The following is a 288,358-nucleotide window of genomic DNA, read 5'->3' as shown; positions in this document are numbered from 1 at the left end:
AGTTCCCATAAAAATCCACCAAAGTTGAGCCGATTTGGAAATGTGTGGGGGAACAGTAGGGGGAGGGAACTGTAGGAGGAAGGAGAAAAGCTGTATTGCTTAAGCATTGCTGAATACCACCCTTGAGCTGTATCCTCTCCTTGCTGTTGCTATAGTGTGTCATTTGGGGGAAGTTGCTGGAAACAGTCTCTTCAGAAATACCATTCTCAAAGTAGTGTTTGGTTTTGGAGGCCCTGGATCTAGGTTTGCAGGGTTAGTGGGGTTCAGTGGAACCCCTCCTCTCTCTGTGGGCCTGTATGTGAAAATATATTTGTAGCTGTATGTTGGTCAAGACAATAAAATATATCTATATATAGATATACTGAGGTCTGAGGCATCCCCACATTAGCAGAAGTTGCTGGTCTTGGTCCATCCCTGCCTCTGAGGCTCATGTCCTCAGAGCTTCATTGGGTTGAAACTGCTTCAGAAGATTTTAGAAGAGGTATAAGAAAACATAATTGTACAAATCTTATTTCTGTAAGAAACTAGGCTGCAAGTGGCCTCAGAGCAGTGTTTCACACCCCCAAGTGTTGGGCAGAGCATCAGTGAGATGCAGAGCGTGGGGCATAGATGTTCTGGTACCCACCTCTATCCTGCTGGCAGTTAGTGCCTGCAGGAAGCAAACAGGCAAATTGCTGTGACCCTGTAGAAATGGAGGCCCAACGGAGCAGAAAACCCCTCAAGGGACATCTTGGATCAGGCTCTGCAAGTTCCACTTGATACATCGTGCCTTTTTCTTCAACATACTCTGAAGTTTGCAGAACAGGGACCTGAAGCCTTGTGGTTTCTCTGTGCTCCTGCTGCTTGGGCTGGTGCATTGGCCAATTTGTATTGTGGAGGATGGAGAGGATAATGACCCCTTCTTTTTCTTTTTGGTGGAGGCAGTGGTGACCTGCAGGAAGAAGAAATGCAGTGAGGCAACGCAGAGGATTTTGTGCCAGTCTTCCTTTATAAAGGGAAGTTTTAATTGCAGGATGGCTGAGTTGAGCAGACATCTCATGTCTGCTCAATTGGCCCAGCAGGAATTAGTAAGTGCATAACAGATTCTTCTGTAACAAAACAAACAAGCAAACAACCTGCTTGACTTAAAGCTTAAGCCTACATTAAAATGCAACACTTGGGGTAGGTGGAATCACAGAAGCCCTAAGAGCCTCTGGACTTTAATGACCTTCTAATACAGCTTTTGCACATGTTAAAATTATGGAATCAAGCATTGCTGGCAGCACCAGGCATGGTTCCTGTGGTGATGAAGGCCTGTGGAAGTACCGGATAGGAAGAGGCAAGTGTGAGAGTCATTGAAGGATGTATTTGTCTTAACTCTCAGGCAAATACTTTTTCCAGTTTTTCAGGTTATTTTGATTTGATAAAGAGTAGGTAAGCAGATTAATTTTTTTTAAGGATGACTTCACCTGCTTAATCATTTTTCTCTTGAAAAGTGGAAAGAAATTGAGTGTAGTATCTTGTGCTTATGGGTAGGAGTGGGTTCTCTGTGAGCTCGTGGTAAAATGCTGCTCTGAACAAATTCAGTTTTGTGTGACTAGGCAGTGTCAAAGCTGTCACAAAGATAGTGTAAGCTCATGTCTCTGCTCTTTTTTCGTCAGTGTAGGAAATAAAAGTCATGTAAGGGCTGTGATAAAGCTGTAGCACTGTAAATGTGATCATGGAAGTTCTTAGGAATAGCTTCATCCTTGCTGTTCTTGTGATTTTCATCAAGTACAGAGTCACTGCTGAAAAAAATCCATGGACTTCACAAAACTGATGGAGTAATAAATCGTTACGAGAATATGATAAATGGCTTGGAGTAATCCAGATGACTTGGAAACTGCAGTCCTACAAATCATATGTGAAATGACCCGCAATGAAGTTGCACGTGGAGGAGCAAGCAGCATGGGCCATGCCTGAGGAAGAGGGCTCTGCCCTTCAGAAACAGTCACTGTGAAAACGTACTTGTGGTTGTACTGAGCAGCCAAGTCCATTTGGATTCCCAGAGTGGTGGTGCAGTAAGAAGTGTTGAATGCCATCTATGGACATGGGAGCTGGAAGATAGGAACAAAGGATGTTTTTACTTCCAAAACTGCCTGTGTGAAAATACTGGTGGAATAGTTTATTTAGCTGTGCTGCCTGTATTTTAAAATAGACATGGAAGAAGCTAGAAGGAGCGGCAGGGCAGTATTTGGAATGGGGAGAAAATAGCTAGACTTGAACTTTTTAAATCTCCTGCTGTGTTTGTCGGGTCAAGAAAGAGACTGAAACACAACTCCCTTTTGTGGGGAGAGGTGCTTGATGCTGCTGAGGCTGTCAGAGAGGACCAGCTGTTTGGAAGGTGACATTAGAAGGTAGACATGGGCTACGATCAATCATTTAACAAATTACCAGGAAGGGATGGATTCCCTACCTCTTTGGATTGAGTTTGGATGAATCTTTGGAAGTTGTATTTTAACTGAAAGCAGGTAACAAGGTTTACTGGGAGTTACTTTTGCTTTGCATATGGGAATGTTGAGGTACAGAGAGGGTGAGGTTGTTCTGCTTGTGCAGAAGGGGTCCATGGCATGGTCACAAACTTAAGTGATGGTGTGTATCAGTCTAGTGTCTGACACAAAATTGAGACCATGTCAGAAAGTGAGTTCTGAATACCTCGTGGCAGCACAGTTCTGTGCTGTGACACCAGCTTGGTGATGTGAAGGGAGTTTCCATTCCCTTTCTTGAAGGCAAAATCCCATAGCATCATTTTTGCTGTGAAGGCAAAATGCCTTTGTGAAACAGGGTGATTTCGCATAGTAAAGTGCTGGAAGTTCTTGCTTGGACTGTTGCCTTTTGAATGAATTTCTGCAGTGGACTGGAAGCTTAGACAGTTTTCTGAAAGGGAATTTTTACTTCTATGTGTTTTATCTGCCTGTGGAAGAGGGAAGGACTTCTGTGCTGAGGCAGACTCTAACATGCGTCTTGCTCTTCTTTGAGGCAGCTAATTTGCCCCTCCACTGGCATGCCAATTCTTTGTCTCACACAACTGGTTTAATGCGAAAAGGATTTGTACTATCCCCAGCAGTGTGCTATGGCTTCAGGTAAGGAGGGACAAGCCAGGCACAGAGGACCTTAATTTGAAGGTCCGGTTTTTATTCCTGAACATCTTGAGCCCAGGAAGCATGTGAGAAAGTGGCTTCTTTCATGAGTTACCTGAGGGGGGGAAAAAAAAAAAAAATCTTTCTTCCCCCCTCACCTTCCCCAAAATAAGTCCTAATACTGTCTCTTGTCTCTTTACTCCTTGTTGATAAACAGTAGGAGTAACAGTGCCAGTGTCCTGTTTTCCTTACCCACCCTCATTTCTGCATTGAACATCCTTGTGCATTCCTCCTTGTCTTATGCCAAGCCCCACTTCCACTGTGCAAAGCCTCCTCTGTGCATCAACATATCAGCTCCATTGGCAGATGTGAGTTGCCAAGGAAATTTAATGATTTTTAAAGGGAATCTTGGTTTGGGATTTAGATAGTCACTTGGTCATCTAGAGGCACGTGGTCAAAAATTATGTCTTCTGCAAGGGGACATGGAAGGGACATTTTGGAGTAGGTGATTGGGGTACACAGCATCTCCAGCATGGGCTGCACTCTGCCTTGTGGGATAACAAGCTCCTAGTGAGCTGTACAGTAAATGATTAGTTTAAATCCCTTTCCCTTCCAGTGACTCAGCAGTCAGAGGCAGTAGCTTTTAGGGCATCTCTAACCTGTTCAACTTTCAATTACAAGGCCGAACCCAGACTGGCATAGTCTTTGGAGGTAAAGGGTAAGGAGAAGGCTTAATCCTTTACTAGCAGGGTTGGACTTGACTCTTGGGGAGGGGAGAGGGGGGAAATAATTTTCCAGTTTGTTTCTGGGAAATCAATTGGTTTTGTTCAGGTTTGCAGAAGAAACTAGGTATTTATCCCTGGTCTTCACAATCCTTTTAAAATTCCTTTCTTGCAGCGGGATCATAAAATCTTCGACCTTCTCCCTGCTCTGCAACAACAGGCTTTAATTTCACTGTTTGTTTGATTTTATTTACTAAAGTGGAAGCTAGCTATGGGCTCTCTGGGGTTTTCTGCTGTGCTTTTCTCTTCCATAGACCCCTTCTGCCTTATCCCATTGCAATCTGCACTGTAAGCCTGGCATATCAACAGGCACCCCAAACAGTCCTTCACTTCTAGCTCTGTTCTACATGTTGGGTTTTTTCCAGAGTATTAATATGCTGAGTAGCCTCTGTGCTCAAACAAGGCATAAACAATTCAGACAGCAAATGCTATAGAGCAAGTGCAGTTAATGGACCCAGATGGTTATGTTGCCAGTTTATGTGACATGTTGCCTGCATTAGCCTGTGAAACTTTCTGCTCTTTGATATTTAAGAGCTCTGTTTAATGTTTTGTGTTATTCAAACTGCTGCTGGACTTTGACATCTCCTTAGTGGCACTTGGTACCGCAGGTATGGGGAACTGCCTCCTGCCCAACCTCTCGTGTCATGTCTCCATCCCGACCATGGTCAGCTCAGCAGCTTTGGCAGAGAGACCTTTGGGGAGAAGCCAGCACATGTGCACACAGCAGATCTGGTTGTAGCCTCCCACTGCTCCACAGGCGTATTTCTGTATTAGGTTGCAATTTTTGTCTACCCTAGTGCAGGAGAATGGGCTTAAATAACCATACTGAAAACAAATTTTAGATACACAACAGCATGCCTGACAATGTGAAAAATAATGATGGTACAGGCAGATGAAGAAAATAACCAGCCTGGATGAGAGCCTTGAAAGAAGAGAAAATAGGGAAGCAAGTGGACGTGATTGCCGGGGAAGGGTGAGATGAAAGCAGGTTGTGATGTTTGTGTGACCGAGAGGTAAAGGAAAAAGCTTTTCAGTGGACACTGTAAGGATGAGCAAAACAAAATGGACAAATTTATCTGGCTAGTGAAGGGTTGAGAAAACTGATATAGTTAAATATCCCAAGATGCCATTTAGTGCTGTGTGTTTCACTCTTGGCCCTCCCCAACCAACATGGATTGCTCCAGGCCACGTGGGGCTGCAAATTCTCCATCCCAGTTTCCTGCAGGGCAGGATCCGTGTACATGTCCGAAATGCTGGTTTTAATTTCCAGGAGGATGTAGCTTGTATTTGTTTATGTTGGAGCAGCGAGCTGGAGAGGCCAGGAGGAGACCATGTGTCTAAGAGCAGGCTGGACTCCCGGGGAGCAGAGGAACCTTCCTGGGCACCTCTGCATCAGCCATGCCCTGCTCTGCTGTGCGCCTGTGTTCCTGCTGCCTTCTTCCAGCCCCACATCCCTGCAATGCAACACACTGACCCTGTCTGTGGTACATGGTACAGAATTAATGTTTCCTTGTTCTGATTGCACCTATCTTTGCTGAGACGTAAGGACAGTTTTAATCCCAACTTTAGGTATTCCAGCAGTCTACATGCTGGACTTCTCCCATCTTCCAGCACTTGGTGGTGAGCTTGATGACATAGTGTGGTTGCTCAGAGCTTCCTTTTCACTTTTCCAAAGTGACTTTTCCTTTTTCAAGTGACTCTTTGATGCACACAGGCTCATTGAGGCTCTCAGCAGCAGACATCTGTCACTTGCTTTTCCCTGATGGACAGCAGCGGCGAGGCGCGCAGTTAAAGGTTGATGGTGGGGTGGCGACAGATGTTGGTAAACGTTGTCTCTGCAGCAGTTCTGCTCCGTCTGTGCCAAATGCAACCCCTTTTACTTATCAAAATAAAAGAGGATGAAAGACGGGAGCGACATGAAAAAGAAAATCAACTTAAATATTCTTCTAAAAAGAGAGCAACAACAAACTTCTGTTTTGAAGGATGGAGAGGTCCTTCTCCATGAAATACGTCACATCACGCAGATGCCTGTGATCTCGAGAGACCTTTGGGAGCTCCAGCTCCTCAAATGGGAACACATCAGAGAAGAGTCCATGGGGCTGGGAGTACAAACATGTAATATGCAGATGGTGTAGGGAGTTCAGAAGGCTCAGAGCCCATGCCCAGGGAACAGATACTCCCTTGCTGAGAGACCATCTGACAGCCACCTCTTTTTAGATGACTCTTTGCATCAAAGGTGACCTGAAAAATATTTTTTAATATGTTAAAAAAAAAAAGAAAAGAAAAAGAAGCAAGCTTCCAAATGTAAAAATCCCCAACGGCAGCTACAAGAGCCATCCCTCTGCTTAGAAGTTCATTCTTTGCAAAGTAAGTTTTGCTTGTCTTCACAGACTTTAAGGCATGGTTGCCTGACACAGGGGCATCTTTACCTCTTGCTCTGGCAAACGTTGAGCTCTCCTGGCCCAGTGTCCACATGTGCTGAGGGGGACATGGAGGGACCCACAGCAAGTTGGCAGCTGAGAATGACCCATTCTCCAATACTCTATGGTGTAGCATCATCTGTCATCTGATAAACTAGAGGGAAAGGATGGCAGGCTTGATGAATGGGCCCATGTGAATGTCATGAAGTTCGACAAGGTCAAGTGCAAGGTCTGTACCTGGGTCAGAGCAATGGCCAGTATCAGTACGGTCTGGGGGAGGACTTGGGGGTATCAGCAGATGAAAACTGGACATGTGTGCTTGCGGTCCAGAAGGCCAATTGTATCCTGGGCTGCGTGACCAGCAGGTTGAGGGAAGGGATTCTCTCTATCTGCTCTGCTATGGTGAGACCCCCCCCGCAGTCCTGCATCCAGCTCTGGGGCAACAACATAAGAAGGACGTGGAGCTGTTGGAGTGAGTCCAGAGGAGGCCACAAAGATGCTCCGAGGGCTGGAGCACCTCTGCTGTGGAGACAGGCTGAGAGAGCTGGGCTCGTTCAGCCTGGAGAAGAGAAGGCCCTGGGGAAACATTCTTGTGGCCTTTAAAAATAATGAAGAGGGCTTATAAGAAAGAGAAGGACTTCTTAACAAGGCCTGTAGGGACAGAGCCAGGGGGCAATGGTTTTAAACTGAAAATGGGTAGGTTTAAATTGGACATAAGACATTTTTTTACAATGAGGGTGGTGAGGCCCTGGCACAGGTTGCCCAGAGAAGCTGTGGCTGCCCCATCCCTGGCAGTGTTCAAGGCCAGGTTGGACGGGGCTTGGAGCAACCTGGTCTAGTGAAGGATGGCCCTGCCTGTGGCAGGGGAGGGCTTGATGAGATAATCTTCAAATGTTCCTTCCAACCCAACCACTCGGTGGTTCTGTCATCTCAGCTGGGTTTAGGATCATGGTATTTGACAGTTTTCTCTCTGAGGTGACAGCGGTGACTTGCTGAGGATGTTGCTGCAGGAATAATTTGGGGCTGCTAATGCTGTTCTAAGGCTTCTATCTCTGCAGGTAAAACAAATTAAAGCATCGGTTCCTCATCTTTGTAGCAGAGGCAGTAGCAGAGGCACTTTTGAGGCATCAAATAGTGCTGCCTTATGCCTTGGGCAAGGCAGGTTAAGCTCTTGCTGCAACTCAGTAGTGTATCAAGATCTACAGGCAGCAAGGCTGCCTCTGCCCCTGCCCCAAGCACAAAGTGACCTGGGTTCAGCTGCATTTTACCTCTGCTGAACCAAGATCCACAGTGCAGATGAAAGCACAGCCCTGCATGCCCTTCCAGCGGAACTTTGTCAGTGCTGGAGCTTTGTCAGCGTTGGAGCCCTTGCTGCAAGCACCTGGGGTAGGGTGGCCCACGTGTTTCATGACTTGCTGGTGTGGGGGTAGCACTTAGGGACTTCGGGAAAGCTTGGCACCCTGTGGAGCAATGGGGATGCAGGACTTCAGTCCTGTGATCTGTCTGGTGCCCTAAGTAATGCACTGCTTTGACCAAGAATGCCCCCATTCGTTCTGCCCTCCCTCAAAGTAATGCCCTCCTGCCTTTTTTTCTGGGTTAGTTTTCACAGTCAGATCTGGAAGCACGTCCTCTGCCAGGCAAGCAGCCAGCAGACATCTCAGCAGCGGGATGTTCTCTGCCCTCTAGCCCCATGGTGTTCGGGGCAGCTGGATGAGGATGAAGACCAGCATCTCTTACCAGCTTGGTCTGGTGGGGAGGAGTGATTGGGTTGGTCCATGCTTGCAAGTTCAAGAAAGAGCTGATGCAAATTAAATTGCTTTTTGATCTTCTGTAGAGAAGAGTCCAGCAGAAGCCTGGGGTGGTGCTTGGACAGAAAGCAGACGCCTGCTCTCTCGGGAATCTTCAAAACAGTTCTCCTTTTGCCAGCACTGTTTGAGGCTTTCCTGGGTTAAGTCTGTGCCAGCCACCTTGTGCTCCTGTCCTCTGCTTATCCCCTTCAGGGGCTGGCACAACAGGAAAGTGGCATTACCTGTCCTTGATTGATGGGGCAGCACTGGACATGGTGAAACAAACACCCCAGGGATACCTGCTGTCTCCTCTTGTCTCCTGGGACTGGGTCTGAAGGAGATGACCACCCCAACCTGCTTCTGCTGGGTGCCAGCAGCATCTTGGTGAGCCACATTTCAATCACAGCAGACATTAGAGGAGCTAATTTTTGTGCATAGGGAGAAGGATAAAGCAGAGGCTTATTTAGAAGCAAATTACAATAAGATCTCCTTTAATGCCTGCACAGTGTATGCTGTCCATCCAGATGCCATCCCATGGAGAGCCCATCTCACACTTGGTTTCAGCCTGTGGGACGTGGAGCAGCATGTCGCCTGCGCTGCTGTGCTGTAGGAGATGTGTGCCAGAGCGCTGCTGGCTCCCACTGGTGGCGGGGGTGTCACGATGCCTGTGTGTGTATGTGCATGTGTTTTGGCAGAGCTGCCAAGATCAGCATTTACCACGTGTTACGGAGCCACCTCCCATTCTGTCAAGAAAGAATAACATTGCAGAAAGAGCACGTTGCTGTGAGGGAACAATTGGGTAGCAATCAGCAGTTATTGGCTCTTGAGCAGCTTCTGCTGGTCCAGCTGCTTCTTTAAAGGCTATGGGGTGTTTTGTCTCTTTACTTTTTTTAGATGGCAGCGTGCTAAGGGCCCAATATTGTTGTGACAGTACCTCTGAAATTCTTAAGCTGCTTGAATCACTCCATGGAGCCAAGCAATAAAAGAGCAAGAATAAAATGTATCCCACAATGTCCTTCGCTTCTGCTGACAACTGCAGTTTAAATTACTGGTGCAACCTTTTAGTATAGCTGGCTTGTAAAAACTAATAAAAAAGTGAAATGAAGTCATAACAGCTACTTGTCACTGCTTCTCTGATGGGGGGAGTAAGGTGAAACCTCCTTTCTTTTTGGGTGAGCCTGTGCTGGTGTACTATTATTGCTGTTAGTATTATATTCTGATCACTGACATTAATATATGCTGTAATTTTTACATTATTTAAGTTATACTCTGTTTATTAGAGAAGGGGCTTTGCTTTTAGCATAAGGGAGCATTTATCTCATGAGCACCCTAATGTTTTTCAGAGCTTGTATTAGAATTGTGCCTTTATTTAAAACCCCTGAGCTCTCAGGAGATTGGTTCATTTGGCTGATGCAAATTTGGGCATCCTCTTTCTAGGTGCTCTGACTCCTTGGGTCCTTTGCCCCAAGCGTCCATAGTTTCAGGGTCCCAGAATAATTTGACTTTGGAAAAAAAAAAAATAACCGTAACCAATGTGTATTTTTATTCTGTAAACCATATGCATTCAGAGCTTGGGATAAAACATTTCCAGACCTCAAAGAGCCAGTGAGTGTTGTGTGCAGATGTGGATTGCAAAGTATGGATGAGCGCTGAAGCGTGTTTTGCAAGGCATGTTGAAACGAAATCCTCAGCTGTGGCTGTTGAGTAACATCTTCACTCGTGATTTCTAAAGAACTCAAGAAAGCTTTGCAGTCCGGGGAGGAGCGAGGGGTAGAGGGGTCGTGGCTCTTAGTTCTCCTTTCTGCAAGCATCTTGTAGCCTTGTGCAGATGGAAACGTGCCACGTTCTGGAGCCTGCCAAGAGAGAGGAGAGCTGCGTTCATGATATGCTTCCTTCTTTGTAGCTCAGAGATGTAGGCACTTGGGAAGCATTTTGCCAGCCAAAGTGGAAAGGCTGGAAGCAGCCTTCATAAGCAGCTGCCAGTCTTGTCACTAGAGCCCAGAATCAGCCCCCGAGGACCAGCAGCAGCTCCCTGCTGGGAGCAGCGGCAGAGCTGGGACTGTGCGAAGGCTGCAAGTATGGAACACATTAGTAAGAGTAGGGGTGGGAAGAGGGAGGCTTGAGACGCTTTCCTTGTACTGGCCGCTGAAACTGTCCAAAAGGCTGTGTAGGAGGATGAAGGCAGGATGTGGATAGCCCTGATGCATGGCAGTTTTTGTTCTGAAACGACAGAAAATGCAACCTACAGTAAAGGCATCGCCTGCTGAATGATAGTCCCAAAGCCTTGGACTTCAGTTAGCAAAAGGTATTTTAGTTTGTTTCAGTTTTCTGTATGTTTTGCTGCTGAGATCAGACAGTTGTTTGCAGCAGAAGCATGTCTGAAAGAGGATTTGAGCAAGGGAAAAAGCTGGATGAAAAATCATGGTGAGTTACTGGGCTTGAGGCTGGATCTGGTGTGTGGGTTGTCATGCAGCAGGTCAGGCTGAATGATCCTCTTTGACCTTGGCGCTTGTGGAACAACCTAGTGGATTATTTTATTTTCCTTTTTTGTGGGAAATGGTCAGATGCATGTGACTGGAGAGCTCTCAGTGGCCAGGTGCTGTAGTTGGAATGTTGTCTGTGAAGGGAGCTGAGAACGCCGGCGAGCTGGCTCTGAGCTGCGGAGCCGGCGACCTGCATCCCATCCCATTTAGCTACAAAGGATTTGAAGCATCCCTTCTCCAAGGCTGTCTCATTTAGAGAGGTAGCAGCAGCAGTGTCTGTAAAGCATGCTGATCATTTCCCACTGCAGTTCTGCTGCTGTAGATTGTACTGGCTCATACAAAGCAACGTATCCTCATTGCTAGTTTCAGGTAATGGGCCAGGGTTTGATGGAGTGAAGGTAGCTCAGCAAGTCAGCAGCAGGACTGACAACCAAGAGCATCTCCTGTGTCCTTCTGGACCTGGCTGTCCCTGTAAGCATGCATACTGCCCTTATAAAGCATCGAATTCAAGTGGGGGAGGTTCAGAGTTCATTTTCCTGGTGTTCCTGCAATGGAAGGGGCTCAGGACCCAGGAGCCTAGGTCATCAAAACTTTGGGGGATTTTGGCCAGTTTGCTTTTTATTATAGATGCTCTGCACTCCTCTGCCATGCTGAGGAATACGCAGGAGCTGAGGATGTGCCTCGTTGCTCTAAGCATCATAGTAGCCAGGGAGGTGTCCTTTGCCCTGGGCCTAATCCTGTGTCTGTCTCCTCAGCTTGTGTCCTTCAGCTCCAATACTCTCCAGCAGCCCAGATTGTCAAGCCTGTCAGAGCTTATGGCCAATTATATCGGCCTTATGTGATGATTAGAGGGCTGGAGCATGATGCTTAGTGAGCTGCAGCACCTTTGCTATGGAGTCAGGCTGAGAGAGGAGGGGTTGTTCAGCCTGGAGAAGAGAAGGCTCGGGGGAGACCTTAAAGCAGCTTCCAGTGCCTAAAGGAGATGACAAGAAACTTGGAAAGGGGCTTTTGACAAGGGTAGGAAAAGGGGAAATGGCTTTAAACTGACAGAGGGGTAATTTGGATGAGATCTTAGGAAGAAGTTCTTTATTGTGAGGGTGCTGAGGCCCTGGCACAGGTTGCCCAGAGAAGCTGTGGCTGCCCCATCCCTGGCAGTGTTCAAGGCCAGGTTGGTTGGGGCTTGGAGCAACCTGGTCTAGTGAAGGGTGGTCCTGCCCATGGCAGGGGGTTGGAACTAGATGAGCTTTCAGGTCCCTTCCAACCCAAACCATTCTATGTCGTGAATCTCTCATCTGTTTGGAGTTGGTCTGGAAGGAGTGTTTTTAGCCAGCGTGCTAATAGACGGCCTCTTGCATGATACCTCTAGGCGATGGGTAATATGTTTCTTAAGTACATGTGGTTTTGTTTGTGTTTTTATATTAAACAGGAGAGGAACCCTTGAGATCAACACTGGGAGAAAGAAAGGTAGTGAAGGAGTCCATGTGTGAGCAGGCCTGAGCCAAGGAGCAGAAGGTAAAGCACACACAAGCCCTGCCGTATCCCTCTGCCCCATGCCTGGCATTAGATTGCTTCTTCCCTTGTATTTTAACACAGTCTACCAAAACATCTTTCTACTCTTCTAGCAACTCTCTCCCTCCTCCCCATAGTCAAGTTTAAGTAATGGTGAGATGGGGAAAGCTTATAAAAATTGGGCAGTGCCAGTGCAGTGTTCCCATGGAGTCTTAGTCGAGCTCTTTACATATATTTTCTTTTAAGCTATCAACTTTTCTATTTAATCATCTATTATTTGCTGAAAGTTTTAGCCAAATTCAGTTGGCAGAACTGCAGGCAAAGAAGCGGCATTTCACAATATTCTGAATTCAGCAGTTTAAACTCTGATTTTAAAAGCAGTGGTAAATGTCACTAATGGTCTGAGCTCACCAGCTCAGTGTCTGGGTGCCTCGTGATCCAAAGCCCTGCACACAGCTCAGAGGGGGAGCTGGGCTCTGAAACGACAGGCATGATCTTGAAATCTTCGTTCTTTAGTGTCCTTCATCAAGCAGACTCTTGTCCTAATGCGCTTTCTAACCAAGGTAGGTTCACCGTGTAAGGATTAGCCCATGGGTGCTGATGTGCAGCTATTGCGGGGGTGTGCAGCAGATTGGGAACCACAGGCAATCTCACTGCAGAGGCTGAGATTGCTGCCAGCAGCACATTGCTCCTCCAGCTTTCCTCTCACTCCTGTAATGAAGCCAGGGGATGGGATTTTGTGTTCTGCGCTGAGCTCCGTCAGGCAAACTCCAGAGTATTGTCAAAACTCCTGGTGAATTTGGGCTTGGGCAAAGGTGTCAAGTGTGAAGTGGCTGGAGCATGAAGTCACTTTTGCCTCTGCCAGGGAGTAGCGTTTTCTGGCAGAGGGAGCCATGGGCACCAAGAGGCAGTCACATCCTACGCGGAGCTACTCTGGCAGCCCGGGTTTTTGAGTAGAAGTAGCATGTAGATTGTTACTGAGAGCCACAGCGGTTATTCAAGTTGGGATTTGGCTGCCAGATCTAACTCCTGCTCTTAGGAAAACTTGGATGAAATGTAATGGCCTGTGATGCAGCAAGAAGCAGACTAGGTGCTCTCAAGGTCCCTTTTGGCCTCAAACTCTACTAATCTGTGAGAAAATCACAGCTGCATCTCTAATGACACATGACCAGTTCAAGCCTCTGTTTTGACTTGCTGTCAAAAGATTTCTCCAGGAGCACTGTGTCCTTGTGTGTCATGTTTGGAGCATCTGCTCTGTATACACTTGGGTTGAACTGCTTCCAGCAGACTTAGCAACTGTACCGGTGATTTCCTGCAAGAAATCCAACCCTGCAGGATGGTGTTTAGCTTATGGGATCGTGGCAATCAAGCCATAGTGGCCCTCTTTTAAGTTGCCTTTATTTTTATTTACCAGTTATCTTTCTCCTCACCCCCAGCCACATATCTGTACGTTCAGGTTGGGTTTTTTTCCCCTGCCTTGTTCAAGTGAAAGAGTAAATCCTTTTTGATTTATTCCAGAGCAGCCCTTGAGCTCAGCTCCTGTGAGAGCCTGCTGACTTTGAGTTCAAAAGATCTCATGTCTTTGAGGCCAGGCTGTGGTCTTCCGTCTTACCTCAAAGTTAAACTGAAAGAGAAAATTCCTTTTTTTCTTAAAAAGAGAGAGAGAAAATGAGCGTGCTGTGGGTGTGAGTCGGTTTTACATGTAGCAGAAGAGAATGTCAACGTGCAGAATTTTGGGTTAAAAACTGGTTGTCTAGCAAAGGCTTTGTTTTCAAGCACCTAGCATGTTGTTTAGTAAGTGTTTTGTAGAGATAAATACTTCCTTTTAAAGCAGTGCTGTTGCCTGGCAGAGATCCAGCCTGTGATCCTACATTAAAGCATTTTTTTTGGTGTTTAAACCACTACATTACTGCAGCGGCTAGAAATGGTAGTTCTGATCCCGAATTTCCTGCAGATCTGCTGATAACAAGGTCTGGGTCAGGCCGAGTTTTACTTGTGCTACCTCCAGAGTTTGCTCTTTATGTCTGTGCCACATTTCACCACAGGCAGGAGTGTTGGTCACTGCCATAATTGCCTTGTTGCCTAGTTGTTGTTTTAATAGAATCACAGAATGGTTTGAGTTGGAAGGGACCTTAAAGCTCATCCAGTTCCAACCCCTGCCACGGGCAGGGACACTTTCCACTAGAGCAGGTTGCTCCAAGCCCCGTTCCACTTGGCCTTGAACACTGCCAGGGATGGGGCAGCCACAGCTTCTCTGGGCACCCTGTGCCAGGGCCTCAGCACCCTCACAGGGAACAACTTCCTAAGATCTCATCTCAATCTCCCCTCTGTCAGTTTAAAGCCATTCTCCCTTGTCCTGTCCCTGTCAAAAGCCCCTCTCCAGCTTTCTTGTCGTCCCCTTTAGGCACTGGAAGCTTCTCTGAGGTCTCCTTGGAGCCTTCTCTTCTCCAGGCTGAACAACCCAAGCTCTGAGCCTTTCATTTCAGAGTGCTGAGATAGTCCAAGGACATTGCAGTTCAACATTTGGGCTTAAAAATCTGCCTCAGTATCTGCATTTTGTTTTCCTTGCTCCCCAACTCAAGGTGTTTGAAGGTAGAAGTGAAGCTTCTCAAATAGAGTCTCTAGCATACATCCCATGAACAAAAAAGGCTTGCCTTAGATGTGTGTTTCTGATGCTTAACTTCTGACGTCAGCCTGTGGAGCGATATTGCTCTTGTGCATATCAAGTGACCATCTTGACATACCAGAGGGTTGGGTGTGGTTGATTCCTTAAAATGCCTGTTATGCCGCATGCTAGAGTGATGAATATGAAATTGAGCCCTGTACCGAACATGAGCTGAGCACCTTGAGAGGAGGTGCAGGCAGCTGTCTGGCATGTATATGTATATATGTATATGTATGTATGTGTATGTTTTCTATGCATGTACAGAGGAAAATCAGTATGTAAGCACTATTATATGTTATCTTTCTTCCATAGGGCCCTGCTTAGTTCAAATTAATGCAGTTGCTGCTACAGCTGTGTGTTTGGAAGGGCAGAGGTAATAGATGGAAGACTTAATTTATGAGGACTCTTCTTTTAAAAACCAGCTCTTCTGAGCAAAGTGACCTCAGCTCTGCTTCTAATTTGGGAAGCCAGCAATGCGGTGGAGAGGAGATGCTGATCAAGGTGGTGAAGGCTCAGTGAGATGCCAGCAGAAGATAAAAACACAGGTTGGGTTGGTGGAGTTTTAACTACAAGTGAGGTTGTCAGGCCTCAGGTGTAAAACTGTGAGTGCTCTCCCAAACTTATATGTATTGAATATATACCTGGGAGGTGTGTATCTATATATATGTTTTTTAAAGCTCCAGTGTTCGTACAGCGTACCAGGGAGATAACCAGCTTCCTTACCTGCCTCCAAGCCACACAGTGGTTTGCTGGCAGAGTGAGCAACAGCTCAGCCAGCCCTTACAGGCGTGGTGCAAGTCTCATGTGCTGTTCTGCAAGCCATTCTCATCAAACTTCATTTTCAGAAACCCTGTATTTCAAAGTTTTATGATCCATGGAATGTGTGCATGAGACCACCTTGGGGTTTATGCCCTCCTTTTGGAAAAAAACACACCTTTAGAAAGCCAGCTGAAGCTGCAGTTGTTTTCTGGCACGTCAGTGTACGGTAAATCCATGTAGGTCAGGTTACAATACAAGGTAATAGAGTGGCTCTTCTTCTGTCACCACTTTGCCTGCTCTTTTTCCAGCAGAGAAAAAACACATATCGACCTTCTCCCGCAAACCCGTGTTCCGAGCCAGCAATAAAGTAGGAAAATGTTTTTCCCCAAAATCTAATTTGAAACATGATGACTGGACCATTCTTAAACAGCTTTCAACTTAACAATAAAGAAACTTCACAGAGTGCTTGGCAGGAGCCTCTGTACATAATTTAGATCATAATCAGATGCATTAACACATTTTATATGGATCTCATGGGGGCCAAGAAGACGAGGTGTGCTGGGTAATTTCTTTCCAGATTTCTTTACCTGATTGTTTATTACTCTAGGGGACTTCATTTGTGGTCCAAATGTCACCAGCAGAATCCTGCTGCTTCATGTGCCTGCATTTAGAGTAGCTACTAGCAAGGCTTCAAATAACCTAATTGGCGTGTTATCGTCAGTCTTTCCAGCTGTTTGTGTCAAAGGGAGGATGGAGAGTACGTGGGGAGGGAGAGAGGCGAGAGGAACAAAAGCAAGGACCCAATTCTGCAAAATGCTGAGCTTCCCCTGTGCCTGCAGCTCAGCGGGAGGGAAGGTGCTGAGAGTGCTCGATGAGTAGCATGTTCCCCACTGAGTACAATCATGAGCTCTGCTACTAGAGAACTGCACAGGAGAAGAACTCCCTCCCCACCTTTTCGTTTTAGCTGTTAAACATAAGCAGCCCTAATTTTATAAAGCTTCTGAAAGCTTTGCGGCACTGTGTGCAAAGAAGCTATCATGTATCCTTCGCATCGCATCATTGTTTTGCCATGGATCTTCCCATGCCAAAAGCATCCTTGTCATGAAGACTCCTTTACAGAAAATTCTGTTGCTGGCTTGATAAATGATGTTTTGGATTTCTTTCTGCTCTGCTGGTTTGTATTATCCTCTCAAAAAAGGTGGGAAGTGAAGTTCCTTGTTACTTCAATGCCTCCTTTTAGACATACTGAAGCAATAACCCTTCCCATGTGTTTCGTGGGTATTTATTTCTTAGGGAGCCTGGTCAGTGACGTGCAAGGGGATGCTTCTGGGCACTGGGATTCACTTGCCCGGGGTGTAACCCACATGACAGTGGCCTCAGCCTGTTACCATTGACCCACACGGTCCCTGACTGTGGGACAGACGTCTGCACAACCAGGAAGCAAACCCACAATGCAAGTCATCGTGGCCATGGTGTTCATGAAGGTGAGAAAGTTAAGAGTCCCTCTTTACCCTGTTTCCAGTGATAATGATACTGAAAACCAACCCTGGCTGGAAAGCCACAGTGGTTTACAGGCACTCAGTGCAGGAGTGCTGTGACACAGTGTTTTGGGTGCTGTGTACAACCTACAGGCAAATGTGTGATGTGGAGCTGTTGGGGTGACTCCAGAGGAGGCCACAAAGATGCTCTGAGGGCTGGAGCACCTCTGCTATGGAGACAGGCTGAGAGAGCTGGGCCTCTTCAGCCTGGAGAAGAGAAGGCTCCAGGGAGACCTTAGAGCAGCTTCCAGTGCCTAAAGGGGCTGACAAGAAAGCTGGAGAGGGGCTTTTGACAAGGGCCTATAGGGACAGGACAAGGGGGAATGGCTTTAACCTGACAGAGGGGAGACTGAGATGAGATCTTAGGAAGAAGTTCTTGGCTGTGAGGGTGCTGAGGCCCTGGCACAGGTTGCCCAGAGAAGCTGTGGCTGCCCCATCCCTGGCAGTGTTCAAGGCCAGGTTGGATGGGGCTTGGAGCAGCCTGGTCTAGTGGAAGGTGTCTCTGCTTGTGGCAGGGGGATTGGAGCTAGATGAGCTTTAGGTTCTCTTCCAACTCAAACCATTCTATGACTCTATGAATCTCTGCCAACTAAAACCCTTGTGACCAAAACATGTTTGAGTGTGGAAAGATCCTGTGGAGGCCAGAGGAGAAGCACTATTTTGTTTGCCTCTTTCTTCTTTTCTTTTGTTTTTTGTTTTTTTTTTTTTTTCTTAATAATTGTTTATCAACAATGTTTTCACAGGCAATGTTGCAACAGTGTCCCAGGTTAGCTGAGATCTTCAAGTGACTTTTACAACAGAACATGATGAAGAAATTAGAGTTGATTGGGTTGTTGACTTTCCATTTCATGTACTCAGTGAGTCCCTGTGTCTCACTCCTGTAACAGCAATGCGTTGTACTGTTGAAATGTAGATTGGGAGAAAGGAGGAGGTGAAGACTTGAGTCGCTGCCTCTCCCACAAACATGTGCCTTTCCCTGGGTTTTCCAGCTAACTACTGAGGAATGGCATTGCGTGCAGGATATCCTGCCCAGAGTATTAAAGTTATGGTCGGGCTCTCCTGGGCAAACGCTTTTGCCTCCATCTCCTGCTTTTTTTGAATCGTGAGAGCATCAGAGCAGGCTGGTGCAGGGCTCTGAAGGGTTTGTGTGAGCAGGGCAGGCAGGCAGTACATGAGAGGGAGAAAATATCCCCAGTCCCTTTGCTGTTTATAGCCAGTTCACAAGCAGTTCCCTTGCTTCCAGTGCCCAAATTACCAGCTGTGACTGATGTATTCTCCTTAGGTCAGCGGCATGTAGAGCAACCGACTTGTCTTGACAAGCTCGGGGGGTTATCGGTTCAGCTGATGGAGTTAGGGCAGTGTCATGCAGAGCAGCGCTGCTCTGCTCGCTCTGGGCTGACAGCAGCACAGACACACTTGGTTGGGCTGTGGAAGGAGCTTTGAGCTTGCTTGAGTGGTGAAGGAAAAGGAGTGGGTTTGTTTCCTATTTATTTAAGACCTACTTGGGTTGGAAATGAAGATTATCAATGTTCAATCTGTCTTTGTACCAAAACAATTGCTCAGCTGAAACTATTGGATTACCTGTTGCTTAAAGCATCATTTGATGTGGCTTGCCGTTTGGTCAAGCCTCTGAAGACAGTAGCTTGCTTTAGCCTTTCATCTCCAGATAGCATGAAAGAAGCTGCTGTCCAGAGGGGCTGCATCACTCCTGCCTTCTGTGAGTTAGAAGCATTGTGGCTTGTCTGCATGGCATAGGACCCACACAGCCTTCACCTGCCTTCCCCTCTATATCCTGCACATATTGCTTAGCGGGGTAAAAATTTTGTTTGCTGAAGACCTGCCAGGTGCAGATCTGTTCCTGCTGGATTGCAGCTGCTGTTTTCTCTTAGTGCATAATTCAAGCAGCCCCTTATCACTCAGGCCTTGCATCCAAAAAAAAAAAAGGTGGTGAAACTCTTCCTGTGATCTTGTCCATGTGGCTGTATGCTGAAATGTGAGGGGGAAGGGGTTGCTTTTCTGCTGTGTGGTTTGCTTGTGTGGCCTGGCAGGTTGCTCTTAGTGATAGATTGAAGAGCAGAACTGCCACTGAGTAGGGAAACTGAAGAATTTAGGTTCTCTTTTGCCTAGTTTCAGGTGAATATACTCTGCTATTGGGGATGCTGTTTAAGTATCGCAAGGAGAGGCATAGACATAAATAAGGCAAAATGGGAAAGGTAGAATACAAACTCTTCTGATGGTTGGAAATGGGAAGAAAGTGCATTTTTTGTCTCTGTATCAGGCAGTAGGATGCTGACTGTTGTGTATGTGTGTGGTTGCCCTCCACTGGTTGATCTTAGAATGACCTCCCTGTATCAGAGACTTTTTTGGCCAAGATCAGCGTGTTTCTTCAGATTTACTCTGAAGACAGACAGGAGAATTTTGGATGCAAATGCAGGGTAGGCAGACACTGGATTGAGAGCAGCCCTGGGGAGAACTTGGGGGTGTTGGTTGACAAGAAGCTCAACATGGCCCATCAGCATGTGCTTGCAGCCCAGAAAGCCAACAGTGTCCTGGGTTGCATCACCAAAAGTGTGACCAGCTCCCCATCTACTCCAGTCTGGTGAGACCCCCCCTGTAGTCCTGTGTCCAGCTCTGGGGCCCCAACATAAGAAGGACGTGGAGCTGTTGGAGCGGGTCCAGAGAAGGCCATGAGGATGCTCTGTGGGCTGGACCACATCTCCTGTGGTCAGTGCAACTGCTCGTTTCTTCATCTGCAAAGCCAGCCTTGGCAACAGGCAACTTCTCAGCAGGTGAAGCAGGAGGAGTTGTCCAAGGCATGCACAAAAGCAGATACTGTCACGAAACATGGCCAAGGTTTGCAGAGGGATGCAGGTGCTTACAGCAGGGTAGCTAGAGCCTGGGGAGGCTGCGAAGCACGTATTGATGCAAGATGTGGCTCTGAGAAATCTGTCACCAAGGCCTGGTGGCCTCACGGGGCACATCACACCTCAAATAGGCAGCACACCCCTTTACGTCCTGGTCTGTTCAGTGGAGTAGGCTTGAGTTATGCATCAGGCTGAGAATTATGTGGCAGTCTTAATTGCCAAATCGTTTGCTGACCCTCGGTTTTATGAAAATAATCTAAAAGTGAGTTTATCAGCACTGAAACGGTTTTTACAGCAGAGAAGGAGAGGCTTAGAGGATTTAAGGGAACTGCATCCAGCACCTGTGATTTCCACTCAGGTGTGTTATACCGTGTCCTTGAAGGCTGCTGATACTCACTAAGTCAGGTAATCCTGGTCAGCAGAAACAGTAACTTGTGGTTTTAGGGGGTTTTTTCTTTCTGGCTTGGGCCCAGCAAAGTCAGGAAGATATCTGTGTGCCTTACAAGACTGCATTAAAGGTGAAAACTTTACTCTGCACTTGAAACCATTTCAAGATGTGTTTACGAGGAGCTATAGACTTTTGTCCTGTATGGATTTTGGCAAGACAGCTGTTAGCAAGCTGAAAGGAAAGTGAACCCGAGAGGAGTTTTTGACTCCAGTAAACTCAATAGTTACACTTTCCAGTAACAACAGAAGACATTTCTAAAAAAAAAATCACAAACCTGGTGATGCCTAGAATTAGAAGACAGCATCTAATCCTTTTTTCCGCCCACTAAAGCAACCAGATGGGATCCAGTCTGGGATGTACGTGCCTTGTGTATCTCTCTGCGTGTTGGATACATGAAAGGATTTGCGGAAATGATTATGTAGTGGTTGAGCAGAGAGGTGGGAGCAGAGGAATCCTTAAAAGAATGCCTCTTAAAATGCCTTTTAATGTCAGCCCAACCCACTTAATCCCGTAGTGTTGCTCTCATGGATGTTTTATCACCTCCTACAGGTGATAAAACAGGTACAGGTTTACAACACCATTAAAACACCTCAAATTTTAGCATGAAAGTGGTACATGTGTTTTAATTGAACACATGTGGATACATATACATCCTCTGTCAAGATGTAAATGTTAGAGGAAAGGAAGCACAGTGTGCTGGGGGACATCTCCCTGTCGCCAGGTCACCTGTGCAATGAAAAGCTTACAAAGAGCTGTTTTTATTACACATTACAGCTTTATCTAGTTCAGGTATCTCCAGGAAAGACTACCACCTTTTCTTTGGCATTTCTTCGAATCATAGAACAAATCAGGTTGGAAGGAAGCTCTAGAGGTCTCTAATCCAACATCTTGCTCAGTTTAAAGCTAACCACAAGGGTAGGTGAGGTTGCTCAAGCCTTTGTCCAGTTGAGGTTTGACTGTCGATGGGGTGGAGAGTCTACCAGCTCCCTGGGCTTCTGTTCCAGTCATTTTTTTCTCCCTGTATATGCAGTCATAAGAAACTACATGAAAAACTCGCTGATGTCAAGATAATAAACGTCAACTGCTCTACACTCATCTACCAAACCAGTCCCTTGGTTACAGAAGACAATCAGATTGGTGAGGTACAATTTGCCCACAGTACATCTGGGCTGTTCCCAATCATCTTATTGCCCTTCATGACCATGGAAATGGCTTCCAGGAGGATTCACTCCATCCAACTCTGCCCACAGAACTTCTGCCAGCAGCAAGATAGCAACTGGGCAGGTGAAGCCTTTCCAGTTGTGTTGCTGTGCTCTTTATTACTACCTCTGAGGTACAAATACTCTCGAGAGCGAGTTTGTGTTGTCAAAGTTAATGCTTGGAAACTGACTGCAGGTAACTTTGGCTTCATCTGGACTTGGCTGCTCACAGGCTTTCGTTGCCTTAGCTAATAAAGGCTTTACAATTGCTTAGAGACACTTAAAAGTTGTTAGTGTTTAAATAAAGGGATTAATTTCAGGTATCCTGCTGCTAAACTTGTATGTTGGAGTTTTGAAAAAGTGCCTTTTCCCTGCGAGGTGTGAACAGGCTCTGAAAACCAGTTAACTTTTATCAGCTAAATGGACTGTAACTCCTTGTAAGGAGCCGCTGAACTCTTCGGCATCGATTTACGTTTGCCAGGCAATGGAAACAATTATGTTGGCTCCATGAAGAATAAATAGAGAAGGGTCTTACAGCATGAATATAGGAAGGTGTGTCAGGAACACCTGCGCTTTAAACCTGCTGCTGCTGCTGCTGATTCTATTGATGATTGAGTCAGTATTTTAACATTCCCGTGCCTTGGTTTCCCTGCCTATACATTACTTGCATTTTCCCGTTGGGTTATTGAGGACTGCTTGGCTATCATTTATAAAATGGTGTCAAGGTAGGCTGCCAAGTGAATACAAACTGTTTTATTTTTAGTGCCTTTTGAAATCTTGGACTTTTTGTTCTCCCTTTTATCTGTCTCTTCCTTTTTTAATCACACAAAATGGAAATAAACTCAATCACAGCTGTTGCTGGAGAAGAATCATTAGGCCCATCCAGCTGGCTGTGTTGGGGCCAGTGCGGGATTGTTCCCTCTGCTGCATTTCAAAAGTGATTTATCTCCTTTCGTCTTGCGTGAGTGTGGAGTCATGAACGTCTTTCACTTCTGTCAACTCTCTTCATTGATCCATAATGGGAAGGGCTATTTTTAGGTGGCTGTAAGTAAACGGACATTGGGCACCGCAGAAAGGGAACTGGGTTATTTTTGGAAACCCACCAGCAGCCGTTCTGGCAGCTCTTGCTGCAAGTTTTGTCTTTGGTTGTCTCCTTTTTGTCTCCTGTTGTGGTATCAGTTCCCGGGGTTGTGAACCTGGTTTCCTGGGTGTGGTTTGCAGTCCAAATCTGGAATTAGCAGCTGCTGGAGATTGTCTTGATGGCATCAGTTTATGGGATTTAATTCCTCCTAAACCAGCCCGGCTTGGAGGGATATGCAGGGTGATGACTGAGCTGGAGATTTTGGGGCAGAAGACAAGGTCAGCTATGTGAAATACACCTCAAGTGGAGACAAGCCCAAGGAGGTGACCTCATGGTTTGAGCCCTGGGTGAATTTCACTCACTTCCTGAAAGGAGGATGGAGAGAGGAGGTGTCTGGTCTCTTTTCCCGAGTAACAAGTGATAGGACAAGAGGTAATGGCCTCAAGCTGCTCCAGGGGAGGTTTAGACTGGATATTAGGAACAATTTCTTCATGGAAAGGATGATCAGGTACTGGAACAGGCTGCCCAGGAAGTGGTGGAATCACCATCCCTTGAAGTGTTCAAAAAAACATGTAGATGAGGCCCTTAATGACACAGTTCAGTGGTGGTCTTGGCAGTGCTGGCATAAAGGTTGGACTTGATGATCTTAAAGGCTTTTTCCAACCTAGTTGATTCTATGATTCTATGTACAGAAAACTTGGTGTCTGTTAGTGGCTGCACAGCAGGTTTTGGTGTGCTCTTGGGCAATTTGCCTGCGTTGATTCTGCTTCAGTGGACTGCAGAACAATGACATTTCCTTGGTTCTGCTTAGTCCTTTTCATCAGCATTGTGGGAGAGCTTCTGCCTCTCGCTGCATTTGTGTGCGGAGCTTGCTGGTGCTGCATGGAGCCATTAGGCGCTCCACTCACTTGGCTGTGAATGCACGAGTTGGAGTGCATGGGGGCAGTTACTAAACCTACACTGTTGCTGGTTGGAAAGCTTGAAAAGCCCAAGCAAAAAATACTGTGTATGTGATGTAGTTGCATATTATCTTCTCTCTCTCAGCAAAGACCCAAGTCTAATTTCAAAGGTCAGAATGTGACCTGACCTGGGTGTGCCAGGCATTTTATAGAGTGATGGAAGACCATTATCTAAAATTAGCTTGCTGCTTGGGGACAGCCCACATTAGCTCTGTCTTAGGACTCTACAAAACTCTTGATGATCATTTACTTGATGGGCTCCTATTGAAGCTTGTGAGTACAAGGTAGAAAATGGAAGACAGGTAGCACCTGATACTGCTTCCTAATGGAGAAGAAAAACTGGGAGGGCTTTTTGGCAGAATTCCTCTTTTTCCCAGGTGGTTTTTGGTAGTGGGTTGTTATTTTTAAGGATCTCTAGTGAAGCTTTCTTAGGCAGGCCAGTGCACTGCCTTAGAGTCAGACTTGCTTTGATTTTCCTTTAAATTTCCGGATGATCCAAATATGCTGGGGAATACTGGGAAGGGGAACACGTGATTTCTGAAGCAGGCAAGATTGTAAAGCACAGTCAGATCTGCTAAGCAACAGCATTGACACGTTTAAATAAGTCTGCGGTTGAGTAATATAGAGTGACATATTGAGAGCAATTAAAAAAAAAAAGAAACTCGGCACAAATTTGGGAAATGACTGGAATGGAAACAGAACAGAGATGTTAGAGAGGACGTTGGATAGAAGAGAGGGAGGGCTACTCCACAAAAGGAGTATACTGGAGATCCAAGATGTCCATCAGGAAGGATGAGACAATAGCAGAAGTGCAAATTTATGCTGAAATTATCCCTTGGCAGTAGGATCCTTGTATTTCTACTTCTCTGCCATCACTGATGAGTGCAAGTATTGGAAAGATTAATACTACCTAGTTCAGAGAGGAGCATATGGTGGATGTCAGGCAGCTTAGAGAAGGTAAGGTGGCACTTCTTGGTCTGGTGGCTTTTGTACCCTTGTTGCTCTGGGTCTGTAGTGGGTCGAGTGAGAGCCCTGTTGTACACAGCACTGTAGAGGTGCATAATGCTGTAGAAGAATGAAAGGAAATCACTTGCAGAGCTCAGCTGTGGAACTCACTGCTGCAAGAAGCTATGAAACAAAATGCTTGATGAGGATTTCCTCCCCCCCCTTTTTTTTTTTTTTGAGGAAAAAAATCCCAAAACAGTTCAGACTTTGTATGGTTGGGAATGCACGTGATCGATGGCTTAAAAAAAATCTTTTGATGGACAGCTTCTGTTCTTCATGGGCTCATGCAACTCCTGTTTGCTAGTGGTGAGGGGAAAATTGTTCTGAATAAACTGTTCTCTGACTATGATTTATGAGTATTTTCCACCAAAGCAGCTGGAAATGAGCACTCAGGAGTGAGGGCTTGAAGCGGGTAGATCGTTGGTTTGATCTAATATAGTCATCCTAGTGCTTTTTTATTATTTTTATTGGTTTCTGTACAGTGGTCAAATTGAGTTGTGAATTTTGTGGCTATCTTAATGACTTTGTTCCAAGCCGATGCCTTCGTGTCTGTCTGCATGGCACGTTCTCAGTGGAGTTGGTGGCTGTGTTGCTGAGCCGTTCAAAGCATGTGTTCACCGGCAGCTTTCCCAGGCTCTGCAAACATCTCCCCTTTTCTTGGCTGGGCATCAGGTATTTACTCTGGACACAAGCAGCTTTTGTCCAGTGGACAGCAATAGTTAACTCACACACTAGCCAACCTATTATACTATTAAGCCTAAAAGAGAGATAGCTGTGCTGTCCCTTGCAATAATTTTGTGCAGTCTGAGCTGTAAATGGCTTAAGCCATTTAGATGAGAGTGGGATGGCACAGAATAAGAGGTGCTAGGCCTGACTCTTCTGTCCATAATAACTGATACAAACAGCCAGAAGACACATTCATGGCTTCCTTGTCCATTAGGACCTCTCAGCATCTTTTCTGCAAATGGTCCCTGAAGCTGACATGAGTTGGAAACGGTCAGATCTTTGGGCTAATGGCTGGGAGACAGCAGCTTGTGTTGGAAGCGATTGCTTCATCTGCACGAGTGTTGTGCTGGCAGCATGTCCCACTGCCCGTTTTTGAGCTGCTCCGAGGACATTTGGCCCCAGTTACCCAGCAAAAATAGCTGTTGTGCATTGAAGATTTCTGCTTGGAGTATTTTTAAGCCTGGCATGTCCTCGCCAAAGTAGCTTCAGCCTTCCCAAATGTACCCCTTCTGCTGACATTTGGATTCTCTTCACCTTCTGTTGTGAACGAGCAGGTGGGACTCGCGCAGTGACAATTACTTGGGCAATCTCAGAAGAGCAGAGCGTATCCACAGTATTCATGGCACACAGTTTCTCTGGGAATATTCCCTCCAGTGCATTAGGGATGTTAACTATACAAAGCATTGTCAGCTACGAATAAGATCTGCCCTGCACATCCTGCTGCCAATCCCGGGAAGCTGTTAAGCCATTAACTTGCAAAAACTTGGCTGGTTTAAGCTGCTAGTACCAGTCTCACCATTCATTGCAGTGGATGAATAGCTAAAGCGTTTGGACATTGTATGATTACCTCAGACAGATTGTCTCAAAGCCACAAGGTGTCTGTCTAGCTGGCCTGCGTGTTCAATACCAGTTAATAAGGATTTCTTTAAAAAGACACTGTTGCTTTGCATTAGCTTCTCTGTAATGTTGTCAGTGTTCTAATCAAATGGGACTTTGGCATGTGGTCTTGTCTGTTAGTCTTCCAGTAACTGTTGAATCCATCACCTGTCTTCACTCAAATTAGAGAGATAGAGCTCACCAAAGTATTAACTCCCTATAAATGTCATGAAAATAGGAAAGCAAGGCTTTTTATGGGGTACTGGGGAACCCCATGGAAGATTGAGAGCATCAAACAGTAAGAATTCAGGCTTCATTTGTGCTGGTGTTCCCAGAAGTACTTGTTGGGGCTATGTTGAGACAGATTATATTTTTCTCTAAGTACAATGCTGAGCATCACAGGAGCTGTTACAAGTGCCTGACTAAATTAATAATCATCCTGGCTGTTTCTCCAGCTAGCTAACAGGACACCATGATGTTTGGGAGAGCAGTCGGGAAGTGCCTTTGGACCAGGCTGTACGCTTGACAGGTTTTTGGTTTCAAAGGCAGAGGATTTAAAAACAAAAATAAATTGACTCACACAAGGAGTCATGCTTTGGTGCCTTGGCCTGGAAGGCAGTGCTGAAGCTAAAAGATCTATTAGTGGGTTTCAATTTACTCGGGCTGAATCCTTCCCTGAGGATTGCTCATGTTCTGTGGAATTACAGGGTTTGGCATGATAGTTTTTCTCCTTTATTTCTCCCCTTTGCAGTTTCTCAGTGCTAGCAGCCAAAGCAGCAGCAAAGCTCTCACAGAGACTGGAGAGGCGTGAGAGCACTCAAGGGCTCGCATGGAAGTGCAGTTCTCTTAGACCAGGAAATTTGTGGGCACAAGATGCGGTCTAAGGAGATGAGTGATGCTTGCAAGCTTTGGAACTAATAGGAGCACATCTCCTATGGAGATAGGCTGAGAGAATTGGGCTTGTTCAGCCTGGAGAACAGAAGGCTCCCAGGAGACCTTATTGCAGCCCTTCAGTACTTCAGGGGGCCAACAAGAAAGCTGGAGGGACTTTTTAGAAGGACATGTAGTGACAGGACAAGGGCTAATGGCTTCAAGCTGAAAAAGGGGAGATTTAGATATCAGCAAGAAGTTGTTCCCTGTGAGGGTGGTGAGGCCCTGGCACAGGGTGCCCAGGGAAGTTGTGGCTGCCCCATCCCTGTCAGTGTTCAAGGCCAGGCTGGACGGGGCTTGGAGCAACCTGCTCTAGTGGAAGGTGTCCCTGCCCGTGGCAGGGGTTGGAACTGGATGAGCTTTAAGGTCCCTTCCAACCCAAACTATTCTATGAATAAATGTCAGTAGAGGAAAGCAGTGCTGGGTGTCTGCCCTCAAACTGCTGGTACTTAGCTGACTTGCTGCGAAGGAGGAGGATGGAGGTAGGTCACAGGGAAACACAAAGAAGGTTATGGGTGAACTAAGCCGATGGGCCCAGAGTGCTTATCTGTGGAGGGTGCAGAAGACACAGCGAGGCAGTGGAGCTGGGAAGGACCCAAATGGGGGGAAAATGAGATTTGGGCAGCAGAGGAAAGGTGGTGAGAGAGGGATAAAGAGAAAGATCCCAGCAGCTGCATTTTGTATGGCTACTCCTGTATCCTGCAGCTGTTCATTAGAAATTCTGTTTATGCCACAGGGAGTTTTGGAGTCTCTGAAGCTGACACAGTTTTAATAGACAAAGACATTTTGAGTGCAGCACATCTGCTCTGGGATGCTAAGGAACAGGCTCCGTGCGGCAGTGCCATTGGTTGAAGCATTTCATCATGCTTTTTTTATCTTAAGACCTCCTCTCTTTTATCCTAAAAAGTAATTTTTGAGGTCAAAAGAAGTGCTGTGTTTGCTCATTAAGTTTGCAACCCTTAAACAGTTCTGCCATACTCTTCTTGATATGCCCAAGTTCCCAGCACTGAGAGCTGGCAGAATCACCTTTTGCTTTGAAGGATCCTAAAGCCACAAAAGTGGCCATTACAGAGGTGTGAAGGAGCAGCTTGGTGAGGAACACGCTGTGTAACACATGGGAGTGCAAAAAAATGTCAGTGGAAGTATGGGATCCCACTCATGTTTCCCAGAGTATGGAGGGTGCTGATGCCTCCACCTGGCATGTGAGCTGGGAACTAGAGGAGTTCAAATAAAATTAAATAATATATAAATTATCTACATGACAAGAATTTTATAGAACTAGGGAGTTTTGGTATTCACTGTTTTGGTGGGGTTTTCTCCTGTTAATATTTCAGATACGAAGGAACACTAAAAGGAAACCAGTCGGTTTGGGCTGCATCTTGCCCAAGCTGCAGTGGGGAAGCTGGGAGGGAGGGAGGGAGCAGCCCTGTTGGGACCCTCAGCACAGGCACAAGCTTTGGGCAGGGAGAGGCTTTCTTTGGGTATCTGATGGCTAATATAACACTGTGTTAATAAAAATTTGGTGAGTGGGTATATTTAATCTATCAATTTACTTCTAGGCAGACTCAATCTAACCCCGAGCTTAACTTTCATAACCTGTGGCTTTCCAAAACCCATCTAATCTTGTTCAGTGATTGAATCTATCTCATGGAGGTAAAAAGTTAATGCCTTCCTTCAGTTTTGGCCAATTCTTTTGATCTGTCTTTCCCTGACCTCTCTCTTAGGCCTTTATTAAACAGAACAGTGTAACTTTGCCCTTCCTAACTGCTTTGTTATTACTACATCTGTCTCCCAGTGTTTCCTGTATGTTTTTATACCTACCATTATGGTAGGAGCAGTCTCTGTGCTGGACACTCATGCTGAGTGGAGATTGCTGTTTCCCATCCTGCCTCTTCCAGGGACTGGGTGGTGTTAGTCTTCTCTAGCCGCTCAGCTTGAGACTACCTTTGTCATTTATGTTTCTTTATGATATCTTGCAAGTGAAGCACTGAGCACCAGTGACAAAACAGCACACAGCGTATGTGAAATTATCCAGCATTTCAAACCCAAGTGGCAACTTCGCTTTGTAGAAATTTAATTACTATGCATTCTGCTAGTGCTTGTCTTCTATCATACACTCTTCTGATGGGTAATAACTTTGTTAAGCACAACCACAGCCTTCAGGCACCGTGTTTTGTTCTCTTTGTGTATTTTGAAATGCCCTGTTTGGCTGCTTCCACATCTGCACATTTTAAACTGTACAGTTTAAACTGTACAGTGCAAGTGTCCTACACAGACTTTCATTAGCTGGACATCTGGTTTGTTAGGCCAGCTGTTTTGGTTTAACCCCAGCCAGCAACTAAGTACCATGCAGCCGCTTGCTCGCTCCAAACAATGGTTCAATTTCAAAGGGACCTTAAAGCTCATCCAGTTCCAACCCCCTGCCATGAGTGGGGACACCTTCCGCTAGAGCAGGCTGCTCCAAGCCCCGTCCAACCCGGCCTTGGACACTGCCAGGGATGGGGCAGCCACAGCTTCTCTGGGCAACCTGTGCCAGCACCTCAGCACCCTCACAGGGAAGAACTCCTGCCTAGAATCTAATCTAAATCTACCCTCATTCACAGACACAGGTTATTTACCATAGTGACTCATTCTGCTAAGTGAGATGTTGTTAAACACTGCGTATGTTTCTGTGCCATTTGGGCAATGTTTCCTTTCTTTATAACTTATCCAGGACAGAGAAAATTTTAAATATGTGCTTAATTATGACCAGAAGCAGCTGTCAGAAAGCAGGAGGCTGAATTCTGCCACATGGTTATTTGCTGCTGAGGAAGTGGTAATGATGGTGTTATAGGGAGGTGAGAGAGGTTTGTATTTTTGCCTTGGGGAAAATAATATGGCTGAGCTATCTAGGGCTGAAAACCACAAAGAATACCAAGGACTTCAGCTGTCTTACAAAGCCACTGTTTGGAAAGCCAGCCCTCTCCTCCTGCCTGGAGCTGACCTCTGTGTGCTTCTCTCTTGTGATATGAAGCACCTGGCTCTTTGCCATGGTTTAACCTCAAGACAGTTCTTGTTCATTAATTTCTTCAAGGTAAAAGCAGAAGGAGCCTTCCCCTCCTCCCACTCCTAATTCATCCCTTTTAGTGGTGAACAAAAGATTAGCCAATTAGCTGCTCCTCAGTAGCTTGTGCCACTGCACACAGTGGAGTGAAGTACCTGCTTCCTCGGTTTGCTTCCCGCATCCCAAAAAATCTTTAGCACTTTGTAGATGGGAATGCAGTGAGCAGTATGACACCAGCCTCTGTGTGGTTGTACAGATTTACCAGCCTTCTTGTAAAGCTCTGCCCTGCCATTTCTTGCTCTGAGATTTGGAGGGGGTTGACCTTTGCATTCAGGGTGCTCTACCATTCAATACCACAGAACATAAAAGGATTTGCTTGTAAGCTGGATATTTCTTTGTGCAGCGAAGTGCTTGTGTGCAGCCTAGAAAAGAAATAAAACAATGTGGCTGCTTTATTACTGGAAGACAACACTAATAAATTGAAGAACTAAAAGCTCTATATGTAAAGTAGATTTTACAATGCATTATGCAGAAAGCAAGAAGGCAACGTAGAAGGAAACGGCTTGAAAAAGGCAGGCTGGGAAGATGGACGATCTTGTAGACAGGACAATTAGATGTGGAGTGAATCCCAAGCTGGCGCAGCTTCTAGGCTGACCTTGGGCAAGTTGTTTCTCCATACCCTCATTACCCACCCTCTGAAAGCTGGCTGTGGTCTTCAGGATTTCATCAGAATAGTTGAATGTTCATGAACTACTCAATAAACCTCAGCTGAGGAGCATGACAGACCTTCAGCAGCTACCTTTTGCAGAAGGCAAAGCAGGCAGGTACCTGGAAGCATGTGGGGGAGAAATTTCTATAGCTTCTGCTTGCCGCAGTATTGAGCATCTCCTGGAGCACGGACTTGTCCCTCTGCCCCACGTGGGGAAGAAAAAGCTGTAAGCCAGACTGCCAGTTCTTCACTTGGCTGCTTTTGAAGCAGTTTGAGTTCATCTTTGCTTTGTAAAGAAGGAGAATGAGCATGGAGGTTGCATAATTTCTTCTGGGTGCTAAAGAGAAGCAATGTTAGAGCTGGGGGCAGACACAGGACATCTTGACTCCAGGTTTCATAGAATCGTAGAATAATAGAATGGATTGTGTTGGAAGGCACCTTTAAGCTCATTTAGTTCCAACCCCCTGCCACAGGCAGGGACACCTTCTACTAGAGCAGGTTGCTCCAAGCCCCGTCCAGCCTGGCCTTGAACACTGCCAGGGACGGGGCAGCCACAGCTTCTCTGAGCACCCTGTGCCAGGGCCCCACCACCCTCACAGGGAACAACTTCTTCCTAAGATCTCATCTAAATGTCCTCTCTGTCAGTTTAAAGCCATTCCCCCTTGTCCTATCCCTACAGGCCCATGTAAAAAGCATCTCTCCAGCTTTCTTGTCAGCCCCTTAAGGTACTGGAAGGCTCACATTTCTGAATTATTGCCACCTGAGAGCCCAGATGCAGAATCATACCATCCTTTAGACTGAAAAGGACCTCTGGAGGTCTCTGAACCTGGGCATTGTCCAGCTGAGTTTTGAAAATCTTTTGGCCTTCTCTTTCAGGGAACAGCTTTGGCTAAGCAGGTGGTGACCAGAGGTGTGGTTTGATGGCACTCCCCACCTCCACGTGCTTTTTCATTCTGCCAGTGTCCAGGTCCCCTTCACCCTGTGCATGCCCAGCTGCGGATGGAGAGCATGGCTGGGAGCAGGTTTGGCTTCACATGGAGCTGTAAATGTGGTGGAGGTGCCTTGGTTTAGATAAAAGCTTCCTAAACCCAGGGATGCAGTTTATCCCCTGAGTTTACAGATTACAAGACCTTTCACTGGTTGTGCGTGTAGCAGCATTGATCTTAGCCTAGGAGAATTTCTCTGTACCTGTGAGCTCTCAAGATGGTACAAATCCCTCATGGTGATCCCTACAGCTGTAGGACACGGAGCATTTCAGAGTGAATTTTCCATCTGCTCCTTTTAAAGATCTGCTCTGAAACATACTTTAAAGCACACACCTAATCGATTTATTCTCCTTGTTCAATTGCTCCTGTTCCCAAAGTGATCGGAGATTTGGGGTGTAATCCTTTCCTTTGAGAGCATTAGGAAGTAGAATGTTATCATTGCTGAAGGACCGTTTTGTGTTTGTTTCTTTTCCATTTCACCAGAAACCCTGTTCTAAAGGGGGAGGAATATGCTCTGTTTTCTTTGTTTAGCAGAATTTTCTACTTTTCCTTTATAAAAAAAAGTGATTCTCCCCCCCTTTTGATTTCATTTTTAGAGCTGGTGAAAAAGAGACTTGGCAATAGGAATTGTCTGTTCAAGACTGGACAGATAAAGGACAGGAGCCACTAACATGTACTCCCTGACATCCTTTGCTGTTGATCAGGAGGGAGCCTGTGTGACAGAGTTGGGTACGGTGCTTCCCTCTCCATGGAGAGGGCCAGCACAGCAGAAAGCTTGTGGAGGTAACATAGCAAACCCATCATTTGATGAGGAAAAGAGGCTAAGGTTGAGTATGAGTGCCTAGGGACAGAGTTTGGGAGCTCTAATTTAGCAGATGCAGGATCCCTGTGGATTTTCCTCCTGGGAAGTTCAATGCATTCTGTGTCACCATAATCTGCCTAATGGTTATTTGTTCCTGCGTTAAGCTTTGGAGGACTGTAAGTTTAAAAGTTCCATGCTCTGTTCACAAATATGCTGAGAAAGGAACAACGTTTCCCTCATTTTATAGGGAGATGGACAAAAGGAGGTGTAAGCAGCGAGGAATAGGTGTGCTCAGGTGTTTGCAGAAGGACCTTTGTGAGTGAACATTTGCAGAGTAATGACTTCATGAGCATCTAAAGATCAAACCAGCTTGGCTCTTTCTACTAGGAATGCAAAATGAGGGAGAACCTCAGGTATTCCCATAACTTGACTGGCACAAGGAGTGCCTACTGTAGAGTTGAGGAAAGCTGGTAATACAACCCGGGGTTTGAACTGAGATCTGACTACGTGCTTCAACAGCAGTTTAGTCTCGCAGCCCTGTGCCATGGGAGAAGGAACTGCAGCCTGCAAGTCAGTCATATTGGCATTTGGGAAGAGTCTCTGATAATTATTGAGCATCTGATTTCCTAAGAGCTCTTCATGCCACATCTTTTTTGTGTGTGTGTAATTAGGTTTGTCAGGCAGCAACATTGTGTTATAATGTCAACAAGAATTTCTCGGTATGGGATTCAGTCAGTTTAAAGGACTAAATAGTACTTGGGAGAGAGAGGAATGAGCTGGCTAGAAAGTCCAGCAGCTAACCTGTTTCTTCTCCTCCCAGACTTCTTTTGGAGAACTATGGAAATCAGCAGCCTTTTTCTCCAGGGCTGCTTATTGTTCTTAAATACAACACTGAGGTCTCTGTTGGTAAAACCACAGATTGGGTTTTTACTTTGCCTTCTTTTTGAAGTTCTAATAACAATGTGTTACAACCTCAGGCTCTATCGAGTTGATGAGGAATAAAGTCTTAGTAATGAAGAAGATTCCGAGAGTGTGTCTAAAGTGCTTGCTTTATTGCCAGCACATATTTCATGCTGACAGTCAATACTTTTCACTGATCCCAAACCACGCTTGTTGCATTTTAAATCCCTCCCCAGCCTGCTCTGGTCTTTCCTATGTGGTCTTTCCCAAGCTAGTGGCATAGTCAGCTTGTCAGCTTCAAGTTTCTGAGCATATGCATTTTTTTAATTCACAGCCCATATTTTTAGGTCAGGAGGATATAGTTTGTTCGGTGTCAACTGAACGGAAGGACCAGAGGAGCCACTGGAAGGATTAGGTGGCAGAACAGCTGCAGAGGATCATGTGTGGGGTGATGGATTTAGCTTTTCAAGGACCCCAGTTGCCATTTTAGGGAGTCCAGTTTGCCATTTCATTACTGCTTAGGGCTCATAAATGGGCAAAGCAGCTACAAAGGAACAAGATTTAGATGTAGTCTCATCTGGTAACCTTTGGGACTGACTTCATTGCTTCTTGGGCTGCAGTTTTCTCTGGCCAGTCCAAAGTAACATGTCCACGTACCACCTTATTCTGTCTTAACCACATTTATGATCCCTTGTTTCTGTGTTGTCTCAACACCTTGCAGGGTTAGACCACACTTATCCCATGGCACCCCCAAATGAAAAAGCAGCAGAGCTTGTTTTCCCACATGTGCCTTGAAATTAAGCTTTTTTTTTAGATTCACTGATGATGATGTGAGTGTGTGCACTGGTGTTTCCCTCAGGAAAAGGGTTAGTAGGGCAGCTCTCATCTGGCCAGCTGTTTGCAGAAAGCTGGTAGCAATTCTAGGATCTTTGCAGTCCCTATGAGACCAGGTTGAAATAGCAGGGGCTGACCAATTGGTACACACACACAACAGTGATAGCATGAGCTTTGTTTCCTGGGGAGAGCTTAGAAAGGGAGCGGCAGGGAAGAAAGAAAAATAGACTTTAAGAGTTTTTTTTAAGTATGATTATTTTTGCCTTCAGTCGCCTGGTTTTGTACACTGATGCATGCTAAAACCCTTCTGTTGGGTAGCAGCAGTCCCAGAGGCACGATACAAGTATGCTGCTATTGCCAGGGCTTCCTGGGCCTGACTGACAGCCCCATGCAGAAGCGCTGGGGATTTACATTCACCACCAGCCTCCCTCCCAGCCTGGGCAAATGCAAGCTGGTGCACAGAGAAGAATAGTATTAAAATGTCCTGCCAGCAGAGCTGAAGCCTCCCCCATCTGCCCACAGCAACTGCGCTGCCAAGATCCAAGAAAGCTGATTTAGCCTTTTGCTGACTTTTAGCCCTTTTATTCTCCCGGCTTTCTGAGATTTACACCAGTGCTGTTTGCCAGACAATGTTATGAATTTAAAATCTGCCTTAATTTTAAGTGTCTGTACTGCTGTACAACTCGGTTGTGGGTCAGACGGGGGGATTCCCCAGTTAGTCATGGGGCTGCGTAACAAAATAGGCCTAAAAATTGTGTTTTATTACTGCAGTTGTTTCTCTTTTCATTATGATTTTTCCTGGTTAAAATCAAATCTTTTATTTATGTTTTCTGACATGCACTTGTGTACTACACTGAAAATTATTCCTGACTTCTTTCTGCTCCTTTAAGATGAACTTCTCTTTTGCTCTGGACTGTTTCCAGATCTGTTTCAGCTGAGATTTGCTTCCTAACCTTCTTTCTGCTAACTCTTGATGAGTAGATGAGAGGAGCATTAAATAGATTTAGTGAAAAATGACCGTCACCAGTATAGATGACTTTCCTCTAATTAAAAAGTGAAGCGGAAATTAGTAAGCTTCTCTTGAGGCTGTGCAAGAGTCAAAGCTAAGCCCTGCGCTATATTCACCAGTGATGTGGGAAGTCCAGTGTATGAAAGAATATCCCAGCAACTTGGGTACCTCAGAGGATGCTAATAAAAGGGAAGGCAGAGTTTCTAGTGGCAGCATTTTCATGTGGCCTAGATTTAAATCTATTAGTATAGACCAAAGACTCAGAGCTGAATTTGCCACATCCTTGCTTTTTTTATGCCCATGCTAGGTAGGCATTCAGTGTCATCTCAGTTTTCCAAGGAATAAGGCAAATCTAAGCAAGCTGATACTGTGGCGGTACGGTACCCAACAGATCCTAACTTTGGATTTTGATGTATAGTGTAGACTTTTCTAGTTTTAACCAGAAATTCTCTCCCATGTGCAGCCAGCCAGTGGAGGTTATCATAAGCAACATAAGTACTTTCCCTTTAAACTTTCTCTTGCAATGAATCAAAATTTTCTAGCAGGAAATGAAGGCAAAACACTTCATCTAAAAATTCCTCATCAGCTCTAGTCACTAGACCAGAACAGTAGTCATTACACTCAGTTATGCAGTACAAATTCACAGCACTGCTGTGTCCCAGGATCACAACATGCCATTAAAAGGTGGGAAGAGAGAGCAGGTGTATATGAATATCTCCATTTTGTACATGAGGAGACAGGGGCTTGCAGATATTAAGCAGCTTCAGTAAAGTTACACAGCGAGGCAGTGGCAGAAATAGGAAACCAGATCCAGGGCCTGTGATTTTTTTCTGGTCTGGCCACTGAAGCATGCAACACTAATGAGGAGCAGAGTGCCCAGAGAAAACCATGTGTCCACGTCTAATGAATCCCATCACTTTGTCAGGTTTACAGGTATTAACCCCAGAGGTGTTAGACATATGCAAAGGTAGCTCTTCTGCAGAGAGCTTTTAAAAACTATCGGTGTCTTAAGTCACTAAGGGGTCGTTTTGTTTTCGTTATCTGAATATATGATTGTTCTCTTGTAGGAATGGCAGAGCATCAGCTGCACAGCAGAGATGAGAGAGACTGACATTCGTACGAGTCTCTTCTGGCTCCTTCTCCACAATGGCTGGTGCCTCTCCATATTCATTGGATGGTAATGCAGGATGTCAAGAGCAGCAGTGGAGTTTGGCTTGATCCCATTGTGTTTTTCTTCTGCCGGTTGAGACTTTGAATCACCATGACAACGCTGTGACACTTCCAGCAAAGGTTACCCGCAGACCAAGGGTGGGCTGGGGGTGGGTGAGAAGGTCAATGATCAAGTCTAACAGGATCAAAAGTTGTGCCTGCAGCAAAACAACTGTAGAAAAGCTGCCAGCACGACAAGAAGATGGAATTCCCCTTCTATTGGCTTCTCGTTAAGCAGGCACAATAACATCTTTCTCTGAGAGACTCGCTATAAAAACTGTTTTGGTTATGGCTACTGATCCAACGTGATTGGGCGCGCAGCGACTTTTGAACTCATGACTGGATATACGATGTTGCGGAATGGGGGAGTGGGGAACGGAGGCCAGCCGTGGATGTTGAGATGGTCCAGTCGGATCCGGCTCACATGGCTTAGTTTCACCCTCTTCATTATCCTCGTCTTCTTTCCCCTCATTGCCCACTACTACCTAACCACCATCGATGATGCGGACGATGCCGGCAAGCGCATCTTTGGCCCTCGGACTGGCAACGAGCTGTGCGAGGTAAAGCATGTTCAAGACCTGTGCCGCATCCGCGAGTCGGTCAGTGAGGAGCTGCTCCAGCTGGAGGCGAAGCGGCAGGAGCTCAACAGCGAGATCGCCAAGCTCAACTTGAAGATCGAGGCCTGCAAAAAGAGCATTGAAAATGCCAAGCAGGACCTGCTGCAGCTGAAGAACGTCATTAGCCAGACCGAGCATTCCTACAAAGAGCTGATGGCTCAGAACCAGCCCAAGCTCTCTTTGCCCATCCGACTGCTGCCAGACAAAGATGATGTGACCTTCCCCCTGCCAAAATCCAACCGGAACTGCAGGCTGCACAACTGCTTTGACTACTCACGTTGCCCGTTGACATCTGGCTTTCCAGTCTATGTCTACAACAGTGACGATTACCCTTTTGGTAGCTCCTTAGACCCTTTAATTAAACAAGCCTTTGAGGCAACTGTCAGAACTAATGTTTATGTTACTGAAAATGCAAATATTGCTTGTGTGTATATAATTTTAGTGGGGGAAATGCAAGAGCCCGTAATGCCAAAACCTACTGAACTAGAGCAACAGTTGCACTCTTTGCCGTATTGGAGGACTGATGGACATAACCATCTCATCATCAGTTTATCAAGGAAATCGGAAACTCAGAACTTCATTTACAACATCAGCACAGGGCGCGCCATGATTGCCCAGTCCACCTTTTACGATGTGCAGTATCGACCAGGGTTTGATATTGTGGTATCACCTCTGGTCCACGCTATGTCTGAACCCAATTTCCTAGAAATCCCACCCCAGGTGCCGGTCAAGCGTAAATACCTGTTTAGTTTCCAGGGGGAGAAGATCGAGTCTCTCAGATCTAGCTTGCAAGAGGTCCGTTCTTTCGAAGAGGAAATAGAAGGCAATGCCCCAGCTGACTACGACGATCGGATCATTACTACCCTGAAGGCTGTTCAGGACAGCAAGTTGGACTTTGTTTTGGTGGAGTTCACATGTAAGAACCAGCCTAAGGTGAGTCTGCCCACTGAGTGGGCTCTGTGTGGAGAAAGGGATGACAGACTAGAGCTACTGAAGCTATCTACTTTTGCACTGATAATCACCCCAGGGGACACCCGTTTAGTGATCTCCGCAGGGTGTGCCATGAGACTGTTTGAGGCTCTGGAAGTTGGAGCCATCCCGGTGGTTCTCGGAGAGCAAGTTCAGCTACCCTATAATGATGTGATCCGGTGGAACGAGGCAGCCTTAATTATACCAAAGCCACGTATCACAGAAGTGCACTTTCTTCTGAGAAGCATTTCTGACAATGATCTCCTTGCCATGAGGAGGCAGGGCCGCTTCTTGTGGGAGACCTACTTCTCCACCTCTGACAATGTGTTCAGCACAGTCTTAGCTATCATAAGGACTCGAATCCAAATCCCGGCTGCTCCTATCCGAGAAGAAACTGCTGTGGAGATTCCCCACCGGTCTGGCAAAGCTGCTGGTACAGACCCCAATATGGCAGACAATGGTGACCTGGACTTGGGGCCTGTGGAAACAGAACCACCCTATGCATCTCCTAAATATCTCCGCAATTTCACCCTCACTGCAATGGACATCTACAGGAATTGGAATTCTGCTCCGGGGCCTTTCCACCTTTTCCCCTACACTCCCTTTGACCCTGTTTTACCATCAGAAGCAAAATTTTTGGGGTCTGGGACTGGATTTCGACCAATTGGTGGAGGTGCAGGTGGCTCTGGGAAGGAGTTCCAGGCTGCTTTGGGTGGCAACGTCCCCCGGGAGCAGTTCACAGTAGTGATGTTGACTTACGAGCGGGAGGAAGTGTTGATGAACTCCCTAGAAAGGCTCAATGGTCTCCCATACTTAAATAAAGTTGTGGTAGTGTGGAACTCTCCCAAGCTTCCCTCTGAGGATCTCTTGTGGCCAGACATTGGTGTCCCAATCATGGTAAGAAAGATGTAGCTACTATGGTCTTGCTTCCTTGTGGGGTTTGTGCATTAAAGTTGACTGTAGCTGTTCTATAGTATGTCAGCTCAGCTTAAATCATCTAGGACAGCATTCATCTTGTATGGCTGTAAATATCTGTACCTGATCTGGGTGCTTTATCGGTGGAGAAAAACAGGGAGATTACAGGCATGACTCATCTGACCCATTTTAGGTGTTTGCATGAGAATGCCATGGCTCCTGCTCTAGGGAGTGCACCACCTTTGAAGGGAGGTGCATGTTCAGAGGTGGATGGCTGTGATCTGTGGATGTGTTAACGTAGGCAAGATGAATTGCTGTCCGGAGACAATTCATTTGGTGGCCTTTGGGTTACAAAATACAGGAGCTGTTATCCAGAAGAGCCTAAATTGTAAAAATACAGGATCGTTATAGTTGTTAATGAAATAGTAACTGTTTGTTAATGTCAATCTCAAGGCTAAAAGCTAGAAATCCTTGTTTATTGAAAATCTTTGCTTCGGCTCTTTAAGTGTCACACTGTGGGGACAGTTGGCACCTTATAAATACCTAAGCAGTGACTGTTTCTGCACTTTACCAGATAAATCTTTTATAAAAACAAAAATGAGACCCATCGAGCGCAAAGGCCTTGAAAGACATTTATCACTTTATATTACAAGGGATGGCAGAGAGGGAAATACAAGCCACAGCCAACATGCTCCAATGCTTCCACACTCCAAAGGTTGTAATTGATTTTTGCTTAGGTTAGGGTTGATTTTCCCCAGCCAAACCTTGAAAGACCAGCACTCATTCTCATGCCAGGCTACTCACTTGCATATTGGCAGTGTTGCTTGTAAGGAATTAATTCTCCTTAAATTATTACTTATGTATGTATTTATTTTAGACTTCTCTGTCATCCCAGCATAATTTTCTGCACTGGCCATTGTTAAAAATCAATATTAAATATAAATCTTCACATGCCCTCGTAAGCGAGCACAGGCGTGGAGCCACTAACAAGAAGCAACACTGTTGTCTGAATCTGGTTGTGTTTAGAGGACAAATGGAAGGATAATGCCTTACAAATTACAGAAGGGAAAAATAAAAGAGGGAGATGGTACTTAAGTACACAAACTGCGTGTGGTTTATGTGACAGGACGCTACTAAGCTTAATAGCAATGTGAGCTTTATGCTTCATGCAAAGAGATTCATTGATTTAATATTTCATTTTATTATTATTGTGATGAATAAATCCTTCTGCTCACATTTAAAAACCCGTATGGTCCAGGGACAATGAGGAGAGAAAATTGCTTGGATAATTGCAAAATAATCTTTCACATTAGTCCCGTTGAATGCCTGAATTGTGCAAAATCTTTGTATCGTGTCTGCTGGAAAACTGTGTACTCCTTCAGAGCTGAAGAGTGGGGATTGTTCTTCTTGGAGCTGCTAATGGATGTTATTTGTGAAAGAAAAATATGTTTCCGTTGATGGAAGTTAATGGCTGCTCTCATCTGTATGTCTATTGTCTTGGAGGCCCATTGGCTTTTTGGGGGACTTTATCACACATAGAATCATAGAGTTATAGAATCACAGAATGATTTGGGTTGGAAGGGACCTTAAAGCTCATCTAGTTCCAACCCCCTGCCATGGGCAGAGACACCTTCCACTAGACCAGGGAGGGTTGAGTTGTTATGTGTGTCCTTCAAGCCGCAAGCTGGGGTTTGTGTGCTATGGGGAATGTTCGGTACTGCTTGGTTCAAGAGGGAGAAGTTGTCCTTCGGAGTGTTGAATGGTAACATCATGCCAAGCGCCAGGGAATGGCTGGAGCACAGCAAGCTTCTGCTGGGGTCCTTTCTGAAGGAGCACGTTGAGCTGGTGATATGCTTCCTTCCCATTTTTCTAAATCCTGTTATTTAAAAGAGCCCAGGTCTCCTGGGATCTCTCATAGCAGCCTCCAGGCATCCATCCCACCAAAGTGCTTGTTGCTAAGTCCCTCTCCAGACTGGGTATCCAAGTCATGTTGGGTGTCTGTAGTATTCATCTATATGAATGGTTTAGTGTGGTAATGATAGAAAAACTTACCTGGGCTTCATCCGACAGTGACAGATCCTAAGATCCTTTGTGGAAAAGGGCAAGAAGAACTTGGGAAGTGGAGGTGAGGTTCTGTTTGAGCCTCGGCGGCTGAGACGTGGGATGTGCTAGCCAGGGGAAGAGGCAGGTGGGTACTTGGGGTTGGCAAGAAACGCAAGCCCATACGACTGCTGGTGTCAAAAGAAACTGCAGAGCTGTGAATCTGATTTCTCTACAGGAAAAAAAAAGTGTCTTTTGGTGGGGAATATGCAATTCTCTCAGATCTTGAAGCAGAGCTGTATCTCTGTGTAACAAATATGTTCCCAGTAACACTGGGATGCAAGGAATTACCCTGCATTCAAGTCTCAGAGCACAGAGCTATGCAGAGGAAACTTGGGGGGAAGAGAAGAGGTGGGAGGGTGCCCTTCCTTATGGCTGAAGCGGGTTCCAGGCACCATCTGACTGCAAGGAGCAGCACAACAGCAGCACATGTGTGCCAGCATGATCCACGATCAAAGCACCTGAAGCCAGAAGGTTATTGAAGAAAACTGCAGCCTAATGAGACAAAGCAATGTGTGTAGCATTTCCTAGGCTGAAAGAGCCTTGGAAGCACAGTATAGTCCAGAGACACACCAAGGTGCTCCAGCAGCGCCGAGGGACTTAGGGCACTTCATCTGTGTGGCTTTGTGCTAGCAGAATACCCCAAAGGAGAGCCGAGCTGCCTTCTTCAGCCTTACTGCATGACCTTAATTCTTGATCAGTTCCTTGAAACTTTGTTTGCAGACTGCGCTGCTCAGTTGTGATTTGGTTCTCCAAAGCAGGTTATGTGGTTTCTTTTCCCTCATGGGTTGGGAGTTAATCAAGAGCAAAGCTTAAAGCTGCGTTGGATCTTTGAATCATTTCATGGACAATGAGTTAAACAGGGCTACAGAATATATTTAATTTCTTAAAAACTTTTACTTACAAATAGATTTCTTGTGACGGCATAATTTACAGACAAATCAGTAAGATTCCTTAGCTGTACAGGGGTTTCTGATAAAGTATTCTGGCCCTGTACAGAGCCTGAAGTGATTAGGTGCAAATATAATTTAATGTGAAGTTATGTGTGTAGTCATTCAAGGCTGCCCCTGGAACAGATGTAGGTAGATTACCCTCTACTTTAAAGTGCCTTTGTGCTGGAGCTGAGCTATAAAAATTGTTCCCATCTCACGTTAAATAGTATTGCGGCAAAAAACAAAGGTTGTGAGTGAGAAGTCTGGTTTGTGCTGGCTTAAAAAACTTGCTTTCTGCAAGTATATGTGTCTCTAGGACTGCGTTCAAACTTCCCCAGACAGAAGAACCTGGAGAGCATGACTCCCAGCGACACTGCAACCACTGCGTAACTTCTGAGTGCCTCCCTGCAGGATTTACACAGCACTGATGCATCCTTCAAGATAAGTACTTCAAGATGTCTGTAGCATCTGGCAATTTAAGGAATTAAAAACTGCCTGGACAACCAATCCCTGCCAGCAGTTGAGCTCTGCTCTCTTGTAGCAAGGGTAAGAGTCATCCTGTACGCTGCATTGCTGTGATCACCGAAGTCCCCACTGTGGTGCTACTTGCACCTCACCAGCAAGTGCTGCTGCTATTGCCATGCTTATGGGAAAGAAAAAGGAAAATTTGATTAAATCCTGCTCTGAACAGGTGGAAAGACTTGCACTAGGGTTTGAGTGAGGTGATACTTGGCTGTTTCTCCTGCACTGTCCTTGTGTGCACTTGAATCTTGGAAAGATTGCCTGTGGCAGAATAAAGGAGGAGTCATTAAGGAGAAAATCTGGATTAATCTTGGAATAGAATTACAGCCTCCCCTTTCAGCATCTCTGTGCTCAGGATTTCTAAATAGTGCACAGGCGATGACAGGAGAAGCCTCACTCTTTGCTTTGCAATTCCTTGACAGCATTTTCATCCACATGAATAAAAGTAAAGGGAAACAAATGAAACAAAACACTCAGGCAACCACATACCCAACCCACACAAATGGTAATAAGATGCACCCAAATTGGTTCAGATCTTACTGCGCTTTGCAATGTGCTCAGCACCAGTGTGCTGCTGCTTTCCGGTTGCTGTAGGGCACTTGCTTGCAATTCCTTGGCAGGCTTGCAGCATAGGTGCAAGTCTGGATATTTAATAAACCCAGTACATGGTTTTAGCAGCTCTTCAAATTCTCTGGAACTGATTCACCATCCATCTTCCATGCGGCTCTGAGCAGGACGTGGAGTAGGGCAGGGAGACAGGATTAATTTTCCCTATTTCTGCTCTGGTTTTAATCCTAAAAAACTAAAAGAATCAGTTGAGCTTGAACAGCCAGAGTTACCTGAAGAGAGCTTGTTTTAATATATTGAATATGTATTTCATGAGGCTGCCAGTGCTGTGTATGCCCTTGGTTCAGCGGGGAGAGCACAAAGCCCAGAGCAGTGAGGTGATTAAGCTGTGGAGCAGCTTGCACTCACAAACAGCCACAGATCCTCTAATGCAGCAATTAAATTATCCATTTCCCTTTCAGAAACTTCCTTAAAGCCCCCAGGAGTTGCAGTCCAAGTCAGGAAAGGAAACTGTGCACTCAGCAGCCTCCCCTTGCCTCCCCTCCTGTCCACACTTCTCAGCCTGTGGTTTGTACCCTGGAGATGGCAGAAGACCAGACAAAGGAAGACTGAGCTTAGGAGGACTATAAAATTGGTTATAATCTTCATTACAAAAAATACTTTGCCCTTTGTAGGCCCCTTCTGCCATCCATTTCCAGCATCGCTGGGTTGGTCTGTCTCTTAAACTGCTCAAAAATGCATTTTTAGCACCTCTTTTCCTGTCTAGTAGAGTAAGGAGAAGACATCTCATTCTAAGTAAAGGATTTTCCAGCCAAAGAGAGAGGAACTGCTGCTTTCAAACTTCAAGGGCTTAGTACTGTGCTGCCAGTGCAGCCATCTCTGTTTGCCAAGGGCTGCAGAGGTCCAAGCAACATGAGGAGGAAGACAGATGGGCTCATGGGGACAAATGCTTCAGCCCTGCGCAGGGGTGTTTGAACCTGGAACAGTGATTACCAAGCAGCGTTGTTCTTCGTTATTCAATCTACATCTATTTATTAAATCTAAACTGAAAGAGGGTAGATTAGATACTAGAAGTTCATTTACTGTGAGGCCCTGGCACAGGTTGCCCAGAGAAGCTGTGGCTGCTCCATCCCTGGCAGTGTTCAAGGCCAGGTTGGACGGGGCTTGGAGCAAGCTGCTCTAGTGGAAGGTGTCCCTGCCCATGGCAGGGGGCTTGGAACTAAAGGAGCTTTACGGTCCCTTCCAGCTCAACCATTCTATGATTCTATTTCTCAAGGCTTGTCTTGTTTTTTAACTCTCCTCAGCCCTTCACATGCACCTTGGGGTGGCTGCTGACTTTACTGGTCTCAAATCCATCACTTTGGATATGTAGACTTGGGGCTGGTGGCACCATCTGGATGTTTGCTGTCTCTCAGCAACCCACCTGCAAACTTCTCAAAAAACATTGCTTCACCTGAGACTGGAGCTGGTTGGGCTCTGTTTGTTGGATCAGGACTATCCAGCTCTGTGATGGTGTCACTTTATTTTGAGCCAGTGTAACATCTCTCCCGCTTCCCCAGTAATGACTGGCTTTCGGCTGTGTTATTTCGGAAGCCCTGGGGCTTTGTGTGGGCTACCAGTGTCACACATGGAGCATCGCCTATGAACCCAGCTGAGCTGTGAAAAGGCTTGCCACATTTGGAGCTAAGTGTTATTCAGCCCAAAGCAATATTGTAACAACCTGTGCCCTTGCCCTGAGAAATTACAGCCCAAACTTCCAACTTGTCTTTCTTTCCTGCGTGCGTACAGGTCCTTCAGTGACAGAGCCGTGGCTGGAAAAGCCCTGCAGCAGTTTGCTTTCTCCTCTTCCTCCGGGGTTAGGTGGTGTGTGCTTGTAGGCATTTCTGAGCAATTTAGCTGGGTTCACTGCCAATGCCAGCTCCTGTGGCTTTCAGCAGTGACTAATCCTTTCCTTCAGCTTTGTTATAGAATAAGTAGCTGGCTTTGATCTCTGCAGCCAGTTCCAGTGGCGTAACGTCCTTTTCTGCTGGCTTGGTGGCCGGCTGAGAAAGCTCATTCAATTTAGCTGCTTGTTTAAAAAGGAATAATCTTTGGAAAATGTCTAATCCGGAAGCCTTGCTGCATCTGCAGACCTCTTTGGCTGGCCACGGTGTCCCTTGAAATGCCACTTGTTAATCAGGGGCAGACTTGGGGGGAAATGCCGTCATGCCTTTCCCTTCTGTTTGGGCAGTGTCTGTATAACCATACTGTGCTGAGCTTGCTGCTGACGGACAGATGCCTCAGGTTTGCACGTCTTTTCTAGCAGAAATATTTGAAGTTGCTTTGCTATCTCCATTTTAAGGAGCATGTCAAGGTCCATAGGTGATGCTTCTGGCTAGGAAGAGGAGGTTCAGCACCTGGTCAGGCTGTAACATGTGTGTTGCATGCCAAAGTGGCAACATGAGCTTCTCTGCTTGTCCTTCAACATCAAGTTTGGTTTTCTGGTAAGAGCAGAGCCAACCTTGCAAACTAACAGCTCGCTCAGGTCAGCAGCAGTGACTTGAGCTGAGCTGGAGCGGTGTGCGTGATCCAAGATGAGGCCCTCACCGGGACCACGAGTTAAAAAAGAGTAAAACTCTCTGTACTGAGAGTACACAGAGTACCACCATTTCAATCCATCCTTTTCCTTCCTGGGAGCTTTGCATAAACATCAGATCAGATCCTGACTCAACCAGGTAACCAAGCACGTACCTAACCCTTCCTTGGTGACATGACTTGTGCTTTTCTGGACCAACTCACCTGCTGAAGCCCTTGGATAAATCAGAGCTTTACACTGAGCACTTAACTGCTTTTCCCTGCCTGACTGAAGCTCTTGTGTGCAAAATCAGGAGGAACCCATCTTAACTTTCAGGTCCTGGGTTGCATATGGGAGTGGAGAGCTACAGGTTTGCTCCCAGAGGGGACAATTCAGGCTATGCTTTCCATGACAAAACAGCTGAGAAAATCACCTTGTTTCTTAGCACCGAGTCACTTTACGCAAGAGATTTGCACCATCCGTGGGTTAAATGGGCCCCATCCAGTCCACCAGCTCTACCAACAGTGTATCACTGGTTTACAAGTTAAATTAGTCTATGAGAGCAATTTTATAAGGCGATGTTGCAGGGAACGTCTGTGGGCTGCTGCCGTGTACGTAGCACCACCTGCTGCCTGCAGAGCAGGGTGCTGCTGGAGAGGCAGGTTGCTTCTCAAATCCCTGCTATTTTTCCCATCTATCTATATATATGTACTGCTGTATAGCAGAAGAAGAAGGAGCAAATTTGCTGCTTAGTTTACATGTGATGCTAAAATCCAGATGCTTGTCACTGCAGGGCCGGTGCAAAGGCGCAGCGATGCGTGAATGTACGCTGATAATGTAACAAGCAGTGCCGGTTTCTTAGGGATTTGCACTCTGAATATTAACTCAAACACCCTTGCAATACTCTGCTGCTACTGCCTAAAACCAGGGTTTAAGTCTCTTGCGTACCATATGCTGGTTTGTAACAGTTTTTCCATAGACAAAATGTTACTGTCGCCTCAGCTCTCTGGATTCCCTTGGCTTAGGATGCAGCTAATAGGGTCAGTGAGTAGAAGGAAGGCGTTACTTTGGGGCACTGGAAAGGAAAAACAAGGGAGGGAAGCATCTCTCACACTACTGTGTCCATAATCAGATGTTTTTTCTTGCATATGAAAGCTTGAAGATGTCACGGGGGCCAGTCCCCCTGTGTTGAAGCCTTTAACCATCAACACGAAAGCTGTCTGTGCGTCATTAAAACACTCTCCGCTCAGGAGCAGACTCTGTCACAACAGCTCGGGGACAAAAGCAGCACAACAGAGGTTGGCACCGGAGTCGGTGCAGCAGCAAAATACCATGTTATTTTTCCAGGGCTGGATTCCTGCTATTTCTAGGGTTTGCATAGTGGCCTGTATGTGCCTTTTCAAATAACAACAGACTATTTAATGTCCCCAAATTACCCCAAATTATTTCATACAGTGGAACAAGTTGGGGGGGGGGGGTGGGAGAGGAGGGAGGCTAAGTGTGTGGATGCATTTTCTCTATTTTTTTTTCCTTCTGTTTTCACCTTCTTTTCATTCTTTGTGACTTTGTTATTCCAACTCTTACTTGGTTCATATGGCACTGTGTGTTGATATCCACTTCACTGTGAGCTACTGCCTTCTTCCAACAAAGTCCCAGAGCCTGGGTATCTGCATTTCCTTTCTTCCTGTGCTTTTTAACTGTCTTGGTGGAGTGGTTTTGCTGTGCAAAATCATTTGCTTGTGCATTCTGTACAGGCTGCCTTGTTTGTGAAGCAAAGACAGCCTTGTCTCCCAGAGCAGCTATAACTTGATGCTGTACCACAGGAAACAGCACAGGAGAGGAACGCATTGTAGTCACTAAGGTCATGAATTTGGCTTTGGCTTCGGCTTCTGGGTATTAAATAGATAGGACAAAAGAAAATCTGTGTTGTTAAAGTTTGCTGAAACAGGAAGGACCTTGTGGGACATTGGGACATCAAGGAGGCAACTGTAAGGGACATGAGAAGGTTATAAAGAGGAAGGTAACTCTTGGATACAAGGTTAAAGAAAGAAATGAGAAGCAAGAGAGAGATTTTAATCACTGCTTGTTCTTATGTGTCTGGTGTAGCTCACAGATGCCTCCCTAAGCTCTATGGAATCGATCAGCAAAGATATTGCAGCTCTCAGATAGAAGATGGTGACTTATTTCCAAGTTTACCAGTGGGCTGGCACAGCAGCCACAATATTACTCACCTCCTGGACAGTCTCTTATCCCTTTTCCACATGATACCTGCCTGTATCTGGCGAGGAAGCAGATTCTGCTCTTCCTTATCTAATTGATGGATGCTTTTCCTCCAGTTTTCTTGAAATCAAACCCTGTGGTTAGTGATAAAGCATGACGGATCTCCCTGCCATGCTGTGCATGCAGAGTGCTCCCCTCTCCAAAAAGCAGTGCCTGGCTCCATCCTGTGCTTCTGGAGGAGGAGGTTCATCTCCTGTGAAAAGTGGTTGATGAACAGAAAGGTGATGGAGTAGCTGGATTCAGAACCAAGGGCTGCAGCTTGTTTTCCTATTGTCCTGACTACTGGATCCCTGGAATCAGTACTGTTAAATTACAAGTACCCAGAAGGGATGGAGGCTTTTTTTCCTGATGACAGATAGGGGCTGCCATTTTAGAGAGCGTAAGAAAATCAGGGGGAAAAGCAGTAGCTGTATGTCACTTCCATTCATTTAAATCCTTCAGTTAATTAATGAAAATCTGTGTTAGCCCTGCAAAGAAAGGTGAGGAATATTTCACTTATGCAGTTGGCAAAACCACCATAAACAAGGAGCTAAGGGCATCTTGTTAATAAGCCAGAGGGAAACTGAGGTACAGAAAACAGAAAGCCATGCCCGGTCACTAAAGCACACACTTGTAATCTCTTTAAAAGCTCACAGAAATGCTGTTTTCACTATTCCCAGATTTACTAGCAGGAGAAGGATGGGAAGTCTGCTGAAGCTGTTCTTAGACTTCCCAGATAACACTTTTAGGTCAGAATAGTTTAGCAAAGTCTTCAGGTTTCTGAATGCTTATCTGAATTGAACTCTGAGGGGTTTTTGAGGCTTGTGTAGGGAAGGGGAATGTTTTTGGTTCTCAACACTGAAAGTTTAAAGCATTTTGGGCAGGGAGGTTTGGTTTCCAACTTCTGTGTGGAAGGGCTGGCTAATCACAGCTTTGATCTCCTGAGCTGCCTAGAGTCCCGGCTGGTGGAACCTGCCTTATCTCGACAGTCAGAGACAGCCCCATCTTTTACTATGACAGAAGAGAACTAACAGGGAATAAGAAAAGCACTTTTCTGGGGAATGTAACAGCTGTAAGCTAGATAATTCTTTGCAATAAGGCTCATTTTCCTCTTGCTCTGAATGCAGGTGACTAAGCAAATTGGTTTCAAAACACTGGTAATAATGAGGTTGATTTTCTCAGAAATTTATAAAGGGAATTGTTTTTAATTATGCCTCTTTTATGTAAACTCTGTAATTTCTAACACATGCTGCTCCTTAATTCCCAACCCATACTGTGGGTTGTGGGAGGTGGTTGGGGTGGTCTGTATTCATCCCAACTATGCACTTGGCAGCAATGTATTAACTATGTCTTGATGGAAGCATTTGTTCCCTCTTAATTTTGTTTAACTTTTTAATTGACTAGCAGGAGAAGTTTAAATAGATCATTAAGCAGTGAAAGTCTTGGGGCAAGCCAAGCATTGAACAGCGTGACATTGCTCACCTCAAAACCCATGGCTTGGAGACTGTGGGGATGGTCCTTCTGAGCCTCTGCTCCCATCTGGATCGAAGGTAGTGGGCTGGTGTGAGACATGGACCAGGTGAAGTAGGATTCAGCCAGGGGTTCCAACAATTAGGATCTGGCAGTTGAAGCCTGTGAGCAAAGGAAAAGTCCTCAGAAACTGATTTGAGACTTGTATCCTGGTTTGACATCAACTGGCTCTGCCACGTTGAATGAGAAGGTGTTTATTGCTTGCTGAGGTGAGATTGTGTGTTTAGTGAAAATGCCTTTCCCCTTTATTTGTCGACATTCAGGGTAATATCTTGACCATATTCCCTGATACTTGAGCTGATGGAAATGGCTTTTCTTGATGTGTTGTACTCGTGGAACAATAAGAACAATGAGAGATAAAATGCTGATTAGGGAATTGTGAGATGGGTTTGCTAGGTTTTTTTCTTCTGACATTACGTAAAAGAACTCTCATCTCTAGATAATGGATTTCAGGATAGACGTGCATGGTGGAAAGCTGTCATTTCATCCATAGCCATCAGAAGTTTCTCAGTGAGAACTCAGCCTTCTCATCTCGGAGGTCCTCAGAAAGCTTCCAGTCTGGAATAAATCCAGAAGCCAAAAGTGGGTTTGCGTGCCTGAGTGCTCTTTATGGTTGTTGCTTCTGGCCACGTAAGCATTAATAAATCCTCTGTCCTCTTCCCATCAAAAAAAATAACCTACCTGCAAACTTGATGGCTCTTGGCTCTGCTCATATATGAAGTTTATATCCCAGCTTTTTCAGTAGCTGCTCAGTAAGTTAATAGTCTGACCCCAATTCCTTCTTCTATTAGTTGAGATGTAATGTTCATTTTGATGTCTTCAGCCCCGATACGGATGCCTGCGCTCTAAAGCTCTTCCAGGATGGGACACAGCAGCTTTAAATGCTGAACAACATCACCGAGTGTCGTTGGATGTAATGTATTCTAAACAATGAGATGTACCAGTTTTAACAAATCTAAAAATAATTGCACCTGCTCTGCCAGGTGTTTTTGTTTTACTGCTGTAGTGGAAATCCTGTTCGACAGATACTGAGTAGAAAGAGAAGGAACCTGTTGAAGAAGTAATTGCACAACAATACTGAGGATTTGCACCGACGAAAGCCTCTGTTAATTAAAGCAGCTGGGCTATCAGCCAAAGAGCAAAGTGTGGAAAGACAAGCTCTGCCTCACTTAGTGAACAGAAAGAAGATATTTCCAATAATCCCCCGGGACTGCATCCCTCGGGTTTCCAGCACTTTCTTCTTCCACTGGAGATGCTATGACTCTCCGTTGTGCATTTCTATATCTCTGAGATGGATGTTGCTGTGTTTCCTTCCCATTGATGCTGATGACCTCGTATTGCACTGCAGCTGATGGCTTGGCAAGAAGAGGATACTTCAAGAGTGCTCCTAAACTGCCTTGCTGACTTTTAAATGCTCTCTGTCTTGCAGATGAGATGTGACAGCCCTTCTCAGATCCATCCCTGAGCTCTCAATCCATTTTCTGCCAAACTTCTCAGCACAGACCAGGGGACTAACAACGTGTCCTTTCCAGTGAAATTGGAAGCGCATGAATTAACTGGTGGAGTCTTAAGAGTGAAGGGCAAAGAGAGATCTGGGCTTCAATTCTTGAGAAGTTTTGGAGGTTTGCTTGGTTTTTGTTTTGTTTTGTTTCTGTAAGGTCAGAGAGTTACTGTTTGTGCATCTTTCTTAGGCTCTTGGCTGTTCAGGCTCTTGTATGGCTTTTCCAAGGAGGACAACGTAATGAGGTTGTACCTGGCCTGACACATCTCTGGTGAGCGCTCCACTTACATAGCGCACCTGGGAAATCAAGGTACGGATGCTCAATACTTTTGCCAAAATAAGGTCAGGCTTTCCCAGTTGGTTCCTCTGTGAGCTTGTTAGGTTTTTCTTTTTCATCCGTACCAGCTGGATTACACAGCAATTCTGTGATTAGTTCAAGAACAGGACCAGGATAGTCCTGGCCATGGGCTCTTTCCTGGCCTGTTTTCCCTCTGCTGCTCTGAATTTTACAAGCGGCTCTGAAAACAGATTAGCCCAAGCAGCGTGCAGCAGTCCTGGCTGCAGGTATCACCCCAGCCTCGTGCAACTCTGCCTTGCGTGGTGCAGTGCCGGCTTCCCTATGATACCCAAAACAGATCCAGGAGATGAAAGCTAGTTCAGAACAGTGGTCACTCCAGCCTGATGTCTGATGTGCCTGCCCCTGAGGACTGGCGAGGGTGCTGTGAGGATCTGCAGCTCCTCTGCTGGCAGGACAAAACTCCTACTGGGATCCCAGGAACCAGAGTTGGCTTAAATTTGAAGCAGAAAGGGGGTATCAGTTCCCATGTGGCAATATACACATCTGTTCCTGAGCTGTTGGTATTTACCATTCTAACTCTGGAAAGCTTTTGCTACCCACAAGCAGTTTGAATCCTCCATCCTTGAGCTCCCAGCACTAATACTCCACCTTGTGAAAAGAGTTCAAAGACACTGCCTGCCCTCTTTCTGTCTCCTTGCGTGTTCTCTTTTGCAGCAGTGAGGGCTGGTTAGAAATGGCATCTCTGTGTCTTACCTAATATTAGCAAAATGGCTTTAGTGCAGAAAATGCAAGGCAGGTGTCCCCATTTCATCAGCTCTTGGCTCTCCCCAAGCATCTCCCCAATGATCTTGTCTGGGGAGAGCTCAGTGTCGGATGGAGACACGGAGCTGTAGCAACTATGCTGTAGAGATGGGGAGGTCATAGCGGGGAAAAAGCTTCCTCTCAGATTGAATTTATAGAGCAGATAAAATTTATTGGGGATGGACATGGGGGGTTGACAGAGGCCTACTGATTTTTTTCCTGTATTAAGTGATACAGAGCTGTGCTTCTACAGCCCCAAGCTCCTGGGTCTCAGTCTCACACATACAATACTGTTGTTGCACCACTTCACTTAATTGTTGCTGCATTCAGGTGTTGGGTGAAATTCATCATTTTTCATGACTTAGAGTCTGTAAGAGCAATATTCCTATTGTGCAGGACAGACCTTTGAGAATCCTCTTAACGATTTATTTCCATCCAAAGATCTTTGAGTTGCTGGCAAACATTCGTCAACCTAACAGCTGCCCTGCTAGGTTAGGAAGGGATAGACAGCATTGATTTGTTAAAATGCAGCCGCATTGGCTTGGAGCATACCAGTAGTTTTGACAGTGCTTTACATCATTACCCCAAGCTTTAGAAGAGTAAGCTGTTTTATCCAACAACCTTTTTGCTAATAAAATTACCTTTATAACAGCTGAGGGGTATTTGGAGAGGAAGAAGACGCACAGAGAATGAAGTGTAGAGCAGAGATGGACTACCAGAAGGAAGAGCTTGAGCATGGAAAGGGTAAAATGAAGGCTGAGAAAAGTTTTTCTGAGAATATACTTTTGTTGTTAGGGTGAGTGTTTTGGTGCTGTCACCAGAGAAGTGACACCACTTTGGTGGCAGAATCATAGCATCACAGAATGGTTTGGGCTGGAAGGGACCTTTCCAACCCCCCTGAAACGGGCAGGGACACCTTCAATAGACCAGGTTGCTCCAAGCCCCGTCCAACCTGGCCTTGAACACTGCCAGGGATGGGGCAGCCACAGCTTCTCTGGGCAACCTGTACCAGGGCCTCACCACCCTCACACCCTCTTCTGCCTAAGATCTCATCTCAGTCTCCCCTCTGTCAGGTTAAAGCCATTCCCCTTATCCTATCCCTGCAGGCCCTTGTCAAAAGCCCCTCTCCAGATTTCTTGTTGGCCCCTTTAGGCACTGGAAGCTGCTCTAAGGTCTGCCAGAGCACAGCAGAGGGGGAGAATCCCCTCCCTCAACCTGCTGGTCACGCTGCTGGTGATGCAGCCCAGGACACGGTTGGTTTCTGGACTCAAGCACACACTGAAGCTGGGTCATGTTGAGTTTCTCATCAACCAACACCCCCAAATCCTTCTCCTCAGGTTTGCTCTCAATCCAGTCTCTGCCCAGCCTGTCTTTGTGTTTGGTTGTCCTCCCTGCAGAGAGCAGGATGTGACACCCCACATGTCTCCTTGCAAAAGGTCCTTTGAGGAGCCATAAACAGCAGGACAAGTGCTGAACCTCATAGCGGAATCAGCGTCTGGTACTGCCTTGCTGCAGGCTGGTTCAACACCACCACTTCTGAATTGCAGCAAAAACCCTGCAGATGGGATGTTTCTAATTTATTTGTCTTATTTTGTCTTAAAGCAGACAAATTATTGTGTATGTACGCTCCTGCTTGCAGTCAATCTGTGTGTGCTCTTGCTGCAGACACTTCTGCTGCTGTCCATCATCTCCCCAGTGTGCTTCAGCTCTGAGCTCTGGGACCACTTCTAGGCTGGGCAGAATTTCATCTGAATTTTCAGGCCTTGAATACGAAGACAGGATTTGTGAGGTGAAAGCAGGTTTGCGATGTTCATCTACCTGCCACTTGAAAGAGCATCAGTAAAGAGCTGTAGCATCTGTCAGAACATCGTGGTTTTGGATGTTGCCTATTTCGTTGCAAAAAAAACCAAAAACCAAACCCCAGCAAACCCAAAATTGGGGTTATCAGTATCAGAATCCTGAGTGTGCAGTCTTCCCTCCTCAAATGACTTTCTCTGGTTTCTCAGCAAACAACAAATTGCAAATCTGGCTCATGATCCCAAACGTGCTAATGGAAGTTGGGTTATGAGCTTTTCTGTCCCACACTTGCACTCAGCAGCTTTTTGATGAGAGCTTCCATGTAAAAGCACAGGGCAGAGTTTCAGAAAGTTGAGAAAGGAGATGAAGTAGTGGGAGACAAAGTATTTGAAAGCCTCGGCTGCGAGTGACAGCATGTTATCCATGGGATGTACTTTAGAGCGAATAATTGTAAAGTAAATAAATCCAATCGGACAACCAACTCAACGTGCATCTTAGCACAGCCGCTAACAGCAACACACAGAGAGAATAAAAATAAGTGAGTATCCAGATCCCTTCAGTGTTAAACTAAGCATTCTTCTCCTCGTTTCTCTAGAAGGATGCAGCAGCTGCATCATATGAAAATGAATAAATAATCAGTTTTATTTGTATCAGAAGCTGTTTTCTCAACTCAGAGATTAGCAACCCACTGATAGCCATCGAGTAGTTTAAAGACAGACCAAGTCTTTGCACATATTACATGTATGGATACAATATCAGCTTAAAAAAAGGATTTCCAGTAGTATCTTCCTGTGTAGTTTTGTTCTCAGTGGGGGATAATTTATGCTTGGTTTTATGTTGCATTATTTAATTATGTGTATTTTAAAAGTGCATCTGCTTTGCCAATTTACATGCAGTATGTGCTGCCTTTGGATAGCTTTGTAGCTAAATACCCTTCCAGTGAAACTCTTTTCATACCTCTGGTGATAAGTCTTAAAATAGTCTATAAATCCTTTTCATTGAAGTTTTGAAAATGCCTTAAGTTGTAGGTAGCAAAGCACAGAACTCTGGAGGATCAGGGCATGAAGTGGGGGGCTGTAACTGTTTCAAGGTGAAGAGGAAGCGGAGAAGGAGCAGCAGAATAATTAATACATGAGAAAAGGGATAACAGTAATTTTCCAATCCATCTTTACAAGCAAAGATGAAAGGGAAAACAAGAAGGTGAACAATTACCAGCGGAAGCCACTGTAAAAACCAAGGACATCTCATCAGGCAACAGATGAGTGAAGAAACATCTCACTAAGTGTTTCTAAAAGAGCTTGTTTTGGGTGGGTATTCAAATAAATGACTGGTGGTTTTGGTGCAAGTGCCATCAAACTAAGCAAGAGAGCAGACTCCATAGGATACATGCGTATAGGGTAGGTGAGAACTGATGTAGAAGAGGTCTGGGAACACGCTCCAGCAGTGCAGTGCTGTCTCCTGCCTGCTCTCCCCCTTGCCCAGCCTCAGCAGATGCTGGTGTGGCACCATCCAGAGCCAAGCATGCATGGCCTGGGCCTCATCCAGACTAGTTGGAGCAGAGCTGGGAGCCAGCTGGGGATGGCAGAGCTATTTCATGGGGAGAAACCAGTCACGAGAGGAGCACATCCCCCTACAGCTGTACCTCTCAATGCAGGTGGATCCGAGCAGCCTGGATCTCCCTTCAGGATGGCTTTGGCTGCGGTAACAGGACTTGTTTAGGAGCTGTGGTCACATCTGTGCCCATTTGTCAATATGTTGTGTATTTGAGCGTGTTTACCCTAGGATAATGGCAGAGGATCATTGTCTTAGCAAACACCTTAAAGAGCTGCTTTCTGCATCTGTGATTTTGCCTTTGCAAACCAAGTTTTTTAAACATCAATTATCATAAATGCTCACAATCAAAAGAGCATCCATTTCTTTACAAAATGCCAACTTGCAAAGATCTGCCAGTGCTGGTGGCATTTCTGTGAAGGAGATTTAACACCATGTTTCTGTGTGTGTCAAGTGCAGGGCTGCAATTTCCCCTGGATTTGCAGCTCATCAGGAACTGTCAGGAATGCCCTCTAGTCCCATGTCGGGCTGGACTCAATTTCTTTGAGGTTTTGGGTCCCAGCCAGGAGTGGGAGTGTGATTGCAGGGAGGAAAGGCATCATCCCAGGGGCTTGGTTATGGCGGAAAGGCCACGCTAGCATCCCATCTTCTGCCTGCTGCAGAAGCCTGGCAGCATTGTGTTGTATCAGGCGAGGCCAGATTTTTTTCGTTCTTGTGAAATGAAGAATTGCTGGCTGAGCTCAAGGCTTGGATCTGTGCTTTTTGCTTTGGCTTTGGAAAGCAGGATGCTGGCCAGTAGGAATTGGATGAATTTCTGTCCTTTGCAAATGGGGAGGATTTTCTCATGGTGAGAGTTGAGATTGGCAGGAGGAAACAGTGCTGTGTGGGCAGGGCAGGACACCAGGGCTGCTCAGTTTGATGCTGTGCTTCAGGAGGCAATTGAGTCTTCAGAAAGTACTGCTGTAGTTGTCCTTGGCAGTTGGATGTGGTTGTCCTTGGGCAGATAGATTTGAGGTCTGGGCTGAGAGCCATGGTGTTTTTGCCAGCTTTGTGGAGCGTCTCAGCTTGCCCAGGAGCAGGTAGAGATAAAATGCTGAGAAAATGGAGGAAAAAAGACTGCAGTCTTGGTCAGACACATGATTCACATGAACATCACCTAACTGGGGGTGGGTAGAGGGCTGCAGAGATCTTTAGTGGCATCTGTAGTGATGGCAACAGCTTCTTTGGCTTCTCCTTGTCAACAGCCTTGGCAGAAAGCTTGGCTTCTCATCATGCAGCCAACATGCACATGCGGTGCTTTGCCTTGGGACTGGCCTCTTCTCTCTTCTCAGCTCCCTGACATGTTAAACAGGAGGAAGCTAACACAGAGCACAGGAGATATCAGGATCAAAGTAATTTTTAAAAGACTGAACCTCGGATGTGTAGTTTCCATGGGAGCCTCTCCCGATGCCAGAATCCCTGCTGTAGCCGGGATGTTTACAGCGTGCAGTATCCCTGTCTGACATCCCAAACTTGTCACTTGATTTCCCGCTGGTCAGTGCAAACCTGTTGTGGCAGCCGCAGTCCTGATGAAATACACGGCTACAACAGTGATGCTGTTCTGTGGGACCAGGCAGACTTGTCATCTTCCTCATCTGCATCTCTGGTTGTATTTGCAGAGAAGCAAGTGCCAGTCTGATCTAACACCTCAGTTGCAGAGGGAGTAGGGACTGGAGTCAGCCATCGTAAAAAGAGATTCTCCTTATGCATACCTGAATCTTTACACACAGAACTCCTTCTAGGGAGTCTTGTAAATAATCTCAGCACTTGTATGCTGATGCATGGAGGGAAGGAACCCTGGTGTATCTGGTAGTCTGGAGGTTTTAAGGGCTGATCTGTGCAACTTTCTTAATCAGAGGATGTCCAAATTTGTCCAAACTAGGAGCTGAAAATAAATGTCTGATTTCAGAACAGTTTCAGGAATGCTTGGTACCTGCTCGTTTGTCCCCTCTGCCAGAGTTTGCCATTTCCCAAAGTCTTCTAACAGAGCTCTCCCAAACTCTAGTAAGCCACTTTGGCTGATTTTTCATTGTTTTCCTTTCCACATTAGCAAACACACATGCTGCAAGCCTGCAGGTCCATGGGAGAGCTAGGGAAGTCTTGGCTTCCCATGTGCTTTCTGCAGAAAGGAAAAGCCATCCTCAAGGTGGACAGGAAGCAGCCTGCTCAACTTGAAACAAGGATATGGGATATGGGTGGGTCGAAGAGCATCAGCTCCCAGATATGCCAATCTTGACTTCCTTGATGGGTGGTGGGGATGACCATGGTGCTACCTCTGGAGCCAAGTCCAAGTGGTCAGACTGGTCACTCATGATATGGGAGATGTGATACCAGTTTTCTTCATGGAGAGGATCTAAACGCCTGCTGCTTCTCAGTGCAGAGTAGAACATCAGGTTCCTTGTTGGGAGTGTTGCCCCAGATGAGGTGCTGGGCAGATCCCACTCCTGAGGTCAGTGCTGTCCCCATCACGCTAAGCTGAGTTTTGCAGAGGGCTTTGTTCCTTGGGACAGTCTCAAGCAGATGGACACGGCCCCGTAGCCTCTGGCTTGAGCACTCCCCTGCGAAGCAGGAGACGTGCTGCACTGAATCTTATTAATAAAACATCCAGAGTTGGTGCCAAGAAAAGGGATTGACAGTGTTGTAAATCTGCATCCTCCCTGGAGGCCTGCGCTGGCAGGAGCAATCAAGCTTTTTGCTTCAAAGTATAGATCGAGGTCAACTCTTCAGGTGGAAGAGGCAGATGCATTTGGCTCCCGCACCTTCAGCACCATATTTCTCAGCTGCAGGGTTAAATGGAGCTCATGGTATCCTCATCCCCGCTTACCCTGTGGTGCTATTTTCCCCAGCCCAATTGGGTTGAATTGGCATGTATTTGGGAATGATGGAAACAGATCCTTTTCTTGAGACTTTGTTCTTTGTCTTCCCAAATTATCCAGCTCTCCTAAGGGCATCCTTCTGGCTTTTTTTCTCAAAAAGACCTGATGTGAGCAATGAGGTTCCCGGTTTCTTGCAGAGTTTGCTCTTTGCCCAGAAATAAATCCAGTTCACCAAGTTGAGCTGTCAGAACTTCTCCAAGGGCATAGACATTCTTCATGTTTTCACTGCCAAATTATATGTGACACTTAATTTAAAGCTTAAGTGTAAAGCCTCACTAGTAAAGGAGATTGCTGGAAGATATTGATTTTACTGCAATTCTGTATTTTATGTATAAAAATGTACTATAAAGTATTGGTTAACGGCATTATTGCTGGGCAGACTCTGGATTTATGCTTTGGTTTGGTTCTCTCTAATGTTTTTAAGATCCATTTGGCCAGTGTAGCTGTGAACAACAGCAGGAGCAAATGGGCTTTCATAGACTTGTGGGGGTTTGTGCTTCTTGAGTCAAAAAACCCCCCACATTGTGGAACTGGATCACCTGGAACTTATTTGCTGAAAGGAACAGAAACTTCTAATGTGGTATGTTGAGTGCTTGGGAGGCATTTTAGGTCTTGAAGTTTGTTTCAGAAGTTTGCAAACTGTTTAGAGGGGTCACGATTTGGAGCTGGGTGACATTTAGCTGATGGCAGTGTTTAAAAAAAAAAATATTATAAGGAAAAGCCCAAAATAACCAAAATAAGACAACCAGAAGTGCACAAACTGGTATAGTTGTGAGTCTGGAGGGGCTAGAGTTTGCATGCAGGTCTTACCACTGATGCTGTGCTCAGTGTTTGAAGCCTTAACATTTGCCGTAAGGGAGGGTGGGCTTTTTGGTAAATGCATTTGTGTCTCTCTTGTAGCTCACTTGCTGATTTTGTGTCCTCCTCACTATTTTAATCTCCTTTGGTTTTGGATAACTGCTGACTCTCTGCTCTGCTGGAGCGCAGCGTTTCAGCTTTGCTGACGGAACATCTTTGGTTGGATTTTGACAGAGCACTTGGCTCAAGACCATTGAGAAAAAGATTGTGGCAAAATCAGTCGTTAAGATGATGGAAGAGCAGGAGAAGTAGCCCTGAGAGATTGAGACCTCATCTGTTTGAAAAAGAACACTTTTTTTGTTTATGGCACCTCTGTGCTGTTCTGGGGTGAATGAGGCCCACCAAGTATTCTTTGGTGCAACTGGGAGCTGGAGCCACACTCACAAGGAGCAATTTGTTAACATTTGAGAGTGAACGTCCCCTCCTCTTGACGTCTTCAAAGGGAGACAGGATGCCTTTCCAGCAGAGTTACTTACAGAGTTACTTGTACCGCTGACAGCTCAGGTCTGAGGCACGTCTCTGTGACCTGGATGATGCAGAAAGTTTATGTAGGTGACTTGAAAGTCCCTTTTGCTTAGTTTACTGCTGTGAACCCCACCAGCCATTTGCCAGTGGTTCTCCAGAAAACATCTTGAGTTCAACTGGTGCCATGAAGTTTGAATTCATGGCTTTGTAATTTGGTCTGAGTTGTCATTTCATGGCTTTTACGGTGCCGTGTGATAAGAGTCTTCCATAGGAAGGGTGGCTCCATCAAGTCGCCTGGTCCACCATATAAGGAGGTCACACAAGATTATCAAGGTGACCTCCTCTGGCTTGTAAATCCCTGAATTTGACAACATAACATGCCTGTTCTCTGTACGTTTAGATCTGGATTTTAAGTGTGTAATGAAATAATGAAAAATTGCTAAATCTCACTTAATGCCATGTGAAGGAGAAGATTTGACTACTTTTGTGTTTAGCTACTTTAATAACCCTTCTTTTTTCACCTGGCCTAACAAGCTTCTGCATACATTTGTACCTATAATGTCCATTTCATGCCTGAGAAATCTGGTGGTTTTAGAGGCCCATTGAGATGTAAAAACTTAAGAAGACATAGAAATCGAGTTTCAAGTCCCTGAACCAAATACTCTTCCCATTCCCTATAACCTGTTTTAGAAGGTGAGTTGCTTGTATTAAAGCAGAAGTTTCCCAAAAATTCACTTTTATCTTTCTGAAGAGTTTTATTTTCTTTCTAATAATGCGATGCCCTCGTTTCCGCAGCTCGGGATGCAGTGTGTGCAGTCAAGATCAAAACCTGGCCTTGCCTGGGGAAGCACCATGCTTGAACTGTCTCAGGGGGATAGAGAGATGGGAAGAAGGTTTCAAACCTGGGCCCCACCACTTCCACCTCAGCTTGCTGCCTTCAGGTCCCCACGTGCTTCCTTGGTGTAGTTAGCCAGGGGAAAGCGCAGGGATTTACAAAAGCTGCTGAATAGTTGTCTGGTGACAGTTAGCTGCATCCTAAAAGCGCTGTGAATCAGGACAGTTTCTTTGAAAACAAACCATCAATGGCAATAGCTTTAAGTTGGTTCTAACTTTTGCTGGAGCTAATGTTATTAATTGAATGTGCTTATCAAGGCTTGGAGGTACCCGGCTTCTTTGTAGCATCTTCCTCTTTGGGAAGAGTTTAATGCCAGTGCACTGATCTCTCTGTCCTCTAGAGACCCCAATTTCAGATGTTTCAAGCAGGATCTTTACTGTCTCAATTGACAGTAGTTGCATCATGTTATTGTTCAGCATGTTATAGGAAAACAAGTAAATCAATAAAGCTTGCTGGGTTTTTCCTTGGGATCTATAAATTTACAGGCTGCTTAAATCTTAAATACTCCCAGATGAAAGGCAAGAGAATACCTGTTTTCTGTGAAATGCAAAAGCTGAATACTGGCACTTCCAGACCTGCAAAGCATCAGACTTGATGGAGTAACGAGAAATGTACCCGTTGCAGACTTGTGCCATTTTTGCTTTCTGTCGGGATCTTTACAACACAAGAAGGTGTGTCTGACTCCAAAGCTCAGGTGAAAAACCACCCTGACTTTGTTGGGTTGTTAGACCTGTGAGCTGATAGCCACTTCCCAGCAGATCGGTGAGGCAGAGAAGGGTTTCCGCTGCTCAGCCTGGTGGTGCTAGCGCTTCTTTTATCCTTTAGCCATCCACACATTTTCAACTGGCAAGGCAGGACCTTGCCTGGAAAGCATATCAATTTACTATGGACTCAATCCAGCTTCTGCTAATCCTAATGAGTAAGATACCCACAGGATTCAATGATATCAGGCTTTCTGAGGAGATACCGTTCTAACAGCAGAGACCCAGCGTGGCACATGCTCTTTAGCAAAAGGCTGAATTATGTATTGGTGCTGGTTTTAATAAGTTTGCAAACATCCCAGAATGCAGGGTCTGCAATGGGAGGAGAAAAATGGTAGTCACAAGACTCCAGCAGGGGAAACATAAGAAGGACATGGATCTGTTAGAGCAAGTCTAGAGGAGGCCATGAAGATGCTCCGAGGACTGGAGCACCTCTGCTATGGAGACAGGCTGAGAGAGCTGGGCTTGTTCAGCCTGGAGAAGAGAAGGCACCAGGGAGAACTTAGAGCAGCTCCCAGTGCAGATTTACAAGGAAGAATGAGACTTAAGTTCTCCTTGTCAACAATTTGGGGACCATTCTGGCTTCTCTCCTTTCCAAAGGATGCCGGCAGCATGCTGGGTTTGGTGATGCTTCTACAGAGGTGGTTTTCTCAGTGCCCATGTTGGCCTCCTTGTGTCCAGGTCTTCCTTGGCCTCCTGGGCCAGTGCCATAGGGCCATAATGTTGCCAAAGCTCCTGGGTGTTTGATTCCTGTCTTACCAGCTGCCTCCCACGAATCAGTGTGTGGAGTTGCCGCCTCTCCTGCTTCCTTCCTCAATGCCCATTCCCACTGTGATTCCTGCAACCCCTCTTTTCCAGCAGTTCCCAGATAAAGATATCCCCAGGTGCATCTGCTGGCTCACACTAGCTCTGAAAGTAAACACAAACACTGTGCTGATTTTTGTCATGCTTCTCCACCTTGAGAGGGAGAGATTCCTGCACCAGCATTGTCTGTCTCTGCTTTTGCCTTTTCCTGTGGGCACTAATTGCCTTGCAGCCCTCCTGGGGTGGGAATGCTGCTGGCTCCACTCTGGCCCTGCTCCACCGTGCCTTAGAGCTGCATAATTTGTTCACCTCCCTGCAGTAAATTGTTCATGCTTTTGATGGATCTTCAGTGAAATATTTTAATGCATTCTTGTTGAATGTTCCATTCCCCCCCCAGCAGCTATTGACAGATGAAAGCAGTAACAGTGGCTTTACATGGGAATTTAATTGTACCAGCTGTCATGCAGATCCCCAATACAAATATTTTCCACTGTTAATGGTTTCAGTGTGGGATTTTTTTGTGTGATCAAATGTAATCTTATTTAATGGAGTTTTATTGCCGTGATGCCTTATTCTTTTCACCAGGCTGGACTTTATTTTTAAATCAAGAGAGGTTGTTCAGAGGCAAGCCAGAAATATGACTGAAGGGATTGAATGGGATGGGAAGCCCGGGATGTGCTGAGTGACTATAGATCAGCCAGGGCAGGCGAAGTATAAGAGCAAGAGTGGGAAAGGGTCCAGCATGGAAGGGGCAGTCAAGAAGAGGGAGAAATTCAGTACGAGTTTACACGTGTATGGCTGGGGATAAGGGAAATTGCACTGGGAGGAACTGGAGGAGTTTTGAGAGAGGGAGGCCTTGCAAATGAGTTGTGTCCGAGGCAGAAACCGTGAGTAGTTGCAGAAACAATTCAGTTTAGAGCAGCACTGGAGACATGCTGCAAGGGCTACTCTTCAGTCGCCGTAGGAGAGTCTGGCTGTGGTTGTGTGTTTCCCTCCCGTCATTACTGCAGAGCCACCCTCTAGTGTGTGCAAGGGCAGGTGACCACAGGCACAGCTGTTATAGCTGGGTCCTGGCATCATGGGCCTTGGGTTTGGCTTTTAGCAGCCCTGCAAGATGGGCAGGAAGCTGCAGGCAGAGTGGCTGGAAGCTGGAACTGGCGCCGGAGTGAGCTGGTCCTTTTTGATTAGAAAGGGGTTGCAAAGCAGTGCCAAAATGCTGGACTGCCTCAGCTGGAGTGTGCAGCCCCTGTATCTCTGCGTATATATAGCCACCATAACAATCATGTGTTCATCTCCTAGGTTGTCCGCACAGAGAAGAACAGCCTGAACAACCGGTTCCTGCCGTGGGATGAGATCGAAACGGAGGCCATCCTGTCCATTGATGACGATGCTCACCTTCGCCATGACGAGATCATGTTTGGGTTCCGGTAAGTGGCCTCTGCACATCCAGCCTTTGGACTGATGTTTTCTGATGTTTTCTGCATCTAGGGTCTGCTCAAATGCAGCATGGCCTCGTGACTAAAGCCAGGGCCAGAATTAGGGCTATCACATCTCTTCCCATGGCTTTCCAACTCAATTTCTTGGAGGAGTATTACACTCTAACGAACTGCTTAACAAGTGCAGGCAGGTGGGCTGATTTCAGGCTGTCCAGACAGCCCCGGTTCTCACGCTTCTGAACCTCAACTCTTCGGCTTTTGCTGTGCTCATAATGTTCCCTTAATGGCTTTAGGGGTGCTTGGCTTCCTAGGGTGGAAGGAAACGGGAAAACAAATCTAAGAGGCTGTTTCACTCCATCCTTCATGTGCTGTTGGCAAGGCCAGGGCGTTCGCAGCCTTTGAAAGACGTGATGCTTGTGTGCTCACAGTGGGCTGCCATCCTCTTTGCTCCATTTGACATTGGGATGTGGTAGCTATTTTGGCATTTTATTTTTGCAGAGCATGGAAAAGAGAGATGTTATGCAGAAAAGGCTGGTGCTGGTTGCTGTTATTCCCACCTCCTGTCTGCTCCAGCATCTACATTTTCCTTTGACTTTGCCCTGGCAAAATAGTTCCCTGATTACAGGGCTAAGGGAGAAAGAAGTTTCGTGGGCTCTGCCGTGGGAGGTCTCTGCAGGCTGTTCCTGCAGCTCGTACAGCGCAACCTCACTGGCTGCCAAAGAGGCACCAGGCAGTGAGGATGGCACCAGGAGAGCACTGGATCTTGTTTGGCTACAGCTCATCAGCCCGCTGGGCCAGGAGCAGGGGCTGTGACTGCTGCTCTGAGCTGGCTGGGGGGCGGGTGGTGGGCCCAGCTCACCGCTCTCACCAAAACATGTTGGCTCATGTCTGGGGGGAAGATTAAAAGGCATAAAGCAGGCTCTCTCTGAGAGATGAGAAATGAGGTGTTAAAGTGATTAAAGCAGGGGAGTAGGCGTCAGGACTCCTGGCTTCCCTTCCATGCCCTGTTTCAGGGTCTTTATCTGGACTTGGCTGTTTTCTCATCCTCTGGTCTCCGTTTTCCTTCGCTCACCCACAGCGCCTGGCTGAGGCTTTACCGATTAGCCCTGGAGAGCATCAAATGAACATTATAAGTGCCATGTATTACTCTCACTCATACCCCTGCTTACAAACACCTCTGGTTCCCACAGAGCCTCCCTGTGTTAACGCAGTCAGCCAGGGAAGAGATGGTGTCTCAGCGACTGAGTGAACTTCTGCCCATAACAACTGTGTTTTGTTGAAACTTTGCTTTGGGCTGTAATTCTCAGGGCCAAAAGCCTCTTCTTGCTCTCTTCACTGCTCAGGAGCAAGCTGGAGGCGAGCACCCTGAGCAAACCTCACTGAGGAGCACACCCAAAATGATTCTCCAAAGAAATCCATATTTTTGTGGCTGAGCTGGGAAGGAGAAAGTGTCGTGTTCATAGGAAAGCGAGACGTGGGAGAAGTGAAAGGGAATGAGTAGTTTCAACTCATTTCAAAACGGTCACACTGGATTGACAGAAACCACAGGAAACAAGTGCTTGAGGGGAGGATGGTGCCAGGGAAGCCGCTGTTGGTGTTAATTACTCAGTTTTCATTACCAGGTTATATCAGAGTTTCATTAATTTGAGTAGGGGATATGACAATAAACAAGTCTTTGCTCCTGGCTGTGTGTAATGAACGCTTAGGGCTCTCGGAACCTTGGTCTCTTCAGCAGGCCGTGGTTGCCCCGCAGCCATCATTTCTGTAGCTCTCCATAGGAACAGCAGATGTGGGAGGAACTCGAGTGGCATGCAAGTGGGGGCTGTGAGAGGAACATCACTCTGTCCCATATGGCATCCTTGTATGGCATGGATTTGATGGATGGACCACTCAGTGGATAAGAAATTGTCTGGATGGTCGCACTCAGAGAGTTGTGGTCAATGGCTCAATATCCAAGTGGAGACTAGTGACAAGTGATGTTACTCAGGGGTCGGTGTTGTCACTGGCGCTGCTCAACATCTTTGTAGGCAACATGGACAGTGGGATCGAGCGCGCCCTCAGTGAGTTTGCTGGCAACACCAAGCTGTGTGGTGTGGTTGTCGCTCTGGAGGGAAGGGATGCCATCCAGAGGCTAGAGAGGTGGGCCTGTGCAAACCTCGTGGTCAAGTGCAAGGTCCTGCACATGGGTCAGGGCAATCCCAAGCACAAATACAGGCTGGGGGAGACTGGATTGAGAGCAGCCCTGAGGAGAAGGACGTGGGGGTGTCGGTTGATGAGAAGCTCAACATGACCCAGCTTCAGTGTGCGCTTGAGCCCAGAAACCAACCGTGTCCTGGGCTGCATCACCAGCAGCGTCACCAGCAGGTTTGACCTGCTGGCCAGGTTGGACGGGGCTTTGCGCAACCTGGTCTAGTGGAAGGTGTCCCTGCCCGTGGCGGGGGGGTGGAACCATTCCATGATTCTATGATCTACATGAGGAAGAAAATCAAAAAGGCCACCTCCTGTCCTGCTTTGTGCCTGTGAAGAAGGGGGAAACCCTTCCATGTCCAACAGGCTCCTGCTTGGGACTTCTTTCTTGTAGTGTGGAGTCACTGGGTTTGGAGATGCAACTTGGACACTAACCGTTGGGAAGATGGTATAGGGTGATCCTAAGGAAGCCAGAATCCTGCCAGTGGAGGCTGAATTTATTTCCCAGGTTAGGCACTTGGCTCTGACTTTTTTCTTAGTTATTCCTGCCAGTGTGGCAGCTATCCCGTGGGATTTTCCTCGAGGAGAGGGACCTTTAAATGAGAGCAGAATGTTAAGCAAGTCCATGCTTTCCCATGTGAACCTCAGGATTTAAGTCCCTATGGTTCAACTGTGAGTGTGTGTTGGGTCGAAGGATGTACTTATGGCCCCAGAGATTTTTCCTGTACAGTCAGAGTCCGGGAAGCTTCCAGGTGCTGGTTTGGGATGGGAATCTGGCAGTTTGGCACTGCAGATCTTCCATCTGGTGACACGAGGGTCTTCAGCATCTCAGCAGCTTTCCAAAAGGGAGCTTGATATTATCTTGACTTACAGAGGAGGAAACGGAGCTTCTGGGAGACGGAAGGTCCCAGGGATTTGTGGGAAGAGGCCAGGGGATGCTGGGTTCCTCCCAGGCCAAGCCTTGGCTGCTCTGTTTTTTCCATAGAGGGGAAATAAGAGAGAAGCAGCGCTGGTGTATGTGTCATGCAGTGAAGCCGCTGCATGGGCTGCGGGAAGCTGCTGGCAAATGGAAGTTTCCCACCATATGGCATTCCCTGCCTCCTCTGCCTTTCCACACGAGGTCTTAAGTTTCCCATTCTTCGTGTATTTCTGAAACTAATTTTGGACCACTGGGCTCTTTTGTTAGTTTTCTTTTAAACCTACAGAACAGCCCTTATGAGTTAGAAAATACCTTATTTGTGAGCTAAAAGCACTTTTGCTGTGAATGAGCTCTCCCTTGGAGAGGACCAAGGTGAGAAGCTCAGCTTTGTACTGAGCAACGTAGGTCTGTGTTTGGCAGAGCTGACTGAAGGATGCTTCAGTTCACATCTTACAGACTTTAACCTTTAACAAGAGAAGGTCAGCAAATTCTGCCTGTCCATTAAAGCTGAGATTTCTGTGTTCAGCCCTTTCCTGCACTAGAACAGGAGGAGGAGTTATCTCAGGGTGAGCCTTCTTCATATGTCACTCAGGCAGCTGGGATGGCCAGCCAGTCCCTCCTGCCCACAGTGCAGCTTTGGTCTGTGAGGGTGGGTGAGCTTGCATTGAGCAGCCTGTGTAAAAAGACATCTTTTGCGTGTTGGAATTGTCTGTACTTTTTAATAATTAAATGGACTTTTAAAAAAGGGAATTGCACGTTTAAATGATGTTTTTCCTTTTTGCTCAAACTACAATGTATATAGGCCATTCTTTGGAGAAGCAGCTGCCAAACCTTTGATGTATAGGCATCTCCATCACTTGCAAACCCCTCGAGAGCCAGTCCACTGGCTTCGAGGGCATAGTCCTGAGTGCAGTGGTTCTCCTCCAGAACCATGCTCATCTCCGGACAGGCTCTCTGGGTTTGTGTCTCACTGAAAGCTTTTGTGTTTGCAGTGTCTGGAGAGAGGCAAGGGACCGCATCGTTGGCTTCCCAGGGCGCTACCACGCATGGGACATCCCCCATCAGTCCTGGCTCTACAACTCCAACTACTCTTGCGAGCTCTCTATGGTGCTCACTGGTGCTGCCTTCTTCCATAAGGTGAGATACACAAACCCCTGAGCTTTTCTTTCCTTCTCAGAGTAACCAGGGTCTGTGTGTTTGTGGGAATGTTGGGGTTTTTTAAAGAACAAATTTTGGAGCTCAGCACTCCTTTTTCCTTGCTTCCTCCAAACTGAAACACAGCCAGCAACTGGTCTGTGTCCCAGCAAACATTCTCCTCGATGAGCAGCGTATGTTTGAGCCACAGGAGAAGCACCACAGCACTGAAGCAGGCGGATGGAGCGCAGGGCCAAGCGCATTTCAGTGATGCTCTTGGTCATGGTGAGGGCAAGGCGGGCCATGGGTTTGCCTGCCCTTGTGTCTTTACTGGAGCACCTTGAATCTTACAGGCTCCAAGTGTTGCAAGGGGTAATTTGCAGGGAAGCCATGGGTTCCTGTGGCTGTGTGCTGGCATGGGATGTGATTGGTGGCTGGTTTATGTTGGAAGGGAGCAGTGCAGAAGATGGCTCTGTGATGTGTGCCTCTGTGCGTGAGAGAGGTGACAGCGGGCAAACAGACCTTGAGAAATTCCTGAGGGGACTGTCCTCAGCTGTCACATCACACTGGGAAGGTTATCCCCCAGCTCCTGCTGCTGTGCTGACTCTGCAGCAGCAAAGACAATAAGATCTGAGGGGGCTGAAACCACCGTTCCTCAATGTCTGAGGTTACAGGAGCCTCAGGACTCAGTGAGGGTGGTGGCTCTGGGATAGACTTGCTGCTGCTGTGGCTACAGCAGATCTCCTTGGTGCAGGGTTAACTGCATTATGGGGAGTCTCTCTACTGGCACCCTTGAGCTCCAAGTCAGATACATCCCAGCATGTGGTCTGGATACTCACCTGCGGTGCCACAATTACTCCAGGTCTGGTGCAGATGGCACCAGAGGTGGGTGGGCGCTTGCTGCATGGGACCACCTTGAGCAGCACCATGTGTTTGTGTCCTCTCCAGTACTACGCCTACCTGTACTCCTACGTGATGCCGCAGGCCATCCGCGACATGGTGGACGAATACATCAACTGCGAGGACATCGCCATGAACTTCCTGGTCTCTCACCTGACAAGAAAACCTCCCATAAAGGTAAAGCGCTGGGCAGGAGTTTGTACCATTCAGCAATTGGATTGATGGCTTTCAAAGGCAAGCAGCGTGGTAGCTGCTCTGCTCGGGGGTGCAATCCGGGTCCCTCAGCACAGCCTGGTGCAGAAGCTGTACCTTACTGAAGTGAGAAGCTGCCCTTACCAAAGTCTGGCTGTGTCATGTCTCTGAAATGCTGTGCTGCAAAAGTGATGTGCTCGAAGCTGTCAGCATGTCCCCTCTCCTCACCTTGGGGAGATGTAGTGTGTCTGTGTGTTCAAAAAGGTGTGAAAACTTGGTACAGCCCTTAGAAGCAGGCAAATCCCCACCATGGCGAGCAGCTGAATTGGGGTTTGACTTATGCTACAGCTCAGACCAGAGATTTTCCTGGCTCAGCAAAGGCCCTTCTGTGCAGCTGATCCAAAAAAGACAAATTGCCTTCTTTCCATAACACACAGCACAAGGAGGAATGATTTCCTTGCTGATTTGGTGTAGCTTGCCAGGGACATTTAAGCTCACCCGCGTGCGGAGCGCTGTTGGTCCAGGCGCTGAAGCCCAGCTGAAATTGCCTTGCCCTGCGTTAACAAATGTCACAGTTCTGAGCGTGAATTTCAGATGCAGAACATTCTGCTCTTTGCCAAAATGGGTTTTGGCAAACTGCTCATTACAGCCCTGCATATGTCTCACCATGGCAGGCCACCTGCCTTGGAGATGGGTCTTGGCCATAAATATGATGGGTAGGTTTTTTTGTGTGCTGTTCTTCGCATCCGGGGCTATTGTGAAGTGGAGGTTATAGAGTTCAGTGCAGCTGAGAGGAGAATCAGACCAAACCCAAAGGGCCTTGTAATGGGAGGTCTGATTCAAGACAGACAAGGAGGCCCTTTAATCAGCCGGTGATCCCTCAGCACCTCCTGAAAACTGGAGCCCCCTCCATAGATCTTACTTAGGTGCCTAAAAATTGCTAATTCTTACGTAGCATCTGTGATCAGCAAGTCGAGGGAGGGGATTCTCCCCCTCTGCTCTGGGGAGACCCCACCTGCAGTCCTGCATCCAGATCCGGACCCCCAACATAGGAAGGACATGGAGCTGTTGGAGTGATTACACAGGCCATGAAGATGCTCTGAGGGCTGGAGCACCTCTGCTATGGAGACAGGCTGAGAGAGCTGAGCCTCTTCAGCCTGGAGAAGAGAAGGCTTCAGGGAGACCTTAGAGCAGCTTCCAGTGCCTAAAGGGGCTGACAAGAAATCTGGAGAGGGGCTTTTGACAAGGGCCTGCAGGGACAGGACAAGGGGGAATGGCTTTAACCTGACAGAGGGGAGACTGAGATGAGATCTTAGGCAGAAGTTCTTCCCTGAGAAGGTGGTGAGGCCCTGGCACAGGGTGCCCAGAGAAGCTGTGGCTGCCCCATCCCTGGCAGTGTTCAAGGCCAGGTTGGACGGGGCTTGGAGCAACCTGGTCTAGTGGAAAGTGTCCCTGCCCATGGCTGGGGGTTGGAACTGGATGAGCTTTAAGGTCCTTTCCAACCTAAACCATTCTGTGATTCTGTGTGTAGCCAATGAAAGGGAAGGAGTTCCTTTCTCAGTCTTTTTTTCCTGAAACAGTTCTCAAACGTTAAACCACAAAAAGGTAGCTAAGCATTTTCAGGTAATCGCACCCCCCTTTATGTCTCTGCTCTGACAGACCATGTCCATCCTCACCTTGACACCCTCCAAGGCAGCCCCGACAGCCGGAAGAGCACGGCCAAATCCGTGCCCTGTCGCAGTGACAGTCTGTGGCCTGTCACACAGGACATCAAGCCAAGCCCCACTGTGCAATGCCTTGGGCACAGGCAGGGTGTCCCCCCAGCCAGGCTGCTGTGGGCAGCGTGTCAGCGACCATCTTTGTCTCTCTCATTGCAGGTGACTTCCCGCTGGACTTTCCGCTGCCCCGGGTGCCCTCAGGCGCTTTCGCACGACGACTCGCACTTCCATGAGCGACACAAGTGCATCAACTTCTTCGTCAAGGTGTACGGGTACATGCCCCTGCTGTACACCCAGTTCCGCGTGGACTCGGTCCTCTTCAAGACCCGCCTGCCCCACGACAAGACAAAATGCTTCAAGTTCATCTAGCGGCGGGAGGCAGCCGGGCGCTCCCGGCTCTCCGAGCTCCGGCCGAGGCGGGTGAGGGCACAGGGTGGCTTTTCTGATGGGGCTGTGAGTGCAAAACGCCTTTTGCTATTGACTCCGGCCTCCCTCCCACAGAGCAAAAGGGACGTCCTGGATTTGGATGGGCACGTTTCCCCCTCCTTTCCCGCTCTGCCCATGGCGACTTGACCGAGCGACAGGGAACAGGATCTCACGGCTTCTGTAAAGACACTCCCTAGGATCGTACACTGAGGAATGGCACGTTGGCTGGTGGCTCTGCCCCTTCGCTCGCCAAGGGCAACCATTCTTTTAATTATAATTATTGTTATTTAAAATGAAAGTGGTTTAGATTTGCCACGTGAGGGTTTTCTTTTTTTTTTTTAATCCTTTTCTTTTTCCCCCATTCCCCACCCTCTTTTCCCCTCCGGACCTGTCTGTCCGCTTGAGGGGGGACTGTAGCAAAGCCAGGTTGGAGGTGTTTTACTGCAGAGAGGTTATTCCAACATCAAGGCAGCTCCAGACATTCCAACATCAAGGCAGCTCTGGTCACCACCATTGTCCCCATCCTTTCTCCTGTGGGGCAGCCCTTCTCCTCCCCTCTTGCACACCGTGTCCTGGCTTGTCTTGCCCTGTGGCTACTACTGAGGACTTTCAGGTGTCAGCTGCTGGTGATGAGCTCTGTGCTCTGCTCTGCTCATCACCCTCAGCCCTGCCCTCGGAGAGGGGTGAGCAGGGACAGGGTTGTCCTTGCAGGGTCCTTCCCTGGCTCCCAGCTCCGCACTGGGCCCCGGGCCGCAGCCCCAAGGGAGTTCGGTTGCTTCAGTCTCAGTTCTCAGTGTCCTTTCCTGCCCCATGCGGCACACGGGCAGGCACTGCTAAACCTCTGGAGACAGGGAGTGTGGCTGGGATTTAGGAGTGGTCCATCTGCAGCACAGTGCGGGCTGGCAGTGCCCCAGGCTCATGAATTCCGGCGGGCTGCCTTGGCCTGTGGTTTTCTACAGCTACTGCAGCACTGAAGGCAGCAGTGGAGAGTCCTGGGATCTGCCCTGGTCTTTCCATTAGCGCTTTGGGACTTTTCCTCTTGCCTTTCAGGGCCTCGTTCACTGGCCCTGGAGAGCTGCTCCAGTAGCACCCTGAGATCGGCTACACGAGCCTTTGCTGATAAAATAAATCTCTTTCCCAAAGCATCCGAGCGTGGACACGGTCTCCTGAGCGCCGGCTCTTCATGGTGCCTGCTGGGGGAGCAGGCACTAGTGCAGCTTTGGTGCCAGTGCGATGGGTGTCGGGGTCTCAGGGCCTTCTCTTGAGATCGAATCACATTTTGCAGGGTGGAAGAAGGAGAAGACACCAACCCTAATCTGTGCGCAGCCAAGCAGAGCTGAAGTGAGGCGCCTGCCTGCCCAGAGCTGGGGCTGCACCATGGGCTGGGGTCTCTGCTCTGCCTCATCTCTTATCCCCCATCCTGGAGCAAAACTTGCCCACGTTGGGTTTGCCCGCGGGCCTCAGCATAACTGCCTTAAACCCCATCCTGCCCTCCCCAAGGTTAACCCCAGCCAGAGCTTTCCTTCACGGGAGCTGGGAGGTGCCGCTGGGATCGTGCTCAAGGGCTCTTCTCGGCTTGTCCCTTCTTGTGCGATGTTCTCCCTCAGTGCATCCCAGATGCTTAAGAGCAGCCTGGAGAAGCTCTGGCTGGTTTGGGGGGAAGGTGAAACATGTGATTCACCTCAATGTCCCTGGTTTTCCATGCCCCGTGCAGCTCAGCATCCCCGCGCCCTGCAGCAGCAGGATGTTACCGTGGTTGTGTCTCTGGTGTGTCCTGGAACGGGAGCAGGGAGGGTCCATCAGCCTCTCCCGCAGCCTGCCCCGTGGTTTGGGGGGTGAAGTGGCCTCTCCAGCCATGTCTCACCCACTTTTTCATGTCAGCCCCATGGGTGGGGAGCACCAGCATTTGCTCCTTGGTAAGGGGAAGGGAAGGGGCAGCCTGTCCCCAGCAGAGCCACCGGCTACTGCCTTCACCAGCACTACAGACTGCAGCGAAATACGGATCATGGCATCTTTTTCCTTCTGGGTGGTTTTTTTTTCCTTTCCACTCTCTTGTTTTAACATCAGGTTCTCAAAATGGAGCACAGGAAAGCTCAGAGTCTTAAAAATGTGACTGGAGGCTCCTGCAAGGCCCCAGAACACCTGGAAGGATGTTTTCTACTCAGAGTGGAAACATGGCACCCGGCACCAGCCTCAGCATCGCTGAGGGGCCTGACCCTGCTCTGCTGCTGGCTTTAATTCTCCCCTCATTAGTGGGTGGTTCGTTAGCAGCGATGCAGTCGCTCACACACAGCAAAGGTCCCTGTGTCAGCCAAGGGTGGAGGCAGCTCTGCCTTTCCCAGCGCCCTGCCCGCACAGCTGGAGTCCCACAGGAGCGATGCCGGCATGGATTGCACTTTATAGAAATAGAGCCACTTCTCCGCAGCTTATCGTCAAAAATCTTGAGGGAAATTATATTATTCTGCTGAGACACTGCAGCACAGGGAGCTTGGAAAAGGTGGGAGCGATGAGGAATATTGGCATTGCCATTTGCATCATGGGGACTTGGGAGTCACTGAGCCGCATTGCTTTGGCAGCAAGCCCGAGGTTGGGGGTTTCTTCTTCCCGTTGGTGTGTTTCAGTTCAAGGCCAGTGGAGATGTAGAGCTCAGCGGTGGAAATCCAGATCGTTCTTCCTGCACTCACCTCTTGCCCAGAGGGTTTGGTTTTTGGAGGATCCCTGGTGCTGCAGTAGCCAGGGTCAGGCTTGGAGCACTGTGGGTGACTGGGGAGAGGCTGCGTGTCGGGATCATGGTGCATGTCATGGGATGGTTTCCTCCTCGTGAGGCCCCCTGAAGGGAAGGGATTTGGTGGTGAAGGGGTGCTGTGCGTCACGGGTGGCAGCTGCACGGGGGGGACATGCAGGGCAGCAGCAGTGTTGCAGGAGATGGAGTCCCATAAAGCCAGCGAGAGCATCTCCTTGTCCACGTGCAGGGCTGGTGCTGCCCCTCCCAACCCGCTGCTGCTGGGGCTCTTTCCCAGATCTCCCCAAATCACTTGTGATTCAGACCCCAGCTCTCTGCTCCTGAGACACCCCAGGATCCGAGCTGTCCTTGGGCTTTCTTCCACCACCAGGGAGGAGAAGGGCATTTCTGGAGAGCACTCCTGATGTGCCACCATCCCTATCCTCCTCTGCAACCCGTCGCTCTCCTGTGATTCCCAGGGGGTCCCAGGATAACTCTGAAGCTCAGGTCAGGTTGTACAGCTCATCCCAGCTCCAGCACAGAGCAGCCCAGGACACGCGGTCTCTGCCAACCCAGCCCCAAGGAGCCAGGAAGGCTTCTCGGTGGCTGCACCTTTCCCAAGGGAAAGGCCTTTTCCCTTTTCCCGTGTTTCTGCTGCTTGTCCCAGGGCCAGGGCTTGCAGGTGGCGGGTGCCAGGTGCGGAGCGAGGTTTTTTGTCACATTCACTGTAAATAGCATCGTCTGCGGTGACACGGAGCCCCCGGGCCCCGCTGGTGTCGCACAGCCCCTATCCCCTTCGCGCCGTGGTCGTGAACCTGCTCCGTGAGCACCGGGTTTGAAATGAAACCAACAAAAACCGAGAGGAAAGAAACACTCCATCAACACGAGCACAATGTCGAGTTTTTTGTAAAGGGATCCAATAAATGGAGAGTTTAACTTGAGAGTGCCTGGGTGTCTGCTTCATGGGTGGCTGCGGGAGAGGGGTCGGCGCCAAGATGGGGCTTGCAGCAGCAGTGCTGCTCCTGGGGCACCCCGAAAACACAATCAGTCATAGAATCAATTGCAGAATCCCAGGTTGAAAGGGATCTCAAGGATCATCTTTCAACCTTTCTAGGCAAAGCATGACCTAGACTAGACAGCCCAGTACCTTGTCCAGCCGGAGCTTAACAGTTTCCAAGGTTGGAGAGTCACCACTTCCCTGGGAGATTATTCCAGTGGCTGATTGTTCTCATGGTGAAAAATTTTCCTCTCGTGCCCAGTTGGAATCTCCCCAGGAGTAACTTGTGCCCATCACTCCTCATCTTTTCCATGTGACTCCTTGTAAAAAGGGAGTCTCTGTCATCTTTGTGGTCACCCTTTAAATACTGGAACATGGGGATAAGGTCTCCCCTTGAGCCGCCTTTTCTCCAGGCTGAACAAGCCCAGCTCTCCCAGCCTTTCCTCACATGGCTGCCCGGTCCTTGGATCATCTTTGTGGCCCTTCTCTGGACCCTTCTCCAGCCCAACATCATCTTTTTTGTACAGGGGGGACGAAACCTGCACAGTATTCCAGGTGCGGCCTGACAAGCACTGAGTGGAACAATGACATCTTTATCTCTGCTGGTCATGCCCTTATTGATGTTCCTCAGCATCCTGTTGACTTGCTTTGCTGCAGCCACATGCTGTTCACTCCTATTGAGCCTGGGTCACCCCCGGGCCCCTTTCCACAGAGCTGCTCCCCAGCCGGGCAGATCCCAGCCTGTGCTGCACCCCTGGATAGTGCTTATGCAAGGACACTTGTCCTTGTTGAACTCCATAGGGTTCTTGTTAGACCACTCTTTCAGCCTATCCAGTTGATCCTGCAGGGTGGCTCCCGTTCCCAAGTGTCCACTTCCCCACTCACTTCCACTTTGCTTTTTTTTCATTTCCCTATGTGAGGGTTTGTACCTTGGGATGGGGGAACAGAGGAGAGAAGAAAAGGATAAATGCCCTTGATAATTCATTCCCTTCTACCAGGATGGAGGGCAGGAGAAGTGCTTTACACTTCACACTCCACTCCTCCACACTAAGACCCCTCAGTGTTCCCTTGCAGATGACACATTCCTCAATAAAGCAATTTCACTGATGTTGCTCCCCATGTTTCTGCCCATCAGTGCCATAAAAGCAACCAGCTCCCAAGAGATGGAGGGCATCACACCTTCCCATAGCCCTGCCTTGTGCCCGGCCACCCTGAGGCAAGTGGGAAGAAGGAAATTACTGGGTTTGGTTTGGTCTTTTTTTCCCCAGCTGGAAATGCAGCATAACCATCCTGCTGGACACCAGCAGCAACACAAAGCCAAGGTCACTTTGGGTCCATCATTCCCAGCTTGGTTAGCTGACCGCTTCTCCAGGGCAGCCTGCGGACCCTGGCACCACGTTCCTGTTTAAAAATCAAGAAGAAAAAAGGCTTAAATTCAGGAGCACGAGGTGTATGGGGAGCAGGACTGGCGGGGAACAGGGAGCACCTCAAATCCCTCCAGCCATGTCCTTTTCTGGAGCGCATTGCTGGGCCTGTCCTAAGCGGAGCGTGGCTGTGCAGGATTCACACCTCCACTTGCTGCCTGCAGGAGCTGTGAGAGGCTGTTGGAAGGAAAATAGCATTTTTATTCCATGTTTTCAGAAGTTATTCTGGAGTTGTTTGGAGGCTGAAGAGCAAAGGGCTGGGGCACGGCCATGAGTGTCTGACAGACAGTGAGGGTGACCCATCACCTGCCTGCTCCCTGGGTCCTGCTTTCAACGAAGGGAAGACTATTTCAGTTGGAAGGGACCTACAGGGATCATCTAGTCCAACTGCGTGACCACTTCAGGGCTGACCAATTGTTAAAGCCTGTTAAGGGCATTAGGAGCCCTGATCTTGGCTTAAAACTCCTGGGCAGAGCAGAGTTTTGCCCATGGTGCGACCAAATGGCTGCAGGATATAAGGAAGGATACTGGGGAAGCGAACCAGGCATCAGCAGCACCTGCAGCCACCCCGTGGCCGGCAGCCCCACGCTGTAACTGAGAGGCTCAAAATAGTAAATATTAAGAGCAGCCAGAGGGAAATGAGCAGTTATTAGCCAGGCAATTAATAAAAGACCTCAACTGCACTCAGTGTTGTGCCTGCAAGGGAAGGATAATTGTCACTGTGTGCTTTAACCCAGTAGTTTAATGTAGTAATTAAAAAAGAAAGAAAATAACCCTGGATCAAGCACCACCCGTTCTTGTGACCACCAGCCCTATCCTGGAGCTGGAACCCAGCACAGTTTGGTTTTACTTTTCCCTTCAAGAGGAAAAAACAGAAGGGAGGTGTAACGCCCATTCCTACCACCTTGATTTTCATAGAACCACAGCTTTGCTCCATCCCTCACCATTTTTGCTACCACATATCCATTAATATCAAGAAAACCATAATAATGCAAAGTTTTAGCAGGAGGGGGGCCAATGTTTGCACCTTTGGTTATTGCTGCAGTAGGAACTAGCTGGTTGGTTGAGGTTTTCTCAGCAGGGAGCTCATGCTGACCCCACAGCTTGGCCTAATTGCACTGAATTATGTTCTGCCTCAGGACATTCACTCACATAGCTTTAATTAGCAGCAGCAGCCCAGACTTGCTATGCTTGAGCTGGAGACATCATCCCTCCGTGTGCTCGGGGACAAAGAGAGGAGCGTGTCCTGGGGACACTCGGGGTAGCCTGCAAGAGAAGATGAAAGAATACTTTCATTTCTGGCTGTAGTCCAGGCAGAGAGCCTTTAATTGTTTAACCTGCCAGTAAAAATGCAGCAAACTGATGCTGTGAGTTCTGAAAGAGGACTTTGGGAAGATCACTGCATCTTCGGGCTGAATGAATCTTCATTTAGGAGCCTGCTGTGGTGCTGCTCCCATGCATCAGTCCACAGGACGGGCGCAGGATGGGGCCCATGATCTCTGGACCTAACAAAGCTGTGCCCAGGGCACATTACCTGCCTGGTTCCTGGTCAGGGCTGACCTGAGCTCCTGGGCAGCGTCCTGTGGCCCCAAGTATCCCCATGGGAGAAGTACTGCATCCCTACAGGTGAGAATCCCCCATAGCCCCCAGAGCTGCCTCCTCAGAACACAGGTCCCCATGGCATGCACTGGAGAGCAGGACTGGGGGGCATGGCTGTCACCTCAAAGTCATAGGGAGAGACTGGGCTTGGTACTTGTGGGCCAAAAGACTTGATCATAGCTTTCCAAAATGATGGGGCTCAGGTGGTGGGTTTCAAGTGGTGGGTCCTTATTGATGCGTCAGAGGTGATTGGTCCCAGGTGATGGGTCCTCAAGGAATGGGTTCACAGATCATGGGTCCTGGGTGATGGCTCCTCAGAGATTGGGTTCACAGTCCAGGGGTTCCAGGCGATGGGTCCCATGGGATGGGCTCACAGTTCATGTGTACCAGGTGATGGGTCACATGTGATGGGTAATGGGGACCTATTTGATCCAACTTACCTTCCCCATCATGACCTACCAGGCCATGACGTGCAGCTGAACCCCAACCCTCTGCACTCAGCTGCCACGCTCTTCCCAAAGGCTGAGCTGTTGGTGGGGCACAGACCCCACCAAAGTCCCCAAGGAGGTGGCCCTGGTGTGGTTCAGGCCACTCATCAGGTGGTCAGGTGATCCCAAGTGCCACTGACTGCATCTGGGCAAGGGGGATAGCATGAGCCTGGAATTAAATGACTTGGTCCAGTTGTTTTTATTAAGGCTCACATTAATAGAAAGAAAACACAGCATGCTTCACTCCATCCAGGAATATCTGTTCCATAAAAGCAATCCAAGTGAAGAAAGCCAATTTTAACCTTTTCTCTGCATCATCCCCAGCCGTGGCTGCGCTGCGGGAGCACACAGGTTGGGAAGTGCACTGAGAATTAATCACTTGCCAGGGGCCAAGGAGCAAAGCGGCTGCTTCGGAAGCAGCTCAGCTGCACCCATAGCTGTTTGCATTTGATTAGGGGAGCTGCAGAGGGAGGGCAGCGAAGCACAGCATGGGATGGGGGGCTCCCATGTCACATGAAGTTACAGGGACTGGGGATGGCCACAGCCCAATGACCATCACACAATAGCAAAAGGGATTTTATTTTGTTCTTTTCTGGAATAAAGAGCGTAAAACCAAGTACCTTTGCTGTTGTTTGTCTGTTAAAGTGTGCAAGTCTGGTTAGAACATGTTTGCCATCCATCCCCCTCTGCTCGCAGCTCTCCTGGGCTGCCATGGTTACCTCGGCAGGACTGACCCAGCCCGAAGAAATGCTATTTGTTTTTCTTTCTCTGTGCAGAATGAACAAGCACTTGTTTTTGCTAGTTTAATTAAGATTTTTCATTAAAGACTTTTCCTCTTCCTTCCCCCTTCCCCCCCCCCATGTTTATTTTTCAAGCAGGCACAGGTTTTCTGTTTCTAAGAAATGAATCCGTTTTCTGCTGCTGGACTGGAGCAGTAAGGGGTTTTCCTGCCCAAAATGACAAGAATGTAAAAACTTCTATACTGATTTTTTTCCCCCCAGGAGGGTGGGAAAGCCTTTGGAAAGTCAATTAGCTACCAGATGACCTGATAAAATATCGGCTGTGTAACTGATAGGAGTCAGAGCTTTGCACCTCAAATAAGGATTTTCATGTAACAGCCCAATCAAATCAGTTGCCTTTCAACAGTGAACCAGGCTAAATCTAACTGCTGAGATTGAGTACAGGGCTAACCCCGTTAACGAGCACAGCAGCCCACTCCCAGTTCCTGAATTACCTTCAAACCACTGTGCTTTTAATACACTGCCACAGCAGCTTCCAGCAGTAAGTCTCAAGGCAGCCTGTGAAGGGAGGGGGATGGTACCATTTCTATTTCATGTAAGGGGAAAGTGAGGCACTGAGCCAGGACCACGTCCAAAAGCATCCATCAGAGGCAGCACTAGACTGCATCTCTCTAGTTCTGCCACGTTAGGCAGCACTGAGAGATTTCCATGGGTTTATTTGGCCCAATTATACACTAGTCACTCCTGTGGAGCAGTGATTGCATCCAATACAGTCTGTCTCACTCTTCATATTTAAATATTTCCTTAATACCTTGAGATCTGTAAAGCCTGTGTCTAACCTGACTTTCTGTATGAGGCGGCTGTGCTGGATGAGTACATGAGGACGTTATTCTCCCCTGATGTGCAAACCTGGTTGGACTGCCTAACTTCAGCACAGACAGCAAATCTCTCTCACCTTCCTGCCCTTCACACACCTGCAGAGTCAGAGAAACACAGAGCTCCATTAAACCTTTTAAGTCAGTGAATCAGCAGCCCTGTTACTGCAGGGCTCCATGTCATATAACCACATAAATGTCCTAGAAATGTCCCCCTATGTCTCAGTACCCAGCTAGTTCAGCTCTTGGGTTCTGCCTCTTGACCACAGGTAGCTGCAACTCACCCTACCTCAGTTGAGGTCTTCTTGACTCTTTGTACCTGGGCTTTAATGCTTCTCACTCCTTGGGCCATGGGAACTAGGCACCCTTGTTCTTTGCCCCAGAATAAGCAGGTCCTCTCTGAGTACTCCATGGAAGCACAATGACTTTGGATTTCCTAATGCTCTGTCACTCTAGCACAGCCTTCACCAAGTGGAAACTGCTGCCTTCATGCTTTGCCCACCAGCACACTGCTGGGACACCCGTGCTTGGCCATGGGGGATGCACCAAGCACTGACACACAGCCTTGGGTCTGGTTTCTTAAAGCAACAAGTGCAATCCCTTATAAGTGCAAATGAGTATCATTACAAAATAAGGCTCTGGAGCACTGGTCTGGGTAACAAGCAGAGGTAAACATGCTCTTGGGGACCCATATTATGAGGCCCTCTCTTCCCTCTCTCCCTGCCTCAGCTGAGCTTATCACATGGCCTCTGCATGTTAAGAATAATTTCCTTGGAGATTTAATTACAAAGTGAAATATGTCTAATTCTTTTATTCTGTTTTTGAGTGATGATAAAGAAGCCGAGCTACTGCAAATGTTGTAAACTCCTACGAGGATTAATGCTACTGCAACAAGTTTTTTAGCACATTAATGGTATGATTTCTCTCACGCCCATGACATCTACAGAAAGCAAAGGCGTGGACACTGGAGTCTGTACATCCAAGTGCACAGGAATCCTTAATGTGTACAAAATGTGATGTGGAAACAGCAATAGCAAATAGTTTTTATTACAGAGCTGTTCTTCTACTGCCTTCATCTCCCCAAAGCTATAAACTGAAGGAGTAGTTATATTTTACAAATGTGTATAGACGCACACAGGCAGATGTGGAAGAGGCACGCAGATGCTTTTATAAACCACAGAATGTGCTTCCTCCTTGGCAGTCTTACTATGCTTTTTATTTTTAACACCAAATAAATACAAAGCAATCTAATAAAAAACAAACAGCAGTAAATCTGAGAAATCGGTTGCTTTTAAAAGCAATACTATTAACTAAGTTTAGCCCCCAAATATATGATTTGGGGAGTGAAAAACCTCCCCAGGTCTGCAGTACAGATGGCTTTGTGTAAATGACTCAGTAGTTCAGCCACGATTTGGGATTGTGGGGGCTGAAAGGATAGGGTTTTGCAAGGTAGAAACAAGAGGCACTTAAATCTCAAAGGTTTTTCGTGAGCACTAGGTGTTTAACTACTTCATGTACTTTTGAATGTACCTTTCTGAGGTATTAACTCCCCTGATGATGGAGGAACCCAGAAGAAACTGGTCTTTCATGTGTCTCAGTGAAGAGCCTAGAGCTGGGTGGACAAATCTGGTCACACCAGGTGAGGCTGCAGCATCAACAAACACCTTGCATTGCTAAAATATGTATCTTGCCACTTCCAAGCTATTTTACACATCCAGCATAGCCCCCTTTTCCTATTTTTTTTTAATAACCTTTACTTTTCTCATTCCTCTTCGTGCCAGTGAAATACACGTACACAATGTAGATGGAGGACAGACAGGAAATTGGATCTGGTGACCAGGAAGAAGCAGTGGGAAGAAAAGTAAATCTCTTCATATCCAAGCCCATTGTTTCAATATTCCTACAGAGTTTCCTCAGGTAAAGGACTGGGACATACGTTGCTGAGTGGGTCACACAAAGAAATGTCTGTGTCTGCAAACAATTTCACCCTGACCTTGTAAATACACACTCTATTTACTCTGCGGTTCCTATCTCCTATAAGATTCAAACTTCCAATTTTACAGAACAAGAATCCCCTCCAAAATACTCCAAAACCAGTTAAAAATAAAATTAAAAAAATAGATAGATATTAAAAATACTTCCTTGCTTCTCCATGAAGGGGAAGGTGGTTTCTGGTCTCTGTGAATCAGTAAATTCTTTCTCTCCCTGGGGTCACCCTCTGGAAAGCTCTTAGCTCTGGTGCCCTGGGGTCTCCCCTTGCAGAGCAGCACGATGTCCATGAGCTAAAATTTCTGCAGGAATTTGAGAACCAGATCACGCAGTTTCACCCTCAAAGGTTCATCGTTGTCACAGATGATGTGTGTGGAGTCCTCCTCAATCTGAATGAGGGTTTCTGCCTCCTGGAGGAGCACAATGTGGCCCTTGGCTGTGTCCTCCACCTTCACGTCACTGAAACCATGCTAGATGTAGCGTTGAGGAGGGATTAAAAGAGAGAGATGTTACTACAACTCAGGAAAACAGATAAACAACTAGGGCACAGGGGGATGAAGAGGGCAAAACGGCTACGAAATAGAGTGCCACTGCAGACATCCTAGATCTCTGGCATTTGCAGAGGAAATACACACAGCCCATCACTATACAGATGGATAAACTATAGAAAAGGGAGGCTAAACCCAACATTTTCCACTGCAATTGCAAAATCTTGAGAGACAAAGAGGACAAATGGCTCGTTTAACTACAGAAATGACCGTCTGCTGACATTACTGCCTCAAAGATGATAGCGGAGAGCTACTGAACCCCAGAGCAAACTTCCTCACAGACAATCCTGCCCTTTTTTCTGATAATTTTCTCCAAGGGGTCCCACAGGCGAGAATAGGGCTCCACAAAGCAGTAACCAACTGCCTGCAAGTTCAGCCACCAAGCCCCTGTCCTGCAGCTCCCCAGAAAACTTCACAACAGTGGAGACATTTCCAGGATCTCTTCTTCAATCGCTCACCTCATTTTCACAAAACTTGTAGGAACTTAAATACTTATAAGACCTCCTCCCCACTGTTTAAATTTATTGGAAATCAGCTGATAAATGCAAAAGTCATATAGGGAAAATTCACCCACCCAGAGCGGCCCCAAAAGCTCTACTTCCATGAGAAACCAGGAGGAAATGACTGTCAGGAAGCCCCTGTATCAGGACACGTCTCCACAGGGAACTATTCCCTCCACACTAGAGCAGGGATCCATGTTCCCTGAAGTACTTTGCTAGCTTATAAGCCCTTCTCCATTTCGAGCTACACAAACATTATTTTCCCTTTCTCTGCTAGTAAAGCAGTACATTCATAAGATTAGTCGAAATCTGCTTGAACCTCACTTGCCACCAAAGACTTAATACCTTCTCGAGAGTCTGCACAAACTGGTCCACAGGAATGGAGCCACTCAGCAATGGCTTCAAAGGTTTACACTCTGTCACGTCATCATTCACTCGCTTTCTCTTCTTGCTGGCGGGAGGTTGTGGAGGTTTTGGAGGGAGCTAATGGATGAGAAGGTGCACAGTAATGCTGTGAATCACATCAGCTTATTATCATGTAGTTGGAATAAAAAGTACATGAGATAGGAAAGGAATACTGATTTTGTTTTCTGGGACTACAGGGGAATATTGCAGTGCTGTGCTGAAGGGGAGAGGAGAAACCCAGCCTTGGGCTCTGCTGCAGCTCTGCACGCACAAGCCACCATTTATAGAAATAAATCAGCAAGTTTAGTTCAAATCTCCATCATCTTAAAATTTCTGTCAAATTCAGTTCTGTTCAAATTTCCGTCATGTTAAAAGGCCTGTCTGACTCAATTCAAGACTGAAGCTTTCTATTTTAGCATTCACGTACTCTGTGATATTTTCTAGGAATCACGCCTTAAAGAAGCCAGTACCTACAAAATCACACTCTAAAAGATGCAGCAGGTTGAGAAACAGGCAAATTCAGAGCAAGTAACTACTCAGGGAATGAGAAGAATGGATAATTTATTTCTCACTGGCCTCAGAAAAGCGAGTCGTTAGGAAGAACTCGAATACAGACAGGGAGGCGTGAGAGATGCTGCAGTGCCTGAAAAATCACTGAAGTGTGATCTGGGTATAATTTTGTGCTGCTTCAGAAAGCTTAACTGATCCCTGAGCCCCTTCTCCATCAGCAGGGAGGGGGAGGCAGGGTTAGCACGTGCAGCGGTAGCTGACCCAGCACTGTGTGTTGCTGCACGTGCGGGCACAGTGTGGGGTTAACTAAGCACTTCTGAAAGACCATTTCATGGAGATGAAAACCAGATTCCTATAAAAAGAACAGTGAGGAAATTATCATGTAAAATAAGCCCATGTGCCATGCACCGGGGTAGTTAGGTTGGGGAAGCGCCAGCACTGGTCTTTCCCAGTGAACTTAGCAACTCAGTCCCTGAGAAAAAGGTACTGGGAAAATGTCTCCAAAATTTTGGCAAGACGATTTGATAGGGATGCACAGCTAATTTGCCTGACGCAACTCCAGTGCTATGTAGCACCCTGTACTCTCCAGGTGACAGATTGGTCTCCTTTCAACTCTGGATCTTTCCCATCATGTAGCGTCATGTATGAACCTGCGGTGGTGATGTCCCTGTGCTTCTTTCGACAGCCAGGGAAGGGTGGTTTTCATCCTCGGGAGACAAATGCCGTCTGCTAGGCTCCAATTCCACAAGTAGGGATGCACTGACTCACTTTACAAACCCCACCATTTTCCCTTTAGCTGGTGTGCCTACGTGCATGCATGATGTTATTTGTGCATGAATCATTCGCATGGTTCTGTGTTCATAGACTGAGTTTTTGGGGCTTGTCTACACACAACTTCTGTAACTCCCAGAGGTCTCAGGCTCAGCCAATACTGACAGATACTGCTGTGCTGGCTTACCTCCATCCATTTATGAGGGCTCTGCATTTTAAGCCTAGGTCTACATTTATTTGGCATCAGGGATCAGAGTAGAGAAGAAAGTAAACGAACAACACAAAGGAGAAAGTGGTCTCAGATCGACTGCATTGCAACACTTCAATTTTTTCAATGTTACCTAGTGTTTCTAGGGAACTGACTTGGAAAAAGTAAGACTGTCTGCTGTGCACCGACATAAATCCTTCACTGATCTTAATGTCCCAGCATTAAAGACTGCCATACTGGGCCCTCTTCCCAAGTGCAGCTCAGCTCTGCTGCCCCGTGGGAAAGGCAGCATCATGCAGTGTGGTTTCACAAAGTTCTCTGCATGCTTATGCATCAAAGGAGAAAGGGGAGCAGGGCATCCGCTGCTAAGCAGGTCCAGCAGACATCATCTCCTTCTGCGGAGCACTAGTGCCAGGAATTGCAGTGTCAGACTAAAGGAGGTGGTAGGAAGAGAGTGTACACTCTTTGTACAAGGATGTGCAATCTGCTTCTTGGGGAACAGGGCAATTTAAGGAAGACAGTCCCTTCACATATCTGATGTTTTAGGTCATCTCTCTCCTCTCACCCTCAGTTCTAAGTCCATGAGAGGATAATGCTGATCCTAGTGTACGGGTTATGGAGGACAGCAGAATGATTTGTAGCCTCTCTTCAGGAATAATCTCGTTTCCCCTTTTATCTTCACCAGGCATGTGGCCAACAAAAAGAGGGTAGAGATTTATCTGCATCCCACTCTGTACTCTAAGTGTAATTCCTCACTCACACATGCCAGGACAAAGCATCTGACTCTGCTCCAGTAGGGAAAGAGTTGTTGGAGGGGTTGTCTCATGAGAACAGCTGGGGTCCCAGATGGCAGGAAACCCAGTGTAAGGATATTTTTCTCCCTTTCCCATTATACTGTACCTGCAGCACATGCTTGTTGTCTTTAGTATGCAACACGGCAGAAACTGTTGCTAAGGAAATACCAGGCTTAATCTCCAAGGGCACAAGTGAATCTGCAAGCTAAAGCAAAAGAAGGATTTTGTTCAGCAAGTGATAATTTCAAACTTTGTATGAATCCAGCTGTGATTTAAATTGGCAGCATGGTATTTTTAAACATAGACTAATGAACTGTAAACACAAACTCACTGATACAATGACAAAGCGCTCCTCTTACCTGCTCAGCCCTCCTCCCAGCTCTTAAAGCTGCTGACTTTCATACCACTATCAGAGCAGCACAAGGTTTTCAATAACCAAGGCAAGTCTCAAAAAATACAGTTAAAAAGAATCCTTGTTTAAAAAGACATCAATTAATTCATTAATAATTTTGATTAGTAAAACTCATTATCTAATTTGGCATTGCTTACTATGTTTGTTATGTTGATGGACAATGAAAAATCCAAGCCAGTTTCCCTTCAGTTCCCTACTGCTGCGGCATTCTGACTGCAAAATAGCTGGAAGAAAGGAGTTTGCCCTTTAAAACCCAGTGGCTCTGTTGACTGGTTTGAAATTTTTCCTTACAACACTGTTTAGGAATCCTGCCACTGCCTTTTCTATAATTTCTCTCTGAAAGAAATAAAATTTAGTCTTGGCTCCATCGTTGAATTCAATGGCAACCTCCCAAGCCCCCCAGCACAGTGGGTGTTGGCAGTGAATGTGGAGTGGGCAGTACTGCACCTGCTGAGACCTGTGGAGGTTGGCCAACTGGGAAGCACCTCTCCCAGCCATGCTTCCAAAGGAACGCTGCAGAAAACAGTGCTCATGAACACAGGAAACTATTCCCTTTTTCCCTCCGAAGGAGTTTTAGATGACAATATACTGGGCACCAAGTGCCTTGGAGTCCTGTCCATGACTGCAGCCAGGATCTAGTCCTAGATAAAGAGGTACCTTCACACTGCATGGGCCAGCAGCCCGAGCTGTTTCTGAGTATTCCTCCCTGTTATTCACTGTGGACCTGAAGACCGGGATGCATGAAGTGTGCTCTGTGCCTGTGGGGAAACCCTGCAGACTCACAAAACAAAAATGGGTAAGATTGCTCATACCTCTGGATGGGAAGACTTTTTAGTTCTGAGAAGTAACACCTAAAGGGACAGAATCCACTTGGATGTTTATCCTAACAGTTGTACCACCAAGGCACCCAGAGCATCAACCCATCTCATGCAGAAAGAGCCTCTACAAGATGACCTTCATCATTCCCTTTCATCTCCAAACACGTGGCACCTCCAGTTGGAGCCATACATTAAGAAGAGCTTAACCTCCAGGTAAAGGAGTTCTTTTGAAACTTCAGCCATCTACTGCAACAATTCCAGAGAGCACAGCTCTGGAGAACCAGCTGTCACCACTGCCCTGCCAGCAAGGCAACACCAGCAGGCTTTGCGTAACCTGGTCTAGTGAAAGGTGTCTCTGCCCATGGCAGGGGGGTTGGAGCTGGATGAGCTTTAAGGTCCCTTCCAACCCAAACCATTCTATGAGTCATTCTAATCTTTAGCTTGCCAGATGCTCCCATGTATGAAAAGCAGGAGGAGAAACTGAATGAATTTTAGAAAAGCGTGTATATTCCCATTTTGTAGATAGTGCACCTGAGGCAAAGAAAAATTAAATTCCTTACCAAAGACCATCTAGTGAATTTTTAACAGGATCCAATCCAAGAGAGGGATGGAGCAGATCAACTGAACACTGCCACTTCTCAAAAGACTTCAGATACCAATACTTTACTGCTGAGTACTCAGGTCTGCTGTAAATTATGATTATATAGGTGATCACTATTACTGCAAAGCTCTAATCCTTGTGAATATAGAAGCTACTGAACCTGATTCAAAAAGCACTCACTACTGGCCTAATCCTTTTGCCATCGAAGCACTGAGAAGGCTTTTCTGTTTGTTGGCTTCAGTGGCAGCAAAGCTCAGGTACTTCTAATGACTTCTGAATATCTTACCTACCACTATTAAAGCTGCAGGAACATTTTGAAAGCACCTCCTTGAAATAAAGCAATTGGATAGATGACTGTGTTGGAAACACACAGACGTTTTAAGGCTGCATTCAAATCCCCTAAATTTTACACATATTCAGACTTGGTGAATCTTAAAAGTCAAAATTTCATGGAGCAATTCAGATTGGTATATCTCTGGGATTCTCCTCAGGATCTTTAAAGCCAGCAGTTTGAATACAGCCTCTACAGTTTGTTGTTGAAGGCTAAGAGAATGAAAATATAATGATAATCATTGCTTCAGATTTCCCCTGGGACCTAAAAATAGTAACACTTGCAGCAGTGTGTTATGCTGCACTTTGCAGTGGTCGAAGGCACTTTCCATTCCCATCACCTTCCCGAGGAGGATCGATACGAAATGGGCTCTAATGAAGAATACATGGCACAATGACAAACACTGTAAAGAGAAAGATCCTTAAAAAACAGAGCACTGCTTAGAATCCAAGTCCTCTTCTGCTACTGAAATACCTTTGATATTAACATTTATCTAGCTTTTAACCACACAGTTGGTGAATAGCAACACATTATTAAGAGTCAAACAGACAGTAAGGCAGACGTTAATCTTTATTTTCTTTAAGATACTGCTTTATCTCACAGCCTTCTCCATGTTGTGGCCAATCCTCTTATTATAGAAGTTCACTGGCCCAAAACAAAAAGGTCATTTAATCACATCCAGTAATTCACCCACCAAGACCAGACAGCAATGCTATACTCCCTTCAACTGACCTCCTACACACACAGATCACAGAACTCTTCCAAAATGCTGGATTAAAGACACCCTTTTCAGAAAGACAGCAAATCTTGGAGTATACTCCAAGCAATGGCAAGTCCACCATTTCCTGTCACAAGCTGTTCCAAACTTCAATTTTCCCTGCAGCTAGGAAACTGTGTTTTATTTCAAGGTTCAATGTGTCCAACTTTCAGTTTCTGGATCTTGTTATGCCTTTGTCTGTGAGATTGAAAAGCCCCCCACTATGCAAGAATAAATGTGTCTTCCTTCTAGTCATTATCACAAGTCTAATGCCACATGCTGGCACCAGGAAAGTCACGAAAACAGAGATACACAGCACTGAGAACTAACATCACATTAATCAGTCCCCTGCCTGTGGATGGGCACTTGGTCTGCCTTAAGACAAACTTGTCTGTATATGTGTACTGCATATTTCATTTTTTCAATCCCTTTTGTTAAGGGAAGTTTAAAACAGAAACCAACCAAAACCCAAGTCATTGACTCTCAGTAGTCTGAAACTGCAAGTGTTGATGTGAACCTCATAATGGCTGAGGGAGAGAAGAGTCAGCTTGGAATGTGCTGCTCCTGTGATCAGAGCTGTCCATCTATGCTTTTACAAACCAAAGGTTTTTACCATGAACTGCATTTGAATCTTTTGTCTAAGATTGCATTTTACACAACAAAATGAGATCTGACACATACGATGTGAGCCCAAACACTGCTGTTGGCCAAATTTAGTTATTTATAACAAAGTACAGGGGTTAGGTTTCTCTGAAGTCTTTACTAAGGCTTCACTGGGGACAACTCTCCCTAGGCTTAAGGTCACATGCTGTCTTCAGTCACCAGCCCAAAATCCAGATAGGATCTGAAACTCTTAGAGTGAAAAAAAACCCCTGAGGCTGAATAATCAGTGAATAAAATCAGGAGAGGACCAGAATTTTAGCACGCATGGTCTTGGTCTTGTGGATGATTTTCCCAAGGACAGACATAAACCAGCTGGTATTTTAACATCTAAGCTGCATGACTTATTCCTAGATTTTTGGGACACCTCTGAAACTCCTCCCTTTTCCCTCTTCACTTTCAAGTTTTATAAGTGCAATAGCATTTTGGTAGGAAGACTGACCCAGCAAGGAGAGGCAAAGTCTGAGTTGAGTGAGGTGAGCTGGACCGTCACCTTCCAGAAGTGGAGCAAAGGGAAACAGGCAGGAGCACAGCAAAGTTTATCAGTAATTAAAATCTCCTTAACCTTAAAGACCTGAAATTCACTGATGTGTACACTACATTACAGCATGTGTATTTAGAAATGGACACAGCTGGGTTTTTACATCAACATTAAATGTGTATTTTCCATATTTGCACACAGTGCATAAATGTATGAACTCTGCATTAGAGGCAGGAGCCAGAGCTGCAATTCTGGATCAAACCATAGAAATCAAAGACATGAAACAGAGCTGTGAAACCACTGGGCAGAACAGACCCGTTGTGAACTCAACACATTGCAAGTCCTTAGAAAAAAATGAAGAATAGAGTTGTAATACATCCCTTGGGACAGGGACCAGTTCTGTTCAGTGCTTTTGCAATATCTAGAACTCAGAAATAATACTCAGGGGTTCATTACTAATGCTACTGTACTGTAGTAATCAAGTAAATGAAGAAAAATTTTTAAAAATCATCAAAAGTGGATCACCTGCGACTAACACAAGAGCTTCCTCTGATAAGACAACTGCTGGGGGAATTGGGGCAGCCACAGTCTGTGCTTCATGAAGCATTACCAAAGTACCACATGGGAAATTACAAACTGGATTTCCACAGCAGCCCTGAGGTGGGGAAAGCACTGGTTAAAGCAAAGATATTCCCAGACTGACCCCTAAAGGGTCAGTCTTGAGCCTACTCCCATCCAATTTTTATTAATGACTCAGTACAGAATGAAGAGAGGGTTCAGAAGGTCTCACTGAAGTTTGTAGAGACACCCTCAATAGAAAGAAAGATCAGACTATCATAGCGGAAGAACTAGATGACCTCAAGAACTGGAGTGAGAAAACCAAGATGAAATTCAATAGCGTGAAATGCAAGACCGGGGACTGGGTTAATACTGAGAATTTCAGCTGTGAGCTGACAGCTGCTGTAAATGACAGAGGTGAATAGTCCAGGGGTATTAGTTCATCCCATGAGAACTGAGAGTCACAAATGTGACACGGCCATGAAAAAACTAAATGCAGCTCCAGAAAATACCAGGTAATTCTAGCAGAGATGAGCTGTTGCTATTATATGGGGCCCAGCAAGATCTCATCTGAACTGCTAGTAAATTGTGGGTAATTCAAGTTCAAGTAAGATATTCTGAAGGGTAGATTAGGGCAGGAAAAGCTGTCTTGTAAGGGGAAACTAAATATCTTTGCTTGTTTAGCCTAGCAAAAAGAAAGTCAAAAGGAGAATTTGATTACATAAACACCACAGGGAAAATACCAAGAAAAGGGAAAATCTATTTATGCTAAAACATGATGTTAAGATAAGTATGTGCAGAAAAGCCATGAATAAGCGTAAGCTGGAAATTAGGATGTTTCTAGCCATCAGAGACAGTGGGGGTTTGAACAGCATTCTAGTGGGAACAGCAGGGGCAAAAGTCTTCATAATTTGAAGCTGGTGCCTAACATTTTTTGAGGCACATTATAAACACTATTACTAACTGCAGCTGGGTTCTGGCCATGTAACCCATGAGGGCACTTCCACTTCTGGGTGGAAATGATTGCTTATAGCCTTGGAGCTTGCCAGGTATGAAGAGACTCCCAGCCAGATCCTAGCCCTTAAAAAAGATGCAATTTGTATGCGACAGAAAAATATTCTCTCCCATTTATTAGAGAAGCCTAAAGATTTTGAGATCTGCCTGCCTTCAGAGGGAGTTCACCAGGGCGCAGCGAACAGTTTCACAGAGGATATTACAGTAAGCAGTCCTCAGCAAAATCTGAACGGAGAACAACCTGCCTCATCCTCCATCTCTCCACTCACCTTGCTCCTCACACACATCAAACCTAGTTTTGGGACGCAGAAAAGCATCTTTCCAGTGTACCTTTCATAGGAAAAGAGTGCCCAAATATTCCACATGCTTAAAAGCTGTGCAATAGCCCTTTCACAAGCAGGGTTGACCTTACAGTCAGTCTTATAAACAGAAGAAAAAACATGCTCTTCATCCTGTCACTATATTTGGATGGCCATGTTAGGAAAGGAAGGAAATTTACCCCACCTCCTACCTCCCTTCCTCTTCTTATCCCTTCACTATTTAAGTACCAGGAGCTCTGTTGTCATTTGAAACCAGACACAGAAATGCACAAGAGGTTACGGTGTGGGCAGAACTCTCAAACAGATTCAGCCTCGGCTTTATACCATCTGCTAAATCAGGCAGAGTCTGAGTGCAGAAAGTCTGCAAGTATCAGATCCTGCAGAGGAAACAAACAGATATGTGGTCAAACATATGCACTGAAGGGGAAAAGTCTAAAGATTTAAATATGCCTGTGGAGTAAGCATTCGTGACCAGCAAGCATATTAAACAAGGCACAAGCATGCTGCAGGCCACTGTGCAGTACAACTAATCCGAGGAATTTTTGTAATGAGACTTAAAGGAACAAGGGCATTTCCAACAAAGAAGAATAAACATCTGAGAACTACGGGCATCTATATAATCATTAGTGGGTGATCTGAGTCATGTCTTGTTTGAGCTCCAGCCTCAGATTTTACACAATCCAAGTGTTTTAAATTGGATGATTAAGTTGCTAAACTAACCCTAACTTAATAGATCTTTCAGTCTCTGTGGGTCTGCTACAATTCTCTTTGGAGCAGATTTTAAAGTCTCATTAACTTCAGTGGATGAAGAATCATGCCATAAATATCTGAAGTTCTGATATTATTGCTTGCAAATGCCTGCATCTCTTCCACAGAGCCAATATCCAGTGGAGAAATAAAACAAGCTGAAGGGTAGTCCTGCAGTTTTGAGCAACAAAACAAACCTCTACTTTTCCATGTACACGTTCCATGTTCGAATAATGGACCAGGGCTCCTGATCAACATGCTGAAGCCTGGAAATCCAAACAAAAATATACACACTGACCAACCAACGAGAAATAATCCTGGGTGGGAACATAAGCAGTAGTCTCAGTACTAAAGCTAACCACTGGCTTTTTGCCAATCTTGTGCCAAGAGACAGTTTTACGAAGGTATTTAAGAAGTGTAATGAAGTAGATTTACGGCTGTTTAATGAAGCTCTTCCCCAGTGTGCTGCATAGCCTGGGAGCAGGCAGGAAACAGTTGTTTGAGAAATGTATGAGAGGACAGTTGAAGCCAGAACCAGCTGAAGCAGAAATCAGTCTCAAACTTGAATGACAGGTAGGGGAAGTAAGGACATAAACATCTTCAAAGTAAAGGCAAAGCAGCTTACAGATGCAAAAGATGAGTAATTTGAAAGATATGAAAAGGGCATCAATCAAAATATAAAAAAATAGTAACCAGTTTCTGGGTCAGAATGTCAAGTCAGAATGTGATGTTGTCGAAGCTAACTGGGGAGAGGTGTGTGGCTAGCAAAGAGTGTTCTCTTACAGTCAGCCATCACAAATAAGGGAGAAACAAACCTAGATATTAAGGCAGGCAGGCAAAGGCAGGCTGGAAGCAGAAAAGCAGATTTGAGTTTCATCAATCTAAATAGGGCAACATGTGGGTAAGACCAACCAGAGAAAAGGTACAGAAGAAACACAACAACAAAATAGGGGGAAAAAAGAAAAAAGCAAAGGAAATGAAGGGCAGCACATTCAAAGCAAACAGAAGAGGGGAGGACGGAGGAGAATTCTCTTTAGAAGCACCGGAGGCTGAATGGCCAGGAGACAAGAGACATGGGAGTGAGGTGAGAGACATTTTTAAGAAGCAGGGAACAGCTGATTGCTTTGTACACCAATGACATACATCAGAAGACAGCAGACTTCAGTTGTTATGGCTGTGTCTAAGAAAAGGTTGGTAAAAGCTGGGACAAGCGTAGTTTTGGTAGAATGTCAAAAGGTGAAAGTCAAACTCAAGAATAAGGGAGGGACTCCAGGCAATTTTACAGTCAGTGGATTCAGGGAGCTGGGAGCTGAAGGGAAGAATGACAATAGTAGAAGCAAGCAGGCGGGTTACATTTCATTTACTTTATAGTGAGACTATGGAATCTTTATACAAAGAGGAATAGTCAGAGGAAAAGGAACAGAGAGATCAGGAGATTGGATAATGTGGCGTCACCAAAATAAGCTGAGGGTTAGAAGAAAGACAAAAATTAAAAGTCTTCAGTCCCTGAAACGTGAAGGAAGTTGGAGGGGTAAGATGAAAGCCGTGTTTTGCTTTTCTTTCTCTCAAAAAGGAATTGGCAAGATCCAATGTAGAAAGATAAATCAAGACAGGAGAAGGGTAGGGTGGAGTGAAAGCTACATAATTATAATGGGTTGCCAATTCTTCTCTGCAATAGTTCCTTATAATTTCACTTCGTGACAGGCTGTGCATTGCACATTCACACTCTCCTATACTGGCCTGTGTTCTCAAGAACTTGCAAATAGAGTATTTCAAACCACAAAGCCCTCACTGAAGTCAGTCTGCTGCTGAAATCAAGTGATCCGCACCATTGTTCAGCTGTAATTAAACTGGAGGCACATTATTTGCTCAAACACTACTGTTTAATTTATCTGTTTGCTCCAGAAGGTGTTTTCCATTTTCCCATCATTCTCCTGTGAATAGACAATGCCCAGCCAATTTCCAGGAAGCAGTCTTTTTCTTTATTATTTTTTAAAGTGAAAAGCAGATGCCGAGAAGAATAAATTAGTTAAAGTGTAAAGGTTTCCACAATCCCTCTGGGAGCCATTCCAGCCCGGTGCCTTGGGACTGTTAAAACCTCTCTCTAAACAAAAGCTGCTCCAAGTGTAAATCTCATTAACATACAACAGTCCTGCTTGACCTGACTTTGCTCCTCGGTGAAGTGATTGAAATGTAGACAACCTCCAGCAATATAAAATTACCCTAGTCTGACAGGCCAGAATCTGAACCACTCTAACAGTTTTGGAAAGGAAATTTCACACTACCATACCATTAGTCTGTATTGACTGAAACCACGCTGAGCCAATTCTTTGATTTTCAAAAGCTTTAAGAATCCAGACAGAAGTTTGAGCACATGTCCATGCCTGAGAAACGGCTGTGGGTCTTAGGAGAGGGCCCTGATCAGGGCTTCATTGAAGCAGACATTTGTTTATGAGGCTTTTAGTGGTACTTTAGACAAAAGTCCTAACCCTGGAGCTCATGCAGCAATTACTTCTTTTTCCAGGGTAAATTTAATCATTCCATTTTTGGCTAACATGGTTTTGACAAATAACAAGCCTTCGCAAGGTTTGCTAGGAGCTATAAAACACCCTTTCCAATTGCTACTTGAGCCTTCACAGAACTCCAGAGCTAGTGGTAGTCCCTGTGAAACGAATGCCCTTTCCTTACAGTATAGAAACTCCTGTATACTCAGGCATTGGATGAGACTACTGCAAAGGGGACATTAAGCAGCAAATATTCCCCACCGGTGAGCCTCATCAATCATATCTGCAATCCTGTACTGCACAACCCACCCAGCAGAAGGGGAAGTTATAACCATTTTTCGCCACCACAGTGTAAGCCCTGCCTGAAACCAACCATCTGCATCAGCCTCTCAAAACCAATGATGTCCTAATGACCTCTCTGCATAACAGGACAGACAGACAGGGCTCTTCTGCTGGGGGAGGGAATGAGGCAAGCCATGCAGATGGCACATAAAAATTGTTAGATCACGACAGCAGGTAAGGTGTTTATTTAGGGGGTTTAGCATCACAGGAAATACAGGCATCTTCTCCCATTTATTTCAAAACCAAACAATGATCCTTTGGGATTGATTGCTGTGACTGGTTACACAGAGTAGGAGAAATGACATAGTGACACTTTGCAGCAGTTACCATCTATGCTGCTAAGACTCAAATACCGAAGTCAGAGTGGGAGACAACGTACCATCCCTCCCATGCTTTATCACTGCTCTGCAGGCCAAACTGGAAGCAAAAAAAGGCCTCCCACAGTGATGTGATGAAGCCATGCTGAAATAGAGATTGTCCTGGAGACACAGTCTGTGATCACTACAAAGTTGGCATTGCTGTTTCTCCAGCATGTTCCTAACCTCTAGCAAGGTCTAACTCTCAAAGAACTCCCAGAGGCAAGCAAACACTATATACCTAACACCAGTGGGGAAGGACAACAGCTTTCCTGAAAGTCTCAGAGATTATCTGGTATACCGAATTTTTTGTATCATATTAAAAAGTCTTTTCAGTAGTATCACTACATACCAACCAGCTTTTTGCAACAAGTTGGTAAGTTCAGCTTTGGAACCAGAGAGAATACCTGGATGTGGAAAATCACTTAGTGTTTCTACTCCCTGAGCACAGATAGCTTTGAAATTAGGACTCCTGGGGGAATAGAATTTGATGTTATTTGTGAGAGGGAAAGAGGGACATTTCTGTCAACATTCCTGTCTGTGCAGCTTTCTGCTCAAACTCTCCAAGTTAAGAGTGAATTCAATAGAAACCAGCTCTCATCTTCTACGTGCTTTTTTGCTGCCAATTCCCAGGTTGGTGAACATCACATTGTCTACAGTGCATTCTCCCTCCAACATCCCGGCAGTTTTGGGAAGTGCTCTTATTTCTATGCACTGCTTTTGCCGAGAGGTACAGGAGGAATCCATTCATTTCAGTGACAGCACCTAAAAACTGCTGGAGATTGGGTTTGAGAAATGGAGAGCATTTTCACATTAATAGCTGGCAATGAGACTGAATCCACATGGCCTCTTGAGCCTCAAGTGTGAGGGATCTTGCTGCCAACAGCCAAGCCAACGAGAGAAACACTGACTTGTTTTCTGATGCAGTCTAGCCACATGAGCCTTTGGATTAATAAGCTTTGCCAAGGAACTATGCAGTCTTTGGTGTCCTTTCCAATGTGAGCTGCATTTTGTTGTTTCGACTTTGTGCTGATCACACAGGAAGACTCTGACACAGCAAGAAACTGAACCTGCCATTCCCACAGACCAGCCACACTTTTAGACAACCCTCCCCCTTGACAGGAACTTCAAAATGTCTGAGGGTTGGTGAATATTCATCTGTAGCATCTGTGCTAATTTGCATTCTGTTTGCAGGGAAAGCTGGTACTCACCCTCTTCACAGGGCTGACACCAGCGATAGGCTCGCATATAAAAGCTCACTCACACCCTCACAGTTCAGGGGACAACCCAAAGCTTCAGTGGAATCTAAATAATAGGTAAGCCATGTGCTGGCTCTCTGCACTCAGAATGTAAGATTTGCTTTGGTCATGCTGGTGCATGGAAGCCACGTTTTGATACTCTTAGGTTTAATAGGATCCAATAAATATGCAAATTTCCAAAACAATTAAATATACATTCCATGATGGAATTGCATCCAAGTATATTTTCTAATTAAATAATCCCTCCTTGTCTCTGGCAGTCCTCTAACTAGTGGGCTGGACAGGCTCTTAACAGAACTGATGTACAAAGCAGACACACGTGAAATGGTAGGGATGGGTGCTGCAGACTGCCTGAGGGATGTCATTAGGGGAGTACCAGTTCTCTATCGATGTTTGGCTTAACTAAGGGCACTTCCTCTACTCTCTGATGAAAAGTAGACTTACATATTCAACAGTTTCCAAAGGGCAGTAATGCCGTTTGTAAAATGCCACTGCGACCTTTGATCCAAGGACACATTTGTGCTGATTGGATTGTCAAAAAAATATTTTAAGATCATGTCTATTAGAATATGGGTTACGCTTTGTATTATGGACACATTTATATTTGATTTATGGGGTTAATAAATTATTAATAGATGTTGCAAGAATAAGCAGTCCACAGTATAGAGGGCTACAAGCAACCAATTAACCTGCTGGACTTCAGCAGTCTGTAGGAATTAACCATTTATTGAAACTGCTGTAATACAAATGAGTCATTTCACTACTGCCTTTAACATATGACCGAATACCGCTCCTCAGGGGAAAAGGTATTTCTCATGACAGGTACAGCTAGGGAAGGAGAAAGACAACTCCTGGCTACAAACTCTCAGATTCTTGGTTCCCTTCCATGGCCCTGGGCCACTAATTCAAACTGCAATGCCTCAACTTACTCATATTTAAACTGCAAATGACTGGCTTGCCTCACAGGTGGCTAGCAGAGATTGCCATTGCCCTTTGCTTTGTATCAAAGAATCACTGAATGGTTTTGGTCAGAAGGGACCTTAAAGTCCATACAGTTCCAACCCCCTCCCACGGGCAGGGACACCTTCCACTAGACCAGGTTGCTCCAAGCCCCGTCCAACCTGGCCTTGAACACTGTCAGGGATGGGGCAGCCACAGCTTCTCTGGGCAACCTGTGCCAGGGCCTCACCACCCTCACAGGGAAGAATTTCTTCTGAAAATCTCATCTCAGTCTCCCCTCTGTCAGGTTAAAGCCATTCCCCCTTGTCCTATCCCTACAGGCCCTTGTCAAAAGTCCCTCTCCAGCTTTCTTGTCAGCCCCTTTAGGCACTGGAAGCTGCACTGAGGTCTCCCCACAGCCTTCTCTTCTCCAGGCTGAACAAGCCCAGCTCTCTCAGCCTACCTTCATAGGAGAGATGCGATATATCCTTACACAGGACAGTTAACCTGAACATATTTTTGCTTGCCCACAATTCCCCTTTAGTTTACACAGTGAAATTCTCCCTCAGAAATGTTTCTTTCTTAGCCATCCACCTGATAGGAAGTGCTTTACATGATCATAGTCAACAGTAAATCACAGCCCCAAGACACCTTCAGTCAAAGAGGCTACTGAAGCAACAGCTTGAATTTGGCTGTATGAGCAAGAAGCCACCATCTTTTTCCCCACTTTTGTTACTCACTTCTGGCATGATTTCGATCTTCTCATAGCGCCGCTTGTATGGAAGGGTCAGCACCTCTGCTCTGCGGTAGGACATTGGTGGAGGCTGACAGTCTATCATCAGATCCGTGCGATGAGACTGGGTGGGTGGTGGCTGAGTATACTGCTCTGGGCAAACGACATGGAGAGGCTGGAAAAGAGTGTGGTGACTTACAAAAATGTTTGGTTGATTCTGTGCGCTGCCCTACAGCAGTAATTATTACCATTAAGAAGGTTTGCAGGTTGTTGTTAGCAAGCTAATTTATCTGTATGAAAACAACATCCAAAAGATGCAACCAAGAAGATCCAGTCAGTATTGGAACAAGCTGTTAAGGGGCAGGCAGTCTTTGCTTTGCATACAACAGTGTCCAAAGTAACAAGGCCTACATTTGTATCTTTAATCACCACTTCAGTATGAGCAGCCATGTTAACTGCCATAGGGAGAAAAGAAAGAATATTCAATAGCTTTTTCTTCCAAATCTTTGTCATCTATACTGGAAGAAAATGACAGTAGAGGTGGAACCATCATATAATGGCATGGAGTGAGGCAAATGTATCAACACACAAGGCTGCAAAACAGCACAATAAACTCTGAGTTTTCATGACCTGTCAGCAGTATATTAACAAAGCATAAATAGACTGGTTGCCACAAGGATCACTGCAAGATATAAGGAAGCCAAAAGACAAGACAGTGTTTCTGCAAACTGTTTGGAAACAGCATTATACTTCAGTAGTAACACGGAAGGAGATGCTTGTCCATAAAACAGGCAGTGGCAATTGCTATCAGTTGTGTGATGACAAGCCAGGTCACAGAACAATAAGATAAAATGATCTAGACATTGTTAAGCGGTCTGGAAGAATATGTATTTTTGTGTTCAACAAGTCGAAGATAGAATGAAGGGAAAAGCTCAGCCAGGAAAAAAAAAAAAAGGTATTATATCAATCATGAGTCAAAAAGGAAATTTCAGTAGAAACAAACTGGACGGTCAAGGAGAAGCCACTAAAAAAAGAGTCAAGGGGGGAGAGCACAGATTACATGAATAGTCTGATCTTCTTCCTAGAGAGAAGTCTGGATTTTGCCAATGGAGTAAGGAAAGTAGTGGATTTGGAAGAAATGTGAGAGTGAAACTCCAGAACAGCAATGCCAGGACCAAAGCAAGTATTGACTGCAGGATAAAGAGCAGAGGAAATGGTTAAAGCTGAGGGTGTTGAGAATACTCAGCACCCGTATGAGTATTCTAATACAAAGGGTGAGAATACTCACCCTTTATATTAGACACAGCCAGGCCTATTCATACAAACAAGAAAAAGAATTAAGGGAAAAAGTTATTATGACTATATATACCTAAAAAGGAAGAAAGGAATCTGCACACCATTTGCTCTGCACTCTAAGCTTTTAGGAATCTTCCAGCCACTCTGTGCAGATTGTCAGTCATGTCATACTCATTTTGGAGCAGGATGATAAAGGAGAGCTCAATGCCATGTGCTCTCTCATGGAAAAAAAGATCTGGCTGTTTTCTGGATTTTGCTGTCGTTTAATGTGAGAGTTGTTCACAACTGACCTGTTCATTTCAGGTTTGTGAAGAAACGTAAGAAAAGGCAACAGAAAATTCATTACCTGAACTTCTTTGAGTAATTTAGACACCTGAATAAAATTCAGTCTTGTGTCAATGGGACAGTAAACACATTTCATCGCCAAAGGTTGGTAAGGAGCCAGGGCATCCAGGTAAGAGAAATCAGGTTCTGAAAAGAGATATGTTGAAAACCTTGAATGCCTATTAAGAACAAAGATGGCCCAATTCTTCTGATTCCACATTCTAGTCTAGACAAACTGTTGTTCTGCAATGTTAATTCTGTTACAGATTTCTCTTCCTTTCTTCCTTCCCCCACCCGTTATTTTCAGTTAATTTGATGAAAATTATGCCCACAATTAGTCTTACCTTAATCAAGCAACAGAGCAACACTATTTCATTTGAACACATTATTGCATGATTTTTATAACAAATTTAATGAAGAAAAAACATCATCTCTTATTTTTAATCAGATCCAGTAAAAGAAGGCAAGATATAGACCTTTTGGGTATCATAAAGTAATCCAAATGTCAGCTTGTTTTTCACAGTGACAAAAAAGCAGCGTAAAGATTTTATCTTGATGAAGGTGTACCGATGTTCTCTGCTGCAGGCACATTGCCTCCCAACTCCTTTTTCCCCCCTTACAGCATATATACATATTTTTTTATGTATTTTTAAACAAAGTGCCAGGTTTAGACTGGTGGAAAAACAAGGGTCCAAATGTTAATATGACCCGCAGGGAGCCTTCCTGTTGAAGGGCAGACAATTGAGCTTTTTACAATCATGCTAGCAGAGCAGTTCTAGTTCAGGCCAGTATGAAGTGAAGGTTGCCTGCAGTAGGGGCTATTCAGAAGGAGATAAGGCTGTGATAACTTTATTAGTTGTTATCTTTATTAGACCTAGCAAGTCTCAACTTCTGTTTGCACTTTTATTATTGACTTTTAGAAATCAGATTAGAAGTTTGCCAGGGAAAAGTCATGCACTGAATGGGCTTTTACTTACACGGAGAATAATACAACATTGAGAATACTACAGAGAAATACTATTTTTTTTGGTGAATGAAAATGTAGGTCTCATAGGTGACGCACTGTAGGATACATGTAGCTACTTGATTCTGGGGGCCACTGACTAACGGTGTGGAAAAACTTATGCCATCACTATTTACCTGGTAATTGTGGGATAGATCACATAAAGGGAATGCTAGAGAAAGAAAGACTGGAATTAGTCTGGATAGTACAAAATGAGAAAAAGAGAAGGAGGTAAATGAAAGACTTATCTACTAGACTATTCCATACCCCAAGGCCTCAAAGGGCAACCTGCAGAGCAAAGTGCAGCTGCAAAGCACCAAGCCTTGCTAGAAAACAGTATGAGGTATTTCCCTGGTATCTGCTCAGGCTGCGCAAAAGGAGGAACGTAAAGGACATTTAAATACAGAGACTTCAGTCTAGATTTAGACAGCCATCTTCCTATCACCCTGAGGAGAGCACTGGTTGGATTTCTCATGTAGACAGCAAGAAAAAATGTCTTTAAAACTTTACCACAGGAAGTTCAGCACCCAGCATGGCATCCAACATTCAATATTAGGCCTTATTCTACTGATAAAGACAAGTTAATTGCTAGCCTAAAAATCTACTGCTGGCTAAGTCCCAGAGATCACGATGTGGTTATATTTACCCTGTGAGAACAGAATATAGCATCAGGCAATGATATGTAGGTTTGGAACTGTCAAAGGGATAATTTTCCCAAGTTTAAAGCAACTGTCAGAATAACTGCCTGGGAACATCAAAGTGAGAAATATTAACAAGAAATGATAGTTGTACAAGAACATCTTACTAGATGCCCAAAAAGCCATGAATCCACAAACATGAAATCAAAATTACACTGGGCAAAAAGCCATGCTAGTTAAAAGCAGATGTGTTAATGGCAGCGAAACAAAGCCTAAAAATATCAAAGTAGAAAATGGGAGCTAATGGCAGTATTGTTTAATTGCAATGAACAGAAGTTTAAAAATAAGAATACTGAGAAGGTAGTCAGTGAAGAATGATCAGTGGTCAATTAGGGTTAAATCAGAAGACATTTTAAAACTTCTTGCGGAAAATCAGAAAACTTAAGTCAGGCATGGGAGGTCCTCTGCTAGAGATGTACAATGAAATTGCAAATAGTAAGTTTAAAAAGTCATCAGAAGAGAGGTTCTCCAGCTTCTCTGGTGTTGTGGATGGCACAGAGATTTGACTGCTTGTATCTGAGAACGCCACTCAGTCTATTCAAAGTATTTTTGAACCTGTAGCTCAGATAACGTACAGACGTGGATTTTTTGATCTAAGAATCCAAAAAGGCATCCAGTCTGTAGTCTCTCTGAACAACTATTAAGAATGCAAGAACCTTGGAAAAATGAGAAATTCTAGTGAAGGAATTCTAACCTAGGACTTCGAAGATTTAGAACTTATTAAAAATATAACTTGAGCTAGTCTCACAGTGAACACGTGACATACAGGAATAACTGATTTGAAACTACCAAGAAACCAAGAGTCATCTGTCTGATGGAAGACAGTGCTTGTCAAGTACACATACCGAGTTTTTCTGACAGAATTACAGGTATTTAGCTTCCCCACCCTTCAAGACATCTGATTTACTACTGTGTTATAAAATCTTCCACTGTACAGCACTGATGTGGCATGCATGAGCTGTTTTTAAGATCTCCTAGGGAGTTAGTTTTTAAAGCACTGTTGTAACTGGAGAGAGAGCAAGAAGCAGACTTCCTTCTACTGTGTTTTCTTCTAGAATTTCTTTCTGGCTTAGCGGTATTCAATATTTTTAATCAATAATCTATTCTATACTGCTTCAGCAGTAACATTTGCAGATAACACAAGCAAGCAGAGCAGCACAACGGCTTGCTCACAGCTGGTGTCCTGTCTATTGGCTGCAGCTGCTGTTTTAGTCTATATTCTCTGGTAGTTGCTTTTTACATTACAAATTGGAAAGGTGGAGACTACCTATCTCCTGCAGACTGAACAAGCAGTGTCATCGTTAACAACACTGGATGGCCTGTAGTTTAAAGGTCCTAATTACTAGAAGCTAGGAGTCTTTCACAGGAAAAGCTAGAACATCATCTGCTATCACACACTGCTTCAATGGACCACAATTCTTTCATAATTACAAGAGATTTTATCTTAAAAGAGGAGAAGCTACATAATTAAATAAAATAAATCCTGGGCATCAATGGAGGTGCTTCAGATTTCCACTGGAGTTACTGAGAACAGAAGAATTTAATCTGCTAGGAATTTCTGTAGACATTAATCACAGAATCATTTAGATTGGAAAAGACCCTTAAGATCGACTCTAACAATACACCTAACACTGCCAAGTTCACCACTAAACCATGTGTCTTTGTTCCAGCTGAGACAGTCATAAAGAATTAGGAACATATCACTGAGTGGATATGCCTACACACAGAGCCCAAAAGCCATGGATAGATGAATTTAGGAAACAAAACCATCACAAGCATCTGGAATCACTGTGCACTCCAGGGTCATGACAACCAAAGCAGATCTCACCTAAAGTTTCATTTGAAGTATAAACTGGAATGAATCTCAAAAGACCATGACCTAATGTATCCGTTACGATGGCCGTTCAGATGCCTTAACAACTTTCCAGGACCATGTTTTAATAGAAGCCTCCTCTATTTCCTCATTTCACAGAAGGAAAGGTCAATTACCTCTCCCTACAAGAAGGCACAAAATGAGAGTTCTTGCCAGTAGAGGCCAGTTTCTGATACCCTCACTGATGGTGGGTAGTACATTCAGAACATGATTAATGCCACCAATTTCCTAGGGATTCCTGAAATAAAACAACCCAGCAAAGGGTGTATGCACCCTGGTTTTAATTGAAGTCCCAGCTGGACTCCATTCTGGAGCAGAATTCCCTATTTCCAAGACAATGCTATATTGCAATGTTACCTATTACTTTAATTAGGGCCTATCTCCTGAAACTACCTTGAAGGTCAGGATTGATGGGAAACAAACTGTGTGATTTCCTGAGGTTTTGGTGAAAGGACAGGAGGAGGGATGAGAAAAGGTTTGTAGTTCCCATGGAATAAGGAGAAGTGTTCCTCCTTTCTGACCAGCACCAGTTAGCTCTTGCCTGGGTTTAACTTGCAGCCAGTCACTTTTAATACAAAAATTAATTTCCTGTAAGCATTTTACTGCTGTGCATAACAGAGATTTTGCTTAGAAATGGCAGGAATGGGCTCTGCATGACAAAGGTTGGCTCTGCAGGGCTAAAATGAATTAAATGGCGCAATAATTACGTTTCTCCCTACAGTCAATCCTGGGGTCTTCATTTAGATGAGCTCCTATTGAAGTCATAAACTTCTGCCCCAGAACAAATGAGTAAAGCCCCTAGGATGTGGCCACACTTAACGGGAGTGCACAACCTCTTGTTAATTTGATAATGATATCTACATTTTACTTACCTGTGAATATAACAGTGTTCAAGCTAGATTTCCCCCATAACTCCATGAAATGAACCACATCCCCAAATCTAAGAGAGGGGTGTCCAGTGAAAACAACACATGGCTGCTTGAAGTCATTGCTAAAGTCTCCATGGATGCTGGGATAATGTTTCAATTTGTTTGTCTGAATGAGCTGAAAGAAAAACAAAAATCCAGACATTACAAACTTTTCATGCCTCTGCTCTGTTCAGTGTGTTTATTTACATGAGATTATAAATATTCTACAGTTTATTTCTAACTCATCACTGAGTCCCTTCCTGCATATCCCCTAGATTTTCCAACAAATTTAGTCATGACTGTCCCCAAATGTTATGAAAAGGAAGTGAGAGTATGAGGCCAGGTGCCTCCAAGTCCTTGCTCTCACTTCTTTGGTACAGCAGTACAGTAACAGAGAACTGCCAACACTCCCTGCTTAGACTTTCCTGGAGTGAACAGAATGCTCAGCTGCTAAATTCAAAATAATCTACTTTTTCCTATTTGCCATGTCTACAAAGAGCTCTGGGCACCGATGTTTAACCTGGTTTTCTTGCACCACAGTAGTACCAGGCAATTTTGCCTTCAGCAGTATGTTGCTGTGAGTTTCACTGGTGTAACGCGTTCACACAAAGTCAAGTCTTCTGAAAAATCATATGAAAGAACAGACCGACTTGCTCTTCCTTAACTATCGCTGAAACTACAGCTAACAACGAGCTAAGCAATAAGAAGTACTTGTGACTAGAGCTGGCAAACTGAGTGTAATCAACCATGCAGGTGGAACAGATTTCTTTACTAAGGTGGGGAAGTTTATTTATCAAGGTGCTTTTGAGGGAGAATTTTGCTTTATTTCTCCTGCCACTGTTTTCTACTCTGCAAAGCAAGGTTCAACTTAAAAAACAGTTTAATAGACTAGTCTGCTAAGCACTCTCATGCAATATTTTGCAAGTATTTTCTTGGCAGGTATATGTATCCATCCCCAGTCTGAAAATAACAGTAAGTACAGTTTTCTTAAAGAGTATGCAATGTAACATAATGAAATCACACACTGAGCAACCAAGAACATAAAGAGTGCTAAAAGAGTGTGAAAGAGAGGAACAGTAATTCCTTTGTCAGCTGGTTTTTAAAGGAGGTGGGACTGTTCATCAAAGATCTCACCATACTTTGCTGTCTCCTGCCAGGACTTGCAACATGGCTCAGAATATAGAATTCCCATATGCAGGGCTCAGTAAACACGTTTCTGGGGCTGTTGTGCCATGGAACCCAAGATGATAGGACTAATTAGCAAACAGAATGCTCTTCACTGTGTCATAACTTGACGTCTGCATCACGCCTTTCTAGCAGAAAAACCTGCTACTCAGGACATTGCTCTTCACTGTAACATATTTGATTTTCAAAAGAGGAACTAAGAAAGAACATTGTGATAAGCACCTCCTCTGGTCTCTCAAAGCTGTAATTCATCTTTCCAGATTCTCTTTTATTTGTTACATTTTACCATGGTAAATCTAACTCAAGATAGTGTGCCTACATGGAAATGAACAGAAAGCTGAGAATTCTAATGCTTCTTTTAAGCCTTTTAGCAACTTATGCACAATGAAGCACTTCAGAACTTAAGGTTATTACACAGTTAGGTTCTTCATTGAATTTAGCATCACTGAGCAAAAGCATCAACCCTACTCAACTTCTAGCTGTCATCACCTGAAGATACGCTTTGGTGCTAGAACAGACAATGTACAAACTTATCATCAATGCCCTTTCAATAACAGGAAGTTGGCTGCACACTCCTTTGTTTCCTGGAGTTTGGCCTCTTTCAAGTGCCTAACAGCAAGTATTTTGCTGCGATCCTGCATCTGACTTTCCACACGTCCTGTTCGTAACTGCTGTCCCATACCTAAATGGCTAGAATGGAACTGGATTGGTATCTTTCCAGTGGTGGGCTCCCCAATGCTGGACACTGTTAAGATTCAGCTAGACAGGGCGCTGGGCCATCTAGTCTAGGTCATGCTTTGCCTAGAAAGGTTGGACCAGATGATCCTTGAGGTCCCTTCCTACATGGGATTGTAGGATTCCTTCTGGGGTTTGATGTAAGATGGAAACTGCAAGTGGACACAGCCTGTTATTTCCACGTGGATCCTTCGATCATGGAGGAATTACCCAGGGGACTAAACTTTTTGCAGCTTACTAGTAATACCAAATTCCTATTTAATCCACAAAAGGGAAATTTGGAACAAACATCCGATAACTGTTCTGGCAGTTAATATGCACTGAATCTTGAAAACATTTCTGCAATTAAGACTGGCAAAGATTTCTGATTAACACATCTGGAGTGCAATATTTAGAATCTAAACTTAGCTTCAGTAATAAAAACTGCAGTTTAGCAGACAATGGGCAAAACAAAGCTGATCTCATAAAATACTGGCATTTAAAAGTATGGGTATGAAATGGTCCCATGAAGCCAAAAGCCTCAAAATTGAAGTTGCAAATGCAGTTTCAATTGGGTAAACAGGAAGAAGGGGATAATTTCTACCTCATATATTAAATGGGATATGTGATATTCCAGAGGAAAACTTTGTCAGGGACCACCAGATAGATAAACGAAAAACATTTTTACAGCCTTATAGCAGCCTTCAAATACCTTAAGGGGGTCTACAGAAAAGCTGGAGAGGAACTTTTGACAAGGGCCTGTAGGGACAGGACAAGGGGGAATGGCTTTAACCTGACAGAGGGGAGATTAAGATGAGATCTTAGGAAGAAGTTCTTCTCTATGAGGGTGGTGAGACCCTGGCACAGGTTGCCCAGAGAAGCTGTGGCTGCCCCATCCCTGGCAGTGTTCAAGGCCAGGTTGGACAGGGCTTGGAGCAACCTGGTCTAGAGGAAGGTGTCCCTGCCCGTGGCAGGGGGTTGGAACTAGATGGTCCTTAAGGTCTCTTCTGACCCAAACCATTCTGTGATTCTATGATTCTATGTAGCACACTTCTGAAAATCACAAACTGTTATTCCAGCATCTTGTTTCACAGGTTCCTTAGGATTATACACATATCTGCATATAATCAAAGCATTTAAATCTTTGCTAAGGTGTGAGAGCAGCACTCTGAGCAAAAGCATTCTTAACAGCCTATTTCACTGCTATACCTATACAAATGTTCATTGTTTATAAACATAAAAGCTGTATTCTCTTCAAAGCGTTATGGAAGCTTCGAATCCCTTCCTATTACTTTATAGAGAGACAAAGGATCTCTAATCCAGTTTTCAGGACCTTGGTTTTTTTCTGTGTCATTCTTTTTATTTTTCTTTAAATTATTTATTATTTCCAGCAACAAACCATCTAGTGCATCACTGTGCTGCACTGCTTCTAACTGGGGTGCTAACTCAGGAGCGAAAAGGGACACATACTGAATCCTCAGCATCATGTCCTGAATTCTGGTGTTTGGGTTTTTTCCATGTTTTCTTTTTATCTTGTGAGATCGTTTCTTGTAAGTCTACTGAAGCTCCATACTAACAATCTCTCATTCCCATCACTGGACTTGGCAGGGGTGAAAGGCTACAGAAACAAGTTTAAAGGCATTCTCTTCACTCCAGTGATAAAGCAGCTAGATTTCAGTGTCTGGAGCAAAGTCTTTCCTAATTACCCAATCAAAAATATATGGAGCTGAATTTGCAAAACAGGTCTAGCAAAATTTCACAAATCATTAAGGGGGCTAAATTTGTAATGATTTGTAGAGGTCTTTTATATCTACAGATAAGACAGGTTGTATAAACATAACAGTTGTTACTGTGTCATGTTCAGATCTTCAACCTGTACGAAGATGGGGCTAAAACCCATGCCTGGCATTTAGCTAACCAATATTTTCACAATGGGACTGATTCCTGGAAGCCAGAAGCAACATTCAGAGCATCATTCTACAGAAACGACCATTATTGACCGAAAACTTAAAAGATAGACGATGGTAAGGTACTGAATCGAGACTGAGGAGAGCTGTGCTTTTCCTAAATCCCAAATGGTTATGATTCCCTTTAAAGCAGTAGACTTGATTTAAAGGGTCAGCGACTGCTGCTATAAACAGGATAAATCTCCAGAGCCTTTGTGTACCCTTTATTGAAGTGAGCCAAAATGCACTGCTATTTACTCTGTGTGTGTTTTTGGGCGTGTGTGTTCTGGATCTAGAATTTTGAACAGATATGTTTCTCATCAGTGAATGAGTGATGCATTTGTTACTTCACCTCCCTTTATTAGACCAACACTAACAGAGGCCTAATTCTATACGATACTATAAGACAAAACATAATACTATACAATCACATGGTTCCAGGGATTTTTTGCTTCGAATGTGTTACGCAGGAACTGGTATATGGAGAAAGGAATCAAAGACAAAGACGACAAGTGCTAGTATTTAACACTACAGAATCGATATTGCTCCCGCCCTGGCTATGTTTTGAGTCAGAAAAAGAGGCTTTTCAGAGCCATTTCTCTTAGATGTTGCTAACAGAATCCTAAACAAGAGGACAGTAAATCCAAATTCTTCCTCCACTAGCAAATAATGATCAATATAAATTACCTCTCAAATTTTTCTGTTGCTGACATTTAGAGGAGTCTGGATTCACTTATCTTACAGCCTGAAATCATCTATTTAAAGATCAAGCAGAAAGGAAAAGGACAGAAAGCTTCTCGTTTTGTCTTGCTAGCACAATTCCAACTATTCATTTATAAAGTCTCTACCCCCACAAAAGGGATGGTGTGGAGTGTACAATCCATGGTTCCTTTTAAAACGCTTGGGGAGATGGCCGATTCCTCAGCCGCGGCTGTGTTAGGATGGGACATTCCCATGTGCTCAAGGGATTTGGTAAAACACCGCAAGTTGGTTCTGGGATACCAGAATAACATTTCTAAACAAAACAAATTACTGATTTATGCTCCACAGCATTTCAGCTAGGCATTGTGGAGCTTAAACCTAAGCCTGTTTAGACAGCTGATCCTAGAGTACAACTGACATAGTGCCTTGGAAGTGAAAGCCACCACCTCCCTCGGCCAGCCTGCTATATTCACAAACATTTGGGAGCTCTAGTTTTTAACTCTGCAGAAGCTTCCAATGTTACTGCAGATTGATTGAGCTCCTTCTCTTTTCTCCATCACAGAAACTGCTGGTGAAAAATTGAGGGGAGAGCCATCCACAGTGTGATCCATCCCTTCCCTAACTGACTGTTTCTCCACTTTCACAGTTTTCCTCCGGAGAAGTCGCTGGCTGGAATGTATAGCAGTCCTGCTCCAGATCCTAACTCCCTCCAACAGAGTCACAGCAACTCTCACCCCAGCCATCAGAGAGAAATGCCTTTTAGAAGAAGCTCTTTTAACTTGTGCACTGCTGAAAGGCTGCAGATGAGACTTCAAAAGCTTGTGTAAGAATCTGGACACTTCATTCATATTAACACTAGTAGGAACTGATGTCCAAATCCATCCCTACAAGCCTAAAGCACTTTAGCCTGTATTCTTTGCTCGTAACTGAAAGAAAATATATTCCCTGTTCACTTGGACTGGATGTTAGGAAATAAACTGCCGCCCCAAAAAACTGTACGCAGTTACCATGCGGGAGGAAACATGATGAACACCTACTACAACATTAAAGCAGAAGTAACGAGGAGGGAGTAGAAGTGTTTTGGGTTCTCTGCAGAGATGAACAGTGTGTCTGGTTTTATTCAGTGCAGCAGAACAAGGAATGAGTTCAAAACAGGTAACATAAATAATAAACCTGGAAAATTTCCAAGCAAAGAGACTGAAAAAGCTTCAAACAACTTAATATAGAGAAAAATAATAAAAATAAAAATAATTGTAGAGAAGATGAAGATACTTTTGTATTGTTACTCTTGTAACAATAATGAAGGGATTGTTACGTGAAATGTAATCATAACTGATTAAAGGAAGTAAATGCTCTTTTATACTTATGCATCAGGCACCACTGGAACTCATTGCTGCAAGAAACTGTATCGACAATTTGGGGGATTATTTTTCCCTGTTTGTTTTTAAACTTTGCTGTTTATACAACAAAAACAGGAACCTTGAATTTCAGGATCAGACAGCATGCTGGGTTGGACTTATTCTGTAGATAATCAGAAGCTTATTTCCTGGCCTGTCCTTTTCTGGTGTATCATGCCAGGCATGTTATTAATGCTTGCTCATAACTAAAAGGCATGTCTGAGTAATTCCCTATTTTCTTCCAACAACAGAGCAGCTAAGCACGTCTTTTCATGATGGGCAATTTCCGTCTAAGTTACATTGCAAAAGCCTACCATTACTTTGAAAAAAGTAAGGCAATTCTCCACTAACAACCTGGCCATGAGAAATGATCATTCGATGTCTGTTTCTGATACTCATTAAAAACTCCCTTAAGTGCTAGTAAGCAGAGCTCTTGATTGTGAGGTTGTGGATTCACAGATTTAGAAAGAGCATGTTCACCAAAGACAAAAAGGCTGGCTGCTGACAAAAGCTCTAAATTAGTAACTGGAAGCCTTGAGTCCAAGTCCTTGCTCCCTCCTAGACTGGCCATGCATAGGTTATTCAGGCCAGGTCTGTATTAAGACCATTTTGCTTGGTAAAATTACACTAAAACATCACAGCAGCTGAGCCTACCGTGGATACTCTGTGCACAGGCATGGCAGGGTTTCTGCTGGGGAATAAATACTACATTTGTTAAGGATTGTACTGAAAAGAGGTTATATAAGATGTTTCACATATAAGTTACATACACATTGTCAGCTGCAAGGTTTTGCCCTTCTGTTTACACTGTTTGTTCCAACTCTGTATTTCATAGAAGAATAAGAAACCCAGCTCCTCTCCCATGTCTTAGAAACAGTATGACAGCATTAAACTGCAACCAGCTGTAGGTACCACTAAAACTGGAGCGCAGCCCGAGGTGGCTGAGCATTACAGGAGTAAAAGGATGACAGTAGCTGTCCCTCAGAGGACAGCAGCAAGGAATATAATGCAGGTGCTGAGCACTGGGTACCTGACATGGATGTCTTGGCATTGTGTTGGTGAGACATGGGGGTCTTCCATGTCAGTCATCTATATAAACCTCAGTATGCTTTGTTTAAAACTAAACTAAACCAACCCATGCCTCTTACAGAACAAAAAGGAGCAATCCGATCTGGTGTTCTCACACGTGTCTAAACTTCAGTGATTTATGACCTTAGGAAAAGCACTAAATGAAATAGCAGCCTCAGACTTTCTTTGCCTGGGTATTACTTTGTTTTGGTTTTGCTACTAAGCCAGGCTTTTGAAAGCTGTATGCCTAAGGCTGCTGCCTCCCACCATACAAACTGATTTTGCAAGACAAGCCAATATGTATCAGGAATTAGCAATGAAGAGACCCATTTTGTCCATCAGGGAGTGGGGGTAGCACAGGTTACTCCCATTTCCCAGCGTTTACTCCACTTCCCAGTGTTTATACAGCAGCATACATAAGTGAATAGTCAAACACACAACCTTAGTTAATTGAATTGAGGGGAAATGTACAGTACTTACTTCAGATGGCAGCTCACTGCTGAAATGCCTAAAGGCTACAGCCATTTCATAGTTTGGGAGACACAAGGATGTGCATTCACAGTATATTGTGTTATTCAGCCCATTTAAGGCAACCCTTACGTAAAAATGTAAGAAGCCTAAGCGTGGCTTCCTGTCAAAGATATCCATGGGTCTGGATAAAGCTGTTTGTGCATCTCATGATAATATGTCCCAGGCTTTGTGGGTCATGATCTGCATGATTTGGCCTTGTCAACCAAAGGCTGTACCTGTAACAGGCATGTTACTCCCTCTGTGCACTGCATTTTGTTATCCACTGATCTGTTATCCACTGCTGTGAGTCATTTCCTAGATAATTACCTTGATCTGCACATGAAACACAGAGGCATGTCTCAATAGCTAAACAATAATTTGGCAAAATCTCATTATCAACAGGCCTCTGGAGAATATAAAATGTCCTAAAAATTAGAGGACACAGTTATCACTCTATAAACACAAAGACCCATCATATAAGATGGGTCAATTAATCCAGTCTTTGACAGCTGCATGTTTGGCTTATTTTTGGAAGGGCTTTCACTTAAACCTGCCAGTTCCTGAGTATATTGTGAACTAAAATTTGAAACAATGTCTTTGGCAGAATATAGGCTGCCACTGAAACCAATGACACTGTGGATCAACAAGGACACCCCAGAAAGCAGAGATTCAGGGGGAATTAGAAAGCACAGCCAGCAGCATGGTTACGGAGTCTTGTATTCTTGTATATCTCTACGGTCCCTGATGAAGAGTCCCTCTCCAGCATCCTTCAGATACTGGAAGGCTCCTATGAGGTCTCCATGCAGCCTTCTCTTCTCCAGGCGTAACAGTCCCAACTTTCTTAGCTTGTCTTTGTACAGGAGGTGCTCTATCCCCCTTCCCATCTGGAAAGAGTCAGGGCTTCTGGCCAGATCTACTTCCAACAATGCCTCTGAAGCACCTACAGGTGATATATGTGATGGGCAATGGCAATTTCCAGAACAAGCCCCTCGATGAGATATCTCAGAGGAAAAAAAAAAAAACAACTCAAACAATTCTTGAAAAAGCATTTAATCTTTGGACTCTTAAACCTGTAATTGCCACTCTGCACATCTCATCAAACAGTTCTAAAAGAGACAGTTTTCTGAGACTGCATGCCCCAAATGGCTGTCTCTCAGGAGTAGAATTTAGCTAAATTTCTCAGTCCTGTTTCTTCCTTTCCCAGCCAGTCTCTCATTTACTGCTATTGGTTCACAGTGGAGAAACTAAGAGACATTCTTTCTTGATATGTGAGATAACTCTGAAGGCATGAATTATGCCATGTTTATTTAATGTCTAGTTGGCTAAAACTTCCCCTTAAATTATTATTTTGTTGCAGAAAAGATTCCCTCAACATGTGTTGCAGGGAGATCCCCCTAAAGACAGGAACCTTATTCTTCTTTGCTTCACCAAGATGCTAGCTCAAGTAATTTCATTTAAAATTGTCAAAGACAGCACTCAGTGCTGCAAGCTTTTTTACATCAAACCTCTCTTTCAAGATACCATTTCTCCTGCAGCAGACAACATGGTGCCTATTTCAGCTAGGGAGATGCTGGGATGACTAAGCTGTCTCTGTTAACAAGCTCTTAGTTTTACAGACTTTGAAATAAACTGCTTGGACAAAGAGAATATTCACGGTTTCAGTCTGATAAGAGCAAACAGTCAACCATGTGTACACCAGATAGCCTTCTGCGGGGGAAGAAGTAAAGCAGGCGAGCATATGTAAGTTATATGCTGAAATAAACATCATGATGATTTTTGAGTGGAGGGAACACCATCATTCATTCCTCCCCCATGCTCCCAAATTAATCACAGAAAGCAAAGGAAAAAAACCCAAACTTGCATGAATTATGACACAAAACTTAAATAGCTGTAGAAGTGTTCATCAGAAAAGCAATAGACACATAGATCTGTGTTCCAGAAACCCAACCACAGTATGATCTTAGCAAACAGCAAGACCATGGTTTACTTACCTCAGCATGGGGAAAAGGAGGTTCTGGAAGATACACCTTTGTTTGTTTGTTATGACACAACCTTTGAAAGAAAAGGACAATCAGCTGCGTTAGAGAGGTGCAGAACATCCCACAGTGTCTGCTGCCATCTACTGTTAAACGTTTTAGGAAAAAGCCATTCCGCATCTGCGGCATCAGGTGCAAAATAAACCAATTTGTTTTGTTGTTCTGTTTAGAGGACCAGAACCTTCAGGACATGACAACTCAGTCATAGTGAGAGCACATAGAAAAGGCGCAAGAGGTGCAAGACAGCTGACAGTAATTTTCTACACACAATGTAGCAGAACTCCTTTGCTGTTGAAGACAAATTTGTAACTCAACATCCACACCATTTCACAGTGCAGAGCTCAGCAGTGTTTGCAAAGCCAAATCACCCATCAACAGAAAAATTCCACTTACCTCATCCCACTTCTCAGCAGTGACTTGGTCCTTTTGTTTATTATAATCTAATTCCCCTATGCATTTTATTATTGCAGCTACAATGTTGGTTAACTGCCTCTCACCATGGCATAGTGCTCACTGTTACCTGAGATTTTACATCAATCGTTTATTTTTAAAATATAAATATTGAAGGCTGTTGATTAGCTCTAGCCAGACTCAACCTATTACAGAAGTTAAAAAAAAATATTTGTCAGAGGTCTGTGTGATGCTGCAGCTATCTGTAGTGACATTGTCCTGGTGGCTTTTTCTGGGAAACACTACCTGTCTCATACTTTCTTCACTTTATTAAACAGCAATAAGGCTGAGTCAAACTAAATTTGATAAAGTCTAAGAGATACTAAGAGCAGGACATTTATTTTGGCTGACTAAGCAGTAGAACTGGAAGGCTAGAGTCCCTGAATTTCAGCTCCAATTCTGACCCTTTATTATGCAGATGTTCAACCTCTGCCTGCACTTCCATGTTAGTAAAATGTTCACCTTACCCATAAATGTTTGGAGATTAGCTAATGTTGGGTTTGATTGTTGAATATAAGTCACTACAGCAAAGCAGAACTCAAAAAAAATAGTGTCTGAACACTCGGGTGCCTGAGTTGTGCCAGCTAGACGCAGCAGTCAGAAAGACCCAAGTGGCACAGGTAACATTCCTGTTACTTTAACAGCATTGTTGCAACAAGAACTGTACACTAAGTAGCTACCACTTCACCTGCTACTGAAATGAAATCACCATAGAAGTACAAACCAAACAACTGTTTAACTATAAACTGCATGAGTCAATGCAACCTGGTGAGTACACAAAGTTTGGCCTGGACACCACGGCTTGATTTTCCTACTTCTGCTGAAAGCAACGTAATTAAATTCACCGGATTTCAATCTTCTTTACAATTCTCCTGTGGGATCAATTCACTTAAGATTTCCAGGACGTATCTTTTCTATCCTGAACTCCAGACTTAAAAGGTCTGGAGAGGAAGAAAGGAAGGCAAAGCTAACTTACTCTATTTAATAATCTAGAGCATGTCTCAATTTGTAAGAATTTAGGAACAGTTACAAGTGGTTGGGTTTTCCTTTTGAGGTCTCTGAATCACAGAACTGTTGAGGTTGGAAGGGTACTCTTGAGATCATCCAGTCCAAGCTGCTGCTCAAGCACTACAGCAGGTCATCCAGGACTGTGCCTAGTTGGGCTCTGGAGCCTCCATAGACAGAGAATCCACAAACTCTCATCACAACCTGTTCCAGGGTTTGAACTCCCTCACAGTAAAAAAGTGTGTTTCATCTCTTCAGAGAGAATTTCATGTGTTTTAATTTGTGCCTCTTGTTCTGTCAGCGGACCCTACTGAGTCTGGCTCCCTCATCCTCATTTCCCCCCATCAGGTATATCTACACACTGATAACCACAGAGTCTAGAATCATAGAGTAGTTTGAGTTGGAGAGGATCTTAAAGCTCATGTAGTTCCAACCCCCTGTCATAGGCAGGGACACCTTCCACTAGACCAGGTTGCTCCAAGCCCCGTCCAACCTGGTCTTGAACACTGCCAGGGATGGGGCAGCCACAACTTCTCCGGGCACCCTGTGCCAGCACCTCAGCACCCTCACACGGAACAACTTCTTCCTTCCTAAGATCTCACCTCAATCTCCCCTCTGTCAGGTCAAAGCCATTCCCCCTTGTCCTGTCCCTACAGGCCCTTGTCCTGTCCCTACAGGCCCTTGTCAAAAGCCCCTCTCCAGCTTTCTTGTCAGCCCCTTTAGGCACTGGAAGCTGCTCTAAGATCTCCCTGGAACCTTCTCTTCTCCAGGCTGAACAAGCCCAACTCTCTCAGCCTGTGTCCATCGAAGAGGTGTTCCAGTTTGGTGCTCAAGCCATAGAAGAGGTGTGTCTGCCTGGAAATTGAGCCATTGACTACAACTCTGTGAGTGCAACCATCCCCTTCCCTGACCGGCTGGCAGTGCTCTGCCTAATGCAGCCCAGGATACTGCTGGCTTTTTGTGCCATGCAAATACATTGCTGGCTCAGCAAAATTAAGCCTGAAAAATTTATTTTCCTTATATAGTGATAACATGGCATAGTTCAGGGGGCACTGGATAGGATGTGCAAACAGGCACAGCTAAAATTCACTCATGTCAGCTACATAATTTAATCATATGGGGAAGTACCAAAAAGGACAGATTACTGAGTTTGTATGTTCTATAGGAAACGATGCTTCCCTAATATAGAACATCCACTTACACATGCACACACGCCCTTGTGACTCAAGAAACGTGTTCACAATTCTAATCAAGTACATATTAGAGTGTGTCAAGTAGAGATAACCTGCATATACCTATTTACCATAGCTAAGTGTGCGAATTGAGGCTGATGAAGCAGCCCTTCAACACCTACCATTCAGCAAAGATCTGGGAGAACTCAAGGGAGCTGTTGGCAACAGGTGAGATGAAATAAAAAGGGACGTTGGAGAGTCCAGCAGAGTCAATATACTGATACAGGCACTCCAGCAGGTCGTATATTACTCCAGAGGGATAACAGGGAACAAGCACATTTCCTCCATTCCGGACAGTCATAGCTAAGAGAGAGAGAGAATGAGAAAAATCAATTAACAGTGTTCATATTTAAACTTTTTAGTAAATTACTTTAACCCAAATATCACATAAGGTATAAAAAGCTATCACATGAATTAGCAGAAGACATTATGCATATGAATTGGGAGGAACACTTATGATCATTTAATACATTTATTTACTGCCTTCTCCAGGAAGCAAGACTGGAGATAACGATTATACTCCATTAGATGGGGGGCACAGAACAGACTGAGCACAAGCAAAACTCTTGACACGAGAGGGCAGTCTTGCACTGGCACATGAGGATAAATGAGTGACACAAAACACCTCACCATCAAAATAAACCCTGTTCCATCTGTACTAGCTGTGGACCAAAGGGGAAGGACAACAGTTCACAGGTCTCAGTTGAAAGCTCTACACATGGTAAACTGTTCTGCACTTGTTTTTCAGTGCTCTAGATGAAAAGCTGAAGATAAGGTCATTTCAGCCCTTGAAGCTAGAAGTGGGTGGTGGAGTGTTTCTCCTTTTTAAAAAGTCGAAATATTTCTGTCATTTCAATATAAAAAGAACAATTTAAAACCTCTCTGAATTGTAGACAGCATGGGACTAGAGAAAAATGTGGAAAAGGAAAAAGAAAAATAGGTTTACTCTGTAATTGAGACAGATTTGAGTTCAACAGCAAAAGCAAGTACAGAGCAAATATTTTGTTCTTTCGGCAGAATAAATGACAAAATGCCGTACCTTATGAGAAACTGGAAATACTTTGTCCAGCTCACTGAGCAATTGCTGCCTCACTAGGATTTCATCTGTGGTCTTGGGGTAAAACCATCTACTGATGTTAATTGCAGTGCAGCAGCGGTAACATTATGCATCAAGGCATTACACAAAAAGCTGTGAAAGAGCCTGAAAAGGCATGTATTACATCCCTCCATAATCACTTCCTTGACTTCAATTTATTGACAAGCTGTGATGGGGTACAGATTTAGCACATTAAGGGTCTTTTTGCCCCACCTGCATGCTCAAAGAAGATTTTTATGGCTGAATGTTTAAAGGTTTTAGAGAGTCTGGGAAAATGCAGAGACTCTCTCATAGGATTTTTCACACGCATTTAGGTGCTTAACTCCTTTTAGCAGTCAGTGCCTGTTACATGCTGCTCTCAACAACAACTGGTGGTCCAAGGCACCTTCTATATCACAGTTATATTAGAACTGCAGTGTAGTGAATTATTGCCCAGGTTTTCTCTAGGTCACATACAAACTGTACCATCAAAATATATGTGAATATGAATAGCAATATTTTACATTTGTCTAGAACCCAAAATGTTAGAAAACATCCCAGCAATGTGTTATATTATTCCTCTTACATGGGTAAGTCTAAACTGTCCCATCTGTAAACAGGATGTGAAGAGAGGAATGAGCTTAAGAACAGTATTATCAAAGCCATCTGGGGGCTGAAAGTTAAGTCTCTGGCTCCAGAACCAGAATCTGCATTGCTTTATTATGCATCCAAAAATTCTGCAAAAAGGAAAGAGGAGTACCTAGATCCATAGCAGCAGGAATACTGCATGGGCCGGAGACAGGATGCAGAGTGCGGGGTGCATTAGTGATCAGTGGAACATGGTAAGAGGTATGTCTGCAGCTCTATCTCTGCGCTGAACAAAGATACTGGCTGAAACACCAAGGTGTGTGTCTCCAAGAACTGGGTGCCCTCTTCTTTCCTCAGGCACCAACTAGCTTCACCTGGTTAAGATGAATGGCTCACCCTTCCCTTTGAAGATCCTGGAGGAAGAGCTTTCATCTAATGACAGGCTGGTGAAAGAATTTGTCTGGGACATGAAAAATGTGAGTTTCATTTGTGGTGGGTTAACCCTGTCTGGAGGCCAGGTTCCTCCCCCAGGCCCCTCTGTCACTCCCTTCCTTTTTCAGTCTCATGCTCTGCCAGCAAGGAGGGGCACGGGAAGCCAGGAGACAGCAGAAACAGGACACCTGACCCAAACTGGCCAAAGGGGTATTCCACACCACAGTACACCATGTCCAGTATATAAACTGGGGGGAGTTACCTGGAAGGCCCGGATCACTGCTCGGGTTGGGCTGGGTGTCGGTCAGCGGGTGGTGAGCAATTGTATTGTGCATCACTTGTGTTTATTATTTTCCTTTTCCTTTTTTAGTTTTATATTCTCTCCCCTTGTTATTTCCCTTATCATTATTATTATTGGTGGTAGCAGTAGTGGTTTTGTATTATACCTTAGTTACTGGACTGTTCTTATCTCAACCCGTGGGATTTACATTCTTTCGATTCTCCTCCCCATCCCTTCGGGAGCAAAGGAAGAAGAGGGGGAGTGAGCGAGCATGGTTCTGAGTTACCAGCTGGGCTTAAACCACGACAGTTCTTTGTGGTGCCCAACATGGGGCACAAAGGGTTGAGATAACAACAGATCTAACCAGAGTGTGTCTAATCATATTTGTGATAAGCATTCATTGTTTTGGATTAATAGTCACTCATCACAATGTTTATTTATTTGCTCTCAGAGTTGTTGTGCTTGGTCTCAGAGTTTCAGCATGTCACACCTTACTTACAGCCTGTATTTGCTGTTTTAGCATCTATCAGCTGGGGGGCCCAGGCTAAGGTTATTGTTTCGCTCTACTTCATGGTAATGACTTGTAATCCAATAGAATCATTGATCATGAAACTGGTCTGGCATGCATTCTCAGTGTGGTCATCACCTCTATACTTTGGGAGGCATATAATGGAATTTTTTAGCAATTACACATTTGGTTTTTCCTCCTTGGGGGGTCAACCTATGAAGAAGACATTCCCCCCTGGACAAGGGGGAGAAAATATAATGCAAGGCTCATGGGTTGAGATAAGGACAGGGAGAGATCACTCTCCAATTACCATCATGGGCAGAACAGACTCGACTTAGGGAAAGGAAATTAGTTTAATTTACTACCAATCAAATCAGAACAGGATAATGAGAAATGAAACCAAAGCTTAAAAAACACCTTCCCCGCACCCCTCCTTTCCTCCTGGGCTTAACTTCACTACCAAATTCTCTACCTCCTCCCCTCCAGCACCACATGGGAATGGGGGTTATGGTCAGTTCATCACACGTTTCTCTGCCACTCCTTCCTCCTCAGGGGAGGACTCCTCACACTCTTCCCTTGCTGCAGTGTGGGGTCCCTCCCACGGGAGACAGTCCTTCACGAACTGCTCCAATGTGAGTCCTTCCCACAGACTGCATAAACTGCTCCAACATGGGCTTCCCACGGAGTCACAGCCTCCTTCAGGCATCCCGCTACTCCAGTGTGGGGCCCTCCATGGGCTGCAGGGGCACAGCCTGTCTCACTATGGGCTGCGGGGGAACCTGCTCCAGTGCCTGCAGCACGTCCTCCCCACCTTCTTCACTGACGTTGGAGTATGCAGGGCTGTTCCTCTCATGTTTTCTCACTCCTTTTTCTGGCTGAAGTTGCTGGTTCTGTTGTTACACAGAGGAAGCTTCTGGCAGCTTCTGTAGAAGAAGCCACCTCTGTAGCCCCCTGAACACCAAAACCTTACCAGGCAAACCCGATAACACTTTGAATTCACAGCTCTCCCTTCCCTGCACCCATTGGTTCACTATGGGAAAAAAACCAGAAGTTCAAGATTCCTGGGGTCACGGAGAAAATAACAGAGGGTAAGGTCTTGGAGCAGATGCCAACTTGAGTTTCTGTTCCCAGGAAAACTACAGAGGTGGTTACCAGTAATTAGTATCTCGATCAGGGAGTGGAGCACTCTTCCAGCCAGCTGCCCTACCCAGGGCTGCTGGTCCCTTGAATCTCATGTTGTGGGTGGCACAGTGATGCACCTTTGAAACTGGCCTGGTGCATACTTCTCCCCAGGACAGGAAAGGACAGCAGCATGGCTATCCCATCTCTGACAAGGCTCTGTGTGACAACTTTTTGGTTTAGAATACACTACTCAGTTCCTTGGTACAAGTTTATACGTATGTGCTGGGGTCAGCACAGCTGGGCACTGCTTCTTGAGGGTGCTGTTAAGTGGTTCCATAAAGGGATAAGAGCTTCTGCCAAACAGGGATGAAAACCTTTACAAGCATATTGCTTTCCATGCAAACAGTAGGTCCAATCTGGCTCTCTGCACCACTACAGCAACTTTGTAGTTGTCAGTAAGAAGACACGTATACTTGAAAGTTGTTTAAGCCCAATTTATCTCTGTGACTGATGGATGCACTCTCTTGATAAAAGTTGCATAATAATCTTGGCATTTCAAATTTAGTCTCCTTCAGTAGCTCCATAATAAGTTTTTCAATTTACAACTCACAATGAGATATTTGCTTTTCGAACAGCTGCCACCACAAGGTCAAGTTGGCACCTAAAAAGCAAACTGTGCTCTTTTCTGCTGTATATAAACACATGCACACATACACAGAGGCACGACCGCACACGCACACAAAATATCACAAACTGTCCCTACAGACAGTCTGGCAAATTTGCTGATGATGCCCAAGGCAATGTAAAAATACAATTGCTTTTCTTGAGCTGCAGAGTGCTGGTGCTGCAGTGCTGAGCACGGAAAAAAGGGGTTTGGGCTAAACTGAGAGGAACCTGGAGACGTGACAAAGCGTGGCTTCAGTGCTGCACACACAATGCTGAGAGGAAATCATGCATGTGACTTGGTAATAATGGGAATCGGCATCTACAGCTCTACACGCTGGGATGAAAACAGAGATCAAGGTGAAATTTTCACACTTCCATTTCTGTGCTTTACAACACTTATTCACAAACATGCCAGTACCTCATGGTACACATTTTTGGTAAATTTCCAGTGTCTGCTTTAGAGTTTTCACCTAGTACATGCTGAGCTTCTTGTGAAGTCCCCTGAGCATTTTGGAAATGGGAAAAATATATGAAAATGATTGTGCGCAGCTTGCCTTCACCATTGCTTTTCCCAGAAACCTATTGCTTTTTGGACTTTTTCACACATTTGAAAGAAAATTGATTCACTGTTTTCTTCTACTGTTGGGTAAATGTGTAAGTACTGCTGGTGTCATGTAAAAGACAACCCTATGACTGCATTATTCATAAAATTATTTAATTTCTTCAGGTTGCTGTTTTGGCAAACACCACTCAAATCCCAGATTCTCACAATGGCATTATTGTAAGCATACATGTTCCTTGAGTCTTTAATAATTTTCTAATTTCTTTGAGTTTGTCTCTTTCAAGATAAAAGCTGGCTTGAAGACCTTCTGCAAAACCCTCAAAATAGTTCAGAATATTTCTGTAAACCAGAACAACTTTTGCAGATGAACATCCACCTGTACCTACATATGTAACACATTTATCTATATGCATTCATCTTTTGGATTTTGCCTTGGCCCAAGCTACATCTCTTTGTTTAATTTTTGAAAGCATTTAAAATAACAATGGTTTCACTCTTGTTTACTCAGCATACAGCTGTTGCAGTTCAAGATACGAGTGACCACCAAGATACTTGCTAGAGAACATTTGGACCTGATGAAGCAAGTCCAGAGGAGGCCATTAAGATGCTCTGAGGGCTGGAGCACCTCTGCTATGGAGACAGGCTGAGAGAGCTGGGCTTGTTCAGCCTGGAGAAGAGAAGGCTCCAGGGAGACCTTAGAGCAGCTTCCAGTGCCTAAAGGGGGCAACAAGAAAGCTGGAGAGGGGCTTTTGACAAGGGCCTGTAGGGACAGGACAAGGGGGAATGGCTTTAAACTGACAGAGGGGAGATTGAGATGAACTGTTAGGAAGATCTTCCCTATGAGGATGGTGAGGCCCTGGCACAGGTTGCCCAGAGAAGCTGTGGCTGCCCCATCCCTGGCAGTGTTCAAGGCCAGGTTGGAGGGGGATTTGAGTGGCCTAGTGGAAGGTGTCCCTGCCTATGGCAGGCGGATGGAACTGGATGAGCTTTAAGGTCCCTTCCAACCCAAACCGTTCTGTGACTCTATGATTTGCAGCAGAGTTGGCAGCAGAGCAAGACCTACCACTCCTCAGCCTCTCCAGGACAAAGTGTAACATTTCAGCTCAGGCTTGCTTCAGTGGTGGTTTATGGTAAGATGATCAGATGTGATCATGCTACCATCTATCAAGGGGACTGTAACCCCCACAAAGGTCCAGAATGGACAGAGAAGGGCAGCACATCTGGATTTAGCACAACAAGGTCACCAAAGCTTATCTGTGACAGCTCATAGGGTAATAAAATTAAAAATGCTTAAAAACAATGAAAATCCAGATCATAGTACACACACCCATACATATCACTTAGGAAAGGAAGTCACAGGTGTTAAGAATTAACACACCTTCAAGGGGAGGTCAAACAAGTTCCTGGAAGAGAAATCCACTGAATATTACTAACCACACAAAAGCCACGTCCGATTCAGGAAATTCCTGATATAAAAATACTTGGAGGCTATGAGATGAAGAGGGGAAAGTATCCTATAACCTCATTCTGTTCTGCTTTTCTCTAGGTATCTGCTGACGGCTCCTGTTGGAGCCAGGATGTTGGCAGAGAGGGTCTTTGGCATAACCGATGATCACCATTCTTACAAATGCCAAAACACACTCTATTAATGGCTATTTATATGACAAGGAATCATCCTTGCCCTGTAACACATCTTTTCACATAAACAAAACCCACATCATTTTACCTTGTACATCCCACAACAGGATCTATGACTCCTGTTTGAACTGTGTCCTAAGTAGGGATATCTGATTCTGATTTAGAGCTGGTGGGTGATGGAGGAGTCTACCATACTCCTTGCAGTATTTGCCTTCCACTACCAAGGCAATCTCATACTGGGCTTGTGAGACAGTACATAGATATTCAGCATCTGTGAATATGCACAAGGATTTTAAAATGGGGAAAAAAAACAAAGTATTGCAGTTTGGTTTTTTTTTACTTCTCCAAGGGTGCATTCATATGTAAAAAGTAAGACTAAGAATTTGCACTTCAGTCCTGTTCTTAACCTGATTCTGCAATCTTGGGTAAGCCACCTAAATACTACAGCTCAGATTTCTCCCAGGTGTGTGATGGGAACCAAAACACTTTCTTACAGTGAGAACTTCTAATGTCTTTTGATAACCTTTGTAACAATTCTCGCATCACAAGCTTTTCAGTCTTCTTTTTACAAAGTAGTTGGTTTAAAATAAAGGGAAGGTATCTGATAAAAGAACAGAAAATATACAGCAGGACAGACATGAGGAAGTGGTTTGATGAAAGAAGGGTGAGAGCACAGAGAAACTGAGGTGGGGGAAGGGGAGAAAAGGAGAGAACAGCACTGGATGTGACATTCCATACAGGCTGGAAAATGCTGCCATTCACACTGATACCACAGCTTTGCAATTATCAGCTTTTCCAGCTGTGAAAGCGTCTGATTAGGTTTTATATTTCTGGGGTCTATAAATATATCTTGATATATTTTTTTAAACAGAGATTGTGCTGTTTCCTTTTGATATATTTAAAAATCAGGTGTAAGAAGGGAAGCAGATGTGCTTGTTTTCAAAACTGAAAGTCATAAAAAAGCATGTAAAGATTTTGCACTGGCTAATATACAGGAAGGAAATAGTAATATTTCAGCTGGGAACAATATCCAAAACCTAGGCAACACGTAATCTGTTGGCACCTAAGCGACATACTTAGCAAACCAAGAGCAGCAGATGATTAAAACTCATTATACCTGTTCCATTCCAAAACATTTTAGGTACAACTTGTGTCTCTCCAAGCACTTACTGTATTAATGACATCAGGAGCACATCGTAAAATCTAAACAGCTAGTTTTATGCCAGAAGCTATAGCTGGACAACTTATTCAATTCCAGGAATCTCAGAATTATTTCCCACCCAGAGCAATGAATAAGATGATAAAATAGGCAGAAAACTTCTTTCAACGACCTACCCAAGTTGCTGCAGAACTCTCCTACCATGCCATCTGGGTTAGCAGTCGGGATTTGCGTAAGACCCGTCAGGATGAGAACATCACTATTTTTAAGAGAAGCCTGGTCCATGGGCTGAAACAGTGAAATAAAATGAGTAACATGAGAGTCATAACACAGGTTTTTCTGTTCTCTACCAAGAAGACTGCAATACATAATACACAGAGTGGCCAAGAAGGAGAACACATGGTCCTCCATCTGTGGAAACCTAACTGGAGTTAATAAAAACACATACAACTGTTTACCTGCACACTACAGCCCAAAACAAACAACGGAACTGTAACCGGATCCATCTCAAAGTAGTCTCCATAGACTAATCATTTCATGGCCTCAGGAGCTGAACACTGCAAAGGCAATAACTTGCTGAGAATGTGGCGGTACGGTCAGGAATGGTTTGACACTTGCATTCTTATCTCTGGCTGCACTAGGTTCCAACTCGCTTCCGTTTGCAAATTAAGGTGTCAGCTTTGATTTCCAGGGCTCACTGTCTACAGGAGGCAGCATCATTTTCCGCAACCTCTTCCAAAGAGAATCAGTAGATTCTGATCACTGGTCACTGAAGAAGCTCTCAATTTTGTGTATGAATCTGAACGCTGCACAAGGACTGTGAAGTCTGCTCTTCTGCCTGCAGTGTTACAATCGTGACTTCCAAATAATCATTTCAGATTGATTGTGCAGGCCTTCTCAGAAGTCTGTTCTTGTGAAATGGCAAATGGCTACTGCTGGTAGAAAAATTGGTTTAGATTCCTCAATATTGGGAAAGTTTATCTAAGAAATAATCACACATATGAACTTTTTCACTACAGCTGTAATATTAGGCCAAACGGACAAGTATTTCCATAATAGTCAGCAGCCAAAACCAGGTGAAAAATCATAGCTTTAACTGCACACACACACACACAAAAACACATATAAAAAAAGTAGTGCTCCCAATGCAACACCTGAGCTAAAGCAATAGAGAAAATATAACTTGGCTTACCAGTCTCCCTAATGAATCAGATTAGCACTATTCCCTTCTCCAATACCTTTCTTTGAAGACTGTGCTAGAGGCTAAGCTATGTCAAAGTGGAATAGATGTCTTCACAGGGCTATGACCTCTGATACGCTGGATCTACAGGGAATGTCGTACCGATGACCTTTGGTCCTAGGCGCAATCCTACATTCTGTGATTGAAGTGCTGGAGGTAGCTATCACAAACATCTATCTGGGCCATGTTTGCTTCCTGGGGGACAGAAGAGTTTCCATCTGCACAGTCTATCCTGTGACTCGCAGATGCAGCAGAGGGACTGATGATTAAACAGTCCAAGGAAATAGTGCGGCACCTTGGCCACTGGCAGGCAAGCTAATGTTAAAGCAAACATTGCTTCTGCCTCAACTGTGCATAAAGGTTTGTTTCACTGAGGTCAATCATTTAACATGTTTTATATTGGCATTTTATTAAAGCAGAATGAAAACACATACCCACTTCTCTCCATTAGCAAACGTAGAGTCGATATCCAGAAATAATACTTAAGTTTGACCTGACACTAAATATATATTCTTAATACTGAAAATTTAGCATAATCCAATCTTGAAAAGGCAAAATCCACTTCTCTCTCTGCAGATGCAGTACAGCTATGGTGAAAAGTGAACTTTTAGCCTTGCTCTGGGCTGGGATGCAGTTCCCACAGCTACTACTTCAGCAAAGGTGAGCAACTGCAGCCAGCTGTGTGGTACTTTATGGTTATTTATTCTTAACAGACTCTCTGCAGTCTCACCAACCAGGAAAGATTTCAACCAGAACAGACTGAAAAAGAGATTTCCTCTACAAGACCACTGTACCATTAATTCCCTTGCTCGCAGTTCCTCAGTGCCATTCTTAAGCAGTTGAGAAAGACCTTGCTCTGTTAAAACATGCAGGGGAATTTCATATCAACTTTGACAGAAGTTTACGCTGTGCATCGCCTTGCTGGACCTGACCTGTTAGGTGAGATTTATTGCAATCTTTGACTCTCCATAGCGTGTCTGTGAAAATGAAATGCCAATAATGCAATAAAAAATAATATTGAATCTGCCTGTGATAATGTACATAATGATTATCCCGTATTAGATACGCATAATTTCAGATGCTATTGCACTGAGAGGGCTTGCATTGATTTTTGTGGGTTAATGTAAAGAATATGTCTTAAAAGGCTTTTAGTGACATGTCTGAACCTGTGCTGTCAACTCTTGTTCTCCACTTCAGTGGCAATTGGTGTCAATTCTAGCCTCAGTGGAGGGTGAGGCAAAATTTTCAATAGAAACCATCTGCCAGAAGACAGAAGTAAAGGGAACAATTAATGGTGCCAGAACTCTCAAAGAAACCTTTTCAAGCTGTTCAGTTACTTTCAGCAGCTATGAATACAGTCTTGCTGAACCCTTCACCTGCTCTTCCCACAGACCCGCTGAGGATTTTGCAAGATATTCCTGCTGCTGCATCCAGGATTGACCCAACAGCCAGCATTCACTGCACCAAGCTTTAGCTAATCAGCACAGCCTGGGCCATGTCTAAGCTAAGCAAACTGCTTCACTTTCTACCAGTTGTTAATAGAGATGGACTGATTGCAGATGTACTAGAACTCTGCTGTTCTTAGATGTAACCTAGATGTAACTTAAAATGTCAAGGAAACTTTAGGCTGTAATTTATATCAAAGAAGCAATTCCACTCTCTTCCCATGACTCATAATTCCCACCTGTGCTGCCATCTCCACAATGTCATCACTTAAATCCCAGTGCTGGCAGAAAGGAAAAGGAGGAAAGAATTGGGTGGAGGCCCAGTTTCGGTCAGGTGAGATGAATCTTATCCTGTTTCCACCCTGCGAGAAGGAAATGCTTTCCAGGCTTGTCTGTATACTAGACAAGAAGTAAGAGGGCAAAGCATTTTTCCACTTGTATGGCCAAATAATCTGTGTCTTATCACCCTAAATGAATGGCTGATGAGATCCTGGTAAACTGACACTTGCTTGTAATAACTATGCAGGGAATTCCAGAAGACTGGAAAAGTGCTAATGTTTTACTATTATACTCTGGATATGCTTTTACACAAACATATGCTGATTAACTGGATTTTTTTTTAAAACAAAATGCAGTGACTGTTTTCATATGCTGTTAAAAGACGGGAATTTCATGATAACTGCTCACTGTGGTTCTACGGAGAAACAGGTCAGAAACAACCTTTTAGTCCCTGAAGAAAAAATGCTTATTTGTTGAACACAACTGTAACTCTGTGCCACTCAAAATATTGTTATCATTACATATTGTCTGTCAAACATCAAACAGACGAAAAGTTGGCTGGCAGCTCACAAAAACTATTAGTCATTACAGAATCACCATATTGTAGGAACTTGTACTGATGTTGACAGGGATTAACGTTAGGACAAAAACTATCCATTGCCTTCAAAACCTTTGTTCATTGCCTTTGTATCTGGGAGCAAATACAAGATGATGGTGATATTTGATATGCAAATGATATCTGGTAACATTTTTGATGTGGTAAATTGCAAGCAAAGCACAAAGCAAATGTAATTTTAACTATCTGGTAAGCTATTCCTTCAAACTATGTGTTAGTATAAAATGATGCAAAGCACAATGGACTGTATGCTAAAAAACAAGGCTCTCAGAGAGTGCATGGGACAAGCAACACTGTCAGTGGAGTGAATAGTCATGGTTTCATCTCTTGTTAGCAAACAGAGTAGGTCCCTAGGGTTTCAGGCAGGCTCACAGAAATTTTCCCTGCACTTAAAGCTGAAACTGCCCTAACTGCTACTGCTTCTGCAGGTTGCAGTATATAAGTGCAGATCTGTTGCTCATGGGCTGTGCTCTTACTAGGCAGTTCATTCACAGACCATTCCCTGTCACAGGGAGGCAATTTCCTTAAAAACAGGCATTTTACCAGAAATTTCCAGAGAAATGTTCACCTTTGGAAAACGATGAAGCATGGCCAGTTTAACCTGATAAACTGAACCACCATTTAATGCCGTAGAATTATAGAATCATGGAATGGTTTGGGTTGGAAAGACCTTAAGCACCATCTAGTTCCAACGCCCTGCCAGGGGCAGGGACACCTTCCACTAGACCAGGTTGCTCCAAGCCCCTGGCCTTGAACACTGTCAGGGATGGCACAGCCACAGCTTCTCTGGGCAACCTGTGCCAGGGCCTCACCACCCTCATAGGAAAGAACTTCCTAAGATCTCATTTCAACCTCCCCTCTGTCAGTTTAAAGCCATTCCCCCTTGTTGTGTCCCTACATGCCCTTCAAAAAGTCCCTCTCCAGCTTTCTGGTTGGCCCCTTTAGGCACTGGAAGCTGCTCTGCGGTCTCCCTGGAGCCTTCTCATCTCCCGAACTCAGTGTCAGAATGTCAGTGAGAGGAAAACACTCTCGGTTACCAAATTACTTCTTACAGTGCAAAGTTTCTCCTCACACAAATATTCCATTCATATATTGCCAGATATTGCTGCTGCTCCTTTACTACAAGGTGACGAAGAAGCAGAAGGCCACTATGAGGCTGATGAGAAAAAGGACTTTAAAGTCTCTGATATGCTGCATGCAGCTAAGTACAGCCATACTATTAAGGATGGTTTATCTATTGCAGTTGTTCAGCTCCTGAGATCAAGCTTTTAAGTGAAGGATGCTCAGAAGCAAAGCTCTTTAGGAGATACTCACCTTGGGGGAAACTACTTACTGATCGTGAACCTGACACATTTTCTAAATTATTTTTAAATACCTCCTGCTAATATTGCTTTTAACTATTTTGACAACTTCTGAAGCACACAGTACTGCAAACTTCAAGCCATTCTTTGCACTAAGAATTTATGGATCTAGAGAGAATTAATTTACTGGAAATTACATCTACAGCACTATAAAGACTTTGCCCTTAGCAGTGCAGGGTGGAAAAGTTGGCAGCCAGTTAGCTATCATTTCTCCCAAGGAAGGATGTTTCAGAAGTGATATAGAAGCAGTCTGTGAACTGTCTGTAAAGGCTCTTCAGTGAAATATGGATTGTAAAAAAAGTCACTAAATGCTCTATTGTTTAACTGTTGAAAATTTCCTATTTAAGGTGAAGGACAATTTCACAGCTGGGGAGTAAGTTAATACCAAATCATTAACAGCAAAGAATGTTAGTTATCTTTCCCTAGTAACTATTGATACCTGTCTACTTATCAGGATAGTATGTCTTCTCAGTGCCTGTTAAGTCTAGCCGGTTGCTACCAGTTACCTCAGTACAGCTTTTATACCACAGCTGATCCCAGCTGGAATAAGCCCCACTATTTTTTATTTTTGAGCAAAGACACATTCCCCTATGGAAGACTTATAAAAGACGGGGCTGTACCTGAGGGTGTGTTGTAAGTAGAGAAGATCCTGAAACATAGGAAACCTTTTCATAATGTGACTGGATAATCCAATTGGAACTTCCAAGAGCGTAGCCTGAGCTGAGAGGGGTGACCTGCACAGCACCAAACAGCTCCTGAAACACACAGAAAGAAACATTAACATGAGCAAGCCTCTGAGAGATGTTAGAAGAGGTCATTTTATCAACAGTGATATGAATTTTAAAAGTAGTTCTGCTATTCAAAGCTTTTATGAAGCTAGTTTCCTGAGCGTTATGTCTGCTGGTTTTATTTACCCATGTCTAACAGGACACATGCTCTGAGAAAGGCTTTTCCTCAGGTAGTACCTTTATAAAATCTCTCTTCCGTGTGAATTCTACGGCATATAACTGAGTTCACACTGAACCATAACTCTAAATGGAGGAATCAACCGGGATCTTGATCCTCTGCCTGTGTTTGCTGTATTGAAGAGGATCGTAGGAGCATCTTTGAAGATGCTATACTCCCTTAGTCAAATTTTATTGATATTGGCCTGCAGGAGAGAAAGAAGGACAAGTAGTTCTGCTCTGATATAAAACTCTATCTGGGTTACACATTTTGCTGTGGAAAACACAAACGTAACCTCAAACTCACTCACTTTCAAATGTTACTTCTTTTTAAATGCTATTTACTAGTGATTTAGAAACGACACCCTGCAAACTCAATCCAAATTTCAGTTTCAGCTCTAAGCATAAGCAACCTGATAGTTGTCTCCTTTCCAAGTGTCATTAGACAGTGTATTGCTTTATCTATACACAGTAATGTGTTATACTTGTTTTGAGAAAGAAAATAAGCCTCCATGTATACCCCACTAATGTGATCTACTTTCTGGTTACTGAATAATAGAACAAGCATCTGATTCATGCCATACTAATAATTTTTCTAGTATCTCAATACGTATTTGGATGCCTTGCAAAACAAGGCAGGGTCTCCATCCTTCAGAATGCTTTAGGTTCTACTGATACGGAGACAGGGAAAACAGACAGCAAACTATTCCTGATGCTGTCACCCAGTTTTGGGTTAACTGGCTAATTAGAATCTGATTACTTTAAAAGCTAGCTTTGGGAAGAGAGAAAATATGTCTCTTTTCCCGGTAACTATAAAAGAATGATTGGCTCAGATGCATAGATCTAAAATTAGGCGAGACGCATCCACACTGTGAGGATAGTAAAAAATGAACAGTAACAGGGATAATGAGGAATCCAAACACCCAACCTGTCCAGCTGCTAGACAAAGCTGCAGCTGCTACTTATGTCAGCAGCCATGTTAGTGCTGGCTTGGGGTCTTTTTTCAGCAGCCGTAATGCAGAACCACACAAACCCAAATCCACCAAATTTAGTACACAGCAGCACTGGTTACTGCTTCAAACTGTCTTATGCATAAATAGCAGTTTCCAAACTTCAGTGGCCCACTGCTTAAGAAAAGGGAGCAAAGAAAAAGCTTTGGGTACACAACTTACTTTAACCCACCTTTTTATTTCTTATGGCCCTGAGCCACAACAGCAGGTCTCATGGCCCACATGCTGCCTTAAAGCCACAAGGGAACCTACTGAATCGTTGCTTCAGTTCATTCTAGAAACTTCACTGGATTATAGTCAATGGCCTTACAGACAACAAATGTTAGCTGGGAACCCTGGGAAAGGAGTTTCTGAAGTTCAGGTCAAACCATTAGGTTTTGTTTACAATCCCTAATTTGCAGTATAAAAGAAAGTGGAAGCTAAAGCACTCAAAAGATTCCCAGAAGTGAGATACATGGTAACTCAGAAGGGGATGTGGCTTACGGACAGAGAGGATACATTCATTTCGTACATCCTCCCAGCTCTCAGTGGGCCAGCCATCAGCTCCAAATTTGAAGGTACGCCGCCTTAAAATTGGTCCTCTTGGGGAAGAGGAGAAACAAATGGATACTCCCTGATTTCACCCAACAAGAACCCTTCCTGGGAGGTAGACTGCAGGACATTCGATATAATCTTATCTTGCTTTCCTAGGCTAGGGTAACCAGATCTTACACAGGATCTAGAGGAAAAACAGAAAAGGAAGGACATTTCCAGAGAAAAGCTGGGAAACAACAAGTTGTTACTGCTGACCTGCCCGCAGCTTTACAGGTACTCACAATTTTCTGAGAATACCCCACGAGCTGGATCTTGCTGAGCGCAGCATTCACTTCTGGCATGGTGTAGCACTTCCTCCACATAGACACCTCCACTGCGTCCTTCAGAGGGACAGGCAGCAATCTGCAAAGATCAACAGGGTGTGGGCATTTCCAGGACTTCCTGATGGACCACCAGCTTCTATATCCATTTATGTTCTCCAGATCTTAGATTTTTCTCTTTTCTTCTTCTTTATCTTTGTATTTTAAATATGCCTGTGCTTCAAAGTGAGGTGCAAAGCTTTCTGCCTGTTGAGGAGCAGAACCACACTACCCCTTTTTGCCTCACCCCAAAGACTGCTCTCCTCCAGCTCTCTTTGTAGTTGTTCCTACTCAGCTCTTTCATCACAGAAGTAGCTGTGATGAAGGTGTTACAGCAACTCTTGTGGTATTTTCACATAAGATGCCGGCTGAGGTGAGATGTCAACATGAAATGCACCACCAGAATTAAGAGATGACTGGGATCTGGGATCAGGGTCTATTTTGCATATCCTAGGGATATTCTTAAGAATTTGAAAATAAAAGTAAGCAGCAATCTCATGATTAAAGTGCAGGTACCAGACCTTGAACAAAGGCTGGCTCTGCTCTCATTTCTGTCACTAGTCTCTTAGAAGAGCATGTGCCCCTACACCTCAGCTTCCTTGACTTCAATACCCCAGATACCTTCCCAGGATACTGGCAAGGATATACTAGCTGACACTGCAGAGCTCTTTGAAATCCCCTACACGGAAGTATTTAAGACGTTTTACACCAAAGTAAAATCCATCCATTCTGCTCTTCACAGACACTGCAAGTTAGCTGGGCAGTGTCGTCAAGGGAAGAAGTGAACTATAATGTCACAGGCTGTAAGAGCGATAGCTAACTTCTGGGAAATAAATCATTCTTAGCAACATGAACTGAGACAGGAAGCAGCACAGCTGCCAAATGCATAAGAATAGGAGGTTTTTTTGTATATTAAACCAATGCTAAATCAAAGGCTAATTCAAACCAATTTCCAAAGATTTATGGAAATTGGTCAAGTTTCTTTGATCAATTTGTTTAAAGGAATTTAATTTATTGTTATATCTACTAGGTCAGTGAACTCTTCCATAATTTAAGACACTGAAGAAAGGATTAAGACCAGCTATTGCCAAGACCGCTGCACAGGTCTAGTGTGAGAACTGTAATTCCAGCACACGCTGGCTGAAAGCATACTGCGCTTAAGGAAACAAAGTCTTCAAGGTCTTTTTTGGGAAGTCATAAGCAACAAAAAGCCAAACAACATGGATAGTTGTCCACCACTGCACTGAAGCAAATTGCCTGTAAAAGCCTTTAACCTACCATAAGAAGCATTTAGTGTTGGATGCTTTCATGAGCTTCTCTTCTGGGAAGAGGAGAATATATCTACAGGTAATGGAGAAAAGTGGGGAATTGTCCTTGGTGATTGAAGTAAGTTTCTATTAGTCTTTACTCTGTGGCTACACAGTAAATATACTCTGATCCCCAACAGAGACCAGCGGGACAAGACTCCAGTGGTTTCATTCTTTGTCAGGTGGCACCCAGAGACAATGATGACTGCTGGTTCCTCAGACATGCCCCTGCTGGCACTTGGATCTGCCACTCACCATTTTAAAACTTGTACAGGAAGTTACTAGAGGATATTTTAAAGTCTGGAGTGAATCTACTAATGCTATGGCAACATCCTCTTACGGATCACCCCAGATGTGCACCCAGATGTACGTGGGCAGATGTCAGGACAGCCAGCCTACAGCCACAAACAGGAAGGTATCGCGAAGCAGCATGGTCCTGTGGTTAGCATATAAAATTTATGCTTAAGAAACTCAGAGGCTTGTATTCTAAACTGGGCATCTGCAGAGCGACAGTCCCTCCTGTTCAAGGCAAATAACATTTAGTGTCTGACATAACATGTTCTTGTTTGAAGGGAGAGGAGGATGACAGTACCGAACCAGATCAGAATACTGGCCTCTCTTGTCCTCTGTCTCAAGAAATTAGCCTATTTCAGACACTTTTACAAAAAGACAGAAGAAACCATCAAATAGGTAGTTGAAAAAGTGTCTTTCATAGGGCAAACTTCCTCTTTAGCCCCCTGAATCCTAATCTGTGTGAAAGATAACCTGGGTGAGCATCTATGGAGCTTCCACGAGACTGCTCATTTAAAGTAAAAACCAATGGTAATAAAACTTGCTAAGCAATTAGTTCAGACTGGATCTGATAATGAAAAAATGTAAGCCACTATAATGAACTTTTATATTTATACACTATTTGCATTTAAAATGCTTCAATGCTTTATTTAATGAAGATGATGATAATACTTTGTGTTTTATACTAACTATTCAGAGTAGAAGTAGCTGAACTGTAAAGCAGTAATGGTGATTGATCAGCCTGAAAAATTGAAGTTAGACTCAGAAGTAATATGTATTCTGTTCTAGCAACTGCCAACTATTAAAAAAAAAAATTCATCAAGGATCACATTTTCTTAAATAACGGATGTCAGTCCAACCCTGCATGTGCTATTAGCCAGGTGTTAATTTGTGGATCAGTAGATGTTTGCTCACATGCTATAATAATCAGTTCCATTTACGCTTGCATGGCACTTGTCACCAGGAATCTCAAAACACTTTGCAAACATTAATTAAGTCCCTGTATACCCTCTATGGTGGGCAGGAGCTCCATTTTGTAGAAGCACAGGGAGCTGAAGGGGGAAACTCAGAGCACAGGTGGGGTACAGTTGTAAAGAGAGTTCGGATTCACCCCCTTGTTCCAGCTCACAGACTGCACTGGCTCATACCAGCCTCAAGGCAGAGTTTACAATACACAGACTTACGCTACTGAAGAGCTGCAGGCTACATCTGGCTATCCCCACCAGCACAGCATTTCATTGCTCTGCCTCTGTCTCATATTTGGGCAAGGCGTGCACTTCCTGAAAGCCAGGGGACCTGCCATCCAATTGAGGTTCCCAACATACCATACTATGGCAGTGAGATGTGTCAGTGTGGATGTGTGGCAGTGGGATGTGGACAGTGTCCCTGTAGGTGGGACAGGATGCTGTCTACTCCAGGGGGTAGGCTCTTATACGTTCCTCCTACTGCATCTGGTACTCCATTACAACAGCCACTTAACAGTACCAAGGAGGAATTATTGATGTTAGGGTACATCCCAAGCAACATGAGACAGGAAAAAGTGTTTTAAATGCCGCTCGAACAAAAAGACTCTAGCCTTCTCTGGCAGAGGAATCAGAACAAAGATTACCTCTCTGTGTTCGCCCCTGGAATAGTCAACAGCACACAAAGTGCTAAACAGCACTTTTTCTAAAATACAACCACCAGAAAAGTGACATTAAATGAGCTCCAAGATATATGATCCTCCTTTAAACCATGCATACTAAACACATGCAGTAGTGTGATGAGAATAACGGCTCCAATCCTCCCTCTTTACAACACTGTGAGCTTCAGGAGTTATTCTGGGCAGGCTAGCAGACTCCAAAATTGAAAAACCAACAATATTCTGATCAGAGTATACATCAACCAGCACAAAAGCCTGATCAACTTTACTGCCTTTGGTTTTGTTTTATGTCTGTGTTTCATTTGCCTTCTTCAGAAGAGTGAGAGTTACAGTGCTGAGTTAAGACTACTCCTAAGCTCAGCAGGGCAGTACAATGTGTAGCTAAAAATATGTTAATTTGGATTTTTCATTTCTTTGCTTTGTGATATTGGAAAATATCAGGACTACTTTTACAGTGCACAAAATAACTCATTTTTAGTAAACTTTTAAATCAAGCAACATCAAGAATTAGGAGTAGAAAATGGGAGATCAATTAAAAATGCACAAAGCAGCTTTTAAAAATAACTTTCTAATCAACAGTCCCTATCTTTAAAATGTGCTAAAAATGAAACTGTCTCCTCCATAGAACATGTTGTGCACCTAAATCTGTTTTATTTCCAAGGAAAGCATTATCTGCAATTAGTAACCTGTATGGATAATTTTCAGATTACATAGGCTTTCAAAATTCTAGATGTGGAAGACCTCAGTTTTGAGCACCCTGTTTTTATGTATAGATGGAATAATGGACAGAGAGCTTGCAACTAACCTTTTTAATGCAGATTTCAATTTGCTTCTAAGCTTTGAAAAGCCAAAAAATAAACCCCCCACCTCCGCTCTTCAAGTGTAAAAGAGGTTGTAAGCCCTGGAAGGAAAGGTGGCACTGCTCTGTGTTGGCCACCAGTGACCTTCAACAGCTGTAGCTTGACTTTCTTAGCATTTCAGCAAACATTAATGTAAATATTGTAAACTAAAATTATTCCAACACAATATAATTAGGTTTAAATAGCTTGCTAATTTCAACAACTTCTTACAATGTTAATACAAAAATTTGCTGGGTTTATCTACCATCATGAAGCTAAACTACGTGAGCAGAGATCAGGGAAGACTTTTGTGTTACCAAGTCTTCCTCCAAGGTTCAAACTTGTATAGTTGTTTGGAAGACCAACAATGGTTGATCAAAGAAAGAACTGATCCATGGAGTCATAGCTGTAAACCTCTTAGGCTTTTTTTTTCTGCTTAGTGGTAGTGGCAAACCTCAAATGGTGGCAGCAGCAAACCTCAAATGGTGGCAGCTGACTCATCATTACAGTGAATTCTAGACTTTGGCTAGTGTTTTAGGACAGTCAGCCTTTCTTGGTGGCTTGTTCCTTACCTTTGTACCTCCTTGTTCTTCCACATGGAGGCAGACTGAGCTTTTGGCACACGTTCAATAGAATTCACCAGTTCTTCCATGAGAAGTCTGAAAAGACATCCATCCTAACTAAATTAGTATTTCAGCCTTTCACTCAGGAGAGAACTTTGTCCCAAATGTTCCCAAAATACCACACAAATTGTAACACTATTAGTCAGTTTTAAAGAGGGGTTCTTCCCAGAGGCATCCTACCCCTGTTTCTTCATTGAGTGTTTCAAACTCAAGCTAGTTCATTTGTCTGCTGGTTGCAACAGCAGTGGATCTGGCCCATGGGTTATGGTTTATTTGGAAAGTGGCAAGACAAGAGGAACTCCCAAGCCTCTCTTCTGCTGTGCAAGATGATTTCTTTGTTACTGACTGCTTGTCATATGGAATAAGACAAAATATACAAAGAAAACTCATTAGCTGATGCTTGTTTACCACTTAGAGAAGTCAAGAACATTGTCAGTGAACTCTCCTCATCTACAAATGCACAGTGCAGCATTCGAGACAGAAAAATGTCAGGCATTAAAAATTGTCATTGCAGATTTCACTGCCCAAAACTGAACAGCATTTGTAATTGCATGAATGCTTCCCCTTGAAGGTAGGAAGTCACAGATTTAACTGCAGAAGAACAGCACCTGGAATTACTTGGGGTGGGGAGAACCACACCAATATATTCTCCAACAAGACTATGCTTGTTACCTTTTTATATCCCAGAGGTATACTACTAGTTCATATTTATACAATTCCTTTCACCTACAAGGGCCTTCAGTTTCTGTTTGCTTTTACACAATGGGAGAATTACTCTGGCATGGAAAGTTTGCATAGGACCTTTAACAGATAAAGATTCCTGCCCTGAAGTGCTTACAGAGAGGTCCAGTTACCATGGCCTAATCTGGTCTCTAATTATTGAACATGGCCACTGTTCTGCATGAGGGATGCACACAGCACAAGTCCAGCGAGACTTCACCGAGGGCCAAACCTGCAGCCTTTGGTACTGACCTATTCAATCAACAGACAACTTTGTAACAAAAGACTACCAAATTTGATGACCGAGTATTAAGTTTTTGACTGCTTTGTCAGGCCTTACATTTTCTACTTCAGACTCATATTTCTGCTGTTTTTCTCTCTTTGGAGTTTCTCTTTGGAGTTCAGAGCTTATGTATCTCAACTGTCATTTGAGATGAAGCCAGCTTAAATTCCCTTCCATGGTGTGAAGGAAAGTGTGATTATATGAATTTCAAACACTGAAAAACAACAAGGCAATAATCAAAGTCATTTACTGTTGAAAAGACTGGTGATTCCTCTTTTGTTTAAGGGAGCAGAGAGGAACAGGAGAGATCTTTGATCCACGGTTTTTGAAGGTTTGAAGTTGGCTCTATGGTAATCGCTGCCCAAGGTGTCTCAGTCCACTCAAGATCTGCTATCCCACATCTAACTGCCTACACAAAGCAGCTGCTGTAAATGTTGAAGACAAATGGTTCCAGAGGTTGGGAAACATTGAGTTAACACATTTGCAGCACTAAAGACTTGGCTGGTGTTCAGCTACTGCCTAAGAGCCTCTTCAGAACATTAGACATCACTCCTTTACCCATATTGTCCTTTACACCTTTTGCTTAGCAATGATGAAAGAGGAGTAAGAGAATATTAAGGGGCTTTTTACCTGCCAATTTGAACAGTGGGCTCAGTGGCATATACCGTTCCAGTGAATCCTGTGTATTCTGTGATATAGGGCAACGCCATCATGCAGTGATAGTTTGAGATCAAGATTACATCTACCGTGGAGAGGTCAAGCAGCTCAGTCTGAAAACAGAAGAAAGAGATAAGCAACATGTAACCCTTTCATGCAGCTTAAGCAATGGCAGAAAAACTTCTTGTTCTTTTTTTCTTTAAACTTTATATTGCACAAATATAACCAGTTCATAGTCAGTTTAAAAAATGGGGAGGGGCATGTGCCAGCTGTGGCAAAGAAATAACATTTCCTTTAAATTAACAATATTTATTTTAAAAGCCCCCTAAAATTATTCCTTTCTAAAATCTAAAATGGAAACCATGTCCTGGGTTTATCTGCCTTTCATGTAATGAAATGGCTGCTGTTAAAAAAGGCTCAATGATTACACTTTTATCAAACAACTGATGTGTACACTTCCGTAGCAAGCTTCCTTAGGAACACTGTGTAGACACCAAAACTTCCACAGTTAGTTATTTAGCACAGTGTCTTGTATTTGTTTTCTGTGGCACATGGTACTGTACCCCAGGAGAGTGAGAGAGATGAATGTAGACTGCAGTTATTCATATGCTTAGAATAATTCTCATATTTTCCCAAACTAAATGCTTGGCATCTTTATCATTCATGATTTCTACAACAGGAGATTAAGCTCATTCATAGGATACAACAAAACAGACGGGTGGGTCCAATTTGTTTCGATGTGACAGTTCAGACAGTAGTTCAGAGGAGGAAAGATTTCAAACATTGTTAAAGGAATTTTAATCAGAAATATTTACTGGTAATGCTGTAACACAAATGGTGTCAAGTCAGAAATTTACAAGATATATGACCTCTAACTCGGTTATTATAGAGCAGCTAATGGAATTCAACACTCATCAAGCACATATTATCTGATTACAAGGCTTGGTCCAGCAATTTGAATAAAAAAGGCAAGAAAGTAGGTCACTCGGCTTTTCAGAGGGCTGACATGGTGCTCTGGTGACAAGCTGCCTAACTCACAGCTATGCGTTCATGATTTCAATCTGTGATCACAGCTAATATTGGAGGCATGATCTCCAAGCTGAATGCAGTAGGTGAAACACCATCCTCAGAACTGTGACACGGCACCCTTTTATCCTACTAAGCTTGTCAGGCAGAAATACTCTCTATGGGGTATGAGAGTCTGCTGATGCCTGCTCCTACCAAGGTGGCCCTTCATGCCTTGTTTTTCAGCTGCGTCCAGACCATAATCAAATGGCCCAGCAGTGTGCACTCCCAGCCCAGAAAGCCAACCACGTCTTGGGCTGTATCACCAGCAGTGTGACCAGCAGGTTGAGGGAGGGGATTCTGCCCCTATACTCTGCTCTCGTGAAACCCCCCCCTGCAGTCCTGTGTCCAGCACTGTGGCCGCCAACATAAGAAGGATGTGGAGTGAATTGAGAGGAGACCATGAAGATGTTCTGAGGGCTGGAGCACCTCTGCTATGGAGACAGACTGAGAGAGCTGGGCTTGTTCAGCCTGGAGAAGAGAAGGCTCTGGGGAGATCTTAGAGAAGCTTCCAGTGCCTAAAGGGGCTGACAAGAAAGCTGGAGAGGGGCTTTGGACATGGACCTGCAGGGACAGAACAAGGGGGAATGGCTTTAAACTGACAGAGGGGAGATTGAGATGAGATCTTAGGCAGAAGCTGTTCCCTGTGAGGGTGGTGAGGCCCTGGCACAGGGTGCCCAGAGAAGCTGTGGCTGCCCCATCCCTGGCAGTGTTCAAGGCCAGGTTGGACAAGGCTTGGAGCAACCTGCTCTAGCGGAAGGTGTCCCTGCCCGTGGCAGGGGGTTGGAACTCGATGAGCTTTAAGGGCCCTTCCCATTCAAACCTTTCTATGATTCTATGAAGTGAGGAGTCACTCAGCCCTTAGCTGAATCCCAGTCCAGCAGGCTATCAGGAGGATACAGACTACCACTTTCCAAGCTTAGGCATCCCACACCTCAGCATGCTAGAAGCACTTACTAAAAGGATGAAAAGGGTGTCAAAACCAAATCAAAGTAAAATCTTCCTTGGGACTTGCGGCAATCTCACTAAAAGTGCCTAAGAACAGAAGAGGATTAAAACACTTCTTGAACGTGAAGTCAGAGACACCAGGGGGTTGCCAAGCAAAGAGAGGGCTGCACCCTGCACTCTGACATGTGGAAGTGTACTCTGCTGCTGAGACAGCCTCTTATCACCTTGTGGCTTCTGGATCACATTCAAAACTTGGCTTTCTTTGGCAATGGTGTTCCTGGAAGTGATACTGTGATTCTCAAACTAACTGCTTTTGCAGACAAGTTTCTTCAAAAGAAGTGGCGTGGAAGGAGACAAAGAAAAAGACAAAGGCTCTTTCACACCAGCTCCTTCTTAGACCGTTCTGCCAAACACCAGCAACATTTCTACTCTGCTGATGCATTCAGCTGGCCACGACATTTGAACCCTCCCCTAGACAGGGGAGCCTATGAAGCTAGAGATGAGAGCTGTGTACAACTAGCAGATCTGTTTCTAGGGCTTGTGGAGAAGATCTGGCACCTCCTGGGAACTTTGGGAACAAGCATTGGAGAGGCCATTTGTAAAGTTCCTACAATGGTGACACGCAGCTAGTTGCGATCTTCTAGTTGTAAGAGTTACATTCAGTGATGATACCGACACAAGGAAGCAACAACTCCCCTTCACTCATATTTAGAGCTACACGTGGGTATTTTCCAGCCCAACAAAGTAACCAGAAAGCCTAGCTGAAGCACCCTAAACCCCAGCAGATTATCATTACTGTATATGTTCAAAGGGAATCCAAAACATAAACTCCGTCCTTCCCAAGATCTGGGCCATAATGGCACTTTCTAGGCATAAAGATGCTTCCTACACCTCTTCCTTGCATAGGACAGTAATCAGAATGCCCACAAGAACCTCAAATTATAAAGTTTTTGCTTGGGGTTTTTTTGTGTGTGTGATTCAATTATATCCATTCCAGTTGGGGAAAACGAGTGATTGCACACAGATCTGTTGAAATCACTTGCCAAAAACAGTGCCAGAGCTGCCAACTTGCTTAGAAGAACCAAGATGACAAGAATCAGAAGCCACAAGAGGTGAGTTGAATGGAATGAAAAGACAGAAATGTTATTGCCAGAACCCCAGCAAAGCTGACAACAACCCTCCAGGAGTGTTTTGTACTTCCTGTCAACAAGGTCAGGCAGAAAGGACAAAAAAAAAAATCACTGCCCAAAAGCAATTGTCTCTGTCTTTGAAAGACAGAGAAAACATCCCAACATGAAATGAAAGAACTGATGTTATCACAGCCTGAACACAGCTGAGGAAAGAGGATACTATTCCCAGACTACTCCCCATCATTCACCCCCACCACTCTTTGCTCAACTTTTTACTTCTTCAGCTCTCCTACATATACATCGTTAATTGATTAGTCTGGTAATCGCAGTTAATTCAACACTTTCAATAGCCTTTCTTTATTTTTTTTCTTTTAAACCCAGGTATTCTCGGAAAAAAAAAACCAGCTTGGGAGGCAGCCACTTGCACTTATGTCAATGGATATGAAGGTAAAGCTCTTCTCTCAAAGAGGCAGTGATGAATAGCTGAGAAGGCAGCAAAACTTTTTAACCTCAGTTTGCTGCCAGCAGAACAGCACATGTGAGTGCAGCCCGGCAGAATCAAACAGTGGCTTAACCACACGGTCGGCTCCCCAGGGGAGCTCCACTAGGCAGGTCATGCATCTGTGGTTAGAGACAAGTAGTTTTCCTTGTCTTCATTCACTGCTCTTATCTAGATCAGCGCATGTATCCTGTCATACTCAAGCCCAGCTCAGTCATATTGTCTTTGGAAGGCCCATAAAAAGAGACAGTGAAGTCTTATTCTTCTGTGAGATATTGATCTGCTCAATCAGACCTTCCAGTTCTCCCCAAACCATTGCTGAACAGGGCTGCTTCCACCCTTTTTCCAGTGTCATAGATACTAGAGGCACCTTAACAACACAGAGGGTTTAGTAGCATTATTTACTGAGTGCTGATAAATTTAATAATTCAGCAACTTTCTCCCACATGATAGAAAGGAATCAGATTTTTCAGTATGACTTTGAACAAACTCACCTCTGGTAAACAGAACTCAGGCACGGAGTCTACAAACACATGGCCAGAGCACTCCTTTAGTTCCTGTAAGAAAAGCACATCAACAGAGAAGACACAAAATTACAGTGCAGTGTTACTCCAGTGCAATACATTTTGCTCTTTCAAAACGTTTTCTTTATCCCAGGTAATTTCCACCCCACTCCTACATAATGTTTATCCCTTTTCTAGATAGAATTTGCTGTAAGCACACTTCAAGGGATCAGGTCCTCATCTGGAGGAACAGAGACAGTGCTCTGGTAGGTAAGGAAAGAGACCCTGGTAAGCACTGGATGGTTTAGCCGTGGCCACGGAGGAGGTGCTGTCCTATAAGGCTGCATTTTCTCTGCTCTTCCAACTGCAGATGTGTTGGCTGTAAAATGTGTAACAAGCTGCCTTTGTCTACCAGAAGTAAAGTACGAACTGAAAAGTGGGTCATGAAGACCACTCTTCTCGGAACTGCTGCTCCCATGATCTGGAAGGTGTGCACAGCACCTTTACACTGCCCTGCCTGTCTTACAAGTTTGAAATTTAGTTTTCATTCCCAATAACATCAAACCTTTTCTGTCTTATTAGGAGCAGAATACAATTTTTAGCCCCTGTCTTAGAACATTTGATGAAACATCTTCTGCAGATCTAAGCTCCACGTGGTACTTTTTCTTAGATTTATCTCTACTGGATCTCTAGTCCTCTATTTTCTTCCTCTTTTTTCAAGGCTGACATCAGAAACCTTTGTCACATGAAAAGTCACATTCTTCAGGATAATGTATGGAACAAAAACATTCCCAACTTTAGTCCTAACACACCTCACAGGCTACCTATCACCTGCTCTGCCTTCTCTTGTGGATGCTTCTCTTGCTTGTCCCAAAGCGAGTGGTCTCAGCCAGCTTCAGACTGACAGAATTAAAGATTGAATCCAATTCTTTATAATTACAGTGCACCTGCCAACTAATAACGAATGAGCAATTACATCTAGTGGCAGAAGTCTCCTAACCTCATCTCAAGGGTGTTCAAAATGATTAAAACTAGATCGCAGCAAATTTCAATGCCTCTCCAGGACTTAAGTTTTATAACTGTCATCCAGAGAGTGCTGTAGAGAGAGAGAGTGCTGTAACAGGAATGTCCACCCAACATGATAAAACACCCCCCTTTGACTCCTTCTCTTGCCTTTTTCCAGCATGGGTCAAAGAATTTACCATTCCAAGCAGTTACAATGGTCAAGGTGAAGGTAAGAGATGCTGCCTTTGAATTTTTAACACATGATTTCCATTGATGCTGTGCGAGTTTGAAGATTTCTCCTAAGCACACACTGCAGCAGCACCACAGAAATGTAAACACATCACATATAGAAATGTACTGACAGCCTACCCGTTTGTTGGACAGAAGGGAGCCAAAAGCTCTGAGACCAAGGCTGGGGTTCAGGAGAAACAAATTCCAGGGAATTCAAGCTGAGCAACTCTATTCCTTCTCTGAGCCTCTGTAGCTGTGAGATTGCCAGTTAGCATGTGCTCTGAATAGAGCTGTTACTATTTTACTAACAGAAATGCTGCCTGTACAGTTTCTTTTGTCTCCAATGAGAAGAAAAATCAGGTCTTTAATCTATGATCTTCAGCTCCCTTGTCTGTAAAAATCAGATCAATCCATTTTGTCCACCTCAAAGTCCCCTACAAAAGCAACTATTATTACTGTTTTCCTTTAATGTTCGCATAGTCAGAGAACAGTCTATTAAAACTGTATTTTCTCTACTGATACCTATTGCTGCACATATTTGAAATATATCTGCCTATTTTACTAACATCTGACATATTTTTGTGTTCATTGTTCCCCTATGGCAGATCAAGCTGGACACTGCAGTGCCTAGTTTTGGTTGAAGCCCCAGCTAAATTCTGCCTACAAAACTAATGCGATGAAAAGAGGGGGAAAAGAAAAAAATCTGTGTCTCTCATGTAGCTGAGGAAGCCCTGTGTCTTAGAATTAGGGGGCTGGAAATAATATCCTCCCTGCTATGTCCAGCAGCAGAACACATGTTGATTTCAGAGGCCAAAGACATGCTTTTCCTCTGTAAGAGACCTCCCATGAGGGGAAAACCATTCACTTTATCACAGCTGTCCTGCCTAAAAAGGGGTATGATACCAACCTCATTTATAAGCATGCTATGAAGCTTTAGTGTCAGAAAAGTGAGACTGTTGAATAAAAGGCATTCTAAGAAGGCAAAGCACTATTATTTATGGAGCTCCATGAAATAAGAAAATATTCATACTGATGATTTCTGCATTTTAAGAGGATTTTTATAAAGCTAGGCTACCTCTGAAGACTGAAAGCCTCAGAGTTGCTATTAGCATTTTGTTTCAAAATGTTCTGCTCTACAAGGACATCATGGCTGATAAAGGTACACATAGAAACCTTTGCGATGAGTCAGCATGGAAGTATTGTTCATGCAGTGCAAGCTCCTAACCTGTCAGGGAGCTTTTTGCATGCAAGAAAATTCTAACCATCACTATAGTACCTTGTCCAGAAACGTGCTTCCATCTTTCAAAACCCAACCAGGAAGTTTGGACAGCCTGGGGCTGCAGAAAGAGAGAAAAAGCATTATTGCAATATTAATTATATCATTATCATTCGCTAAGCATAGACTTTCTATTTGGTGTCACACAGGAAAAGAACACCATTTCTGTCCCAGGGAACTAACAATCTCAATAAAACAGATAGACAGTTTCATTGTGTTTAAATGTTCACTGAAATGACTTTTACAAATCATGATTATGACACTTATAAGTAAAAAGAGTAAGAAGAGGACGCATGCAGGGAGTTTGATTTGGATAATTTACGGTGAGAGTTTCAAAAAGGCTCAGCACTGCTTACACTGCCCTGTGGTGAAACTGGCTGCAGGAACAGAAGTTAGGACAGCCACAAACTCTATGCCTGAAACAATACAAAAATACTGTAAAACTGCTCTGGGATAAATATTCCCACTAGCAATGGCAGGGAAGGGCCGATGCTCTGGACTAACTCATGTAGAGACACAAAGGTTGTGATTTTATACCCACATAAACCATGGTTTCATGCTGAAGTCTCACCCCAAAGACCCACATCAACAGCTGTACAGCACATTTACCTGTGTTGGAAGGACAAAGGGGGAAGGAGGTCAACTGCATGTTTTAAGCTGGCAGGCCTGGTACCAGCCAGCAATGGCAGGGCCCCTTTTTTTAATTGTTTTACATATTAATAAAGAAACTTCAACGTGGATGTTGTAATTCTGAGTTTACAGTAGTAACTGCTGCAGCATTTCTTGCTACCATAACTGAGAGACTTATTCATACCTCACAGTGACATTTTTGTGTGAGCCTGTAACTTAGCTCTAAACCCACCGTTCAAGCATATCTACAGAAATCCAAAAATGAACAAGTTGAGGACACAAAGGAATTGAAGCTGCCTGGAACCAAGTCCTGTGAGAACCTCAGATTTGGAGACTTGAGATCTCGCAATGAAATCTGCAAGCGTTGTGCACTAAGCTCTACAGACAGGCACGCTTATATTCTATCAGGGCTTTCAAATTTAAGATCTTGAAAATGGGAAGTGATCCTAGGACTCAGAGGAATGCTGTGTTCAGATTAATATCAATATAAAAGAACAAATCCTAGCTGGCATTCCAGAAAGTCACAAGGAAGGAAAAGGGGGAAATCTAAGACTCAAGGAGTGAAGACAGGGTAATAGGTGAGAGCAGAAGGATACGTCATTGAGAAGCTGTGCCAGAGAACTGCAACCCCCTTTTGAGGATAAGGAGTAAGTCTGGAAAAGTGTGATCATAGGAAAGATGAGGTGGCTAAATGTACTCCCCACTGCCACATTCAAAAGCACAACTTAAGAGCAGCATTTTGGAGACTGAGGAGGCTGAGTAGATTTGGTGCAGTGAGCTAAAAGAGCTATGGTAAAAAAAAACCAAAACCCAGGGAAAAAGTAAGAACAAACCATTCTGAGGTGCAACAACTTTGACAGACAAGGAAGAAGACAGAAGCCTTGGTTGGAAAGGACACCTGGAGGTCTCTAGCGCAATGTCTCAAAGCCAGCACTGGATCAGGTCAGCCATGGCTTTGCTCAGCTGTGTCTTGCAAATCCCTGGAGCATGAGATTCTAGAGCCTCTCTGAGGATGGGTGAAATTGCTACGAAAAACTTCATCACTGGGAAGCTAATGTCCAACCTGAGCCTCCCAAGACACAGTTGGCGGCCACTAGCCCCTTACACTGAATGCCACTGTAGAGTTTGCCTCTGTTGCCTTTGTAACTTTCTTTCACGCAGCTGTAGGTGGCTGTTAGCTCCCCATCTCACCTCCTCTCTGCCAGACTGAACAAGCCCGGCTCCCTCAACCTCTCTGCATAGTTATGGGCTCCAGACCCTGACCATCTTGAAGCCCCCTGAACTCTGTCTCCAGTTTCTTAGCATTCTTCTTTGATTGGAAATCCAAACCTGGATCCATTTGTGGTTTCACCAGCATGAGGCAAAGCCGAATAAACTCTCCCTAATATGCTTGCCCTGCTCCCCCTAATTTAGCCTAGCATGCGGTTTGCTTTATTCATGATGAAAGAGTACTATTGACTTGTACTAAACCTGGCATCCACAGGAGAGTATACAGTCTTGTTAGGAGAGGCAAAATTAGCAGATAAGTCTTGTGTGTGGGTGAAAGTAGAATAAGCAACACAGGACAGAAAGGACTCTTTACCTTGGAGCCAAGAAGTAACACAGTTCCTGCTGACATAGTTTTGACATTGTAATAGAGTGATTGATTAATACAAAATAGCTAGAACTGTCCCATAAATAAGGTGAGCAAGTGTGTCATGGCTAGACAGGAAAGGTTAAGAGCTTCCCACATGTTCATTTTACCGTTTTGCATTTGACTTTGGTACAGGGGAGAAAATTCCAGTTGACAAACCTCCTTTAAAGTATGTGATGGGGCATAAAGTGTTTGGCAACTGCAGGTACTTTGCACATGCTCCGTCGGCTAGTGAGAACAAGGACTGCCATTTCCAGGACAAGGTGGAATCTAAATACCTTTTGACAAGCTTTTTTTTTGAAGAGCAAAGAACTCTAAAAATGTCCAGTCCCTTTAATGACACAAGCACTACAGAACTTTCCTCTCACAGATTAAAGCAGAGGCTCTCAAAATGTTTGCTCAAGGAGAGCCCCATGCCAAGTACAACACAGGATTTAGCTGCATAGCAAAGATCCTCTGTAATATCATACCTTTAAGCTCCACAGAGGTAAAGACTAGGGCACTTTGCAGACCACATACTGAGACTTGCAGAACCCAAGTGGTTCATGGATCATACTCTGGACACCTCTGGCTGACACCAGAGACACCAGAGAGAAGCACAGCTATTGCACATGGGTCCATCTCAGCACACCCAGTTCTGGGAGGACAAACAGCTGGTCATAACCTCAGATAGGACAGACCAGTGCTCAAATTCTTGTGATGCTATGTGCTTCATGCTCAGGCAGTCAGTCCTTCTTGTAGTCCCTCACCTGGAAACTGATGATAATGTTAGCTCTCCATCACACAGCTGTGTTGGCAATACATATTTTGAATTTCAGGGGTATTTAGACATCACGGTAATGGTACAACTACGAACAAGTCCACATCTGGACTTTTTAGTGACAGCCACATTCCTCCTCAAGTTTCTAACTCATTTCCACAACTCCCTGCAGGACACCTGTTTTGTAGAGTACTGAAAAGATCAATTACTTGCGCAAGTCCATATGCTTAGGACAATCCTTGCTGTAAGGGGTGTTCAATCACCTTACCAGCAAGATTGATTGGATTTAAATCCAACTGTTTGCTCCGGATTCCACTGGGCCATCAGGGGTCACATCTGACATCCTTTCTTATTGAGTTTGAGTCATTTCAGTGCAGACATTCTGGAGGTACTTGGGGAATTTCAGGTTGTGACCTGCAATTTGGCTGTTCATTCCCAGGGTCTGTTATCAGCAGACAAAGCTGGCATATCCCGGGGGAGCATTGATGCCTGCAGTTCTAAAGAACCTCTTAAGCCTTTGTTCAATCACCTAAATTTGCTACTTGTTCTCCTCTGTTTCCTTTTTCTTTGGTGGGGTGGGAGAAAGCAAATGCAAGGCAATTCTCAATTTCCCAAATTTTCTGGATCCCTTCCAAACCTACTGCTGCCCCTAAACATTGTAGTTAGCAATTATAGAATGGGACAAAAATTGACTATCACACTGATCCGTCTTAAGGCATCTGTTGCCTACTCTACAGCAGATCTTGAACTCCATGTTCTTGCAGAACAATGCATACACTGTCTATTCTTTTCGTCTCAAAAAATAACAAATCATAGGAAGTGCTGGACGAACTGATTTAACCTCATTAGGTCACTTAGGAAACTCCCTTTCCCAGTCATATTCTCCCTCTCTCAATCAAGCCTCCCCTGAACCCAGAACGTTCCTCACTTGTTTCCTTGTTGATCAAAATTACTAAATGGCTTTTGTGAAAACTCCTGTTGCTTCCCATCACCAAGAGCTTATTCATTTCCACCTTTCCAACCACTCATTTTTGTAATTTATTCCATTTATGCAAGACATAAATCACCCTAACTGAATAACCAAATTCATCTAAAAATCAGGTATAAGATTACTTTGTAGTTAGGGCATAGAAGGGAGTGCCTTGACCTCAGGATTCTCTTCTAGATTCTCCTTTTGTTTCACTGCCATTCCATTCCCATGCTCAGCTGCACTGCCCTTTTGTTTATTTAATTTTTAAAAGGGAACAATTATGCCATCAAGTCAACTAACGAGACTGTTAAGTGCTACTTTTCTTTGCATTAGTCTGTCCTCTGAAGAAAAGCCTGAGAAGATGGTGGTTAAACAGTACTTGCTGGGCTCCACTCACTCCATCTCAGTTACCCATTTATCTCATCTTGCACGAAGAAGCCAGAAAGATGACAGATATGTGACCTCACTTGTGCTGAGCAGTTGCAGCAATACTTTACTGAAGCTTAGAATAAATTATCTAGAAAAACCAATCAATAAATCCATAAAATGTCTTCCGTCTACTGAGCCAAAGGACGTTATTTTGATAAAGAGAATTTTTAAGTGAACAAAGTCTATTTATGATATCGGATGATGCTGTTCATTTGTACTCATCCCCTCCCTCCTTCCAATACACCATTTCACGCAGAGCACTCCAACTGCAACCCAAGAAGACACAAAGTGCTTACAGGCCGCAGAACATACCTCTGAACCAGTGGCAATGGGAGGAAATTGAGGGTAGATGTCATATCTAGTCCACAGTCCAACATGATGGTGGTGGATTTGAACTTGAGCACATTGCATGGTAAGGTTGGGTGTCCTGACAGGCAGTACTGCAAGAAGATGACGAGGATGAGTTACTCATGACCTTTACCACCAGCGACCTCCCCTCCTGGCGAAAATTGCCTTTTTCTTCCCTTATTTTTAAACATGTAGTTTCATACACACCAGAACAAAACCTGATTTCCTATAAATCTGTGCCTCACAGCTGTATGTGTTCATTGAGATATCCCCATGTCAGGGTATTATGGGGTGGATTTTCTTCAGTCAAGGGCTGAGAGGATGGCATAGCTCCTTTTCCAATGTAGGACAAATGAAGAATCTCTTTTTTTCTATCAATCACCTATTTTCACAAAAATCCCAGAACATTAGTTTCTTCAAAACTCGGTCCTACTGGCAAAACCTGGCTGAAGTTGGCTAGCAAATTTGAACATTACTTGGGGTGGAAAAGGCGGGAGAGAATCCCTGCAGGAACATAAGTTTTATTTCCTTAAGAAACCTGCCTAAACAACCAAACAAGATGCAGCCCCAGCCTGCTGTGGCTGCTTGGTACAGATCAGCAGGGGAAGCTGTAGTGTGCACCGAAGCAGCTCTGGGGCATGCTCTCACCTGCTTTTTGTCTTGCTAAATGCAAACAGGAAACACGAGGGAATGGACAACCACACCTGAATGGAAGGGTTTGTGTACTGAGAAATCCCAACTGCTTTGCAAGCTTAATGAGCCAGTGAGCAGGTTATGTACCGAGGCACTTCAGCATCATTGAGATGCAGTCACCTCTTGTATGGAGAGTGGCAAACACTTAACAAGGCACAGGAACAGCTGAAGCTTTGAATAAGAAGAGAAGTGAATAAAAATGCCAGCTATTAAAATGTAGGATTTGAAACGTAAATGCCTGAATAGAGCGTGGCCGCCTCGAGGTGACCATTTCTCTTCTTTGAGGAAGGATTAATTCCTTCAGGGATTGCAAGAAGAGATTTTGCATCTGCAATGAAAGTTTTTGCATCTCTGAAGTCTGTGCATCTGGCAGCTCAGGTGGTCAAACTTTAGCTTTTAAATTCAAGTTTTGATCAATTAAGATGAAAAATATCAATTAGTTGGCCATGCACTGCACTAAAACCAGACTCAGTCATTTTCTAAGTCATTTATAGTTATGCTTGCTCTCTACACTTCATTCGACAAAGGGGAAAGAAGGTAGATTAATAATTTCATTACCTACCTCTGCTCACAATATGTTAACATGGGACTGCAAGTGTCTGGATTAAAAACTCCCAAGGAGTCTATTACATACATTCATCAGAAACCTGTTCTAAATTACATTTAAATATTAAAAAGCAACTAAGCCCCCACTATTACATTAAAAAGATCACAAAGACTTTTGTTTTAAATTCACAAAGCCTTAGTTATTAAGGAATAACATTACATTTTGCCTGCTGTTAGCAAAGTTCAAAACAACTGTGAAAAGCCAGGCTGGTGAAGAAGGGAGTACACAGGAAAGGAATTCAGTTGGTTTATTTGTAAACGTAAAATACACATGTGAAATTAAGTTCTCGCCAGACCAGAACTTTGCCAACTGATGCTATAAATCCAGTCAAGTAGAAAGAAACAAAGGAAAAAATCCATTATCTAAACTATTTTTCTAGCTTTTGAATTATCAGTAATTAAAAAAGGCGATGAAATATCACCACTTTTATCAGCAAAACACTTTCTTGCTTTTATTAAAATCATGAAGAGGATCATGACCCTGACATCTCTGAGCTAACTGGAAAATCTTTCTTTTTTCTTCTTTAAAAGCATCTAAAATAATCTATATCTGTGGCTGTCATGCTGTGGTAAATGGATTCCTGGGAGGCAATGGGTTCTTTCTACCAGATTCAAGTGAAGTGACTAAAAAGAACTAAAAAAGCAATTCATATCTTACAGAGCTATTTGCACAGGTGACATTTCTGGGCCTGTACCTCTATTAGAATTTTAGATTAGTAATCTGAGAATCTGAGTGTTTGTACTATATACATCTTTAAATGCATTATAAATGTGATAATTTTTACCCAGTTCATACTTGCTACTGTTTAAAACAGATCCAGGGATTCCAGTCACTAATATTCCTGACTGGACTAAAATGCACATCCTTTCTGCTCTAAGATTTGCTTCCTTCTATCTTTATTCCCTTATGGCTAAAGGCTGGTGCAGCAAACACACTAGGCACCTAACTAAAAAGCAGTAATAGAAAAAAAGTCACAAAACATACAGAAGATATCGACATGTCCAGCTCGGCTCACAACCTTCTTGGCAGCCTTTGCAAACTGGATGGAAGTTTGACAGAGCAGGGCACAGAGAACAGAATGAGGGGCTCATTCCAGCTGCTGAGGCCCTCACAGCAGCAGGTTCTCAGCAGACATCTGCTTCACACTCAGCTCAGAGCGTCTTTGGTGATCTCATGGATGGCAATGTGACAGAAAAGAGATGATGTCTCACACTAGCAGCTCCAAAGCAAGCAAGATTTTGCAGGTTAAAGCCACTGCTTTGAATACCAACAAATACTGCAGTGCTTTCTTTCAGTATTAATATCACATGCAAGTAGATTTGCCTGGACCAAAGCACAGCTGAATTTGTGGGAGTCTGACATTTTCACTGGACTCTGAAGCAGGTCTAGAGTCTGTCACCTCTCCCTTGTTCTTCCAAATTCCACCCAAATAGATGGGAAAAAAAGAGGATGAAATAACACCCAACTCCTCCCACCACAACCCCGAGATACACACACATCTCCAGACAAATGTAAGGTCGAGAATTTGTCTCCAAATTCTCCCAGTCTCCAAATTTATACACAGGTCTAAAAATGTTACAATACAGATTTCAGACAGCTTGTATGCCCCCCCCATCCAACCTCTTTCCTCTCTCTACTCCTCTGCAAGACTCCAGATGTTAAAAGAAGTCTGGTTCTGAAGACTACGGTCTTCATTTAAATGTTTCCCAGTTTGCATTCCCCCATACTGCATTATAGCAGCCTTTACAGCCATGTCCAGAAGTGCTTAGCTTTGGAGTTTGTCCCACTGGCAGTATCCACACACAGAGGCTTAATCACATACGCAAGATTACACAGCCAGGTTGGATGGGGCTTGAAGCAACCTGCTCTACTGGAAGGTGTCCCTGCCTGTGGGAGGGGGTTGGAACTAGATGAGCTTTAAGGTCCCTTCCAACCCAAACCATTCTGTGATTCTATGATCAAGCTCTTCAGCCACTTGCCTACTGAATTAATTTTACATGGTTACACTGGAGATGGTGATTTACTGGAAGCCTCAAAATAAGCCCAGAATCCAAGTTAACTGCTATGAAGCTTCCTCAAGACAAACCAACTGCTCAGTCTCAAAACTGAGAGACAATCATATCTTCAACAGTGTAACCTCATGTTAAACAACTCAGATGTTATGCTCAGTTATTTTGAAACCTGATTCAGTTTTCACCTCCAAAGAATTTTAGTACATGATGTGAAACAGAAATTCTTAATCACAGAGTGGTTTGGGTTGGAAGGGGCCTTAAAGCTCATCTAGTTCCAACCTCTCTGCCACGGGCAGGGGCACCTTCCACTAGAGCAGGTTGCTCCAAGCCCCGTCCAACCTGGCCTTGAACACTGCCAGGGATGGGGCAGCCACAGCTCCTCAGAAATAAAATAGCTGAAATAAAGCAGCGGCTGAATGCAAGGTCTCTCGGAAACTTAAGTAGTCGAAAAGGGAGGTCTGGAGAGAAGACCAATAATATGGGTAATGTATTTTCTGACAGCTTTCCCTTTACCAAATTGTTATATCAAAACCAAAATATCCACCAGAAGCATAGTGCACCCTTGACAAAGCTGTTCCAGGCTGATTTTCTCATTAATAACTACCTGCATTAACATTATACTGCTGATGGAAATAACAATTTTATTATGAACCACAGGGATTTATTAATATTCTTAGAGCAACCCAGCAGAAGTCACATATGCAGTGGGCTAGCTTCTGCTCCGCTCCAGGGCGAGGCTTGTGTTTAAGGGCAGAAGGGCAGAAACACCTCCTCCTCTTCCTCACAAATCACACCAATGTTTATCATAGAATCACAGAATCAGCTAGGGTGGAAAAGACCTCCAACATCATCATGTACAATCCATCACCCCAGCACTGCCAAGACCACCACTAACCCATGTCACTGAGGGCCTCATCTACACGGTTTTGAACACTTCCAGAGACGGTGACTCCACCACTGTCCGGGCAGCCTGTTCCAAAGCCTGATCACCCTGCCTGTGAAGAAATTGTTGCTGATATCCAATCTAAACTTCCCCTGGCGCAGCTTGAGGACGTTTCCTCTTGTCCTATCACTTGTTACTTGGGAGAAGAGACCGACCCCACCTCACTAGGGGTGAGGGGTCACACTAGGGGTGTAGGGGTCACCTCTACAACCTCCTTTCAGGCAGTTGTAGAGAGCTATAAGGTCCTCCCTGAGCCTTCTCTTCTCCAGTCTAAACAGCCTCAGGTCCCTCAGCCGCCTCTCATAACACTCGCGCCCACCCAACCCAAACCCCCCACGCCCGGACAGCCGCTGCACCATCGGCAGAAGACCGGCGGAGCACCGCTAGGGCCTATGCCCCTTCCCTCATGCGAGGCCGCCGACCCGCAGCGGGCCTGCCCCGGCGGTGGCTCGCTGAGGGGAGCCGAGCGCTGGGCCCGCCCCCACGGGCCACTCCGGGCCACCCCTCCCCAGCAGCGCCTCAGCTTCCTCTCCCACCCGCTGGGGCTGAGGCTGCCGTAGCCCAGAGGCGACCCGGGGAGCCCCGCCGCTGGGGGCAGGCCGAACCCCCGAAACACCCCTCACATCACCCCCCGCCTCACGCACTCACCAGCTTCATGCTTCCCCCGGCTCTATTTACCGGGACAATCCTGCCCCCCCGCCCCGCTTCCTGCCCGCGCCCCACGGCATCATGGGACTTGCAGTCCCACCGCCCCCGCCCAGGATGAAGTCATTCCCGAGGCATGCCGGGAGTTGTAGTCCGCGCCGCATTGCGCCCCGCGCTCCGCCGGCGCGGCGCGCCGCCGAGGCACGCTGGGAGTTGTAGTCCAAGAGTTGCCGGTCTCCCCGTCACCCTGGGGAGGCGGGAACTACAAGTCCCATGGTCTCACATCGGCAGCAGGTGGGAGCTTGGATGTTGATATCAACATGGCGCTTGTCAGACAGACAAAGACAGTCAGTCTGGTGTGATTGAGCCAAAAAAACCCAAACAAACCCGAGGGAGCGGGCGAGGCGCAGGGAGCGGCAGGAGCCGGGCCGCGCGGGGAGGGGTCCCTGGTCCTCAGGGGGCTGGGGAGGGGGGCGAGGTGGCCGAGGGATTTCCTCCCCCCCCCCTATTGTCCTCGCCCCTCTGCGCTCCCGTTCATCCCCCCTCACTCTGGGGCAGGCGGGGGGACCCCCCCACTCCTGCCGTTACATGGTGAGGTGGAGGCGCCGCCGGCACCCAGAGGTGAGTGTTGCTGGAGGGGGGGGAGCGGCGGTGTGAGGGGAGGGGACGGGCGGGCGGGTGGGTGGGCTGGAGGAAGGAGGTGGGGGGGGGGGGAAGGCGGGCAGGGGGTCCCCCCTCAGCCGGCGCCGCGGCCGCCTGCGGGGAGTCGCGCCGCGGCGGAGAGCGGGTTTCCTCGCAGCGCGGGATGTGCGTGAGGGGGGCAGCCGGGGCGGGGGGCGGCGGGGGGCGGGCAGGGGCAGCCCCGCAGCACGGCGGACACTCGCTGGCAGAGTTAGAGCCGAGGCTCCGGTGGACTCCGCGTATCCTCGGTGGCCCTGGAGCACGGGAGGAGGACGGTGTCCCCGAGAGGCTGCCGCGGGGTCTGCGGGAGGGCAGGGCCACCTCCGGGCTTTACAGAAGAGCCCTCCATGGTTCTTCCTGCCGTTTATTTATCTCTTCTTGTTTCTTCCACCCCTCTCCCGGGTGGGGGGCACGCACTTGTGGTGGCGGAGTCCCCTCAGCCTGGGTGGGTGCCTTGTTGTATTTTTGTGGTGTTTCGGTTTTGTTCGCCGCTGAGTTTGGGGCTGGGCTGGTGCGAGCCCCAGCGCGGCTGCGGAGGGCGGCGGGGCCCCGCTCTCTGTCTCCGGGACCCGGGACGTGCCCCGGCCCGGCGCGGGGGAGGCCGAGGGAGGCTCCGACCCCGCGGAGCTGGAGACCGGGTGTCACCGTGCGAGTCGCGCCCGGCATCAAGCCCCTTCGCTGGGGCTCTTGCCCTGCCCTGCCGGGGGGCCCGAGGGGCTGCCGGGGGTGTGCGACAGCTCCTTGCTAGGGGAGCCCAGGTGCTTTGTGCCTATGGAGGTAGGGGGAACGGGGGCCGGCTGTTCCCAAACCCTTTGGCTCCCAGGGCTGGGGCGCGACGAGGAGGGCGAGATCTATTGCAGCTCCGGGGGCTGAGAGAGGGTTTTTGGGGAGGGCAAAGGCGCGAACCCGAAGGTTGTCCTGTTGCTGGAGAGTTTAATATGGGAACGGGTGGGGAAGGAGGAGGGCTCGAAGGGAAGTCATTCCTGAAATGTGCGGGGAGGGCTTGGGTGGGGTGTCATACGCTTGTTTATTTTGTACTTGTTGGGAAGAGATGGGGAGGGGGTTAAATGCTTTTGTAGCCGCTCCTGGGATATTTTTTTCGGAAGAACAGTGTGTCTGACCGCTGGACCGGCTGGAGGAAGCGGCGGGGAATGCCGCTGGACTGTTCTGCTCTCGTTCGGGGTTAAAACCAAAAAGGGGCGAGCGGTTTTAGGTGCAGAATACACATGCGAGGCAGAGCGAGCCGAGTTCTTCAACCTCAGTTTTGTCTGGTGGGTTTTTTTTTCAGTTGGGCTTAGTTTAGTCTCTTGGTATGTTTGCAGAGCACTTATTCGGGGAGCATTTTTGTCTTTGCGATAGGTCTGAAAAAGCCTGAGTCGTGTATGTGCTGTTTTTTTCCCGGTCCCTTCGCGTTAGGGACAAAAAAATGCTTTTTTTTGGGGGGTGGGGAGGGAAGAAGGAAGAGGAAATGAAGATTGTAAGCGTGTTTGCTGGCTGTCTGCAGAGTCGGGTGTATCTCAGTTCGTTCTCCTGCTCAAGTAACGTTGGGACTACAGATAAGTGGCTTCTAAGCGCAAAATGTACATGAACAAAAGGTGGGAAGATTTAAACTTAGTAGGGAGGAAAGTGTTAAGCTGATGGCCAGGGCACGCTTTTGAGAGCACTGCCGGAGCAGATCTGAAAGACACTAGCTACGTGCCCTTGCTTCAAACTAATGGGGATGGAGAAAAAGAAACTGGTGGGGAAAATAACCCCTTCCAATTTGCAGGAATGATACCATGTCAAATATATCGTATCGGAGAGAGGAATTGTGCTCTGCAGACAATTTGTGGGCTGGCAAAACCCTGAAGTGCCTGCTTGCGTCCCGTGATATGACTAGCTCATTTCTGCAGGGCTCATCAGGTACAGACTCTGCTTCCTTCCTGGGATGGTGCAGCTGGCGTTTGATTTCCTCCATGGATGGGAGAGGAGGAGTCCTGTGCAGTTTTTTTCCTTGAGATGATTGCATTTTCTTTGGCCTTGCTGTACCCTGCCTCATTAGTAGGAACTGCATCTATATTTATTTACCATTATACTGTGTCCCTTGGGATGTGGGGTGTAGTTTGGAGTAGGTATGTATGGATTTATCACTCTTAAGGTTCTTTTTTTTTCTCCCATCAAGCTAGGACCAAATCTGTCAACAGCAGAGAACAAACTTAATTTATTTCTGTGTTTTACATCTCCCTTTTTGCCATTTCTCTTCCAAATTGCTAAGAAAACATCTCCGAGATGCGGATGGGGGAAGGAAGTAGGGGAGAAGTGAGAAAGGGATGGAATATGTTATTTGTGCAGGGATGCATTTGTTATCTGCGTGTTCTGGGAGTACTGGGCTCTGTGAAAGAGCAAGGTTTTGACACTGCATCTGAAAACTGGGGTTTGGGAATGCTGTTTTCCCTCATGTGAAGCTGCTTCTTCAGCCCCACAACAGCCACAACTTTTTCTGTATGGTTGACAGAATCGTCTGACGAGCCTGGGCTTGAGACTAGGAATAAGGAACTTGTGTTTTACTCAGCAATGGCTGTTCTTCCTCCTATCGTTCCTTTAGCACCAGTGCAAGCACCAGAACAGGCATCAGCATTTTTACTCCTGTGTCATCCAACTGTTCAGAGCAGGTCTAGACGACATTGTGGTATGCAGACTGCCAGCTGTGTTACAGGAATGCTACCTTAGGTGAAACTGCAGGATTTTTAAAGAGTGGTAGGGAAATCTTGAAGAAAATCCTGTGTGGATGAGGCCTGCTTATCTCTGTAACTACTTTGCTGAGCAGTCTGGAGCAATTCCATTCTATTTGTTGACCTTTCTAGAAAACGTGCAGCTCTCTAGCAGCATGATTCTGATAATTCCACACAGTCAGTAACCGGTGTCAGCTGCAGAAAGCTTACTTCTGAGGCAGATTCTGTGTGGGTCTTACTGGTCTGTTTGAAAAGGATATTAAAAGTTTATAGCAGGCCTGTGTTTTGAAAATTAAATTATTATGAAGTGTTTACTTTATAGCAGTAATCCATAAATTCATGGAAGTGTTTGCTATGGGTTTTTTGCATTGGTATCTGGAGCTGGGAAAACAGTGGGGTTCAGACATTCACTTTAAAATGAATTTTATTTTTAATAAGATGATTTTTTAATAAGCATGAATTTCAAGAGTTGTTCTATCATTAACTTTTAGGGCTGCTATTTTTTTCTTGTATGTCAGTGGGGCAGTGGTGAAATTTGGGTCTTTTGGGTATGATGTTTGGGTGGAGAACTGAAAGAATTAATGAAACCGAAACATGAGAAAGGAAGAATGCTGTGCTGTCCCTTTCATAAAGGGATCTCGGAAGATGTTTGGTTGTATATGTTAGAAAATAAACTAGTTTGCATGAAACGACAGCACATTTTAATCTAAAGAAAGCAACTTCTGCTTTACAGGGATTTCTATGCAGAGCTTTTAGGGACACTAAAGAATTAACAGTGTTGGGATCTGTGGCAAGTATTTTTTATCTTCTGCAAAGTTTAGGCTTTGAAATCAAACACTTGAAAGGAATCTGTCAGCTTAAGAATCCTGCTGCACAAACCCTGTGCTGTTGTTTCTCCTATCGATAACTTTATGCAGCTTTGACACTTCCCCTAAAGTCACTGAAGTCAATTTCACTTTAAACTGATTTTAATGGAGCAGGCATTGGATTCTGCATACATGTCCTCATGGGATTGGGCTTTAATTGTACCTACTGATAATGTGATCTTGTGGGTTATCAATGAAGCGAGACCAATGTCATGATTATAGTAGGATTTTCAGGAGATGATGAGAAGAATTCAATTTTTTTTTCATCAAACTCATATCCCTAAAGTTGGTTTTATACATAAGATTACTAATCAACTGTATTTTGGCATTCTAATATTCCTGTATTGACTAAAGCTTTCTTCCGACATGTAGAAAATTAGGATGGCTGGATAGCAAAGTATACTAAGTGTTCACATTTGAACACTCACTCATGCAAACGGATTCTTTGTTAGCTATGAATGCAATTTCCAGTGTTAATGCTAAAGATAAGTGTTTTGACAAATGCTTTTAATTCGGGGAGCAATAGAAGCAAGAATAACAGGATATGAAAAGAAAATGTTATTTGTCATTTCGCAGGTGGCAAACCAAGGTGTAGAGGGATTAACTTACCTGAGTTCTGACGCGGAGTCTGCGGCACAACTAGTCATCACTGTGATCTCAAGGGTTCGTTAGGGCTTTATTCAGAGGTTTTCTTCCTTCCCTCATTAATTGGCAAACTTCCACATTTTGAAAACAACATCTAGAGATAATTTTTTTTCCTCCACTTTCAAACTTTATAGCCTGAAGTTTGGGTTTTTTTCATTTTTCAGTTAAGCCTTGAGAACACAAGGTTGGAAAGCTTCTCCCAAACAGCACCTCCCTGACATATGATACTATCTTGAAACAGCCTCTGACAAGTGAACCCTCTCATTGAAATCATGTGAGGAATTTTATTACTCAACTCTGAAAATCTTCTGGGGGAAAGGAGGTTGCAAACTATTAACTATGTGGTCTTCATTGCAAGTTGGCACGTCAAATGTTCTTATGTATTGAGGCAGTCATGTGGGCCACAGCCAGGAGTAGAGAATCGGCTTTGTAGTTTCTGACCAACTGAAAATTTCATCCTGTAACCGTGAGAAATGCATTTCTTTGTGTTGTGCCTGCTAAAAGGAGATACATTCACTTGAAATCTGGTCTTTAAATATGGTATTGTTTGATTTCCTTCTCTCTCCTCTCACTCGACTGGGTGCTTACACGGGGTTAGCCTGTGACCATAAAGGCATGCGGAGAAGCTTTTATGATAGATAAACTTTAAAAGTATATTGTGTTTGGGATACTTCTGCTCTTTGCTGTTGCAGTCAGGTTTACCAAGAGCTTGTAGCTCATGCAAGCTGCCTACATAATATGCTGCTGAGCAAAGTGCTCGTTTCGCAGTTATGAAACTGCTACTATGACAATTACTGCATCATAAAGCCTAACCTAATTAGAAGTGATCGATTTATGGCCACAACTGGTGTGGTATGCTAGTGTAATACAGCTCTGATGCGTTACATCTGATTCATTATGGCTGAGCCACTGTCCTTCTCCTTTACTATTCTATGATAAAATAATACTTTATACCTTCGTTTGTAGATATTTAAGTGCTTTACAGAGGTATCAGTATTTTACAACTAGAGAAACTGAGGCATAAGGGCCAAGTGACTCACTTAAGGTCATGTACTGAGTCAGTGGCAGCTGAACATGGCTATCTCTATTCCCTATCTATTGCCCTCTTACATCTGTGATCTGTTAATATATATTAACCATACAAGGAATTTATTGTCTGGTCATCTAATGTGCTTGATAAGAATACCTAATTCAATGAGACTTTTTACAGTGATGGGAGGATTTCTCGTGTTCCATTGACTTCCATGGTTTGACACTTGTCATTCTTACTTATTCAGCTAACTTTGTTGCTTTTAAATCTATTAGATTCCCTGCCTCCCCATCAGGCCAAAAGCACCACAGGGTAAACTTTCTACCAGGCTGTAAGGGATGCCCCTTTTTATTCCAAGGCTTTTCTCCTTTTTCGATTAATAGGAGTTTTTCAGCATTGGACTTCAGCTCTATCTCGGGAATGCATGTTTGTTACTTGGTTTGATTCAGCACCGTGCTAATGGAGACACCAAAAGGCTGAACAATGAGTGTTTTGATGCACTTTTTTAAGAATTAAAAAAATAATCTATGGCTGGTGGTTCTATCCATCTGTGTGCAGATTTCCCTTTCTCAGTTCTTAATCAAAGCTGCATGCAGAGTCTGAAGTTAAAGACTGCTCTTAAAGCTGGGAACTACTGGAGCGCAGTGCTTCTGACAAAGTGCATTCTGCTTTATCTTTCCTGTGCAGCCAACCAGAAGGTCAGTTAACTTTCTCCTGCAGAATTCCTCTTTGAATGTTTACTTCATTGTTTCATGTTGGTTTCAGTGCAATTACTAGTCTGAAAGGTATTACCAAGCATAGCCCTTCATCAGGTTGTGTGTATGTGTGCACCCAAATGCCTTCTGTAATACGGCTTGACAAAGACCTGACTCTGTCTGGGTGTCCATGGCATGCTGGTGAGGACTGCTTCCAGTCACTTTTTGCCCAGTGGGTGGAGTGTTTCCTGATCTAGTGAGGAGTTTCTTGCAGCCCCAGGAAACAAATTTTATTACCCACTTCATGTGTAGAGGCAGCATTCTTTTGTTCTCTGTATGTATAAGTTGTCTCTTTAGGCTATATTAAATTTATCTGAACCTCATTCACTGCTGTGGAGTTAGATGAGGTCTTACCATTGAGCTAAGGAATTTACAAACCAGGTGTACAAAAGGTTAGACCAGATGGTCCTTGAGGTCCCTTCCAGCCTGGTATTTTGTGATTGAAATATATTATGTTTGGCTTTACCCCCAACTAAATCTCACCTGCCCTGAATCGGTTTCCTCCCCACTTTCGAACTTAATATTTAAGAAGCCTTATTTTCTTTTCTGTTTCCTGGGGGGGGGGGGGGGGGGGGGGGGAGGAGGAAATTCTTTTAAGTTCAGCAGTAAAATTACTGCTACTACTGAAACAATACTGTGGGCTACTCTTTCAGTGAGCCTTATGAACAGCCAGTTTTATTCTTCTGATAAGCCAATGCCCTATCAATTGGGAAGTGTAGCATATAGTCATTTCCTGCATTTTGAGCTGCTTGTTTCTTAGGAGCTCCGAAGCAAGCACTGAATCTGCTTTTTGTTCTTCCAGTGGTACTGTAGTACTAATGGAAGCAGAAAGCATTTAGTTAGTTCATAAAATACAAGCGCTGTTTCTACTTGGATATTTATTCTGACCTTTATTTTGGACAGTTTCTCTGCCATGATCAGATTCTCTGATTACAATGTCAGCTTTCACTAGAAGTCTCTTTGTGATTTAACTGGCCGGGTTTTGGAGTTTGAGCAACTGGGTATGCAGCAGCTCTGACATGTAAGTAGTGCTCAAATGTTGAAAAGGAAAGCTCTTCCTGGCAGTGAAATTGCGCGGGGCTCTCGTTTCTGGACTCTGCCATAGGTCTTATTTCATGACCCAGGGCAAACTTCTTGACTTGCTTGTGTTCCAGTGTGTAATATGAAAATAATCCTTTCAGGGCTGTTAAGATGCTTTCAAGTTCGTGAAGTATTTGAAGATTCTTGGCTGGGCGGTAGTGCATGCTGCTGCTCTCGGTAGTATAAACAGGAATGTCATAAGTGTATTTACACAGAATAAGAAGTAGTTATTTAAGCTAATGCTCATTTTTCATGCCACAGATGGGAGAGGTAAGTAGCTGCTCACAGTTTTCTCAACTAAATTGCATTATGCATGGTTTCCAGACGTCGTAGTTGGTCATTCAGTGGCTGTTTGCATTTCATGGGGGCTCCATCTGTTTGGTGGAGCAGTGCTGTTTAGTGGTAAGTATAGCAGTCTGGAAAAGAGGGAACTTACTGAACTTGAAACTTATTCCTCCCTCTTTAATTTCCTGGTCCATAGAAGTAGAATGATGTTAACATATTGGAGATTCATAAAATTTAGGGTAAAAACAGACAATTAAATTGCCTTCTCTGGTATGTTTTATATGCTTTGTATCACAAGCCTTTAAATTTTAATAATTTACTCTGAAACTGAGACCAGTTACTGATGCTTGGCTAAAAACAATTCCGAAGCTTTCCAGCTTTGAGTGTCTGTCATTGGTAATTTCAGACTCATCACTTCTCTTGGTAGTTTGTACCATCTCACTGTTAAAAATAAGTGGCTGATTTCTAATTTGAATTTGTCTAAGTCCTGCCACTGGTTCTTGTTACAACTTTCCTGACAAGATTAGAGCCCTTTAGTATCCAGTACTTTCTTGCCATGAAAGTACTTACACTCTGTAATCAAGTTACTCGATTGATAAGGAAACAGAGTTGAGCTTTTAAGTCTCACTCTGAGGCATTTTCTCCAGCACTCAGATCATCCGGTGATTCTTCATGGACTCCGTTTATTTTTAACATTGTGGAAACCAAAAATGGTGAATGCTCCAGCCTGTGTCTGGTCCATACTGAACACCGAGGGGTGAAGGCCCTTTTTGCTACGCAGCCATCTAAAAGGTTCACAGTAGCCCTGTTGCATAGGGAAATCCTGTTTGTGAGCCTCGATCCTCCAGCATTGAGATTCCTTCTCAAGTGCCATTTAGTAGTTAGTCTGCATTTCTTAGATTATAAATTTGCATTTGTGTTCAGATGTGTTATGCTTTCCTGAGCTGAATTAAGGTAGGTATTCATATTTTTTCCTGTCCTTTCCTCATAATAATGTACTGTTCCTATAGTCCTGGTGTCAGTCACAGATTTTTATCTGCAGTGATAAAAATGTTGAACTGCATCAGACCTTAAATTTAGTGACAAAAAATTAGCATGATGCAATCCCAGGAAGTAGATTAAGAACTGGCTAACTGACAGCTCTCAGATAGGGAGCAGCCGATGCGGATTGCCACTAGAACCAGAGTACGCTCTGTGCACATACTTTGTTCTGTTTGACTATATTTGTAATCTCAAAGAACAAAGTTAGGCCTTTATAGAGACATTTTCCATTAAAGCATGCTGACTGGCGCTACTGATGTCCCTGTTCTTTAATTCTTTATTGGGAAAATATATGTATTTGCTTTTTTCCCCCCCCGTTGGTTTGTCTGGGTGATGGATACTCAGCTGACCACTTTACATCTCTCCAGATTTGTTTCATCCCTGTTTGAGCATTGGCATAATGTGAACATCCACCTGGCCTGAGGTTTTGCCCTCATTTTCTAGAGGGTCATTCATTAAAAAAGGAAAAAAAAAGGTCAAACACCCTACAAAACTGCAAAAAGCCCTCTTTGGTGCATGTTTTTTAGGCTGATTTAAAATGTTTCCCTGCTAATAGGTTTGCTGAAAATCATCTTTTATTACTGGTGAATTAGAAGGTACTTCATCTGACGAAAGCACATTGCCCCATTCTGATTGAAAACTGTTCACAGTCATCGTGTTGGTTCTCCTTTCCACTGGAAAGTTCCTGGGTTTTAAATTTTATTACTCTTTATTTGTTTTTCATATCTTGAATCTTGCACTTTGGTTAGTAAGAGGAATGTACTAAGATCCTTTTGTTCCTGAATGTCTAAAAGTATAAAGTCTCAGTGCTTTCAGGGTGGCCGTGGTGCATCTGCTGCAGCTTGCATGGCAGCCTGGAAGTGAAGACCTTTTCAACCTTTCCAAGTGGCTACTCCTGAAGACACTTGTGAATTATCCTTCAGTTAATTTAATGGGCATTATTCTCATAAATACTGGTGTCACTCCTCTGTCACACTCAAGTAAATTCTGTTTTATTCATAGCAATCTGCTTTCTTGCTTTTTGTTAAAAAATGCAGCTGCCTTCACTTGCTGGTTGTGCCTGTGAATTTCCCTTTTCCTGTCCCAACCTGATTTAGCTTTTACTTCCCTCCATGTTGCAGCTGTAATCAGCAGTGCACAGGAATGTCTCTTTCTGTAGGGTAGGCAGTATTTTTGCCGTTGCTTTTTAGGATACTGTATAGTATGACATCTTGAAACCAAATCTCATTTAAATACCACCGTCAGTAAGAAGTGAAGTGTGTTGTGGTTTGGAGTTTTTCTGTTTGTTTGTTTTTTCCAAGGAAGGTGTTTGAAAGGACTCATTCTCTGAGAAAGACCCTGTTTTGAAACCTGCAAATTCCAAGCAGATAAAATGCAAAGAGGTTGGGCGAGTATCTGAAGTTTGGGATGTCTGCTTCCTCTCTGGCTATCAAGTGGGAAACCTGCCACAGCGATAGGCTTTGAGGAGAGATTTGGAAGGGGGAAGAAAGGGAAGAGGACTGAGGCTCAGGATCTAGGAGGCTGGGAAAGATACTGTAAAAGGAGGTATGCTGTTTCTGCTGCTTGCAGTCTGAGGTGTGGCACTGGGGAAGTCTGAGGCGAGTAATAGGAATCAGAAAATGTGTGCTGTTTGGTTGGACATAAATACTTCTTATAATGCAAGGCTCTGGGCTCAGCCAGCGGCTTTCCTGCCTCCTAGCTAAATCGGTATCTGATTTTTCTGTTCCTCTGCTGTCTTCTTGCAGGAGTTGTTTATTGACTGAAATTGTTTCCATATGGCTGCAGTGTAGAGCTTGATTACATTAAACCTGGTGCTTTCCTGTGGCATTGCTGTGCTATGGAAAGATCATCTCTCTTTCTCTCCTTTCAACCTCCCCTTTCTCCATAAAACCTTGTTTTTGGAACATGTAGCTTGTTTAGGTATTATCTCCCCCTGCCCTGAGGCAGGTTCTTTTTGGGGTCTTTATGGCTTAGATGGGTTATGTTTGCATATAAATTGCTGATAAAATACTTAAGATGAAGATTAGTGGCTACAGTTTGAGAGCATTACTGGAGCTGGGGCCCCAAAGTGTTAAGCACTGAACAAGTATGCAGACAAGAGACACGCTTTACTTCCAAAGAGCTTACTGCCCATCAGGGCAGTCCATTTAGATTGTATTTGTTTACATCAATAATCAATTTAAATACTGCTTCAAGAAGGTGTTAAAATTCCTGTACTGGACACTTCAGGATGCTAGAGGGCCAGATTCATTTCTTATCTGGAGTCTGGGAGCTACCTCTACTTTGCAGAAAACAGATCTGTTTAAAAGCAAATGGGTGCATCTGTATCTTTGATTAAAAGCTGATTGTTGGCCAAGTAAGCTGCTAAACCCAGCAGTGAAACATCTCTACCCTCTCTTTGCAATTACACTCTCTTTTATAAACTGGAGTTTATGATCTGGATACAAAATTTGGGTTTTGTTAAAAGTGTTTTCTATTTAAATAGGTTAAAATATAGCAATACCTTTTTCTTAAGCCTAAGCCGTCTGTTGTAATGCCCATATTTCTTGTAATATATTTAAACAGAACCTAGGCAAGGTATTTTTACTGCCAATATCTCAAAGTCACACCAGTGAAATGATGGTTGTCACTCTTGACTGAGCACATGGAACCAGATTCTGATGAAGTAGTATACCAATGTTTGACAGAAGTAGCCTCTTCTGCATGTGCATGGAGAATATTTTCTGGATTTCTGTACACACAGTTTAGATCACAGACTTAATTCAAAGCTGAGAAACCATTTGGGAGCTGTAAATGCAGAAATGCTTGTTTTCCTCACCTAACATAAGGTGGGAAAAAAGAACAGTGAGCAAAGAGATTCACTAATACTGAAATCTTTCAGTGGAGGACACAGCAAGGTTCAATTCACTTAATAAAGAGAATTCATTTGTTTTCACTAAAGCATTTTAAAATGCAGGCCGTGTTTCTGTAACCCTTTTATGCATCCAGCACATATGATGTATCATTCAAGATTAATAAAACTGTAATACATAAAAGCTGGCATTTTAAAATTGTTTTATAAACAGTCTGGCTAATAACCAGGGTGGAAACTGAAACACAGGTATGCTGCTCAGGCCTTTGCCTTGCTGCAGTGTGAAGCTCCCTCCAGTCTTTTTTTAATTCAATGTAAAATTAAAGCTTCAAGGGGAGAAATAAGCTTTCCTGCCCATGGGGTATCCAGTAACTTGCTGGGCAGTGTTAGGGCACTCTGAGGTGTTCGATGTCTGTGAGGCAGGTTCAAGCCACAAGTTATTTAAATGTCCCTCATAATTTAGAGGTATTTGACTAGTGAGCTGGCAGGTAAAAGGCAGACACTGACCATGAAGCTGTCATGGACATCTCCTCTGCTTGTCCTTTTCCTTAAAGGACTTGCCAGTGCCCAGTGCTTGTACTGAAGGCTGTAGGCACCTTGTTCTAGTTGGGATATTACAATTCTTAAACTTGTGGTCCGATGGAGCTGCCTCCCTTCAGCCCACACCAAGGCACCACACTTGAACAGAAGGGTGGATTAAAACCCTGTCATTCTCCTTTGTGTTTCTACTTTAGATTGCTCCTTGACTAGCATGCTGGTTTTTTTGTGGATTCTTTGATAGATCATATAATCGCAGAATGGTTTGGGTTGGAAGGGACATTAAAGCTCACCCAGTTCCAACCCCCTTGCCACGGGCAGGGACATCTTCCACTAGAGCAGGTTGCTCCAAGCCCTGTCCAACCTGGCCTTCAACACTGCCAGGGATGGGACAGCCACAGCTTCTCTGGGCACCCTGTGCCAGGGCCTCACCACCCTCACAGGGAACAACTTCTTCCTAAGATCTCATCTCAATCTCCCCTTTGTCAGTTTAAAGCCATTCCCCCTTGTCCTGTCCCTACGGGCTCTTGTTATCCAGACTACTGCCAGAGATAAGGTGAACTTCTGATCTGTCACCACAGCCATTCATATATTAAACCTGATTTTAACTGAACTTAGTCTCTATGTTGAGTTTTGCAACTCTTAAGTAAACCTTATTTTATAGCTGCCTGTATTCAGAGGTACAAATTAGTGTAGCTCTGCCGTTACTGCAGATCAGAGCCTTGCTTCAAACAACACTTTCATGACATACGCCCTTATTTTTAGAAGTAGCGTACGTGTATTGCTGCTCTGTAGAAAAAGAGCAGCAAAGCAAGAACCTCACTGAATTCATGATTTCAAAGTCTACCATGTAAAACGCCAATTAAACAGCTGGCTTCTAACCCTCCCTTATGCCAGCCATAGTGTTAAATCTGGTGAGAGTAGTATGTCTTTAAGAACTGTTATAAAAGGCTTTAAAAGGTACACCTTTCAAAAATAAGGAGAGAGAAAAAATGGGGGACATGATGAAAAGCGCGAGGATGTATCTATATGAAAACTAGTTGTTTATTTCTCCCATTTGCACGTAAGTGTGGAGGTTGGATAACACCTCTCAACCTTGTCAAGTCTAACCTCCCTGCATATGCAACTTTCCAGTGCAACTTGCTTTAAAAATAAATGTGCAGGGACGTGGTGATCCACCTGGATTTAGGTTGGTGCTGAGGTGGACTACAAAGACACGTCTTGCTACGAAGACAAACTGCCTCAGAGCTGCAAGATACCCATACTTTTTGGCATGGTGGCTTCAGAAACCTGAGACAACATTGCTCAATCACTTTTGCAAGGTGGCTGACAAAAGCCGGAACTGAAAAGTTAGTTAAAATGGGGTTTAAGCTAAGTTTGTAATTGGGAACTGATTGCAAATGGCATAGAAACAGGTACGAAAGACAGACCGTCACCAGGAACAAGAAAAACAGGCAAGCAAGACTCAAGATGCAATAGGAAACACATTATTTGCAATTATGTGCAAACACATTATTTGCAATTCGTCTGGTTTCTGCGAACACCAGTGACGGTCCAAGACTCTCCTTAGTGGCGACAAGTGCACAGAGTTCATCATACCCAGCACATCCAAATTAATGCAGAAGAGTTTAGGAAGTCTGCCCAAGTAGTGTCTCCACACAATTATACCTCAGAAGTCATAACCCCTCCCTTTAAATATTTAAGAAAAAAAGAAATCACATTTGCAGCCAAAATATACTGGTAATACTGCAGTGACAGTATGGCCTTGAGCCTATAGTCTTTTCTCAGAAGTAGTTCTCATTAGAAGAAAACTGAAGGATCATCAACTTTATCCAGTGTCCTGGGTTTATTTGCAGGACATTTAACACATGCTGTCCACTGTTGGACATTTTCAAGAGTGCATAAGGAGAATAAGTGTTTCAACCCCAACACTGTCGAGGTTTTTACAGAGAACATAAAGAACACTTGGGAAGCAGCACCCAGGAGGACACCAGAAGCAGATTTCTACCATGAGGGGTTGGGGAAAGGCTGCACATAGTAAATTGTTTCATCAAATAACTGGAGGAAGGGCCAGTGTCTCCATTGGAAGGTTGACAGTAAAAGTCTGTCAGAAGCAAAACCAATGGAGAATTAATTATTCTTAAGTATAAAGGACCTAAACCACAGTGATCTCCTGAGAATTAAAAAGAAAATATCCTCAATACAGTTCCAGTTCAGTTCTTGTGAAAGCCATCAGAGAGCACTCCCACTGCCTCTAACGTTAGTTACATCTTGTTTTAAGGATTCATCCCTTGAAATTTAATGGAAATTGCAGATATTCAGTATTACTTCTAGTCCATATTCAAATATCTGAGCTCACATAAAATACACAAGAGAGTCTTTATCAACTCGTTCTGTTTAAACAATTCTGGAAATCTTTCAAAGTTACTAGCAAACTAATGAAACTTCATTAGTGTAAAGGTGCTCCTTGAAGGCAGCTTTGACAGGGTTTAAAGAGGTGAAGCTTTGGTTTTATTTCAGGTGGTCATCCACCGGGTGAGAAGCAGAATGCAGCTCTGACATGCAAGAAGTAGAACAGGCAAAATCTGCGACAATCACAATTTACCTTTTCTTCTTCCTTTCTGTGAAGATGACAATGCTGAAACCTAAATGTGCTCATCTTAATCTCAGCTCCCACATAGCTAGTGCATTTTGTGAGGAACGCAAGAAAACTGAGAGCTTCTCTAGCCTACCTTTCCCACAGCATTTAGCAAAATAGGGAGTAGAGAGATCTTCAAGATAAATCAGAATCTGTAAGCATCCTGCTTCAGCTGCAGGATTTACAGCCTTTCATGGAAGGTTCTGTCTTCACTATGTATGCAAGCCATCTTGTCCAGAGAAGGCAACGAAGGTGCTGTGAGGGCTGGAGCACCTCTGCTGTGGAGACAGCTGAGAGAGCTGGGCTTGTTCAGCCTGGAGAAGAGAAGGCTTCAAGGAGACCTTAGGGCAGCTTCCAGTGCCTAAAGGGAATGACAAGAAACCTGGAGAGGGGCCTTTGACAAAGGCCTGTAGGGACAGGACAAGAGGGAATGGCTTTAACCTGACAGAGGGGAGATTGAGATGAGATCTGTGGAAAAAGTTTTTCACCGTGAGGGTGGTGAGGCCCTGGCACAGGTTGCCCAGAGAAGCTGTGGCTGCCCCATCCCTGGCAGTGTTCAAGGCCAGGTTGGACAGGGCTTGGAGCAACCTGCTCTAGTGGAAGGTGTCCCTGCCCGTGGCAGGGAGTTGGAACTAGATAAGCTTTAAGATCCCTTCCAACCCAAACCATTCTGTGATTCTATGATAACCAGCAGTCCTGGATGTGGAGGAAAGCCTCAAAGAATGGGGCAAACTTTTGGTACCTCCCCAGCATATAGTTGCATATAACCTCGCTGTGTGCTGCAGGTGTTAGGTGTATCTTTTGTATCCCATCTTTTCCATTTAGAGAAGATTAGGTATGTTAAATCCTTAATGGCCCATTTGTCTAGACAAACTACCATCCTGAGCTGTGTCCATTGCAGTGTTTTCCACCTGCATAATGTCACATACCCAGAGGCTAAGTAGCCTTGGTGAAGGGAGGTGCTTTCCTTAATTCAGTTCCTGGTGAACAAATGTCTTTAATTGATAAATTGCGTCACCTTTTTTTGGATGGTTGGTTAGTTTTATTCCCTTTTTTTTTTTGGCATCTCTGTTCGGTCCTATCCTATGTCACTTCAGACATGAACAAATACAGGTTTTAAATTCTGTGTGCTGGGTAGTAAATCCTTCCCTTCTTACCCTTCTTCCCTCCCCCAGTTACCATCCTCACCAATCTATTCACAGGGCTTGTTTAATAACTCTCTCATTTGATTCAGATTAAATTGGTTGGGGTAACCTGGACCTTTATGTAGTATTATGCTTGATCCAGCCCAAATAGTTTTGCTGAAAGTTATTTGGGGAGTGCTCACCCAAAATTGCATGCCAGCAGGAGTCTGCAAGTGCTTCCTCCTGGCAGGGAGGTGATGGCAGGAGAGACAGGGCACCCACAGGTTGGCTTTCTGCTGACATACCTGCATCCAGAAAAATCCATCTGTCTGCATCCAGAGTAGTGTGAACGCTGCAGAACAAGGGCAGTGAATGATTTCTCTCCAGTTTAGGTCATGTACAAACATCTATAGGACTAGCAGTTACTGTTTAGCTGCAGCTCTGTGTACTCTTCATACATAAGGACTAAGTCTGCTGTCATTTAGAAAATGAAGGGATTTTTCTGACTTGTCAGTACCTTTTTGGTGTGGTGTGATTGCTATTCGGCTGTCATGTCTCTTAACTTGTAAAGGTCTCTCCAGTGTATGCAGTTTTGTATCCCATTAGCTTGCTCTTTCTCATGCTCATCATACTGCACAGCAATCATCTCTCCTCATTTCTGCCTCTGAATACTGTCGGATCTTTCTCTTTTAATACAGTTTTTGAAAAACCTTCCTATAAAATGCCATTTGTGCAAGACTATTTTCTTGGCTATGGTGATGTTTGTAAGTCTTGAACAAGAAAGTTCACATTTATTTATTTAATTATTTATTTATTTCTAGATATATATTTGATAGCTGCAGCTTTTTGGAGCCTGACTGCCTCTTAGTTTACCTAAAACGTTATTTTAATTCTTTTTAATAGGGTATGTGTGAACATACTGTTTCAAATGCTGTACGGCAGGGGTAATTCTTTGGCATGGGGGAAAGAGCTGGAAGCAGTGCTGCAAACGAAGTTCCCATGAGCTGCATCATGGAAAGCACAAGGGTTAATGTTTTTCTCCAGATGTTAATCTGTTTCCTGCTTTTATTTTAATGTATGCATAGAAAAAGATTTTGGTTTCTTTGTCCCTTTGCACTTGAACTAGAAACTGTAATCTATTTGTGGTGCATAGTAGAAAAGTATTTTTTTAGTACTTTTGGTTTAACAGTTTCTCTGTAAAGGAAGAAAAACCCCAATTGAGACATCGTTCCAGTGAAATATAAAATGAGAGGACTGCAATATCTGAACTTAATGTTGTCACCACTAATAGGAACAGAAATGACAGAACAGATTGAATGGTCCCTTACTGCCTCTGTTTTGGAGAGAGCAAGGGAAAGCAGCAGGCCGAAGAGAATAATCTGCAAGTAAATGGCTGTGAAAGACATTTGCATTTCTCCTTGCAAGAAGTTGGTAACACTTCTAATAGGAACGGACTGGAAATGGTTTTTCTTAACCTGAAATGATTAGCATGCTTAAATTTCATTGCTGCTGCTGATTTCCATCCAAAGATTTCTGTTTTACAGCTGTTATTAAAAATTTATGGGGCAACTTGAGATCAAAGCAAACATATATTCTCTTTATTATGTAAACTTGGGCTTTGTGCAACATATGCATTGCATCCGTACACTTTATGCAGGAATTCTTGTTCTAGCAAAGGCAAACAGCCTATACTTTGTGCAGTTAGACCTGAGATGTGGAAAAACAGGATTATATCCTGGTGATTAATGGTGGTCTGATTCTGTTTTCTTCACCTATCTCCCAAGTAACTTCTTAAGAAAGGGAAGCTCTCTCCTGGGGTGCTGTACTTGCCCATTTCCTAGTTGAAATCTTCTGTAATGTGCTCGTACTGTGTTTTGCCATGTGTGGTTTTTTTGTGTTCCACATAACCTTGATTTCCCACTGATGTGCTGAAGGACTACCTTGGACTGCCTTTCACTTCTTAAGGCCTAGACCTGAAAACATTTGTATAGATACTTAACCTTATGTGACAGATCGTAGTCTCACAGTTAGGGCTTTTGAGTACAAGTGGTGTCAAGGAAGGGGATGGTCTATCTTTTATGCATTTGTTTGTCGCAGAGAACAAGGCAGCCCTCACTCCAGGTAACGGGATCCTGATAAATGCCTTCATTCATACTTCTCTGAGTATTTTCTTCTTGTCCTCCATTCGCACCTTGCTGCATAAGAAAGCAAGCTGTCAATATGGGCATCTTTTATCCAATTTTTAGGGTGGATTTTTTTTTAAATGTCAGCCTTGAGAATCTACATGTTATCGAACAGTCTCGTATTTTAGCAGGACCCAAGATCTCACTTTTGCAGTGAAAAGCTTACATATGTGAACTGTGATGGTTTCGGTTTGAGAAGAGAACCTGAAAACCTGTAATGGCATGGTTTCTGAAGGATGCTTGTATTCAGGCATCTCTTTGAGGTTCGTACGTGCCAGTTCTTCTTGGGTTTGTATTCCACTTCTGACCTGTCCTGTGTCTCCAGCTGGTTGGTGGTTTCTGAGTTCTTACATGAGCTGTTGCTTTTGCACTCACTAGGGTTTGTGTATGCAGTCCTGGGTATAACTTAGCTCTTGGTGTGCTGTGACTTTAAAGCACTGATAAAAGGACTGTTAAAATGGGGGAGGGAAGGCAAAAATGTGAAAAGCTGTTAGATCTTAAAGATTAATCAGCCTGGTTTAAATAGCAAGCAAAGCTACAAACATTCTTTTCTACACAGCGTGTTTTCTTCTATTCTGCTCTCGCAAAGTTGTTTCTCTGGGGGAAGATTTCAAGCTCCACAAGATTGTGTTCCTCTATTAGTGTCAGGACACAGGCTAAGATTATTTGTGTGAATATGTAAAACCAGTTACATTACCTAGGGTTACTTTCATGCTTTCTCGCTTGGTAGAATTATGGCCTCATCTTGCACCATGGCTTATCTATTATCCTGTTTATGCCTATCTGTATTTGCAGACTCATACTCTTGTGTGTGAGCTTCCATCCTAAGTGAAAGAGAAGTCAATGTAAATGATAGGGACTTTCTAGCCTGTGTAGGTGATAAAACCAGTCCTATTTACAAATGCTATGAAGAATATACAATAGTATTCTCACAAGAGGGGTACAGCCAGACCTAGGGTTGCTATAATTATTTAGTTAGGTAGTGGTTTTCAGTTTTGGGGTATTTTTATGGGAGGAGTACATACCCCCGTGCCTGTAAACCATGTCCTGCACCCTTAGAACACACAAAGAACTGTTTCAGCTTTGCCACAAGGAAAAAAGTGATATGAGGAACCTGAAAGATAGGGGCGCTTCCTAAAACAGATCAAGCTCTGGCACTGTCATTCTTCCTAGACCTGTATTCTGTGGCAGCCACTCATCCTTTCCCCTTTCACCTCTGCTCCTCTGGTTTCACTGCTCGCATAAGTAGGCTCAAAGAAAGGTTGAAAAACTGTGCTGGGAGCAGGCGGAGCAAGGGAAGCTGGTAGAAATGATAATTTATTCTTTTACATTTTCTTCTCCAAATTGATTACCAGTTCTGCTTACGAAGCACCTTTTACAACACAGATCAACCGAGGAAGTCTTGCTTAAATCTGTATCAAACAGCAAGTTCCCATATTGGCGTTGGTAACTTTCTGACTCTTGGTGGTCCAGAAGGTATTAGAAGGGGGGCCCTGAAATAATTGCAGCAAAATTAAACATTCTGTGCTCTACTTATGGACATGTTCTCCAGTGCTGTTGGTGCTTGCTGGTGTTGTCTGAGAAGTATAAGCTGAAGGGATGCAGGATTTTTTATCAATATTTTTAATTAAGAAAATGTTCTATCAATAAGGTTAGTGGTTTTATGACTCTACCACTTCCACGTGTCTTAGTGGGATACAGCATGGCCCATGGAGTTGTTTCCAAAAAATTGAGGTTTTTAGGGTCAAGAAATGTCATCTTCTTAGCCTTAGGCAAAATAAAGTAATGTATAGCGTGCAGGTTACACAGCACATCCTAGGTGATTAACAGACCTCTTGCATGCATCCTGCTGCTTTGGACTGTCTGTAAAGTTGATGTGTTTTGCTACCATGTAGGGTTGTAATGAGAATTAATAGTGCTTTAGTGATGGAAACGTATATACGTGTAACTTATAACTGAAAATGTGTATTCATTAACTGAATAGCATTTGATACAAGATCAGAGTTTTCATTTATGGGGACACTAGCAGCTTTTTTTATCTCACCCAACCGAAAGCAGAGAGAGATGGGCAAGAGGTCAGGTGGGGATCAAGTAGACATGGAGCTGGACGATAATGCCTGTGAGTATTCTAGGGGAACTGGTTTGGTCCTTCTTGGTTGTAGGCAGCAGGGCACAGGGTAATAGGGCTCTGGCAGCCTGAAACTGTAGCAAAGTGAAATGGCAGAGGTGATTAGCAGTGGATGGAGAGGTTGCGTGGTGGTTGGGAGTTTATTGGGAAGGGTTTTGCTCCTGAGAAAGGCTTAACTCCTGATCCATTGAAGAGTGGTTATTAGATTACCTGGCAAGCAAGAGAAAATACGGATAAATGAGAAGTTGTGTTTTCTAGCACCCACTGTCCTGTTGCTTCCCTAGGCATGATTTTTTTGGGGTCATTTTTTTTTTCTTCTTTCTGCTGAATAGTGGACTCAGATCTAGTGAGTTAAGGGAAAATAAGAGTGTTGCACTTGTTTGAAATATATTGGAAACGAAACAGTCTTAAAGGCAACAATAAACTCTCTGGTATAATGCAGACTAAACCATACTTAAAGCAAGTCTATATCCATCATTCTGATATACTGAAATCCCAATCTGCTGATTTGTTGTCAGGATGATGAATTATGACCTTTTTTATTATTTATTTTAAGGTTTAGTGGCAGACTTTGTAAAAACATAAAGCATGTCTGGCTTTGGTTGTAAGGTTTGTCGAATGGCTGGGAGAAGCTTTTAGATTTGGAGCACAAGTGGTGGTTTGTTTTCATGTATTTATACACACAAATGCATTTGTATGTACGTAAAATTTATGTTTGTTTGTGTATGTAACTTATAATGGGTGAAATTGCAACCAGGTATAAATCACATTTAGTTCTGTGCATGGGAGCGGGTAGAGGTCAGTTCATGTGTATTGCCTTGCTGTGCTTAGGAGAGCTCCTACGTGTAGAGAGACAAGTTAAAGCTGATGGGGATCCAGTTTAAGATGAAATGGGTACAGGCACTAACAATAGCACTCAGGTTGCGCAGATTTACTTAAATTGCTCCGAGGTCTGGTTTAATCATAGAATCCCAGGTTAGAGGGAACCTCAGGGATCAGCTGGTCCAACCTTTCTAGGCAAAGCGTGACCTAGACTTCACGGCCCAGCACCCTGTCCAGGTGAATCTTAACAGTGCCAAACGTTTGGGTATCCACCACTTCCCTGGGGAGATTATTTGAATGCCTGGTTGTTCTCATGGTGAAAAATTTTCCTCTTGTGTCCAGTTGGAATCTCCCCAGGAGTAACTTGTGCTCATCACCCCATGTCTTTTCCACGTGACTCCTTGTAGAAAGGGAGTCTCCATCTTCCTTGTGCCACCATTTAAATAAGGGAACATGATGATAAAGTCTCCCCTGAGCTGCCTTGTCTCCAGGCTGAACAAGCCCAGCTCTCTCAGCCTTTCCTCATATGGCTGCCCGGTCCTTGGACCATCTCTGTGTCCCTTCTCTGGACCCCCTCCAGCCCATGCACATCTTTTTTGTAGAGTGAGGACCAAGCCTGAACACAGTATTCCAGGTGTGGCCTGACAAGCACTGGGTAGAGTGGGGCAGCACTCCAAACTCCAAGTGCAGGCAGGACCTCGTACTTGAGTGTAGCTCCTGCTCGTGGAATTGCAGCGGTAGCAGTGCTTTCTAGCTAACCTTGTCATTTAGGTGTCCACAAAGACTAGCTTTGGCCTCTTAGAAGACAGAGAGAAGTTTCTCCAGGGAGCAAGTCAATCTGCAATTAGGTTCCTGTTTGGAATAATCTGTAGAGGACTCTACTGTTAAGAGATTTTGTAGAGGATTTTGTAGAGGATTCTTCCCTGTGAGGGTGCTGAGGTGCTGGCACAGGTTGCCCAGAGAAGCTGTGGCTGCCTCATCCCTGGCAGTGTTCAAGGCCAGGTTGGACGGGGCTTGGAGCAACCTGCTCTAGTGGAAGGTGTCCCTGCCCATGGCAGGAGGTTGGAACTAGATGAGCTTTAAGGTTCCTTCCAGCCCAGATCATTCTGTCATTCTGTGACTCCTGCCTCCATTACCTGGAAGAAGAGCCTAAGGAACGTGTTCGCTTGTACTCTGCTCTTACTAACCCACCCAGAACAGGCACTGGCTAAACTGCCCAAATGCCTTTGGTTTTCCTGTTGTCTTCTCCCCTTCCCTTAGCTGCTTAGGGCAGAAATAGGACTGCCTCCTAGGTAGGTAAAAGATCTGTTGGATAGATCCCAGAAGTTCTCGTACCTTCAATAAATGCATCCCATAGATGCTGTATTAAGTACGGCTGCAGAGGGTGGGTGGTTGATGTGTCGATCATCGCAGTTAACACTGCAGGATGTAGATCGATTTAAATCGAAGTGGTTCAAATAGCAGGCAGGAAACTTTGGTTCGAATAATTGATCTTCAGTGTTGTTTTGCACATGTATGTATGTAGCTCTGCAGAAAAAGTCAGGTGTCAGGAAGTAACCTAAGCAATTACATTACTTCCCATACATTTATTAAATGTTGAATTAGAAAATGGTTAATTCTCTGCATATTTCGCAGCTGATTCTTATTTAAAATCATGTCAAGCTACATTTGGATGGAAAATGGAATTCAATTGAAAGTGCAGTTTTACTTGACATGAAGGCTGTGTTACACTTATGTCAAAATACAGTTTTGCTTTTACAATACATTTATTAAATACAATGAGTCTTGTCTGGATAAGGTAAATTTCACTTAATTTCTGGTTACCTTGCCCTTCAGAAACACAGAGCTGAAACTCATCAGCTTATTTTTATTCCTCATTTAAAAGCGAGAAACTGTTTTTCCTGCTTTCTGAATTCCCAGCTGATTTCTCAACTTGGAAAGCAGTAGGCATTGAACTGAGCTAAATAAGCAAAGTAAAAAGAAAATGTTTGTTCTTTTGTACTTGCAGACAAGGATGCTGCTTGAAAGATGGGTTGGCACTTAATCAGACACTAGTTCCCACTGCTCACCAAGTAACTTCCACTAGTTCACTGGCTTGGTCATCTTTTTCCCTTGGAAAATTTTTGCAAAACACGCATCTTATTCATTTTTCTAATTTAAACTATTTTAAATTGGAAAGTAATTTTAAAGCTTTTATTTTTAATCCGCGTGACTCCGCAGCGATGCAGATGCACCTTTGCTTGTGAGTATTGCAGCTGTGTTTGTGAAATCAAGGGCATGTGTAACGACAGACCCAGCCCCGTCAGATACCCGGTAGCTGAATGTGGGACTGACAGGGCGTGCTGCCATCTGGCTCTCTTCTGCTGGTTGTGGATCTCCCGTACACGCAGCCTGGTACTATAGTGTCTTTTCTGCTCTGGAGCCTCATATCGCAAATTTGGGCACTTCTCTGTGACCGGCCTTTCAGTGGTGTGTGGGGCTGGGGACAAGGAAAGAAGTTGTTCCCTGTGAGGGTGGAGAGACACTGGCACAGGGTGCCCAGAGAAGCTGTGGCTGCCCCATCCCTGGCAGTGTTCAGAGTCAGGTTGGACAGGGCTTTGAGTGGTCTAGTGGAAGGTGTCCCTGCCCATGGCAGGGGGTTGGTACTAGATGAGCATTTAGGTCCCTTCCAATCCAAACCAGTCTATAATTCTAACTGAGAATTCATGGCCTTCACATCCGGACTCAGAAAAGAAGTGACCCAAGCACTGTTCTTAAGAATTAGCTCTTCTCTGAAGATTATGTCTACATTAAGTCATTCAGCTGTTTAAATGATGGGATTTAGTTTGGCTTTTTTGTTGTGCCTGCTCCTAAGTTTTTAGGGTGAGTCTCGAGAAGATTCTTGGAAAGGAACTTAAATTGCTTCAGTTGAAGGATATACATTCATGGCAGGATACTTGCTGTGTAACAGGGCTCTCTGCCGGCTATTTTGAGCTTGTTTATCTTTATAGATAATGCTTGCCCTGGCATCATTCATAGTACTTCTTTAACTTTTAAAGCCTTTAAATGCAAGTTAAACATAGACCATCTACTTCTACCAAATCCTTCTTTGAAGCTCACGTGAGATGTTAAAGATGGCAGCTGTATATCCTTTTACTGACCAAGCAGTAGTGCTTGAGTGGATGGCAGAGCTGCAGTCTGTAAACGCTAAAATTGGAAGTAGTTCATAGAAAAATAAGAAATGGTTTGAACTCTGCTAAAGGGAGCACAGGAAAGTCGCCCTGCAGTTGCTGGAGCAGGAGCTCAGTTTGCAAAATGAGCATTCCCGACAGATGCAATTTCTGTGCAGTAGTTAAAAATAAATTGTGAGGAGTTAAAAAAAAAGTTGGGAAACAAATCTGGGCATCAGTTTATGGCAGCTTGAGTTTTCTGAGCGTATTGGGGAATGAATTTCTGAGATTTTGAGGCAGGAAGTGTCTGTATGCAGCCATAATAGCATCTTTTGCTCTCCTTTCCAGACATTAACATTTCCCGTTCTGTAGGTCTGGACTGTTTGCTCCCCTGAAATGAGCTAAGCTCCCTTTACTTTTTAAAATGAGAAAAATGGTGTTTTGCTACATAGAAGGAGTTGAGGTAGGGTTCTTTTCTTGGTTTGTCCAGCTTTAGGGTTTTTTAGCACTCAGCGTAATAATTTAATGTTTATGAAGTTTGTGGGGTTTGTTCAATCTTGAACAAATAAAAGCCTTGAGTATGATCTGAGTTCTGTCATCTAAAAATGTTGTGTTTTCCTATTGCTTACTTTGTTTTATTTACCAATTAGTGGTAAGTTCATAGATTATAAATACATGGACTTAGGTAAAACTATTTTACTAAACTGTAGAGTATTTGCCTTTCATTCCTTCCCTCTTAGTTTGAAGTCAAAAGCAGAAAGCTATTTAGGATTGATAACTTTCTGATTTTCTTAGGAACAGATTCCTTTTTCCTTCAGTTTTTTCCCCACATGTGTGTTGGAGATACCATTTATGCTCTGATCCTGAAAATGCTGTAGTAATCCTGCTAAATCCACTTTGAATTTCCCGAGTGGAAAGGCTCACGCAGTTGGGGCCGTGCGTTCTCTATCGAAGAACTTTTTAAAATGGTAACTTTATGTGAGAAATTGTAGCACTATTTAATCTTCAAAGTACTGTAATACTTTAAACTAAAATGTATTGTAATTGGATCAAAATGACCATGATACAGTTATTAGCTTTGTGCTGTTGCCTTAAAATGTTTGCATTTAAAAAAACCTGCTTGATATTCGAGACAACCTTGCTTTTGTGTATACCAATAAAAAAGGTAAAAGCACTTAATGTTTATTCTTCATTTTTGAGACTTGTAGTTTGTGTAAAATGTTGTGCATGGAAAGCATCGTCTGAATTCTTAGTAGTAGATTCTTGTGGTTTCCCAGTGTGCTTTATAATGGTTTAATTTTATATGATCCTGACATCCTTAGTGCACTCTCCTCCTTCCAGTTTCTCCAGCATTTCCTTTCTTCATTGTAGCTTGAACTAGATGCTGCAGAAAAGAAGGTGGAACCATGGAGAAGAGTTAGGGTTTTGAAGGGTGGCTTACAAAGGGGTTTGGCTAGTATCAGAATCACTAGAAAGCTCAGGTGAAGAGTCAGAGGGAGAAGGAAACTAGGCAAAAGTCGTGGGAAAGATCTAAGTGCATCAGAAATACTTTCTGTAGGAAAGACCAAAGCAGGTCAGGGGGAACTGGAATGAAAATCCATCTTTCACGAGCCGAGCACAGAGGTTCTAGCTAATACTTTTGTCACCTTTAGAAAAGGCAGGTTTGTTTTGATGAAGTAGCTCCTACACTGTGTTAATCCCGGCTTTGCTCCAATGATCAATGCAGGAAAACAGCATGCTGTGAAAATTTACCACTGTAGATCAATAGTCCCTAGCTACCCACTGTATTAAAGATAATTGATGGGTTGAGGGGCTCTTGTAAACACTTGTTTGTCCCATCATCATGTTTGCTTGTTTGTTGATGTAAGGACATCTACTGAGCAACCATCAGCTGTAATATATTTCTAGTTTTACTTGGGATTACTGCAGAATGTGCGTTCGTTTATCTTTTAAACCACTTCAGCATCCCAGATATGATTAGACATCAGTGATGGAAATGTATTAGTTGATAGTGACTTCTATAAATTTTTAAAGAAGAACACAAAAGCCTTGCTTGTGCTGGGTGAATTGAGATTTGAAGAAATACCCAGCTAACTTTGGCCCCTAGATGACATTTTAAGGGATAAACGATCAAGGTTATGCAAATGAGGGAATTGATCAAAACTGGTGATTCAAATCACTTTGATTTACATCAGCAAGAGGGAAGCTTTGATTTAAATCATTGATTTTAATCTTGTTTTGGGATTGTACTTTCATTATTTTCCTAAAGGCAGGTTGATTTTCATTGGCTGGTAACTATTTAAAGCGTGTTTATTTGCAAACAAGTATAGCTCTTAAATTAATTTCTTAATTTCTTTCTTTGGGCAGGGGAGGGAATGCTTAACTAACTGGTAGGGTAAGTGGGGCAGGGATCTGTCCCTAATCAGGTGCATAATTTTACAAATCCTCATTAAAATTCTTTAACATTTACGTTTTCTAGAATTGGCAAATGAGCTCTATATAGATGAGGATTGGAACTGAATGTAAAAAAATCTCACCATTTGGAGATCTGTATTTAAATGTAGCTATCTAAAAAAGCCAGCTTAAAAAAAATATTAAAAAAAAAAATTACAAAAGCATCTTACAAATGTTTTGCATTTTAAAACTGATACATTAAACAAAGAAAGCATTATCTGCAGTTAATGAACTGAACTGTTTCTGGATGCCATGTCCTTCAAGGTGTGAGAGCTGGTAGATCTTATTCTCTTACCTCTCTCTTATTCAAAGACTAGAAGAGGAAAACAAGCTTTCCGGCTTTTTTTTTTTTTTTTAAATGCATTTTATCATTATTATTTTTAAACTCCCAGTTGGTTATTCGGCTTTTGAATGAACAAGTAATTGATTTGAATTAGATGAATAAACTAAAATGAGCAAAATACTCCTTATATGTGCAAAAGAGGGCAAAAGTGGGTTAGTGCTTGCGACTCTCCTTCAGGTGCTTATGCTGTAGTTTTCACTGGTTCAGGAGTCGGATTTATTTCCCTTCCTTCCCAGCCTCCCCTGAAGACAGCAATAGCAAATGTTGCTAAATATTTTACGTGTAATTTTAGATAATGTTATAGTAAGCCTATGCTTTCGAATAGACCAAAATTTGAATAGAACTTTTAAAAAAATCAATAAAAATGTAATTCAGAAAACTTTTTTTTCAATGTTCCCATATGAAATCTATATGAATATCAATGCAGAGAATTTCTTAGCATTTTTTTGATGGGGAATGCAATCTAGGTTTCATAATCAGCGTGAAAGAAATGTACGAAGCTCGTTTTCAGCATGGAATACGTATCGAATTTCTTTCCTCCCACCCCGAAGGACTTTAACAGCAGATTACTTTTTTTTTCTTTTTTTTTAGCACAGTGTGTCTGTCTCGCAGACAGGTTCAAGTGGTTTGGTCGCTGTTTAAATTCACAAAGGCAGACAGATGCAGTTCTGTTTCCCTGCGATTAAAACCAAAAGTCTTTCACGCTTTTTTTGTTCCTAGACCACAAGACTAGTTGAAGCTGTAGAGCGGTTATAATGAAGGCTGTATAAGAATAGGCAAGAGATACTGGTCTGGTTAGATTTTCTGTTATATTTATTTTATTAAAATTGATGGGATGATGACAGTTGTGTCTCAACTGTTGAGCACCTTAAATCCTTTGGAAGTTAACTATTATGTATATATATAAGCAAATTGTTAACTGTTTGCTTATTGCTCTACATTCTCAGGCACTGTAGGTACTTATGGTTAGGAAAAAAGGCAACAGTTTCAGGCAAAGCTGATGATACATTCCCATCTTCAAAAGTATCAAATCTGTGATGCTTCTTACAGCACAGTGTTTGTGGTCTGCTGAACACTGTTTCTGTATCTGGCTAGAAGATTCTGCAGGGCCTCTCTTCTTCCCCCAAAACTCTCAGAATTAATTCTTCAGAATGTACATTTCTACTTTTGTACCACCTTAAAACAAATGTCCCACCGTGGTGATTTACCAGCACTCTGTTGTTGAATGTGCTATACTGTAAATCAGGCTGAAAAGTGAGGTTCCAACATTTTGTCACTGTCAGTTTCAGTTGAATTCTGTATTGTCAGGTTATTCATTTGCTGCCATTTGTGTTCCTTGGTGATGCTGTGATAAATAGCTTTACCTTCCATCATTTAAGTGACTGCTGCTGGAAATGTCAAATTTACCAGGTTCTTTCACATGTTAAGCTCTGCTTAATAAGTTAGAAATTTTTTTTTTTTCTTTTGAGGTGGGGAAGCCTTTATATGAGTGCAAAATACTGTTGCTGTTCAGATCTGTAAAACTGGGAGGAGGGAGTAATGATATATACAATCTTATGATAAACCAGAAATGTCTGTTGTTATATCCTTGGGTGCTTATGTCCCACATCATAGATTACAGGATGCCAGAGAGGGACTCTTCATCAGGGACTGTAGCGATAGGACGAGGGGTAATTGGTTTAAACTTAAACAGGGGAAGTTCAAGTTAGATATAAGGAAGAAGTTGTTTACTGTGAGGGTGGTGAGGCCCTGGCACAGGGTGCCCAGAGAAGCTGTGGCTGCCCCATCCCTGGCAGTGTTCAAGGCCAGGCTGGACAGGGCCTTGGGCAGCATGGTCTAGAATGAGGTGTCTGTGCCTGTGGCAGGGTGGTTGGAACTAGATGAGCTTAAGGTCCTTTCCAACCCAAACCATTCTATGATTGTAATGTTTTAATTCTCAGTTTCAAAAAACCTTTGCACATACCTGAATACGGAGCCTAAGTTGGTGGCTGCTGCAATGTACTGAGCCAGTTTATATATGTTGGAACATCCATTTAGAAAAAAGGTGAAAGAGAGTAGAAATATCACATGGTAAAGAGAAATTGAGTGGTAACTGCTCTTTACTTTTACTCATAATACAGGGGGTGGTAGATATAAAATGAAATGGAAAGGATATCCTTCAGGAATACATGCCAGCCATGATAAAATACAAGGATTTCTTGCCTGTTGCTGTGAAACACCCGATTTCTGATACTATTATTTCTCTGGTCCTTCAAAAATGTGGGCATGGGAGTAGCCATAGAGATTTACAGTTAATCAGTCCACGCAGAGGCAGTTCCTGACCAGCCGTAGCAGGTACTTTCCCTTGCTTAGTTGAACAGGCAAACAAAAATGGGATAGGAATGTAGGGCAGGAACAGGACTGAAAACAAGATGTGAAGTTAATCTAGAAGCTGAAAATGTGGCAATGAAAGGCTGGAGAGTTGAGTTCTGAGATGATTCCTACAGGGAAAGGGAAAGGCAAAGACATTTAAAGTGAAACCCACCCATTTGCCAAGAGTTGTTTAAACCCAATGTGAAAGCGTCTTGTAAAGAAATGAGGAGTACGCCATTTTCTGCGTTAGCTGTGGGGAGTACAAGAAATAGTCGACCTAATTTTCAGCAAAAAAGTTGATATTAGGAAAGTAATTTCTGTGTTGGACTTCTGGAATAGCTCACTTGGGGAGTCTTAATATTCTGGTTGCTCTTCCCTGAGTTGCTGTAAGCTTTTCCTGCCAGTAACTTCATCTCAATGCAGCAACAGTTATCTGTAAAGTCTAAGTGATCCTGCAATAAAAGGGCCTTCTTAATCAAAGATGGTAAAGTCCGAGACAGTCAGTGCTTTCAGTATTGGCATCCTGTTCTGCTAAGGCAATCCCACGTAGGAGGAAGACAGACACAAAAAGTGATTTGGCTGTAATGCAGCAAAACAAATTCTGGCCAAATTGTGGACTTGGAGTTAATGGGTACACAGTGTTACTCTGCAAGTCTCTATAATGCTGACTGGAAATCAGGATGAGTTTTGTAGCTTCTTAACTACTTAAGACTGTTTTGTTATTTCAAGTTTGGCTTCAGCTAGTGAAAAATGGGGCACTTTCATGTCTTACATTCAAAAATAAAAATGTTTTAAGAATATTAAAGGTAAATCTTACTAGATTGCTTTAGAGCAAGTGTAAGGCTGGGATCTAATCCATTTGTATGCATGCATGTGTCATCTCCCCTTCTACCCCAGCCAACTGGGTGTTGACTTATGGTGTCAGTTTTCTCCTTGATGTAGAATGAGTCTTTTCTGATGTGCCATGTTTTACAATATATTCACACGCTCTGGCTTGTGGAACGGCTGTGCATAAATTGTGCCCAGGCCATTTAGGAACGTAATATCCCTGCAGGGTCAGACTGAGGGTCAGACTAGCCAGATTACAGTAAAAACACTACTTGCAGAAGCTTAGCCTTTATCGAGCAATTGAAGAAGTGGCAGAAACCATGCTCAGGGCTTCAGCTTCATATATTAAGACTGACAAAGTTCAGGCCATCCAGTGTCCCTACTCTGCTCCTGCACAAATCTCTCTCTCTGTTACCATTTTTCTCCATAAGCCTACTTGACCCACCTTCTGCAGCACATCTGCTGTGCAACTCTTCTCAACAAGGCCACTTGCTGGCTCTTGACTGATTAGTCTCAGTCACAGGTAAGAATGGCTCCAAACTCCTTTTGACAGATTAAGAGGGTTCCTTAGAACCCATTTGATTGTTCCCAAGAACTTCATATTCCGAAGTATTAGATGTGAGCAGTATTTTGAAATCTATAGAATCATAGGTTGGTTCAGGTTGGAAGGGATATCCATCTAGTTCCAACCCCCCTGCCATGGGCAGGGACACCTTCCACTAGAGCAGGTTGCTCCAAGCCCCTGTGTCCAACCTGGCCTTGAACACTGCCAGGGATGGGGCAGCCACAGCTTCTCTGGGCACCCTGTGCCAGGGCCTCACCATCCTCATAGTGAAAAAATTCTTAGCTAATGTTTGTTATTTACAGCATAAAATATGAAATTTTAAAAAAGTTATTAAATCAGAGTTTGATAAAGTGAAGAGGTTGATTTCTGTCTTAAGAGAGGGTATAAGATGTATTTATTCACTTTACATTTCTCAGCTTTTCTTTTTCCACTTTCCCTTCTATCATTTGACTCTGGGAGCTGGAGCTTAAAGAAGAGCAAATGCGAACTGTGAATGTGAGAACAGTGGGAGAATGGCTAAGATATTTTACTTTCTGATTTGGATTCTAAAGAAAGTCCTAAAAAAAGAGACTGCCAAAGTTACCCCACTTCTGTTTCTTTTTTTCAAATCCTTAAAGGGTTTCGTTAGTACAAATCCTTGGTGAGAACTGTGGGGAGTCAACCAGCACTCTCTAGTCATTAACCCTTCCCCAGGATCCAGGTAGTTCACTGTGTGTATCCTGCTTCTCTTGTAGGGCTCATCATGTGTTGTCCAAGCACCTCAATGGCAGCAAGAGAGGCCAAGGCAAAAGCATCCTTTTGGAATAGACTTGATGGCTTTAGTTTGAGAGGTTTAGCTGCGTAGCTGTGTTGATGGAGGAAAAGGATGATTTCTACTAGAACAGTAATATTGTGTAGAGGACAGTGTTGACATAGCGAGGGATTACTTACTTCAGTGCACTTGGTCCCCTGTTTCTGTTGGAATAGTGATAAAAGCATCCTCGTGTCACTGTAAAGAGGTGAGGGAGGAAATCATATCACTTTAAGTAATACAATATTGTAATTTCCTAGAGTGGCGAGGCTTGAGTTTGAGGCTTAGGTAATATTGGGTCATAACTTCTCCCACTCCATTTGCTCGCTAAGATCCTGAAAGGATTTTGTGAGCTTTCCACATGAGTGGCATCTTAGTCCTACTGCTGTCACAGCATGCGCAGTCTGTCATGATATTCTCCAAGTACGCTGCTGTGGTTTTTCACTCCCAAGATTCTGCTTTTAAATTAGCTGTTTTAAGATACCTTGCCCATTTGGAAACTGGCATCTTCTTGTAGGGACATGTCGTCTCTTCTACTGTCAGAAGAAATTCAGATTTTTTTTTTTAATGCAAAGTGTATCTAGGAAGATCCATCTGTTTTGGCTACTATATGAGAGAGAACTCCTAACCAATGCATGCAGTGAACTTGCACTCGCATCCTAAAACAATGGTTTAGGTACTTGATTAGAAAGGTGGGAACTGAGGGAGAGATGTAGTTTATGGTCTTAACGTCCTCAGCAACTGCTGTCCTGGTTTGTTCTCTGGAGGATCTTGCAGCAGTCTTACCACTATAACTTTTGAATGTCTTCCAGGCGTTCTTTATATGACTAACTTCAGTCATGGGAATTTAGCAGCATTTTCAATGGTAAGTCGTATTTAAACAGGGGTTAGACCGTTAACAAATAGTATCATTGCGTGGATGGGGACAGAGATTTATATAGCAGATAAGTGTGCCAATACATTATCAACAGGATGTAAAGAATCATAAAGATCTAAGCAATAAATGAAATTGAAAGTACCCCTTCATATAAGTCAGTATTTAGAACTAACTAAAAAGTAAAAAATTCATCCTGTAGTCTTCTGTGCTTGGCAGCAGAATTGTTAGTCAGCAAGAATGTGCAGAACTTTATGAAGAAACGTTTTTTAGATAATTGCGTGTTGCAGACTGTCTAGAGGAACTCACATTTTATTTTTGGCGTATTGCATTATTGCACGGTAGCTCTTACATTTTAAAACTGATGTGTTGATTTATATATCCTCCAGTCCTCTGGTGGTCATCCAATTTCTAAGCTTGGATACCTCTGTTCAGTAACTAGAGTTAAATTCTTCAATTCTCAGATAAAAAAACTTTCCAAGATCCCACCTCTGCAGCTCTAAGGACAGTGGTGAAATGATGAGTATGATAGGTCTAGAAAAGTCCATTCAAATCTGAATTTTGAAGTGTATACATTTGAATGGGTTGAACATTCCTCTAAGCAACATACATGCACTTAGGGAAGGCCATGACACTTATCTAGAAGTTCAGAATCAAAATGCAAGTAGTGTGTGAATTAAAAGGATTTGGTTTTTCTTTCATTGACCTTAAAATTGGAAGCTTGTAGCATAGGCAGTAGGCCTAAATTAAAACAGCAGCTTATTGCTGGAATTGCCAGTTGTTAGTATCACTGATACACAGCATAAAATCGTGGAATCATTGCGGAATCATCACAGAAAGAACGTTTGGGTTGGAAGGGACCTTAAAGCTCATCTAGTTCCAACCCCCTGCCACAGGCAGGGACACCTTCCACTAGACCAGGTTGCTCAAAGCCCCGTCCAACCTGGCCTTGAACACTGCCAGGGATGGGGCAGCCACAGCTTCTCTGGGCAACCTGTGCCAGCGCCTCACCACCCTCACAGGGAACAACTTCTTCCTTCCTAAGATCTCCTCTCAATCTCCCCTCTGTCAGTTTAAAGCCATTCCCCCTTGTCCTGTCCCTACAGGCCCTTGTCAAAAGCCCCTCTCCAGCTTTCTTGTCAGCTCCTTTAGGCACTGGAAGCTGCTCAAAGGTCTCCCTGGAGCCTTCTCTTCTCCAGGCTGAAAAAGCCCAGCTCCCTCAGCCTGTCTCCATAGCAGAGCTGCTCCAGCCCTCGGAGCATCTTCGTGGCCTCCTCTGGACTCACTTCAACAGTTCCACGTCCTTCTTACGTTCTTGCCTCAGAGCTGGACACAGGACTGCAAGGGGAGTTTCATCAGAGCGGAGCAGAAGGGGAGAATCCCCTCCCTCAACCTGCTGGTCACGCTGCTGGTGATGCAGCCCAGGACACAATTGGATTCAGTATTGCACTGATAATTCTGAGTCCTAATTGATAGAAAAGTGTTAGCAGTCTGTGTGGCAGCAAGTCATGCGGGGAAGGTATGGTTCCCACCGTTGATGATACAACTGTGCCTCTTGAAGCATGTTTTGGGAGGATGCTGCTGGCTCATCTGTGGTACCACAGCAGCTGGCAACAGAGGGGATAGAAGCATCCATCCACGCCACAAGAAGTCTTACGGCTTTTTTAAAATTGGCAACCATTGTAACTTTAATTCAAATCTGAATTACACATGTGTGTAAAATGGCCAGAGTCCTGGGTTTCTCTCCAACTGCTACATCTCTCTTGAGTTTTGGGGCTGAATGAGATGAGGTTAATGGACTCTGCATCATTTGTTTGGGTTTAAAATAAAGTGTGCGTGCCTGTATAAAAAAAATACAAACATAAAAAGCTTCTGGAAGTCTGAATGGTGAATTACAAAGAATCTTCCATGATCTTTGAAATACAGGGTGTAGCATGGAGGCAGGGTAACAGAAAGACGTATCAAAAAATGATGAAAGTCAGGACTGGAATAATTCTTCAGATGGTTGCTGTTCATTGTGTTATCGCTGTACACCAGAGTGGTCTGCTGCTTTGAAGGCGAGTCAACCTTGCTCTGAGATGCTGTCTTTTGAACTGCGGTTTGAGCTGGTAGGTACCTGACCCATTTGTACAGGAGCAAGGAGATACCTTAAGACTGCTTGACTGCATGAAGGGGTAGAGAGCTCAGCTCAGGAAAACAGCTCCATGAAAATGCTTGTGCAAAGGGATTTTAGAAAATAAGCTGTGTTGTGGCTAGGAAGCTTTTTGGTTAGCGGGAAGTTTGGGGTTTTCAGTGCTTTCCATAGATAGGCAGTCCAGCAGATAATACGGACTGAGGAGGAAAGGGTTTATACAAACCCTGGATGTGGCTCTGGTTCATTCTGGGAATAAAGAGAAATAGCTCAGTGGCCCATAGGTGTTACAGAAGAGCTCAACACTTTGGAAAATATGAAATATCTGAATATGAGGGATAAATGAATGTTTTGCTAGCTGTCATTTTGGCCACTTTCCTGCTGCTTCCCAAGCACCAGCCTGGACCCTGTCTTAAAGCACAAATTTTATTTGGTTCAAAACCACCTATAATAGATAATGTTTCTGCTTGTTTCTGGAAGTGGAAAAACTTCATGATCAATCAGCTATGAAAATAAATTGATGGCAACTCCACCTGTCTTAAGCACCGATGATTTGTTTTAATTCTTCCTATCCCTTTGCCTTCTGTGCCTCTCACAGTTACCAAGTTTCCTGCAGAAATTTCCTGCATTCAGTTGCATTATATTTGAAAAAAGAAAGGTTTCAGAGAAGTTAGGAAGTGAAAATGGCATATATAATGGTAGCCATAACTGTAGCCGTTGGTGCCAGTGACAGCTATAATTATATATGGGACGCATACATTCTAGCAGATGCTTCCCATTTAAACCACACTGGTTTCAGCATAGACCAAATTTAGGATCTAAGCATGGTGACCATAGCACTCGCTAAATCTCTCATTCCATCTTCTGCCATTTACTGTCTTTCTCAAATGCTCAGTGAGACTTTTTGCCTGGTTGTTCTATGGAACAGCTTTGATTTTTCTCACTTTGTGGTTATTTTAAGCTTCAGAAAACAATAAGAATGTACTTTTCTTTTTTTCCCCCCCTCTCTTTCCTCTGTGCTTTTATGAAAGCAGAATCTGTGTAGATAAAGCACAGTTGATCTGTTAGGGATTACTGTTTCTCAGTTATTCTTTTGCTCTTGCATATCATGCCTTTGTGTAGAAGAATATTTAAAGGTGCTGTGTAGAACAGCGAGATGAAAGATTCTTTGTGCATTGAAGAATTCTGGTGTCACAGGAGTCCACCTGTTCCCCCGTAACTTTTTTTTTTTAAAAAACTGAAGTTTATTTAAAGTGATTTTTAGTGCTCATAAAAGCTGCTGCATTTTGACAGCCTTCAAAATTGAAAGGCTGTCCCCACAGGTGGTGGCAGCCGCACTATGGCCTGGTATTCAGGGCACAGGAGTAGGAATCAGAAGATCCATGTTCTGTTCTCATCTTTATCACAGGTGACCTTGAGCCAAGTAGCATGTTGCTGGAGCTCAGTTTTCTGTGGAGAATTTTACCCTGGCTCATGAGGACGTTGTAAAGATTTGCTACTCTCTTAGGAAAGAAAAGACAAGGATAAAAACTTTTGGCATCACTATCAAGCAACAGACCTCATCTCCAGTCTACCAGCAAAGAGAATAATTGGCAGTTTTCAGGAGATATCACCACAGCCCATTGAAAGTCTCAGAATAAGTGGAAGTACTTTTTGTCTGTGCAGCATTGTCTAAGAGGAGCTAACCAAACGGTTTTCATGCAGGTCCAAAAAGACTGTTTCTGTTGCTGTGTCCTACCTGAAATCTTAGTAATTTTTGTGGAGAGTTGAGCTGGATCAATCCAGAGGTCCATTTGATGTAGTGTGTCTCAAGTAGTGGTCAGACGATTAATGCACCTATCCAGCTCGTGAAGCTATTCCTCTGATTAAGTAAGGAGGAGTTTTCTTTTTGACCCTTTCAGGCTATCAGCTTAATTCCCAGAAGCTTCAGATTTAATTACCCATATCATTACCACAACATGCATAGCTGCAGATTTTATTAATGACCATAAAATTATAAAATCCTCTCTAAAATGAATGCAAATTCCCAGCCAGAAGGTCCTTGCACACATCGGCTGTAGTACAAGTGAATCCCACAGGTTGCTGTAGCTCCTCTCATGTCCTTTTGTCAAATGCTGAACCTAGCTCATCTGTCTTTCTGCACCTGATTTCCTGCTAATTTACCAACCTCTAGTAATACTTTTCTGCATTCCGTCACCAAATTCAGGTTTTCTTGCCTCTAAATTGGTAGCTGAGCTGAAGTTTGACCCTTCTCGCAGCCCATTGTCATGCATTTAGCAGCAGGCTGACCTTTACCCCTCTCTGTTTCACACTTCTTGTGCTCACTGAGTTGCTTTTGTTCCTATCCCTAAAATGCTCTTTAATCCATTTCAATTCCTTTTTCCTGCACAATGCTTTATGACTTTGTAAATCAGTCTGAGTGGAACAAAATCAAATGCTTTCCCGAGATCCCGATAACTTATGTCCACTGTTTCACTCTTGTCTAACCTAACGATTTGATCGTATAATAAAAAGGATTTCAGCAGATTTGTCAGGCATGACCTTCCTTTTATGAATCTGTACTGGGTGTCCTCTACTAAATTATGCATTTCCAAATGTTCTGCAATTTTGGCTTTTATCAACACTTGCAATACATTCCCACAGCTGAAGCTGGATTTCCTGTTCTAAGAGAATTCAGCAGAATTCTGTCACAGCCCAACAAAATACATCAGTTTTTCAGAATTTTCCATAATAAAGCTTCCCTAGTTTCTACTTTTTGTCCTCATCTTACTGGGTTCTTGACATGGGAATTAGCATTCTCTTCTGTATAGCTCTGAGAGTACTCTGTGTTCAGGAAATAACAAGCTTGTTGTTGGCAGTTCAGCAGTTTGTGTGTCACATGTAGAATGAGTTGCTGAGTCTCAGTCCAGTTGCAGGTAAGAGGATGTAGTCTGGTAGCTCAGTCTCGATTTGGTTCCAAGCTTCCTAAATAATTTCATTTGAGACTGGAGGTCAGTTCACCTCTTTGTGCATCTATTTATTTTTCTGGCCTGCTTCCTAAAGAGTATTTTACATTGCAAGCTTGCTTTGTGCTTTTGTCTGAATATTTATGTGTGAGGAGGGAACGCAAACTCCAAATCCTTCAAGTGTTCTTGCTTAAAGCCCTTATGCTTATGCTTATACCTACTTTGAACATATAGCTTGCCACTTGGGCTATGCTTCCAAATACGGATTTCTCTTGGAGGTATGTTCTGACCCACCTACTTTGCACCGCAGATATATTTAGCAAAGTTATGCTGTAATAGTCCTTAAGCGCTGTCCCAAAGCTGTCATCTGCTCTTCTGCCTACCTCCTTCCCACTTACCTTCCATGCGTCAAAAGCCACCTGCCAGAGTTCTGTTTCTGTGGTCAAGGCTTTGTGCCACAGACACGGCTCCTTTTGATGGTAGGTAGAGTGCAGAGGTTGAACATCATTGTCCTCCTTGTGGTGGCTGGGTAGCACAGATTACCTAGCGTACATGGGGTCAGGGCAATCCCAAGCACAAATACAGGCTGGGTGGAAAATGGATTGAGAGCAGCTGTGAGGAGGAGAACTTGGGGATGTTGGTTGATGAGAAGCTCACCACAACCCAGCAACGGGCACTTGCAGCCCAGAAACCAACTGTGTCCTGGGCTGCATCACCAGCAGTGTGACCAGCAGGTCGAGGGAGGGGATTCTGCCCCTCTGCTCTGCTCTGGTGAGACCACCCCCCCTGCAGTCCTGCATCCAGCTCTGGGGGCAACAACGTAAGAAGGACGTGGAACTGTTGAAGTGAGTCCAGAGGAGGCCACGAAGATGCTCTGAGGGCTGGAGCACTTCTGCTATGGAGACAGGCTGAGAGAGCTGGGCTTGTTCATCCTGGAGAAGAGAAGGCTCCAGGGAGACCTTAGAGCAGCTTCCAGCGCCTAAAGGAGCTGACAAGAAATCTGGAGAGGGGCTTTCGGCAAAGGCCTGTAGGGACAGGACAAGGGGGAATGGCTTTAAACTGACAGAGGGGAGATTGAGATGAGATCTTAGGCAGAAGTTGTTCCCTGTGAGGTGCTGAGGCCCTGGCACAGGGTGCCCAGAGAAGCTGTGGCTGCCCCATCCCTGGCAGTGTTCAAGGCCAGGTTGGACGGGGCTTGGAGCAACCTGCTCTAGTGGAAAGCATCCCCGCCCTTGGCAGGGGGTTGGAACTAGATGAGCTTTAAGGTGCCTTCCAACCATTCTATGATTCTGTGATGATTCTAAATTTGGGTTAATTCCTCTGTGTCTCTAGCGAAGATGGTGAGTTTTGGGAGAAGCTCACAAAGTTGTAAATGAGACCAGCAGAATTGGAGACTTCATAATCTCTCAAAGTAGGGGGAATTTTGTGTTTTTAATAAAGCAGAATGCATGGGTACATACTTCTTGCCCCCAGTCCTGGCTCGTGCAAAGCAAAGGTGCTGTTCAGCCTGATTATGTTGAAGGCAACACAGGAGGTTCCTACAGCTGGATCACGATGCAAGAGCAGACCATCTGGGCATTAAGTATGTTTAAAAACTACAGAAAATGGCTCTTTTATTGGCCTGGACCCAGCTTAGCGGGGAAAGTATCAGTAGAGTACTTGTTGGGTATATGTCTGCCCTGTATCTGCTGCTTATGCCAGGAGGAAATTGCTAAGTTATAGAGATACTTAAGTTATTACAAGATTATGGAAGACACTGCATTTAATGGGCTGGCTTTTCTTTAGAAAGCCAGATTCTGTCTCTCTCCTTCAGTCTTCCTGTTAGATGTCATCCAAGATGGATTCCAAGTCCAAAAAGAAAAAACCCAAACCAAAAAACGCAGGCAATCCTGCACCAAGTGAATCATTCCTACTAAATTTAAACCACTTATTATGGGGAGGGAAAAAAAAAGAAAACTTGGATTACAGGTTTAGCAAGCATGAGCACATATTTCAGCATGTATTGCCATATTTGTAATTGCCAAACTACTGATTTCTTGGAACTCTGCTATTAGCATTGTTAAGCACTGTTCCAGACAGTCACTCCTATAAATCCCTGTTGATGTATTAAGCAGGAGAAAGCTTTTGCAACAATAATACTTAGCTGGCAAGTCATCTCCATCTGGGGAGTGCTGTCTAGGCTACAGGGACAGGTAGGGGAAGTAGCTGTGCTTGCTGTTAGGATCATAGAATGGTTTGTGTTGGGAGGGACCTTAAAGCTCATCCACTTCCAAGCCCCCTGCCATGGGCAGGGACACCTTCCACTAGACCAGGTTACTCAAAGCCCCATCCAACCTGGCCTTGAACACTGCCAGGGATGGAGCATCCACATGCTGAGCCTCCAGTTGATGTTTGCTTGAATGGTATTGCCACTTTTTTTATTTATTCATTCATTTGGACAGAAGTGTAAAAAAAGTGTGTGAGGTTTCTGTACAGGGTACACTTCTAGTGTAAGGGCTATAGTTTACTGATCTCTTACTCTCCTTTGTATGCTGTTCAGGCAATAAGTAATGACAGGAAAAACACCTCAGACCATCAAACAAATGTCTTTTTCATGGACAGATATTACTCTTTTTGAAGTGTGCTATTCCAAATAATGAAGTGCTTCAAACCCTGAAATTATGACAGCACATCACTAAATGCCACCATATAAATATATATGTTTATTTTCATAACACCAGTATAACCAGAACATTTTCATCACTGCCAGTCTTCTGGCCAAAGTAATCTTTGTCTCTTCTGAACTAGTCAGTGGGTAGAAATAAGATGGAGTGTCTCGAGAATATAATTGTCAGAGTACAACTTTACCTTGGACAAAAATGATTGTCCTCTTTCACTCACATCTGCTGCACCATGTACCTCTGCAGGGGTGAGAGACCCCCATAGGCTTTCTGGCAAAGCATGAGAAAAAGAGAACTTGGATCACAGTATTTGCTTGATGTGGATAATACCTTTAGAAGTGGACTTGATGAAAGTCTAGTTCATCAGAGAGGAAGAAAGTTCATCAGAGAGGAAGAAAGTTCATCAGAGAGGAAGAAGAGGAGAAAGCGAAAAAGGAAGGTAGAGCTGTGGATCAGTATTTTAAGCACAACCAGTTGAGAAGGGCATGGGGATGGAGAGGGGCAAGGAGACTTGTTTGATCTGCTGCTGAAGTGAAGACACATCTCCACATCCCAGCCTGGCTCCAGCATCACTGGTGGACTGCAGATTCCCTGATAAAAACTAGTTGTATTCCGAAGTGAACAACAGATGGGTGGTCTATGACTGGTCATCAGCCTGCCTTCAGTTGTGAGGCAGAGGGCAGATGTTGGCGAGACTGCCATGCTTGTAGTCTCTCTTTATGGCACAATTTTATGCAGACTTGTTTGGGGATGAAAAAAGGGCTGCATGCTTATTTTGTTACAAGTAACTGAGAGCTCACAGAGCTTTTCAGAACATCATTATTAATGTTTTGTAAAGTTCCTAACAAGTTTATTCATTGTACATCATGTTATCAGGTTACTGTTTGGGAAAAGGGGATGATGACCTTAAATACAAAATCTATTTTTAAAAAGATAATACTTAAATTTTATGCAGTGTATTTGCTATTGCTGAGTGATACCACATTCCTCTTAATACTTTGTTTGTGCCGTACAGCAAAAGGAACGTAAGGCCTTACTTCTCTTCCATGCTTGTTCCTGGTACTAGTGATAGCAGATACACTTCTGGTTTCTTAAGTCAGCAACTGGGTGTACGTTCTTCAGCTTGCTTCAGCTAATTATGCTTGCGTCTTGCATTAGACATCATCATATTCACATAGGATTGTGCAGTAGCAGTTTTTTGTGCATGCCAAGGATTTGAGGTACTCCTGTCCTGCAGTTAATCTCTCTCTATCAAATAATCTGATGCCAGGTACGATTTCTGGCATTCTGCTAAAGAAAGTTTGGTGGCATCTGTGAAGATGCAGAGGGATCCCCTGGAAAGTCCTGCATGAAGCGTGGTGTCTGCTGGTCCAGTCAGCTGAATGCTCTGTTTTCTTGGGCTTGTTGTACATTTTGCAATGCCTTCCATTTCCATGCTCTTGAACTTGCCTGTCACCAGCCATAACCTGCATGGCAACTGAGCATTAGTCTTCATAGTGGACGTTTGTATCCTCTTTGGGGCAAGCAAGCTGCAGGTCTCAGTGAAATTCACAGCCAAGGGAAGGCCTGTCTTTTAAAGACTATATCTTAAGTCCAACATGTAAACCTGCACAGCTTCAAGATCAAAAGCCAAGCTCTGTAAGCACTGATTCTAGCAGCCTTGATTAGTTGTCCTCTCGACATTGGGAAGACTAGGATGTTTTCTCATCTTTGTATGTCCTGTCAATAACAGGCTGAGATTAGTTTATTGAAGGTTGATGTTCAGGGTGGATGTTCTGAAGGCACTGCTGGCCATCTCGGACTTGCAGGATTCTGTGCTGTTACTGGTTTTCCTTCACTTGAATACCTCTTGCTGTGTGAGGTACGCAGGGCAACTCTGTCAGGTTGTTCTCCAGTGTGAGCAAGCTCCCCACTGGGACCTAGAAGCCACGATAGCAGTAGTTTCTTTCTTGTTCCAGGTGTGCACTGCTGGGCATTATGTGCTTGATCTGCGTCCTCTTGCACCTAAATGTCAGTCAAACAGGGTAATTCCTCTGTGCCAAAACCGATACTCTGTAGCTAGACTTGAGAGATAGCAAACATGTGACACTTCAGGAAGTTGAGTTTTACCAGAACATACCTCGTAGTAACTCGTTTGAGCAGCCCCAGTTGGTGAGAAATTTAACTGCAGCATCATGATGGTCATGGCACAGGTGTGGACTGCATGTGAGCCTGCCTGAATAGACTTCGTAAGCAGAGCTGCTGACATCTAACAGTATTCTGCAGTGGAGGTATACTTGTGGCATGAAGACGTTATGTTTGGCAATATAGAATCTCATTTCGGTTGGCATAGCCAGTGCTACTATGTCACCATATTCCTACAGAAAACTGTCAAGGTAATTAGTGTTAATTGGGATCTTTTCTGAATGAGCCTCTCATTTATTGTATGTTTGGCCCAGGCTTGGACTCAGGGACTTGGCAATCTCCCATCTGCAGTTTTGTCCAGATGAACGTGTATGCCTCACAGCGTACATACCCAGAGTTCTAGGTGTAATCCCTACTGTTGGTATGTAAGTGTTTTAAATCTTCATTCTACTTTAGGGTACGTCTTGCCTGTTGTAGCTCTGTAGGAGTTAGCTGGCATTGGGCTTCTCCTTCAGCTCTCTGCTCTTGCCTGTTGTCTTCTGACGTGCAGTTGCTTATTTTGTGACAGCTTCTCCTCTGTTTGCAATGCAATGTCAAACATTTTTGAACTGAACCTCTCAGCTGAGAGTCACCATCTCCTTAAAATCTCTCTCGTGTGAATGACCATCGCTCTTCCTCATTCCTCAGTGCTCAAATTGACCTGAATGGATTAAGATAACCTATTTGATCATTAAGTAAGTGGTCTTTGTAGCAGCTGTTAGCTACGAGTTTGTGTTCTATGAGTTCATTGCTGTCAGTCTTCCGCCACTGAGATTCACTTGTAATTTTAACCAGAAAAGCTGATTCAAGTCTGGCCTCTGGTTCCAGGCAAGTGTTTAGATATGATTGGAGGGACAACATACTGAAATTCAGAAGATACAACAGCGTAGGTGCTGGTTGCATTAAGGCTGGAAGCTTATTTGTAAGCAATAATGAAAATATAACCTGGGGTTCTCCACTGAAATGCATCTGCAGATATATCTTGATGACAGTGTTTCATTTTCCAGCTGCCACTAAGGACAAAGCAATGCTTAACAATGTCCTTTTACTGGGACTGTATAGCCTCTTGTGTATCTCTTGGACTTCTGGAGTAACTTGGGTCCTTTCTGGTGAAACACAGATGATCTCGTCTTTCTAGAAGCCTTGTGTGTGTTTGGGAAACTTGATGTTTTTGTGATCTCAGTTTTTCTGTAGAAAGGATACATGTGCTTGAAAATGGAGCCTGGCCTCTGGCTTGACCTGTAGGTAATTTCACTAAATTAGGGAAGATTGTTTTATGTGGGGCTGGAGAGGGAAAAGAGAGAAACAATTTTAACAGCAACTTTTGATTGTTCTCCAGGATGTGTTGTGGACGCTATAATTTACCTGCTTGCTTTAAGTTTACCAACTGTGGCTTTATTGTAAGATTGGTGTGTGTCTTTTCTAAAGGGAAAAAGGGTTCTTTTGGTGCTTTCTCTTCAGTTAAAGCGTTCTGAGGAAGACAAGGATCCAATCTCTTAAAAAAAAATTGCTGCAGGCTTGGCATGATGCTATTATATTCCCTCACCATAATCCCAAAATATGGCTTTCTCCTGTGTTGTACTGTGAAGGCTTTGGCAAACCAACACACTCTTTATAAGAAGACTGAAAACAGCATTGGTTGGATTTAACTTCTGAGCAGTTTCTTCAAGAATTTTTGTGTTTATGAAAAGTATGCTCTCTTACTCCCTTTGATTCACTGGTGCAGGTTGCTCAGAGAAGTGATGGAGTCTCAAACCTTAGAGACGCTCAACAGCCATCTGGACAAGGTCCTGGGCAACTGGCTCTGATTGAGCAGGGGGATTGAGCAAAAGGACCTCCAGAGATTCCCTTCAACCAGCCCTTCTGTGATTCTCTGATTAGAAGGGCACAACCTGTCCCTTAAGATCTCTGCCATAGCGATTCATGCCTTTTTACCTTGCAACTGAGCCAGTGTGCTCCTTGCAAACATGGGTTCAAGGTTATGCAGAAGCTGCAGCAAATGCAGTGACTGCGTTGCTTATTTAGCCACGAGTTTTGACAAGAGCTTTTTGTGCACCTTCTTGAGGGTCTGTGCAAGATGGTGCTCAAGGTACAGATCAATGTGCTAACTTAAAGTAGTGACATTTAAATAACTTGGAGTCTGGATACTTAAGAAACAACTTTTCTCTTTGTGTTGCAGTGCAAAGGCTGCATGAAACTGGATGCTGCATGTCTCCAAGCCACAGCATGTGCTCAGGAGGTGGCAGTTCTTAGAGAAGGTTCTTAACCTTGCTTTCCAGGGCACAAGTGTAACACATCTTCAAGTCATGTGGCAGAGCTTTTTTATTTTTCCCCTAATAGGACTATTTTGGGAAAATGGGCTAGAGAGTCCTAGATTAGCTTTAGTATTTTGGACACTAGTCCTACTTTTGTGCATGCACGCAGATGAATTTAAGTTTTGATACAAATGCAGAAGCTAGAGCTTTAAAAGCGCTGGGTAAACAACAGCCTGGCTGAACGTCTCCCAAGAATAAAGGACTCCAAGCTGGCAAAGGAGTGCTTAACAGGAGCTACTGTCTGGAATCTGAAGCCAGACGCATTCAAAGTAGAAATCAAGTACAGATTTGTAATGGAGAGGGTGATTAAGCACTGTAATGAACTGGAATGGATGGATCCTTGGTCTCTTGCTGTTTTTGAGGCAAGATGTCCTCTGGACATAAGTTAAGCCAGGTTAATAGGTTTGTTTTACTTCATGTTGGCTTCAGTGCAGAGAAGGTGAAGCAGATGAAATGTAACAGCCCATGTTTATAGACACATGCACACACACAGAGAGTCCAGCCAGAAGACTTGATGATTCCTATAGACCTCAATCTGTACACTAAGTAAAAGACTTAAATTTGGGGGTGTTTTTTGTTACTTCTGGGAGTGTATCGGTTTGTAATTATGCATGGGGTTGGGAATCTGATTTCATTGTGAATTCAGCAGTGGTAGTACATTATTCTCAGGGCTGATTTTCTTTACTATCTAAGGCACCAGGTTTATCAGCAAGCTTAAACTTGGTTCTTCTGCATTTCAGTAGCTGGTAGGGTAATAGTCCTGTTGTAGTAGTGGGGCCTTTGTCCTCAGGCAGATACCATGTTCAGCCACTGATAACCATCCCGTGTGGCTTTAAGCCAAGAATTTAGCCCCTCTGTTCATGTTTTACTTGTGACAAAACAGTGATGTTTCTCTTCCCCAAGGACAAAAGCTTTTAATTTGTTATTTGTAAAGCCCTTTTTAAGAACTTACCAAGGAAGATATTAGTGAAATACGAAGTGATGGCATTATTTTTTACTATGTGACTCACTCAGAAATTAAGAGGGAAAATTAATTTCTCTTCCAAATAAGTGGTATCAACCTCATCTTTACCAAGTGACTTCCTCCTTGCTTCTGCAGGGCATTGTGGATCAGGGTGAACTATGCTTCAAAACAATTAACTGCATCCAGTGAGAAATGAAGAAAACTGAAGTGGATCCCAAGAATGTATTAAAAATTGGAACTAAAATGAGAATGATTTCATGTCAAGCGAGACAAATGCAGAGTTGATACTCCAGTGCTTCACACTTCCACTTGTCCTTGGCACCGAGAAAATGAGATTTTTAATATCTGAAAAACAGATTGCCACGAAGACTCGTCCATTGTAAATTTAAGCTGCCTTTATAGCAACTTAAGCTGGGGACAAGATTGTTCATTACATTTGATTCTACAACTGTGGCGATGATTTCCATATTAATATTGAACTTTTTTATTGTCTGTCCCAGAAATAGGAAGGGGAGCTGGTAGTGTTTTCCCAGTGTTAGCAGGTAATTTATTCAATGAATAATGTGAAAGGGCGAAGGTTGCATATCAACTACAGGTAGTGGTGATACCTGCCTTTGCTACTGTGATCGCATCTGGTTTTCTGCTGAGAGGAGGCTGAGGGAACAAGGATATAGATCCATGATTTCAGAGTCATGATTTGTTGGTGACCGAAGTTATGTTGGTTTGGGTTGGGTTTTTTTGGCTAAAATTGGAGGTGAGGGGGGTGCCTGTTTCCCATCTGGTAGGCCCTTAAATTACAAAAACATTTAAGCAACCTTTACATGTGTATGGGGGCAGGGAAAGTATTTCTGTGCTACTGAACTTTAGACCAGCATTGAGTCAAAGACTATTTGTAACCCTTTTCAATAGCAGCTGCTCTGTTCTGGCATCAGGCGTCGGAAGCACTAGCTATCCCTCCTTTCTGTGCAACTGCATTTGCTTTCACCAGTCCAGCTACCAAAGCAGACAGGAGGATTCCCCGGCCTGCCTTACTGCTTGGCTCTGTCTGTGACAGTTTGGGACTGCGTTCAGACCGTAATACTGCTGCCTCAACCCTTAACATAGCAAAAATGGAGAATTTCTCCTATTTTCTTATGTACTCTCTCCTGCTTGTTTCTGCTGAAATGCTAGCATCCTCTGTCTGCGCTCACAGATCTGGAGTCTCTTGGAAAAGTTCCTTCTTCCTCCTCTGTTCTCATCCCAGATTTGGTCTAGATCTTAATGGCTCTTCATTTATAACATCTGAGGCCTGTACCATTTTTCTTTTCTTCCATTAGTATCACTAATATCATTGTCCTGCCTTTGTCATCTCACACCTGAGTTACTGCAGCCTTTTCTTTGGCTCTCTATCTCCTCTCCTCGTGTTCCAGTTTTAATACCATGTTTCATGATGATGGAAAGTGATCTTTTCTTTCCTTTGCGGGTTTTGTTCTTTGCTTCCTCCACGCTCCTCATGCTGGAAGCAAATCTTTCTCTGAGGAATCCGGCTCTCTATCATTAGCCTCTGACCTTCAGAAAGTTTGTATATGTTTAAGTCTAATTTGTTCCTTTTTGGAAAACAAAACAGCTCTCTGTATTAACCTCAAAATTTGGCAATAAGTCAACAGCATGATCTCATATTTTTTGTGACTGCGTCAGGGAATATATTTTAGATGCAGTTAAGGGATTTAACAGAGTAGCATTTGGTGTAGAACTATCTTAAAAAGCTTTGGCGTGACTGACTGTGAGGGACCTGCATATTTGTCTTTTCCATCCATCAGTACTTCGATGCCACAGTTTCTCTCCCAGGCCATGCTGCATGACCTGGGACAGTCTGCTGGGACCACTCATCTTGTCTGTGACCTTGCTTTTGGCGACCTCCTTTCCTTGAGAGGAAAAAGGCAACTTGAGATGTAGATGTGGACCAAATGAATTGTTTAGGAAATGGCAGCAGCCATCTCTCAGCAGCCTTCTTCCCCCAAGACACCCAGTGCTTTCCTTGGCCACGTCTGGGTGGTAGCAGCCCTATGGGGGCAGCCTTAACCCCCCAGGTGAGCTGGTGCCTGAGGCTGACTGCTGCTACTTCTGGAAAAGCTCATTCAGCCCAGCCTTTTGGCCTAAAAGTTCCTAAGTTTTCTTTCATGAAGGGGAAAAAAAAAATCCACCTAAATGATGGTACAGTCTGTGTATGCCCACTGGGCTCCACCTGGAATAGTTGCAGTTCTTCCCCAAAGCCTCTAGTGTCGTGATAGAGGAAGAGTCATGCTATAGTGTCTCGGCCACTCTTAACCATTGAGAAGAGCCAAGATGTGTCAATCCACCACGCTTGGTTGCTGATATTACAGACGTCTCTTTATGGAGCAGAGCAAATTATCCCATGCAAATCCCTGTGCTTCTCTACCCACTTGTTTTCTATTCCAAGTCATATACACCCATAGCTCAAAGCATAAATATTCTCTCTTGTTCTTTCCGCATCTTCCTGGATATAATATCCTGCCTTGCTCTTTCCTGTTGGTTAATAGTTTGACTTTTGAAGCACTTCAGTCCTTATTAGTTTGTGGAGAAAGACATCAGGAGTGATAGCTAAAGAAAATTCTATTAGCTCATTCCTTTTCAGAACATAGTACCTGTCTTCTAAGCTCTTTGCAAATGTTAGCCAAATAATCCTTTTAATAGCTTTTGTGAGTTAAAAGGGTAGGTAACTGTCATAAGGCTAAATGATTGCATAGATTAATTTACTTGTGGCCAAAAGAAATCAATTGTAATTTAAATTTTTGTCTCTGGACTGTTTACACTACCAGCCATCAACTTTCTCCTTAGGAATCTACCATGTTCACGGAAGTATCTGTCTGGGATTATATGTGGGTCTGGATTAGTCACGGATTATCCAGAGTAATGTGCTTGAACATTTCCATTTTTTAACCTGTGGGTGTACACAAGCTGAGAATACTCAGCTGGTTGGCCTTGTTTAGATCTGTGAAGTATCCATGAATAACTTGAGTTGTTACAATCCATAGGGTGTTTGGATGGAAAAGAGTATTTGCCATACTTTTAAGACCATGGGTCCACTGCAAACCATGTCAAAGGTCCCACTGAAGGCAAAGTAAAGAAAGAGGCTGAGGCTTTAAGAGGCCATTAAAAAAAAAATATATATATATATAAGAAAATTATGTGGTTCTAGGGAGCATTTTTCTTAACCATGGCTATATTTAGTGATTGCTATACATTCTGTTGCCTTTTAGCAGAGGGATGCATTGGATGATTGAGAAGGATCCTGAAGGCGCCTTCTTTGGTAGTTGGTTTTGGTTTTGTTTTTTTAAACAAGAAGTTATTTGGCATTCCTGTAGGCTGGTTGTATAACTGTAAGTCAGATAACAGGAAATCAGAATGTATTTGCCTTTTCTAGAAATCTCTTAACACTCTCATATCTTTTCATTGTGTCTTACAGAATGGTGAATAACACTGAAGACCCTCAAGAGGCTTTATAACGTCCCATCCCCATGTAAAGTATGCTCAGAACTTTTCCAGTAGTGTAAGTACAAGCTAAAAAAAACCCCACAAAAATTAACAGTTGTTTGGTAGTTTGGGCTTTTTTTTTTTGTTTTTTGTTTTGGTTTTGGGGTTTTTTTCTGTTAATTTGTCTAAAAAGAGCAGAGAAATGGTTGCATTATCAACAGTTGGATTATCAACAGTTGGCTAAATTGGAGGGTTCCACTGATTTGGTATTTTTAGACATTTGAACCAGAGAACAGGAGCATTTAATTCCTCACTTGGTCTGGCTGATGTGTTTTTTCTACTTTTCTGTCACTGAAAGAAAGGGAAAATCATGCAGTTCTTAGAAATTTAGGCTTGATCACTGAAAAGTTACTGTTAAAAGAGAGGTCTCCATACATCTACTGAAATACTACAGGGATACCAGAGCTGTGCAAGAGAGTTTAGCACCACTACAGACTTGGTGAAAAGCGATTAGTACACCATTAACGTAGTATTATATAGCAAAGGCAGAAAACCTGCGGCACCTAACCTAACACTAGAATTGAATGAGTTGATCCAAGCAACTCCTGCAGTGTCTGGAATCCCAGTACGAACTTAAGTTGTCCAAATCTCTTCCTTGAATTTGAGCCTATTAATTTGTTCTTCCAAATGACTTCTGTCATGAATCTTCAATGTAATTGGTATCCATGCTGTTTCTTCAATAAACAAGCAAATGAATTCAAAATTTGAAGCTTGTCAGGCTTAAAGGAAAGCCTTGACCTGTACTGTGCTGTCATCCATCTCTCACTGGCCAGTCCTATATCATTGTTTCTCATTCCTGTTTTAAAGATATGACCAAATGCTTGTCCACTGGCAATCAGATTCTTGAGATACTTTGACCTCTTGACTTCTGATTGTACCTTCTGTCACACTGAGTTGGAAAGAGAAATCCTGTCTACAGAACAAATAGCAAGAAACTGGACTGCTGTGGAATGCAGACAAATTTTCCCAGATGGATTATTACAAGGATGATCCAGCACATGGACAGTCACAGTACAAGTGGCAGTGCACTCACAGACTTCTGTAGGGGGACTCACAGTGAAAAGTAACGACTGCCAGGGGTTTTGGGTTGGAAACTAAATTACCAGTGTATTTCAAAAAGCCTTCTTGATACAACCATTAGTTAGTTATTTTCTACTGCTGGTGGCCTAGTCTTCTATTCAAAACTAGTGGTTTCCTACTTTGTTGCCAGCCTGCTGAGCCACCTCCTCTGCTTTCTTTTAGCTGGAAATATGTTGGATTTCAGTATTAAAATCACCACTTGAAATTGTAAAGATCTAGCTCATAGCAGGAAAGAAGTCTGGAGGTAAGGCTGCATTGCCCTGTTCATCTTTATTACACTGGTAATTCAGAGATTGCAGTGTTCTTAGAGCTACTCTGTACTTTGTGTGAGCACAAGGACAGTGTGTCAGCTTTAACTGTGGATCAGACTTTTAACATAAATTTCCAAAGTGTGAGTTATATAGTTTTAATTCCCGTGTTTTAGCTAGATTTCAGTCATGTTCTGCCCCTGTACATTTTCTGCCCTATTAATCAGCTTCCACCCTCCCATCCAAGAAGTAGCAGCTTTTTCAATTTATTCCAGTATATGTGCAGTTAATACAGTCATCAAGAATGCAATAGAAGTATAGGTGAATGATTTTTGACTGAGTGAAAGCTGGGGTGAACCTCTTTGGAGGGGATTAGAGAGTATTAAATTAGAGGAAATGGGCCAAGATGATACTCTTAGTTATAAAGTTTCCAGATTAAACCATAGATATCTTTGAAAATGGGTAAGCAGGTGTCGTGCTTTCAGAAGGGGAAAGAAGAAAACAGAGCCTTTTAAGAGAAAAAAAAAATAAAGTAAGTTTTAACTTAAATACTGAATAAGATTAAAGTTGAACAGTTTTCAAACTACCATGGTTAGAGAGTAGTTTGGTTATTTCTACCAAAGGGAAGCATCCTCTGTCAGAAGAGCAAAGTAGGCAGCTGGCTGCAGTTGCCATTTCACCTGCTTAATTTTTATCCGCAGTTGAATGAGAGTCAGTACTTGAGAGGAATTTGAAGCATGGTGTGAACACAAGACTCTTGATTTTGGTCTCACAAAAATTAGTCATTTATCTGAAAATCAGTCCTTCTGTAGCCAGTGAAAGTAAATCTCTGTTGGGTTCTCCATAATTACTGGCACTTCACAGGCTTATGGCAGTATTGATCAATTACTATGTGTTAATAGTGAGTGTTAATATGGCCATCAGTATTTGTGTTGCATGTTTCAAGCTATCTCTCAAAATACAATTTCTGATAGAACTAAACAGTTTCAACATAATCACTTAAAGTTTACCTAAGTTATCAGGCTGGTTTATGAATCTAACTGCCAGCAGCGACAGAGCTGTCTTGGGAGTGAGTAAAAGCCTGCTGAGTGGAAAGAAAATCAGTGTGAGTAATGCAGATGAAAAAGGACTAGATCGAAGCCCTGTCATCGTTTAGGAAAAACAACGGAAAAAAAGGAACAAGTATGTGAACGATACTGAAGTTGGCACATGCTGATGAAGACAGTGGAGTTACAGTGGCTTAGAAAGTCATTGCCTGGCTGAGCTGTGTTAACTTTTGTCCAGCTTCCTTGAAATGTGACACGAAACTCATTAATTAAACTTGGGTGAAAGAGGACTCGGCTAATTTGCTCTTTTTGTCTTCAGTGACAAGGTATTGTGTAAATAGTTGTTTTAAGCTTCCCTAACTGAAATAGTATCTTGTCTGAGCCCTTACTTTTACTCAAGATAAACCGGATGAATGAATTTGTGATTTCACAAGCAGCTAAACCATTCTGAAAGGAACCTGAAAGCGATCTTGTTGCGCATGTGCCTCTTGTGCCTACTTACGCTTTTGGCCAAATTGGCTTGCCCTCATCTGTTGAGTTGGTAATAGCAATCATCAGAGCCTTCTCTAAGCTCATTCAGCTTGCTAACCTAGACAGATATTAGCTATGAGTGGGTTGGTGGTTTGGTTGACTGATTTCCTCCTGGGTTAGTGAGCTGAACTGGTCTGGTGATTTCCACCAAGCCCTGGAGCTATGCAGGAGAGCTGAAGAGCAGGTCATAGGGTGGTTCACCATCTCACTTGCATCTTCAGGTGTTCTTCTCCTCTGATCAGGATTTGGACTTGCCCTAAGAATATAGGCTGGGTCTTCTCTATGTCAAGCAAGAGGAAATTTACCTAGTTCAGTCTGGGCTGCACAAAGAGACGTTTGTTGCTTTAAGAGCATTAGTTAGGATGTGTATTTCTTCTTGAAATGCTTTTAAATAAAATAGAACTCTTAATACGGAAGCAAACATAGCCAAAAGCCCATGTTTTTGCCATTATGATATATATTCTTCAAGGACCTGCTGTTATCTATTCCTGAGTTGTTCACAAAGTGTAATCTCCGTCTTCCTAAGACTGTGTGCCAGTAAAACTACACTTGCAAACTCTTTTCTAGTGGAAAAAAAAAAATTGCTTTGTAGTTCAGCACAAAATTAGAGGTAGGTAAGTTTCAGTTATTTTCTGGGTTTGGATTTTAGTTTTCTGAAGCAATAAATTCCTCTCAAGAAAGTGTGTTGGTTGTTATTGGTGGTAATAGATCCCGAGGGAGAAAGACTGTGCCTGAAATACAACAGAATGCCTCTTTTTCTTTATGTGTGGAAGAGGTGGGGGAAATCCTGGTGATGGCATTGCTTGAAACTTGTCCTACACCTTGTCATATCTGATGCTATAGAAGGACCCTGTAGGATGGCTGTATGTGTGGTGAGAAAACCCTCAAAGTCTGGCCAGGTGCTTGGTTTGCCTTCTTGCAGAATGCTTGTGTGACTTTGAACAAGTAATTTTGACTTGTCTGAAGGCCAGGCTTTTTCTGTGAGCTCTTGGTCTCAAAAATCGGCATACTTTTAGTTTCCTGCCTTTTGGGGGTATTCTATGGAAGGATTTGTTCAAGTAGTTAGATACTCCAGCTAGCTTCTGCTTATAGAGAAGAATTCTGAGGTGCTGGGTTTTAATAAAGGAGCGATTAAACTCTGAAGTGAACTGAGAAGGCAGAAGACTGCAGTATACCTACCCCGTAACCTTGACAGCTGAAAATGTGACTTGCCAGTCAGGTGTCTAGGTTAGACCCATGTCTCAGTTTTATTGCTGCAATGACTGTGTTTTCCTCGTGTGGGATAACAACAGTATTTTGGTGTGTTGGTGATTTGCTTAGCTGTATAACTCAAGTGCACACAAGTCCTGCCCTGATTCTGTTACAGAGCTTATGTATCCAAAGTTTAGTCTTCGGCTCCCAGATGGAAGAGCTCCTCCTTCGCTCTTGGCACAGGTTTGGGCTTCGGTCCCTGGTTCAGCACTCAGCTGCCACTACAGCTTTTCTCTCTGTTAGTCCTTCTGATCCTTAATTCTGCCCTTGAATCCAGCCTCAGAGTTTGAATTCCTGCCTCGTTGCTGTAGAACTGCGACAATAGTAGGAAACTCAGATTTTAGAAGCAGGGAAAGTTAGGGTTAGACAGATAAGGTGTCAGTGTGAATCAGTCTGTGCCTTGAGTAGAATTCAGAAGTATCTGGCTCCCAGCCCTGTGCTTAGTCAGAGGTCAGTCCCTTTTGTAAGACTTGGATTATGACAATAATTGGCATTTATATATACATATTTTTGCCTTGTAAGATCAATCTCAAGTTCTCTCTCTCTTTCCCAAAGATGTAAAGCAGATACTATAAAGCAGAGTAAGTTACTCACAAGTGGAATCGGCAGCAAAACTGCTAGGGTTTGCTTACTGCCAGTGTGCCAGCATCCAGTAAAAAATATTTTATCAGCAGTAAAGAATTTCAAAGACTGAGTGGAAGAACAGTTTGTGTGGAAGAGGAGAATTTGGGTTTGGGGCTCTTTAACTAGCTGAGAAACTTGAAGCCTCCTGAAGAAATGATATGTTGATATTCTCCTCTCAGCTTGCCTTCTGTAATTTGTGTAGCGGTGAGTATTTGATTACGTTGGATTTATTTTCAGAAGTTTCAGGCTGCTCTTATTAATTGTCACCATTTTGATCGAAAGCGTATGGCAGTGTTCTGCATTCATAAGACAGTGTTTTGCATTCATAAACAGAACTGGTGACGTTTAACCTCAGTAGATCAGCTTGTAGACTGATTTCACTCCTTGCTGCAGTATGAAGCTTTCGTTTCCCTGGGATGAGAGCAGTCATTACAAGCATTACATTTTGTTTGTGAATCAGGATGAATGGGAGTAGAGTCCTCTTTGAAAATCAGAACTAAGAGATGCAACTGCAGGAGATGATTATGCTAACGTATGGATAAGGATGGCTCTGTGTTCGTTGACATGATGAGCACTTGAGGCCTGATTTTTTTTCTCTCTCTTGAAAACTGCTACAACTCCACTGAAAATACTGGAGTTGCAACTGATGAGCATAAATGTTGGCTCAGATGAGTCAGATCCTTAATCCTCTGTTGCGCCCCAGAATTCATAGCATCAACTACTGTTTTGAAGGCAGCTTTGCTTAATATAGTGCAAACCTTTGGGCATTTCTGAAATATTTAAGTTGGCTGTGAATAAAAGGAGATGCACTTGTTCAATAAGAACAGAAAAGGCCAAAACTTGAATTTCAAAAGACTAGTGTTATGCTGTAAACATCCCACTTTGGTTCCAGTAGTGCGTTAGAGCTGCACTTGATGGGTCACAGTCTTTACCTCTGAACATGAGTGCATGGTATGCCTGGTTTACTTTGTGGTATACATCAACCATTCTGCTTGTGGAACAGCTATAGCTTAGCATGAAGGTGCCTCTCTTGAGCATCTTGTAAGAACCAGCTGCATCCTTTGGGATGGGTAATGGTGGGAGAGAGGTAGAAAAGGAAGGAGGAGTGAATGAAACTTTGCTTGGGTCCTTGGAGCTCATGAAAATGTGTGGAGAGAGAAACAAGCTTGCATAATATAAAGCATGGTTAAAAAAATAACAGACTGGGTAGCTGGAAGTGGAGTTTCTTTGTAGTCACTGGTTCTGATAGAAAGCATCCGGAGCTGTAGTTCATGTGAATTAGGTTGTTGAGTATCAGGCCAATTGACAAGCAAATTATATTGCCTTTGGAAATAGCAGTGCCATCCTTAATATCCATTTTTGCTCGCTGTCTAGATCAGAGACTTCACGTAGAAAGGAAACATAGCAGCCCAGTCATACCGGCCAGGGATGCTTGCACCAGCGCGTGGTCTGTGCCCTGGGTGTGCAAAGCCACCACAGCTGGAGGACATCCATCTCCACAGTTGTTCAGATAGCAGTGCTCACTAGTACTGTATGCACATACACGCAGGAAAACAACTGGCAGGCAAAGGAGTTCAAGCTGTGAGAAAAACACTTGTGATAGCTAAAACACTTGGTTCAGTTAACTGGTTGTAGAAAGTAATTTTTTTTTGCTGTGTTTTGGGATAACCACCTTCAGCTGAAAAGCTACATCTTTACTGTGCAATTTTGCTCTTCCATCTGAAGGGCAAAACTGTGTTCAGTGACACCAGGAAAGTACATGTTATGTTGCAAAAAATGATGGTGCTATCAAAGAGAAGATTACAACTTCTGGAGATCCTGCTGGCAGGACAGTGTAGTGCTGTTAGGGTCCAGCCCTGGACCAGCAGTATGTGCCATATGTCAAAGGAAGTTGGCATCTCCCCCCATCCTGTTTGCTACAGTTAATGTGACTTTATCAGATTACCAATTACCAGGATCCTGTTCAGAACACTTCGGCTGTAGCCCACATCCATATTATGCAGATTATATCAAATATAGGTCTTTTATCAAAAAGTGCAACTGGTTGCAGAGCTTATTAGATAAAGCAGTGAATTTTAATGGATATTTGGAGAAGCAGAAGAGGATCTCTTCAGTGATGCTCGAGTACTTCCTACTCGTGTACAGTGAGTAAAAGAGTGGAAAAAATGATTTCTTGTGATCATTAAAGAGTCCAGAGCCATTTTCTCAAGTGTTACAGGTGTTAAAGCTGGTGTCTGGCCTTATTCCCAAATAGGTAATTGAATTGCTTTGAACTTCTGCAAGTTCAATTGGACATGGACTTAGCTCCTAGCTGTTTTTATGGAGTTATTCTGCTGTGTTCCAGCACCTAGAAAGTTAGTGTCAGGTAAATGATTCTTGTATCTGTGGGGGCTGTGTTTTTCCTTGCTTTTCTTTATGAGATGCAGGGAGGTAAGAGAACACCCCTGTTACCTTGCCACATACCCCCACTCAAGATCAGTACTTTCAAAGCGGGGAAGGGATCCCCATATTTAAAGGGTGAAATTCATACAAAAAAGAGACTAACTAAGTCTTGGTCATATGACAAGGAAAAACAACGGTATTGAGAGCAATTATGCTCCTAAAGAGCTTTGACTCCGGAAAGTGGTGTTAGAAGTGAAAAAGAGCAATGCTGCATCTGGCTGGTTGAGACCTGCTTGTTATTTTGTATCTGTGGATTTGGGGGGGTGGAAATAAGTTCTTTTTTATTTAGCTCCTTATAGTTCTCCCTTCAGTGTGATATTCAGGTACCTCAGGTTACTTTTGGATGAGCCAAAACCATGAAGTTTTAATGCTTTATGGATACCAAGAGACAGGAAGTGGAATGGGTCTGTCTTACTTGGGGTGTGTCTGCCAACTGAATGTAAAAAGTATAAATAAATTTGATACTTCAAGCTACTTCTTTTTTTTTCTTTCTGTCAGGATCTAAATAAACTTGATCCACTTTAAGGGCCAGATTCGGTTGTTAAAAAATTGGTCAATTATAGATTTGAGCTTAATTAGTACTTTCTAGAGGTCTTGCTTTCAAAATTTCAGGGAGAAAAATGCACGACATTTCTCCCTTGGTTGTGCTTTCTATTTCGGTTATCTCCCCAAGGAAATTTGACAATACTGGTGAGAGTTTTTCTAACTGATAAGGAGATGATGCATGTGATTATAAGCTAAGATCTGCAAGTGTTGAGGATATTTTGCTACTGTGGCAGCAAAGTTTGCCAGTTTGACTACAGCAAAGCAGTCGATCCACAGTCTTTGTTCGCAGGAAAAGTATTTGCCATCTTTATTTTCTACTGCACGCCCCCAATCATTCTGCTTGCCTCTGTCTTTTTTTACTTCTTGTTACCTTTGCAGTTGATTGTATTTCATAAAGAAGAAGAGGGGGGAAGCAAATTGAATTATAGCTAGCCAGAGGAGTTCAGGAGGATAAGAGGCTCTTACAGCAATATGGGGGGGATGAAGTAGAGGAGAATATCCACTAATTAACGAGGTGAGTGAAATTACAATGATTCTAAAATGGCTGATTTACTTAACTGCTTTGCAAATTGATCTTTAAGTAGGGTAAGTTTATTCAAATATTTTGCAAAGAGAAAATAACTGCAGCCCTGCTAGAATAACGTTTCTAAATAATATTACTGTAGTTATTCATTAAAAAGATAGTTGGCAATGTTGGAACATGTTCAGTAATACCACGTTTTGCAATATTTGTTTTGGGTTTTTAATGGCAAATTCCCGCTTCCTGCAGTTTTCAATACATAAAACTCACTCAGAAGCATTGTTTCTAGGTCTCATGGTTGTGTAGAGAAGTACCCGAAAATATGAATAAGAGTTCAAAATCAAGAAGACCAAAGAGAAGTATGTCAGATGCAATATATGCTGTGTATGTAAATATAAGCAAGGCAGTTTTTACATCTGTATATGACATTAGTTAGACTAGCAGTGAGATACTGTATCTGATTTTGGTGTTCTTAACTTTTAAGCATTTGAAAAATTATGCAGAAGTTTTTTTAAAGGGTTGGAGGGGTAGAAGAATATTTTGCATGGACAAACTGGCAGACCATTGATTTTGGTTTGGTTTGCTTTGTTTTTTTAAATTACCACATTTTTCCAATGCTTGTGTTGACATAGTGTGATGGGTTTAATTTGACAGTAGGTTTGCTACTCTTAGATTACTTTCTGCAAGCCTCTTAGAAGAAGTCCACAGATTAAGAGGACTCTGCAGAACACAAGTTGAATATCTTATCCTTACAGCAGAGGATGGCCTTGTCCAGCAGCCCTTGCATCCCTGTACAATTACTGCACATGCACAGCATATTCCTGCTGCATTGAAGTGAGACAAGTTGGAGGCCAGACCACTTTCCTCACATACAGCAGCCTACAACAGGTCATAGAATTATAGAATGGTTAGGGTTGGAAAGGACTTTTAAGATCATCCAGCTCCAACACCCCTGCCATGGACAGGGACGCCTCACACTAGAGCATGTCACCCAAGGCTCTGTCCAACCTGGCCTTGAACACTGACAGGCATGGAGCATTTACCACTTCTTTGGGCAACCTGTTCCAGTGCCTCACCACCCTCACAGTAAAGAACTTCTTCCTTTCATCTAACCTGAACTTCCCCTGTTTAAGTCTGAACCCGATACCCTTTGTCCTATCACTACTGTCCCTGTGAAGAGTCCCTCTCTGGTATCCTTGTAAGCCCCCTTCAGATATTGGAAGACTGCTACGAGGTCTCCACATAGCCTTCTCTTCTCCAGGCTGAACAACCCCAACTTTCTCAGCCTGTCTTCATATCGGAGGTGCTCCAGACTCCTGATCATCCTCGCAGCCCTCCTCTGGACTCGCTCCAACAGCTCCATGTCCTTCTTGTGTTGAGGACACCAGAACTGTACACAGTACTCCAAGTGAGGTCTCAGGAGAGCAGAGTAGAGGGGCAGGATCACCTCCTTCTGCCTGCTGGTCATGCTGTTCCTGATGGAGCCCAGGATACGGTTGGCTTTCTGGGATGCGAGTGCACACTGAAGCCGGCTCATCTTCAGTTTGTCATCAACCAACATCCCCAAGTCGTTCTCCGCAGGGCTGCTCTGAATCACTTCTCCACCCAACCTGTAGCTGTGCCTGGGATTGCCCTGAACCAGGTCATAGAATAGAATCATAGAATCGTAAGGGTTGGAAAGGACCTTAAGATCATCTAGTTCCAACCCCCCTGCCATGGGCAGGGACACCTTGCCCTAAACCATGTGGCTCAAGGCTCTGTCCAACCTGGCCTTGAACACTGCCAGGGATGGAGCATCCACAACCTCCCTGGGCAACCCATTCCAGTGCTTCACCACCCTCACTGTAAAGAACTTCTTCCTTATATCTAATCTAAACTTCCTCTGTTTAAATTTGAACCCATTACCCCTTGTCCTACCACTACAGTCCCTAAGGAAGAGTCCCTCCCCAGCATCCTTGTAGACCCCCTTCAGATACTGGAAGGCTGCTATGAGGTCACCACGCAGCCTTCTCTTCTCCAGGCTGAACAACCCCAACTTTCTCAGCCTGTCTTCATATGGGAGGTGCTCCAGCCCTCTTATCATCCTCGTGGCCCTCCTCTGGACTCGCTCCAACAGCTCCATGTCCTTTTTATGTTGAGGACACCAGAACTGTACGCAGTACTCCAAGTGGGGTCTCACAAGAGCAGAGCAGAGGGGCAGGATCACCTCCTTCGACCTGCTGGTCACGCTTCTTTTGATGCAGCCCAGGATACGGTTGGCTTTCTGGGCTGCCAGCGCACACTGCCGGCTCATGTTAAGCTTCTCGTCAACCAACACCCCCAAGTCCTTTTCTGCAGGGCTGCTCTGAATCTCTTCTCTGCCCAGCCTGTAGCAGTGCCTGGGGTTGCCCCAACCCAGGTGTAGGACCTTGCACTTGGCTTGGTTAAACTTCATGAGGTTGGCATCGGCCCACCTCACAAGCGTGTCAAGGTCCCTCTGGATGGCATCCCTTCCCTCCAGCATATCAACCGAACCACACAGCTTGGTGTCATCGGCAAACTTGCTGAGGGCGCACTCAATCCCACTGTCCATGTCACCGACAAAGATGTTGAACAGGACCGGTCCCAACACCGATCCCTGAGGGACACCACTCGTTACAGGTTTCCAACTGGACATCGAGCCATTTACCACAACTCTTTGCGTGCGGCCATCAAGCCAGTTTTTTATCCACCGAGTGGTCCATCTATCAAATTGATGTCTCTCCAATTTAGAGACAAGGATGTCATGTGGGACAGTGTCGAATGCTTTGCACAAGTCCAGGTAGATGACATCAACTGCTCTGCCGCTGTCCATCAGTTCCGTGGCTCCATCATAGAAGGCCACCAAATTGGTCAGGCAGGATTTCCCCTTAGTGAAGCCATGTTGGCTGTCACCGACCACCTCGTTGTTTTTCATGTGCCTTAGCATGTTTTCCAGGAGAAACTGTTCCAAGATTTTGCCAGGCACAGAGGTGAGACTGACTGGTCTGTAGTTCCCCGGGTCTTCCACCTTCCCCTTCTTGAAAATGGGGGTTATATTTCCCTTCTTCCAGTCATCGGGAACTTCACCTGACTGCCAGGATTTTTCGAATATGATGGACAGTGGTTTAGCAACTTCATTCGCCAGCTCCTTCAGGACCCGTGGATGGATTTCATCAGGTCCCATGGACTTGTGCACGTTTAGGTTCTTAAGATGGTCTCGAACCTGATCCTCTCCTATAGTGGGTCTAAGGTCTTCGTTTTCACAGTCCCTGCATTTGCTTTCCAAGACTTGGGTTGTGTGGTCAGAGCATTTGCTGGTGAAGACTGAGGCAAAGAAGTCATTAAGAACCTCAGCCTTCTCCAAATCCATGGTAGCCAGTTCTCCTGATAGCTTCTGGAGAGGGCCTACATTGTCCCTAGCCTGTCTTTTATTTGCTACGTATCTATAGAATCCTTTCCTGTTATCTTTTACATCCCTTGCCAAACTTAATTCTAGCTGGGCCTTAGCTTTCCTAACCTGGTCCCTAGCTTCTCGGGCAATGCTCCTGTATTCTTCCCAGGCCGCCTGTCCTTGCTTCCACCTTCTATAAGCTTCTTTTTTCCCTCTAAGTTTCCTCAGCAGCTCCTTGTCCATCCATGGAGGTCTCCTGGCCCTCCTGCTGCACTTTCTTCTAGTCGGGATGCAACACTCTTGAGCACGTAGCAGGTGATCCTTGAATACCGACCAGCAGTCTTGGGCCCCCCTGCCCTCTAGGACTGTATCCCATGAAACCTTACTAAGGAGGCTCCTGAAGAGGCCAAAGTCTGCTTTCTTGAAGTCCAGGGCAGTGAGCTTGCTGCACGCTCTTCTCACCGTCCTGAGGATCTCAAACTCAACCATCTCGTGATCACTAGAGCCAAGGCTGCCCTGGAGCGTTACATTTCCAACCAGTCCCTCCCTGTTGGTGAGCACAAGGTCCAGCATGGCACCTCTCCTCGTCGGCTCCTCTACTGCTTGAAAGAGGAAGTTGTCTTCCACACACTCGAGGAACCTCCTGGATTGCTTGTGCCGGGCCGTACCGTCCCTCCAACAGATGTCAGGATGGTTGAAGTCCCCCATGAGGACCAGGGCCTGCGAGCGTGAGGCTGCTCCTATCTGTCTGCAGAGCGCTTCATCCACAGAGTCCTCTTGATCAGGCGGCCTGTAACAGATCCCCACCGTAATGTCCCCCGTTGCTGTTTTCCCTTTGATCCTGACCCACAAACACTCTGTTACCTCATCACCCATCCCCAGACAGAGTTCCATACTCTCTAGCCTATCACTGACATAGATAGCAACGCCCCCTCCCTGTCTGCCTGGCCTGTCTTTTCTAAACAGCCTGTAACCTTCCATTCCGACATTCCAGTCATAGGAGCCATCCCACCATGTTTCTGTGATACCAATGACATCATATTCCCGTAGCCTTGCACACATCTCTAATTCCTCTTGCTTGTTCCCCATACTACGGGCATTTGTATAGAGGCACCTTAGCCGAGCTCCAAATGAAGCCGACTCAATGGCTGGGGCAGCTGGAACATCTCTGCATTGCTCCAAGCACTTATTACAGGTGCTGGCAACTGACCAGGAATGTTGGGATGGATCAATGCTCCCCTCCCCCAACACATCTAGTTTAAAGCTTTCCTGACCAGCCTGGCAAGCCTCCTACCAAAACAGCTCTTCCCCTTCTTTGTCAGACCAGCTCCACCAGCCTCCGGTAGATCTGGCCTCCCAATAGGTCAACTATTTCTCTTTCATCTAAGAACACTGCAGTTCATTATATGTAATTCGCTAGTAATTTACTAAAGGATACTTAGGATTCACTAAAGGATTACATGTAATTCACTAAAGGAGATTAATTTGGCCTGACAACCCAGATCTAGAAGCACAGCCCTGACATTTTAGGCAAATTAGGAATCACACCTAAATTTTAAAAGGAATGACTGGCCATGGCAACAAACTGCTGCAAGAAATGGCAAGTTCTCTGTTATGTGGCATTTTTGAAGCTACCTGAAAAGTCATGCTTTTGTCAGATGCTAGTTTTTCAGTTCTCGGGCTAGAAGGACAAAAGTTTTGGGTTTTTAGGTCTGTGACAAATGGGAGATTAACCTAGACAGTCTAAAGTATGTTTTAGTATTAAACTTCAAAGAGTCAGTAAAATAGGAATTTTGAGTAGAGGTAATTCCGGATGGAGGTTCTTGTTCATTAAATTCTCCAGTTCAACAAAGTACTTGAGCACATGAAACTTGGTGTTGACACATAAATGATCCAGGAAATGGCAGCATTAGAAATACAGGTAAGAAATGCCCCAAATGGGCTTATCTTTAAGGAAAGGCAAGCTGGCATATCTAGTGAAAACCATCTCAAGGCCAGATGTTTAAGAAGAGATTTTCTATCTGAAAACCATACTACTCAGAGGTGACATTGGGGGCTTTCAGGCTGTACTGAAGTTTGTGATGTGAGTCAGTAAGTCACTGTGGCACTTCTCACAAAGCTTGGAGAAAAGCACTGAGCAGCCCTGCCTCCCCTGACGCAGAGGCCAAACCTAGAACACAGTGTCTGTTTCCAAATGCTCCTTGTCAAGCTCTGAACGTCTCAGTCTGAGATATGACTTCCAAATTTTAGTTGTTACAATTCCAGTCAGTCGCTAGTCTACTCCTGCATTGGCTGCTGTGTCCTCCTTTTAGTAGAATAATCTGGGTGCTCGTCTTTTAAAATTTAAAATGGCTTGTACATTTTCAGTAATCAATTGTCCAAAGGACAGCGCATTCCGGTTGGACTGAAGCACTTATATGGCTGTAGTCCGTCTGTCTTCTCACAGTCATTTTCTTGGATGGGAGTCATCCCCTTGTGTTGTCCTCCTGCTTCTTTCTCCAATGTCCACACTTGAAACAATTAAAAGGGCTCAGTAGTTGCTTGATGAGGCCAAGGACAGGAGCTTTTTCTCATTTCTGTATTTTCCAGGCTGCAGATGCCATTTTTGTGGGTTTATGCATCCTGGCTTTGTAGCACTTTGTATAGCTACCCTTTAGCTACAGCTCTACTAAGCAAGCCAGTTCTCAGTGCTGTTCTTCAACCTCGAGGTCACTTGGCCACCTCCATACTACCAGACCCGCCTAGCATTGAAGCTGAATGACTGCATCCAGAGAGGGTTTGTGGTTTCTGCTCCACGCAAAGTCTTGAAAAAAGCCTGTGAACTGGTTGGAAGTGCACTGGTTGTGCTGATCCAAAACTGCCAGAAACAGCTGCAGCGATTTAATAATGCTGCAGATGACTGCATGTAGATGCTGCGGTGCCTCTTCCTGGGCACTATTTCATTTCCTAGCATTGACATGGCTGTACCCTCTGACTCAAGGATGGACCTGTTCCCATTGCCTCGTCAGGTCTGTGTAGTGAGAGGTTACTCCTCTGAAGAGATTCTCTTGCTACACACCAAAAACCTACAGACTTTGTTTACTGCAATTCATGTATCTTAAAAAAGACTAAATGTAGCAGTTGAAAAATTGTCACTCTGTGGCTTCCGTTGGGGGCTTCTCTGTGCCAGTGCAGAAGTGGAAATGAGATGTGATCTTCAAAATTTGTGGAGAGAAATAGGCAGCCCTGTGTCTGGAAGGTCTGGCATAATTGAGACAGCCATCATCCCTCTTTCTGTTTTCATTGGGTTCTTGGAATTCTTGCTTGACTTTCCTGAGGCTGCTGTTTGTCTGCTCTCACTTGTAGGGATTGTACGTTAGCTCTGTCATGTCTCCTGGAGTTTGAGTAATCTCTTCACCCTGCTCTCCTGCAGGAGTTGTAATAAAGCATTGACTCATAAGAAGATTCACAAGAAGGATGGAAAATGGAAAATGCCTTGATCTCTTTGCCAAGTTCTGTCTGCCCTCCATCTGCCATTCCTTCTCAAAATCTTGAGTTCTGAAGGAGGTGATCTTGTCATTTGTATGCCATTTGGATGTGTAGCGAGGAGACCTAGGAAGGAAAAGAGACTAAAGGAGCATGTTGTGATTTTTTTTTTTTCCAGTTCCATTTCTGGCCTTTGCAGCAAATACATGTTCATTGTTCTGGCACTTTGGGAAGTTTAGGAGTTAAAAATGCTTTTGATGAGCCACCATGATGCTTGAGTTACATGAGAAGCGTGCCTTTGGAGGGGAAAAGGCTGTAGACTTATTTCTTTAAATGAAAGCTCAGTAATAATTGGATGTGCTGCACTTTCCTTGTTAGGGCCGGTGATCTGTGACAACATTGCAGGTTCAAAAGTTACAGACTTCAGAAATCAAACTTCAGATACGGGACTTCAGTCAAATCAACTTTGGTCCTACAGGCCACTATAATTTCCGCTAAATGTGTTTTTTATCTTCTTTTTTTCAAGGTAGCAACAAAGTTAGGGCAGCTTGAACTCCTCGCACTTAAGATTTGAAAGAGATTCATAAAACTCACATCATAACTGGTTAAAACTTCTCCAAAAAACCTCAACCTTGAACTAACAGGTTTGGAGTCTTCTGACTGGTGGATACTTAGCAGTGGACAATATTTTGTCTGAAATCAAGTTACAGCCTTAATTGCTGAGCAACCACTGTCTGTCTGTAGCAGCGGTTTATCAAAAGCAAAAGGGTACTATTCTAGAAGGTGTAGGGAATGCTAGAAGAGAGAATTGCTGTTTGAGCACTTCAAAGAAAATAAGCCCTTTTGCTACATAGTGGGACTAGCATTCGTGGGAGGTTGCTAGCATTCGTGGGAGGTTGCCTGCTGAGCTTGTTTGGAGGTGGACTATTGAGCTGCCAGTTCTATCATGTGTGTGACTTAAAGTTTTGGACCAGAATTGATCTTTCCAGCATGTAAGGTACTTTCATGTACCACAGAGAACTATTGAACTGAATTATTTGCTTTTACATTTTACCTTGTTTTAGTCTGCTGGAAACCATGTCTCACTACACAGACGAACCAAGATTTACCATAGAGCAGATAGACCTGCTTCAGCGCCTGAGACGTACCGGAATGACCAGACATGAAATTCTCCACGCGCTGGAAACCTTGGATCGTCTTGATCAAGAGCATAGTGACAAATTTGGAAGAAGGTCTAGCTATGGAGGTGGTTCCTACAGCAACAGTACCAACAATGTCCCAGCATCTTCCTCTACAGCCACAGCTTCAACACAGACCCAGCATTCTGGGATGTCCCCATCACCGAGCAACAGTTACGATACCTCCCCACAGCCTTGCACTACTAATCAGAACGGGAGGGAGAGTAACGAGAGGTTGTCTGCATTCAACGGGAAGATGTCACCTACGCGCTACCCACTTGCAAACAGCTTGGCTCAAAGGTCATACAGTTTTGAAGCTTCTGAAGAGGACTTGGACATTGATGACAAAGTGGAGGAACTGATGAGGTTAGTAGAAGTCTTTGTAAAAAGTTTGGAAGGTCAGAGTGAGAGGTCCGCCAGAAGAAATCTGCATGTTGGAGGGCTGCTCAGTAGAGATAGGTATTACCAAGAAAGCAGAAACGGCTTTAGACAGCTATTCCCCTGCTAGTTCCATAATGGTCACTATCTCAGTACCTCTCACCTGCCTCTTAGTCTTGTGTAGAGAAGCCCTGGCCATGTGTGGGTATCCCAGTCTGTTTTACTGTTGAAATATCTGTACCAAAAATTGAAATTAATGTTAGTGCACTAATTTTCACTCTCCTTGTATTCAGGAGACTTCTGACAGTGTCAATTCACATGACTCCTCCTCCACTACTTCATACCAGTTGTATTTCCTTCCATATATAGGGCGAGTAGAGAATCTGCTTGACTAATGCTTTCCAGTGGGATCTGCAGAGCATGTTATGTTATATGTTTAGAGTTTGTGGCAGGGCTGACTCTCTCTGGGATTTCCACAGTCTTCAGGTTGGCATAGGAAAATACAAATAATGAAGAAGAAGCAGAAGTCTTCACTGAGAGCCAGTGGGTTGGGTTTTTTTTTTTCTTCCCAGACTGACCTTCCTTTACTTTTAGTGGCTTCCTTTTCAGCATTACAGCAAAGATGAAAGGAGGGGATTACACTAGTGAGGATGAAGGTCAGAGTCAGTGGGCTTGATAGCAAAAAGAAATAAGAGGAAAAGCCAAATGTCTCAAAACGGTTCTGGTCATAGTCTTGGAATGTCTTTCCCTCCCCTCCCCCCCCCCCCCCCAAAAAAAAAAATTGCAACATTTATGAAGTACCTGTGAGAGATCTAGGGTCCATAAGCTCCAGGATAAAAATATGTTTGAACTAGTTTGGAGACTTAGGGTGAAAGTGTGGCTTTTGGAGGAGAGTATTAGAGATAAGGAGTATGAAAAGCTGATCAACCTCATGTACTATCGGCTGCAGGATAATGGAGTAATGCAGGAAGGTGGTGGGTTTAGCAGTGTGCAGGAGTTCTCATTGCTGAAGTTTAATCATTCCTTTGAGTTTTGGGTTCCTATGCAATAAGTTTCAGGTTATGCTTTTAATGCTTATTTAAATGGAAACTGCTTTTATTTGCAGGCATACAAAGATGAGCATTGGGTACAGAACTAAAAATGAGCTCACAACATAGCATTTATTTTGCATTTACATTTGCAAGCTTGAATCTGCCTTGAATGCTGCTGAGGCAGGAGGGGAGAAGGGGAAGGCAAACTACCAAATAGTAAAGTCTGGTTTTAATTGTCTGCCCTTCTGAGGAAGGGAGAGAGGAAGAGGAGAGAAAAGTATGTGTTTACTGCAGTTAAAATTTTCTGCATATCACAGTCCCTCTGCAACCTACAGATTTTATTTTTTTTTAGCACAGTTTTAGTCCCTTCTGAACTATCTTTGCACACCTTATAAAAATCATATAAAGGCTTTAAATAACTGGCACTTGTTCATTCAGTGCAAGCTGTGGACTAAGGAAGTGGGGGGGGGGGGGGATCGAGGTTGCAAAATCTTTTCTCCTTTGAGTCTTTTCCTTGAAAGGTTTGAGGAGATTTGTGTATGTGTATCCATTTGTGCAGCTAACCAGGCAGACCCTGCTATCCTTTATATTTTATTTTTGTGCCTCATTTTTATGACTGAGGTTTTTATGCTGGTATGTGAGATTTATTCATCCCTGTATAATGAAACTTTGTACATTCCATATGGCAGTGCTGCACCTAATATGAATTATATAGGACATGAGTCATCCATTCTCCTGCTAGGGTACTTTGATCAAACGTGACACTTGTTAAAAGAAGTGTCCACCGGTGAGGCACTTTGACTATTTTAATGCCTGCCTTCCCCTCTCCTTGTCCCCTAAATAAAGGAAATAAAGCCATTTTGCATCTCCAAAGTGCACTTTGGTCTGTCTGTCTTTTTGTGTGTTCTTTTGGTTTTTTTGTTTTGGTAGGAGGGACAGCAGCGTGATAAAGGAGGAAATCAAAGCCTTCCTAGCCAATCGGAGAATTTCCCAAGCAGTTGTTGCACAGGTAACAGGTAAGAGCTCGGGGAGTCCTTTCTTCATTTTGGGAAACTGTACCTAACTGTCTATCTCTGCACAGTGCAGATGTTGGAATATTGCTTGGCTTTCTGCATTGCAGTGCAGATCTGTCAGCTTAGTCATGATAATGTATGCCTTTGATTTAAGACCCATTGTCCTGCACATCATGGAACTTCCCCAGTGAATCACTTTTTTTTTTTTCTTTTTCTTTTTTTTTCTTTTTGTGGCTTGTGCTAGCAGATTTTATTTTACAGCATTATAATAAGCCCTAAGTTCTTATCTTAAAATGAAAAAGGTTTTCCTTAATTCTAAAATTGTTTGTGGAAAGTGGCAAATAGATGCGTATCTTCATCTCTATGTATGGGGAGAGAGAGATATATAGATATGTATTTATATTACAAAATGTATATGAATAATAGGGAGGCACAGCTATAGTTGGTATAACTACAGGCAGAGCGAGCTGGGCTTGTTCAGCATGGAGATGAGAAGGCTGTAGGGAGACCTTCCAGTGTGTAAAGGGGCTGAAAGGAAAGCTGGAGAGGGGCATTTGACAAAGGCCTGTAGGGACAGGACAAGGGGGAACGGCTTTAAACTGACAGAGAGGAGATTTAGGTGAGATCTTCGGAAGAAGTTGTTCCCTGTGAGGGTGGTGAGGCCCTGGCACAGGTTGCCCAGAGAAGCTGTGGCTGCCCCATCCCTGGCAGTGTTCAAGGCCAGGTTGGACGGGGCTTGGAGCAACCTGGTCTGTTGAAGGTGTCCCTGCCCATGGCAGGGGGTTGGAACTAGATGAGCTTTAAGGTCCCTTCCAAGCCAAACCATTCTGTGATCCAGGAGTCATACTGTGATAGACTGAAGTTTTTCCGTCACCTGCCTTTGAGCAACATCCCCAGTTCCCTCAGCCATTCCTCACAAGACCCTTCACCAGCTCCATTGCCCTTCCCTGCATACGCTTCAGCACCTCAGTATCTTAGGATGCAGACTTACTAAAATAGATCGCTCAATCCCATGTTATACCTATAACATACATTATTTTTTTAACTCAAGCTTGAATAAAATCTTGAAAATAGATCATCTTAAAGGTTTTTTGATGACTAGGAATTACAAACCAGCAAGAGGGAAGTTGTTCTTTTTTGGTATTTCCAGTATTTGAAAGGTCATAAGAACCCATCTGCCTGGGAGATTTGGGTTTGCAGACATGCTAGCAGTTGAGGTAGGCAGGCAGAAACGGGTGCTTGATCCATGGAGGTAGGAATTCCTTCCACATCTCCAACTTTTCTCTGTGACCTTGGGCTAAATTATTTGTCCTTCCCTAGTTTCAATTTTGTCTGTAAAATCATGAGATTAACATTTAGTGTAACTGAGGAATATTATTAGCCATATCAGATGTTAGCATTAGTACTTCAGAAATTAAACGTTATATCTAGTTGCTTAAGTTATACCCGAACTCTGAAGTTTTAGCAGTTAGTGGGTCCCTCCCCTACTTTTGTGCAGTCCTTGCCTGAATATAGTTCTAGAATAACCCATCTCTGAATTAACCTTCATGTCTACCAGCAGTCAAACTAGCTTCCTCTTCAGGAGAAATCAAGCAAAGAGGGAAAAATTGCAGAAAAAGACGCTAAAAGAAGCCAGCATTTTTATTTTTACTTTTTGTCAGTGCAGACTGCTACACGCAGAGCCATTGAATCAGAGTTATCACAACAAATCTAAGACAGAGTCTGTGTCAGTAAAAGGAAAGGAGCTAATGATAATTCTGTAGGTGTCTTGGTGCATGTCTTTGATACCCCTGCAGGCAGACTGTGGGAAAGTCAAGACTGGTCTCTTCACACCTGATCATTTTGCTCCTTCATTCCTCAACCTACTGTCTTGCATTTCAGTTGTCATTAAGTTGGCATTTAGCCTTTGGGAGCTTTCATTGTTTGTCATGCTGTTCCTCCTGTGAGTAAACAACACCATCCACTTCGTACACAGTTGACTAAGTTTCACAGCCATCCCACTCAACCCTCCTGGGTGACAAGGAGGGGGAATCCAGAATGTAGTTGCACAGTGATCAGAGAAAATATTACTAGATGTCTCTTCTGAGCCTGTCAGTGGGACAGACGAAGACCTAAGTAATGGCAGTGCTTTATTATCTTGTTTTCAAGCCATATCAATGGGAAAACAGGTAGATCTAAATGTTAAATGGCTACATCCTTTTGCAGCAGTGTTTCTGTGGACCTTTCAAATGAGAAAAGAAAGTGGTATTTTGCACATGATGCAGTTTCTCAAGACGAGATGGCATCAAGGCTTGCACTGCACTGTGATACACCAGTCTCTTCCTCCTACTACCTTTGGCAGTTGAACTGTGTCATCCTCCCTGTGCTTGGTGGGAAGGTCTACTGGAGCCGATTCATTTTAAATATAACCCATAGCCTCACGTAAGCAGATGTGTAGTACTTATGTGCCACTATTAAGTACATAGTTATAGCTTATCTGAAAAGAAATAGTAAATCTCAAAGAGATGTTTGAAGGGACCAGATTAAAGAGTGTGCTCAGCACTTCCAGGGAGAAACATCAGCTTCCTCTCAAAAGTACACCATGGTGAAGAGTGACTGAAAATAGCTTGGGACAGAGATCCAGCACAGAAGGCACATGTCCCTGGGCTCTCACTTCCAGAGCTGTCTTAGGCCCGATGAGTGCTAGTTGACTTGTGTATTCTTCCAACATCCCTTCCCACTCAGGCTCTGAAATGGGCTCCCAAGGAAGGCCTCAAAACCACTTTTGGTTCATTAAAAGAGCAGTTTGTATTGACAGAGGTAATGCTTTGCAGAATATATGATCCCAAGTAGTGCCATCTTGGTATTTACCAACTTAGTCTTGCCGGTAAAGTTGTTCTGTAAATAATTCAGTAAACAAGAGCTAAAATAGATGAACGAAATCCAAAGAGTGGTCAGTAACAGATGGTGTAGGGGAGGATCATTACTGTGAAATGATACCTTTTCAGAAGATTGTTCAGCCTTCAGTGACCAATCAAGCATCTCAGGGTCCTCTTCATTATGTTGCATATGGAGGTGGAACCCTGTTCTGGCCAAAGAAGCTGTGCAAGGGGACAGTTCTGCAAGAACAGATCAGTAACCCACAGAAGCTGGTTACTGTTGTAATGTTGTAAGTACTGTTGTATTACTGTAGCAAACTGTTACTGGAGGCTGTAGTGTGGATGTTGGATGTTGGATGTATTTGGCTTGCCCATCCACTGGCTACCACCCTGCATCAGCTGGAAGTCTTTTGTGTAGCACTTGAAATAAATGCAGAATAGTGTGGCCTCAGCTTTTAACATCCATCTCTTTTGCCTGGTGTACTGAGAGAAGAGGACAGACTGGAAAATAGTAACAAAGTGTTAAATAGTGACTGGAAAATAAAGGAATTATTGATAAGAAGCAAAAACCTAGCATAACACTTACTAGTGCTGGTCCTAAATACAGGAGCTGCTTTTTATAGAAACTTTTTTAATGGTGTCTGTAATAAGATAAACAAGAAGCACTTGGGTTGGGCTCTGTATAAATAATCTCCTACTGATAAGAAAAATGACAGTATAAACAGGAGCTAATAATAGTTCCTGCGGAATTTCCTATCGTGTTATTTGAAGCTCCTTTTAACTTAGCTGCAGCTTACTTGGGGGTCGGTATTTAGCCCTATGTGTGGCAGTTGAGATGCCAAATTTTTTATCAACAATAAACTGAAGTCGTATGCTGCAATTTGCTTTAATTGCCACCAAAATTGTGTCAAGGTACCAAGGGTGTTATGGTCAGAGGGCAAAGGATAAAGAGATAAATGTAAATTAATTAAGTAATGCTGTCTCTTAGCTTCTGAATATAGATGGAGGGTGAGGGAAATGTTTGCAGAAATTAATGTCTTTCTGTTATGTACAACAGTAAAGGAGAGAGGGAGGAGTATACACAGATGAGCCTTTTGCAGCCAGGCTAAATGCTTTGATGGATGATGCCTCTGCAAGATTTGGAAATAGTACCTTTTCCATTTTTTACACATAGAGAGTGAAGGAACAAAAAAGAACCTTACTTCCCTGAGGGTCACAGTGGAAGCAGTCTGTTGCAGAGCAGGAATTTGAATCCAGATTTCTCAAGTCTTAGGCTAGTAGCATAAAAACTGAACCACCATTAAAAAAAAGAAATCAACAACAATAAAATGAAGAGGTCAAAAATTTTATTTTTTTTTTTAATACATAATACACAGAGCTTTCCTGTGTTCAGTTCTGCTAACCTTCCCAGTTATTCTGCTTGTACCATTCAGCCCTGTCCTACTGTCTCTATCTTAATTCATATGAGATCTTCAGGACTTAGCTTTATGTTATGCTAAACACACAGAGCATCTAGCACGGTTGAGGGCAGCCTTGAAGCACTGCTGTAACGTAAGTAAAATCCCTTAAGGTTTGGAACTGATGCACAGGGATGCTGAGCAAAGTGAAACTTAAGTACTTCCATTGTGAGGAGAATTCAGAAAATTACTTAGTTACTGATCACCTGAAATGACAAGAAATTGGATATTGAAAAACATTTTCCTTCCTGTTTTTTTTTTAATACTCATGACAACACAGTGAAAGATGTGTTTTTCTGTCACTTTGATCTTTGCAAGTTTTCTGTAGACAAGGTTTGCTAATCTCCTAAATTGATAGATGTCCTTTGCTATGGGAAGGAGTGACATGTGGCACAAGTCAACATTTCATAGAACCGTAGAATCACAGAATGGTTTGGGTTAGAAGGGACCATAAAGCTCATCGAGTTCCAACCCCCTGCCACGGGCAGGGACACCTTCCACGAGAACAGGTTGCTCCAAGCCCCGTCCAACCTGGCCTTGAACACTGCCAGGGATGGGGCAGCCACAGCTTCTCTGGGCACCCTGTGCCAGGGCCTCACCACCCTCACAGGGAAGAACTTCTTCCTAAGATCTCATCTCAATCTCCCCTCTGTCAGTCTAAAGCAATTCCCCCTTGTCCTGTCCCTACAGACCTTTGTCAAAGCCCCTCTCCAGCTTTCTTGTCAGCCCCTTTACAGACAGGAAGCTGCTCTAAGGTCTCCCTGGAGCCTCCCTCTTCCAGGCTGAACAACCCCAACTCTCTCAGCCTGTCATTGGAATTGCTGTAATTCTTTGTGATTACCACTTCTTCGTTAATTATTTTCTGTGAGAAGACTAGTTGTCCTCATTACAATGTGTTCATGCCCCTGTTGATGTGGAGCCCAGAGGATTGCAGTCTTCCTTGAGGTCCGTGGTTCAGTTTGAGAGTGAATTTCCTCAAGACAGCTGTATTTTCGGTACTGCAGAGAACTTATTTCATTAATCTGCTTCTGGCAGCAGACTGATTTATTTTTTCCTGCCAGTGCAATTTCCTAAAGTAGCATGATTATAGACAGTGTGACAGGAGGGTACTGGTGATAGTACTAGTCATTGTCCCTGTAAGTCAACTGTGCAAAACCCACTCGAGATGCAAGAAACTCTGATGTGACAATCTGGGGGTATGTTTTTTTTAATTGAAAGGAGTGAAAGATAGGTTTGTGGTTAAGACACTGCACTAGGATCTAGGTGATTCTGCATCAGTTCTTCTGTTACGGACTTTGCATGCGACCTTGAATCAGTCAAGCTGTTGGAATATACAGTTTTGGGGCCTCTAAACCAAGCTAAGGGGCAGATGAAAGATATTTGTATCTTAAAAACAGAAACAGGATGAGTGGTATAGGTAGAGGAAACATTTAAGAAGGTTGGCTCTTATTACAGATCTCTGAAACAAAGAAAGAGAATAATAAAAAGGAGAAAAGAATGATAGGATATGGGACTTCAAAGGGTCTTCTAGAGGTTATGCACTGCTTTCCTGTGACCAAACCAAAGATCAGCTGCCTAAGCCATACCAGGCATATTTCTCTGGGTTTGCAGCATTGCTATGGAGGTCTGTAAACCAAAGTGCAAAAGTGGGCTGTGGGCTTTTTGTTAATGCAGAAAATGCTGTGGACTGCAGCCCTGTTCACGAGATGCCACAGTCAAATAATAACGTACTGAGAATTTATCATTGAATTTGTACATCTCAGCCTCCTTTCAAAGCTCCATTTTGCAGGAACAACTTTTTAAACTGTGAGGACTTGCAATGGGTCAAATGTGGACATGGAAGTACGCAGCTTGAATCTTCTGGCTCCTGCTCCTTTGCTTTGTCTCGAGCACATTGTCTGGAGTGGCTAACATCTGTACCACTTTATGACCCTATCAGGCAGCCTCTTGACCAGCATTTGGATTTTCCAGTAGACTCTTGTTGAAGATACTTAATCTCTATTTATAATTTTATGTAATAATGGTTTTCATTTGTATCTTACGTTGTTATCCAAACACTCAACAAATACTAATTCACTGCAGTAAGCGTAAGTGGACTGTAGTAAACAAGTTAATTAATGGTGCTGTTACCCATTGATTAATAGGAGCCAGGCAGCCAAAAGCAGACATGAACAGTTGTGACCCGCAGCACTGTGTTAAAGAAATGGCTTTTCTAAATCATACTAGTAAGGGAAGAGCTGCAAATTTTCAAAACTTGGTCTTTTCACTGCCTGTCAGGCATCTGGATTGCAAGATTTCAACTAGACTGAAGCCTTGTTTTGGGTCAGAGAGGTTTATTGACTTTTATTGGCTTATTTTGGTATTAACTTGTACGCTTCCACAGTTACTCAATGTAAACTTGGCAGAATCTAAGGTTTGTGTTTAGCTGAATAATTTTGCTTCCCTACTAATATGAACTCAGTAATATATCCCAATGGGGATAATCAACTCCTGACTGCCCCAGCTGTTTCTGAACTCTTCCAGCTGCGGGGCAAATGCAGTCTCTGAGAATGGGTGTTAAGAATGTCAGTAGATGTACAGGAAGCAAAGCCAAACCTGAGCAGGTTTTGTGGGCAGAGCTCTATTGAATAGCACTAAGCTTCTGTACTCAAAACAAAATACACCTATCCCTTTTCCCCAGGACAATTAAAACTTCGTAGGCTCTGAAATCCTCTATAAGGAGGAACAGTTAAGAGCATAAACTCCGCATTGTAAAAATCTGGTTGGAGAAAATTCCCCCGAATATGATACTTGAGAGTCAAGTTGTATCAGTGTAACGTTAACTAGCTTCAGTGTTTCAATGCAAAAAAAAAAAAACAAAAAAAAAACCAAAAAAACAACCAAACAAAAACCAAACCCAATCCCACACATAGTAAAATCCCATTATTAGAAGTGGTAAAACTACAGGGGGTTGTTTTTCATGAGTTAAATATGATTATGAGATCTTATAAAACCTTGATGCATCTCAAGAGGGGAGAGGTAGTTTGGTTTCCATGTGAAAACCAGCCTTCTACCTGCCTCAGTGTTATCACCAAGCAGGTGGTGGCACAGGTGGTGTTCAGCAGTATATTGTTTCTTGGAGCAGCTCCTAAAACTTTACTTCTCAGGTGAGTTTAGATGTTGTTAACTCTTTCTGCTAGCTGAGGAGTCTTGTGGAAAGCACCGGAAATCCTCTAGTACTGCTTCAGTTATTCAGCAAACTACATATATTTAGATATTTTCAAATGAACCTCTTAGTGCACTTTCAAACCTCTTGTATTATTTGGTTCCTCTCCTTCTAATCACTTCTTTTCCCTTTCTGCATTGATCCTTCATTCAATGCCATGCTTTGGAAATAGCTATTAACTTCTAGAGGGTTTTCCCATTTTACTATTTTCTTAGAATTCTTGCTTTAAAAACTCTAGAACTTTTTGTCACTAACCTTGCGTGGATACCTAGAGCATGAATCCTGCTTTGCTGACAGACAGCTGCCCTTTGTCTTTTGTTTTCTGGCTGCTGTTACAGCTACTGATAGTTGGCTTGCTGCATTTCTGGGCCGATCTGATCTATATCACATAAACTATTTCTGTGTTTATCTCCCTTCATATTCAAGCATTGAATGATAATAATCTCCTAACTATCATTGTTTATATATAATAGTGGGTAAGGGACTTGTTCCCATTTCACAAATGAAGAAATTTCGGAATCGGGGAAGGTGGGGACAGTTCAAGTCAGTGGTAGATCTGGCTTCCCAGTTTGTACCCTCTTTGCTTGTTGGTTGATTGTGCTGATTCCAGGATGTACCTTGAGTAAAGTTGAAGATAATGGGGAGAAGTTAAAACAGCTAGGTATGGGGTGGGCAAGATTGAACTCTACTTTTTCTGTGGTTGAAACATTATGAGTTCCTGGGCTTTGTAAGACAACACCTTTTATCAGTATATAAACCACTTTAAAATGTTTTAAAAAGAACAAGTTTTCTCTTCCTTTTTCTCTCTTTTTTTCCTTTTGTGCTGTTTTTTTAACAGGTATCAGTCAGAGCCGGATCTCCCATTGGCTGTTGCAGCAGGGGTCAGACCTGAGTGAACAGAAGAAAAGGGCATTTTACAGATGGTACCAGCTTGAGAAGACAAATCCTGGTAATCAAATACAGTCTAAACATCTCCTGCTGTTTTATTTATGGAAATAAATAAAGCCTTTTGTCACTGTTTTTTTTATCACTGATCATTCACCTATTGGTCTGGTGTCCTGCAGAGGTATTCCCTCTGACCAGTTTACTTTTTTTTAGGAGAGTAGGAACAAACGTGCACTTTGCTTTGCAGTTAATGATCTATAGCTGACTCATCCATAGCTATCTGTCCAGTTCCTCAGTCATGTTACTTGCCCTGTCCTCTCAGTGCTAGCCAACGCTGGGAATCAGAAGCTTTCAGTGAAGTTGTAGTCAGGTAACATGAAATATATGCTGAGGCTCTTCAGAACAAACAAATAAAAAACATTAACAATGGCTGCATAATAGAATGTTGCATCAAAAAATACTCAGTTTTGTGGAGAGGAACTTTGGGATAACTTCAGAGGATTTTGCATTGGATGGGATGTTGATAGTTAGAGTGATATGTTGGAGATGTGCCTCTCAAATCCCACCTGCTTCTTCAAATCTCAAAATAGATCTTAAATACAAAAAGAAAAGTAAAGCTCCTCGTTATCTTTCACTAACCAGCGATCTTCAAAATCACAGTAGAATTAATTTCCTTGCATTGTTCTTCTCCATAGATATTTTTTTTGACAACAGTTCTTATTTTTCCCTCTAGCGGTTTTATTGTAAAGATCAAAATATTTACATTCAATTTCCTTTAAACAGTGGCATGATTAAATTAACTGTCTTAATTGTTTTAAGAAACCTAAGACTCGGGCTCCCTAATGTGAACTTGGCTTTAATATCCAGAATTCTCTTAAGAAAAATTCCTATGAAAACAGATCTTTACAACTTCTGCTTTGTGTTTAAGCTGAAAATCAAGAGGCTGAAGCTGTCAGTTGGCTTGAGAATGAAAAACTTGAGCTGAAAGTTGGGCTGGTTCAAATTGATGGCTGAGCCCATCCTTTCTGTTAAGCATCTATTTAGAAAAAGGTTTTAAAGAATGAAAGTGCCAGGGGTTGTGAGGTGCTGGCAAGCTGCAGGGATTGCCAAGAAGCCTTTATTTTGCAGTGGGTGGAATTGTGATACTGAGGATCAGCAAAGTTACTGGATACAACTGTTCAGTATCACCTGCTTTGAAAGCCTGAAGCTGTACCCTAGGAAGTAATTCTCAGCCACTTCCCTTTTATGCAAGGTAATGCCTCCAAAACAGTGGAGAGAATTAGAGGGGATTTGGAAGATATATTTTGGGGAAAAAAAACCCAACAAAAAAACTCAAAACAAAACAAAAGTCCTCCCCTAACAGTGAAAACTGTTGTGTGGATCTTTCTTATGGCCTTGCATCTTTTCTTGCTGTTTGGAGCTGTTTAAGAGCTAGTATTCTGTGCCGAGGTAAGAGAAGCCATGTCAAACTTAGCACTAAAATCTTTACTTCCTCCTCTTAAACTTCTTTCTTTCCCCATATCCACAAGCTCGCATCTTGTTTGTCCTTTCACTCTTGAGAAGCATCTAAGGAAGGAAGACTGACAACACTGAAGGTTATGGATTAAATTGAAATGAATCAACATTAACCTCTACTTCTCTGATGCACTGTCTTCCCAAAGTCTTGTTCACTTTTCTTTATACACGCATGGAAAAAATTCTTGAGTCGTTGCTCGAGTGTAACTTATTTTCAAATAAAAGTTATTACACAGCATTTCCAAGAAGTGTAAAAGGCAAAATGCTTCCTCAGCCTATGCCAAGGGACTATTTGGATGCATTTAAATTCCCTGTAGAACCAAGAAACATTTGGTTTCTTTTTAGAGACTAAGGTAAAGGAGGGAGCTCTCAGTTTTCCTGTAGCTGTTGGAAAAGTCTACTTGAGGAAAATGTGGTGGTATTTATTTATTTATTGTAGGATAATCCACTACTTTGAATTACTGCCATCTACTATATTGCAGGTCAGACTGGCTAGCCAAGAGATAATTAACATGCATACCTGCAAGTGTATACAGTGTATTAAGAAAAGTACAACCTTGTCCAAAGAACCCTGGCTTTAAATTACTGTTACAAAACCAATTTGGAGCCTAAGATTTGGATACTACTTACAGTATCCAGTGGTTAGTAGACTAGACTAGCCATTCTGCTGTCGTCTTTAGAGTCAGAAAATGAGGAAATCAGCAAAACTTCCTGCCATGTTCAAAAGAAGCAATGCTGTCATTGCATTCTCTGTAGAGTACAAAAGTTTGTCCTCCTTTGAAGAAATTTAAGAGATTAAATGACTGGCATGTGTTTTTTCTATTTGCTCAATTACTAGGAAGTGACATTTGGCTTTATATTCTCATATATCCCATCTTTTCCAATTCCAGCTGCTGGGAATAAAATCTCAATCCTTCTCCTTTGAGTGATAGAGTCAGGTCTCTCTGTGGAGAAGCATCTACAAGTTTGAGTTATCAATGGACAAAGTGAAGTCTTCGGGAGCTTTTAGTTCCCCCGTTTCTTCAATTCCTTATTTTAGAAAACTGGATTTTCAGGGTTAGTCCATTTTCTGACTGAATTCATTTGGGTAGTAATGGAAAGAAAACTTTTGCTTAAAATTGAAACAGTTTTGAAGGACTAGGATATCAAATATAATCAATTTATGAACTCTAAACAAAGAGTAGTTGTTTCATACAGAAAGCACTGGAGGTCACTTGGCAGACCTGTAGTCTTTCCTTGGCTCTGCCAGTTTTTCTGTACAACATGTAGCAAATGACTTCTCCTTTGCACCTCGCTTTCCCATCTCCTAGATAAAGATGAGTCCGTTTCCAGTGTGTGACTTGCCTGCCTTGCCTGTAAGCTCCTCATAGGAGAGACTGTCTGTTACTGTGCTTATATAACCAAAAGAGGACTTAAAAATGCATCAAAAAGGATTTTATTTTTCTTTTCTCAGATATATAATGTGCTATATAATGCTTTAAATTGTCCACAAGCAGTCCTGCATCTGCTAACCCAAGAACTTTGTGTTGTGGAGCCTTACAGCATTTTTGAGATGTTGCTGCTGTTGAGACATTGCTCCTATGCAGAAAAGACTCAGCAATTCCATCGCTTTCCTTATTTGTCAGCTTGCTTTGACCTCTTGAATATGCTGTTTGTTATTTGCTTGATTTTGATTGCCGGTTTGCATGGATAGGTTCTGTACTTCTCCTATCTTTGGTGCTGGGTGTTCAGACAACAGCAGGCTTGAACATTGCAAGAGAGACTAAGTCTCATGGATCAGGAAAATAAAAAAACTTTTCCTAGTGTATGCAATAATCTGGCTCAAAAATTTCATGATCAACCTTTTCCTGGTAGGAGTGATGTCAGAGTTAATGGCAATGCTGCGAATTCCAGTGTACTAGTGATTGTAAATTTTTTCTGGAAACAGTTGCCAATTAAGGTGAAAAGCAGTTTTTTGTTGAACGAAGAAGTCAGTGCTAAATGCTAGTGTTTGAAAGGTCTTTAATCCAATTAATAGAGATGCTTTTAATTTAAATGGAGTTTTATTCAGACAGGCACCGTATCTCTGTGTTTTGTAGAGGACTGAGAGCATTTTGGTAGTAGATAAATAGTGTATGTTTCAGAAGCCAGTATATGAGTGCACAGAGTCCTATAATGTTCTGACTGTTTTTTTCAGAGTCCGTGAGTTTTAAATAAATAAATAAATATTCCTTTTTACATTGGTAGTTGCTATCCTGATTCGGCAGGCACTGGGTCTTGGGTAACGTGGAAAATTTGTCATAAGTAACTTTAGCATGTCTTTTGCCTCTGTGTACTGCAAACTGAAGCTGGCATCTAGAAATGATGTGTTGAAGTTACAGATGGATACAGACTGCTTCCATTTAGTCTGGATATTTATTTCTGCCAGTCTTCTGTAATAGGAAGGCAGCTGTGGTCACCTTGGAGAAAACCATGTGCTCTTCCTCCTTGAACAAAAGGCAAAAAGAAAGGTAGTTATTATCAAGTTGTAGCATCTCTTGTGTTATTCCCATAGCAGTTCTTGTTTAGCTATGAAAGAAAAGCCTTCAAAAGGAAAAAAATAAAAAGAAAAGAAAAAATCAGGGGCTGGGTATCCCATGAGATTTGAACTGGAAATGTATTGTTGGTGATTTACTATTTTACAGAGTAAAGAAAAAATAGTCCCTGCTTTGATCCTCTCTATCTAAGCAATGAGCTCTGTAGGGAACATTTTGCTGTGCAGGCTGCTGATTCAAATCTAGCCTGGCTCAGGAGTAACTGAAAGGTGTTTATTATGTGATCTCGGGTCAGCCTGGCTAAAAATATAGCATGACATCTGTTCTTATCAGTATAATATATGATAGGTACTTGCTGCAAAGGCTTGCCAGGAAATGGTTTCTTGGAGCTGGGAGGTGGCCTGAGGCTTGCTCCAACCATTTTGCACATCACCCCTGTATGATGAGGCCCCTCTGAGACATGTGATGTGGATCAGCAATTGCATGTGACACTTCTAAGAGCAATGCTCTTTCTTCAGGAGAGTGTCTGGGATATGCTGAGAGAAGGCAGGCCTTTGCCATGAGGAGTTTTGAGAATAAAGATAGAGCTGCATTCCAGCTGGAGAGTACCACTCATGCCTCCACTCCCAAAAACCCACCTGTAGCATCCCCAAAGTCATACCTGGCACAGTGGAAATACTGTCGCAAAAGGTGCACGGCACTGGCAGGGAGTGAGAGATGTTGCATTTCACTTTTCTTGCAAAAGCAGTTCTTCCCAGATGCTTCACCTGTATACCCCTTATAGATGTCTTGCTTTTTGATGCATATACCAAGATGAAAATCTTATACTGCCTTTGCTGTGCTCCTTCTGCTCAAGAGAGAATTTCCACTTCTTAAAAGTGTTTGTGGGATTTGTAAAACGAATCTGACCTAGTAACGAGGGTGTAACTTACTAAGTTGTAAAGAAGTGGAGCTGGGTGTCAAGAAGATTGAAATGAAGCATTCGAACAGCAGAACAAAAGGGATCCCCAAATGCTCACTTAATTGAGGTCCATGAAGAAAAGCTCCATGTTAACTTATCAATAGTGACAGCAGTTCATATATCCTCCACTTTTGCCACTTGTGCAGCCAGGCACGTTTGGGACTCTGTATGCATTCAGATGCTTTTTTTTATCTGTGTGCGAAACCAGTGATGGGTACTTCCTTGTAATTCTCAGCATACTTCTTTCTGACCTGCTGCTGATACTGATGTTGCCCCATATAAAAGAGAAACAGGTAAATTGATCTTGCAAGGCTACTAAAACAAAGCAAGCATCTTCTGTTCAGTAAGTGAACATAAAAGCAGCAGGAGCAAAGTTATGTTTTAAATGCAGATTTTTTTCCAACCTTTGTCTGAAAAAATCTCAGGCAAATTTAACAGAAGTACTTTGTGCTTCTTACCTTGATCCTAGAATCACAGAATGGTTTGGGTTGGAAGGGAACTTAAAGCTCATCAAGTTCCAACTGCCCTGCCATGGGCAGGGACACCTTCCACTAGAGCAGGTTGCTCCAAGCCCCATCCAACCTGACCTTGAACACTGCCAGGGATGGGGCAGCCACAGCTTCTCTGGGCAACCTGCACCAGGGCCTCACCACCCTCACAGTGAAAGATTTCTTCCTAATATCTAATCCAAATCTACAACTAGATTGTTAGGCATGACTGAGATTTCTGTACTCTCCCTTTTGAAATAAAATCCTCAGGTAGAGAAAGTATACTGCTAAGGCAATGCAGGGAAAGCTAATTTCTTGTCCTGTTCTCCCCTGACTCTCTTTTAAGTTAATTTTTTTTTGTCCTTGAAGTGTATTTAAATCCTAGCAACTTGATACTGGCCCAGACCCTTAAACTGTGCAAGAACTAGAAAGAGTAGATAAGGAAATTTCCTTGAAATGGCTGATAAATTGGCAATATAGGAAATATTTCACATGTCAATAAAACTAAGTAATCCGTGTAGGCTCATTAGCTGGGAATTAGGAAGAGGCACCATCCATTGTGCATGCAAGGCAGAGTTTGTGGGCTTCCCTTCCTAGAGACTTTTCGTGGGTAAGAATTTTAAATTCTTTTGGGCTCTGATACATAATACCGGTGCAAGCCCCTGGCAGTAAGAAAAATACTCGCTGTGCATTTCTGGAAAGGAACACAGCCAAGTGCCTAAATAGCTAATTTCTTGCTTTTTAACTTTAGGAATTTGTTTATTGGTTAAACTTTAAATTCCCTTGACCCTTTTACTGTTTTCTATTAAAGAAGCAGTTTTGTTTCACTAACACGGTATGTTTTCATGGTTAAATCCTAAACATTGTGAGTAAGTCTACGTACCCAGAGGGATTTACTGTTTCAGCTCTGCTTTTACATGTGCACAATACTGTATTCCTGGTGTGAGCAGAGCTGCCTGCTTCTCTTGGATCTATCCAGGCTAGTTCAATGCATGAATTCCAGTAGAGCTCAGTATGCACATGGAATACAAGTAGTGATTTATCTTTTCATACAACTGGGGTTTTTTAAATTTTTTGTACACAAGAACAGCTATTTCTTCCCTCTAAAGGAAGTCACTGAGCACAAAGCTGTCCTTCAGAACAAACCCTGTTTTACGTACTAATGTCCTATACCAGGTTCCCATCCTCGCCCAGGGATGTATGAAAGATCTGTCTTTCAGTTTGCTTGATTTATCTTGATTTATTAACTGAGAGACTCTTGTGGAAAAAATCAGTGGTAAGTTTCAAAGGCCCTTTCCTGAAGGCATTTTGCCAAGTCCTGTCTCTTGCTTGATGCTTTCCAGCTCAGGATTCTTGAAAAGAAAAATATATCCATAGAAGGGGGACAGAAGACGAAAGGTGTGATGTTAATCTGCTTTCGGTGACTTTTTCAGGCAACCTAGTACTTCGGAGCCCATGTTTGTTCAGGTTACAGACTGTGTTTCTATTGGTGGAGCTACTTCAAGTGTTTACTCAGGTCTTTGGGAATGTTAAAATACCTTTGGTATAAATTTACATTTTGCTTCCTGAGACTGCTGTACAATTAAAGAGAAACCTGCTATTTCCCATTTTGTGGCAGAAAAGGTAGCAGCACACCTAAATAAATCGCAGCTGGGGCATAGCTCACCCTTTCCTCTCAGCGAAGACCGGACAGCTTTTTAGAAGAGGCTGTCAGCTCAGTTACATCTCCCTTAGATTTCCATGCTCACCTGATACCTCTCTGGCTTGGAGGTTGGGGATGGGAACTCTAGCTGGCTTTCTGTGTCTTCAAGGTGTCTGTGTTTGATAATGCTTTGCTTTTTTAGTTTGAATGGTTTCATCATCTGTCTTGTCTTTTTTCGTGAGCAGGAGTGAAAAAATGAGCATGTTTTTTAATCCATTAGGAAACACAGTATTTATTATTCTTAGGGGCTACATTAAGCATGAGACCCGCTCCTATCCCAATAGAAGAGCCAGAATGGAGACAGACGCCTCCCCCAGTCACAGCTACCTCTGGGACCTTCAGACTACGGCGAGGCAGTCGGTTCACATGGAGAAAGGAGTGCCTGGCTGTTATGGAAAGGTATGTCACTTTGGGGTTTCAGAGATGGGCATTTTAAAGCCAATGCAAGTATCCTTTTTCCTGCTCTGGTGAACACCAGGTTCATTTTCATGGATGTGTTTTAGCAACTCAAGCCAATAGCAGTCTAATAATTTGATTTTAGATGATAGAGTTAGAGGAACTATTTTACTGCTTCTGTTTTAAAAAAATGTTATGCTGCTTTGGGGACAATACCTCATTTTTTGTAGCCCCTAAAACATCTTGTCCGTAGCTCAGTCTGGGAGCATTGGTGTTCAGCTCTTCCTTTGCTTTTGCTGAAACCTTTCCATTTAGCCTAGCACAGGCTCTGGCTTGGTGAAGGGTCTGCATGCTCTTTACATTCTGTATTTCTTCTTTCCCAGTTTACTGATTTGTCCTCATAATGAATCATGTTATTTTATAGTTGCTAACTGACATATCTGCACCACTGTAACTGTTCAGGATGCAGAACTTTGTCTAACAAGCAGTAGATTCCTTGTCCAAAAAGGCTCTTACAACCCTTTTACATGAGCTGGGAACAGTACAGAGCGAAGTGGATCTTTCAAATACATATGCAGAGTGGCAGGTGATCATTAGAGCTCCCAGCCCTTCAGTCCTGCAGAGACGAAGCACTCTGAGTCTGGGCTCCTGGCTGCCTATGTGCTTTGCCTTTCCCTCTCCTTACACTAATGTCTCTTTTGTGGATAATGTTGTATAATAGAAAAGGGCTAGTGAACTCAAATGTAGTTTAGGAATGAATGCTTATTTCTGGTAAGGGCTAAATGGCTGGGAGGAGTTTTCTTCCCTCTGAGAGCATGAGGAACCTCCTTTCCATGGAAGCACCAGATGACTGTGTGTGCTATACTCCTCTCTGGCTTGCAACTCCATTGAGTTCTTGGCCAGCAGATTTTTAGGATCTTTTGCCATTTCCATAATGCTTCTCTTTCATTTTGCTTGCACAAGGGCCTTTGGAACTGATTAGGAGCAGGAGAGTGCCTCCTTTTGCCTAAGCTAAGACCAAAACACTCAGCTCCCTCAGGGACCCGAGCCATTTCACAAACAAGATGGACATACATCTGTGTGGCCACAGGCTATCACAGGGTCTTTGCAGGGCTGAGACCAGTAACTTAAGTGTTTGTTTCCCTTCTCTGTCCTGGCACTGCACTGATGTTTTCGGCTTTGGCTGAATGTTTCCCCAAAGGAAATAATGTGAATGTTTGAAATCTATTCTGCTTCGCTAGACCCAACTAATGCAAAGTCCTGAAGTCTGATGGTACAGGGGACTGGGTTTTTCTGGTGTCCCTCTCCACACAGGTGGTACAATGTGCAGTAGGATCTTTAGCATTTTAAAATGCTTGCATTACCATCCTGAGTGCAATATGTAAAATGGCAAAATCATTACAGCTCCATGTACCTTCAGGACAGTACCATGTCCTTATTAACCCCTCTGTGTGTGAAATACTGAGTTACTCTGAAGTAAAATTAGAGCTTTTTGGGCAAGGGTGTTTTCTTTCTTGGTTTCTGTCTGGCCTAAAGTGTGATAACTGCTGTTATTTGCTGTTCGAATCATGATAGTGCCTTAGACCCTTTGTGCTAGGTGCTGTGGGAACACAGAGCAGAAGGAGAAAGCTAAGCAAGTGCTCCTCTTTCCTCCTTCAGATCTCTCCCAAAGCCAGTCTCTGCTGTGACACTGTGAAGAAGTCAGGCAACCTATAATGGTTTGGTATGTGTCTGTTAGAAAGGTGTGAGATTTGGTTTTGGGTATGGAAAGAAGCAAGTCGGTGTTGACATTGGAAATCATCCAGCTGTATATACAGATACATAATCACTTGATCTAATTTTTTTCTTCTTTGTCATTCTTGGTTTTGTTTGCTGTGTCTTGTGCTCTGCAAGGTCTTTGCTGCTGGGCTTTTCTTCATATTCTGCTGTTTCATGTAGACTTCTGCCACATTGCCTTAATCTTGGCTTTAATATTTATTTGCAAAGCCTTTGCTAGGTCACTGAGAGCACTGGATTTCACAGCCTTGAGTGTGGGTACTGGAAAGCGTGGCTGAGGACGTTTACTTGAGGCAAGAACACAGTAAACTCGAGCTGTGGTAAAAGCTTTGTGTGACAATAAAACTACACCATAAAGCAAGTTAGGATTATGGTTGTTTAACTGTTACACTTTAATAGGCCTAGTTGAGTGGTAAGGATGAGCTGTTTTATATGACAAGTTTTGAAAGAGTGGGAGAGAAGTACTCTCTTGTGAGCCTTAGGAAGAAGCTAACTAATTTCACTTACAAGTCACTGGAGTCCTCTAGGCTTGTATGTAATATGGCTGATTAACAGCAGCTAGGTTGGAGGTAACCAGACTCCTGGCTGTCTGGCCCAAGCAGATCAGGTTCACTGGATGCCATAGGGTTAGGAATAAGCATTTGGCCCACTGAAATGGTGTTCGACATTGCATGTGGTCTGGTGCCATTTACCTGGTAATTTGCATTTTCGTCTGAAGGATTAAGTTTTGATTGTAGAGTGGAGGCATCTTACTCAGTTTAATGGACTATTTTCCTTAATCAATGCAAATTTAATTGCATTATCTTTGTGTGTCCTGCAGCATCTTGATGGTACACCTAGTTTTTGGTGCACACAGGGATTTGCAGATCTTGGTGCACACAGGGATTTAGGCACCTAGTTTTGAGATTCTCAATTGGGAACCTCAGTAAAGTGCTTGTTCATCTTGGCTTCTAGCTATTCAGCAATGAGAAATAGAAATCCAGAAGGCAATTCCATCCCACTAATGCAACTTATATGAAGGTTATATGCTCCTTCCTCTCTGGATACAACAGAGGAGCCTTGTGCAATTAAACCTAACTTTGGTGATTTAGTTAAATGCCTGAAGAGGGTTGGATCTAGACCTTAATGGAAACTCGTGTAGGTAATGCAGAATTACTTCTTCCTATAAATTCTGAAACGTTGGTGTGAAGCTGTATAAACATATTTTGGTGAGGATCAAAGTCTTGGGCTGCTCTATCAGTTAATTGTAGTACGTGCTTCTGACTTTGATTCAGTTGGTAAGAAATGCAGTTGCTAAAAGTCGATGTGTCAAACCAGCTGAGAGCACTTCAAGGAAAGAATCTGAATTTGATTGCAAAAATTAGAGAGGTTTGCTTCTAGGAGCAGGCTCTCCAACTGAAAATGCACAGCACCAGTCAGGATTTGGCACATGAACTGAATGAGAAGGGTGAGGATTGAAGGGCTAGTTTCACTTATTAAAAAATAAACAAAAATTCCAGTGCAGTTAATTATTATATTGGTGCCAACCTGAGATAATTAAGATTAGAGTTAGGGTCAGCATATATACTTAAATGTCTAATGTACATAAGTGTCTGTATACAGGGTATGTGTATTAAAGAAACTAATTGGTTTATACTGGATTTCTGGAATGCTGTTTGTGGTTTCTGTAATTCAATTCTCCAGTCTTTACTGCTTTTTTGGAAATTCTCCCAGGCTAGTTTATTAGTTGCTAGGCTTAGATTTCGGACAATAGATTCAGGTCTCTTTCTCCCTCTTTTTTTTTCTTTCTTCTTCTCTTAAATATCTCTCCGAATATTTATGCTCTGAAGGTTAAGAGGAGCAATAGTTCCAGAAAGTAAAGTTCTATATTTAACTGCAGCCTAGGTGTGGTTCAGACAACTGCAGTGCAAGCTCCCTCTCGCTGCTGCTCTAGTGATATCAACCTTGACCTGTTCTCTTCTTGAGCCTCCTGCTCATGAAATATGCTGAGTTTTGTGTGTGGTGGTGATGGCATGTGGCTTACCCTCCTTTGGGAACAGAGCTAAGGCTACAATAGTCCTTTCTGAGGTTAAACTTGAAAGTCTGTCTCTGGTTCAGTTTTGTGTTTTTCATTACATCTTGTCCCACAGATATTTTTTTTTTCTTTTCTCTGCTTTACTTCTTCTTTTCAAGCCCTCTTATTATAATTATGAAATTGGAAATTCCCTTAGGGTTTTCTCTTTTTAATGAAACTGTGTTGTCTTGTCTATTTTTTTTTTCCTCAAGTGATTTGTGCTTCTCTTCTCATCATATGTTGGATTGAGCTTTATCTTCTTTTTCAGGCAAAAAAACATCCAAGATTGGCAGCAGAATGAATGACTATATACCTGTTTTAAGGCACTTCTGTTAGGTGCCATTAAAGATTGAGGCGGGGGGGAGGAAGGGGAAGTCTGGGTGTTGTTTTTTGAGTATATGCTTTATGGAAAAATTAAATTAAAATAACTGAAAATTCTGCTCTAAACAAAATGAATAATTCATCAGTTGAAAGTATTTCAGTTTGTCTAGGGAGCAGGGACTTTGCTTTCTGGTTGAGGGTTATTTGGTTTGATTTTATGGGTCTGTTTTTCTATTTTAACGCTTGTCTGTGTTTTTGAAGCATCCTTTTGTGAGGATGTATTTAGATTAAATAAGACTAGATGATACAGCTACTTACTATCCCCATTTCATAGATGGCAAAACAGAGTCAGGCGTTCCACTTGGCCTTGGGATCCAAGGCAACTTTTATTCATAAACCCATAAATGGGTTTAGATTTCACAAGATACCGAGGGTATAGTTTCGTGGTATAGCTGAGCTGAATTAAGTTTGTCACAATCTTATCCTTGGGTGTTATCCTGTCTCACTGCCCTTCTCAGTTCCTCCTCCTCAGTTTCCCTGCTCCTGCCACCCCACTTTGTGCCAGATATGTTTCTTATCTGATGGAAATACCAGCCAATTCAGCTCAGTTCAGAAAAAATAAATCCTTTTTATTTCCCCCTGCATTTTATTGAATTGGTTCAGCTTGCTGTGCAACAAGGGTGTGCCAGAACTGGCCCAGGGCGAATGACAGGAGTGCACAACTGAGAGCACATTAAGGGGAAGTTTAACAAAATGATAAGTAATTTTTCCATGGTGTTTTTTTGATCTGCTTGGTTTTGTTCTGATTTTGTTTACTTTCAGCTGGATGAGTTTCTGCTTTAGTTAACAGCATAGTCATGCCGACAGTTGTGCCGGCATCATGGAAGAGGTGTCCTTTGATTTTTGCCATGGAGCGGGAGTGTATTACACTGCCAAACTTTGTTAAATTTGACCAGGTTGTATTCTTGTTCCCGCTTTAAAGTGGAGCCAGGTTGGTGAGGAAAGTTATCTCCCTGCCAAAACCAGTCACTGTTCCATTTCCGTCAGCCGCATGCTTACGCTGGAGAATATTTAGCATCATCTACCCTCCTGAAAGAAGCTCCTTCTGCAGTGGTTCCAGCAAGCCGGTGCCGGGCTGGGCCGGCAGAGCCCTGTGCATGGTTCTGGCGCTGAGTGATATCAGCTCTGACATGCGTTATTAGAAATTCTTCCGATTGTGAAAGCACTATTACTGCAGCTCTCCTGAGCGCTGGGGCTTCCACGGCTTCCCTGGGGAAAATGAGAGCTCTATTACCTCCTGAAATTCAGTTAGGATATTTTCTTAGTTAATTTCATCCCATTACTCTTAGTTATGTCTTCTAGCAGAACCTTAATACTGGCCCCATAGGGGATCTAAGTTTCCTGTGCAAGGCTTTGGAAGAGATTTAAGTTTTGGATTCATTGCATTTCTCCCTTTTCAAGCTGACAACAGAGCAGGAAGTAATGTCTTTCAGCCCCTTCCATTAGGCTTGTACGTTGTTAGAAACAGAACATCAGTTTCTCATCAATATAACGATGTCCATCGGTTGGCTTGGGAATGCTACTTGTCTTCTTCAGGTTTGTTTCGCAGCCTGCTGGGAGATGAGGAGTGCTGAGAGTTATGCTCTGCTGTCCTTATGAACATTGCATGGCGTTGAACCTTTCAGTAACTCGCCATTGTCAACTGTAAAATATCCGTCATAGAGTCATAGAATGGTTTGGGTTGGAAGGCACCTTAAAGCTCATCCAAGTTCCAACCGCCCTGCCATGGGCAGGGACACCTTCCACGAGAACAGGTTGCTCCAAGCCCCGTCCAACCTGTCCTTGAACACTGCCAGGGATGGGGCAGTCACAGCTTCTCTGGGCACCCTGTGCCAGGGCCTCACCATCCTCACAGGGAAGAACTTCTTCCTAAGATCTCATCTCAATCTCCCCTCTGTCAGTTTAAAGCAATTGCCCCTTGTCCTGTCCCTACAGGCCTTTGTCAAAAGCCCTTCTCCAGCTTTCTTGTCAGCCCCTTTCGGCACACGGAGGCTCCCTGGAGCCTTCTCTTCTCCAGGCTGAAGAGGTCTTCTGCCTGCTTGGGAGACTGAGCCAAACCTTAACTAAAGGATGAGCAAGGTGCTAAAAGCCTATAACTCCTTGGTTACCAAGGAAGATTGGTGTTAGGCATTAGGAAAAACTTCCTAGCTTTAGTCCAGATATTCTCCGGCATTTCTCCAGCACCAGTTGAGATACTTCACGGGCCCCATACTTTGGAGCAGACCACTGCATGCTTACATGTGCAACATCCAGCTGCCCTGCTTACCCTAGCAATGGTTGAGCAGTAAGCAGGCTATCTAGAGAAATTATGGAACATTTCTCAGGAGCAAATTAGCTAAAATTTGTCAGGATAATTCTGATGTATATTTGATCTTAATGCAGAGGGAAACATCAGGTGGCTACATTATTTTCCAGCTTTATTCTATCATAAGGTGTTTGTTAGTCAGCAACTTGCAGTGGGAGGTTCAACTTCATTAAGTCCTTTGAGATGTAGGGAGTGTTTTTTTAGGATCTTTGTTTGACGTTCATGCTTATGAAATGCTTTGAGATCTGTGAGTGCAGGCACTTTGCAAAGGCATTCAGTAAAGTTCAATTTACAATTTAGACCCAGGCAAGATCATCTTATTGTCTGAAAGTTCAAGTGGTTTTGCTCAGGGTCATTGCTGTATGTCTTCAGAAAATGCAAGAGCAGACATTTTATGCTTGCTACACAGTATCTTCCTTATTTTGCATTAGATCAAGCTATGTTCCCTCTTAGACATGCATAATATACGAGCTTCCTATTCTAATCAGCTGTAAGCAAATCCCAGTTGTTTGGCAGATTGCATGCAGTAAAATATAACTCAAGGATGTCAGTCCATAGTGGTCGCCAGACTCTAGTCTCTGAAGGATCCAGCACTTAATGAGTTATTTTTCTTTTCAGGGAGCTCAGGTGCTTCTTGTATCTTTGTGTCCTCTCTCTCTCTTTTAAAATAATAAAAAAGATCTGTGTGAGGGGCATCTCTTTGTGGCAGACTCCAGATAAAATTTTTATATCTGCCAAGGTCAAAATAACTGAAATCAACATTTGCAAAAGAGCCTTGTCAATCTGACCTGCAACAGCACTGTCTGGTGCAATAAACCCACATTTTAAGAATAGGAATTCTTCTGTAGTCCAGATATTCTCCGGCATTTCTCCAGCACCAGTTGAGATACTTCACGGGCCCCATACTTTGGAGCAGACCACTGCATGCTTACATGTGCAACATCCAGCTGCCCTGCTTACCCTTGCAATGATTTCATGTAGCCATCCCCAGCGTGTAAACCTGTGTTGGGACACTGTGTAAGAAGACGGAGGTGTAGAGTCAACCCTGGTTCAACCTGAGTTTCTCCTAGGAAAACATGTGTGACATGGCAGGTCTGAAGAGCACCGTGAACTATAGGCTTCTTAACATCTGCTATGTCAGCCTAGTTTAAGAGCAGCTCTTTTGTCCTTGGGTGCCTTTTCCAGCTCCATCTTCTGTCCCTGGCACAAGGGCAGACTTCGTGATATGTGCCCATACCACACCAGCAATGTGGAGTTCTGGCATGTGACTGAAGCTTCAATGCTTGGCAATAAGGAAGACCCGCCCCCCGCAGTGCTACATCCAGCTTTGGCGCCCCTGACATAAGAAGGATGTGGAGCTGTTGGAGTCCAGAGGAGGCCACGGAGATGTTCTGGGGACTGGAGCACCTCTGCTATGGAGACAGGCTGAGAGAGCTGGGCTGGTTCAGCCTGGAGAAGTCCCTTCCAACTCAGACCATTCCATGATTCTATGATAAATAACCGAGGTGGTGGTGATGATAATCGTGGTGATATTTGTCATTCTTTCTACCTATCGTCTCTGGTCTATGACTAGTTCACACATGGCTGGCGACCCTTTGGCTGTGAACAAAAGCTCTTATCTCCTGTCTTTTTTTTTTTTAAATCCTCCTATTGCAGCTGTGGGCATTCTTATTATTCACATAAATATGTAATTCCTTCTAAATTCTGCTAAGGTCTTCAGGGTACTTTGGGAGAGCTAATTATGCCTAGTTTCATTTTGTATGCTAAAATGTGTTTAAAAAGTTGGAGGTCCCTTTTGCCTGAGTATCATGAGAAAGAAAAAGAAAGAACATTGTGTTTACCTTCCCATGATCATTCACCGTATATACTACTATCAATGTGTTGTGTATTTATCTCCTCTCTGAACTAAACAGTCATTCTCTTGTCTTTTCTCAGATGGCAAGTCTTCACTTGGCTAATAATATTGTCACTCTTCTGTGGACCTTTTCTATTTCTACATTTAATTTTTAGTGACCCAGGGTAGGTGAGCAGGGACGGGAGCAGAACTGATTACCATATTTCCAAGCTGAATATTCCAGTTTATACCGGCAGCAGAGGCTGATTCCTATTGTTCTCTGACCTCCAGCCTCACATCTGGTTTTTGCTGATCACTTCTGTGCATTGATTGAGAGTATGTTGAGTAGTTCACAATGATGCATGCCTTTTTCCTGAACATTTTCAATTAATTTAGAACCAGTCTTGTATATGAGGAGTTTGAATTTGTTCTTTTCCGTCTGCATTACCCTGCTTTCTGCAAAGATAGCAGATGAAGTTCAGTCATGGGAGTGTTTAGATAATTGCTGTGAATTTCAAAAATAACAGCTTTATTTGTATCCAATATAAATAATTGACTTTCCAGAACATCATTTAACGTAACTGTTAACGCCAGTCATTTTAGGTTACAACTTTGCTGAGCCAAGGGCTTGCATTCTGCTCATGTACAGAGCCTGGTGCAGTGGGCTCTCTACAGTCACATTGAGACCTCTGGGTACTGCTTGCTGTAAGGAGACTGTAAAAGCACAAATCCAGTGCTGTGGGTTATCTTTCTTCGAGCTTACTTCTGTGCCAACACTACACTTCTCTGTAATCCTTCATGCTGTTCTTCCTATGACCATTCTGTTTAAAGTACAGAAGCAAATAGTAACAAAAAGCTCATATTCATTAGCTACATTGTTATTTTCTTACCTGTTAAAATGAATTCAGGAGGCAGGGAAAGTCATGGCATGCTTGGCACAGAAACTGTGTGAAGGGGATCCTGGCACATTGTCTGCATTTTGTGTAGCTGCTTTATAGTGACTATTCACTGTAGGCTGTCTGGAACAAAATTTCTTGATCATATTGCAGCCCAGGTAAAGGTGATGTGTCTGTGGATGTGCAAGGGTGTAACAGTTGCACTCTGCTGTCTCTCTGTCTGTACTGAAGGAGCTCGGGACAGTGCTGGGGAGTGTGCTCACTTGATGTGAGCAGATACGGGCAAGGTCCTGCACCTGGCTTGGGGCAATCCCAAGCACAAACACAGGCTGGAGGAGACTGGATTGAGAGCAGCCCTGAGGAGGACTTGGGGGTGTTGGTCAGTGGGAAGCTCAACATGACCCGGCAATGTGTGCTTGAGCCCAGAAACCAACCGTGTCCTGGGCTGCATCACCAGCAGCGTGACCAGCAGGTCGAGGGAGGGGATTCTCCCCCTCTGCTCTGCTCTGGTGAGACCTCCCCCACCCCTCCTGCAGTCCTGCATCCAGCTCTGGGCCCCCACATAAGAAGGACGTGGAGCTGTTGAAGTGAGTCCAGAGGAGGCCACAAAGATGCTCTGAGGGCTGGAACACCTCTGCTGTGGAGACGAGCTGAGAGAGCTGGGCTTGTTCAGCCTGGAGGCAAATGGCTCCCTGGGCAATGACAGGCATAAGTGACCATAAAGATGTGATCATTCTGCTTTTGGCTCTTTTTCAGCCTGCTTAAAGTCCTGAGAAAGAAGTAGGCAGCCATTCCTGCCAGTGAAGGTCATTCCAGGTCGAAGCTCAGCTAAAAGGGACAGTCATCGCTCACAGTGTGATTTCTCTGAGCTGTATGTAGTAATATCCATGGAATAAACCACTTAAGTGAATTACAAAATTAACTTCTTGAGTGATCTGGAAAGTGTTCAGAAGGAATTAGTAATCAGGTTGGCACCTTGTCACCTCTTGCTTTGATGGAGCCAGCTGTCAGCATGGAGCATACATGAGCACCGTCCAGCCCAAAACACTGTTGGGTTTACCCATTCCTGGTTTCTGGAAGTGTGCAAAGTGTTCCTGCTGACTCTCACTGCAGCTACTCTCTGAACAGAGTCCAAACCTACCTCAGTGAAAAGAACTTTTCTGCCATCTAGTAACAGATGTGAGGTCTTTATGCAAGTAATAAAGAGAGTAATTACAAGAAATAGGGAGGGAGGAAAATTCCTAAGTAAAACTCTTAAGTATGTTGCATCATGTATTTATGGGCTCTTGGTCAGACTGCGGAGCGCTTTAAACAGACTTAAAAGAGTGCTTTATCAGAGAACCATATGGGCTTTAACCACAAAAGTCACTACCACATCCTTTTTTATCCTTTTTTTTTTTTTTTGGTAGTCCAGGATAGTACAATTGACCTTTTTTAGTTTGATTTTCCTTTGGAACATGCGTAAGTTTTATTTTTTTTCTTTTAATACTGTGCTGTTTGTGAAGATCTCTTTCAACCAAATAGAAGACATGGATCTGTTCCAAAGAGCTCTTTTAATATGATTTTCTTATAAAGAACAAAAATGACAAAATAGGGCACATAAGCACAAAAGATACAGAAAAAGTCACCTGGTTTGTTGCTTATTACATACGTAGGCTGGCGTGCTCTCAGTTTCTAAATGCCGCTTGATTTTCTCTTAATCACAGGAGCATTGGACTGGGATTTCCAGGTTCATGTCCAGCTTCTTTTGTTTCACTCAGCCTTTATTATAAGCTTTTCAGAAACTGATTAAATTCTCTGTTTTAGAAGTGGGTATAGCCAAGGGTACAAAAGCCCGAAAGGGTACAAAGGAGATGGCTGCCCAGCAGGCTCTTATCATTTCAGCAGTTAGATATCTAAATTACTGGGATTTTGGGACCCGTTGTTCTTGGATCAGTATTATCATTTAACTAAATAAATCCTTACCTCTGTTTCTTGTCTCCAGTGTTGGTCCCCTTCGTGTATTTGTGGTAAACTATAACCTGCCTTAAGGTTTGCTCAGGTAAAACATGCTGTATCTCCTGCAACACAGGCTTTCCATTCCACTGTCATCAATTGCTCGTTAAGAAGTTCAGTTTTAAATTCACTTTCCTTGAACATGGGAGACCAGGATGGTACATACTCTCATGCAAATATTTTAATGCTTTACTTTCTAGACTGGAAATAGCTGGCATCCTCAGCTATATCAGGCTTTGGCTTTTTGGTGATTTTGTTGCATTGTGTCTTTTGGTCATTGTGACTTAACAGAAAAGAGTCTTTCAAGCCCATGATCCTTTTGTGTATATGAGAAGTTGTTGTTCCCAAAGTGTATGACCTTGCATACTGTGCTGTTAAATTCCTTTTGAGTTCTTGCCCTTAGGATTGTCTATTACTTTTTATGGAGCTTCAATTCAACGTATTGACATGGCTTCTGACTTTGTCATCAGCAGATTTCATTACCATGTTCAGACTTTGTGTCAAGATCATTAAGTGTTTCATTTTTAAGATACTCCAAAGGTGATACTTCAGGAATATCACTGATAGCCATCTTCCAAGCCATTATTTTAACTTTTCAGCCCCATTCTTTGTTATATGTTTCCTTTCTATACTATCTCACAATTGTAGTCTTTGTGTTTTACATGAATAATTTCATATTTGTAACTATATCTTTTTTTACTGAAGTCCAAAAGTTGTAAGAATAGTTCATTTTTCTAGACATAGGGCATATAATCAACAACTCCTCAGTTGTTTTGAGAGCATTACTACCAGGATTGTTTAAGTTATGGCTCCTAAAGACGCTGTCCCCAGGGAACTTGGCTATTCTGAGCTGGAGTGGCAATGACATTTAAAAGGAAGCACATTGCAAAAAACATGGGTCATGATAGGGAGCACAAATCTAGGAGGAAGGAGCTGTGGATTGATTACACAGCTCTGCGGCTGGTTTCTTGTGTCTGTATCTTTTAACTTCGCTGTTCTTCTACCTGTAAATTCTTCCAATAATATTGAACACAATTTCAAAATATTTTAAAGGAGTTTATGATCTGGTTATAGAAAGCACTCTTGAAATACAGAGCATGATGGGTATTTTTTAATGAAAACAGTCCTTGGAGCATATTATTTCCAAGGTAACTATTCGCAATCCTACTGGCAAAAAAAAAAACTACAAAAAGTTGGATCGTAAGCTCAGCTATTTCTTTTCCCCATGGAGGAAGAATGGTCATTGAATAATCTGTGCAAATAAATAAAAAGATGTTGCTGCTGCCAGATTTGAGAAGTAGTACTCTTCAAGGATCCACAAAGCTGCCTCATTGCTTTAAAACTTGCCTTAACCCTTTGTATTTGCTATGATGGCTACAACGAACCTCATGAAGTTGGTCTTGGCACCATAGTAGCTTAATCAACTAGCATGGTGGCTGTGTTGATTCATTATTTTTTGTTCTCATTTGCTTATATCCGCCTGTTGCATTGTATTTAGGTTGCAAGGCAGAGAATAGATTGATTTAAAAAAATAAATACCTTTTTCTGCTTTGTGTCTGTAGAGCAATTAAAAACAATAGTAGTTCTGGTGCAGATCTTGGAGGTACAAGGCATATGGGAAAATATATGTAATGAGCCCTAAACCAGAAGCTTTAATCCTGAGCCTTTTGACCTTAGGTACTGGATATCCTGCAAGAATTGGCCTTATCTTGTATTTTGAATCCTGTAGGATCCTTTCATTAGTTTAATCAATTTTTATTTTCTGAAGATGCAGCAGCAGTGGTGGTTGGCTGTGTGCTTCTGAGCTGAGTCTGGTCCAATGCTGGGAAATTAAAAATAAAAAACTTCTATCAGGGGAAATGCTAGTGATGATGTTGGAAGTTGTCAGTTCATACTAAGCTTTATCACGAATCTCATGATTGGTATTTTTTCTCTCTCGGAGGCTTATGACAAAGTGAGACTTCAAGCTTCATAGCCAGAAGGACTATAAATTTTTGAAAAACATGGCCTTACTGAGGCTAAGCTAATAACAATTTGAGGGACCGTACTGCTTACACTTGACATTCGGTACATACATTTTTTGTAATCTAGTGCTGAACTTCCCTTTGAGGCAAGAATAGGCTATTGTTCTGAAATATCTTTCTTTAGATGAGCGGAAAACAGTTCTGGTTCTGATGAGTTTAATATTTTCTTCAGTACTTCAATACAGTCAAGGTAGGGCGTTCTCCTCCTTACTGTTGGAGCAAGTCCAGAAGAGGCCATGAAGATGCCCCGAGGGCTGGAGCACCTCTGCTGTGGAGACAAGCTGAGAGAGCTGGGCTTGTTCAGCCTGGAGAAAAAAAGGCTCCAGGGAGACCTTAGAGCAGCTTCCAGTACCTAAAGGGGCTGACGAGAAAGCTGGAGAGGGGCATTTGACAAAGGCCTGTAGGGACAGGACAAGGGAGAATGATTTTAAACTGACAGAGGGGAGATTGAGATGAGATCTTAGGAAGAAGTTGTTCCCTGTGAGGGTGCTGAGGCCCTGATACAGGGTGCCCAGAGAAGCTGTGGCTGCCCCATCCCTGGCAGTGTTCATGGCCAGGTTGGACAAGGCTTGGAGCAACCTGCTCTAGTGGAAGGACTCCCTCTGGCAGGGAGTTGGAACTAGATGATGTTTAAGGTCCCTTCCAACTCAAATCATTCTATGATTCAAGAGAGCAGAGAATGATGTTTTGGATTGAGTAATGTAAAATTCAGATCTTAGATTTTGCTGTTTATTTGTGTTGCCATGTAAAGCCTTGAAATCCTCTGTTGTCTTGCAACTAGTATCTCCATACATCTTATTGGAAAGGCAGGTCACCAGGCAACAAAACAGCCCTTACCAGTGGGTGGGCTCTTAAATACCAGGTCTGATTTCGTCACAGAGTGATTTCTCATCACTTTTTGAGGATGTTTCATTCATGGACTGACCCTGTCTTAGCTTTGCTTGCAATGTGAGAACTAGATAATCCAAAGGATGTAACTGAATTAACTCTTCCCCTGTATGAAGTTTAAAAATGTAGATGAGATGTTTGTTTCTGAGTTGTCTTCATATTATCAATTGTTTAAGTCCAGAGGATTTAAAGCACATATACATCCCTGTAGTGGGTAGGCCTCAATTTAAATATTGCAAGTAAATAAAGGAGAACAAGAGGTACTATTGTTCATGCTTAGATGCCTTGTTAGGAAGAGCTTTGAAGGTGCCGTATACTCACACCAACTGGTTGTTGAATAATCATCACTTTATCTTGTCTTGATGTGTTAGTTAGTGGCTGGCTTAAAAACTTTCAATTTTTTTTCTTTTTTTCCTCTTTTATTTTGTGAACAATTTAGTTTAATGTGTTGGTTTTGGGAGTTGTCAAGGTGCCTTCAGCTGAAAGTACCTGTGTGTTTCAAATTGCTGAAAACTCCAAATCTATCTACTCGGAAGAGAGCTGTTGTGTCATTTCAAAAATACTCTTATCTCCAAATCCAATTACGAGGAAGAGTAAATCACCACCTCCAATGTCTTTACTGTTCTTTTTTTAATTGTTAATTATCTCTGCAGTAGGGTGCTATAGATTAGGAGGCATAGATTATCTTTTGCAAGTATGAGGCTTTCAGAGCTATTATCAAGTAATTCTGTTTTTAAACAAATTTTAGGATAATATTAATAGCTTGATAGGATTGTGGTGCTTGAGAATGCTGTCAAAATACTGAGAAAATTATTTCAAAAGAGTCAGAGAAACTTGATGATGTTATAGTAGCATTGAAAGTCATAGAGTTTTATGCACTCCAGAGCAAGGTGTATTTTTGGCAGTTTAATCTACATTGCAGAGTAGATTCCTGCTAAGAAACATCAGTAAAATGACTGTCTCAAAGTTTAGGCACTGATTTGTAAAACCAGAATAGTCAGCTCTGTACGAGGGTTTTTTAAAATGTGTACTGAAATGACTGTGAAATTTATGTACACAGACACCCATACTGATGTGTGAAATAGTTTATGTATGTGTGGTGCTCTAAGTGATCTAGTCCTGTTGAGATCTCTCCTCCAGATTTGCACTTTCCATTCCAAGAAGGAATGAAACATCTCTTGTAGCGAGAGACTTAAGAACTGTTCTCTCTCTAGACAAAGAGTATGGCAGTACCCTGGGGTTGAAAGCCCAAGTTGGGAACAAGATGCAGATTTTTAAAGAATGAGAGTTTTCACAGTTTGGTTCCAAAGCTTATTTAAAGTTATGGTAGATTCTGCATTGAATAAAATGCCGAATATTTCGTTGGGACTGAGTAGCTCTGTAGGTTGAACAGAAGATCTAGGCTCAATGCCAAAATTGCTGAGAAACCTGGTCAGTGCTGTAGAAGAGGTCAAGCTGGACTCCTACAGTGGTTCTACAGTCCTTTAAATCCATAGACCTACAAAAGCCATTAGCTAAATGATAATGCTATAGGGAAAATAGTAGAACTGCAGCAATTGTGTTCATCAGTGTTTTTTACGGGTTTGGGATTTTTTTCACATTTGTCTTTTGCCTGGATGGAAGGTCTGTTTGAGCTGACACTGCAGGAATCCTGAGATTCAAGTTCATCTACTGGCATCCAGAGAGCTGCAGTTCTCATCCTTGGCTGATCTCAAGTGCAGAAGTGGCTCACCAGATGTTTCCTGTAGCAACTACACTGGTGGTTATGTTTTGCAGTCTTGGGGAAAAGAGAAGATGGTGTCTTCAGTGTAATTCTCGGCTCCATCAGAGTTTATATGTGTAGAGAATATCTTAAAGCTTTAATTTTGCTGTCTAAAATAGAAATTACTATATATTGTGAGGCAAACTGTTCAGTTGACACATGTGCTGTTATTATTGAATCTGTAGGAATATTGGTAGATAAAATGGATGGTGTCATCTGTTGACCTCACTGAAAATGGCATTAGTGATATTCTTGGCCAGTATTTACCAGGAAATAAACTAGTCATTACACTTTCCAATGAGATTATGCTTTGAATGTCACTTCTCTGACAATCTGTCTCATGCCACACAGAGATAAGATCTCAGGCACAGATGACAGACTAACTTCAGAAATATTTCCATTGATTTGACAGCCTGAATAATAGTTCTGTAAAAGCCACAAGGACTGAAACAATGACCCCTTGCTACTGGGTGATAGTATGTTGATAAACATACTAATGAGAGATAAAGTAGGTAACTATATTCGAGTGCTTTATGTAACTTGTCAGTGAAAAGCAGAGGTACCGTTGGAAGGGAAACTAGATAGGGAGCTGAAATTACAGGCAGTCTTATCAAAGACAAAAGAGCAGCTTGCACTCTCGTGTATTTTGAGACACCAGAGGTTTTGGCAGGGAGCTCGGTCCCTGGTGGCAGCAAGATCTTCTCTTCATCACCAGGGGTCAGATGGGAGCTGGGGAAAATGGGCAGTTCTTTTTTTCCATATGTCCCTGGGCCAGCCGCCGAGCCCATCACTCAAGCTTTGCTTTTAGTTGAAGGGGATGTGTGTGAGCTGTCATTGAGGGAGCTGGTCCCAGCTGCGTGTTTCAGCCATCTCCTCCCCGCCTCCCTTGGCTGCACAACCACTGCTCCTGGCGTGGGTGGAAAGCTGGACCAGAGAAGCAGTTGGGCAGAAAACCTTCCTGCTAAAAGGGAAGGAGAGAGAAGATGAGGCCATTCCTTTCACCTGTGTGAAGCTGGACTGCAGCCTGAGCCTCAGGGAGAGTGGTCCTGGGTGGGGGAGTTAGAGCCCCTGCAAGAGTGCTGGGATGTTTCACTTGCAGGTGCTTCCTGCATTGATGGAAGTGGAACCCAGAGATGCAAATACAAAGTGAGGGAGTGAAATAATTATTTGCAAACTTAAATGAGGGAGTGAGCTTGCAGCACGTCCGCTCTTCTTCAACAAATATCCGTCTCCGTGTTCTTACCTCCCACTAATTGTAAGGTAAATTATCCTTCTTTCAGTGAGAGTGCCGTGGTGTACACATACCTGAATTAACTCACCTCGAAGTGTGTGTAATTCTGCTGTAACAGCTGACCCACAGTGAATTGTTATCCTGCAACACATTTGAGCCTCTCTACTTTGAATCACTTCCACACTTTGAAGCTTTAACCGTTACGTCACGCTCTAAACTAAGCTTTTCCCCAGCCCAGGGTCTTTTGAACAATTCTGTGGTTTTATCTGTTTGTGTCTGACATCCAGCCCTATGAAAAAGCATCCAACCTGGCCATCCTTCACTACTCCATAGTTTGGATCATTTCAAGCCCTTCCCTGGCAGCCGCAAAGCTGATAGGAAGCAGCAAAACTTCCACTGTGGATTATCAGGAACACTACAGAGGCATTGCTTAATGCATGTGATATCTAAGCCTGGATAACAGAAGCTGTACAGCCAAGCAAAAAAAGATTGGCAGCTATTGCAGGAATTCAGATGGGGGCACCTTGGTGAAGGAGGGGAGGAAATGCATTTACTTCCATTACAGAGCCCAGGGCTGAGATGGATTCTCTCCCCGTCATTGTCCTAAGCACATTATCCCTGAAAGAAAAAGGGTTTCTCTGAATCTGCAATTTTTCTAGGCTTCAGTGTTATTGAAATGAAACTGCTTCAAGGATATCTACATTCTTTACCATCATATGGATTCTCATCTCATGTAAATTATTTGGCCACTTTTCATTTTAATCCTCCACTGTCATCTCCCACAAAAGAGATCATTTGGTTTCTTCATTGAAGGTATTCAGCTGACAGCTGCCCTTTGTCTAGAAAGCAGTGTGCCTTTGCAGGGTTTATTTCTTGTGCCTGCTCTTTTTATTTTCTTTTTTTTTTTTCTTTTTCTTTTTTCCCCCACTTTTAAGTTCACATTGCTTTATATTTTTCATCTGTTTTTTTCAGGAACTTTTCAGATGGTGAACAGACTGTTTGTAGCTATGAAGAGAAATGCAGACTTGCTGCGTTCTTTCCCTGTCCCTTAGCAAAGGTATACCTGGCTGATAAGAAACAGAACTGGAGGCAGACTAATTAAATTTCCTGCTTGCAAAGAGAACTGTGGTCAAAAAATTCAATGTGTTTTCACAACTTCTACCTGAGCAAGCCAAAACAATCAATGATTTTTTTTTTTTCCATGACTTCCCTGTCTTGAAAATTCAGTTATTCTGCCTGCCTTTCCAGAAGTGTCGGGAGACTTTAAATTTTGTGGTTTGTGTCATGATATATCACCCACAAGTCATAGAATCATAGGACGGTTTGGGTTGGAAGGGACCTTTAAAGCTCATCTAGTTCCACTCCCCTGCCATGGGCAGGGGCACCTTCCACTAGACCAGGTTGCTCGAAGTCCATTAGGACCTTGAAATAAGTGATGATAATTAAAAACGATGTGTTGTTAGTGTGTATTTATGAAGGATTTTGAGGCTGAGGGTGAAAATTAGCTCTTATGGTTGAGGTTGCTTGTTTTTGGTTATCTGTAGCTATATGAGACCTTTTGCTTTCAGACTGAAAACACCTGAGTATCATCTCTTCTCTGATAAAACCAGCTTACACTCTGTCAAAGGTTAAAAGGACAATATGGGGATGGAAAAGTATATTATCAGGAGTAGATACAGTTTGGGGGAGCACTAGTTGAGGGTTGGACAAGTTTACAGGCAGCTTGAATCTGTGGAGGAAGGAGGAAGCATGTCATGAATGTATATAAGGAGTAAGAGACAGGTTCTAAAATTACTGTGTCAGCTACAGAAACTGAATTAAACAACTCTGATAGTGCCCTTCCAGCTTCCCTCTGGTACCTGCTTAGCTTTGTGGTCTCCATTAAAATGCCTTACTTACCAGGAGAGCTGCCTGAAAACTCAAATTTGGGGCAGTTTTGGGGTTTTATTTTTGGTTTGGTGTCCCGTCGCGTCCGTGTCCCCCCCCGCCAAAACTGGGTTTCAGAGTGAAAAGAAATTCAGATTTTCAAGTGGGAATCACTTTTCTTGTAGAAACTTTGGGACATTTACATTAAGAAAAAAAATATATATATTTTTGAACTAAAGAAAATGTTTCAGAATTATGAAAAGTATGTTTTGATCCAATCAAATTAAAACGTGTGTAGCTTATTCAGTTATAGAATGAGTTAAAAATTACTGTTTCAGCAACGAGTTTTTTGTAAATCACAAAAATTATTGAACTACAATCCTTGGTTGCCAGGAGAGGTGTCTCATTCATTGTCTAGTTCTGAAAGTTAGCTCCGTTGCAGGGAAATGTCCTGTTATCTCAGAGATATGTAAACTTGAGCCCAAGTTTTGTTATTTTAGAAAATGTGAGCTTTTTTGTTAGGCCCAGCAAAAGTGTATGGCAGTCTGAGGTTTGCTAAAAGGGGATGGTGTGTTACGTGCCAAGAGAAGGACCACTAGTGGCTCTTGTCTTTTCTTGCATCACCATAAGAATCGGCAGTTAAATTAGACATGGTTCCTTAATTTTACATCTTTTGTCATTTCTTCCATAAAGTTAGGCGTTGTCTAGCAACTTGGGGACCACAGATGGTCTAGATCCATAATATCATGTGATACCATGGTTTCACCTTCTGATTTTAGTACATCACTGTGTAGATCCATCAGGTTTTCTAATTTTATGGAGTTTCTTTTGTGGTATTTGTTCTTGATTTTTGACAAGTATCTATAAAAAAATAAATAACATTCAGCAAAGGTCCCTAAAATAGCTGTTATGGCTACCAGAACTTGCTGAGTTAATTTTTGTACACATAGTGATGACCCGGGTTCTTGATTAGGATTCCAGGTCATACAATATATTCGTGTGAATAATGGTACAGTTTTCAGCTGTGATGTCTTGACTTTTTTTTTCCTTTATCTCGTGGCACTTAAGAGGAAATAGTTTATGGCTGTGGGCAGAAAGTGGAGTGTTGTATTTTGTAGGTGGGAGAGCTGAGACACTGTCATGGGGTGGCTGGATGGGGGTCCTGAGCTTCTGCTTCCATCACTAACTACTAGAAAAAGCATTTTCTGCTCTGTTTATCAAGCTCTCCAAAAAAATCCTTGTAGAGAACATGACCCCTTGGAACAGAATTTTGTAAGTCAAGATAGACACACATATCACTTCAAAGGCTTATAATAATAGAAAGGATAATATGTCTGGAAGAAGAAAGAATATACTTTACTTTAAAAAATACCATGCACAGAGACTGGGGGTACTGCTGGGAGGGGGGATGAAAAAGAAACTCTCTTGCTGATAATTCAGGGAGCATTCCTGCTGGTGGCAGTGCCAGACTTGACAGTGCTATGTACTTGAACCTTCCCAGAAAGTGAGTGTAACCAGGCGTCCTCCTCTTCAGATCTAATGGCAAAATCTCAGCTGCTTTTTCAGAGTAGGATCAAGCATAGTGGGAATTTCAGTTATGGTCAGTCTCTCCGGATTTACTTCATAAGAGCAACTTGGAGGTCCAGGGAAGTAGTAGTTGATGTTCACATGTAAATATGATTGCCTCCAAAGCCCAAATTGGTAGTACAGACGTAGCCCCGCCCTTCAATTCATGAAGACAGAGCTATTTCTGTGGTTTCATTTGCTCTCTAAGCTAGCAAATCAAGTGGAAGTACATTAACAGTGTAACTAGCTGTGCTAATTAGTGATTTCTCTTAGTCAATGTGTAGCGACTTTGAAATAGGATTCCGTTTGTTGGTATAGCTGCAAGTGTAAGTAACACTGTGACCAACGGGATGAAGTAGTAGCTAAAATGCAAACTGAATGTTCGAAAGAAGAATGGACAGAAACAGTTGCTGCATGGAAGAGAATCCAGATTTCTGTAGAAAGTAACTGTGCTGGGGTGAACCACCGGAGGAGAACTATGACCATGGAAAATAATAATTGCCTAAATATGCCTGAATCTCCTAGTACCAAATGATCTAAGAAATAATGAAATATCTTATTTGAAAATCCGGAGCAGCTGTCCAACAGCTGAACCTGCTGCTGATCAAAGTTGATCAAAGAATTCTTAGGATTGTGTATTATGGACAATCTACAGAAAAAAATGTAGTAGTCTCTGCTTACGGCATGCTTATCAGAGTCCATTGAAGTAAACAGGACTTTTTGTTGTTTTTAATGCAAATCTGATAAGCTCTGTAGAATGTAAATCAGTTCATTAAAATTTGTAAAGCACTTAAATAAACTAAAAGAGAAAACAGTTTAACTTTTATAGGATGTTTACTGCATATAAAGTACAATAAAATCGTGATTATTCAGAAAAAAAATACTGTTAGAATATGCTATACTTAATATGTTGTTCTGGGGAAGATTTAAAATTTTTAAATAGTGATTTTAAAAAAACAAACATGCCTGACTCTAGAAATCTTACTGTATTACTGTGTAATTTAGGCTGTGTAATCTTCAGACCATATCTGTTTAAAGGATGCAGTATTTGCATGTGTTTGTGCGTAATATATATATATATGTACATATGTGTGTATATATTAATCCAGGGATCAACATAAATATTGAACAGCTCCTTCATTTGTAGGATGCTGCCTAAGCTAGGGTATGTCAGTGGAGAAAAATAAGTAAATGATGATAAACAGGGGCAGAGGCATGGCCTATGTTGTCTTCTGACATCATGCTTCCCTTGACAGTCGTAACTCTGATATTCGTAGCATTGCCTACCTTATTGCGTCTCCTAGTGCAATGTTCCAAATGCCGAGGTGACACTGCAAATGCTGAGCTAATATTTATTTACCTGAGGCATTTCGGAAGGCTTATCCACTTGGTGGATATGAATGCATGCACATATTACCGTATGCGTATACAGGTTTACATAAAATTTGCTGCATCTGTGCGTAAACTAGCAGTTGGCACCTTTAATGAAGCTGCTTTGGAGCCTTCATGCTTTTATTTCTGATAAAAATTACCAATCTTTTTTTTTTTCCCTCTTGCAGTTACTTCAATGAGAATCAATATCCAGATGAGGCAAAGAGAGAAGAAATTGCAAACGCCTGTAATGCAGTTATACAAAAGCCAGGTGAGGAGCTGATCATTGTGTCCTTTCCAATGGCAACTGCAATTAGATTTCAACATCTCTTGCTAAATTCAGCAAATCTCATTTTATGGCTATTACTAACAAATGCAGTGCTCTCAACTAGTAGTAGGTTTCTTCCTGAGCAGTCTATGACTCATGTTGTTCAGAGCTGCCATACTGGGATGAACATGACAGTCAATGCAATTTTCAAACATAAATGCCGATGTCTGCAACTTAAATTCCCACCATTTGAGATATGAAGTACAAGTTGTGCATCTGAACCTTTCATGTATACAGCTTGGTAAATAGCATTGCTAAGAAAATAAACATGTCTGGAAGGTTTTCATTCTTTACATTCAGTTATTTCAAAGTACTTATCTAAGCATTCAGTAGCCATCTGAGAATTTTACACTCCATGAAACTGTGTTTTACTGGTTCCTTTTTACAGATGTGAAATTTTAGGTTCAGAGGCTGAGGCTTGCTGGAGATTATACAGCACATCGTCAGAGGAGTAAGGAGCACAGCTTTCCCAGCTTTCAATTTTCTTTACAGCTTGTAGACAAGGGTCTCATATTAGAATCTGTGTACTAATAGAGGAACTTGAATTTGGGTCAAAAACTTGCATTTTTGATGTTGCTGGAGAAGTTGTACGTAAGAGAGAAGAAAGACTGAGAGACCTAGGATTGTTCAGCCTGGAGAAAAGAAGGCTCCAGAAAAACAGTAGAGCAGCTAAGGGACGGGACCTTGAGCAACCTGGTCTGGTGGAAGGTGTCCCTGCCTGTGTCAGGGTGGTTGGAACTTGATGAGCTTTAAGGTCCTTTCCAACCCAAACAATTCTTTGGTTCTGTTAGAAGCATGAATGTTCAGTGTAGTGAATACACCTGCCTTTGCTTAGGTTTGCTAAACAAACGTTTACATAGTTTTCAGAACTTGTATTTTGGATATATTTTAATTTTACTTAACCAGAATTAAAATTAATGCAAAAGAAGGCTAAGGCATGACTCCTGAACATTGGGACAGTCACAGAACAGCACAGAATCATAGAGCAATTTAGGCTGGAAGTGACCTCTGGAGATCACCTGGTCAGGCAGGACAAGCTTAGATTAGGCTGCTCAGGGCTTTGCCTTGTTCAGTTTTCAATAATTTCCAAAGCAGAGGTTTTCCCACCTCTGGGCCCCTGTTCCACAATGTTGAGCCACTGTCATAGCAAAATACTTTTTCCTAATACCTAGTCAAAATTTCCCTTGTTGCAACTTGTATGTGTTGTTTCTTGTCTTTTATGTTGTGGAAGCAGAATGATCTATCAGGTAGAGCACCAAAGAGGTTGGGGTTTTATTCCTGGCTGTGCTGCTTGGAAAAAACTGTTTGAATACATTGTGTCTCAGGATCAGTAAAATCTTGTGAGTGGTACTGATGCACACCATTAGGAAACAGCATAGCTGGCTCTTTCCAGATTTTAATTTCACTTGTTTCATCTCTCCTTACCTACTTAAGTTTTCAGATTGCTGCAATTACATGAATGTTTTGTATGCTGAATAAATAAACGTTAGAGAAACAATCTGAAGTAGGGGAGTCTCATCCCCATGTAACCTGCAGAGGACTGAGGATGCAGCTACATCCAGTATTTTAACTGAAGAGATTTCCACAGTATGCTTGCATTCCCTCTTTTCTGCTGGTGATCAGCAAAAGGCACTGTTTCCTGTAGCTGGCTGGTGGTGGCTGGCATTTTTTTTGCTGGTTTAAGCGTAAAACTCCAGTGATCTGGTTTGCAACATCCACCCGTTGTCCCAAAAGATCACAAGTGTCCTGGCACATTTGGGAGGGTGTGATTAGTGCTGCGGGAGCACGATAGCAGCTGGTGGCTTAGAGGAAGGAAAGCAGATTGGAGGAGATGGCACAAAATTTCTTCATTCATTTTGCTACTGAAGAAGACACGTCATTGAACTATATCCTTGCGGCACATAATTTAGAGAACTAGCCCAGGGGTACGCGATTTGTGGTGGGGCTGCGAATTGAATTTGAGGTTTCTGAATCTCGGTTTTGTGTTTGAACTAGGAAAGCAGCCCTTTATTCTCTCTCCCACGGCTCTGGATTTAGTCGATTGAAGCTGCAAAGCAATTCCTGTAGTTCCGATTTTTTTGAAAAAAGAAGAAAGGCTACTTTGTTTTTAGAGCGATATTTGGTGTTTATTACCATAACATCTGGGCACAGTACTTTGATTCACATAAAATTCACTTTATTCTCAGTTATAAGCAGTTTTCAGTGCTGTCCGTATTTCAGGGGTTTATCACATGTATAATGGTTTTTTGCCTGCCTCTGGAACCCAGTGAGTAACAATGCTATGTTTATTCCTCCTCCCCACCTCCCGTTACTTTCATAGGGAAAAAGTTATCGGATTTGGAACGAGTTACCTCCCTTAAAGTGTACAATTGGTTTGCCAACAGAAGAAAGGAAATCAAGAGAAGAGCCAATATCGGTAATGTATCAGAAAACCTGTTTTCAAGGTTTAGTACTAAGACTTGCTCAGGAAAGATGGAAATTACGTAAGATTGTATTAATGAAAATGCTAGAGGTTCTGACATTCTTAGTAGAAATGCAGAGGAATTATTAAAATTAGTGTCTTGCTGTTCCAGATCTTTCCCGAAATATGGGTAGGAGTTTAATTTATAGAATTCCATCATCAATACAGGAAAGATGATGCTGTTAAGAAGTTTTACTGGAAGATCAGTTTTAAAAATGAAACAGAATTTGATGGTGGGAGGAGAATCGTATCTCTTTATTCTCAGGCTGCTTTGGGTATCCAAAATAAAATCTGAAATAAAACCTCAAAATATCTGCACTGAATAATATGGGAAATAAGGAAAATTGAGACGATGGCAAGTGCACAATCTTAGCATGCAGTTTAAATGAAAAATGGATGTTGTGAAGAGCTTTTATCTGGTTATAGGTTTCCTTGTGTCTGTGTTCCACTGGGGCTATATTTCTTACTGCCATCCCTGAGACCCCACAGGGATCTCAAGAGTCCAGTGAGTTGTTTTACATCTCAGATACAGCCACTAGGACCAAAGATTCTTCAAGCCAACTGCTTAGTCTGATTACACCTGTGTTCCTTACTGCTTTCCAAGGGATTGCACAGGGACAAATGGCTGGAACAAAGTAGTAATTTTTCTTGATGATCAGGATAAAACAAAAGTCTCTTCAGAGTTAGCCCTGCAGGTTCTTTGCATGAGTAGCAGATCATAAGGAAATTAGAAGTGGCTCTGAACCTGTAAGACGTACACCTTCTAATGTGAATAAACATAAGACATTCTAATAAGAATAAACTCACATTAGTGGCCGGGAGTCAACAAAGGTTGGCAGTGCATGCAAAATTTTATGTGCTTCCTTAGATACTATGCGGAATTACATTTGTAGTCCATAGACGAACAGAAATCCATACCTGCCTACTACCAGTATTTTTGCAGCTGCAGAATGTTGTGTCCTTTTCCTATCTGCTTTTTCTTGCCATATTTGTGAACAAGAAAAACTTCTTTTTACAGCATTTAATGTGTTATTAAAATTTAACCGAAATTTATTTTTCTAAAAATGAAATCTGTCAAGGGGTGGGGGGAACAAAGCAAAGTCAGGGTGGAGTTATAGCTGTATCTGTACAATCTGGGGAGAAGGGTTGGAAGGAGATTAAAAAGAACCAAAGAGAGCTTTAGGTGGATGGATCCTACTGGAAGGTGAAGATATGTGTCGTTTTAAATCCCTTAAGTGCTTTAAAGAATTTCTTCATCTATTTTAGACACTCCCTGTCCCCCTTAAGTCCTGCCAGTCCAAACTATGTGGGAAGATCTACCGGGAATGCCTTTGCCACTTCAGTGCATTAGAGATTAAACTAATATCTAATAGGACTGGCTGGAAAACAAGGATTCTTACTCACAAACAAGTCTGTTAGTTGGTGGGGAAGGATTTCAGGCAAACCAGTATCTGTACATGTGCTACCTTCCCAAATACTGGAGAGTGAAGAGGAAGAGGCTAAGAGCTAACTGTTCCTCCAGTTTTTCTAACTTCTTGGAAAAAAAAAGTAGTTACTTTTAATTACTCCAATGCATCAGATAAATTAGGGATCCATTTGCTTTTTTCGAAGAAGCAGCAATCCTGGAGAGCCATGGAATAGATGTCCAGAGTCCGGGAGGTCATTCCAACAGTGACGACGTTGATGGCAATGACTACTCGGAGCAGGTAAGCACTATGGTCGAGCTGCGTGGCCCAAAAAGAGAGAGTTCACTTGAAACATGAAGAGGCCCTATACCTCTTGCAAATCAGATGTCTCTTGTTGTTTTGCTTTTATGTAATTGTAATGGGGAAAGTGGAAGAGCACAGCTCCGCTATTTGAATGTGTTGAAGCAACCAGTATTCACCCACATGGATTTATTGTCATACAACAGGACACTTGGCAAGTACGCAATGGGGAGGAGGAGGGAAGATGTTCAGAGGGAGGCAGAGAAGCAGAGAAGGTAGAAGAAGACAGGAGGATCTGCTCCAAACAAGCAAGTTACACCATTCACGCCACACGCAATGTATGAAACATGTTAGGAGAGTGTTTACTCACCCAGTGCACCATGCATAACTTGTGCTCTCCTTACCTCTGGCACTGTTCTAGCTATCCACCCTCAAGAAAGGATGTACAGGTCTTTAACAGTTGCTCCTATATATCAGACACCAACATGCTTCCCTGCAAAACTAGGCATGTGTCTTCCTCTTACACCTGTTCTTTCTTTCTGCAAGAAATGTCTCCATTACAGCTTGTGCTGCAGCTCCTGTGAGTTGCTTATCTGGCACCCAGACAAGTCCCTGCCCCGACACTTTATAATCCCTTTTGGCAACCTTGCCCAGCAAGATGCTGAGTGCCCTCCTGTAAGGTACTGAGCTCCCTCTCTTTGTGGCAGTACCTTTCAGGAGCATCTCAGGATCCATCCCGAAGACACTGACAGACAAAGGGTGAAGGGTGGGGGGAAAGGATTTGATTAAATGAGGTTTGACATTTATTTGGCTCTGTACCTGTTCTGTATTGTTCTGCAACTATGTGCCACTATTTGGATTGTTTACATATTATCTGTCTTTTTGGTTTGTTTTTTTTTTTCTTTTTGCATTTTAACTCTTGCCTATTCTCTATTTTCCTTGGTTATTTTTAACCCTTGACAGCAACTTCTTTTTTAAATTCTCTAGCAAAAGAATACCCCTTCCCGCACTCTGAGCCCTCACCTACCCTAAAGTTGGTGACCCTTCCTTCACACACCTTCCTGACAGGTATTGCATCCCCTTCCCAATTTTCCTTCAGGTGTCATTGTTGGCCAACCCCCCCAGGGCTGTGTGTGCTTGGCACCAGTGGCCTTCAACAATTCACTTGGTTCTGGTTTTGCCATGAGCTGTATTCTGTGCTACACCCAGCAGCAGCTGGGGTGGGCAGATCACTTTTAATTGACTCATTTGGGAGAATTAGGTAGGTCTCCTATAAAAGCTGCTGGTAGAGAGTAATAGCAACCGAGTGTCCTGGAATGAGTCCTTAGCACACTTGGCTGTGGCCCAGTACAACAGATATCTGGCAGAGGCATTCTCAGCCGCTCTGCTTCTGATGGGTATTAAGGCCTTTCTTATAAGTCATCGCCAGCAGATTTGGTGGAACCAACTTCGCTAGCGCTAGATGATGAGAGGCTGCTCTGTAATGGCTATAAAATATGTTGAAACTGCTGCCGAGCACAGATAATTCCTTGTCAGTCAGATACAGGACCTGAATACTGAGGTGAAGTGTTATGTAGACTCCCAAACTATGTTTTTCTTCTGTGTGCTATCCAAAATACTTTCAAAAGAGAAACACATAGGTTATTAAAGATCTTTGTTTAGAGCCCTTAAAAATTACATTTCTCAGTAATCTAGCTGGGCTCCTCTATGAAGTGTAATTAGGCATTAGCAGCGAAGCAGATTAAATGGCAAGCTCTCCCAATGACCATTTAACATCCCTTAGCTGTTAAAACCGTAAATTCTCTTTTCTACAGTGACACCTTAACTCTAGTAAACTTTAAAGCACAAAGTTCACCCAAATATTAATGAAGTGCTTAAAACTCCAGAAGTCAGGACTATGTATTTCTTACCATAGTAAATATTACTGAGAGGCCCTTAAGAGTGTGAGCACATCACAATATTTGCCTGACATTGTTGTAAATGAATGCATTCCTTTAAATAACCTCCGGATTTTACCAAATCCTGGCTTTTCTGTCCCCCTCAGCATTTACCACCTGTCATCTTAATCTAAAATGGATAATAGACATTTTAAATTTCACAAGTTTATCACTTAAAGGCTGTTGGAAGACTGATAAATGTTTATCATTTCCTTTCAGTAAATAATAATAATTAAAAATATTTGTGAGATCATGGTGTGGTAACTGTTGGTACCCTGTTTTAAAGAGAAGGAAACACCATGATTTTGCCCAAAGTTCCAAAAGAATTTGATAGCTGGAGTTAGAGTTTGGATGTTGCTTATTCTCCTTATTATTGAAAACCTGGCCCTCCTTCTGACATAGGCTATGAAACATACTTACTTGCTATAAAATTTATGCTAGAATTGCCAGCCTTTTAGGTCTGATATTGCATGGCCATTATGCACCATGTTATGTGTACAACAGTTCATTGATTTTTAAAATTTTCACTGCAGTCGTGTAGCAGCAAAGTTTCTCAGTGTCATTTTTTTCTCGCCAGCCATCTCAACCAACACCACACTGGTTCTCTTACAGCTGAGAGACTTTGCTCTTTAGAAAATAGACGAAGAAATGTGTGGCACATAGTTCAGTGGACTGGAGTACCTGGCAGTATCTTCACCTACGTATTTAAATTACATTGGTTCCGGTCCTCCAAAATCATTGCACTGTCTTTCTTAGCAGTCTAATAGTTTTTTGGCATATTTTCCCCTATACCTGTATGAATTCAGTGTCTTCACAGCACACTGGCTCAGACCAAGGGTTAATCTAGTTTTTTATCCTGTTTCTGAGTGAGGACAATAGTAGAATTTAAAGAAAAAGTATTTTTGAGGAATATGTATTTCATTACAGTAGCTTCCAGCTTCTGGAAGTCAATAGTTTTGAGAGGCTTCCTGAGCCAGGCAGTGTATCCACTTTCAGCTTTGATAATTTCTTGTAGACTAAATTTTCCCTGAATTTGTCTAAACCCCACCTTTTAAAGCCATTTTTACTTTCGTCTGAACTAAAAATCAGTGAATCCTACAACTGAATCGTGATAAGCGAAGCAATGCTTCCCATTGCCACTTTGGAGTATGAAATCATTCCAGTGAGTTAGATGACAAGAAGCCATGAACAGTTGTTCTTTATTTACTAATTATTTGTGATAAACATTTACCATATCGACCACCAGCCGTTTCTTTTTCAAACTGAAGAACTTGAATCTGTGTAGCCTCTCCTCGTAAGAAAGCCACCCCATGCCTCTCCTCCCCTGGGCTGCCGTTCTCTCTACCTTTTCTAGTTCTATTGTGTCCTTTTTAATTGGGATGACCAGAACTGTCTATTCAAAATGTAAGTGTAGCATGAATTTGTGCAGTGCACGTTGTTTCCTATCTTAGATTGGTTTCCTGGCATATCTTGTGTATCACTTCTCTTTATAATTTAATATTTTCTCAGACTATTCGCCTCCCTATCCCCTCAAATTCCTCTCAAAAGTTGGGTGTGCCACTCCTTGCCTTGCTTACCTTTGTCTGCACAGTGTGGGAAATCAGTCATAAATCAATTTCGTAAATTCCTTCCACATTCTGCCCTTGTAACGAATGTGTAATTCGCTGCCCATAGTCCATTACACACTTGTTTATCCACTGGTTTTCTACTCATGGAGTAACAATGCTTCTCTCTTCTCCTTTCCACATGCACAGGATGACAGCACTAGCCATAGTGACCATCAAGACCCCATTTCATTAGCCGTGGAAATGGCAGCGGTAAACCACACCATCTTGGCATTGGCCCGGCAAGGAGCCAACGAGATCAAGACAGAAGCTCTAGACGATGACTGATACAAAGAGAGGGGAGGGTCAAAGCAAGAAGTAACTTAGTTTTAGACGTAGCACCTTAGCAGACTTTCCTCAGTCCTTAATATGTGTTCTTACAGTATAACTTTGCAGTTTCTTGTACGTCAGTTAGCTGTTAGGGTCTTGTTCTGTGAAGATGGCATGGTGCCCTCAGCCTTTGCATATACTCTCTCAGTATTAATTCCCAGTAAATAATCAACCAACCAACCAACCTCCCTCTCCCAGCCCCAGTGGCTAGAAAAATCTTGCTGCTCTGTCTTAGCATTCAAAGTGCTTCCAGGTATTTTAGACAGCCCTCAATTACAAGTCTTAGGCTACACTTAAAACCTTGGATAACCTTAGAGATCGTGTTAAAAAAATAGTCTGTATGCTTTTCCTTCTCTGAGACTGAAAGGATGCAAGCTGAGGTAGTGGCACAGGGTCGATGGACACCAGATCGGGAGTATCAACAGAGAGTAAAAAGAACACTAGAAACCCCACTTCAGCATGGGAATAAATGATTTCCAGCTGCAATAAGCCGTGCCTCACTGGTCATACAGTGACTTGATATACTTTTGGGTGCTGTGCTGAGAATGTCCATTGGAAATACATTCACATATTTTGGTTGATGTTCACATATTCAACACAGACATCCTCTACTCTCACAAGCTGCGTGGCTTAGTGGATAAGTACTGCCTTCTGCCTCTGGGACCATGATTGAAGCCCATCCTGGGATCATATGAAAAATGAGCTGAATGTCTAATGGACAACAGTCCACTTCTCAAAACCACTATTCATTATTTGGCATGGCTAGCAGTGCCTGCTCAGAAGAGGTCTAGACTTTATTGATCTGTCATTAACAATTTCACCTATTATTCTTCCTCTCACCTTTTCTGTCCCCACCCTACTCCCCTCTCCACTTTGCTGCTTTCAAAAGCAATGTTTTCCAGGAAGGTTATTAAGGTCATAAAATGGGTGAGTGGATTTTTACACATCTGTGTAACTAATGCCTACATCCTGACTAGCCTGAAAGGTTCTTGGAGAACTTTTGCATCTGACCTTTGCTAGGTAACCATCATAGCATAAATATTCTCCTAAATACGAACTTTTTTTGTTTGTTTAAAGGCAGGAGGATCTCTTACCTGAGAAATGGGGTGTGAATGTTTTGTGTTCTCTTTACTCTGTCCTTGTTAAGATGTGAGAAAGCTATACTGCTACGAGCAATTTAATTAATAATTGGAAGCCATACTGATAATGGATGTGGTAATATTTGTAAAGCAAACCTACTTTAAGTAGCAGAAACTAATGGAATTGTTTTCCTTGATCATATGTAGCACTTTTGTTACTTTTTTCTTAAAGATATTTATATTTGATAAGTCTTTTTTTTATCATTTGAGAATTCAAAATACCAAACAGCAAACTTGCATTGCAGAGTCACCCTGTGATCACCTTGTCATCTAGTATCTAAATGATGAACTGTGTGTGCATCTAAGAAAATTACATCTGCTAGCATTGTGTGGAAATGATCTCCTGGCATCCTGATAAAATGATATGCTGCTGCCGGTAAGAGGAAACATTTCGATGGAAACAGCATGGGAAGTGTTAGAGATGGGCAGGACTGTGTTGCATTAAAAATAAAAATTAAAAACCTATGTAAATTTTTGTATGTAGATACATAAAAATTTGCATAGCGTTTCCTCCACATTCCATTTTTATCTTCCCAGTTTATGTGGGAATAGCTTAAAAAAAGGAAAACAGCTCAGTCTGAAGGATGGGTTTCCCTTTTCTCCCTTCCACTTTTCAGGTGGGGGGAATGAAGGGAAGTTGCTGTTACTTGTCTTGTTCTCCTCCATTGCTCACGCTTAACTATCAGATAGTATTGTGAACTCTGAAAATGTGGCTTCTCAGCAGGTTTTTAGCCAGCTTACACCCTTCAAGGCATAGGCCAACTAGATGATCTTTACATCTGTGAATCTCATGAAAATTGCTTAGGTAAGTGTGGAGCAGATTTTGAGCTTTCAGGAGGCACAGAGTTGGCATCTCTTTGCTCTGTAACTTTGAAGATATGTAGGTAGGGTCTGGCCTCGTCTTTCTCTTATGGATTTCATTGGAAAATTTATGTGCTTTCCTTAGATAAAGATCACTGAAGCAGAATGAAGCCGTCTTTTTTTTTTTTTTTTTTTCTGTTTTATTGCATTTCTTGAGTAGGCAAATTTGTAAGTAGCATCAGGGCAGACTCAGGAAAGAAAGGAATTGGGTCAGTGACCATTGCACCATTGAAGTTTTTTTCTTAATGTGTCTATGAATGTCTGGTACTAAGGAGTGAAAGGACGGGGAGAGCTTTTATTTCTGTTTTTGCACAGCAGAATGATCAAGCAAACTATAGCCTTAGTGGAATTTTACCTACTTACTCATTCCACAGTCACACACCAAGCTGACAAGCAACATCCACGATTTATAGTGAGGAGATTTTAATAATCGATGACCTCTTTACGCTGGGCTTGCCACCACCATTTGTTCTGGCTGTTTCATTTTAAAAAGAACAGACTTAAACTGTTGGACAGCTGTAATTTTAAAAGAAATATTGCTTACTATACCATCTTACAAAAAATGTCATTGTTTCAAGCATTGCCTTTTTAAAGCAATAGGGAAGAATAAAAATAGTAGTAGAACTTCTATATCATGATTATGGGTTCATGTGATGCAGGATCAAACTGACACCATTAAAATTGCATGTCTATACCACCTAATGTAGAATAATCTCGTCTTAATTCTGTTTGTCCCTGTCAGGTAGCTGCTGGTCTCATCACGCATCAATATCCTATTGGAAGGTTAAACAGTTAAACCCCTTGTGAATGGCTGGAGGTTGGCAGATCCTCCCTGTCTGTAGCTTCCTGGTAAATACCAGTTTCCTGCTTTCCCACAGCATCTTCTCACCAGAGAAAATAACAAATGGCTTAACTGGGCAATCAGACGCTTAGTTCCATGTGTCAGTGTCTGGGTTGCCCCTGTCTATTTTGGCTTTTCTTCAACCATTGAGAGGTACGAGGAAGGTGTAGGACTTCAGCCATTACCAGGGTGCTTATGACAGTTTGTTTCCTTGATTCTGAACAATTTGCAGTTGACTAGTGGCTTGTTGGTTTGTCATGAATGAGCAAGAACAGAACAGATGCTGGTGTGGTGGTATCAGGAGAAGTGTACATGATCTGGAGTGAGTGAATGGGTGGAGAACATGTCCTGGAATTTAGTCTTTGTTCTAGGGTTTTTTCCACAATATGGGACTCTTGTTTTTCCATCTCTGGATTTTCTTGAAAAATTAGGTCTCATTATTGTAGCTTTGCAATTCATTTGGAATTCATTGTAGCCAATCTGGAATTACTGCAATTTGTTCTCATGTCAGTTCCCTTGAAGTGGATCTGGTGGCAGACTAGATTTACCTTATTGTTCTGTGAATAGAGAAGAAATTATTTAAGATGCTTCTCTTCTGTGACAGGCACAGATTGCTTATAGTTTTGTAGAATAAGTTCTGGCTGTTATTTTGTCACTCATAAAGTCCTTATACTTGAGTTATTGTCTCTTGCCGTCTTCTTAAAACAACAATTTCTACCTCCACTTCTTTTTTAGGTTGTTTTGGGGTTTTTTTAGTTTTTGCTTTTTTGTTTTCCTAAGGATATGAGATCCCAGATGTTTGCAAAAGCATTATGAGTTGATAAAAATAAGTCGACATAGGGATGAGCAGGCATGTTATCCATTGATGCCCTTATGTTACAGAGACATTTTCTAAATACTCTATAAACATATGTGGTGTTCCAGCATAATCCTATTACTCCCATGTTGGATGTGAGCAAGTTGGTTGCGAGTCAGCAGAGGTCACCGAGAAGAGCGTTCAACAGGTCAAGGAAAGTCTCCTCTGTTCATCACTTGTGCGACCACATCTGGAGTACTGTGTGCAGTGTTGGACAGGAGTGAGTCCACTATAGGGCTCCTGAGGTGAGAGGGTCAGAGCACATGTCATGTGGTGAGTGATTGCAAGAGCTGGGGTTGTTCGGGCTGGCTCTAGAAGCATCCTCTGTTTTGTTCTTCATCTGTCTTAATGGGTGGGTTTAGAGAAGACATAGCCAGGACCAGGACCTTCTCAGAGGTGCATAGCAAAAAGGTGCGGGACAGCGAGTTAAAGCTGCATTAGAGAAAATCCCAAGTGAACGTGAAGAGAAATATTTTCATGCTTAAAGTGGGAGAGCAGTGGCCCAGGAAGGCAGCGGATATCCCGGCCTTGAGGATATTCAAAACTCAACAGGACAAGGTTGGATTAGAGACCTCTAGAGGTCTCTTCTGGCCTCAATTACTCTATGATTCAGTACAGACCTGCTCAGGTTGAGGTGTTTCCTAGTTCTGATCTGTAAGTGTTGACTTGTTTAAAGAAATTCTCTGAATTTGTTGTTGTTTTTTGTATTGGTGTTTGATTTTTTGTTTGTTTGGGGTTTTTTTTCTCATTTGGTTGGGTTTTTTTCTCTTTTGCTATTCATAAAAAGTTCTCTTTCCTACTTTTCTAATAGAGGGGAGCTTTATTTGCAGGGTCTGGCTCCAGGCTCCAATCAAGCCATAAGAAATAAATTTCATTATTTCCTCTGTTTACACAGTTCTTCAGGGATATTTGAATTATTCTGTTTGTTTCATTGCCTAACGTCAGACTGGTAAGTTTTCCATGTTTTAGTAACATTTGTGCTGTAGATCAGATTTTGCCTTCGTTTGTGGGAATTTATTGTTGTCTTGCTGCTGTGAGTGCAGGTGAAAAATTTCACATAGCTGAACTTGTTAGAGGTTAACTGTGGTTAACTGTTGTTAACTTAAGTCCACTGATGACTATGATAAGCTAGAAGGTTTTGGTTCAGTAAATCATGAACTGGTGATTATCAGAAGCTGAAAGGGTCTGACTGGGAAAGAGTCACATCCTCTCTTAGATCCTCCTTTTCTTACCTTAAGTGTTTGCTGTTGGCCGCCACTTGGAAAAAACCCACACTTAACTTCAGGTCTGATTTGGATGTAATTTTGAAGAGCAATAGTAATGGTGTTTGCCAGTATGGACTGAGATGGGGTCAGTTAGACTCCCAACTGTTAATTTCTGCCTTCGAGGTGCCTAAGAACATGATTTCACCAGAATTTTTACTTCTCTTAGATGGTATAAAAATTTTCCTTCACAATGAGGTGCTGCTTGCAAAGAAGTAAAATGAAAGCATTGTGATGGCCTTCCACTGGAGCAGTTGAGTCACCAAGACATGTGATAGTTGTCACGGGGTTTCATAAGGAAACGGGTTTTATTTTTTGTGTAGATAAAACCAGCAAAATTGGTGTGAGAGTTTTGAAAACTCAAAATCGCTGCTCCTAAAGCACTTAATGCAGGATGTTGCTTCCCTGTGTGTAATCTTAACTCAAATGCGAAGCTGGATTCACACCTCTCTCTGCAGCTTACTAAGATTCAGTATGACATTTTGCCCATAGTATGAGACCTGTGGATGTTTAGTGTAAGATTCCCCCCCACCCCTATCCCTGGAATTCTGCTCATTTTAGATAATAATTTTCTCATCAGAAGGTTTATATTCCTTCTTCCACCCCAGTTACATCATTGTGCAGCCCTCACCCCACAGTGTTCATCAGCTTCTTTCATGTTCATTGGACAATTACCAGCAAATTCTAGGGGTTGTTTTTGTCAAAATAATCTTTGCTCTTATTTTAGACAAGACTTCCCACCCAAGCAGCTCTTGCACTCTTTGAAGTTATTTAAATTGATAATACTATTTTTATCAAAGTCTTAAGCTTGTAGGCAATAATCTTGAGTTTGGTGTAGCTTTTATCATTTGGCAGGAATCTTTGTTGGCAGGATTGGTCTTGAAATCTGTGTTACGTATCAGTGACTTAACATGTTCATTAGACAGCTGGAGATTTTGTGCATGTGTTAGTAGCAGTAGTCAGGGTTGTATTGTGTTCCTGGCTAATTTAATGGAGTTTTGTGGAGTCAGGCATTTTCACTGTGATTTCTTGGAAGGGAAGGTTGATGGCCGGACCAAAAAGTACCTTGCAGTTCCCAAGAAGAGCTGCAGAAACATTTCAAAATAAAACATCCCCCCTTGGGCTTTTTTGCAGCTGGGATATTTACTCAGGATATTAAATCAGTTATTGGCCAAGAGGCATTTGGCAAGCTGAAAAGCATAGCCCTGAAACCTTCATTTTAGCATCTATTATTGTTGTCTAATTTATGGGATTTAAACTGTCTGACTAATGAAAAAAAGAGGCATTCTAGAGATGGCAGCTATAAATTCAAATTTAAAATACACAGAAACTTACTTTTCTCCTTCGTGAGAAATGCGTTTTAACTAGAAAAGTGGACTTGGTTGTTTTGAGGACTATCAGTAAGATGACAGCATTTTGATGTTGTTTTTTGTCCAACAAATATAAATAAAATCAAACAAGTGGCAGTGATCTCAGCAGCACCAGTGAAACAGAGATGTGGGGAGAAAAATTCAAGCAATTTCAGAGTTGTTCATCGCTAACCATGGCCTTAGGTTTTGTCACTTAAAAATAGGCTAGAATTGTTTGTTCATGCCTGTTTTCACATAGGCATCCATTGAACACGGGTGATGCTGCAGCTAAGATGGTGTCAGCACAATTACAATAATCAGTACAAACTACTCTGTTTTTGCTAAGGTTGTTCTTTATGAAAACCCATATCATACTTTAACTTGAGCTTACAGGAAAAAGTAAGCAAATATATTTTGCTCTTTCAAAATGATAAGATATGCTCTGTGATGTCTGCAATGTGCTTGTATCCAGGCGATAATATGGATAGCTTATGTCATGGAGATAAAACAGGGTTTGCCGTTTTGAGTGCGGAGGAAAAAAAATCACAAAACGTATTTTAAATGCCCCTTTTAATCAGGCTGATCAAGAAAACGAACTAATCTGTTTGATTGCTGCAATGTTGTGCTCTTCCTCATTCTTTCCAGTAAGCTTTGGAGTGCTTTGGCCAACAGCTTAAGCGGGAGTGAACTAAACCCATTGAACTGGAGTGAACTGCGTAATGGGCCTTTGATGTTTCTGTATGTACAGTGCATCTCTCACTCAGATGGCTTGGCAGAAGGCTCTCTATGCCATTTATTCCCTCACTTCTCTCCGCTGTTAAATGGAAGCGGGTGTATTCTGCTGATCAAAACATCCAGCACACTTCTGCTAAATCCTTTCAAACTGCAGCCAGGGTAATTGGGATGGGTAGGATAAATGCGTAAAAGTATGGCAGTAAAAGTGATGGCAGTTCTTTTGAATGACTGGGTGTCCTCCTGACATGTAATTAGCTGCTTTAGAAAGATGTGGATTGGCATGGTCATAATTAAAAGGATTTCTGTCTTTTCTGCGATTGAAAACAGAAGATCTTCCGCCCTCTAATTCTCTTAAATACCAGTGTTATTAGTGACACTTGGAACACAGCTACTTCGTAAACTTAAATAATGACCTGTTCCTAATGGTAACTTACAACAGCAGGGACTGAAACAGAGTTTAGTTTTCTATGCAAAGCTGCTTCTCTTCCTTTTGTGGGTTCCCCTCCCCTCATGTATGTATTGCTTCTCAGTGGATTTTAGAAACAAAAAGGACATTTAGTTATGTGTGACAGCATGATTACCCAAGGTTCTGGTTTAGCTGCTCTTGATTTGTTTTAGAGTTGTAGTTTGGGGAGGATTAGCCGTGGTCCAGGACTTCACTGAATTACTACTCATCCTGTGTTTTCACCCTGCCTGCAGGTAGAGGATACCAATTGCACTGTTGTCCTTGGTTCCTGAAGTGAGGAATCCTGAAGCTAGCTCTTCTGTGCCCCTCCAGGCTCTCCTTCATAGTGTCTCAGTTTGAAAGCCTTATCAGGCATTGTTGCCAAGTATATAACCGTATTGTCCTCAAGCTGTCTGCTGTCTCCTTTTGGTGTCATGATACAAGCTAACTCACCTTTGCTTAAGAAATCTCAAACTAGCCTGCAGCTGGATAGTAGCTGGACAGCATGGTTGTCCCTCTCTACAGGAGAAGATACATGGTGGTGACCTAAAATAACATCATAACCTTTCTCTGATAGGTTGCTGGGTTCATAGGGTGTTATGTGCCTTTTTATTCTGTGTTTTTGTGAGAAACATTATCTGTTGACCAGTCTTGAGCACTGCAGAGCCTGTGCTCCATTTTTGCCCTCAATTTTCGTGACCATATTTTTCCATAATGCTGCTGTTCTGCTGTAGTTCAGTGTCAGACAGGTTTCTGGAGTATTGTGGTGTGCAAAGATGCGTATAGAGACTCTTAGTCAAATTTAGAAAAATTAGCAGGTTCTTGACTCCAACAGATTTGCAAAGTTAGGAACTTCCTTAGGTTCTTATTTAAATCCTCCAGATACTTCTCAGCTTCTTCATACTGAAATACTTGTGTGTAAATCTCATCCAGTGTCATGTGGTTCAGAACAGACCCGTGGGTCATGGGTACTTTAGTTCTTCCAGCATGGTTACCTCTGGTGGTACTACACTCACAGTAGCAGCTCATTTTCTAGCATGTGTTTTTAGACATTAGCTTGCTGCTGTTACTGCCCCCAACTCAGCTTCCTATCCTCCTCTCCCCAGCCCTTCTCCTTAACTAATTAAAGTCTTCCATGTTATGGCAAGATGGCATATGTAGCTTAAATAACCCACCTCTGTAATTAAGAGGTTGGCTTTAGCCTTCTGAGATATATTTTACATCATTAGAGATTTAAAAATACATTTTACTTATAAAGTTTATCTGTGAAATCTCTCAAGGAGGGCAAAGAGGTAATGAAAGTAAATTATTAACTAATATTCCTCACCCAATATATTCCATTAAGAATATTAAGCATATATTCCATTCCACAAAACACATTTGACTTTGGATATATTTTTTTTAAGTCTGCCTGCTGATGAAGTTGCTGCTATCTCTCTTTGACAGGACTGTAATGGCAGTACTGAAAATATCCTTCAGGAGCTAACCAGAGCCAGAACTCAGAACATCAGATCCAGGTTTTCCTATACTAGAGTGCAAACCATTTCATTTATGCATTTTGGCAAGTGAGCAGATCTTTTCAGGACAAAAATGACATAGATTCACCCTTAACACATTCAAGCTCTTCCTTTTTTGAAAAGGTTTGATAGAAAGGTTTGAGTTTAGGTGGAGCAATGCTGGATTCAGAATGGTGAAGAAGAAATTCGACGTGTCGCTGGGCGCATTGCACAACATGCGTAACTACTACATGAGCAGGGTAAACATATTGGATGCTTTATTGATGAGATAGGCAAAGCAGTTTATGAAATGCTCTGAAATCTCCAACATATGTTTCTTTGTGCCAGAGTGTCTTCATGGCTCACCATGTAGCATTATAAAGTTCCTTGAGGAGTTGTTATTGGAATTTGAAACATGCTTTGGTTTGTTGAAGAGGTAGTTTCATATCAGTTTAGCTGAACATTTACATCTGGGCACACAGCTGCTCACTGGGCAGTAACAGTTTAATTCTGCAACTCTTCCTTCCTTTAGAGCTCTCTTAAGACACAGTCCTCTTTCTCCAGGTGCATTTTTTTTTTTTTTTTGCATTTGGAAGGGCAGGATGGTTCATTCATCCTGATGGATGAAGTAGATAGAATAGGGAGTTTGCATCAGGATTGTGGGAGGCCATCTAAAATTCAGGGTCTCCTTGTAGGTGATAGACTGGTCCCTTCTGGCCTTAATTGTAAAACTATGATTCCAAAGAGGTAAACTTTTCTTTTACCTTTATAACCTGTTCATAGTATTTAATAATTTATAGAGATTTGAGTACTAGAGGGGTTCTCTGCAGTAAGAACTTCTTTGACTTTCCATCAGAGAACATATTGTGCCTTATGTCTCTAAACCACATGGAGTTCCAGTTCTGTATGATAAATACATTTTTACACTTTGTACTTCTGCCATAGTGGGAATCAAACAAATGTAGTTTTGATAACAGGTGGTTTCTGTATGCTGCTGTATTATTTAGATTTGCTCCAGTATCTTACCAATTCAGGCTATCTATTCCACTGACGCAGCGATAAGTATTTTCATACCAGCCAGTGTTGAGCAGCTAAGGTAGCTCTGGAACAACATTATTCTGTTCAACTGTTATTTTTGCTTCTTACATAAAAATCAGTAAAAAACCCCTAACCAAAAGCCGAAGTCAGTTTGAATTTCTAACCTTTATTATGTTAGACATTGACTACATGAATTCCAGTTGCTAAGGGTACCTTGCAGTGATTTTTACTATTACCCAAGAACGTTTAACATGAAAATCATTCAGTATGAATAGAATTTGATCAGTCGTGACCATCCTCTAGCTGCAGCGCCTCGAGCAACTGGCGTTTTTTACAAGTACTTTCATCAATTGCCAAAGTGCTTCAAAAAATATCACAGTCAGCAGAAGTCCTCTTGCTAAACTAATGTCTCCTCTTATTTCCTACACTGAGCCTGTATTTCCTTGACGGAGTTCCAGATGAGTGTTTTGAGCTGTACCTCTCCCAGCTGCTCTGAGCCATTCCCTTTCCTCTGAAGTTGATTGTTATTGGTACTGAATTTGTCACACATTGTTTTCCCAAACTTCAGTTCTTCTCATGGACGTAATTTCTTTTATCGTTTATCCAAGCTCCTTCACACCCGGGTAATCCTGGTTTACTTGGTGTGCTGGTGGTTTTCTCACACAGTGCTCTGACCTGATCCCGTTGTTCATACAGGCTCCAGATGAGGATATATATTGTTTCCATCCTAATAAAAAGCCATCCAACATAGTGCTGAAGCTTAGATTTGGCTCAGTCTTAGGAAATCTTCCTAGCTTTCTGCTACCTTAAATAACGTGGGTTTTTCCAGCATGGTTAGTTAGCAGCCCTCATCCCTGTCCTCATACCAGTTTTACCGCTTAGATTAGAAAATCAGGGAAATAGTAACTTTTAAGTATAATATTTTTTATTATTACTTGGACTATTCTTTTTTTATTGGGAAGACTGGTACTGGGCTGTGCACTTCAGCAGATACTCAGCAATGTTCTAGCAAATTGCTTGCAAAAACAAAGGCCTATCACAGATACAGCAGTGCTTCAGAACACTGATTTGATGTTTCTTGCACGCAATTATCATGCTCAGGTTTATCTGTTCTGTTTAGTTCTTCGTACCATTTGTTGTTGCTGCCTCTCCCACTCCTGGTAGGACTCCTTGTTGCTCTCTGTGCCCTTTTACAGTCTTTGATGACTTGTGTAATTTTAATTTTGTTCTTCCCTGCATTCACTTGTTTCTTCTTCTTCTCTTTTTCCTGTTCAGGCACTTTATTACCTTCACACCTTCAAGCAGCTTATTTATGGTTAGATATTTTTTAAATTCCTTTAATACTACTTTAGTCCAGCTTGAAACGCATTCACCTTTCCTTTTGCCTATTAAATGGTGCTGTATCAATTGCTTACTTGAAGTCCAAATCTATTTTGTCTACAGTGTAATATAAATGTGAAAAATTCTGTCTACTTTGACCATTCAAAAAAAAAAAAAATCAGCTCATAAATTCCATCAGATTATGGCAGGTTTTTTACTTGCAACCTCCTGTGTGAAATAAGGTAGTTCCAAGGTGTTGGACTATAGTTGATAGAGAGAAACAAGGCAGTAGTGTGTTTTTCTTTCATTTCATTTTGTCTTGCTGGCACTCAGCGTTGGAAGCTGTCTTAGTTGGTGTGGTTGTTTCCCTAGGTTGGCGGGCTGTTGCCTGCTTTTTTAATGTGAGGGTTTGGGACAGGATGCATGGATTTGCATAGCTTTGCTGAAGGACGCTTCCCCTTGTCACTTCATTCACCCAGGGTTTGGGATCACTTTTTGCAGCCAGAATAGCTTTTTATTAGATTTTTTAAAGTTGTTTTAGATTTGAGGATGAAAAGTTATAATGAAAACAGAGTTTGGAGTTTGAGCTTCCCACCTTTCGATATTATCCACTGAATTTTCTTTTTCATTTTTGGCTTCTGCATAAGTTTAGGTGTCATCTTGAGACTTGTGCTGAACTGATGCTCAGGATTCGTTTCTAGTTGCCGTGGGGTCAGAGCCCTGTTTGTTCTTTCGAGAGGGATGGATTTTCCATTTCATCACCTGTTGCAATACAAACTCCAAAGCAGAAACCCCTTTGGCTGTTGGCTCTACCCATACTGTTAGGAAGGTCTTTCCGAATCTTGTCAACAGCCCACACTCCTTCATTTGCTGCCAGAGATGTTCTGGAGGGTTGTGGGCAGCACATCTCGCGCTGGCGCCAACACTCAGCATGCTGCTGCTGGCTTAAACAGGGAGAGCACCATGTCTTGCTGGACATCAGATGTCAGATCTGATAGGATAAAGCAATACCATCGCTCCACAGGACCACCGTAAGACAGGCTTTTACCTTAAAAATAATACAGGAATAAGAAATTTAAACTAGATTTAGTTCAATAGCAGTTCTATCAAAGGGTGACAAATAAAAGTCAGTTGTGTCCATGGGGAGCACTATTTTCTTGACAGATCGCCTTGGCTGTCTCCCTCTTGGTCTTTATGATCTTCCCAAGGCTTATGAAAGCCTGGGAAGTGTGAAATATGTGCAGTACTTTTTTAATTTTTTATTTTATTTTTTTTCTTAGTGTCAATTTAAGAAGTGCCTCAGTGAGTAACAGGACTCCAGAGTGAGCTGGAGGAATAGGACTAGACCTCATTTCCCTCTTAAGTAAAGAGCCCTCCCTACAGTCCCTCCGCGCACACCCGACTCCAGCCAAGCGGTGGGAGTCCGGAGCCCTGCAGAATCCTGCTGGAAGGAAATCTCTGCTCCTTCCTCATGCTCCCCCCTCGGTTTTCAGTCTGCTGTGGGGATCTTTTTAACAAATCTCATTTCTCAGCCAAACCTCAGCAATCTCTGATTTGGGGTGGATGGTAAAGAGGGAGGAAGCTTGGATAGAATTCAGTAGGAAACTGCCTCTTGGGTTGCAAATGGAAATAACTTTGTGCATTGAACATGCACCTCTCTATGACCGTTTGTCTGAGACTCTAGATAGAAAAAACTAATGCATATTGATCATCCCTTTTTGGAATCACAGAAGCAGTTTCCTCCTATATTCTTAATTATTTCTAGGTTTATAATAGTGGCACCTGCTAAACATTTTGTCCAAATAATTGTAACTATTGGCAGGTGGTTATAATTTTGTAAACATACACGAGAATTTTATGTGGGTTAAAAAAGAAAAAGATATCAATGCTAGTTTAAAAAATTGCATTAAAGGAGAATTTCTTCTGACCATAGTAAAAGGAAATAACACTATTAAGATGTATTAGTACCACTTAAGGATTCAGAAAATGAAAGCAATCCATATGTAGATGTTTTATTTTTCATTAGTAACAAAATGTTGTTTTCACTCTTGACAACTTAATAACATATGAGTTGGGAAAGCCTAGGAAATTACTATTGGCAAGAAAAGCTGTAAGGACATCTCTTTTGCAGAGAAGAGAAAATTAGCTTGTAGGATGTTGATGGGTGTTGATATAAGCAATGATCAAATGTGAATCTATTGCTGGGGTACTAATGAAAATAAAGTAGTTGTGGAGCCTGTAACACAGACGGACCGTTGGATGCCGTACCATCGCCCTGCTCTAGAGATGCCTTTTTTAACAGTGATTGTTTTTCCCCAAAACCAAGTGATTGTCAATAGCAGTGGTTGTAATTGAAAAAAAGATTAATGTAGTAGTGACTGTTGCAAACCTAGAAGCGAGAGGACGGTGGAACAGTGTCTGAGGCTCACAAAAAGTGAAGCAAAACCCCATCAAAGCGCTGGGGAGTCGCGGTTTTCATTTCAAACTTTTGTGTGTCTTAACTTTGTTCCACTGTCACATTGACTGGGAGCCAGGGGGTCGTGTCAACCTTGCATCTCCAGAGGGGGCAAGTGCAGTGGTGGCGCTGTGTGTGTTGGATGGCCGGTGGTCGCCTACAGACACTTCACGTGTCTACCAAATGCATCAGTAACCTGAGGCGAGCTGTGTCCCACCTCTGCCAGTCGCTGCAATGCACTGGCAGGTTCTTACGTGTCCCTGCGTGTCCTGTGTTGGCATCTTCCACTCGTGTGTTTGTTTTTCCTGCCATGTGCCCCCATGAAACGGCACCTGTGTCTCATCTGCTGTAGGTGTTCTGCCTACCTCAAGAGGTAAACATGGTATCCTAGAGTCGTATGTTAACAGTCTGTTCTTTTTTACATGAGCACTAGCGCACACACACTCACACACACACTGGAATGTATATTCTCCTCCCCCACCTCGTCCCAAAATAACCTCTTGACCTGATCCTTGCTGTAGCCACCACCAACTCCTCTTGCAAATTGGATGCTGCTTTAAATGTGAAAACAAATGTTCAAGAAGCTATAAAACCTGAATGAAAGCTAAAGCTGAATTTATAAAGCCTTGTTGCATATGAGCCAAAAGTGCAAAAAGCTCTATATAATGAACTAACCTGCCACTCATATAAATATAAATATATATAAATATATTAAAATCAGACTGTTCTACAAAATTGTGTATTTGTATTTTTGTGTACGTACAATTTTCTGCTAAGCAGAAGGAGGATGTAGTATAGGATGATGTGAGAAGAGATTTTGTTTAATCATATTTCTTTGTTACTTATTTTTGTTAACATCCAGATGCCTGTCTTTGTCTTATGTGTATGACACTGTTCGAAAGGTGCAGTATCCCTCTCCCGCCCGCGTATTGAACCTGTTCCACCATGAAAGAGTCAGGTAACGCTACACACCATCATCATCAAACCCAAGGTCTTGATCTTCACAAGGGCTGCTTGTTCAGCTTGGTGACTGTTTAATTCACACTGGCATTTAATGGGTGTGTTGTGTTGTTGCTCCCAATAGTAATGTCAAATATTCCTCGATGGTTGGTGTCTTTGCACACAGGTGTTCTCCACACCATCTGTGGTCTGTACTGGTCCTTGGCTTCAAATACTGAGGAGTATAGGAGGGCAAGAAGTAGGCTAGATTGAGAGGGAGAATTAGCAGATCCTTGGGAAGTTGCTTGTGGAAAAAAAAGGCACCAGGGAGGCAATACTGTGTATGGCAGGAGAGTGAATCTCAGGTAACACCAGCACGGAGGGAGACGGAGGAAGGTGCCACAGGGAGCTCAGGTTCTCCACAGCTCTCTGTATGTTGTTCAAGTGCGGGTTTGCTTCCAGGAGGGTGCAGTGGGAAGGTAACAGGTTGTAACTTCCTCTGTGCCACTTCAACCACATCATTCTATCTCAGGAGCTGCACATGAGCCACGCCAATCCCTGGTGGCTTTGTGACCGCTGGGCCTTTGCTGTAAGAACAGCCATAGCAGCCGTATTGGACATCTTCTCAAGGCCTGATGCCCTTGCAGTAAAGACACTGATTTTTAAAAGAAGACTATTCTAAAATCTTCTCCAAATCACTGCTTTTATCTGCAAGGGGCCCATGGGTCTGCTCCCTTGTTTGTTGCAAGGAGGAAAGTAATAGTTTTTATCCCTTGGGTGCCCTTGGGAATCATTACTTACCTGTTATAGAGGGGAGAACTATCCAGGGAAAGGCGGGGTCAGAGGAGAACAAAGTAAGACAGGACATGATGGGAAAAACAATGCAAAGCTTTGGGCACAGGGGAGGGCACTTCCCCTCCTTGTCCCACCGCAGGCTTGCTGTAGACCATCAAGGCAAGTGGGGTCATTCTGCGTGCATCCATGTGCCCATATCCGAAATGCAGGTGAGAGCCAATACCCCTCACATCTCCCTCAGGCAAGTGCTGCAAAAGGGCGAAGTATTGACCCCTTCCCCCATGTCCTTCACTCTCTTCCTTTATTTTTCTTCTTTTTTTTTTAAATTTGATTTCTGATGCTGTTTGGATCCTGGCCCAGGGAGAGCGATACTGCATCTTTACATGTAGGGCTCATATTTATAACAATGTGTAATGACTGTAGCAAAAGTCCTTGTTTCTATATGTGAATGGACAGAGAAACAAGTGCTCTATTGTATTGATTAAAATAGTTAAAATGAGTCCTGTATCATTGTATCTCCTATTCTGGATTAGTGCCTTTTGGACAGTAGACTGTTCTGTAATTAAAATGTAGTATAACTGCTTTTTTGTACAGTTTTGTTTTAATAAAACTTTTTTTTAATTTGTGTTTATTTTAGTATTGTACCTATTAGAAAATAAAAATGTATAACTCCAGCACGCTGTGTTCTGCTGTCATCCTTTCGTGCAAAACTGCCTGGGTGGGAAAGGCCAAGAGGGGCCTCGGGTACACGTAAGATGTAAAATGTGTCTTGAGCAGTTCCTAAATGTACAAAATACTAACTAACAACAACTCCCTTGAGGAAGACTGAAGTCTTTGTGCCCTCCCTTTTTCATAAGGATGGTGTCTCAGAGGGGTGCACATGGTAAAGGTACGTCAAAAGCAGTTGCACTCTTTGGCCTTTGAGCCCTGGGCTGATGTTGAAGGCTCTTTCCACTAAAAGGAGAGTAGAGATTTGTCTCCTCCTTTGAGCACAGTTGGGTTTGTCACAAGTGGACATCATACAGCAACATAATGACAAAGGAAGGTGGAGGGTCTCTTGCTCAAGGAGTTGTTTAAAATCTGGAGGAAGGAGACTTCAGGGCCATTTGGTAATAAACCCCAAAAGATGGTGAAGTAATGAGCACTAGCTTAACTTTGAGAAGCCAAAGGCAGGAGGATGGTTTGGCTGCCTGTTACTCCTGGCCTGCTTGTGCTGAGCATCTAGGGAGGGGGCTCCAGCCAGGGGGCGGGGTGTACTGGGGAACGCAACAGTGGAAGAAGGAATTCCTGCAGCCAGCATGTACGAGTCAATCATCAGGGAGCAGAAACTCATAATGTCACAGGAATTGATTTATTGAAAGGTTGAGAAGGATTTTGGGGGTTGCTCGGACAAGGGGTGGATGGTGAACAGCGTACCTTAGGGGTGGAAGCATCTTTCGAACTTGTCCTTGTGCCTCTCTCGGACTTCACAGCGGTGGGGAAAAAGTACACACACCCCCCCCCCCCATCATCATCTGCCATGTAGCCGAGGGGGGTTTTCTCCTGAAGGGAGTAAGCTGGGGACAGGGGAACCAAACCTCCAGGGAAGATGGGGTCATCGCTGCCCGCCTGGACCTGTGCCTCCTCCTGCCTCCCCCGCAGCCAGCCCCTTTGCTGCCCTCAGTGGACGATGAAGGATGAAGCCCTCACCCTGCTTCAGAGACGAAAACCAGGGATGCAGAAAAGCTCAGTTTGGAGATATTTCATAAAAGAGAAACAAACACAAAACAGAGGCCTGTGCTTTGCAAAAATCTCTACTTCCAGCTTGTTTTGTGCCTTTTTTTCTTTTAATCCCTAGGGAACCACATGATCAAAGGAAATAAATTCATCCCAAGTGCGTGTCTGAGGGTGAACAAAAAAAAAAAAATAAATCCCTGTTTGGAACCTGCTGAGCTGGTGGCAGAGCAGCTCCTTGCATGGGTCAGCCAGGGCCAAGCCAGAACCCCCCCATCCTTCCCTTGGCCTCCTCCTGTTTCCTACCTGTAAGGAGGACTCGTCCGCCCCTGGAACCCATCAGCTCTGCTGGCTTTGCCTTTTGCAGCAAAGGACTTGAAGACAACTGAGGACAATGAATGAAAGCAGTATTAATCCGAAGGCAAGCAGGGAAAAAGGTGTTCTTTGTGGTTTGTTTTTATATTTATTTTCCGGCTCATTTTCATCAGGGGCCTTCTTTTAAAACCAGCTTTGGCTGAGGAACAGACAGTGGCACGCGGCTGCGGTGCGGGGAAGGTGTTACAACCACCTTCTGGGAAAAGCAAGGTTTGAACAAAGTACCGGTGCTTCAAACGTTTCAGCCAAAGATGGGGGCTCTTTTTTCAGAAGGTAAAACATTAAAGGGAAGTGGCTTTAAAAAGAAAAAAAAAAAAAAGAAGGCAGCTGTATTTTCATGCACTGATTGCAAGACAACACTGATAAAAATATCCTTTGCTAGATGACTTTCAGCAGGATTGTGGCATCAACAAAGTGCTGGCTGCTTAAAAAAACCAAAACACAAAATGAAGCAAAACCAGCCAAAAAAACCCAATGCAAACCCTGACAGTTCCACCATGGAGCTGTATTTTGGAAATAGATGTGCCAAAGAGAATGATGGGACCAAAGGAGGGAGGTTCAAGGGCATGCTGCTGCCCTGAAGCATTGAGTGGGTGCACTGGGTTACTCATGAGCTGGGGGTGAGGGGTCCCCAATGGCTTCTGTGCCTGCAGAATAACATCAGGGTAACGCCAGGGACGGCTGCGATATCCCAGCGCCATGGACAGTGCTGCCACTGGGGAGCACGTGGCTCCTCAGAGGATATTTCTTATTTTTCAGACCAGTCAGACAATGCCAAGACCCTCTCATGGTTCCTACTCACCCTGGACACCACATAAACACACCCATTTCTCAGCCTTACATCTTACTGACCAGCG

The 288,358-nt window shown here is 43.4% G+C and overlaps 3 protein-coding genes across 30 annotated transcripts in view; 2 read left to right on the top strand and 1 right to left on the bottom strand.

The window, feature by feature from the left end:
- EXTL3 (exostosin like glycosyltransferase 3) overlaps positions 1 to 74,807 on the top strand; it is a 162,661-nt gene extending 87,854 nt beyond the window's left edge. For 5 of the 10 annotated variants that reach the window (XM_030489627.1, XM_030489622.1, XM_030489617.1 and 2 more), the window contains 6 exons: positions 11,997 to 12,082; positions 36,480 to 39,104; positions 63,532 to 63,659; positions 67,767 to 67,911; positions 68,857 to 68,985; positions 70,878 to 74,807. In XM_030489627.1, the coding sequence (XP_030345487.1) occupies positions 36,957 to 39,104; positions 63,532 to 63,659; positions 67,767 to 67,911; positions 68,857 to 68,985; positions 70,878 to 71,087 (2,760 nt within the window). In that variant the 5' untranslated portion in view covers positions 11,997 to 12,082; positions 36,480 to 36,956 and the 3' untranslated portion in view covers positions 71,088 to 74,807. Of the gene's footprint in view, positions 1 to 8,766; positions 10,393 to 10,428; positions 10,512 to 11,996; positions 12,083 to 15,084; positions 16,988 to 36,479; positions 39,105 to 63,531; positions 63,660 to 67,766; positions 67,912 to 68,856; positions 68,986 to 70,877 lie in introns of those variants that run through there. The other 5 variants (XM_030489621.1, XM_030489625.1, XM_030489624.1 and 2 more) reach the window with 4 other exon arrangements.
- Positions 74,808 to 80,785: 5,978 nt separating this feature from the next.
- Positions 80,786 to 155,465, bottom strand: INTS9 (integrator complex subunit 9). 2 transcript variants are annotated; one of them, XM_030490941.1, is made up of 17 exons: positions 155,404 to 155,465; positions 150,465 to 150,592; positions 145,731 to 145,791; positions 143,210 to 143,272; positions 139,047 to 139,186; positions 137,363 to 137,449; positions 132,634 to 132,754; positions 130,485 to 130,619; positions 125,100 to 125,211; positions 117,016 to 117,196; positions 114,162 to 114,222; positions 104,613 to 104,784; positions 100,189 to 100,313; positions 98,554 to 98,721; positions 85,821 to 85,919; positions 83,372 to 83,509; positions 80,786 to 82,448 (listed from the first exon to the last, which is right to left on the bottom strand). In XM_030490941.1, the coding sequence occupies exons 1-17, from the start codon at positions 155,410 to 155,412 to the stop codon at positions 82,272 to 82,274; spliced, it is 1,977 nt and encodes a 658-aa protein (XP_030346801.1). In that variant the 5' UTR covers positions 155,413 to 155,465; the 3' UTR covers positions 80,786 to 82,271. The 2 variants fall into 2 exon arrangements, with proteins under 2 accessions (XP_030346801.1, XP_030346800.1); XM_030490940.1 differs by lacking the exon at positions 155,404 to 155,465 and adding an exon at positions 154,708 to 154,731.
- Positions 155,466 to 155,638: 173 nt separating this feature from the next.
- On the top strand, positions 155,639 to 281,028 carry HMBOX1 (homeobox containing 1). 18 transcript variants are annotated; one of them, XM_030490953.1, is made up of 13 exons: positions 191,274 to 192,132; positions 204,777 to 204,860; positions 206,087 to 206,168; positions 212,991 to 213,126; positions 221,053 to 221,532; positions 223,506 to 223,591; positions 231,947 to 232,057; positions 239,418 to 239,571; positions 261,705 to 261,787; positions 264,165 to 264,260; positions 265,917 to 266,011; positions 266,218 to 266,349; positions 269,703 to 279,278. In XM_030490953.1, exons 5-13 carry the CDS (start codon positions 221,066 to 221,068, stop codon positions 269,838 to 269,840), a joined length of 1,362 nt encoding a protein of 453 aa, XP_030346813.1. In that variant the 5' UTR covers positions 191,274 to 192,132; positions 204,777 to 204,860; positions 206,087 to 206,168; positions 212,991 to 213,126; positions 221,053 to 221,065; the 3' UTR covers positions 269,841 to 279,278. The 18 variants fall into 18 exon arrangements, 17 of the variants coding, with proteins under 17 accessions (XP_030346803.1, XP_030346818.1, XP_030346809.1 ...); XR_003992077.1 differs by lacking the exons at positions 191,274 to 192,132; positions 206,087 to 206,168; positions 212,991 to 213,126 and adding an exon at positions 155,639 to 156,021 and having other exon boundaries at positions 269,703 to 276,928; positions 277,625 to 281,028; XM_030490943.1 differs by lacking the exons at positions 191,274 to 192,132; positions 206,087 to 206,168; positions 212,991 to 213,126 and adding exons at positions 155,639 to 156,021; positions 198,307 to 198,375.
- The last annotated feature ends 7,330 nt before the right edge of the window (positions 281,029 to 288,358 follow it).

The sequence above is a fragment of the Strigops habroptila genome, chromosome 6 (genome assembly GCF_004027225.2).
Source record: "Strigops habroptila isolate Jane chromosome 6, bStrHab1.2.pri, whole genome shotgun sequence".
NCBI lineage: Eukaryota > Metazoa > Chordata > Aves > Psittaciformes > Psittacidae > Strigops > Strigops habroptila.
The sequence above is the reverse complement of the archived record's forward strand: the minus strand, read 5'-3'. Positions and strand labels throughout refer to the sequence as shown.

What these genes read in the sequence shown, in the direction of transcription:
- HMBOX1 (XM_030490942.1), top strand. Translation starts at nt 204,838, where the DNA reads ATGCTCAGAACTTTTCCAGTAGT. An exon ending in AAAGTGGAGGAACTGATGAG is followed by an intron (nt 221,533 to 223,505) that starts GTTAGTAGAAGT and finishes TTGTTTTGGTAG; the next exon opens with GAGGGACAGCAGCGTGATAA. An exon ending in GCAATGACTACTCGGAGCAG is followed by an intron (nt 266,012 to 266,217) that starts GTAAGCACTATG and finishes GTCATACAACAG; the next exon opens with GACACTTGGCAAGTACGCAA.
- INTS9 (XM_030490940.1), bottom strand. Translation starts at nt 154,728, where the DNA reads ATGAGGCCCTCAGTGACATGG. An exon ending in TACTTACAACACACCCTCAG is followed by an intron (nt 125,212 to 130,484) that starts GTACAGCCCCGT and finishes TCACTGTTTCAG; the next exon opens with CCCATGGACCAGGCTTCTCT. An exon ending in ACAACAAGCATGTGCTGCAG is followed by an intron (nt 83,510 to 85,820) that starts GTACAGTATAAT and finishes CTCATCCATTAG; the next exon opens with CTCCCTCCAAAACCTCCACA.